Source organism: Acipenser ruthenus, chromosome 12 (assembly GCF_902713425.1).
Source record: "Acipenser ruthenus chromosome 12, fAciRut3.2 maternal haplotype, whole genome shotgun sequence".
Lineage (NCBI taxonomy): Eukaryota > Metazoa > Chordata > Actinopteri > Acipenseriformes > Acipenseridae > Acipenser > Acipenser ruthenus.
The window spans coordinates 35,541,651-35,830,008 of NC_081200.1; the positions used below are offsets into that span (position 1 = coordinate 35,541,651).

Here is a 288,358-nt window from a genome sequence, read left to right on the forward strand (position 1 = left end):
CCTGAACTGCCCTAAATGTCATTGTGAGCCGGACCCAAATGGTAATACTACTCTGCACAGAGACCACTAGTATAAATTATGACGTATCTGATTCAACGAAAGGCATTAATAAAGACTTCTAGTTTATTTTAGTACTGCTACATATCTTATGACTGAGTGTGCTTAAATCAATATTTACCAGGATAACTAACTAATACCCTTTTTAACCATTGGGTATTATTATTTATTTCTTAGCTGACACCCTTATCCAGGGCAACTTACAATTGTTACAAGATATGAAATGATTTTTACTTTCAATTACATTATTTTTTACACATTATTTTTACATACAATTACCCATTTATACAGTTGGGTTTTTACTGGAGCAATCTAGGTAAAGTACCTTGCTCAAGGGTACAGCAGCAGTGTCCCCCACCTGGGATTGAACCCACGACCCTCCGGTCAAGAGTCCAGAGCCCTAACCACTACTCCACACTGCTGCCCTATGTATCTGAAATGACCACTACAGGTGTGCAGCTGTAATCTCTGCCCTATTAACAACAAATGTGTGTTCGAACTGTAACTGGGAAATCGCTATACAAAATCAAAGGTTCAGAGGGGTCAGAAATTACAGCTGCACATCCCTAGTGGTCATTAACTATTCCTTTAACCTTTGTTGCTGGATGCCCGCCAATTGGAAACTTGCTAAAGACATTAGCACAAGTTATTGTGCATCAGTATCTGGGGTATGTGGAGGCTGTCTTACACACTGATATTTTTACAGTATATACAGAACCTCTGATACAATTGTGATGAAACCTGCCAAGGACGTTCTTGAAATTATCAGAATCTGGGGTATATGATGGCTGCCTGCCTGTCTGTATGTCTGTGTAGGTCCATACTGTACTGTAAGACACTCTTACATGTTTACATGTGCAGCAGTGTGGAGTAGTGGTTAGGGCTCTGGACTCTTGACCGGAGGGTTGTGGGTTCAATCCCCAGTGGAGGACACTGCTGTTGTACCCTTGAGCAAGGTACTTTACCTAGATTGCTCCATTAAAAACCCAACTGTATAAATGGGATATTGTATGTAAAAATAATGTGATATCTGTATAATGTGAAATAATGTATAATGTGATATCTTGTAACAATTGTAAGTCGCCCTGGATAAGGGTGTCTGCTAAGAAATAAATAATAATAATACTGTGCATGTAATTCATGGTGATTTACTTTTTCATGATACTGATCAGTTTTAATTTACAGCTGTTGTGGGGGATGTATGTGACTGACATGTTTTTTGTACCCAGACTGAAAAAGATTACTACTTCGACTATGCCTTCAATCTCAAGTTCTTTCTGAAGCGGATTTACATCTACCCAAATATAGTACTGTACCTCCACATAACAATTGCAGTATATAATACCATTCATTGTTTTTAAAAAATGAATCAAATTACCAAAGACTTTAATGACCTAGTATGCATACTGTATTTAAATGTATTTATTTCTAATTTGTATTAGATTTTGTAAAGATGTTTATTAAAAATTAAAAATAACACCATATATGGCTTAATGCTTTTTTAATTTTGCAGGCCACGTGGAGTACTATGGACTGTTTCTGTTAGAAATGTGGCAGTATTCTGCAAATCGGATCCTGTGGAATTCGACATTCTATCCTCACTGTTCGAAAGTTAAACCTTTGCTGTTTTGAATTGACTTGCAATGCAGCTGCTCACATGAAACCTCTACCCCCTCCAAGTCTTTTCTAATTACAAAAGGCTTTTCAGTTAACCCCGTTTGTACCTCAATCCACTTTTAAGTGTCATTTGACACCGTGTTTCAGTAGGAAACAGGCTAGAGTTGCATCTGTTTGTGCACTATTCAAAAATCCCCGGCTCTGCAGTAGGACTGCTGCCAGTAACACAGTCGTATCAAGACATATCTGTTTTTAATATAAAAAATCCTTGCAATGCCTAAACAATAAAGACTCTTTTGTGCAGCATTGTAAAATTCTCAGATTCTTCAAATGCTATTGTTTTTCTAAATCACAGTTTTATTTTTGTAGCATGATAATTGAAGGTAAGGTAATCCAGATATATTCAAACTCAAAAATTATTTACAAAAGCAACTACTGTTTAATGCTTTTATCTTCAGGCCAGTTTCCAGATGTTTCTATAAAACCACATATGTTTTTAATGTACTATCAGGTAATTGAATTTGACATTAATGTGTACTCAGGATTTAAGATTTTGTTGGAGGATACCATTTTCTGATTTAATAGTGGATTTATTCTTTAAGTTTAAAAAGAAAACAGTGGTTTAGAGAAAGAAGACAGTTCTATGCAATCTAGTACGAATCTATTAGCACATGTTTTCTCTCCCTATTTATTATGCTGAAAATATTTTTTCTTCTTAATATTCCTTTAACATTTTAGCAGACACTGTTATATCAATATAAAACACACCAGATTGGAAATAAAGCATTTTTTTCACATAGCTTTGCTGTGGTTCTGTGGAGAGTTAGTTTGCTTAAATGAACCAAATTTCAGAACTCATCAAGTTTAATATAGGGTGATCTGATTATAGTTTGGAAACACATGGTTTAAATTTTGTTATACTTTTTTTAAATATATATTTTTATTTCCACAAGCAGACTTTGAGGAAGGAGGAGACTTCTTGAATGCAAATTCTCTACTGTATAATCAGCATGAAAGACTATGCTTGAGAGCATGAAATGATCTGGCATAACATTTAAAAACAGGATGAACAATAGAGAAGGATGAAGATAGCCTTGGATCAAACTACAGCATTTCTACTCTATATTATCCACTTTTATTTTTATATCATAGTATGTGAATTCTGTATAATTCGCTGTCTTTGATTCTGCTGATCTCTATTCCAGCAAAACATTGCTTCTGAAAAGACACCTAAATGCTGAGGTGATGGCATTGTATCACAAGATTCAGCACATATTGTTTTAGTGCACTGTTGGATGGTATTCTTTAATGAAGGACTGGCACCTTGTGTTTGGAGTTACCTGCCATTGCACCCCCAACACGTAATTACAGAATATTCCCCTTGTAGGGATTTAGAAACACCAATGTGATGCAGACATAGCGTTTTATGTAAACCATTATTAAAATGCAGTTGTTAATTCAAGAAGAAGACGACATTAAAAACACACAATAATATATTTACCAGTATTACTTTATCAGACACATTTTTCAATGTGTGTGTGTGTGTGCGTGTGCGTGTGCGTGTGCGTGTGCGTGTGCGTGTGCTTGTGTGCGGTTTCGAATTTTTGTTTTATTGGTTCTATTGCCAGGATAGTTAGATTCACTTTTGCATAACATGGGAGGCAAAAGGTCAAACTACAGCCACAACATAAAAGACCTCCATAAATCAAGAGCTAAGATTACCAGTTTAAACCAGGAATCAAGCATCCAAGCCATGTGACTGGGGTAGGCGGTGCTCGGCTGGCTTGCATCCAGTAGCAGTAAACCTTGTGATTGTATGGAAAAGAAAAAAACTAACATGACTAACGGAACGGTACTGTTGTACCAATATTTCCACCTATGGGAATGCTGCTTGTGATAGCGCCGAATATGCACAAGCATTTTGCTTGAAGAAAAGAAAAGAACCCCAAACTGGAACCGTGGCTTGAACATCAGAAATTATTCTACCACGGGGGTGGCTGTCAGATGAACAATTGAGAATGGCCTGGATTTGGAAGGTACAGTAAATCGTGCCTCTAAAATGCTTTCAAACCTATGATCGGGGGTGGGGGGAATGCTGTATAGAGACCGTGCTTTATTCATGTATGTAACTAGAATGTCTGTAAAGACCCACAGTACTTGGAGCTGATTGGTGAGCAGAATGATGACAGACTAGCACGCAGACTATCTTTGTTATCTTTCGCATGCAATTTTATTTTGTGTTGCTGGTACTCGATTCATAATTGTGAAAAACTGCTAGCTGTTGTGCGCGAGTGGAGGAGGGCAGTGTGCTGAATATAACGGGAAACCAAATGAGAAAACGGGCCCCTTTACAAGGGGTCACTTTGTTTAGATTAAATTCCGTAGAGGCTACAGAGGGGAATATGTGTGTGTGTGTGTGTGTGTGTGTGTGTGTGTGTGTGTGTGTGTGTGTGTGTGTGTGTGTGTGTGTGTGTGTGGACAAAACTTGAGAAAATGTCCCCACAAAGATAGTCACTCCTGAAAAAAAACAACGTCCCCACTTTGTAAAACACCTTTTCGAGAACTAAAGAGTGCCAAAATATTTAGTTTATTGTCGACTTTCACCCTGTGTGGAGTTTTGTGACTGGAGTTAGAAATAGTAAATAAAAATATAGTGAGAGTCAATGAGAATTCCCCACAAATATGGGAATGCAAAAGTTTGTGTGTGTGTGTGCGCCTGCGTGCGAAAAAAGAACATTTAAAAAAAAAAAAAATACAGATTCAAAGACGCCCATTTGTATTAGCAATCTAAAAAAGATCAAAAGCACAACACAGATTACACGGTTTTATAAACGTCATATGTGTTCTGCTCCTGCGCTGGTGTTTTTGTAATTAGAGGTAATATTTTACTGTTACTATGTATACTTTCACGTGTGGTAGTTACAAAATAGACTTTCTGATGATCAGAATCGGATACATTTTAATTCTGTTGTGCAGAATCAATAATTGTATCAATAATTGTAATTGTATTTAATTTGCCATGTACTGTAAATATGTAACTAAAACTTATAGAGAAACAAACCGTACAGTACCTTTATAGTTAAACATCCATGCTGGAATGTTACTGGGTTCTAAACACATGCTTTTAAACATGACCACAAAATAATGGGTAACATTTGTTGCATTTGAAGATTTGTTTATTGATGAAGTTTTACTGGAACTGTGCTTGGTCCATCTCAAGTAAAAGTTTTGTATCATATGTCAGCATGGATGGTGAGTGCTTTGCTCCTGTGCTCCACACAGGGGAGTATTTTTAAATAATCTCAGGTGATTTGCAGGTCATCCTGCTACAGTGCTTGTATTAATTTGCAACCACCCACTTAAACTTTAAAACTAAACAGAGATGTAGACGTGGCTATAGCAGTGGTGCACTTCTCATAGGGAGTAGTAGGTCTCTGTAATAATTTCCCTGCAGTGTTCCACAGATATGTTCTTTTTTTATACCATGTTGTGGAACTGTTTCCCACCTTCTCTACACGGTGCCCTTCAGTGCACTATACTTGATAAAAGCACAACCTCTCCAGTTTGTTTACATTCATAAAGGTGCTTTTAGCTGCAAGGACACAACTCTCCTCTCTGTCTGAACCACAACAACAATGTACATGGCTTTCCCAAAGCTTTACTGGGTGCTACACCTTTATGTCTTGTTACTGTACAACCATGTTGTTACCGATAGATTAAGGTAAAGGCTATGTTGTGAAAACCAAATGTGTGAGAGAGGGTTTACTACGTTTTGTAAAGGATTCTGACCAAAACCTTAAGGCCTGTTACCAGTAAATCAGACCAGATCCACAATGGATTTTCAGTGAGCTGTGCCAGCAAGCCTCAAGCAGACACCTCAAGTCAAGGTTGGCGTTATTAATAACATGCAGCACATGTTAAGTTTCATGTCCACAGGGAGTGGGACTCAAGGTCACCAGAGAGGAACCTCAGCAGTTTGTTTCGTTGCTGTCATCATTTTTTTAATTAACCGATTTCATTAGGGTACCTGGTTTAGCATAAACACAAATAAAAACTGCTGTCAAAGCAGATATTTAATTAAAATCCATTTACATTTTAAGAGCGTGTTTGATGTATCTACAATGTGCCCTTGAATCAGTTTTAAAACAGTCTAACCAGGTGCCTGATGCATTTAGTCTCTTCAAAACCAGCAGCACCAGCTCTCCAAGGATAACATCCCTGTTCTTATGCTTGCTAGACATCTATTGCCTAGTATGTAGGTGCCTTGCAAATTACACACAGATTGGGTCAATAGAGAGGCGTTCAAATAACTAGTCTTTAAATTAGCACAATAATATTTCTGTGTTCACCAATCAAGTCAATTGATTCTTTGTGTAATTAATGCAACATTTCCACTGATCACTGAAGTCAAATGGGTGCTGTCAGCAAGTGTGATCTAAAAAAAAAAGAACTTTATCAGACCAAGCAGAAAGGAAAGAATGGTAAAAGGAAAGAACACCCCAAATTCAACCCATTTGGGAATTAACCACAGCAGTCCATTACAGTTCATGTAGTATCCTCTGTGTAGAATTCTTTAATATATGTATTGTTTGTCTTTCTCAATGTGTATTTGCATTCCCATGTTTTCTTGAGGAAATTGTGGAATGCATGGGAAAGATGAGTATGGTATACTGCTGCGGTCAGGGTAGAAGTTTTTGCTACCCAAACTATTACAACACGCTAGGAATCTATGTACCTAAATATAAACAATCCCGATCCAACCCCCTCTGCTGTGTACACACAGCACCACGACAGCAGCTAAATATACCACAGTTTGTGGCATGAAGATTTTTTTAACAATACTCATGCCTCATGTGGAATACAAAAAGGAAACATTCAATATCTCTTTGCCTGCTTTGTTAAGGTTCTTAATCTCAATATGAATTCTCAGGAAATAAACAATTCCCCATACTGCACACTGGTCCCCGAAAAACCACTGGAGCTGAAGCATACAGTCAGTGATCTGCCTGTCAGGAGGCTTGGCAGATTAATGACATTCTGTTTAATTGTTCTGGACAAGTAAATGGTTAAAAGAAGCGAACAAAAGCCCCAGTCATTACAAAAGCCTGTAGAATACCAATAAAGCATCTGAAGTACCTTTGTAATTACTGAACACTAGCATGTCTGTCTGTTATCAGCAAAGCTCCAGGATTATATATGACAGATTCTCTGCCTCAGAACATGTGGCAGTGCTGCCAGATTTTTGAAGATTCTCCTCTTCTATTCACTGGCCATTTGTGCTGTGCTGTGTTTGTTTAATACCTCATGTGCTTCCTATTTGCTGGTTAATATCCCTTCTAAAACTGTTCCTGAAAACAAAGATGAGGGTGACCCAGGGATTCACCACAAAACACTGGGTTGAAGCAAATTTGCAATTTCATTCTAGACCCAAGCGTATGGTGCAGTTCCGAATAATTCCACCTCCATGCTTACTTCCCCAGGCAGAATTAAAAGGTTGCTGGATGTCAACCCTTAAGTATGTTTGAGTCTAAGGTACTTAGGGAAAAGTGCCTCTAGTTGTATACAAATTCAAGTTGGTGTTTTGGATACAACCTTTGCTGCAGACAAATGAAGTTGTATATTTTGTAATTCGCATATCAGTTCAAGCACTCACCATCCATGCTGGCAACCAGGGAGCACCTTATTTTAAACTTTCTAAACCACAAGCAAGCGGGCTTGTCTGCATTTGTGGTTTTAGAGCGTTTAACCTAATCTCATCTGAAACAGCAGTGCATCACACAGCACTGCCCATTACATAAGCAAAGATCTTCAGAACAATGATAACAAGTTAATGTTGTGAAATGTTTTTAGGAGGCATTTCAGAGTTTAAATAATGAATTCCTGCAGGGGTGCATTAAACGGGAAAATGCTTGGATTAGCAAAGCAATTTCTGGTTTTAAAAACTGCCCATAGCCTTTTATTTGCTTTTTTTTTGTTTTTTTTGTGAGGGCTTTAGTTATTTTGACCTATTCATTTATTCTGATTTTTAAAAACCTCATCTTAATATTTAATTTTCAAGTGAATTATGAATTTTCCAATGGGGAATAGGACTAACTGGAGTTGTCTCAGAGATTTCAGTGCTGCATGAAGCCATTTGTTGTCTTTTTTTGTTGTTGTTTTTGAAGCTCGATCAGGTTTCATGTCATACCAAGTTTTGCTTTCCACCTTTGAAAGAAGCCAAACACACACACACTTTTGACATTTCAGTGTGTTAATTTGTCTTAAAGAGGAGGGTAAACATGCACTCCCTTCATTTAAGTATGCAAATAGCTCATTATTATTAAAACAGAGCATCACAACAAATCAACTGTCTGAAAAAGCTTAACAGAATCCATTATGTACCCAAAATGTTTTGATAACCTCTATAAATAGCTATTTGTTACAAAAACATACTATTAGAAGGGATTATGTTTTCTGAGAATCTTGTAAAAAAAAGATTTCTAAAACCATTCCAGGTTGTATTGTGAACTTAATTGAATACACCTGAGCAGCTATGGTGTACTGTACACTGTGGATAATTAAGCTCACACCTGGAATGTATCAAACTACTACACATTTGTGCTTCGGGAGTCTTAATTCCATCCCTCTCTGTGTACGGCACAACCTGGATCTAAAGTTTCTGTTTGCCCTTGAACCATGCTCCCGGTACAAACTGAAATCTGTGTTATTATATGAGAGGTGACATGCAGTCGAATACAGTGGAAGTGAAGCCCTGGAGCATCAATCAGTGTGTCCAACTCTTAGATGTCACTGGATCCAGAGCTCTCAATTAAACTGCACCGAATACAGAATGGTTTTGTAAAATGAGATTTGGTTGAAAGCTCAGCAGGACCCCCCTGTTAATTACAGGGCTGAGCTTCAGAAGAAAACAGTGAAACTGCAAACTGAACTGAGTGATTGAGCTTTCCTATAGGGAGGCTAATGGAATTTCCAGTTTGCAAGTCATTTTGCTGAAAGTAGATTGATAGTTTACAAGAAATGTTGGAAACGCTGGAAATGTTGTCACTGTGTTTTTTTTATTATATTAAGAAGAATTTGTAAGAAGAATGTAGTCCTATCTCCAGGAGTATGTCTCAGGAATATAAGTGTGGCAGCAGTGTGGAGTAGTGGTGAGGGCTCTGGACTCGTGACCGGAGAGTTGTGGGTTCAATCCCAGGTGGGGGACACTGCTGCTGTACCCTTGAGCTAGGTACTTTACCTAGATTGCTCCAGTAAAAACCCAACTGTATAAATGAGTAATTGTATGTAAAAATAATGTGTAAAACATAATGTAATTGTATGTAAAAAATAATGTGATATATTGTAACAATTGTAAGTTGCCTTGGATAAGGGTGTCTGCTAAGAAATAAATAATAATAAGTCAGCTGTACTATAGTTCAGTGGCAAGTCTCTTACAGCATACATGCTTCTTATAACATAACTTAAGAAGAACTTACGGTGCAATTTAACCTGTGCTACATCATGTGTCATTCCATGCATGCAGCGATACACTATGGCATTCTCAAGTTCATTTGTTGTGATAAGCTCCATACACCCAATCACACACACATAGTTAAACTCATTATCCTATGATTTAGGGAGGGCACTGAGAATAATGTAAGTAGGTCTGTGTGTTTTGTGTAAAATGACAATACACAAGGTGCTTGTATTGGCAGAATGTGTTACATTGAGTTGAGCCCTGACATGCTTTGTTTTATTGGTGTGTAGAAACAGTTGTATAATGGTCCGTGTGACCTGTTAAACACTGCCTGCTTTCTCCTGCCAGTCACTATACTGGAATTAAACCCCCTATTGCTTAAATGTTTCAATGCTAACACGAGATGAGGTAAAGCATAGAAGAAAGTCAAGTAGATCACATGTTTTTGTAGTTTGTGAATGTACACATGAGATGAGACCGTAAGATGACAAAAAAAAACACAAAACAATGCTGTTGTTTCAAACACTCTAGTCTCAATATGTTGGTTTCTTTTCTTCGTTCAAACTAAATGCCATTCTTGTTCGCTGTGTTGTGTGTTACAAAATGACATTGCAAGTAAGACAGATTTAGTTGCTTCTGTTGTTTAGGGGTGGCATGTTTATTGAGAATTCTACAGTTTATTTTTGTCAGCAGGACATTCCAATACAGCTGAAAACCTTGTTATATAAAACAAAAAAGTTTGCTTCAGGCAGGAGAGGGAGATGGGTTGCAAATCTATATTGTCCAATTATAAGCTATGGCCAAATGTTCTGCACCACCTAGAAAGTCCATTATAGTGGTACAGTATTTCATGTTTCCATGTCAAATATTTACATTTTTGTCAGTTTTTCAATAAGTATATTGAAAACTACAAAGCAGTATGCAATTCAATATGTTAACGTAACATTATTCAGCAGGTTTCATTTGACTTTATGAAGCAAATTGAGTTACTTCTATAGGATGATGTCAAACTTTTAGCTCAAAATTCCCAGTATTATGTAAGTCCTGGAGAAATGTTGACCGCCCTTTATAACCTGTATATAAAGGAGATTTACATAGAGGACCCTGTTCAAACAAACAAACAAAAACACTTTTATTAAGTTTTGTTTCAGATACGCTGCACTTATCGGTTGTTGTGACTGCAGAACAACGACTACGGTATATCATCTATTAATCTCCTTCTCAGAGACAAAAATGAGTAGCCTTGAAGCATGTCCTGACATGGTAATCATACTGCACTGTACTGTTCATCCTCAATCCAAGCTTGACTCATTAATGAGCATTAAGATCTATGCATCTTTGTCGATTCCAACTCCTTTTTAGCTAGAGGACAGCTTTCATAAAATAATGACTGCTAACCACTAGGCTGCACTGCCTCCTCTAGAGTAACAGTGCTTCCACTGCAATGCTAATGGAATTTTTGAAAACCTTCCTTGGAGGCAGCTGTCAGGCACAAGTAAAGTGCATCAATGAAATGCTGTCTTGCTCAAGACTAATGGAATATGTAGGGCATATCATGCCAGATATAAGCCCATCCCACCAGAGACAGCTTGCAAGTTATTTTCTAAGGGTATTTATTTAACCCATGAAGTACAAATAAAGATCAAGAGTTCGCCAATTCTTTTTAATTCGTTTTAATTCTTTTTAATTCTTAATAACACCACCCTCAAATTTCGAAACTTATTATTATTTTTTTGTTGTTTTTCACTGTATATGACTACTGCAACTCCCTCCTAGCCAGCCGCTCTGACTCTACCATCCATCCGCTCCAGCTCATCCAAAACTGCTGCTCGCCTTGTCTTTTCTCTTCTACGTTTCTCCCACGCTACACCGCTGCTCTGCTCTCTGCACTGGCTCCCTATCGCTGCTCGCATCCAATTCAAAACTCTTGTACTCACCTATTGCTGTCTTGACCTTTCTGCTTCCTCTTATCTCCAGACTAGCATTTCTCCCTACACCCCCTCTCTCCCCCTCCGCTCCTCCACCACCGGCAGATTAGCTGTACCTCCCCTCCACTCCCCTGCTTCCAGAGTCCGCTCCTTCTTCACCCTTGCCCCTCAGTGGTAGAACGACCTACCCATGGATAACAGGACTGCTCAGTCCCTGACCACCTTCTGGCACCTCCTCAAGACACTCCTGTTCAGACAGCATCTGTAAACCTCACAGCTCTCCACTATACTGGACTATATGGCACCCAATTGTACCAGTGCTTGCATCAGCTTGTTCTTGCACTGAACTGCTCCATACCTTGCCATATTCTACTACTACTCTTAATTATAACTATTTCCTGTGTCTTGTATTTGACTTTACTCTTATAGGTTTCCGTATTCACTTTTTTTTTTATTTGTAATTGTTCTTACTTGAAATCATTCTCATCCATTCATTGTACTTACTATGTGCTCATACTGGACTAATAAGCAGATATTTTTACTCTAATAACTGCTGTTAGTTGAACCCGCTTTTACATGTAATTATGTACTGTAATCTCTATTTTTTGCTCTTTGAATTTGATCTTTTGCCACAGATTGTATTGTACTTTACAATTTCTCTTATCTGTAATATGATACTCTGTAATGTGATATTCTGAAATATGATACTTTGTACTGTGATATTTTGTAACAATTGTAAGTCGCCCTGGATAAGGGCGTCTGCTAAAAAATAAATAAATAATAATGTATAGTAATGTGAAACATACATATGAGTGTGTATGCATGTGTATGAAAATGGTGATCCTTGTGAGTTTTCTGGGTACAGAAGTCCTACACAGCACAGGATTGGAGGTTCTGAGCTTTTATCACAGATGCTTCTTACTTGAACAAATGCTGTGGGTAATTATATTTTAATTGAGTTCAAATGGTTGCGTCAAGAAGACGTAGCCATTGATTTGAAAATAGGTTACGAAATCCTGTGGTTTTAGGCAGTGAAGCTGAACCCTAAATCAAAAGAAGGTGAGAAGGGAAAACAGCTGGAAGATAAAATATTGTTTTCACTCCTATACTGTGTAGAATACTAAAGATTAGGAAAGCAAGCCAGGTGGTACAGCTCTGAAAGACTCGGGCTGAATCCAGTTTAAAGTACATTATAGGTAAATGCCATTTCGATTGATTGGGTAAAGCATGGTGTAGTCAAAGTGTCTTGCTACCATGCTAAACTGTAGTTTAAACTTTAGGACAGATACATTTTAGTTTACTGTTTCATAATAAGTGCCTAATTGAGACAAAAGCAAGAATATTAGTCAAAAATGATCCAGGCCATGGAATATTTCAGATATACTGTACCGCAGCACTCAATCACTATGTTGAAATGACTGCAGCACATGCCGTGATTAACTTACCATACTCAAGCTTGAAGAAGTATTTACTTCACTGTAAACATTTCATTTTTTCAGGGAAAATAATACTTTTCGTGCATTTCTACAGGTGTTTGGAGTAAAGTCAAGATGTATTGCAGTATCTCAGGCTTTATTTCATTGCATTAAAGCCTGTTTTAGCACAAATCGACGTGCTGTTCTTCTCAATCCTTTAGTTTGTGTCTGTGAAGGTGTGGACCACTATGTATTCTATTTATTTTTTTTATCAATTTATTTTCTTATTTTTTTTTTAATAAAATGACATTTAAAGCTCTGTTGAATGATAGTTTTACAGTGCTGTGCTGCTCAGAGGCAACAAGGACTATATACAATAAACTGTTCTGACTGCTGAAGGTTGTCATAGATACAGGAGAGCTGTAGGTACCTCAGCATTCTCACATTTAGAATGTTTTCTCTGGACAATCCCTGAACAGACAGGAGAAATCCCCAGGAATTTTTTGCAGCAAACCTCTCCAACCAATTTCATAAAAAAAAAGAACTGTAACAAAGAAACAGACTGCAAGTTGATGCTTTCAGTAAATAGTAGGTTTCTAGGCTAGCATAGCAAAAACACAGTAAAATGTTGCTAGCATATTCTGGTAAGTTTCTTGTGGCCAAAAATATCACTGAAAACCATGATGCCACGTGCAGTCAGGCCTAAAGAGTAAGTGTCACTAGTTGTGTGTATTCTCAGTTTTCTAGGGGGAAAACCAGAACATGTTTCTAGGAACCCAGAGTTAACCTACACTCCATTGCTAAAAGAGAAGTCAGCTTGCATATCACAACAAGAAGACCTTTTTTTTGACTGGAGTAAGTTAATTAGTTTTTTTGTCATGTCATTTCAACTGTCCTTTCACAGAAGCCTCATATCTCCCTGAGGGTCCCAAGATAATCCTGCTTGATTTGTAAAAAGCATGGTGGCCAAGGCTAGCCACTCTCCTGCTAGAGAGGGGATTGGTTCCAGCAGCAGCTCCTTCAATCTGGAAGCTCTGCTGCCGTTTGCATCACAGTAGCAAAACATCTCAATTACAGAAATTGAACTTTTAGATTTTTGATACACAAATGTATACGTTATATACCTTTCCTCATATACCTCAACAGTGTATAACTCATGTTCAAGCCATAGAAAAAAGAACACTTCCGTTCAATCCAGAAGATGCTTATATTAAGCAGCATTCTGTTGGCGGAGGATGTCACTCACACAATGGTAGAGAACAGATTGATAGCGAGAACACTTGCTTTGTTGTATCTAGATATTTCACATGGAATTCTTCATATGCTCCCAAGTGTCCCTGTTTAAAATGCACAATGACCATCTCTACACCCTCTGCCACTGTGGCTTTGTCATACTGGTTCACTTGTCAGCCTGAAACTAAAGGCCAGTAAAAAAAAAACTCAAAGCCATGACATTCCCAATTGCCTGCATCCTTAATATTTAATAAATGAAAAAAGATGAATGCCTTTCTAACACATGTTTCCAACACATAATTACCACCCCCTCTAATTAAAATAATTTGATTTCACACACGATAGCTTTACAATTCCGCACTTCATCTTCCAATGAATAATTGGTTGTTTTTATAGTGCAATAAAATAGGACATTCGTTATTGTCTTAGGCTTCTTGATAGAGGTGTTCCATCTTGCTGTTAATTTTTATAACCATGCTGTACCAGCGGTCATTGTTTTCCAAGTCGTTACTGTGCTAAAAAAAGTTTGAAATCTTGGTTGTAGCTTTTGTTCCATCTCTGGGCTTTAAAATAGTAGATCAATCTTCCCACCTCTTACAATGACAAGTCAGAAAGGGTAGTAATACCTGCACACTAAGTCCTGTTTTCACTTCATTATAAAGATGAACAGTATCTTCGGAAACGTATGACTCTGACCTTCTTGTGCATCTTCAAGGTTGGAATGGTTAGTTCTGGGCATGGATAGTTCCAGTTCTACAGTAGTGTGGGACCTTGCTTTCTTTGCTGTGTCCTGGACTGGAAAGCCATACACTTAGAGTGGCGTTGCTGGCAAACAATTGTAAATACATACACATTCATACATGTCAATACAAAAAATGTGTTTATTGTAAATGAACTGTCCTTCATATGACTGATTCATTTCCTAAATCACATCACTGACATGCACTCGGCAATCTAGCTGCATTGATGGGTATAATGTTTTCAACTTCTGAACATAAATAAAACATAATCAAAGTTATCTGCAAAAACAATTAAAGGCATTCATCTTTCACAGCCTTAAACTTTTTTGACAGACATCCGAGAGTGGTTTCCTCCTCTTCTCTTGTATGTGTTAAAGGGTACATAAGGACCTTTTTATTTTATTGTGTTACATGTTCCCATGTGTTGCTACAACTGTTTATATAAGGTGTGTGTATTTTTTTTTTTTTTTTTAACATTTTGACCACTTTTTTAAACGTTCAAATCGCAATCCTTGCCTCAAGATGGCTTCCCATGTGCACCTCTCAGAACTACAACAATACACTCACCTTACGTAAACAGTTGTAGCAAAACATGGAAACATGTAACACAATAAAATAAAAAGCTCCTTATGTACCGTTTAACACGCCTAGTTTTCCATTGTTATTACCTTTTGTCAGACAATGAGGTACACATTGCAAACCTGACAGTAAAAAACAAATGTATATATGTATGTGGCATGTATTTGTGTTTCTACAGTATCAATCTAGACACATCACCACCATGCAAATGCAGCAGATGAGATAAAAGAGATTCCATTACTTCAAACATGCATGCTTGTTCACTAGATGTCAGTACCTGCACATCAAAGAAAATATTGCAAAGTGTTCTGATGATGTACACTCAAACAAAGACAGGTTTGTTTTGTACAGGGTGTGTGGGAATTTATCCAAACAAAGATTGCTTCACATTTGTTAAATGCTGGTTAATTGTTCAGTAAGCTGGATTTATGCTTTTCCTTGATAGCTTTCCTATTGATGTAGGTATATGAATTCTCATTTATTTCGGGTGTGTGAATATTATGAAAGACACTGTTGCAAAACCAGATGAAATGAAATGATGGCATTTGTAATAAAAGTACATGGATGTGACCGTTTTACTACCCTACCCCACACCTCTAGTATCTAGTATAGTCCCCCTGCCAAAATTTATGATGTTAAGATTAAAGTTACAGAAAAGAAACTATGTAAGACACTTTTAATGCTGCCAGTCATCATAATTGCATTGCAATTGTTAATAGGCTTTCAGAATTCTGAATTGCATTATACAGTAACAGTATCATTATGAAATGCTTTTCAGCAGCCTTCATCGTAGAATTGTTTAGGAAATGTCAATGGCCAAGGTTTTGGGCCACAGGCCAATGAATTGAGCCCTTCTCACTCTGATACTGTACAGTTCACACAAGTTGCATTTCTTGTTTTGTCTTTTTCATTATAAACATACACCTGGCATGGATACCTGTCTGAAGAAGGTAATTGGCCACTCTAGATGCAATGCACACAAGTTGGGATGATGCCCTCTTTCATTCTCGTACTGTATTAGATACGTAAAAATGCAGGAGCTCAAAAAGGCTTTTCCCATCAAAAGTCTGTCCAGGAAATCTAAAACTGGCCTGGCTTTGCAGCTCGAGAGACACTTGAGGGGTTTGCTTTTCTGGACACGTCTGGGGGTCATCTACCTAGAACACAATAGAATCATATGATCTGGGACTTCTGAGGAAGCTCCTTGCTCTGTTTCCATTGTTTCATATTAACATGACTCTTAATTTCTACTGGAATACATGTTAAGAAATATCTCAAATAGGAAATCCTGTTTTTAATTCAGTTTCAAATTCTGTAAGCAAACCACTGATTGTCTGTCAGCTTTCAACAAACCTGCCTTGTCAGCTTCCTGTGGACGGATGGTTATATCTGCCTGTAGAGCTCCCCATTAGTTCACCCCCGAGCGTACAACAACATCATAGCTACATAATCCAACTATGCAGATTTTCTGCTTGAGAGAATCAAAAGTTAACTCCTGGCTATGAACACTGTATATGTGATGCATCCAGGATTATGCAATAGGAATTTGTAAAGAAGATTAGAAGACAATATTTTTAAGTGACAGATGCCTCAGCTCCTCTGCACCACTGCTCAATATACATGATTAGGATATTTCATAATACTATATTATTTACAGGGACTGATCTTTGCAACAATTTCTGGAATTTAAATTATAAGTGAAAGCTGTGTTATTAGTATTGTGCAGTACTGTAAATATTATTATAAAAATAATTTTTGAGATCGTGGAAGCCTGTATAAATTAATTAAAAACAAAACAAAACGGCAGTCTCCTTTACAGATCTCTAAGCAATTGTGTTGGTTCTGTTAAATGTTATTCTAGATAATGTGGTGTGGAATGGCCAGGATGTTAAGAGATGTCGTGTTTTTTTGTTTTTATTGCTAAATAAATTGTGTTTAACACTGGCCTTGTTAACCACAATAGACAAAGAAGGCACTGGCTTGACACTGTGTTTATTCTTATACAGTACTGCCGTATCCTGTCAGGCCTTCACAACACAGCTTGCCATTCATCATGCGGTTTTCTCATGCAATTATACTGATTAGTGCATTGAGAGATAATAGATCTGTGTTGATGAATGACATTACAGCACTGCATCAACAGCAATCATCCACTTGGATGTATATTGTTCAAATTCTAACTTGTTATCAAAGCTTCATGGGAATGCAGGGTGTCGAAATTCTTTCACAGTTTAGCATATTTAACAATACAACATTTTTTTAATTGTTTTAATTTTTAACTCTGACCATGCTGCTGGAGTTTTGAGTTAGCTCGTGACTTCTTGCCAGTGTAAATTTTAAAAATTATTTTAGGGGTAGATTTGGAAGCCTTCTGAAAAAGACATGTGGAGAAAGTGTATCATGATAAAATCCAGGTAAGGTGTGCCTAGATGAGCACGGTAAAGTTAACTTTCAAGTGAAGGAACAACTTGGTGTAGGCATGAAATATACAATGATGTTATCTAATGTATTCTTTTTGTAGTTGAGAATCCCTCGCTTAGCCTACTCAGAAAGGCAAGTGCATTTTAAGGCGTTGCTGGCCTTGAAAGACTGGCAGCATGTTCCAGCAACCTTTATTTGTATGAATACACCTTGTTATCAGTGTTGCTGTCTTCTGTTGTAACACCACAAACCTCGAAGCCCCCAGCTACATGAACCTGCACAACGAAGAAACCAATTACCCTTGGTCGATCCATTGTGTTTATGATGGATGACATAGCCACAAATGTATTCAAAGCATCTCATGCTGCCCTCGGTCCAAAGCAGAATACAAATCAACAGCTCAGTAAAATGGATTTCTGCGCTTTACACATTTTGGATATGTTGATGAGCTTGAATGCTAATGTGCCTTTATGTAGCTGTTACAGACTTGTTTTCAACTGCCTAATGTTTCTCTTACTTCTTTATCTTATACAAATTAGCATGATACAGTACAACTCAAAACGGTATTAACAACCATCAATTAAGTTGCCATCGGTCTTTACAAAAGAACCGCACAAACAAATGGTCTTTAAGTAGAAGTCGGAAGTCTAGGGTGAAATGTACTAAACAAGCGCAATGCTGTTAGCGACTTTTTAGGGAATGCTTTGCAGGAGCAGTTTTTCTTTGTGGTTTAGCCTTAGATGAATATGTAATTATGGGTATTCCTGCGTACATTCGCAAAAATGAGGGTTCTCAAATATTACAATGAGATGTAGTAAAGCTGCCGGCAATTGCGACACTTACAATTGCATCAATTTGTTAAGAACTTTTCAAGCACGTTTTAAACAGTCGCGATTGTTGCTGACATTTCCCAGTCCCATTTTTCTCATGTGTTGTCAGTTGTGCTCATTGCATTTTTGAGGCGAACATCCAAATACCTATATTTCCCTAAAAGCAGGGTGTACTTGCAAGTCTTGAAAACCAAATTTCTATGACATTTCTGGTTTCCCCAACGTGTTGGGAGCAATAGACTGCACACATGTGCCACTAACCCCTCCAGCTCATTCTGAAAATCTGTATAGGAATAGGAAACACACCTATTCTATTATTGTGTAGGTGGTTTGTAATTGTGCACAGTTTAGCACGACACCACTGACAAACAAATAAAAACTGACAGTATACATTTGGCTTATACGCTACTCATGATAATACAAATTACTGGAATTATGCAACATTTGTTGCTAGTTCCTTAAAATTCGTATTAACGAGAATTGATTGTCCTCCTGTAAGTATCATAACTTGTCAATGCAGCACCATGATCTGTTTTGTGTTAACTGTCTAGGCTACTAAGTAGGCCAAGTTAATAATAATAATAATAATAATAATAAAGTATATCAATGAGTACAATGCAGCAGCATGATTTATTGTGTGTTACTGGTAGCCTACAGGTTAGAGTTAAAAAATAATAAAAAAAAAGTGCTCTAGGTATTAATTTGATTTTACTACTGTACTGTATACTGTATAGGCCTACACATTAGTGTTATTTCAGTGCAATGATTTATATATTTAAAATACATTGAGCACTCTAAATGTATGTGTGTGGGATTTTATTGCATTTTTTATGTCCTTATGTCTTTGTGATTTAGCACGGGGCTACTGTGTGATTATGAAAAGCTTTTTGACAGAAAAAGCTTTTTTATTTGGGGATGAAGGTGGGGGCCCCACTTTAGAGTCTGATGGGATTAAACTGCCTTTCATTATTTATTCAAAAAAATGTCGTACGACTCTCGTAATGGTAGAGATCTCGCTAAGATGATGCAACAAATATTTTAAGTAGTATTTTGCGGCTTTCTTCATTAACATATTTTCTCTTAGTACATACGACAAAATGTATACTGTGTGAATTGTCGCAACGAAAATGCAAATTGTGGTATTTTATTTTTAAATGTCAGAGCAGTATTGTTTTTAAGTTGAGCAGATTCACAAGACAGCCCAGCTCTCACATTTCTGACAGCCTGCAAATACACCAACAGTTACAGTCATAACTCCCTTTCTTATCCGCTTGTTTAGTGGAAAAGTTTTGTTACATTTAATGTTTACAGTTTTTCTTTGATTTTATTTAAAGTACAGCTTTTTTTTTGAGGCGGTGACAAGTGCTTAGATTCACTTGCAGGTTTCGAGAAGATCAGTGGGAATGAAGGTGCCCTACTGATCTTCAGACCTGGTCAGTAAGTGTGTCGCATCCAAACTGGGCAGTTCAAAACTGGGTGGAAGACTGAGAAATAATAATCATTGAATTTAAAACAACAACAGGTTGAAACATACACCAGTGCTGAATGCATGTACTTTTTGGAAGCTGGAGTCACCAATAGAAATATTTTCCAATCTGCCAGCACTTCATAGCACCCATACTCAGTATGCCACTGGCCAATAGATGTGTTGCTAACGGTAACGCCATGCAGCTTTCTGCTAAATAGACTGAATTCCAAATGTTAACCCTCTAGATGATTACAATTGCTTTCTGTTAATGACTTCCTTCTGGATACCTTAACTTGTGACAGATAGCACCCTGTCCATCCTGTTTCCTAAATAGTTTGCCTCCAAGCATTTCAAGGATGTTCGAAACATATAATGCATTTTTCTGCCATTAATTACTCCTTGTACCAGACATGTCAAGTCTCCCACATTGGGCGTGAAACTCACACATTAGCATGCTGTCTCAAGCTCACATGCATTCCTAAGCTTATCTCACACATTGTCAGTGCAGTACAGTGTATATATATATATAAAATATTTTTACTCAGGCGCTGCAAGAGACAACAATACAGATCCGGGGCCTCAGGCACGGGGCTTAGAGCTTGGAAAGCAGCTACATGCCAATTGTATTGCAGTGCGGGTGCTGACATTTAGTGTTTCAACCAATTGGCACGAAGCAATACTGTGCAGGGGTGGGTGTTCATGTTTTCAACCTATCAGTGATCGTATCAGCACCAAATGCTGTGAATGTTTACTGTACTTGATGCTTTCGCTAACTGTGATGTTGGATGGCAAACTTTAAAAGTAAATCTCTAACTTATAGAAAAACAAAAACAATTGCACATGTGTATAAATTCTAGGTCGGACTACAAAGCATACACTCCTGGTGAGATTTTGTGCAAACAACTGATCCCTACAAGAAAATAGTTTGAACATTAATTTGAAGAAAGTATAATAATGTGTGTTTTTACTTATTCCACACCTCATTAATGCAGTGGTTTCATTTGCATGGTAGTTTCTAAACTGTAAATGTGATGTGAATAGAAAATACATTTTAATTGAAGTTGCCTGTTTGTCCCAGTGCTCAACAAAACAATTTTGCATGTTCAGTTTTGCCAAGATCGCAATATTGCTATTGCATCATAAAGAAAATACAGCTGCATCAGGATTATACCTTTCTACTACAGAATATGTTCTTAAAAATCGCATGAGAGAAGTGGCTTATGAACAGTAAGTACACAAGTGTCTTATTATGTATATTATTTATGTTAAAGCTGCCAGTTGTCCTGGGAAAATATAAATCAAATTCTGTTTTTACATAGCATGTGCCTGCAAACTGTACCATATTACAGTATTACTGAGGGTTAAATATTAATTAATTTAGATGATTGAAGTTTTTCATATGCAATATTAAGCAGTGTACATTTTAAAACAAACTATTAAGTGCTGGTTGGATTAAAAATTTGGATGTCACCAAGGACCAAAGATGAGAGTCCCTGTTTTAAACAATGGCCTACACACCACCTGGAAAGTCTCACTCTTTTGGCCTTGAATCTCACTCTTTGGGGCTGTGAATCTCACTCTTTAGGACAGCCAACCTTTATTTACACATACTTTCAACCATAAAATCTAAACTAAATGGGTCATGCGTCAGAGTTATGCGTCAGAAGAAAATATATTTTGCATCCCTTAAAATTCTCCTTCTTGCACCTACGTTATTTCTTGGTTTCATCAAAATACATTGTGGTGAACATTGCTCTACTGCAAAACCAGAAACCAAAAAGTCTTTGATATTCTTTAAAGGAATTATAAAAGAATACGACTGAGTGCTCATGGTCTTGTCATTAGAATTCTAAACCATATGAGCTCCAAGTAGGACATCCTTCATAGTCTGTCAGTGGGAAGCAATTTCAACGAATGAATTGGAAAATTGCCATTCCAGCTTTATACTTTATGCACACATTTCACCTACTGGTTACTCCGCAGGGCATCGGTGCCATTCAGTCGGAATTCTGCTTTAATCGGATTTCTGTTTAATGTTCAACATATATATTCTGAATAGCTAGAAAAACAGTCGAGGTGAAAAAAAAAATTGATTGTAAGAAGTAAGCTGAGCAATGGGAGACACAAATAGAAAGGTTACAATTCATACAGTTTTTGTTTTGTTGATTTTTTTTTTTTGCATTTGTTCTAAGCAGAAACACCTCAGCCCTTTGCTTTGCACAATATTCCCCCCTGATACCCAGTTTTGTGCAATAATGGCAATTTGTTTGACAGCGGTTGCTGTGATTTTTCTGACGGAGGGCAGCATACTGGTGGTATCAGAAATACACAATGCCAGATGTTAAGAGGTGAAGAGTTATTATGGTGAATAAGGATCGTGGAGCTGCAAGTTCAATGTGGCAAACGTTTATATGGCCCTTTATATCCAATTAGATCTTTTTTATCCTGTCAATGTCTTCCTGCTTAACATTCTGTGAATGCTAGGCAGATTTTAGCTGCTATTCAGGGGTTTTAATTTTATTGGTTTTTATTTGTTTGGTGTTTATTCCCTGTGTTTTTTTGCAGAATAACACACATATATCCTTCTTTGTGATTGGCTTGGAATACATACATGAGTTTATTGTAATTTAGATAACGATTCTCTCATTGCTCAGCAACATCCTGATGGTATTCAGTCACATCAAATATGAAAGAGTCGCAATGACGGAGAGGCTGCTTGCATTGTGGATGGGCATCTCTTGTGGGAATGCAGTTCTAATTTCACTGAGAGCATATTAAACAAAGAATGTAATCCACTCTGTCATAGATGATAACTTTGCAGTTCCTTGTGTGTTGTGGAAGAAGTACTCATTTCTCATGGGAGTAAATGTGGATATGAAATTTTGCAGGATGAGCAGTGAAGCTATTTGGTAAATATTTCTGAATCCCGGTTAATTTAAATTGTATTTTTTTCAGTGAGCAGCAGACCATGGCAGTAGAAATGGGTTTGCCGGAAAGGCTGTGTGATTGTAATGTTTTTGCAATGCAAATGCAATTTCCTTTCTTCTGTTGTTCAAGAGATTTATGAAAATAATTTGTATGAGCCATTGCCACAAGTTTATAATGCCGATTGATTTAAATAATTTTGTGTTGTAGTGTAGTAGGACACTTTGTAGGGTTGTGTTAGATTATACCCAATGGCAAAAAATGTATTGAAGCAAAAGGGCAAAGACACTGCTAAAAAAAAAACAACTTCTTTCTGATTAAATTAAATCTTTAGCAGACCTGGGATCTTCCACCATATCAACATTTTCTCCTGGAGTAGCTGCCATTAGCTTTGACATTTTACAATACAGCAGAGACCGTGGACCCTGTTTTGAGTGCAAAGATAAAGGCAACATTTCTAAGAATAAAATCATTGTATTAATGAATCTGAAAAAAAACCCTGAAACTGTGTTTTTGTAGCTGCTGTAGAGTTTAAACAGGCGAATAATGTTGAGGCCAGTGGATAATGCGGTCTCAGGTCATCAAGTGTTGGCAGTGCAGAGGCACTGTTGATGGAGTGGTTGAGTGTTATGGGGAGGATACTGATGGAGCAGGACATTCTGTAGATCTCCCATTTAAAGATGAAAGCAAGGGGTGCAAACACATACAGTACACACACACTCACACAGATGTGTTTTCCTAACCCCATCCTAAGCTGGGCATCACAGAATACATTCATGGCAAAACATATGTATGTTAAATCATACCCTTGTTCCCTATTTTAGCTAGCACACTTAGACATCACACAACCTCCAATAACACAACTGGATGCTCTAGTGCAAGTGAACTGGAACCCCATGGTGGCAATCAGCTGGTTATATAAATGCTGACAATGGCAGCACTTGGTCACTGGTCTTCTTGTTACAGGTGGTAACATCCCATTCACATTGTGTGCCGGCTGCTGGCATTTAGTCACGGTTCTCTAAGCTCCAGCAGTTGGCTAGTCTCATTTTGTCTTGCTGAAATCTTATTGTAAAAGGAGTTTAGTGTTGTACTGCCAACACTGAAATGCATGTAGCACAGAGAGCTCTATTTTCTGTCTCTGCAGTTTATTAATGGTAAAATATTTGCTGTTTTTTTTAAATACAAAAAACAGCCATTTATACACAGGTAAACTTATTAAATTTCAAGCATGTGCAAGCACAAGGTAACACACACACACACACACACACACATATATATATATATATATATATATGTGTATGTGTGCTAGCACAAACAATAAGGGTGTGCGGAAGCCTATTCTTCAACCAGGCACATGGTTCATATCTAAGACACATGCAGTGAAATTGAAGGGCATCTTGTCATTTGAGATGATTTATAGAAGGTCCCAAATCTATTTCTGAGCCAGTGATGCTTCAATATAAACTTATTTAAAAAGGAGTTTAGATTGAATAGTCCGTATTGCAGCTGATTTACTGCACAAAACACGATTTATGAGCAGTTAATAATTCTTCTATTCCTTGAAATGCGATCACATAGAGTCATGCTGGCTTAAAGGATGAGGTGGCGTTTCTGTGCACTAATATCTTAAAGGATGAGGTGACGTTTCTGTGCACTAATATCTTAAAGGATGAGGTGGCATTTCTGTGCACTAATATCTTAAAGGATGAGGTGGCGTTTCTGTGCACTAATATCTTAAAGGATGAGGTGGCGTTTCTGTGCACTAATATCTTAAAGGATGAGGTGGCGTTTCTGTGCACTAATATCTTAAAGGATGAGGTGGCATTTCTGTGCACTAATATCTTAAAGGATGAGGTGGCGTTTCTGTGCACTAATATCTTAAAGGATGAGGTGGCGTTTCTGTGCACTAATATCTTAAAGGATGAGGTGGCGTTTCTGTGCACTAATATCTTAAAGGATGAGGTGGCATTTCTGTGCACTAATATCTTAAAGGATGAGGTGGCGTTTCTGTGCACTAATATCTTAAAGGATGAGGTGGCGTTTCTGTGCACTAATATCTTTGCTAACTAACTAACATAACTCGATGTGATACCATGCTTCAGACACAAAGAAGAGGAAAATAACAGAGAAAAATCCACTCCATGAAAGTGGGATGCATTGGAGCTTTTAGTAAATGGGATTCTGGAGATGGATTAAAGCATCGGTTTCAAGACAGTCATCTAAAATGTAGGTATTTAGGACCGGGCTTTTGGGTGTATTGTGCATCAGTGTTTTAATATGTTTCCTGCTTGTTTGTAGGTGACAGCCAGGTCTTGGATATGGGGAAACATAGCTGGTTACAGTGTGAAATGGGCTTGCTTCTATTGCTCTTGAGGTGGCAGTGTAACTGTTCTGTTTCTTAAGCTATTCAGAGTTTATGCAATTCCCCAGTTTAATAATCTGTGCAATTCTAAATTACACTGCATTTGCAATGACTAGACTGCTATATATGGAAAGGCGAGCAAAGTGATATGTTTCCTGTTCAACTGGTGGATTGTCATTTAATGTCTCCCTGGGGCTGCTCAAAATGAACCTAAATAAGACACATCATTAGCAGTGATTTGTATCCTTATAAAGTTGCCCTTGACGTCTTTAAGGTCTGATGAGGAATATACTGTACTGAAGTTCAAAATGAGCATATGACTGTACAGCTACGTGGCCAAAAGTTTTGCATCACCTTATAGAATTAACTAATTTTGCTTCGTAAAGTCGAATGAAGCCTGCTGTTACGTTAACATGTTCAATTACATCCCACTTTGTAGTTTTCCATATACTTAATGAAAAGCTGACAGAAATTGAAAAATGTGACATTTTAAAATCTAACATGAACTACTGTACTATTTCATGTTAGATTATGTTCATATAGTTTTTTTTTATGTCTCAATGCTAAAATTCTGGATGATGCAAAACATGTGGCCATAGCTACAGTATATAACAGCAAATCTATCATTTTCACTAGAGCAATCATTGATACAAAGTATGATAATATTACCAACTGCTGCAACAGGAATTATCTTCTCACAGGAACTCCGAGACATTGATATCTCTCAGACTGTGATAATAGCAATAAAAATCAAGAATCTTCACTACAGTGAAAGTAATCATGTTAGGATTTACAACATGATTAATGTGGCACAGCTGCACTCATTTAGCATGTTCCACCAGAGCTTCTTTGCTTCACAGAAACATTTACCTATAAAGTAAAGTGTTCAAATTGATAACCAGTATCTCTCTGCTGCTTAATCCTCATGCTCACCTGTTAGAGGGAAAATCAGTAAACTGTACATAGGAGCATGTTGTCTGACTATACTACTAATATAACATCTAGAATGCCCTGTTAGTTTGCTGTAACTGTACAGTATGTATTATAATAAATGACAAATATTAGATTTTTTAATTACCCTACGAATTCTGTTGAAGAGATAGACAGTTTGAGCATTTAAGGCCTATATGCTATAGAATATTATAGGCAAATACTGAGGAAATGGAAAATAGTCAATGAATACATATGAAATCTCAATTTTGGGTTAATAAAAGTGTTGCTGGTAAAATTATTTTAAGTGCCACATTTCTGCTGTAAACTGACTCATTTTAAATTTTCTCCAGAAACAGAAGATATTTTGATACAGGTGCTCCCTTGTCTGAAGACAGTGCTGAAAGGTTAAGGAACCCCTTTTACAACACTAGTATCCGAGTGGGGTCACATTCAGTGTCATTGCCTCCAGCATGTACTGTCATTTGCCCTTCGTGAATCTCAGTTTCATTGATGAGCTGTTCTGATCCGCTTCCACTGTTGTATCCTGTCTTTCAGAGGAAATCTGTCATCGTCATGAGTCTGATCGTGGCCGTGTCTGTGCTTGTTGCTGCTGTGCACTACACTGAGAAGCCCTACGTTTTACTTCAACCTTATTTCGGACAGTCCTTCAGCAATCGATGGGTCTTTTCCCGCTTGCAGCACAGGTTTAAATCTCACAGTGGATATGTCAGCGTGCCAAAGCAGGAGGTAAGTCTCTAAAGCTCAACTCCTGTGAACAGTAACCTGCAATTGCATCCTTACTGGACATTCCTAAAACGTGCCTGTTTCCTTCTTCATCAACACGATTGGATAGCAGTTTATTAACACCTCTTTTTTTTGCATTGACTGGTGATTAGGAGCCAGCAGCTAAGCCTGTGGGGAGTATGTTGCTGCAGTAAGCGTGTGTGATGCTAAGCCAGTCAAGTCAGAGCAGAGACTGATTAGCCAACACACCTTTTATTTCAGCACAGATATCACAAAAGAGCGTTCAGAAGGTAAACTTTGGTGATCATGCCCATGATTATATTTTTCACATAGCCCATTAAACAAAACCTTTTGGAATAATTTTTCAACTGGAATAAAAAGGCTGAAAATAAATCATTTATGAGGCATGTCATTTTAAGAGCCCTATGTTATGAAAAAAAGGTAAATTTGCAATAATTTAAAAAGAGAAAAAGAACAATAGTTTACCTGCTCTTTCATAGAACTGCAGGAATAACCAAAAAAGACCGTAGTATTTATTTTAAACCGTGGTATTCCCACGTAGGTTTTCAGTGGGGACACTTTAACCATAATCAGTCATTTTGTGTCAACTGGGCACACCAGGGAATTTGTTGATGTGCAATATTTATTTTTCTCCAGTCCTGTCTAGCAGACAACATCATGCTGTATCAAAGACTGTCCCAGTGCCTGTTAGACATCCCAGCAGTGATCAGCATTGGTTTGACAGCACTTGCTGGAATATGTAGGCATGTAAATTTATTCCTCTGCTGGAGGGAGATCGCTCCTGTCAGATTTATTTTAATATGATTCTGTCTGTGCCTTCTTAGCTTGGGGCGAGTTTACTGGATAGTGCCTTGCCTGGGGAGGTTTCTCTCTTTCTATACAGCTGTGACAGGGAGAACCTTGTTGCTGGTTCTTGCGCAAATGTGTGCAGCTGGGACACGGAACAGGAGATGCGTTGCTAGGCAACCAATTGAGCAGATGGGCTTGTCTGGCGATGAGCTGATCGGGAGGTCCGGATTGGCTGGGGGGTGTGCCAGGGGAGGCTGCGATGAGCTGATCAGGAGGTCCGGATTGGCTGGGGGGTGTGCCCGGGGAGCCTGCGATGAGCTGATTGGGATGTCCGGATTGGCTGGGGGGTGTACCCGGGATGGCTGCGATGAGCTGATTGGGAGGTCCGGATTGGCTGGGGCGCGTGCCCGGGGAGGCGGAGCCCAGCTCAAAAGGTCAAGGAGACTGCACTACCATGCTACACAAAGGGGCGCTTTGTTTACATTCAGGAGGAGAGCGACCGCTCTGCAGGATCACTACTACAGAACCCTGCAACTATGAGACGGTTCCTGGGAAGGCTCGGCCACTTCCAGGACCATCGCACCAACCCAGAGTCGCTGGGAGGCCTGACTTTGGAAGCAACATAGTAGGTTAGTTTAGGGGATGTTGATCCAAAGAGGGTTTTCGTAGTGTAGTAGGTTCCTGGAGCGGGAGACTAGCACTCGCCTTGTGTGGCAAACTTTTATTTTTAGCTTTGTTTTGGTTTATTTTCTGTATTAACTCTGACACTAGGGCTACCATTGTTGGTACCCTAGGGGCAGCACTTGAGCTGAATAAAATCTGCCTGTGCGGCGTGTCATCACCCAATGCTCTGTGTCTGCCTCATTATTATTCAGTGACGACCCACGCACGTAACACTTCCCCCTGTTACAACAGGGCAATTCAGTATATGTGGTTGCACTTCCTTTCATCTCTTTCAGGCTGTTGTTGATCCAGCCCACGTTGACCCCCGAATTCTCCTTCACCTTAATTTTTGTCCTCCCTCAGTACCCTGCTCCCTGGGGCTCCTGCCTGTCAGTGCTGTGGTTCATCCATTGTCACTTCTCTGCCCTGCATGTCACTCTTAATTCCACTACTGTCACTTTGCCTTTTCAATTACATATTTTTTACACATGCAAGCATTTCAAGTTGTTTTGTACTTTAAGAGACTCCATTACTTCTAAAGGTAGGCTCTGTCTTCAGTGGACTGTATCCATAATAGGCTCAGGCACAAGTGTAATTGGGTTACAGAGCTCCTGTCGCTTATGTTCAGTATGCAAGGTAAATAATCCAGGAACAGCATCCTGACCTTTAACACTGTTTAGCACATTTCTTGCATTATAATTTTTTCCCTCCCAAATGTATTCATACATTATGGAGGTTTAAATAAGTCACCCCTAGAGTGACATACAGTATTTCTGACTGCTGCTGAATATCAAACAGCAGTGAGGGCAAGTCAAGGGAGACAACAATGATTAATTGGCTTGAAATTCTGTTTTAACTGGAAATGACCTTGCCCAGAGAAATCACCATGGTGGATGTTATTATGTTATAGAGCAAGAGTAATGGAAAGCAAACTGAGCTAATGAGATTGAGCCACAACTTTGATAAGTGCAAATGGTCATGCCAGAGGTATATTAACAGTTGCTGATGGAGGAATATTGAATTATAGCGTGGGTAGGTAATAATTTCCACCCAGGGTGAATGATGAAGAAAAGCATTAACAGATATACTCATTTGATAATATTTACTTTCACAACCTAAGGGACTGTATTCAGGTTCTTGAGGGATCTGAAAAGCCATTTCCAGACATTAGTTGATCTGCTATTAAGCCATTGTTTGTTTGTTTTATTTATTTATTTATTTATTTATTTATTTTAACTAATGCAATACCCTTTGTGTTGTTGGTTTGAATGTAGCTACATAATGTAAGTGGTGGCTGACAAAAGCAAGATGAACACCTCACACAGAAACGCATATATCCCCATTTATACACACATTATAAATACTTTATTAAAATGCTGCAGTATTCAAATGACTCATGAGTTACCAAGTCTGTAAATAGGGCCCATAGTTCATTGGTCTTTATATTTTGTATTGTCTCTCATGTCCATTATGGTTTCAACAAGATAGAAGCCTTGACTGACACACATTGTACTGGTTTCACAGGCCCTGATTAGCAATCATTTTAGACTACCCTAGCTCATACAAACAGGCAAGATTGCTATTGAGTAGTCAGGTTGAAATACATGGTGCATCTGAATCGAAGGAAATACCTGTTGGCTGTATTGCTGAGGAATGGACCACACACTGGTTTGTACCAGTAATATGTTTTATATACAGTATGCTTTCCAGGATTCAGATTTGAAATGTATGGTTCATATCAGTCGGAATGTCTCTCGGGACCCATTTCTATATTTGCTGGTACTTTTGCTTCACTGATTTCTGCATTAATCTGAATAAACCGTCGTCTGGGGACATACTGAAGCTCTGATGCTATTCAGTTGAAGGTGAGTTATGAGCTATGCACCACAATGCAGTTTGCAAATTAATCTTATGGAATTCAGGTTTCAAAAATTGCTAGGAACTGTTAGGGAAAACAAAAGATAATCTTGAAATAAGTTATGACAAATTGGCTTGGCTGGAACTTCAAGAGAAATGATTGGGTTATACCCGGGAGAAATGCACAGAGATCTTGTCCTAAGCTTATCCCTATGGATTGGCAGATTGAAGGCATTAGTATATCTTTGGGGGTTCCTCTGATAGGGACTGTCATTCAATGCTATTGAACTGTGAAGGTAACTCAGGAACTTACATCATTGTTTTTTCCCTAATTAGTGACTCGATATAATGAATGAGTAAAAAGACCCGCACTCGTACATAAGATTTACAGTATATTGTGGCACAATTTGCATTCATCCAATCAGCCAGTAATAATGTGACTACAAACCTGTGTTTCTTATAAGCAACAGAAAGAAATACATGGCTAAACAAAAAACAAGGTTATATTTTAGATATGCTTTAATATATTTTCAACATGATTACAAAAAGCTGAATGCAGGACTGAGTGACACGTTTTACTGGGATAGTCTCAGCTTTAGCCCCATAAATCTCCAAGCATTTAGCATAGTTGTTTGCCCACCAAGCAAAAACAATCAAACATAATCTCTGTAAATTGACATCAAGTGTATGTACAGATTTCTTAAGGAATTCTAGTTGTTGTAGACAGTTTCTAACAGGGTCTTGGAAGTTATTGAATGCTTGGTTTTGATTTCCTATGCCCTGATGCTCTGCAGAGGGACAAAACAGCTCCGGAAATGTGCTTGGATAATAAATCACTTTCCCTTGAATCTGTAGAGACGCTAATCTAAATTTGGTTAAAAGCGCTGCTTGTGATTTCATGCCAAGCTGCTGTTGAACTATATGATTTGTTTGTAACATGCATTTATTTATGTATTGATTACTGAAGTATGTTGAACTAAGTAGTAAAAGTAGTAGTCATTTATTAGTAATCCATAGCATTCAGATTTCAAGGTATGACTAGCCAAGTAATTACATTGTTATAACTGGGTAACTACCAATGATCTAGGCGCTGGCATGGTAACACAATGGCTCAGGCCATTTCCATGCAATTACGTACTTATTCCACCAGTAGTTGGTAGAGCTGGAAATGTTGGTAGCTACCTAGTTATTACCGTGTTATTACATGATATTTTGTATGCCCGGTAATCTAACTAAAAATCATATTATTTGAAAGTAAAATAATGACGTAATAAAAAAGCAAGGATAAAGAGACGTTTATTGGCATTTGAAACCGTGACGCTTTCTTTTTGGTTGTAATCCAGTTCTTGCAGCAGGTTGTTTTTTTTTTTTTTTTTTTTATTTAGTCATTGCCAATTTTTTTACCCCGGTTTTCTCCCCAATTATTATCTGTATCCTCGGCTCACTGCTCACTGCTCCTTCCAAGCCGTCATTTTTCGCACTGCAGATCCACAGCAATGCCACCAGACCTATAGTGCCGGAGGACAATACAGATCTGGCGGCTCCACTGCAGAACCACAGGCGCCTTATCGGCCACAGGGGTCGCTGATGCATGGTGAGCCGTGGATTCCCCTGCCGACCTAAGCCCTCCCTGCCCCGGCAGCGCTCAGCCAATTGTGCGCCGCCCCCTAGGAACTCCTGGTCACGGTCGGCTGTGACATAGCCTGGATTCGAACCTGCGATCTCCAGGCTATAGGGCACATCCTGCACTCTGCGCGGAGCGCCTTTACTGGATGCGCCACTCGGGAGCCCCGAAGCAGGTTGGTTTAAAGTGTATTGCAGTTTTCATTAAGGTGGAACACGCTTTTAGTTAACAGGCATGTTGGGGAATGTAGGGTTAAATCATTCAGAAAAATACATTATCAAAGAGGATTTAATACATTTACCTTTTACAGACGTTCATTTTCAAACGAGTACAGAGTATCAGAGTACAGATAACAGCAGTGAACCCATCTAAGGTGTGAGAGCTTTTTCATATTGATAGAGAGCAGAAGTCTTTTGGATCAATGAAACACAGGCACTATGTTAGGATCATACATATATCTGCAGCTAAAGGGATTGCTTCTCTATCTATGGTTTAAGCTTTACAGCTGTGCCTGTTTGGATTTTCAGTTTGGGTATTACGCTATCACACTTGTTTTCAGTCTTGCCTCCAGGTATTTATCCCATCCTGACTTTCTATCAGGGACTCAACATCTTGCTGTCTTGATGTGCACTTAAAGCCTGATTGATATTCTACCACCATTTTGCTTCAAACCGTTAAACATTTTCTGTAGGGTAATCTTTTAATTGCCTTCCTCCTGTCTATAGTGATCATTCTTGCAATCAATCGTCATAAGGGCTTGGGACACTACCTTGAGTCATCCTGGGATTTTACCTTGAACCAATCTGTCAGGCTATCGTTTTGTCACCCTTCTTTGGGTCTTGTCGTCGCCACGGGCCCTGCATAGTGCACTGTCGTGTTTTTCTATCAGTCTCGTACATTGTGGTTTCAATAGACTGTTTTCAAAGAGTTCCTGATAGGCGACTGCTTCCGTGGTCAAACTTGAATGATTCTTTGATGCTTTACTATGTTATTCCAAAATAAGCACTGGATCGGCAAATACAAACCTCAACTTTACATTAGTCCACTGTCCAATATGAGACAGCTTACTATCTGTTTGATTAACTGAAAGATTAACTTATTTATTCATAGAAAATGAAAGAATACACACCGCAATGAAAGAAATATCCCAGCTTCCCACAGATAAGGACCCAGCTCTCAATTCTTGGTAATCTATGTTGGCTGGAAACCATTCTGCTGTTTACATTGGTTGAGTTTGCGGACAGATGCTTTCCTTTTTTCAAGCTGAATCAGAATCAGACTCAAGTCAGAGTGGTTGTATGCCCATTAGATAGCACTATCTCTACCAAATGCCAATTCAGATCTCTCTGTGCTATACTGAATCCTCACATATGGGTTTATGATAAGCTCAGCCGTGGCTGTGACTGCCTAAGTGGCCCAGCTGCAGTCCTAGCTCGGGAGGAATCTATAGTTCTTGTTGCTGTTGTAGTTGTATTATTAACGTTTACAGCACGGGGCTTGTTAAGTTCTGTCAAGCTCTTTCTCTTATTTACTGTAGTGTACAAAACAGTTTCTAACATGCACCAGAGCAGTGGTTCCCAACCCTGGTCCTGGGGACCCCCTTGTCTTCCGGTTTTTATTCCAACTGAGCTCTCAGTTACTTAACTAGACCCTTAATTGAACTAAGAATTTGCTTAATTAGACCTTTGTACTTGTTTTCAGCTAATTTGCTTAGTTAGACCTTTTTACTTGTTTTCAGAATCTTAAACAGTTGCAGATTTCAAGTTACTTATAAAATGTTATAGCTTTTTTCACACTTATACTACGAATATACCTTTGCATGGTTACCCATGGGTTTTATTATTCTTTTACCATGCCTGTATGTGCCTTTCGTCATGATTTTAAAATGCTTTAATATACTTTTCAATGCTTTTTACCCTGTTGTTACCTATCATATAAACTGTCAGTTTATATATATGTGTGTGTGTGTGTGTGTGTGTGTGTGTGTGTGTGTGTGTGTGTATGTGTGTGTGTGTGTGTGTGTTTTACAGCATTATTGAAAGCAGCATATATATATATATATTTTTTTCTTTGCATATTGGAGTAAATGAATTGATAGCTCAAGTCAATCAGTAATGATATTAGCTTATCATGGACTATAGCTGGTGTATATTTTCCAGACTAAGGAATAAAAAGCCAGGTCCCTTTGGGCTTTATTAAACATGTTCCTTCTTTTTAAAAAAATGCAACTGGAATCAGGAATAAATGACACTGAACATATTAAAGGGAGTCTTCTCAACAGAGAGCTCATGAAGGGCTTTGTTATTGTTTTGAATTACACAAATACAAGGCAGAGCTGTCATTCATTTAGACTTTGCTGCAGTCAATAGATTAATACTGAGCCTTAAATAATTGCCAGCTGTTAAGCTCTGCTAAGTAAAAGAAAATCCTTCACCACAATGTGTGTCCTCTATTGAAAATATGAAATGCAGGTGGATTTGATTGCAGCTATTATGCTTGGTTTTTTTGGAGGTATTTAAGTATATAAAATGCTATGAAGTTTATGTTTTTGTTGCATATTAATTAACTCTGACGTTGCTGGAAACATAAAAACATAATAGCCAGAACAAAAATAATATACTGTGAAATCAATGTATACCAATAAAGCTTTCTGAAAGAAAATAATTCTGTTTCATGCATTGAATAGAAAAGCTGTACCAATAGAATGTGAATAACTTCCACAGAATGCTCAAATGTTTAGTCTTCATTTTCAGTCACAGGCTGTGAGCCTGAAAGCTAATTTTGGTAGAAGTCACTAAAATTGAGTGAATGTCTCATAAACCCATGATTAAAGGATTTCTATACTGCCGCTAAGATGCGTTAGCACTTGAAGAATGTTTGCTTCAGGGGATTTATAGGAGCTGGTGTGTATGCCAACAGTCCAGTAGAGACTGTATGTCTGGACTTGAGGGGGGCTATTTAAATCTATCACCTAAAACTTGAAATTCGTACTCGATAAATTCATGTAACTATTTTGTCATCTACTTTATCTACATTATTGTTTGTTAAAAGCCTGTAAATATGCTATTAGTCGTCCATGCAGCACAATGCCATTCACTAGATGTGTTTTTGTAGGATTAGAATTTTTTTTGTTGTGGTAAGAAATGAACGTTATGAGAACCATTATTCCCTGCCTGGCTCTGACATCCTATTTCTTTACAAACTTTTCAGTTAAACAACTGCTTGCTTCCCCAGTGATGGACATTATTAGTGACTGAGAACCTTCACCACTCAGTATCAATCTAGAACACAGTGCTGATACAATTGACCCCATAACAATTGCACTTTAAAGATTTTCACTTTACTCTTGTTCTTCAATACTGGTTAGTTTATTTCCCAAGGCTGAATCAATTACCCACTTTCCTTTCATTCATGGTTTACAACTGTTGTTAATTGTCACTGGCCCTGTCTTTCAGCCTCTTAAGCTGTACTGCGATCTCTGCAGCATCGTTTCCAGCTCGGGCCAGATGCTTGGCAGGGAAGCGGGATCAGCCATCGACCAGTCGTCTTGTGTGCTAAGAATGAACAACGCTCCCACAAAGGGCTTTGAGGAAGACGTGGGTAGGAAGACGACGGTCAGAGTGGTGTCCCACACCAGCGTTCCTCTGCTGCTGCAGAAGCAGCAGTACTTCTTTGGACAAGCCAACGACACCATCTACATCATCTGGGGGCCCTTGCGTAACATGAGGCAGGACGGCAAAGGGATTGTGTATAACATGCTGAGACAAGTGATAGAAAACTACCCTCAAGCCAAGATCTTTGTGACAACCGAAGAGCGCATGAACTACTGTGACAAGGTGTTCAAAGAAGAAACTGGAAAAGACAGGTGAGCCGTACAAATTGTTATGACTGTATATACATATATTTCTCTTAGGGGGATGAAGGTGACTGTTGCACTCAACTCCACCTCCACTGTGTATTTCTATACCATTCTCTCTTCAGAGTGGTCTTCCTTATCCCCAAGATCAACCCTCTTTTCAATCCTGACCCTCAAGTGGAGGATTCTCACAATCTACACACACTGTTGTTTGGAATTTTAAAATACTTTCATGAAGCTTCACACTCTCCCATAAGAATGCTTATGCTTATTGAAGCTTGGTAACATCTACCCCTGGGGTGAAATATTTATTGCATTATTTAAATATCCATATTTCAGAATCTGTTAGAACAAAATGTTTTATGCATTTTGAATTACTGTTGGGATAATCAACATACTGGGGGATCTTTTAGATTTTCACAAAGTTAGACTTTACATTCTGGTTTGTGCTAGTTAATATTAAAAACACTGCTAATTTAAGCAGCTACTTTACTCTGTACAATATTTAACAGTATGAAAAACCTTGGTTAGCGCTCCTGTAAAACACATCTCTTAAAATCCTATTTTAAAGTGATCATAGCTAACAAAATAATCATGCAATGCTTCGCACTGCCATTAGCTACATAGGTCTCAAATCTGTAGCTCTGAAAGAAACAGTGTATTTGTATTTTAAAATACCCTTCTGGTGCCAAATTAGGTTAAAGAAAGTTATTTGTGTCCATGCCTTATTCTCATGAATACATGTACATGTGCACATCTGAAGCTATGCTGCAATATTGCATTTAAATATACCTAGCAGCAGCTGGGGGAAATCAGGTAGCATGAAACTAGTAATTGCTGCAGGGAGTTTAAGTACAAATACAGTAGACTCCTGTCTGTGCATTAAAGAACATAGTATTCATAATTAAAACATTTTAATTTATACAATGTATATACAGTGTGTACACAAAATATTATAGGTAGGGCTTCTGTTTTTATTCATTTAATTTTTTCGGTGCTTCTTTTTAGTATTTTTCGAGTTATATGAAAATAGTTTTTTTTTCAGGGCTTTCGCTTTATATATACTGTATGAAATAATTGTTTTCGGTTACTTTGTTTTTTTTCTGTCACACTATGTATAGTAACTCGACAGTACTTCTATTGCACCTTCTTTCCTTTGTTGTCTTCCACAACGAAATCCTTGTGGTCACGGGCACATTCTTCTGGGTTTTTTTTGTGTGTTTAGGCATTTTTTTACATTTTGCCACAATTTGCAATTCTGTTTTAAATTCCACAAGCGTGTAAATACTACCTATAGTACTGTAATATAGCGTTAAATCTCGCAAGCAAGAACATTTTGTTTTAAATCTCGCATGTGTGTTACAATCCTCCAATAGAAATGTAGGAATTTGCTGCAGTAGTTGGGATGGGTTTAAAGTATTCAGAATGAGTCAATGTGAGATACAAGTCAAGAAGGTGGGACATTGCCCAACTGCATTGGATTTTTTTTTTAGGGATTTCATTAATTTTTTTCATGGGGGGGGAAGGGGTCAAGTCAACGTGAATTGAGTAACCATTTCCAGTGTTTCTCTGGTGTTTATTGGCTATACACCGATTTGATGTTCTTTGTATCAGGGGTGTTTTATCGTTTTTTATCGGTTAAAACAGAATATCAGAAGCCTGAATTATAGGTGATACAGAAACTACAGAGATTGATAGGATTTAGCATGCCAATTACTTTGTCTCTGCTAATTAAAGTGGAATGTAACCAGGCCACAAAACCTATTAGATTTTACCCTGTGAATATTGTGCATAACTGAGAAGTCATATTACAAATAGCATCCAACTCTTGTATACTACCCTGCACTATTACCATTACATAATATATAAGAAACACTGTGATCAGAGTAAACTGCATCCTTTGAACAGTATGTAAAACTCATAACCTGTATATCATATGCAGAAATTCTCCTTAAATGTGTTATACAGTGTACTTTATACTTTATTAGCAGCTATTTAGGATGGATTAAGCATGAGTTTGCTTTGCTGCAATCGAGTGACTGCTACTGCTAAGACAGAAAATGGAACAGAAACTGAACAAATGAGTGAATTATCTGGAGTGCCTCTGTAGTTCCAAGCCACTGCCAATTGTCCTAAATGCCCCCGGATAGTTTAGCATGACAGGAGTCCTGGAATGCATTTCGAGCTCGAAGCATTTAGAGCTTCAGTTTTACTGAGTCTGCACTTCCTCTCCTCATTTGCTTGCTACAGTAAATATTTATTGGCACCTTTAAAGTTCTTGAAACCTTTCCAATCTCAGTTTAGTGACCCGGCATTGTCCAAGCCTTGGGTTGCATCCAGAGTTATTTAAATACAATCATTAGCTTTGAGTCTATTCTTAATGGCATATTGGAGTGTCTAGTATATAGGCAAGTCAAACTGACACAACATACACGCCAACAACCCTACATAAAGTGCTTGGTTGCTGTAATTCTGTCTGGTTTATTAGTGGTCACATGAACATTGCCTTAGATATACATGCTTTCTGAGCTGCTCTGTGTAAAACAGAGAATAAAAGCAAGTGAATATCAAGAGGCAGACTTAATCCACTTTTTTTCAAATTGATTTCTCTCATTGCAGTACATTATTTGGGTAGTGATGACATTTTGAGTTACAAAATAACACTGAGACATGTGGTTGGGTTTCAGCACACAATTGTTTTATTGTCATGCCTTGCTAGAGATATGCAACCATAGAAGACGGCTGTTCCAAACAGTACAAGTTACAAAAAAAAAAAATATATACAATCAGCCACCCACTCCAAAAACTAATGACCATACTCATGTTTAAAGGCCACACATAAATCTACTTTTTATGGACCAAAATGAAGTGGGTTGTCATGAACGACCAGTTGGCAGCAATTCCGAAGCTTTAAATCAAATTACTTGGGCAAACTAATAAAACCACCTTGTGTGACAAGAACATGAATTTCCATGTTGTCATATTTCAGGTAGGCGGGCTATGCCTTGGGTAGTATATTAAGCAGTAGAGTAATTAACGACTGTACTAGCATAAACATGTGTTTACTGGACAGAAACATGGTCTGGTAAAGCTGTGTGAACTGATTATCAAATTGGTTAAATATTATAATGTATAACCTGTAAATTACATATGGAAAGTATACACAAATTGTAAAAGAATGCATGTAGTTTTTGATTGAATACACCCGTATGAAGTCATGCATTTAGACGAGGCCATTGGTGAAGTGACACCCACACGCTGTATAGCTGATGTTGCGGTTAATATATGCAAACTGGCACGATCACGCACTCTTGTAGCTATTTTTTATTAGCTGGAGAGATGCTGCTGATGCTTGGCTTCAGGTTTCATTACAGTACAAAGGTGATTGCATCAGTAACTTTAAACTAATGAGTGAAAAAGGTTCAAGCGATACACTGTAGTACACAGAGTCATTATGAATTATCAAGGTATTGTATTCATTTTGGCAGCTTTCTAATTACTCAGCAGTACAGAATTGGATTCATTAAAGATCAAGAGTGTGCTGGCACTGTCTACCTGATGTGCATGGAGTGCAATTAGAAATGTGATTGACAAAACTTGGCCTGTCATAATTAGCTGTATTTAATTATTATTGTGTGGTTAAGGAGATTATCTTTTTTTGTTTTTGAATGTCTTATTACTCCACTCACTGTTCGTCTGTTCCTGAGGCCTTCTGCTTCACACAACTCATTATGTGTGTCTTTTTCTGAACCAGATTACTAAATGACTGATTCCAGGCTCTCTTAGAATTCAGACACAGCTGTACAGATACCAACAATCTAAAGGGATATGTATGCTAACCAGGACACCTTTCTGGTGGTAAGCATGACATAAGTTCTACTGCAATCTTGCATATAACGTATCTAAATATCACACCATAAATTGTGTACTTGCATATTAAGCACTCATATATGACTATACTCAAGAACTGGGGCAGCAGTGTGGAGTAGTGGTTAGGGCTCTGGGCTCTGGACTCTTGACCGGAGGGTCGTGGGTTCAATCCCAGGTGGGGGACACTGCTGCTGTACCCATGAGCAAGGTACTTTATCTAGATTGCTCCAGTAAAAACCCAACTGTGTAAATGGGTAATTGTATGTAAAAATAATGTGACGTCTTGTAACAATTGTAAGTCGCCCTGGATAAGGGTGTCTGCTAAGAAATAAATAATAATTGTAGATCTAAGATCTATCACACTTTATCCTTTGGCTGAAATGTCAGAATCAAGTGCCATTTAGTCCTGATAACTGTGGTGTTGCAATATGAGCAGTCATCAGCTGGGAAATAAGCAGAGGACAGAGCTTAATTAACTCAGAACCCCAAACAGCCTTGAGATGAAAACGCCTTTCTAGAGCAGCTGTATGCAGTGGATATGAGAGCCTCTAAGGACAGAGCCCCTATCAGAAGGGAGAACAGCGAGCTACCCAGTCCAATCTTAAAACCGTGGATATCTTTGAGTTTAATTTAAAAAGAAAAGAAACTGTATTCCACTCGCTACTGCACTTTAGAAAGTCAATTTGCACAAAAGAACATTTAAATCACTGTATCCCTAAAGGAGATTAATATACAAGATTGTGTTTAAAAAAAATGTGGTAATAATTAAATGCAGAACAGTTGCTCAGCATAAATATAATAGAAAATGTTCCTTACATCAGTGAAGCTGAAGGCTAATATTTCCTATCCCCAGTATTTATATGATTCCTTCTTTAGCTAAATTGTAGTGAATCTAGTGAAAGTCGCATGTAAACTGTTTGTCATCTCCTGAGTGAATTACAGTATAAGGAGCCTGGAAGCAAATATTGATCAAAATGATCATTTTACATTTATGTATCTATGTTACCATCTAATATATCAAATAAACCCACAGTTGTTTTTCACCAGTTTCTGCTGGCATGGTTAAGCAGTAGATTAAACTGATTTCAGAATACAAGAGAAACTAAAGATACGGCTGATAATTCAGTTAGGGACGCAATGGCAAAGCAATGTTGCAAGAGAGTTGAGGATGTTACGGTAAAGAGAGACTAATGTAATGGCCTTCACACAGACACACACTCACACGGATTTCGTTTTTTACACCCATTAAAGTGTAATAAATGTCGCCAAACTTGACTGCATAGCTGTTTGAGTGACGCTCTTCGGATATGGTTCACTTAACTAGTAAAATCATTTAGATGCATTATTAATGTCAGAATTTTACAAAAGGTTACGCAATTTAGAACTAATAGAAAAGATTTTTCAGAAAAACATTCTGACACAGTTTTAGTTCACCCATTTTGGTCACACCTATAGATGAGAAAGTCGTTCAAGATAGTTTTATTTAGGAGAGGATTTTTTGTTTGAACCCTTTGCAAAAGTCTCATAAGCAGATCTTAAAAGTTGATTTTCAAGCAAATTATTTCCAAGTTTGGTGTCAGTATAGTTTAAAGAAAGAGAATTCCTTTTGCAGGTGGGCACAGAAATAGACCTCCATTCAAGCAATTGTGAGAATTCACCAATGTATTGCAAACAAAAGAGAATTAGAGGAAGAATATATTGCCAGTAAATGACATTACCATAGCTTGGAAGGGAAATAGATTAGATCATAAACACTCCTTACTAATGGTCATGTTGTGGTAGACTTTACCAAGCCATTATTCCTGAACATGACATTTTTCATTAAAACATATCATTTTCATTGCCTTAATACCTTATTTTTATTTTGTACATAATCTTTTTTGCAGGTCTGCACATATACAGTATGCTGCAGAATACTGCATTCCAATGCAGTACATTTGCAAGAAATACATATTTTAGTGTGTACAGAGTACATTTATTTGTTGCTGCGCATAATAATGCCATGTTGAGTTAGTTTATTTTGATTGGGTATACAGTGTTACTTTAGAATTTTTTTTTTTGTTTTGTTTTTTTCGGTTGTCATAACAAACTAAGAAAACAGTCAGCATTATAACACCCCAAAAGGGGGAGTTATTTTTTCCAGTGGTTGGTGGAGACACCTAAATTAGTAAAGGAGCTGCTGAATAACACTTAACTTTTGACCTACATCGGTATAAATGGTCAGCTTTACAAGAGGTACATTATCGAAGTGGCTCTGTACATTTGTCAATATCAGGCAGTTATACAAGTTCATGGCAAATTAGGCATCACCCTGGGAAGCACTTGTTTTTATTTTAATAAGTTCAATACCAAAATCCTTTAATGTAGCTCTTAAAGCAGGATGCAAAATGCAATTAGGAAATTTGAAAATCCCATGTCAACAGTGAAGATTACACAGTTTATTTACTGTCAGCAATTGAAAAATGAAAGAAGCAGTAAATATTTAAAAATATATATATTTCTCAGGAGTCAGATCTGCATTTTAATAAGAGAGACTATTGCCTGATTATTATAAGTCATTTTGATCTTTGTAACTTTGATGTAGTGGCTGCCTTAAGCAGACGTCTGCCCAATTGTCACTTTCTAATTCATCAAAAAGACGCCGACACACGTATATTAGTCTTGGTGAATAGCACTGAAAGGTTCCTTTATTCCAAGCGTCATATGCCTAATTCAAATCTGTAGTATTATAGATCTTTGGTGTGTGGCTTAATGGAACACATGATGAATGGTTTCCTCAACCAGGCCAAAGCGTATGTGCACCAGCTTGAACACACTCCCATCTAGAGCTTTCCTTTCAGCTAGGCATCAGAGTTCATTGGAATCGGAGATTCCCTGCAAAAAAATGTTGTATGTTGTTGATTCAATTGATTCCTCCTGTGACTCATGTATTTTTAATTACATAAAATCAGTTGGGGATCACACATAAGATATTAGATATTTCACGACAGTTATACTTTGTATTTGAGTTTTAGTCTCGGTTGCCATATTTCCCCTAGTCCTAAGTCACATCATTCTAATTAAAATGTCTTGTTTGGGTACAGTTTGTGATGATGCATTTCATTAATGAGGGCGGTAAAAGACTCATTTGTAGTAAGTCCCCTGCATTTAAATGTATCCCTTATCAAATGAACCAGGATGCTTTCGTAATTCAGTTCTGGGGCAGCTAAGGCATGACAAATTCATCTGCAATAAATTAAGTAAATTGCTGCAGTAAAGCTTGGTTCAGACAGAATGATTTAATGCATACTGGAAGGAGGTTGCTATAATGTGGGTTTATGGCTGCCTCTAAAAAACACAGATTACCCAATTCTGCTGCCAGTACACCCGTCACACATCTTCCTGTTTTGTTTTGGAGCAGAATACAGCTGTGAATACTTTGGACTGCGGTTTTTAAATCAAGCACAGCTTACAAAGTCTAGGCTTTAATGAGAACAGGACCCTGTCTCAGAGGCTCATTGTGTTGTAGTACTTCCAAGTACTATAGAGCCAGGAATAATCCCCAGGCTCTTATCATAAGATTGGGTTATTCTTCTAGAAAGATTACATTGAAATCATTTTGTGTAGTACAGAGGGCCTATTAAATATTACCATAAGGGCATCTTTACAGGTAGTTTTTCATTAGCCCATGTGTGGTTGTGACTATAATATATATGAGAAAGAATTCAGTGTCAGGACATGCCTATATTAGAATGCATTTGGGGGCCTCATGTTTAAAGAGCATTCATTCAAGTAGAAATTACTATTTTGGTTTTGTTTCAGGAGTTTAAAAGTGAAATCATTTTCTGGCAACCTGGTTTGCTTTAACAAGGAGTAACTGCTATCACAAGAGGTATCACAAGTCACATATTCTGTACAGTACAACATTCATAAATGCTACTACACCTCAAGATGGCAATTACAATGTGTGGCAGACACCACCTTTACTGCAGGGAAGTAGCAATTACTACCCTGGCTTTGTGTTTAACAGACAGCATAAATACATACAAAAATAACTTTTACCTAGATTCTTTCAATATGTATTTTTTAAATCCCTTTTCATGAACAAGACCAGCAGTTATACTGGATGATTCTACTATTGTGTTTTATTTAACCATTACTGTCTTTCAAAGCTTCATAACAGTTGCATTTAAAATCTCAGAAAGTTAGCTAATCCCTGTCCAGTGAAGGCATCTGTTTGTTCACGTGATTAAATCGCCACGTTCCAGCAAACCTCCCAACGGCGTAATGACCAAACACATTTTGCACCATTAGTTTTTTTTGTTTCATTATGTTAAATCGCTAATAGAACTACACTGTTAAGGGATAATTATATCCACAATATTCTATGGTTCATGTAGCTCAATTACCCCAATCAAACTAAACCTTGAAATTAAAAAGGTAATTTCAAGCTCCGGTCCCAATTCTCAAAAAGAAAATGCTGCGGAAGTATGTGGGTGGCTTTGCTGGCTGTATTTTAAATACAAGGGATCTGCAACATACAGCCGTAAAACCTTGCAGAACAGCCTTTTGTTATCCTCCAGTATATGGAAAGAAAAATAACATTTTATGGTCTGTTTCATTTGAGCCTGTTTAATTGGGGCCATTGGTCACGGCATTCAATTTCACACCTGTTTTCAAAATTGAGTAATGAACGAAACCGTATCACTAATTAAATAAAAGGTGCTGTAAGCAGGAATCAGTCGCTCAAACAGTCTTGTTGGAAAAAAAAAAGACAAAGATGTTAAGCTCCTAAGAACAATGGCTGTTATTAATTGGAAAGTAATAAATTAATTGGAAAGAAAAGCAGCATTTCACATGGCTAAGTACTGAATCTTCTTGCTTTTATAGCGTCACTTGTTAACTGTCTCCTTCTTTGACATATTATGCGCTGGCCAAGCGGATATGACTTTCATCTCAGCTTGCAATTTGTGTTTTAATAAGGTGTTTGCTCCAAGTTACACTTTTTTTTTCCCCCTCATTTATTATTATTATTTATTTTTTTCAAATACTGAACACCCACTTTTCAATTTGGCCAACCTACGTAGAGCTAGCCATTAGCTATTTGCCGCAACTTTTATTTATTTCGGCAGCACAATATTGCCTTTGAAATATTCTTCTTCCCATTCTTGCTTTAAAATGTAATCAAAGAAATACCTACTGGAAGCCTGTGAGGCTGCACTGAAGGAATACATAATGAAAATCGCATTCCAAAGCCTTCCTTGCATTTCATTCATTTTGCAGACTTATCTACTGTACCAGTTTGTAGATTATTTTGGCCGTTTATTGTTTTTTTTGGGGGGGGGAGGTTGAGGGAAACAAGAAAAATGCAACAAGTTGTTGTTCCTCTGGTTTGATTAAGCGCTTTGTGATGGTGGTCCACTATGAAAGGCGCTATATAAAATAAAGATTGATTGAACAGTAAGGCTTCAGATACATAAGTCAGCTGAACACAGACAATCTGCCATTGCTGGTAATTTTAAAAGCTGTCAGTCAACATGACTAACATATATATTCTATATCTATAAACTGTCAACTCGGGTCTGTGGAGGTAAACAAGCCATATCAAAATGTCCTATAAAAAGCTATTTACTGTACCTGCCATGCTATTTATCTATTTATGTCACTATTCACATTTTCACAACACATGTCAAATCCTTGTTATATGGACTTTTTAAAATGATATGTCTAATTTGTAGCAGATCTGAGAACTATAATTGTAAGGGAAAGAGTATTTTTAAACACTCAATCAATATATATATATATATATATATATATATATATATATATATATATATATATATATAATATATATATATATATATATATATATATATATATACATATATATACCTGTATGTATATATATATGGTAGTAATAAAAAATAAACGTTTGTAAATGTAGACAAACATTTCAAGGTCAATAATACGTCTTTATGAATGTACTAAGTAGACCAAGTTAAAAATAATAAAATAAAATTTAAAAAAAAACCCTAAAATCATTGAGTTTCAATTTAAAATAATCTTTTATTTGCATTGTACTCCAATGTGTACAATGCAGCAGTATGATTTATTTTGTGTTACCAGTAGGCTAAAGTACAAAAAAGTGCACTAGGTATTCATTTGATTTTACTACTGTACTGTCTACTGTATAAGGGCTACTGTACAGATTTATATTTTTACATAATGTAATGTGTAGCCTACCCAAAACACATCAGTGTTATTTCAGTGCAATGATTTATATTTAAACGTATGAGTGAGTGATTTTTCTGTATTGTTTTTAAACATGTCCGGTTTAGCAAGGGGCTACTGTATGATTATGAAAAGTTTTTTGGGGTGAAGGTTGGGGCGCCACTATAGAATCAGATCAGATTAAACTGCCTTTCATTTTTTTATATATATAACAGTATTAAAATAGGTAAAATGAAGACGGAACAGAATGCATTGTACAGATGACGTTTACATTTAACAAAAACAATGTTATTTTGATTCTTGCACCCTTGCATATATAGATGTTATCTTTGGGGCACCTTCTACTGCAGCAAACCACAACTCAACTGCCGCTATTTTATTTGAAAAAATGTTGCACAACTCTCGCTAGAGATCTCGCTAAGATGATGCAAATAATATTTAAAATAGTATATTGTGTCTCTCTTCATTAACATATTTTTTCTTAGTACATACGACAAAATGTGCACTTTGCGAACTGTTGTAACGAAAATGCAAATTGCGGTATGTTTGCACTGCGACTGGCCCATCTTCGTACATCTACCCCTTAGATTTTATTAAAGTCTAGTACTGTGAGTGCCACATTGGGAGGAAGTTTCTGACTAACCCTCAGCTGAGATACCTGGCGCTTCTACCTATTAGAGATAATTACATTCATTGGTTTGCCTGGAAGTCAGAGGAGCAGATTAAGTCAGCCTCAGGATACATATTATAGCTTGACACTAAAGCACGGTATCAAGATTTATGTTCATGAGTCCTAATTTTGAAACAAAAGATAACCCTAAGCCAAAAGGATGTGGCATACCATTTGTAATGTTATACAGAATAGAGGTACTCAAGATGTACTCAGATTTGTTGTTTTGTTGTGAGAAGACATTTCTGTTTTCTTGTGTTATAAACCCTGCTACTGTTGTCTTGCAATATTGTGTTCCAGAACAGACACAGAATGCTTTTTACAGACACCAATGTACAGTAACTGCAAATGTAGTTTTTACTTATAAAATAAGCACAATGAACTGGTTGATTTACCCAAGGATTAAAATGTATTAGTGGTATGGCATCCAATACAGAATAAAATATGATTAACCGTGAAGTTATTTATTGCTAACACTACATAAAATGATGCCTATTAATTTTGTTTTGGTTTTTTTTGTGGTCATTTTTGGAAGTCGCTGTAAGAATAGCAGTACCGTAATTCAAATTATTTCCAAAGGTTAGTATAGTAAATAAAAATATATTATTATTATTTTACATATAAGGTTACATACAACAAGTTACATCACTGCACATTATATATATATACAGTACTGTGCAAAAGTTTTAGGCAGGTGTGAAAAAATGCTGTAAAGTAAGAATGCTTTCAAAAATAGACATGTTAATAGATTATATTTATCAGTTGCAAAGTGAGTGAACAGAAGAAAAATCTAAATCAAATCCATATTTGGTGTGACCACCCTTTGCCTTCAAAACAGCATCAATTCTTCTAAGTACACTTGCACAAAGTCAGGGATTTTGTAGGCATTTAGTCAGGTGTATGATTAAACAATTATACCAAACAGATGCTAATGATCATCAATTCAATATGTATCGTTGAAACACAATCATTAACTGAAACAGAAACAGCTGTGTAGGAGGAATAAAACTGGGTGAGGAACAGCCAAACTCAGCTAACAAGGTGAGGTTGCTGAAGACAGTTTACTATCAAAAGTCATACACCATGGCAAGACTGAGCACAGCAACAAGACACAAGGTAGTTATACTGCATCAGCAAGGTCTCTCCCAGGCAGAAATTTCAAGGCAGACGGGTTTCCAGATGTGCTGTCCAAGCTCTTTTGAAGAAGCACAAAGAAATGGGCAACGCTGAGGACAGTAGACGCAGTGGTCGGCCAAGGAAACTTACTGCAGCAGATGAAAGACACATCATGCTTACTTCCCTTCGCAATCGGAATATGTCCAGCAGTGCCATCAGCTCAGAATTGGCAGAAAACAGTGGGACCCTGGTACACCCATCTACTGTCCGGAGAAGTCTGGTCAGAAGTGGCCTTCATGGAAGACTTGCGGCCAAAAAGCCATACCTCCGATGTGGAAACAAGGCCAAGCGACTCAACTATGCACGAAAACACAGGAACTGGGGTGCAGAAAAATGGCAGCAGGTGCTGTGGACTGATGAGTCAAAATTTGAATATTTGGCTGTAGCAGAAGGCAGTTTGTTCACCGAAGGGCTGGAGAGCGGTACACAAATGAGTGTCTGCAGGCAACAGTGAAGCATGGTGGAGGTTCCTTGCAAGTTTGGGGCTGCATTTCTGCAAATGGAGTTGGAGATTTGGTCAGAATTTATGGTCTCCTCAATGCTGAGAAGTACAGGCAGATACTTATCCATCATGCAGTACCATCAGGGAGGCATCTGATTGGCCCCAAATTTATTCTGCAGCATGACAACGACCCCAAACATACAGCGAAAGTCATTAAGAACTATCTTCAGCGTAAAGAAGAACAAGGAGTCCTGGAAGTGATGGTATGGCCCCCACAGAGCCCTGATCTCAACATCATCGAGTCTGTCTGGGATTACATGAAGAGAGAGAAGCAACTGAGGCTGCCTAAATCCACAGAAGAACAGTGGTTAGTTCTCCAAGATGTTTGGGCCAACCTACCTGCCGAGTTCCTTCAAAAACTGTGTGCAAGTGTACCTAGAAGAATTGATGCTGTTTTGAAGGCAAAGGGTGGTCACACCAAATATTGATTTGATGTAGATTTCACTCACTTTGCATTTTGTTAATTGATAAATATAAACTATTAACATTTCTATTTTTTAAAGCATTCTTACTTTACAGCATTTTTTCACACCTGCCTAAACCTTTTGCACAGTACTGTGTGTATATATATATATATATATATATATATATATATATATATATATATATATATATATATATATAGTTTTAAACAAGAATCTCATTAATATTAGTTTTGTGTTGCTCAGGTCATTTTTATTTTAATGTGAACCCCCTGCATGCCTGGCAATGATTCATCACATACATGAGTAATTGAAGTATAGAAAAATCCAATTTCACATGTTGCTACTTTAGTGAAAACATGAGCATACCCAGCATCAACTATGTTATTACACCACGAGTCAACTACAGTTGACAACAGATCAAGAGAACTACAAAAATAGGATGTGAATCAACCCAGGAATGCTTGCCTGATCCGTCGGAGCTGAAGCACACAAAATATTTCTCAGTTCACTGCTGTGCCACATGATAACCCGTTTATTTTGCTGGGTTACATGTATTCTCAGTCTGAATGATTATGTGCTTCAGGGTTTAATGTACAGCACTGAGTCAGTTGGATTACAGACATTACTCGTCTTTGCCACCACTAACATTAAAGGTTCTGCTTGAGTGTTATATATATAGGGCAGCAGTGTGGAGTAGTGGTTAGGGCTCTGGACTCTTGACTGGAGGGTCGTGGGGTCAATCCCAGGTGGGGGACACTGCTGCTGTACCTTTGAGCAAGGTACTTTACCTAGATTGCTTCAGTAAAAACCCAACTGTATAAATGGGAAATTGTATGTAAAAATACTGTGATATCTTGTAACAATTGTAAGTCGCCCTGGATAAGGGTGTCTGCTAAGAAATAAATAATAATGATAAAATATTCCCAGTTCTTGTTTATCAAGCAGAGGGGGCGGGAAAACGCTAATGGGGAGTCAATTAACTTAATGTGTTACTTTTTAAAAAATGTAAAACTGCTTTCACAGGATCTCCGAGACGCTGTTGTAAATCATATAGTGTGTAGCAGAGTGCTGTTGGAAACCTGCAGAATTTTAACAAAATGATAAACTTCATCAAACAAATAGTTGTTCTCCTCCTAATTGCTTTAAGACAGAGTTACTGTTTTTCCGCATAAGTAATAGAGGATTGTCCTAGTTTGGTACCACAAAGTGCCTTGAATCCTCTGGTTGTTCCAAAGTTAATGGGTGAATTTTTATATTTTATAACCCTGAATCAGTGCTTCTCAACTTTTGGTAACAATAAATATTACATACAATCTGCAGTTGTTTCCATTGTCCATAAAGCTTTTATGACGATGTTTTGTGGTATTTCTTCTTAATCAGGTACAAATAATAAATTCAAAAGGCATAAATCATGACCCTCAACCTGTTTGCGGCCACCGCCAAGTGGAATGAACAACCCTGGTTCTCGGGTTATTGATTAGCCAAGAATAGGTGGCAGCAGCTTTAAAACTCCAGTTTCCTATTGTTTGTCAGCTTGACCTCAGCTGCTCCCTACTTCGGCACACAATTCAGATTCTCTGTGGTAGCGGCAGTTTTGTTTTCATCTCTTTTTAATAAACCTTGTTCAGTACTTGTTTGGCCTTGCTGATTGCAGATCCAAAGTTAGATCTTTAAGTTCCTTATGATGAAAAACGCTGTACAAATTAAAAGTGGATTCATTGTAATATATTGTAACTGTGAACTTGACATTTGAATGTTCTTTTCGCAATTTAATTTTTTTTTTTTTTTTGTAAGCTGCTGCAGTCATGCTTACACATTCCACCTTCAAAGCTTCCCAAGGAACGGATTTTGAGTAAGAGGTATAGCATTGTAATACTTTGCTTTTAATTTACCATGCGTATCTAAAAGGTGATCTATTTCAACCTGAAATGGTGAAAAATTGATTTATCTTGATTTTTGGTAAGCCTTGGAAAACTGCAGTGCCGATCTAATAGTTTGTGAGATCTTGGCATCATTACTGCTCTTATTCGTAATCGCTCTCAAACGTAATTATTTCCTTGTTTTTTTATTTTCTCTCATTTTAATTTGCTCTTATGTACTACTGATTTTACTGTATTTTATAACTGCTATTATCTGTAATGTGATATTTTGTAATGTGATACTTTCTAACAACTATAAGTCGCCTGGATAAGGGCATCTGCTAATAAATAAATAAATAAATAAACGTATTGCAAAGGTGCTTGACTGAGCTCCTTGTGAACTGGAGTGCTATATTTATTGAGGCTAGTCTTCCAGCAGGCATTCCCCTGTCAGGGTTACTCACAATAGGTCTGGCTGGGTCAGCTGATCTTACGGTTGCTCAGGCAGCAGGTTCAAGTGCATGCTGGGAAATGTACAGTACATGATCCACTTCATGGAATACATCTTAAAGTAAGTACCCCTGTTTTAGTATGAAATATGTAAATATATAAAAGCCACACTACTTCATAAATAAATCGATTAAGCAAAGAAAACTAAATCCAGTCCTGTGGGACAAATTATGTGTCTCATGGCAGTTTTGGCTGCAGAAACATAAAAGATTAAAGAAAGTCTTTCTAGTTTTTTTGTATTATTATTTAATACATTTAGCTGAGTTTGGTACACTATAATAGAGTGAGATGGGGACTTTGAAGTTGAATACAATGCATTATTGTTGTAATTAAATAACTAGACACGTTTACAACTTCATGGGGCTGAGAGCTGCATTAATTCAATTTTAGTGTCCTTTTGTAGGACAAAGTATAATTGGATTTTATCAAATGTTCCCTCTTAAATGTAGATAGAATTTTTTTTTTTTTAAATACCAGGTTTGTTAGTCTGTGAGAATGCCTGGTATGGGATGGAATTGAAGCTGACAGTTCTCAGCGAGAAAAAACATTATTTTCTTGGAAATGGGTTATCTGTTTTTTTTCAATGCAACATCTTTGATTTTAATATATGTCCCGTCTTTCATTGATGTAGTTTGATATGGTCCAGATTTCTGCAAATGGACAACATCACTAAAATCATTCATCGTCCATATCTGATTTCCAGCAGAAAGCAGAATCGTGCTTTATGAAATAAATGCAAAACTGCAAACACATTCTATTAGATTAGAAATAAAATATCAAAAAAAAAAAACTGCAGGTGGAAGAATTTATTACAGAAAGAGCCCAATGTAGGCCTCAGGGGAAAAAGCTTCAATTCCCTTCATCTTAGAAAGAGAGCCCAATAACACTGTAGCTATCTTATTTGTAAATAAAGATCAGTGAACATAGAAATACATGTTACCATGTGATTCACAAAACCTTCTGTGACGAAAGTAAGTGCCATAAGGACTAGAGATATAAAAGCCTTCTTTCAGACTGATACCATCTGGTTGGGAATGTTAATGTCATTTTTGTCAATAAGCAGTCTATGTGGAAGTCATGTGGAAATTAAAAACAAGGCACTGAAACAAATCAGCCTTGAGGTTCATCCTGTGTTGTGCTGAAGTATATTTAGAAATCCTCTAACAGGGCACAGTTGCTGCAGCACTTGTGAACAGAACTCAGATTTTGGAATGCTCAACTCTGTAGTGCCAGGGGTTTGAATCCTGAAAAGCACTGGTTCTGGGGCTATAATTGATGGCACCTTTGCCTGGGATCAGATAATGTTGTTCTATTATTATTTGATAAGCCATCTGTAATGTTTTGTATGTGTGGCTGTCACAGCAGTATCAGTAGTTACCATTCAGTTGTATATTGCATATAAGCAGTGCCGCGCCCCTGGAATCACAGAAAGCCTCCAATGTATGCTAGTAGAATGGTTTATTTTCTCGACTCACTGAAGGTTCTTGTGATGGGTGAGCTGTGGTGCCCTTTATCTCAAGCCCCCACTTTAACCACATTAAGGTACATGAGGAATTGAGCTGGTGTTCAAACAGTTTCTTCTTAAAATCATTTGAGAGTGACTCTAGTATCACAAGGAAAGGCACCATTTGGATGACCAGATCCAACTGTCAGTTTGTACATTTTAAACCCTGTTTCATGGACCTCATTGCAAAAATAAGAAAGTTAGCATCATTTTTATTTCTCAGGACATACATGTCTCTTGTACCTTAAAAGGTCAAAGTACACACAGCTGTTTGAAATCACTTGATAAGATGTTGAGAGAAACTATCACCTAAATAATGTAAAATGCATTACTTAAAGAATCGATAGAATAAGTATATCTAAAATGTATTCAAAGGAATAAGATACTGTACACAGTCTCGGGGTTAGCGGTGTTAGCACCTCATTAGATGACATCTGAGCTATACATTTAAACTGACATGGCAACTTTGGCATTGATTTATTTTTTTCATGAAGACCCACTGTTTATATTGTGAAACTGATGGCCTTTTATTCAAAAGCGTTTTATTTGCCTCTGTGCTGTGCAATTAACTTTGACATTTAAGGATGGATTAAAATAGCATTAATCATATTTTTTTTTCAGAAAAATGTTTTACAACACTGTCTTTAATAATTGGTAGGCTGAAAACAGGAAAATGGATGAGCCGGCATTACAAAAGTTAACACTGACACGGAGCTGCATTCATGGTTTCATCCAAAGGGTTCAGTTACTGCAGGTCCAAGCCTCAGAATGTTAGCTAAGCACTTTTTCCTCATTGCTAAAAAAAAGGGGGAAATCCTCTTTTTCATCACAAATCAAACAACTATCAAAACAGTAGGCACTGATAACCAGATTCACAGAATGAAACTTTCAGGGCTGTATGCAATAGTAATAAACGAGATTCAGAGTTTAATGCGAGCATATTTCTTTATTTATTTATTTATTTATTCATTCATTCAATCAGAATAACATAAGGTTGTTTTACTTTCTTTTTATATGTTCCCTCATACTCTGAGTTCATTGGCATTGAATCATAATGATGTACCTGTACAGTATGTCAGTCTCTGAAAAGCATGTATTTATTTTCTTGTTTTTTACTTTTCAATACGCACATAAACAAATTAATTGGCTGCCATTCGCATGTCTACTCATCGTGTTCTAGGTGCTCATGAAATTCGGGTACAAGCTGTTCCGTCACTGGGCAGACTGGAATATGTCAGTCTTGCTGAAGTTGTAAAACCAATCCTGTTCGGCACCTTCATTTTCTCCTTTGTTGTCTTCAGATAATTTAGATTGTTCTGCTTCATTTTCAAATAAGTTACTGAAAGAAATCCAGCATAATAAAAGCTGATTGCCTTATACTACATGTATCTGCAGATCATTGTGTGCCTTTCAAAAAATGACACGTGTCAAACCTGTATGAGAATATTATTTTAATAGAAAGGTTTTTACGTGACTAGTGAAACAAACAATGTGATGCTTATAGTCTGATAGTAGCACTACACATGTCGCTCACAAGCATTCTCATTGCTATTTCCTTATTATTGCTGGTCTCTTCCTATTTAGATAGTGTCGATTGGAAACTACCTGTAGCAATATAAGCATGTTACCATTATGTGTCTCCATACTTTACTCATTCATTATTGTGTAAGCATGCCCACAGTGCAGATCACAGCATGGACAGAATCTTCCCCAGTTCCAGATTGGCTTGTCCTTGCAACAGGCATTAAAAAAATTAAAATTGCAGCTTGTTCTCAGGCATTATCTCCCTCCATGTTAGTTTTTTCATATAAATAACAAACTGGAATCCATTGTTTTGTATGCGGTTGAGTAAAAACAACAATGTAAAGTCTGCCATTTTTATGTAAGAGCTTCCATTTTCATCATATTGAAATAATGATGAGAGATTCCACTCTATCCAAACTGACTGTATTAGAAAAACTTTGGTTGAGCTGTGATACCCTCTTTAAGTCTATTCATCACGGCACACTGAAATGAACACATTACATGATGTGGAACTAATCAGATGTGTTCCTTATTTCATAATTACATCTTGATATAAACATTTTTGAACCATCTTGAAATTTCATTTAAACAGGCTGAGTAAATAAGTGATGTTCCACAGACGTGGTGAAAATACAGGAGACTTGTAAGCACAATCATTCAACCAACACATGTGGCAAGGAAGCTTATGTTAGATATATGGGAGCACGAGGGGAAGGGGAGTGCGTGGTTGGCATGAAAAGGAGGTCTGTATATGCATACATAATATGCCAATGCTAGTGCAGTGGCATTAAAACCTAAAAGATAATGCAGTGCTTTTCTTTGAATAATGCTACTTAAACCTCACAGGTAATTTTAGATACATAAAAGAATACAATTGTTGTAATAAAATACTGCAGAATATCTATTAGGGGTGAATATGCTTCTATTTTTTATAATTATGCCTACTTAAAATCATTTTCTGAGCTATCTAATACAAAATGATACGATATACAATAGTGAATACAAAATAACGAATACACATAAACAATACACAACAATTGAACTAGCACCAGGTATATAGATAATATGTTCTTAAAGCTAGAATAGTTATTTTGGGCAGTTTTCTATAGCAAAGTCACAGCGTCTCCACTTTGCCCTGAAGAGTATTGGGCATGTAGCCCAGGGAAAAAGGATGGCACAAACAGACGGCTGTGCTTCATTATGCATGCCCAAAAACCTGGTTTATACAAACAGGCATACATCATGCTTAAAATAATACATGCCCACACAAGTTTAAGTAGCATCTATAATATTGTAATTCTAAATGTGAAATGTGTGGAGGTAGTTATATTGTAGTTTTTAGTTACTTATGTAATTGCAAAATAAAAGTTATTGGAATTTTGGTAGAACATTTTGTAATTACAGTATACAGTACTTTAATTTTAGTTGTGTTGTTATCGTAAAGAAGCCTACTGTAGTATAAGCAAACGTTGTCAATGAGCTACTTTTACATCAAAATAGTGTAGTCATACAGTATACCTTAGGAAAATATGACACAAATATGTGAGAGAATGTCACCGGGGAAGCTAACCTACAGTATAGAGAGTGCAGAAGAGAAGTTTGCTAGGAGAGTCGGAGGGGTTTATAAAGGATGTGAGAACGAGCGGTAAGAGATGCAAGTTCAAAGGCTTTATTAAAGGCAGATGACAAACATGGAAATGAGCTCTAAAGGCTGGAGGGATGTAATGAAGTGCAGAGAGATTGAACTTGAAAGTAGATTATAGCATTCAGTGACAGAAAGGTTGGCAGGTAATGTAATGAAATATACAATATCTTTTTTTTATTATGGCGTAAGGTTTGTGTTATGGATTTGTAGTCATTGTTAAAGCTATTAGATGGTTCTTTTTTTAATTAAAAGTATTCGTGATTTTACGAATTTACGGTTTCAATTTTTAAAAAAAATAATTATACATTTACACTGCAATTTACCTTAAATTTGATCTCCCTTAACTGGTACTGTGGCATTGTGCCTGTTACCTGGGTACCAGCAACAGGACAATTTTCAGACAGGAAAATGTAGAGCAATACCTCAGAGTAATAAGCAATATTCCATTATAAATAATACAGTAATAATCATTGTATAAAGAATTGCATGAAATTTGCCATGTACTGTATGAGGAATGATCTTATACAAAGCATACAGAATGTGGGGTGCTCAAGGAGCTCCCCTGGTAAAGACACAGCCGTGTGGGGTGCAGGGTGAGTCATACCATCAGAGGAGTGCAGGTACGCGTCCTGGCTGTGTGATGTCACCGGTCTTCGCTGGGGATTCCGGTGGGAGCATCACGTTGGCTCTGGCTCTTCCACGGGCTATGACTATAATGGGTTTATTTATGATCACTTGCTCTTTATGAACTGTGTGCCTTCAAACAGTGCCCTTGTAAGGAGTCATTGTATCTCAAAGGGCATTTCTCAGTGCTGTGTGTTAAATCCTTTAGAGCTGTATTCTTTACAGTCTATGCAGCCTATTCAGTGCCAACATTTTCATTTTCACTAAGTTAGTCATCGCAACATACAATTCTGCTCTTCTTTACAGTTCCAGTGTTTTTGTAAAGTCAGATCCACTCTTTTTCTTTCGATTCAGTTCCGTGTTCTATTGATTCATTTATAATGCGCAATTAAACTGTCTCACTGCTTTGCGAGGCAGACGTTCCTCCACTTTAGTTAACATATGGTGTTTTCTTCTGCTCTGCATCGCTTCAGGCTGAAGTTTGGCAGGAGTCTAAGATCTCTAATAAATAATTCAGAATAACTGGGAGTTTCTGACAGTTCATCAGCTTTTAATGCTACATACCATTTGCAATATATAGTATTTATTTGATAAATTGTTCACATTTGTTTCAAATTATTGACGATCTGTCTTCATTTATGTCTTTCAGAATTCAGTCAGGGTCATACCTCAGCACTGGGTGGTTCACTCTTGTTCTCGCTATGGACATATGTCGTGATATTCACATATATGGGATGATAAATGAAACCTACTGCAGGTAAGAGGATACAAGATTTTTGGCTGTGTTTGCAGGGAAAATGTTACTGTTTGGTTGGTTTATCTCATTTGTAAATATCCCCTGGGACAATAGTATTAACAGAGCACTATCAGTATGCTAACACAGCTTCAATGTATGTATACTGTATACCCTCATGTACAGAATTCAGAGATAAACATTGCAATGCAGTTTTAGATACATTGCCCATATTCACAGAGGGTGCTGTATTGGCAGTGCTGGCTCACTATCATTGTGACATATTTCCATTAGATGAAAATATCCTCCAACACTAATCCTGCAATACAGGGAAATTAGCTTTAAAAAATGTAGTTTGTAGCTGCAAGGGACTTGCCTGTAGTTTGGTGAGGGAGCCAACAGAATGCCAACAAAGGTGCCAGTTGGTGCCACCTGTGAAGGTGGCTGTATGAACTTGGTTGAGGACACACCAGAGCATCCACACACATCCAGAGCTAGAAATGAACCAGGGCTCCATCAGTGGCGGAGGATACGCGCTCACTTTGCAAGTACAGTAGGTTGCAATGTCAAGTAACAAGAAGGCAACATCGGTTACATTTGATAGCTTTCAGTAGCCACATCTAAAATCCACAATGCCACATAAATAGAATAAAGATTTTAACAAGGATGGACCCTAGCAATCTGTTCCTTTGTTATGGTTACGAAAGGACCTGTAAAGGAGGAGAACTGTAAACTAACCATGAGTGTTTTCGTGTTGTTTCTGTCTGTCTATTAATAATTGTATTTGTCATTGTTAGATGGCAAAACTATCCGGGAGCTGTTGCTAAAAGCCAGCACCAACCCCGGACCACAATACACTACTGTTTCACCATTAGAAGTATAAATCACCACTTGCACTAGGAGAACTAGGAGTATTATTTCGGGACTGAACCCCGTGGGTTTTAACTGTGCAATACCATTGTTGTGCATTGCCAGTTATTAATATTTATTGTTGCAAACAAGCAACACAGCCAAAATAAAGAGCTGCTGGGCCGTGAACCGCGTTGTGTCAAATCATTGCTGTGCACTGCATCACCTCTACACCTGCGCACTGCAAACCACTTTGCCACATAAGCCAATCAATGTATGTTAAATTTGTCCTCAACACAAATTGAAATTAAAAGAAAATAGTATTAGTGTTGCCACAAGGGGCCCTGGAGTGTGGGAGGCGTCACTAAACAAATCACATACTCTGAATTGCAGTGAAGAGGTGAAGTAACAACAAAGGCCAGTGTTTAAAACAGTTTGTTCTTGTCTGATGTTTGGCTTTAATTGATGAAAAGTACATGCATTACTCTGCAATTTGTTTACCAGCATGGTAATACTTTATAAATATACAACAGCAGCAACAACAACAACTTCGGCATGTACAGTATAGCACCTTATCATGCAGAGGCATCCCAAGGAGATCCACAAAATACATTTTAAATCAAAGCATACTGCAGAGCTGGAATATCTAAATACAGGTAATTGAAAACACGCAGACATTAGCTTGTACTTAAATGAAGACTTAGTAGGTACCTCTCTGGCAGGAAATACCAAAGAGCAGGAGTGCAGTGCTAAAAGGACAGCCTTCCAGGGTGACATGCTTAACAGCTGCCACAACTAGTAGGCTGTCATCCGAGGATTTTAGTTGACTCATGGGGGGGGGGCAGCTTAAAGTATTTGTAGCTAACACTATACTGTAATTCCATCATTCTTACTGTTTTGCACCTACACCGGTCTTACATGTACAAATTTGAAAGAAACACATGATATAGTAAATATGTATTTTCTTTTTACTACCTTTGAAAGGTCTCAGTATATAAGCCTTATTTACAAGATATCTGTAAAACTTGCTTTTCCTGGGTCAAAGCATGTACTGGCTGAAAGCCTGTTAGTCCAACAGTAAATCAGCAGGTTGGTGACAGGAAAGGAGCAATTTCAACCTCCAGGTGAAAAGACAAAGCAACGTCAATTTAATGAGGGCTTGCAAACAGAGCTATATTTAACCAAGTGAAATACCATATATCCTCAGTGGAAATACAGGTGACTTTCTAAACTGGACATTTGAGACCTACATAACAAACAGGAGTGCTCACAGGTAAATGTATGGCATTGTTTTGTTAGCTACAATCACTTTAAATATATATATATAGAGAAAGAGAGAGGTCAAATTCAACAGCAAACAGCCCTATATTAAAGGAGAATCAGGATCTGACAGAATACTCAACACTCACTGGAAATACTTAATGAATGTGTGTGTGTGTGTGTGTGTATATATATATATATATATATATATATATATATATATATATATATATATATATATATATATATATATATATACATGCTGTCATGTTGACACTTGCTGACATTACCAATGATTTATTTGTATTTCTTGCAGGACCGATGGGTATCGCAAAGTCCCCTATCATTACTATGAAGCTGGGAGCAGAGACGAATGCGCAGAGTACCTCCTGCATGAAGGCGCTCCGTACGGAGGACACCGCTTCATTACTGAGAAATCTGTTTTTGCTAAATGGGCCAAATCACATGCCATTCAATTCTCACACCCAACCTGGGCAATTTCATGACACACCAAGAACAATTGGTATATCATTTAATTTTTTTTTTTTTTTTTTTTTTAACAAATAAAACTCCAGAAATGTTTACTTGGATGGTGCTGACTGGCCCAATCTGTTTCCATTACTCTTGTCTGTAAATGGACGACAAATACTGGTGGGATCATTTTTGCCAGTTTATAATTTGTCAACAAATGGGAAGGAAAGACCAAAAGAAGACTGACAAAAGGACAATCATCATTAAACAGCCAAAAGAAATATTTAAACTACCACTTTCCAAAACAGATGCACTTTCTATGAATATTGCTTGTGGAATTCTAAGGTTAGTCAGCTTCATTAGTATGCTGCATACAATGTGGGCAACTCAAATTAGGGAATTCATTTCAGTTGTGACTAATGCTGCTGGTTAATTTGATTAATTTAAAATAAGCAGGTGAAGCTTTTTTTTTAAATGATTAAATGAAATGATTTAAAAAAAAATAGAAACTGAGCAAGATAAAGTATTTTACAGAACCATTAAATACAGTACATCTAACATCTGAAAAGTACAGATAACGGTCTATGAAATAAACTGTGAACCTAACTGATTGAATGCAGCATATTTACTGGTAATCTTGACAGTGTACACACTGAATCACTGACTACATGTTAATCAGATGTTTACAGTTATTATCTGACATTGTAGGAACAAGGTACATAAACCCTGTAGTGTTGGTATATCACTGTTTAATATAATACTATATGAGGATCTATCATATCTGGTTACAAATCTAGTTACTTCAACACAGTAGCTTCTCCCCACATAGAGGAATTATTGGGCATTCCAGGGTTAAAAACATGTGCAAACAGCAGTAGGCGCACATGCAAACCACTGTTTCAGAGTGCTATACCTGTGGTTAAGTGCCATCAATGGAAAATGTAATTTCCACTGTGAAATCTGACTTATATTGTGCCTGCATAGTGTCGTTTCTTTTGTTTGGCCTCCTCCTCCCCTATCACTGCTTTGTCTTTTGGAGGTGGCGGCCCATGCGCCACTTCCTATCTGTGGCACTAACCTACATGATATCGTTCATTTATCTTTCAGGAGGCTGTGTGGTCCAGTGGTTAAAGAAAAGGGCTTGTAACCAGGAGGTCCCCGGTTCAAATCCCACCTCAGCCACTGACTCATTGTGTGACCCTGAGCAAGTCACTTAACCTCCTTGTGCTCTGTCTTTTGGGTGAGAGGTAGTTGTAAGTGACTCTGCAGCTGATGCATAGTTCACACACCCTAGTCTCTGTAAGTCGCCTTGGATAAAGGTGACTGCTAAATAAACAAATAATAATAATATGTGCTAGCCGGCCAGCATTGTGGGTAGCTGTCGAGCACCCAGGGACAGAATTTCATCATTGTCATTAATTTGTCTGTTCAATTACAATTCAATTCATTCACATTGTGGATTCTCTGTCCTGAATATACAATAAAAATGTAATCCGGCAATGCAGACTTTCAAACACATTATCAAAGCTTCATGAATAGTGCTTGATATGTGTAAAAGCAAAGTAAACAACATGCCAAAAACTTGTAAAATGCCAGCACCATTTTCTTTTTCTTTTGCTGCTACATACAGTATTAAAGAGGTTTGTGTCTTTGGTTAATTAGAAACCACAGAAACTACTGTAAGATACATTTAAAAACAATAACATTCCTTGCTGATAAATTAAAGCTGTAGAGTTTCGCTAATGTTAATATATTAACTCCTAAGCAGTGCTGTGCAAAGAAATAAGAGAAACCCCATACTTTACCTCACTGCCGTTTTGTCAGAGATATTTGCTTTTTTTCTAATAATGTGCTGTATGGATTTTTTCCCTACCAATATCACTCGTATGTACTTTTCTATGGCCTCTGTTCCCTAGTGTTGGTTAAAAAGGTTTGCTAATGGAATATAATAATCTGTGTACCGTGTGAATTATGTTTAATATTTACTTTCCCTGCCATGAAATGGGAGAAGGATTTTCTGCCAAATCAAGTTAGGTGTCAATAATGTTGGGTTATTAACATTGATTTTAGAAGGTGGCATTGGAAAAGACGAGTTAGCTCTGTTTACAGTGGCTATGATAACAGCATGAAGAAAAACAATTAAAAAAATACAGCTTATGAGAGGACATCAGCAATTTTACATCATCTGTTCGTTATTGCTAATGAACAATTTCGCAAACTGCAAATGCATAGCCTCTGAGTGAAAAGTAGAAAGCACATGATTTCCTAGTCACTATGTTACTGTAATTTCTGAAATGAAGTGTTTATTAATTATACAAATAAAACCCAGCATACATACACAGTACAAGGCTAAGGCAGAAAGCAAGCTTCAGTAGGACGGATTTGCACTGTGTAGGACCGACAGTTTAAAGAAAAAAAAGAATACCTCTTTTTATACATATTATCCTCAATAGATAAACAGTGAGAAAAAAAAAAAACACTTATCTGTTTTGTTGTTTTTGTAATGACAGCTTTTGAAAAAGGAAAATCATTGCATTGTCTTATAAAGGTTGCAGTGAGATCCTCTAAATCCAATGCTGTGATGGATTTAATAAAGTCTGTGTTCTGGGAATATGAGGTTTACAAACAGTAGTATTTTTTTTTTTTTTTTTTTGGTAATTAGCTCACTTTTGTAATTTCTGTTGGGTATAGCAGCAATAACACAGATGCATTACCAGATTACCTTGTTTTATTCACCTGGAAAATGGCTCAAAGGTCTAAGAGCATCTCTTTACTTTGTATTTGATATGTATTTAAAATGTTAGTGACATGATGGATATCCATTATGCAAATTGAACTTGATACTCATTAAAATGCTAATGAATAGTAATACGTGAGTAGAAAGAATGGCTTTGTAAAATGCCTGGTTTCCCCTATGTGTATTCTTATTTGTCATTTGAAAACTAACTTTGATAAGAACTCTTCAGTATTCAGCCTCTGCAGGTGACATATTTATAGTGTGTTGTTAATGGTATTATTGTCTGAGTTTGTTTTAGGTGTTGCCATTCCCTTGTGACAAGACTCAATACCTTTAGTACTTATTTGAATAGCTGGCACAACAGCCTGCTGTTTGCCTTGTGAGAAATGGTTTACTAATGTTTCAGACACTGGTCACCTCATGCACTATTCACACTACATCCCTAACTTAAACCCACCAGAGTCTGTTTTAATGTTTATGTTCAAAATTAAGACATTGAATGAAGTGGTCTTGCATCATTAATGTTGTAAATCTATGTTTTATCGATGAAACGTTTAAACTGGCTGTGTAAACGACTGTTTACCGTTTAAACTATCAGACCCATTTTCATTGAAAAGTATGACTTGATTTAGTATTTAGAGTAATTTCTCTCTCTCTCTCTATATATATTTTTTTCTTTTCTTATTTCTTTTTTAATTACTACCTCCAATTTTTTCATACAGTATTCAATTACAGTGGTTAACAATGCATCAAGATGCTACAAAGGATTACACGTTTTTTAAATGTAAAAATCAATGCAAGATCCCCATTAAACAGGACTATACCAATTCCTGATTTTTATTTTACAGTTTAAACACTTGTAAGTTGTGTGGATAAGGGATACACTCTTGCCATTCAGACTGGAGTTCAAGGACTGGACATGTTCCTAATGTAAGCATTGAGTGAATTATCCTTCTTGAATTAAACAACAGTAAATTGGAAGCAGTGGTTAACTTATACTATATAGTATTAGTTACAAAGTTAAACTGAACTGATTAACTTGAACTGGATAACAACAAAACAAACGTCGTAAGGATATCATAAGGGGTTTTCCTTATTCCTGTTGACTATTGTTCTCAAACAGTTTTTGAAAATGCTATATGTTTGCAGATTGTTGCCTTTCTTGTGAGCCGCACTGTAAAGCTGCTGAATTGTGTTGACTATGCCCCAAGTAGTGTCCTTTGTACTGCTTACAATTTCACTATTTATAGAATTTTGCAGAGTTTGTCATTCTCTGTTTTCTGCCCATGTAAACTTTGTATCGTATATTCTTATTGTACTCACAGCCTACACAACATTCCCTTTTCGCCTTTAAACATTAACCTTTGTACATGCTTTTTGTACTTTCATTTCTAAAGACCTCCAAAATGTTGTTTCTAGAATAAATTAACTTGACAGAAAGTGTGTTTGTTTTGCTTTTCTGCTCCTTTTATATTGCTTATTCAGTCAAATTTGCAATCCATAATGTTCATAACATTTGACAATTTCATTTACTACATATTTATTTTAATTACAGAGCAAGGAGTGATATACTGATTGAGTATTTCCAGGTAGTTGTTATTACATGTTGAGCCTCAAACCCTCAATAAGAAAGAGGTACTAAAATGGATGATCTAATTTAGGTTTGCAGGCGATTAAAATAAATAAATGGAGCCTTTCAAAGAAAGACAACCATTACAATTGTATAGCCATTAGCAATTCCTTAAACCTTTCCATCTGTTTATTTTTCTTTTGTTAACTGTGAAAAAGAATCTGCAAGAAACAGAAAGGGCTTGTAAGCTGAATGGTAAAGTCCTTGGAACTTGTCATATTTGATCTCATCAGGAGTTTGTCTTTGAACTATGTTCATGATCTCTGAATGAGCCCTCTTAATTGTAAGCAGACACTACCTTGTTTTAATGTTTTACTCTTGCTGGAGTTTTTGTATGCTGCCAAAACTTCAAATTCATCTATGACTGCATGCTCCAGTCCTGTGGGAACCAATATTTAAAATCTCAAGGGGCTTCTTCTCAGTTTTAGAGCATCTGGTTAAAAACATTGAAACTTTGGGACTGAAAAATGTATGTTTTGCTTGTGGATAAAGACAGGGCACTAGCAATTAATTTAAATATTTCACTAAGCCTGGGATACGAACTGTTTCTTGAAAGCAATCCCATCTACCTGATTCTTTCAAATGTACAGTCTTACTCAGACTAAAGTGAGCGAAGATTTATTGCTTGTTTTTTTCTTACTCTGAATACACAAACAGAAATCGAGAACAGACAGCTGTGGATATGATTCCCTTTTTAACAGACAGCGCTCTGCCAAGATCATGTCGATATGTTGTTATTATTGAAGCAGCAGCACAAGAGTAAACGTCAAGAAAACAAGATGAAATAACTGGCATGCATCATAATCCAAAAACACTGTGAGCGCATTTAAATTTAGCACCCCTCTCAGCGTCAGCAGAAATCCCTCTTCATCTTCAATTTTGACATCACTGCATTAGTCTACAACTAAACTGGCATGCCACTGCTGTCTTCATGTAGACCCCAATTGTACTTCTAGCAGGCTGATGTCAAAGAGATGCTTTCCTTTCCTGACAAGCTTTGATGTCATAGTTCAAATGTGAAACATTGATTCACAGGCCCCTTTTTTCCAATCTGTCAAACTCCACAAGTGTTACTTGGTACATGTTAATGCATGATGTGGTATACTCTTACTGCAATCAGACCTCAAATGGATATTACAGCCAGGTTAGTCAAAAACTAATTTCATTAGGCATAAGGCTGGAGTACAAAAGACTGGGGTTGTTACCACCATGCCAACAAATCTACTGTTCTTACTTGGTTAATTGCAACAAACTTAAGAATGTAGTCCTTGATTCTGCACTAAGTTGAGTATTACAAGCTAGTACGATATTATCTGCTGATCATCTCCAGCTCTGTACTATCTTATTACCAATTGAAACCGAAAAATCCAGGGAACAAAGTTTGGTACAGACCTACTGATCATTTCATTATCGTCTTGGGAAATGGCAGTGAGTGACAAGATGGGCCGAATGGCTTCCTCTCGTTTGTAAACTTTCTTACATATGAGTAACAAGTTAATGCAGCTCCTAGTCTAAAGAGTCACTGGACTCATTTAATACCTTGTTTTACAATCTTCAAGGGGCTAGCTGATAGATACATTGTGTTTGTTGCAATTTAACCTACCTGCAGGCTATCTGAATGTGTATGATTCGTTGCAACTGAAACTATCCTGCAGACTATCATTAGTGCTGTCCACCATAATAAACACAGGATCATCCCCAGTTAGTACGCTATTTTTAGCTTGTCGCAATTCACCAACTGTGTTTATGGGATAAATGTGTTACTCTGGTAAAGGACAAGGTGACATTAGTTCATATGGGTGCTGTGCATGCATTGAGATTCCAGAGGTTTGTGATGTTCACTAGACAGTCACCTGCCCAATGAAAATGTAGCATAAGGTTCAGCTTGGCTGAGTCCATCCATTCTACATGTATTTCAAGCAGAATATTAATTTCAGGGGTCCATGAGAATCCAGAAGAGGTTTTTCCACCGACACATTCTGCTTGACATCCGCTTAGAATTCATTACCTGAGTAATCAAACCTTGATTGTTGCCCCAAATGTACAGAAGTCATTATCTATGTTGAAGTTTTTCAATCCAAAAATGTCAACCAATGAGCTATCCCAGCTTTATAAATGTATTAACTCATGAGTTGTGACAGCTACTTCGCAGTTCGTTCATGTGACTGTTTTACATGTATCAAAGTGCTTTCATGACTGTCCAGACATTTTTCCTCAAATCTCATGAGTTTAAAGAAGAAAAAAACATGAATATTTAAAATGGTTATTTAATCTTAATGATGTATTTGGATTCTGGATTAATTTACAATGTGTGCCAAGGTACAGCACCTGGCTTCTATTCGTGTTTAAAGGTCTTGGATATAAAGCACTGTGGATAACAATAATTAATGTCAGGACAGAATGAATAAGCTACTTGCACATAAATGATTAAATGAAGTCACACTTCACTGACTTTCAGTTTTATATTTCTATTATGCATTCTTATTGTTTGAAGGAATGGATCCTACAAACTGTGATGCCTTATGTTTTATCTATTTCATTTCTGACTGGCATTATGAAATTAATTCATATGAATTGCCAGTAAGGTACATCAGTGTTCTTAACATCCTATAATGCAGAGGCATTGGCAGAGGATTGAACCCTGGAGACGAAAGGACAGCACACACCAGACACGATGAGATTTTTTAATGGGCGACAAGACACTTTCACAGCGACATGACCATACACACCAGAAGCGACACAGAGGCGATGCGACAGATTGGAAAACTGCCAGATCAATAAAAACTATTGACAAACAAATTGCTATTGACAAAACTATGATCAAGACTGGTACATATTTGTCAACTGGGCAGCAGCGTGGAGTAGTGGTTAGGGCTCTGGACTCTTGACCAGAGAGTTATGGGTTCAATCCCAGGTGGGGGACACTGCTGCTGTACCCTTGAGCAAGGTACTTTACCTAGATTGCTCCAGTAAAAACCCAACCGTATAAACGGGTAATTGTATGTAAAAAAAATAAATAAATAATGTGTAAAAAATAAAGTAATTGTATGTAAAAATGTGATATCAATTGCAAGTCGCCCTGGATAAGGGTGTCTGCTAAGAAATAAATAATAATAACATGATATAGTAATTATGTTTGCCTTCTCTGATGGTATTTCAACATATATGGCAATAAATCATACATATCAGGCTCCTCCAGTGTGAAAGATACTTATCAAAAGTATAGGTTCTATTCATTTTGTCGCATCGCTGCACAGTTTCGCTTGTCGCATCGAGTCTGGTGTGTAGCTGCCTTTATTGTAAGAGCAAAAAGAGCTTGCATCGTTTTGGAGCAGGCAACACATTTTTATATCACACATTACCTTAAAAAAAAAAAAAAAAAATCTTACTCTCATTCACTGTACTAATGCCATTTTACAACTAGGCTTTAATACACTCAAGCTAGACTCCCTACTGTTCGTCTTCACACCAAAGGACGAGCAGCGATCACCTAACTAACATTGCACACATTCATTTCTAACTTAAACCCATGTCTTCTCCACTCTTCCTGGCTCTGCTGTTTACGAGTACAATTTGAGTTACTCCTAATTACTCCAATGTGAAGACAATGTAGAGACTGCACATTACCTGGTGGAACATTGAATGCCGAATTACAACTATGAGAGCTATTGAGAACAGTATTTGAACTCTCTCAATACAATTATATTGGTTGAAGCTTTTAATTTGTCAAGTCAATCAACATTATTGAAGTTTTACCTGCATTGAACATACTGTCTCGCTCAAGGGTTCAAAGTCCGGTTCTTAGTTTTACCAACTGTATTTCTGATTAAGAGCCATTTCTAGGTTTTACAACTGAATTGCTGTATTATTCACGCCACATAACTGTACCTATTAAATGTTCATTTGTACAAACTCCTGCTGTTAAATTTAGTCAGTACTTCAGTCAATTATCTGACATGTCAGTCTGTCACTATTGTGACTGCAGCTAATGTTTCAGACCCAATTAAAAATGTAACACATCACTGATAGGAGCCATATCTTCATATCAGCAAGGATTTTAAATCTCACCAGATGTCCCATTGAATCTAGCAGATTAGGGAGCCATGTTCATTATAAATGAGTGGACAGCTTTAAACTGTTGTTTCCAAATAAATAGCAAAATAATTTATTTGACATCCAAAATTCAAAAATCCATACAGTACAAAATATTATTCAAAATACAAAATTATTCATCAGCTTTTGATAAAGAATGCAAAAAAGAATCTACTTTTAATCCAAATGCATTTTACATAATTAATACAGCAGACAAAGTGGTTTGTTTTGTTTCAGGGATGTGACATAACTTAAATACTTCAAAAAGAATGTATTATTGCAAGGAATATATCATTCAATTTGCATGATTCAAAAACATTTGGGAAATGTCCAACATACTGGATGGGGAGTTGAAGCAAGAGCACAATGTACAGTATGTGTTGTTAATCAGGGGTTTAATGATCTTCCCTCTAATTAGCAGTATCCACATGTGGGGACTATTGTAGGCAGTTAATATTCTTAAAACAATAACCGCATCCTATTATAATGTACAAACCCGTTTTCAATATCGCTCTCTGAAAATGATGGCGGATTTACGCGTTACAACAAGCCAAAAACAGACCACATTCCAGACTGTTCAAAATTCATAAATCATGTTTGTTCAACATGAGCGAATGACTCAATACTGGGAATCTCTTCTTAGAAAGATGGTATTCATTAAGCATGCAACAAAATAAGTTTGAAAATCACACAAAACAGTTACACAATTAATATCACATTAAAAGCATTACAATGAAAACTAAGGTTTTAAAACAACAATTTACCAAAAAAATTATTAGTACATACTGACACTACAACAAGGGATTGCACAATACCTGAATAGATATTTAAGAGTATTGTTACCTAGCTTGGAAAGCAGTCAAGTTTCAGTGTTCTGTTACCTTGTGTTTCTCTGAGTGTCAGTGCCCCTGACCTAGATGTATAGATACTGAGATCTGAGGGCTCCAGGTGCAGTCTCGTAGTTTCTTTGAAACGGAGCGAGCAGGGATCAGATCAGGTAGCAGTCAGGACGATCAGAGGGGCTCAGCGGAGCGGTCAGGAGATCAGAGGGGTAAGGAGCAGTCGGCTTTTATACTTTTCAAACAAAGGAATTATTTGAATTTCCCGCTGCATGCTCCGATTGGCTAGTTTGTGCCTGAATGAGTTTGAAACCTTGAATGATGCCCCCCTCCCCCCTCCTCTTGTCTGATTAGTTAATTATCATAATCTAAAAAGGGGAAACACTTAAAATGTGCATATCTATTGCTAAATAATTCTGATTTTATTCTGAATTCCCATTATTTTTACCATATGTCGGCTTGGGACTTTGGTTAGACATCGCAAACAGTTTCATTCTCTTAGGAATTTATTACCTGGGTTATTCTATGCTTGTTAGGCAGTTTAAGAATAAAAACACTTGTATCTTGTACTTGTAATGGTTTTAAATCAATATGATGTGAATTTTGTCTTAAATCTCTTGTTTTCTTTAAGCTAACTTTAAACTACTGGTCATTTTTTGCTTTCTTTCAGGCCCTGTGTTAAACCACCTTTCTTTCACTAGACTGGGTAATTCAATCGCAGAGAAGGGTTTGATTAGCCTTTTGTTTCATGAGTGCCTGATGCATTCAGGGTCGATCGTTATCGCTAGGAAAAGCTAGACAAATTAGGTTAAAGATTTTATTCAATTTAGTTCTGTTAAAATGTATAATATGCACGACATTTGCAATATATTTGTGATGACAAAGTCTATATGACCTACACACATTACCAGAACATCACACAGCCATTCACACTGCCCAACCAGACCATCACACTGCCCAACCAGAGACTTGGTGGTCAAGTGGGCTTGTTACCAGGAGGTTGCCAGTTCATTTCTAGGCACTACCTCACTGTGTGTGACCATGAGCAAATCACTTAACCTCCTTGTGCTCCGTCCTTTGGATGAGATGTAAAACCTATTGTAAGTGACTCTGGAGCAGCAGTTGTTGATGCTTAGTTCACCTTCAAGTCTCTGTAAGTCGCTTTGGATAAAAAAAGCCTATGCTAAATGACTAAATAATAATAATAATCATGCCTCTTCTTCTGTTGAAAATATTTTGGTTTTCTGCTTATTTTTGATATTTTTATTCAGAATATACACATATTTCAGATCCAACTCTATGGATGAAAAGTGCTGCTGCTGGGTAACTAACTTGTTGATTAACCTCACTGCAGTGGTCTAGCTTTAATTAAACCACAACCTAATTTAAATATTTGGTTATGGTAAATTAATGTAAAATGAAGAACCAAAATACTTTCATCACACTAGGGGAGCAAGTGATGTTGTTGTTGATAACATTAATGAGAAAGAAAATCGATTGCATTGGTTTTCACTTCTAGTCATGTGCCCTTTGTTGCTTTAATTCACCCTGAAAAGCTTCAAAACTGTTTCCATGCATGCCTTCAGGTGCTTAGCGAAACTAATTTGGAAGACCAAGCTGACACACCAGTAAAGGCTTCTCATTTCCTTTCAACAGCTGATCCTTTAAATGGATCAGCTAATGATCTCATAATGCTTGGTGCTTTATATGTAGAATTTAAAGGCTGTTATGATTCCTGTGTTTTCACTTTTTGAACTGAACTGCAAGGATGACTAGCCTGTGAGATTGCCCCTGCTGTTGGCTGCAGGGACATTCTGGACAATGAACACTGCTGGGTATCGCTATGACAGGACTACAGTAGATAGTTGTTGCTGGATTGGAGTAGAAAATATATGTGAATGATTTGAATGCTGATTTAGAAAAAAGTACCCCGAAACCCAAAAATAACATTATCTGATCCAGAAGAATGCAGTATATATGGATGAAAACTTAAATATATAAATAAATAAATACATAAATAAATACATAACCAATCTCTTTACAGGTACAGATCATGTTTGCTGTGAAAACAGCATGTCATACATAAATGGAACAAGATGCTTTAACAAATCTCCTTTTTGCTGTTTTTTGGCTTCGTTCTACTGTACCACTTGGCAAACCTTGGTGTAAATCTGTTCAGTAGCAAGAGTATTTTTCTCCTGCTTGGCAATGGGCGAGCAATTGGCAGAACTTGCCTAATTTGTACTGCATATGGAAACTGGCAGCTAGTGGTTCGATATGGTGATTTTTTCATTGCTTACCTTTTGGTCTGGTGGCATGCCTACTTCAGAGTAGTCAGTCTTAGTCAGGCCTGCTCAGATTAACTGTTTGATGTTTAAAATCCAGCACTATCTTATTGTTTAAACAGTAATGCAGACAGAATCCATAACATCCATTATAAATCTGCGCCACATGTGTCAATCTGGCAGTTTCCATGCTTTTTTCTAGTGTACTTTGCTGTTTATTTAGGTTTAATGCACTTCTCTGTGTTTTACAATAGTTATTGAGATTCATAAGCACTTTTGGTCCTTATTATTATTATTATTATTATTATTATTATTATTATTATTATTATTATTATTATTATTATTATTATTTATTTTTTTAACATGCTAATACACTTTGAAACCATCACGAAAAGTTATACACTATTGATATATTTTTTTTAATCAATCAAGTTTGATTAATAGGGCTCATTGTCAACAGATCTTTCATTTTGAAGATACGCTAACTAAAAATAAAAAAGCATATGCAGACAGTTTGGGTGAGTTGAATAACAAATCAAGGCAAGTGCTGTGGTTGTGCTTCAATGAAACACTGATCTAAATATAAAAGATTTCCTACAAGAAGCTCTTAACTTGTTTTGAATATACATAATATTGACCTGATGACACAATCAACTAAATTTAACCAGACAGTGAAATCTACAAACATGAAAAAAGAACCCCAGTGGTGCAGAACAGCTGAAAATCAATAACGTCAACCTAATATATCCTGTTATAGGTTCCACTGGTAATGGTTTGGGATACAACCTTGTAAAATAGAGCAAAAAAATCACAATTCAGGAAACTCATGGGAGTGTGGTAGCAAGCAGCTCCGAGCAATGGTTTTGTGTGTGCGTGTCATGTGATTGTGTGTGTGTGTGTGTGTGTGTGTGTGTGAGCAATGCATCTGCATTCATTTGATGAGATCACTGCTTCCTATTTTAGAAAGCAGCCAAGCAAGTGGGGGTGTAAAATATGAAAGTCCCTTACAGCTAAACAAAAGGTTTTGTTTTTTTAATAGTATGCATTTAACATGTATCTGATTTAGCTGCATCTTTAGTTTGTACTGTGGAAGACTACTTAATTCTGTAAATTAAATAATAATTACATAAATTGTTATTAAGCGCTGGCACCCAAATTATAAAAAAAGGTGTGGTTTTCTTCAAACCTTTATTCTAATATTAAGAGGAAAACATATATGGTATTACAGTACTGCAAATGTATATTTTACATACCTGTACTGAACCAGGATTGAAGAAAACATGATTATTATTATTTATTTCTTAGCAGACGCCCTTATCCAGGGCGACTTACAATTGTTACAAGATATCACATTATTTTTACATACAATTACATTATTTTTTACACATTATTTCTACATACAATTAGCCATTTATACAGTTGGGTTTTTACTGAAGCAATCTAGGTAAAGTACCTTGCTCAAAGGTACAGCAGCAGTATCCCCCACCTGGGATTGACCCCACGACCCTCCAGTCAAGAGTCCAGAGCCCTAACCACTACTCCACACTGCTGCCCCTATCTATCTACCTATCTATCTATCTATCTATCTATCTATCTAGGAGCTTGTCCTTATCACAGACTGTCACAAACTTCAGTCATGTTTTATTGACTGATCCAACGCAATAAATCCACCCTGTTCGTGTTTAAAGCTAACGTGACTCTTGGAAATCCATTGTTTAGTATGGATGACCAGATTGGAGATAATAAAGCAAACAGGAGATCTAAGTACGTCTGTTGATTGAGTTCATAATGTTACACAAAAAACAGCAAATTATCAAAGAACACACCTAATGCTGAATGGCATTGAAATCTTCATGAAAATGAATACTTGATTAAGATGCTGGATCTCTTGACTTAATAATACATTATATATTCTGTACCAAACGTTGAATATCCTATGCTTATTTTACAAAGCTTTTATCATACTAATTAGTGTACCACATAGGCCTGAAGAGGGTAAGCAAATGGAGAGGCATTGCCTCTAACATTGCTGATGTACTTAATGCATCAATGACAGGGCTCTTTGATCATCATCCTTCTTGTTGTGATAATGCATGTTTTTGAAAATGTCTTGTATGTTTTGCATGTCTACATCATAAACAAGGATCGATTGATGTTCCCATTACACCATTCAAAGTGTTGGTAAATGACAATACGTCCTTGATGCCTATTAAATATGAATGGCCCTGGGCGAAAGTCCTAATGTGCGTTTGGAATGAGAGATCAATGGGACGACATTGAACTGAAGGGGAAAACAGTACCATATCTACCATAATAAGGAGGTGAGTGGGGAGTAAGTGTTCTATCTCCTGTGAACACTGTTGTGGTTTTAATAAAGGGAAGAAATAATATAGGGCAGCCGAGTTGTATAAATTAATCTTCTGACACTGCCATATACTGGTAGAGTGCATGGAAATGAGTGAGAAGTAATTCAGTCATACAACCAGGAAAATAAACGGGGTCTACTTTTCAGTACATCAATAAAAAACAAACATTTTTCATATTAGTGTATTTATAATTTGTTTTGCTTCTTTTGTAGGAATAGTAGATCCTTTTCACTTGCTGTTCAAATGAGCATCTTGTCTGAAACAATGTTGTTTCACTGTCTGATCTGTCTACCCATCTTGAGAAAGTAGTCCCTTAGACTAGAACTAAGGTCAACAGCATACTGATGCATTGCACTGGTCTTGTTTTTCAAAGTATGTAAAAAACATTAGTTAGTTCAACAAAAGTAATGACACAAAATGACCAATGATGTAGTGGACAGTATGCAGTTTTAATAAATCATGTAAACAGACATTTCGTAATTTGTGGCTCTGCCCACCTGAATTGCTTTTTTGAGCATGTCAAACATTGCACCTGCAATTCTCAGCTGTAACAAATACAGAAGTAATCTGTCTTTCTCTTATAAGCCATTGTTTTGACTGGTGCAAGCCAGGTCACACACATCATAGTCGAATGATTTCCATCCGCTTTGCTGCAACAAAAATGCATCCCCACTAAACAAAGAAATACTTAACACTGGAACTATAATAGTGCAAGTCATAAGTGTAGTACATTTGACATGTTAATGCAGTACATTATAAATACATGTACTTTACCATATTCCCTGTTGTAAATGTTAAAATTGTGCTATTGCTCAAAGATACAGACTTTTCAACTGATTATCTGAATACAGTATGAAGTCATTCTTCTAGAATCAGAAGACCTATGTTGTTTTTTTTTAATATTATACCAAATTATATATATATATATATATATATATATATATATATATAGTATATAATATACACACACACTTTAATTTGGTAATTAAGAAATACAGTAATCATGCATTATGATCTACACATAACTTCATGTAATATAATTATATTTTATTCAACTATAGCAAAACAAACTTATCTTAGTTAATTGCTACAGTAAATACTGTAATTAACTTTTTTTTGTAGTTGAATAATATAGTCTAGGCAGAATTTTCTAAAAAGGACCTAGAAGTCAATGCAAGAGGCAAATCATGAAACAAGCTGGCAACAGGTGTTTTTAGGGTAATTTGACCATGCTGATTATGAAAATCTCTGTTGCCAAGTCGGATTTTTGGCCTGAAGCTCAGAATTCAAGATGGCTGCAAAATAAATAAACTTTGATTTCTCTGGTTGCAGATCAGCTAGAGTTGAAATTTCAAAACTTTTTTATGGGGTTACTGAGGTCTAGACATTCAAAGGACATTTAAAGGGATTTTTATCTCTACACTCTTTCAGAGATGGTGCCTCACATTGCCAGGTACGACCACACAAACTACTTGCAATTTTCATTGCTGAAATGAACTTGCTCCCAACGGAAGTCAAAGCAGCTTTCCATAGAGGTGACTTTGTCGTCAAGATGTTGCTGCAGAAGTTTAATCAAGTGGATGCAGACCATGCCCAAGAGTGGATTGTTGGCACAGGCAAGGACTCTGGTGGCATTGTTGGTATCACAAATGAAACCTCAGCCTTGCAGTGATGGTCCCTTTCCAACCACTGACATCACACAGAAAACGCTTGCAATCTTTGGTCTTTATCCTTCCCCTGTGGGTCACACTGAACTGTCTGCCGGTCGCCACAAACGAGATCGAGAGGATGAGGAAGCTGTTCTTGGTATACTGACAATGTTCAACATGTTCTCACGGGATGCCAGCCCTGGGACGCTACAAAATGTAGCCACCAAAGGCCTTGCTACTGAGAAAATTCAAACATCACTTCTTAATGCCAGAAGACTTGGACAGGAACAGGTCATGAAGTTTGTGGAGGAGCGCCTTGTGCGAAATGAAGATGGAAAGCCTGCAGTGATTTATCACCAAAAGTTGAAGAAAAGCTTTCAAAGTCCCACATAAAAGATTAATTCTCAAACTGAACGCAGTAAGGATTCAAGGAAATGCATGCACATGGATTAGGGAGTGGTTAACATGTAGAAAACAGAAATTACTGATTAGAGGAGAAACCTCAAAATGGAGTGAGGTAACCAGTGGTGTATCACAGGGATCAGTATTAGGTCCACTGCTATTCCTAACCTACATTAATGATTTAGATTCTGGTATAGTAAGCAAACTTGTTAAATTTGCAGACGACACAAAAATAGGAGGAGTGGCAAACTCCTCCTGTTGCAGCAGCAAAGGTCATTCAAAATGATCTAGACAGCATTCAGAACTGGGCAGACACATGGCAAATGACACATCTAGAAAGGGGGCGGAGCCACAGTACACCAAGTCATCGCCCCAGACAGGAGGCGATGTGGCGATCGTGGATTGGAGGAAAAGTGATTGCAGTCTCTAACCAAGGGGGGCTGTGTGGTCCAGTGGTTAAAGAAAAGGGCTTATAACCAGGAGGTCCCCGGTTCAAATCCCACCTCAGCCACTGATGCAGTGTGTGATGCTGAGCAAGTCACTTAACCTCCTTGTGCTCCGTCTTTCGGGTGAGACGTAATTGTAAGTGACTCTGCAGTTGATGCATAGTTCACACACCCTAGTCTCTGTAAGTCGCCTTGGATAAAGGCGTCTGCTAAATAAACAAAAATAATAATAAGGGGGTGTGGCTGAAGGTACAAAAGGGGATGTGGCAAAGCAAATTGTTCCATTGTTATGGTTGTGAGAGAATCGCTGAAGGACTGTAGAGTAACCGTGAGTGTTTCGTGTTTGTCATTGTAATTGTACTTGTTTGTCATTGTTAGGCGGTTAACTCGTTCCGGGAGGTGTCGCTAAAGGCCAGCACCAACCTGGACAGCACTGCACTACTGTTCACTAATTAATTGTATTTCACCACTTGCACATATAGCACCCACTCTGGACTTGTGATCGTGTTTGTGTTCTGTGTGTGTTTATACCATATTTATTGTTTTCGGGACTGAACCCCATGGTTTAACTGTGTAGAACACATTGCTGTGTATTGCCAGCAATTATTATTTACGGTCGCCAAACAACCCTGATTATCAACAAATAAAGGATTGTTTGGACCGTGAACTTTGTTGTCTGTTATCTGTTTAAGCATTGCATCATCTTTTGCCACAGGAGGGTTCAAATTGTTCCGGTAATGACCACAAACATATAATTGTGCACAGCTATTCTTTTTTTTTTTTTTTTTTTTTTTTTTAATTTAGTCGTTGGCAATTAGTTTTTATTATTTTCTCCCCAATTTGAAATGCCCAATTATTTTTAGGCTCAGCTCACCGCTACCACCCCTGCGCTGACTCGGGAGGGGCGAAGATGAACACACGCTGTCCTCCGAAGCGTGTGCCGTCAGCCGTCCACTTCTTTACACTCTGCAGACTCACCGTGCAGCCGCCTCAGAGCTACAGCGTCGGAGGACAACGCAGCTCTGGGCAGCTTACAGGCAAGCCCGCAGGCGCCCGGCCAGACTACAGGGGTCGCTGGTGCGCGGTGAGCCGAGGACACCCTGGCCGACCTAACCCTCCCTCCCCCCGGACGACGCTCGGCCAATTGAGCGCCGCCCCCTGGGAGCTCCCATCCACGGTCGGCAAAGGAATAGCCTGGACTCGAACCGGCGACGTCCAGGCTATAGAGCGCATCCTGCACTCTAGCGAGTGCTTTTACTGGATGCACCACTCAGGAGCCCCTGTGCACAGCTATTCTGTTGGACTTTATAAAAAAGCCGCAGGCGTACAAACCTTTACTATAAGTTGTAGGTCCATTCAATGTCATTTACTGAAGCACAATTGAGGTTTATTTACATGTTCAAAACCTAGATTCTGTCATCCAGTTGTCATTGCTGTTGAGAAAACAATATTGTCAGTGGTAAGGGTTCAGGCAGCAAGTAATACCATATAATCTTCTACACACAAAGCCTTTGTTCAGCAGACACACATACAAAGCCTAAATGTGGGTGTCTGTGCTGCATTACAAGTAAGAACATCTATCAAGATTAATTTAAAACGTATCTGGAGTACACAAAAGCCCAACATGCACGGCAACCCTTCTATTAAACCTAGCAGCTAACCTTTAGTAAAAACATACAGCGACATTCAAAGAACTTACCCTCCTCATACCTGAAACCTTACAGGATGATGCAGAAATATGTACCTGACTGCCAAGAGCAATAGCAAATCATTGTGTATTAGGAGATAAGCTTTTCCCCCAGATTGATAGTGACTGTCTGCTTGCTGATTAAGACTTGCACAAGGTGTTGCTTGACATTTTGTAAATCTGTTCATAGCACACAAGATAATCTTGTTGTTTCTGTAATGAAAAGCATGTTTCATGTAAAACCACCAAAAATATATACAGTAAAATACTGAATTGTATACTGCATTTTTTGGGAAACTGTACTTCAATATTACTGCACCTCTAAATCGTGTCATCTAAAGGATGTTATAAACAAAGGAATAAAGAAAAGGAAAAAATACAATTGAACTAAAGCATTAAAGCGAATCTTTCCACAACAGTATAACAGTGTATCAATTGTAATGTCACAGTTGCGCTGAATCCTAAACATATTCTTCAGCCTACAATCTTCTATTATATTGAATTGAGCTTTGTATGTAAAAATGTCAGTCCTTTGAGTACATCCCTATCAATTCTGTTGATCTTTAATTAGCAGCACCCACCACTACCATAGAAGTTCAGAGTAAAAAATATAAAAGCACGTTCTGCTTACCAAACATCCCCCTGGCTTTCCCTCCTTTTTAATAAATCTAGGGTATGCTGGTACAAGATCATCTTTAATCATGTTAATGAAGGACACACAGCATTCTTGAAATGTTATTCAACAGAATGTGAGGTTCAGACAAATAATACTGCTGCATAATACATGCATCTGGTTATTTCATTTCTCTTTTTAAAGTGATTGATGAACAAAGAGGAGCAAAGGAATTAAAAAGCACACACTACAGGTATAGATGTTTGCCGATTAGGAGCTGCCATTGCACAACAGTTTTATAAATAGTTTCCATTTGCACAAGAAATTCTCAATGGAGCGTTCAAAAGGATATTGCAAATAAAATTCAGGGGAAAAAAAGGCAGCACACGACAGGAACTGACTGGAAAATGCTTGCCTTAGGAGTAAGTGATATAGCTCAGCAGTCTTTCTCAGTAATGGCATCCCTTCACTTCTTGTGTTATTTACTGTTGTGTTTTTTTATTCTTGTTTCTTAGCAACAGCAATGTCATTACTATATTTGCATTGTGTCAGTATAATAACAGAAATTCATTTTACAAAAAATGCTAAATCTTTGTTGGAATTTCATAGTTGGGCGCTATTGTTGATATTTAACATATTAGGTGTTGTTACTGTATTAAGAGTATTGTGTGGTAGTTGATGTTAAGGTTTTATTGTGATTTGAAACTGGTAAACAATTCCTTTATTGGCATTTTAAATGTTTAAATCAATAAATAACAGATTTATTTACATTTTCAGCATTGGTTTGCTTAACTTCTTTTCTGGTTTTCTTTATTTTAAAGCTAGACATTATATCTGAATATAGTGCTTAGACAATATTTCTTACACAAAAAAATAGGGACATTTTGGAAAGAGGGAATCTGTTTTCTGTGCTATCCTTTGTTCTTCCTGCTAATTCATTTTACAAATGTGCACATTCTAGAACATGCAAAAGTTCAAAAGTCTGAATAATCCACAAAAAGGGACTTGCAAAGTAAGAAGAGAAGTTAAAAAGAAACACACACATTAAAAGCCTTTATGTACTATTCACAATGTTGAATTCATAATAGCAATAACACCATGTACAGTGGACATTACCTGCTCATATTGTACTTCACTTTTATAACAACCACTGTGATCAGTTATCAATATGGAAATTATTGCTATTCTGGTCAACTGCTTAGAAAAGACCAAGCCTCATATATTAACTGATAACTCAGTTTCAATGTTGCTAATCCCTGAGGTCGCACATGAATGTTACATTATTATAATTGTTTTGTTTTTTTTACAAATTATTCAGTATCTGTGAAACCGTAATCTTTGCGGCTTCTATCCCTTTAGACTGGATTATGTTACACATTCCAAACTTGTAGTTGTTTGACTGTTACTTACTGTGCAAGCCAAACTGTTGTTTTTTATGACTTTGAACATTTTAGTTTAGAACTTGGTTCAGCAGACCATGACTAGAGCTAGATCACTATTAACAAGATGGCAGATTCATGTATCCTTGATCACAAATCCCAGAGGTCACAAAGTATCTTGTGCTTCTTGGGTGGCACATGACATGCACAAGGTCCAGCATTGTAACAGCTGTATTTTGATCTAAAGAGAATGTCTTGGAAAGGAGTTGAAGGAAATGGCCTGTATCTTGCTCGTAGCAACCTAGTTCTGCTAACCATTACAGAAAACTTTGGGATAACAATACCACTGGAATAGCAATATAATACCAAAGTGTAATTTCCTGAAAGAATCGCAGAAACAGTAATTCAAATGCTTTTAGCTTTTCTGTAATGGGAAACCACTACATAGCTATTACACCAGTTGAATTTGAACTGGTAGGTTACGATTGCAAAGTCCATATAAAGGTGTTCATTTTTCATTGTGACAGAGTTTGTGTACCCAAATACCACAACTTCAGTCTACCAGATTAATTTCATGGTTTTTTTCACCTTGTGCACCGCGTACTGTGCAGCACCGTATGCCCGTGCACTAGTGTAGTACCAAGCACTGTGTGCACCGTGCACCGCGTGCACCGTGTGTGCTGAGCCCCGTGAGCACCGAGTACCGTGCAGCACCGTGAGCTGTTGGACTAGCATTGTAGCAATGGGTACCAAGCACCGTGTGTACTGAGTACCGAGAGCACTATTTGCACCATGTACCGTGCAGCGCTGTGACTGTGCACTGACGCTGAAGCGCTGGGCACCATGTGCCGTATGCACTGAGCTCTTGTGCACCAAGATACCCAAGTATCAAGGGCTATGCGTGCGCCGCGGTACCGAAGCACCGGTGTGGGGGGGGGGGGGGGGGGGGGGGGCGCTACGCAAATGTGCCTACCCTAACCGTGCGTTCACACACACCTGGTCAGCGCATAACATGTACCAGAGGGACACAAGGCCGAAGCCACGGTGGGCGAGTTGAAGCAGGCAGCAAAAACACGGTAGAAAGATAGTATAGGGGAAAGCACACTGTTTGTGTACAAGGCCCGACTCACAGAGGTGGGCGGGCCTACGCACCCGGCAGGGTGTACTCGACAGCAGGGATGCAGCAAGGGCTAGCCTCGTGGAGGAGAGCGCAGCTGGAAGAGTCACTCAACAGCGGGGATACGGCAAGGCCTAGCCTCGTGGAGGAACTGTGTACTCACAGAAAGAATAGACAACCACTCTCGGATGACTACACAGGCAGTCGCTCACACACGACAGACTGATACAAAGAGCAGCATACCACGCAAGCGAGGAGGCCGCTGAAACACAGAAAGGCAAAAAGGCTCTGTCTTTTTCAAAGTTGTTGATTCCAGGAAAGCGGCGAGCCAGCTTTCAGCACGAATGCAAGGGAAATACAATCGAATCGATTCGACTCGAGAAGCTCTTTTCTATCAACACGCTCAGCTCAACACAGAGGTCTTACCGTACTGTCTTGAGAAGGAAAAAGAGAAATGGCTTCATTTGGATGATAGTTTTATCCCCTTGGTGGGCAGGACCGAGTGCATCATCCCAGGAAGGGGCCTATTGGCAGCTCTGGTATAGATAGCTCAGCAATACCTACCCAATGGGCAGGCATATCCAATACGTCATTGGTGGTCGTCTTCAAATTGAAAGGGAACGATAACTATACTAGCAGTAAGACCATGCGGAATCACGGGCTGGCAGGAGCTGTGTCTGCCGCTCGGTTGTTTCAGTGCATCAGAAGCAGCGAGTAGGTTTAGTTTTAATTCCTCGCCGTCTCTCTAATCTCTGCAATAGAAGCGATGCAGTGACTAGCGCATCAACTCTGTCCCAGCCATGTGCTTGCGAGAGGGATTTTCAGATTTAGTACTATGAAAGGTGGACCCAGATGTGCAGACGAGAGCGGCGCAAGATGAAGGCACCAATGGTAACACAGTTTTATCAACTCTTTTTATGTTAAAATGTTGCATTAATTTATAAATTTCCCATTTTTTGTTGGGAATACATTCTATAGCATTAGGACACAAGCTTGCATTGGGTTTTTTTTATTTGTTTGTATTCGGTCGATGTAAGTAGATTTATTAACACGAGCTACAAAAGAAATGTTCATCAGATAATAAAAATAAGCTTTCCTAATAACGTTTTGCAATTAGTCAACGCAATTTGAAAGTGCCGGTATTTACTATATACTGTACCTGTATATCTATAAAAGTACTTAAAGAGTTGACAAAACATAATACGAAGAAACATTTTAATAAAATGTATTTGGAAAACCACCGCTGCATATCGACAAACTGCTAATAATTAAATAATACAATTTATTATTATTATTATTATTATTATTATTATTATTATTATTATTATTATTATTAATAATAATAATAATAATAATAATAATAATAATAATAATAATAATTCTTAAACTGTTACTCCTAAAAAATGTTTGTACTTGTGCATGTATTATGCTATTACTTTGTTTAATAATAAAAAATAAAGTATTTTGTGGCATTGGCAATGGTGAGTTTCAGTGCATATGAAGCAAGTCTCTGTTCAGGAAAGCAACCAGTCCCCCACCTGTAATTTACTAGCTTCAACTCATTGTATGCTTCTGCATGCAGATAATATGCTGAATTGTGTTAATAATAGCTGATTATGTGTTACGAAACCTCAATGATCTGGCACAGTTGTTGGTACTATATTCAGAGTAGAGTTACACTGTTTTAGCCCAAGCTATTTTTGGATACCTCAGTGTATTGTCGGTACGGTCAACGTGTGTTTTGTATATTATACATTTATCATTAATCGCATTACAAAATGTTTTAATGTAAATACACTTTTATTTTTGTTTTGTAAAATGCATGGATTTTCTTATGGGCAATGCCACGATGGTTGTCTGGTACGGTTTGCAGTAGTACTGAATATGCATCGGACGTGTTAGATTAATAGAAAGAAATGCCGGTTTTTGGACATTAATGTTTTTTTAATAAAAATGGGTTGATATATTTTGTTTATGAAAGGTTTTTTTTGGGGGGGCGGGGCGGGGCTGGGCGGGGCTGGGCTGGGGGGCGGGGCGGGGCTGGGTCGTGCTGGGCGGGGGGAAGGGGGGGGGGGGTGCGTGGTGCGGGGTGCGGGGTGCGTGATCTCCAATTACCTGGTTCAGATCACTTGCATGTTAATATGCATTCAATTGAAATGCAACAGGCGTATTTTAATCTATCCACTATTGTTTGTTTGGTTTGTTTTGTTTTATGCTCATACTCTGTGTGTATGTTGAATATGTTCATCAAGACTTCATTTCCTACTCCAACAAATATTTACATTTTGGGATAAAACTGATATCCTGTCCTTTTCATATGGTTACATTTCCCTTTTGCATATCTGTTGGCTCTGTAATATGAAACTGAACTTCAATAAATGGGTAATTTCATATCAATTACAGATGTGCCACACACAACAGCGTCATACACTGTCACAGCTGCAGTGCTGCACATTTAGCATTTTAAATAAAAAATGTTAATTGCAGTTCGTTAACAGAATATTGTTACATTAACAAATGTATACTTGCTTTTCTTATACTATAATATGAAAATACAATAGCTTATTTAATCAGAAAATGTAATTAAAGTATGTCTATTCTAAGTAGTCTAATTAGTGTAATTAAACTTTTGGATAATTCAAATGCAATATCACTACATGAGCGTAGTAGGGATTTCTTCTTCCTGTTATTACTGTTGTGGTTGACGTTGTTTTTTTGTTTGTTTTTTCTTTGTCCAGCGGCATGGGGTAGCAGTGTTTTTAGTGATTACCATGTGTACCAGCTTGTTGATTGTGTACAACAGCAGCTCCCACAGAGCCCCGCATCATCCACAGAGAAAGGAACCAGAACCCGGGAATATTACCGCTAAGCCACAAAAGATCATCGCAGCACCAGCTTTACAGGGATACATCAGCATCATAGATCACAAGGTAAACCCATTAAAACCCATGCAATGTGTGGCAGTACATGATTATACCAATGTCCTGTTTATCCTGCTTTGACAAGCTGCCATTGTTGGGAAATGAACAAATAGTGTCCTACTTCTAAATATTGCACCTGGACCTTTTGTTGAGTTTAAAGTACTACGAAATATTAATTATTCGTTGATTACCCACACAATGTCATTATCGGTTCATAAATATGAATAAGGCATTGTCCTTTTGCAGTTAAATGTTAATCAAATTCTGTTATAATCTTTAGAGCATGCATTAACGGACATGCGCTGAATGTAACAGTTAGTAAGTAGCATTTGAGACAGTACACTTCAATGTGACATAAGTAATGTATGTGTGGGTACTGTAGGCATAATCTTCTAACACAAGAAATGTAACTCTTTAAAAGAAATGTTTTCAAAGTACACTTCATTTCCTACACTTTCTTAAACAAAGCTGGACTGCTCTTTTCTGAAGGTGAGCAGTGTTGGGGGGTTGATAAGTCAGTGGGTAGTGCACGGATGCAGGGCTTGAAGATCGTAGGTTCATAACCTTCTTGGTTGAAAAACTACCAGAACTTGTCACCATAGATCTTTTGTTTACTGTACATTACAAGTACAAGGTTGCTGTAGTAAAAATATACTTTATATTTGTTTTTATAATCACTGGGCATTTTGCTCCATTTGTATATACCTCTAACACAAAGCTTTTTATAGGTATCTAGAGCAATGGTAATAATGATGCTGTTTTAAATGACAGTTAGCAGTGATGAGAGGGGTTGAGTTTCAAAGGTCTGTTCATTGTTATTCTGAACCACTCATTGGTGCACATTAGGATGCCTGGAAGGTCCTTGCCCTCGGTATCCATGCAAATGCCGCCTGGACTCCTCCTCATCTCTACAAGAGCGTCACATTTAACAGAACTGATAATTACACTTAATGTGACAGTTGTTTTTAAAACCTGCGTCAATGTTTATCCTAGTTATCAATGATTAATTTTCAGACTTTTTACATTGTTTCCCAGTGTTGAAGTCGTTCGGTTTTTAAAGTCTGTATCTCACAATGTGTTTTATTTGTATTTTTTTTCATGTGGTTTCTACTGGTCAGGTTCCAGTGATAACCAGATTATCGGTTACAACCGTCCAAGATTGATACGCTGATAAAACTTTGAAGGATGGCAGACAAGCACTAAACGCTTGAGAAAATTCAGTGAGGTAAAGAGTGGTTATTGGGTTAATGAAATGTTTCTGCTTTCAGCGAGACTGACTTTACAGAAACGATTCAATAGTAGCTTAAATGAAAGTTGCAAATGTTGACTGCAGCTTGTATATATAGAGTGGAATCATGCTGAGGGCAGAAAATGGAAGTGAAAGCACAGTAAGTTCAGGCGAATGGTGTGCTATGAAGGGACGAGAACAGCACTGTCTTCTTCGCTAGTCTACCTCCCTGATCAGTTGTGATCATGTGGGTGTAGTTGTGTGTGAATTGGCTGTGGGGGGAAGGGTACAGACTTGGGGGTATTGAAGTGAATTATTTAATTCTAGTCAGGCTAGTCATTTCTCTGTAGGAAAACAAAACACCCCAAAAAAGGTCTGAGTCATATTTCTATTTATGAAATGATTTATTTGTTTTATATGTCAAATATTTATTCAGGAAATAACCCAATGCCAGACAACCTTTTCTTTGATGCAAATTTTGGAGACAGGATTACTTGTGATATCTTCCTTTTTTTTTTTTTTTAAACCAGCGATCCAGCCTGTATTTTTAAAAAGTATACAGGTTGTACAAAAACATGTGAGTTGCCACTGGGGGCAGCCAAAGTGGCGTTGTGCCAGCAAATTGGTTTAGAAATTGCTCAGAAGGGACACTTGATCATTCCTCAGAGATTACCACTAATTCCTTCAGGTAAGTTACTGGTGGAAGTATTCTGCAGTCTGGCTCATACAGTCATCACTACTGAGACTGCTCCTCATGAAATAACAGAATTTATGCAGAACTGAATACAAAAAACACTGTCTGCCACTGTCTGTCTGTCAGTTGTGCCACATAAACAAGTTGCTGTAGAAGAGTCTGAAGTAAGCTAGCACAATGCTGGTATTTTAGATGGCTCTTGCTTTGACACCTCCATAGCCAGACAGCAGTGTTGTGTAAAATAATCACAATGCAGCAGACATGGTAGAGGAAACTCTTCAGGCTGATTGCACAGCTGACTGCGATTTCCCTTGTGTGAGAGATTTGGAAATACTGAGCTCCCTCTCCTAAAATGGGCGCAGTGGCTTTTCTCAAATTGTTTTGTAAGAAGAGCTGGTGCAGGAAGCAGCTAGAAGATAGAATCCGTTTGGATAGCACTCTAAAATATGTCTACTTTTTTTTTTTAATGACAACAAGTGAGAGCCATTGAAGCAAGACGCTGCAGAGAGTGATACAGCTGGTCACTTCACTCTGCTCTCGTTTCTTAATTGACCTGTTGTTTTCCACAGTGAGTCTTTGGGCTTTTCCAATGCAAGTTCAGTTTGTGTGGATCCCCAATTTAATATAATTGCTTCATATGGGAAAGCTTGTCTGTTTCCTCCAATGCCTGGAGAGAAATCTGCCTCTTCTACAGTCTATTTAAAATGCTGGAGCTTATGTAGTGCTTGTTGAATGCCTAATACAGGAGAGATATAGATTTTTAGAATAGGCTGCTTACCACTGATGACTTCACTAAATGGAGTCTCCAGGAAAAGCATACAAGGTGAGAGCACACTTGGTAGTTTCGCAGTGTAAATTAAATTAATCCATGTATGTGAGACAATTATTATAGTCCATACAGAAGTGCTAACGTTTCAATGCTGCTAGCGTCTTCCTCAGAGCAATCTAGATAGTTGTTAATCTATTTTGCTTCAAGGCTAAAGGAAAGAAAATGCCAGTATTTAGCAGACCCACCTGTGATATGTGTATCTATATTGTATAATGCCAGTGGAAATCCAGTCTGAACCAGATACGAATGTTATCTCCAGCCAGGAGAGCCCCAGAAGTTATCCACAGGACACCAGTTGAACTAGCAGAACCCCAGAGACAGCAGAATCTTTCTGGTCTCTTCTGGCTGGAACCTGCTTCAAGTGTGCACCCTGCCAGTTCTTGAGAAGCTCTCTGCCTTACCAAATGTAGTCAATATGGTTATATGAAAGCAAGCATACAAAGTGCCTCCTTTTGAGGTTAAAATAACTAAAACACAACTCACTCATAAGATAAGCATTGCAACCTAATGTACCCACAGATTATTTTGGTAACACTAAACAGTAGAGGATAAACAGGTAAAAATAAATTACTAAAACATTATGAAATGAAAATGAAAATATTCATAATTCCTCCCCAATACACTGTTTCCCTAGTGCGTCTAATTGAATTGCATCCATTTCAGATCTTACTAATAACGTTAACAGAATTCCTTCCTTCCAAAAAGATGATTGATCTCAACCCCCTCCCCCCCCACCCTCTCCTGCACCAACCTTCCACCCTGTCAGCTGTTTCATTTGGATCTGACCTTCCAATGACCCAAGCAAAACAAACTCACAATCAGCAATAAAGGCTTGTTTGTCAAACAATGCATTCCACCGATATTGAAATCATACCCCATGAAGCACTTCTACACATGACTCAATGACAGTAAGAAATTGGCACAGTGCAAAACTTGCTCTAGCTTCAGCAAATAAGAATTATAGATTTGTACAGGTTTTCGGACACTAACAATTTTAAGAAGCGGCTCTTGCTAAAGTTTATTATTTCATGAGAGGACAACATTTAAATATTCTGATATTCTAATCATATAAATGCCAGAAATAAAAATAACAAATTTTTAAAAATGCTGATTTATTCAACTCCTCTTACTCGTTGTGATTCTGAGAGTATTTCAAAAGCACTCTGCTCTTGTTATAAAAGGAGAATGGATGAAGTGCATGTTGTTATCTGGCATGTTTTTATTTTTTTAGAGAACGGTTTTATAAAAAATAAATACATTTAGTTTCAGTGCTGGCTTTGTATGTCCTTCAATTCCTAGAAGCAGTTTCACTGCCATACTAATTCAACGGCTAGCTAGCTTCTGTAATGTCATGGTCTCATCTACATTATTAATAGAAAAAAGTACATTAGAGCACATCAGAAAAATAGCTTAGCTGACTTCACTTTTTTAAAGACCAAAGTACTTGTTAGGTGGACTATCTATCTATCTATCTATCTATCTATCTATGTATCTATGTATGTATCTATATATGTATATTTTCTGATTGGAGGTTTCTTATCCAGAAAATATAAAACATTGGTATGTTTGACAAGGTAGAAATACAATTCCAGCATGTAAAAACTACTGGAACACAATTTTTCATCAACAGCTCATTTGAAGTTTCATAAAACGAACAAGTCAGCTGCCAAGCGAGCACAGCTTCAGGTCTGCCGTGGCCCACACAGTATTCATTACCATTAAGCACATTAAGTGTTTTGATTTAAGTAAACAAGATCGCTCTCCTAAGGCTGATCGTTTGTGTACTGTGCTGTGCTCGTGGTAATTACATTTGTGATGGAGCTGAAGGAACAAACCCAAAGCACTGGGATGGGATGGACATTTCCAAATAGATTTGAAGTTAGAAGACGTGTGTTCCACAAAGCTGGCAATGGGAGAGGTGAGTAAAACGTTCTTATTGGGACTACTGATGATATGCAAGCCTCCAGGAGTTTTTGTTTGTTTGTTTGTTTGTTTGTTTGTTTGTTTGTTTGTTTGTTTCACACATTGCATTGCGTTTCCCGAGTGAATCATGTTAACAGGCTACCCAGCCACACTCATCCATTTAAGTCTGATTGATGAGTTTATCTTTCAAAGCTGCCATAAAAATGATTAAGACATTATTTGCGTTTCTGGTGTAATCTTGCAAACTCTGCATGTTACTTTTACTTCCCGGCAGATTAATCATACCTAGTATGTTGCATGTACACTGTAGTCCCCATACAGTAAGTATTGACCGTATTTGTAGCTGTCTAATTGAACTGTCACTAGTTAAGTGTCAGAAGTAAAGCAACAAATAATAATAATATGTCATTGATTATAAGAACCGACACCCATTCACTGGATCTTTATTAAGATTGAGTATAGCTAGAGCACTGTGAAATTATTTAAGACATGGGGCTCTAAGTATAGCCTTCCTCTGAACGACTCATCTGGAGGATGTGTTTTACGACTTTCTCAACAGACCGGTTTCCAAGACTGTTGTCTGAGTGCCTTAATATTAATAGATACTTAGAAGAAGCCTTATAATGCGCAAATTCAGGTAGGAAAATAAGATTGGCTAGCTTGTTCTATGGTACAGTATGTTTTTATACCAGTAACATTCAAAATATAAAGGTTGAGCATAATAGGAATGCTCAATTCAGGCAGAGCTGAAATTGTTTTGTTGGTGCATCAGACCTTCAACTGTGGTGAGACAATAATAATTAATTCTCTGCACCTATTTGATACTGTGCCTATACCTGTCTCTGTGGACTGCCGACTGTGGCAAATTAGGGGTAATACAATGTAGCCCTGTGCAATTACAAATGGATAGAGTTTAGCCCATCCCTCACACATTATGTGAGGGATGGGGCGATTATCAGGTCACAATGACTGAGTTGAATTTAGAATGCATTGTTTAATTTTCCTGTGCGTTTGGGCAGAAAAGGAAATCACTGCATAATGAAGTAGTGCTATGCAGTGCCCAGATAATGCAAAACTGCTGGAATCTTGCTAGGCATCATTGTGCTGCTCGCCCACGGCTAGATTGCATGTGGTTTGGAATGTGAAGCAATCTGAGACAATCATGTGTTGAAGTAGAACTCAATCTCTCGGATTGAAAATGCTAGTGTGAAAGTCAAATTTGATCATGTTTTTTCATATGATATTTTGGAAGAAGAACTTTACTACCCCCAGCTGGTAATGGAAGGGCTCCGAGTCTTAGAGATTGGTTGTTAGCTGTAAATATCTGAGCTCTTTATGATTATTCACTCATCTGATTATTTTACTTAATCCACAGTAGACTGCTGTTAACCCTCTTTATTAATTATAGGAATGAATATATATATATATATATATATATATATATATATATATATATATATATATATATATATATATATATATATATTCCAAGAAAGATAACCTTAAAGGAATAAGCCCAACATACAGCTCATGACATTGGCCTATATATCTGCTGCTCCTCATCCCCCTGGTGTGTCCCCATCCCTTTCTCCCATCTCTGCAATCCCTGAAGTCTTTCTTTCTCCTCTGATTCAAAATCACTGGAAACTTCCACTTTAATACAGAGATGATCTCTGTCCAAGGCACTCCACGATTATGTAGTACCAAGGTCTACAATACAATGCCAAAGCTGCCCTTAACCCATAATGCTAAACCAGTCAACCATTATACTGGGTTTAAACAACACTTAAGCAATGACATTCAATACATGCAGTGGAATTTCAAGCAGTACCACTGAGTGTTCTGTTTTTAACATCAGCTTTTAAAGGCAATAGAAAACTGCAATGCCAGAATAACTAGCTTAATGCAGCCATGTTGTTTTTACTTCGACTTTATGGATTGCTTATCTCCTAAGTGTTTTTCTTTTATAGTTGAGATAAACATGAAACTTGCCTGGGATACTCTGCTAATTTCTTGTAGAAGTTTTGTCGACCTTCCTGTAAATATATATATATATTTTATATATTTTAGGTGTTGAGACCATTTTAATGCATTTATGGGAATTGCTAAATTAAATATTCTAGCAAGTGACCAAGGCTTTAAAAAGAAGATCAATTGCAGCTTGTCTGCATGTTGTAAATCTTGGCATCCTAAATGGGTTTTCCGGAGTTACATTGCAAATTACTACTCATGTGTCTACACTCATCATACAGTCAATGCAAAGGCAGACCAAGTTATGATTATAAATCCCAGGACTTACAGTGGGAGCTGTCAGCTAAATGGACAGTCTATCAAGAAACTTGCTGGCTGCCAGAATCAATCTGACTGTTGTCTGTATTCAAGAGATGCTCCTGTAGCTTCAAAATGCCCATTCTTTTTTTCCGCTCGTTGCTAAGGTCTGTCTATTCCTCAGATAATACTCCCTTTTAACAAGACTGGTAGGTTTGACCAAAACATCTGTCTGTATAAAGAAAGAGCAGAAATAGGTTTATTTGCACAATGTGCAGCTTTAATAGAGAAGACATAGAAATGCACTTTGAAAGTCTTTTCTTTGTGCACAGTGATGCCTGAAAACCTTTGTAAAGACCAGTCAGGCTTGGGCATTGTTAAGTAATGCAGGAGCTTCAGTAAGTTCTGCTGGTGCTATAGATATTTTTTTTATTATTATTTCTGCTATTCCAAGATTAAGCTTGCCGCTTTTTATAAAATAAATGTCTAGACATGAGCTTTCCATTCCCTCCGTGTTTGGGGTATGGGGTTACTGGAGTGTTCTTTTCATTGCTAGCAGCTCTGCAGGACTGCAGCTTCACAAGCTAACCACGGCTGTCCTGTGTAACACTCACATCCACAGAGTGAACTTTTGCATTTCAGTATACAATATGCATGGGTAGAGGTTTATGACTTTAATGTGCTTGCAGTAAACCTGTGTTAAATACACATTCCTATGTAAGCCCTTAACACTAGAAGCCCTGCGGCGGTCATTTTGGCGGTTTTTGGTTTTAAAATGTCATTTTCTCCAGTCGTGTAACACATATGGCGCTGTGCGTTTGTGTACCTTTCTGTCCGTATGTATTAAATATTCTCACAAAGCATGAAACACGGGAGTGCAGAAATAAAGGAGATATATTACATTATACCTAAAAGCCCCGGGAGCAGTCACATTGACGGACACACAAAAAACAATTGTATTTTGTTTATACAGAACGGTATTCTACTTTATTATTTTTATTTACCAGTCCGCAATGTGTTTAGCTGTAATCAGATTAGTCTCTACTCTTTGCCTGAGTGAATGACTGACAGTCTATTGTTTTCAATCAGCCTTTTGAAGGCTGGCGCCTGCTTGCCAGCTGCGCTGCTTTGGTCAGTCAATTAGCATCGGGACTAGTGAAAATAAATACCAGAGACTGTGGAGTTTTCCAACGCAACAAAATATGGAGTTGATGTTTTGGATCAGATGACGTGGAAGTATTCCGTGAAAGCTGGCTCCCGACGGTGGTCTGTTCAGGTGTTTTACAATGTATTGGACCTAGCAGCCATCAACTCCTGGGTACAAAGAATGCACAGAGAAGAATTTACCAAAGGAGAGAATATATTTTACAGAAGCGCATTATCTGTGTTGATTGTGAACAGCCTTAGACTCTAGGTAAAGGAATACCCTTTTGTCGAAAAAAAGTAAAATAAATTAGGCCTTTTTTTATAACTTCTTGTGCTGTGCGCTTCTGTAAAATTTTTATTTCGAAGTTTATTGCGTTGTTCAGTTGCTGTTGCTCATCTGATAATAAACCGATTGCTGTTGAAAAGTTAAAAATGTATTGCTATCGTTTCAGTTTTATAAATATGTATGTTGTAAATCGATGTCTGTTCAGATGTTTATTTATTTACATTTTCTTGTTTTGATTTGTAAAATAAATGTTCATATATATATATATATATATATATATATATATATAGGACTATAAATCACAGTCAGATGCAGGCTTTGTAGATGATTAACCCCCTGATCACTTTAAGAGAGGGGATTTCATTTTAGGGATTTTCTAAATAATGCTGCATATTTATAATGGCAGGTGATTTCTATAAAGGTCTTCTATACAAGCACATCCCTAAGAAAATTGAGAGCGCAGAAACACTAAAAACTGATATTAGTACTGCAGTGTTCAAACATGGACAATGAAAATCTCTTGTGTACAGCCATTGTTCTTTTTTTTAGAACCTTTTAGAATGTCAATGAATAGAGTTCTATAAGTAGGATGAGTATAATTCTATAAAGCAACTGGAAGAACTTTGCAGAGTACTGGAGAGGCCTCTGTCATAAGGACTAAAAGGTTAGGGCCCCACAGTAAATGCTGATGAACCAGGGTACTCAATGCAACAGACGTTAGTGGAGTACAGTCTAGTGAATGCCAGGAGGATATAGCTGAGGACACAGCACAAGTCACTGAGTTAATGGAATGCCTTGCAGTCGTAGAGAGCACTATTCCTGTGGCTCCCATAGAGTGGCTGTTCTTCACTCTAGTATGCTTGATGGTGGTACAGGTGAATAAGGCTCTAATGCATTAATACATTAGGAGCTCTATTTTCAATCAAGTGGAAAGATAAAAACATGTTTGTGCATAAAACATGTAATGGTTTGAAACTAACAGGAAAAAAAAACGGAGGATTGTGAGACTATGTGATTGTTCTCCCTCCTGTATGAGCAGCACTCTGTTAAGACAATTTACTATCATTTGAATTGCCTTTTATACTTCTGAAAAAGCATCTTTCAAAAGGGGTGTTTTATGTCATTCTAAACTGTATATAGGAAAGAAAAAGCAATAGAGATCAGTACCTGGGAGCAAACAATGAAGCTGCATCGAAAAGGTATGGGTGTTACACACATGAAAAAGCTGTTGAAAATTGTTTCTGAATTTCAGTGTTTACACTGGGTCAAACAAAAATCCCTCTGAAAAGCTAAAGAAACCCCCTCTGGTACGCTAAACAATTCCTTTACTCCGCACTGATTTTAAAATGAAGGGATTTCACTGATCGTTGACTTAGAGGGGTTCAGTTATAATCCCACAGATGGCAGTTTTGAACCATTGGCTCCTCATGTCGGAACCTGTAATTCTTCTTGTACCGAGCGATTTTGCTCATCATCTAAACAGAATCCATAGCCACCTTTAATGTAGGGATTCTGGATCACTGAGAGATAAAATGTGTGTGACACATTCACTGGCTCATCTCATGGAAGCAGCATCAAGGGAGAAGTTTCTGACTTTCATAAAGAACCAAATATTGAAATGCCATTAGTGTTGCTCTAGCTGCAAGCTGGTTATCTTTTCACAGTCTGGCTTCTCTTTCGCTGTTAAGCAGCAGAAGGTATTCTTTTCTTTTTTTCCAGGTTTTATTCTGATTCACAAAGGTTTAACTCATGAGTTATTACAGACTGACAAATTATTTAAAGGTTTGCCAGTGTTTTAAGTTGTTCTTTGGGCTCTACTGTGTCACAGTATTGAAATACACCTGTGGCCAAGGTTAAAGCAGGAATCGCGCATTTTCCAAGTTGCTCCCGCATATCTGCAACTTTTATGTGCGGGAAAATCCTGCAGAGATATTTTAAGACACCAAGGTACTGTATTTTCCACCCACTTTAGAAAGCTTGAAACGCTACAACAATCTCTAGGAAGTGGGTTTCAGTGATGAAAGCACTATGAGCTGCATTCTGAATAGTTCTGGTTAAAATAAATAAAAGTAGTGCTGGATATTTTAAGCTTAGAAGCTCAGCCCCCCCCCCCCCCCCCCCTCCGCCGTTCATTTCATATTGAGGTGCAATGGTGCAGTGTTTTTTTTTTTTTTTTTTGAGACATCTATGATTACAGTATGTGACCAAACATGATTTTTTTGGAAAAATGTTTTTTTATTTTTATTTTTACATATGTTCACATCTCTGCCACATATAGTATGCCTGATCCTGTTGCAACTTACATAATATGAAAGGACATTTTGTGGCCTTTCATTTGATATGTTACATGCATGCAGTACAAACTATCCAGTAGCTAAACATACATAAATGAAAAGTGAAAAACAGGCAGAAATAGGGCTGAGTGTAAAGAGTTAAAAAAAAAAAGAAATGGAGCGCTGGTTAAAAAGAAAAGCATCTTTTTCTTCTGCTGCATGCACGTTGGGCAATAGCAAAAGCAATGGAGAGTGCTCTGTCTCACAGTGATGAACAGCTGTAGGTCTCCTCAAAGCAGCTTATTTTAAGGCAACACCAGTGTGAATGATGATGCAGTAAAATACATATAGTTTTTTATATGCAAAAGTGCTTTTTTTTGCCATTCCCCCCTAAAATTTAGATTTTTTTTCACTGTTGACCAATGCTTTTGTACTAATAGTTTAGAATCAGGGCTCAAATCATGCAAAATAGTAATAGACATGTGTTGGTACATCCAGGGTCTGTTTTTTTAATATTCCAAATTCAGAGCTGTAATGACCCCTGAACTGACTCATGAGCCTCATTCCTTAAGGACCTTAAACGTACAGCACAGTGCATAAAACTCTTCGCTCTACTGGGAGGGTTAAGGGTTGAGACGCATTAAAAAGTCAATGAGAGGAGGTTTCTGAATTGCTGTTTGCAATATTTATGACTTGGAGGTTTTCTTACAGCTCTGAAAGAGCAATGAAGAAAGTTTTTTTTTTTCCCTCTCGCCGTTACTGTGACCTCAGACCTCAACAAATAGGGCCATGCAATCTTTGTTAAGCAGTGGGAAGGCAGGAGGACAAAAACAGGTGTAGCTCAGCGATCCATTAACAAGCATGCTAAGGAACAGGGTTAATGCATTTATCTTGAGTTATTGAAATGAAACCTCACATGAGGTTCGGGTACCTCTGTCTCCATTCCCTTTAAACCCATTAGCTCCCAATGCATCTCCATCAACCATGTTGTCAAGGAGGCTAGTTCCCCTTGCTGCCTTATGGCTGGGGTAGTTTATCACAGTAGTCCAGGAGTCCTAATAAGAAATAGACATGTAAATACTGCAGTAGGAACAGCGACTGTGTAAAACAGTGCTGCCCAAACACGGTCCTGGAGAGCCCCTATCCAGTAAGTTTTGTAGGTCACCCTAAATCGCTAATTTCTAAAGACTGGGAACACATGGAAGTTATTGATCAATTAAGCAAATAACTTGTTCAATTAAGGGAACTCTGGTCACTGGGCCAGTTTACATGCTGGGAAAATGTCATGACTTGTTTACTGTCATGACTTATTTAAGGTGGTATGGTCTGGATTACAATTTTAGTTAGTTTTGGTTTATGTTTAGTTTATGTTTGAATACAAATATAATACATTATACAAAAATCAAATACAACATGAAGTTTCAAAGCAGGAATTGTTAAATTAAACAAACCAAAACTATCTAAAATTATAATTCAGCCGTACCACCTTAAATAAGTCATGACAGTAGACAGATAAGTCATGACATTTTCCCAGCATGTAATCCAGGCCATTGAGGGCTCAAAAGGGTAGTTAATTTTTTGTACCAAATGATCTCTAAATGACTTCATTTAATAAATCACCTGCTTAATTGATCACAATGAAATTGTTCCAGGTGTTAAGAAATTGATGATTAAAGGTTACCTATAAAACCTGCTGGATAGGGGCTCTCCAGGACCGGGTTTGGGCAGCACTGGTGTAAAACATATCAAGCATCTTTAACTATATTATTAGGTCTCAAAACAGATGCACATTCATTACACTGAACAGGAATACAGTTTATAAGTCAGCCGGGTATATTATTAATTGGAAACAGTTCGACTGTGCACCTTTTTTAGTTACAGCATTTCAGTTTGCATGCATGGAGAGCAGCTTAAATTGACTGCAGCTAAATGGTTTTCTTCACTCCTAGTCTATTTGAAATTTGAACAACAACAAATAAAAGCTCTTAAGCCTCATAGAGTCCAAGGAATTTTCCAGAAGGACTTAACATCACGTTGAAACACATCTCAGACCATCTCATTCTCCATTCTATTTAACTGAGGAATCTCAGTTTGACTGGGTAGTGTGACGATGCTTAGATCTGTAGGGCTACACGCAAGTCTTCTCATGCTTGTAAATGCTCTGTACTTGACAGGATCCCCCTTTTTACTTTCCCTTATCTTAAGGGTTTTTTTTTAGAACTGATGATTCATTGTGGACCAAATTGTTTCTTACAAGTTACGTTAGAAGGCTCAATTCTAAATCTTTTAGATTGTTAGATAAAAAGACTACAGTGTACACTTCCAAGTTCTGTATTAAAATGTGAATTGTTATCCAGAGGTGGTTTGAGCTATAGTACAGTAACACAGTCTTTCTTCCATTATGCTGAATGTCGCTAAGAGCAACCAATCAATCAATCAAAACCCTAGTCGACCCTACAGCTAAAGGCAACTTTTGTTGAAAATCATTGCAGTCATTGGCTGCTGCAAACTGAAATGAATGATGAACAAAAACTGTTGCTACCCCTCATGGAAACAACCAGTTTATAAAATGACTGGCTCTTCATACAATGAGGACAAATGCCCAAGTAAACTACACAAGCAAGCAGGAATTTACCCAATTAAGGTACAGATACAGCACTTATCTTCTTCATCTGTACTATGGTGACATTCAAATCGACTTTCTAAAGACTTTCTAGGATAAAATAGTGCCGGGAAAATGAGGTGGGTCATATAAAAATGCTCTTTTGATTGAATCTTACCCTCATAAGTCTTGCTGTATGAAACATCCGTTCCCAGGGTTCACTGATTTGCCGATAAGTAATTATGTTGCCCTCCATGAAGATAGCCACCTTTTATCATAGAATACCAAACTTGTTCCTGGGCAAAATGTCCTGAAAACTACTGTATGTGAAACTATGTGAAAAAAAAAAATATTACACAGTTTCTAACACAACCAAAATACAACCCCCCATCTCCAAATCAACACAATACCAGAAAGCACTTTAGCAGAGAGTGCTAAATAAATGTGTAACTAAGCTTGTGGGTAACTGAAGGTCCAGGGAGAGCAACTGGGTTGTCGTGTTGGGGCTGGATTACATTTCTATTCTATAGTAATGTACTGTGTGTGCAACCGTTGGAGTATAGAAAACACTGTATTATAATGTACGGCACATTATCAATTCTGTAGGGAAATTGGATATAAAGATCACTTTTAATAATTTGCAACAACAAAGAAAATAGCATTGTGTAATGAAGTGCATTTTCTTTTCTTTCTTTCCAGCCTCTGAAAATGCATTGTAGCAGCTGTGCACTGGTAACAAGCTCTGGACATCTTATTGGGAGCAACCGTGGTGCTGAGATAGACCAGACTGAATGTGTCATCCGAATGAACGACGCGCCGACAAGCAACTACAGGAAAGACGTGGGTCAGAAGACCAGCCTGCGAGTCATTGCACATTCCAGCATACAGCGGATTGTACGGAACCGCAACGAGCTTTTAAACATGAGTCAGGACTCGGTGTTCATTTTCTGGGGACCCAGTAACTACATGAGGCGGGACGGGAAGGGGCTGGTCTACAACAACCTGCAAGTGATAAAGCAGGTGCTGCCCAAGCTGAAGGTGTCCATCATATCACGGCAGAAGATGCAGCAGTTGGATGAACTCTTCAAAAAAGAAACTGGCAAAGACAGGTATCACATTTATTTTTGTAGTTTTTGTCTAATTATCAAGCTACATTTGTCTTATTGTTTTATCTATTTTTTTTTTAAAACAAACATATTAAACTTTATGCCAGGCAGAATTATTTATGAATTTCTTAGTTACCTTTACTAGGAGCTTATCCTTTTACCTACTACTTTATCTTTACTACAATACAATCAATTGTAAAAGCCTTCTTCATGCCAGGCTTTGTACCCTATGGATTTAGGGATGCAGAGGCCAGGAGGTTCAAACTAGAGGTATTAGAAATTACAGGTGTTAAGGGATCAATTGTTTTTTTTTATTCTCAATCACTATAGTCATCAGAGACAGAGGGAAATGTGTTTAACTGATCTGTATAATACCCTCTTATTAGCCAGTGAAGCTTTTGATAGAGATCTTTCAAGACCAAGACCTAATGATTCATATCCAGTCAAAGTCTAGGTATGTGCTGGTTAGTAAGAGTTCAAGTTCAAGTTTAAGACACCAACCTAGACACAGACTTGGCTTCCAAAGCACATTTATGTTCTATAAATCGTCTGAAAGAAATTATACCACAAACTTCAAGTCAAGTGCAACCCAGGCCGAGTTACTGTAATCAGATCAGCTTGTGTCTACAGTGGACCTGCTACAGTCTAAATAGGCTCCATTTTTATTTAGGTACAATGAACAGAGAAAGCATTATGGTTCTCTGTGGTTAATACAAAACACAAACAATGAGGCAAATACTCTGTGTAGACTCTGCAAACCTTGAATCTATTCTGTAGAACAAGCATACCATTCCCATAGTAAATTACAGTATGAAGTGTGTTTATTATCAAGTACCTACTGTACAACACAGAGAATGTTAGTATAATTGTGTTTCTGGTACAGGTTCAAAGAGAACTGCTTTTAAATCCTTTCTGAGCTCACAGATGTGTTGTGTTCAAAGCTCCAAGCCAATTAAATGATACGCTGGCGGCAGATGGTGATTGGTTGTTACAGGTGACATTATCGACGAATGAGAGGACAGTGTGACCATTGGAAATGAAGCCAGTTCTGCTTTGCTTCTGAATGTTCTGTAATGTTTGCTTGCCTGGACAATTATACAGTATTCCTATAAAATATGTGTAAATCACATGCCCGTGGCAGTTAGAGTCTCTATATTCAAACATTCTGATTTAATTACCAAATGCATTACTCTGTGATAGCAGACATAGGCACTGCAATATTTGCATTAGCTAGTTTTGTGGAAATTGATATACAGAATTTAAAAAATGGTAACAATTAAACATGTTTACCTTTGGCTTGTACTATGAATGTGGAGACCCTTTTTAACAGTGTGCTGTAATGACAGTTTGGTCAAATAATGATATATAAATCACAATTTGTGTAATTACACCCGTTATTTTCCTTTTAAAATGACATTTATTTTTATATTGTGTGCCACTTGAACTGATATTCAGCTTGTATGAAGGGGAATGTTACACACAAATTTAGGTAAAGTAGAAATCCAGCCCTACAGTCTATAAAAGACAATACTAAGTGAACGGTTGTAATTTATTTTTGTGTATGATGACATTTTAAAATGTGGTTATATTTCGTAGTGGAATGGATTTTATAGTTTGATGAAAACTAATCTGCCAGTAACAATGAGAGTCCAAGCATCTTATCTATCGGAAAATAACCAGTGAACGTGGGAATCTGAGTGGCTTAGAGTAGACAATCAGTGAGGCTTATAATAGCGCAGTCCAAAATACAGCTCTCTTAACTAGTGGGCTGATTTTTCTCGGAGTGGAAATGGCTAATGAAGGCTTCTCAATGCAGGTTGAATGAGCACACAGGGCTCACAATGGAGATAACCGATTTCCGCCCTCTCATGCAGCAGAAACCCATTGAGAGAGACCGATGAGCAGTCGCTGATGTAATTGTCCAGGCTCTTCAAGCTGATGGGTCTTTAAGTGGCATCCTAGATCTGTTCAGGCTGCCCTGATCAAAAGAATCTCTCAGACAAAAATATCATATGATTCTGAATGCAAAGCAGTTCAAACCTGAATGATTAAATGATGGGGAGTAATGATGGGGAATAATAATATACAATATTCATTCTGTATAAAGTATATATATATATATATATATATATATATATATATATATATATATATATATATATATATATATATATATATATGTATATGGAATGATTTATGAGTCAAGGGGTCTGATGCATTTGATGATTTCAGTGTAAGAGAAGAAATTGGTCCTGTGCAATTCCTTCTAGGTCTAATTTGAAGTTGGGTTCCTGTTGCTGCTGGATAATAGTGCCAACATTTTTCACAGTCAGCTAACAAAGAGAAAAACTCAAGTAGTGCTACTTTTTGTTTAATGACTTGGCCCCTTTTCTGAAGTTTAGAGGTCACTCTGTGGTGCTGCAGTGGGCTCCTAGAAGAACAAGCTTGTGCTCTTAAGGATTTGAACTAGAGCAGCTCCAGCCCTGCAATTAAAGCCTGACCTCATACTTTGATTAGCTCTGCTGTGTTTTATGCGACTTCTATAAACCTATAACCAAACAAGCTATTTTTTCTTGTTGTTCGACACACTATAAGACAATCCTTTCTGCATCACGCTGTGGCTACCGAGTTGGTTTTGCAGACAGTTGTCTTTGAAAGAGCATTATTTCTACTGGATATTTTTAGACTGCTTATTATAAACACAGTCAGAATGTATTGTTAGACCTCAGCAAAGCTAGATGTGAATGAGGGGGGGACAGCTTGCAGTTTATACTTGACTAGAACACGGCTCCTGTAATTTTCAAACAAAAATTCCCCTCCCCTAAAGAGTTAAAAATCAACCATCTGTTGAATGTGTGTTGTAAACAGACAGCAAATAAAACAGGCTTAATGATTGTACAAACTGCAGCTGTACAAATTGCTGTGAATGAATAATTAAGGATAATTTAGTAGGGACTAAGAAAATGTGACTTAGAAGTAAATATCCCAGTAATTAGATAATAGCAACAGAAACAGAATAACTTCAGAAGGAATATTAACTTGGAGATTATAAATGTGATTTCAGTGAAGCAGTGCTGTCCTCGACTGCAATTTACAGCCAATCAAAGAAGTGTAAATCAATGTAGTGTCAGTTCATCCTGTGAAGTCACTTGTTTTTTTGTACGATTCCACTTAAGTGATACATGACAGTCCCTTTATTACCTTGTATTAAATTAAAAAGTAATTCAAGCCACATGATTTTCAAGCCACATGATTTCAGTTTTGCTTCAGTATATATTGTAATTGTAAAATGATATTAAGTATGTAAGTGTGCGGTAGTTATTACCTGGAAATGAACAAACCGCACACATGGACACCACATTAGGATAGAAGTCAAGTTCCATTCCACTGCCTCATTTTGCCTGAGGTATTTATTTGAATGTAAGAAATCTAAATCTCAGGTATGGGCCATGATCAAGTAGCTCACAGTGTCCTGTCTGTAATGAAGAAACCTAAAAGGGCAAGCATGCACTTTATATATCACTTTTAGATACAGTCAGCACCTAAAATAGTCTCCGAAATGGTATTTTCTCAGTGTGGTGGCAGAAGCTTTGTAAAATTACAAAAGGGTTATTTGTACTGTACAAGTATTGTTGCCTAACAGCCCCAGTATCTTTCTATCTGTCTGTTACTCTGATATTGCAGTACTTTCTATTTACGCCACTTGGTATCATTGTGTTAAGCCTATTTATCCATTTGTTTTTGTGTTACATTATACAATTTGATCTGTTGTAAAACTAAAAATCTTAAGCCAGTAATGTTTTTCATTCAAATATTTTACATTTGTATACACTGCTGTAACTAAATTGTAATTATTATGGAGGATTTCCCTGGCGTTTGGTCATTTTTACATTTTGGTTTACCAGCATGTGTTCATGAAACCCTTCATTAATCAGCTGACCCCTTTTCTTTCAGGAGGATTTCAAACTCTTGGCTCAGCACAGGCTGGTTCACCATGACAATAGCCCTGGAGATGTGTGACAGAATAAATGTCTATGGTATGGTTTCACCTGACTTCTGCAGGTAGGAGCTCATATTTATTATTAATATTATTATTAGTATTTATTTCTTAGCAGACGCCCTTATCCAGGGCAACTTACAATTGTTACAAGATATCACATTATTTTTTACATACAATTACCCATTTATACAGTTGGGTTTTTACTGGAGCAATCTAGGTAAAGTACCTTGCTCAAGGGTACAGCAGCAGTGTCCCCCACCTGGGATTGAACCCACGACCCTTCGGTCAAGAGTCCAGAGCCCTAACCACTACTCCACATTGAGTGTGGGTTGCAAACCTGCCAGAATTATATTAGCCTTTCTTGATGGGCAGGTATCCAGAATCTCAAAATCACTAACACAATATACAAGGAATTAAAAAACAAAAAACTATACATGAATAAATAAAATTCCAATGTGGTCTAGAGACATAAAACAAAGTTATGATGGGTCACAGGTCTTATTCAGGTCTGTTTCTTCATTGTACAGAGACTGGATATACCAAGTTTGCACCAAAGTCCCAGCACCTGTTTATGTGGCAAGTAGGGTTTGGTAAAGGACTAATCTGTTTTTGTAAAAAAACAAAAACAAAACTTTGTTTATTGTTTTTTTTTTTTGTTTTTTTTTAACAAATTAACAAGTTAGACAATGACAAACCAGCTGTTTTTTGTAATCTTTAATGTGTTTGTATTCCACCCCAGGCAGCCTCGCCGTCTTTCAGTACCTTATCATTACTACGAGCCTTCAGGACCTGACGAGTGCACAATGTACCTCTCACACGAACGGGGGCGCAAGGGCAGCCATCACCGTTTCATCACAGAGAAGCGTGTTTTTGCCAACTGGGCACGGACTTTCAATATTCACTTTTACCAACCAAACTGGAGCCCGAAATCTGACAACCAGACGGTAATTCGGACAGTAATTGTGCCGGCTTCATGAAGGACACATGGCTGCGTTATTGCTTTGTATCCCTCTAACAGAAAAGCCACTGGATTATGTGAATGGGAGCTCTCACACAATGCTCCATCTGTGTTTTACTAATCTCTCAAGCCCATTCTCCAATCAGATGACATTTGAAAAAAAAAAATGCATTTTTATGGAAATTCATGGGACTGAAATATATAGATGAACTCAATTCCACATCCATTTGGCCTTTGGAACCAGTTTGTTTTTGTATAATTTCATATATTTCTTTTAGATTCCAATTGAAATATGACCATTTTCACCCAAGAAGCAAAATAGATGTAATTAGTTTGCAGGTGATTAATGGTGCTCAATTTATTACCGTTTTAGGCTGTCTGCACCTATATAGCTATTTGATGTATTACGGCTATGAGGTTACTTGTTTTGCTTATTATGTTACTGCCTTTGCAAAGTGGTATATCCCCAGGGCTAAAATGATTTTTTAAAAATGGCAAGGGTCTATCATCCTCTTTTCTGCTGAGATTGGGGTCTCAATTCTGTGCCTGCAACTGATGAAAATAGTTTATCACACAAAAAAATAGCTAAATTATCTATGCTAATAATTGTCCAAATTTAAGTAAACACACACAAAAAAAAACTGAAACATCAATAACACCTTAAAGGGAACGTGAGATTCAAATTCTGCACAAAAGGCACATAACATATGAATAGAAACCATGGAGCCCTTTTCTGAAAATTGGTTTTAACATTTTTCTTTAGGTTTGTTGCTAGAAAGACACTCTGAGCCTCACAGCAGCCCAGTTTAGCATTCTGATCATTTACCAATTTGCTGATCGCAGAGGTGGCAATGTTATCAACAAGTTATCTTTTTCATGGTCACAAGGATTCAAACTGAATAAAAATCTCTCCTCTGGGTTGTTGAATGGTGTAGTTAGGATACATACAGTTTGTATGGGGAGGAGTTATGCCATACTAATAAGAGGTGACAGGGACCAGGCATAGCCAGAGAGCAAAATGCTTTTTATCCAGCTGCCAAAGATGCATGTAAAATGTTTACCTTTTTTTTTCAATGCTCCAGTGGATTATTTTGCTTTTTTTTTTTTTTTTTTTTTTAAATCTTGTGGACAGCAGAACTGTATTAAATTTGAGGTGAAATGGTGCCCAAAAACTTTAATTACCTCCATTAAGCAACTTGAGCATGGCATACAAGCAAATTCATGGATCTTTTGAATGTACAACATGGGAGCAAACAGTAAGTTCAACCAGCAAAGAGAAATTGCATACTGGTAAGTGGTGCATATGGCCATAGCATGTGCTGTCACTTCATAAGTCATCATGATGACCCAATTCTAGAAAAAGGGCATCCCCCAGAGATTCATTACATGCAACAACACAGAAACAGAGAATGGGATGTTGAATTAATGCTGGAACATTAATTGTAGTATAAGTTCTGCAAGATTGCTGCCAGTTAGTTGTACATTCATTTGATCAATACATCTGCTGTTGTGCCATGCTAAATTGGCCTACTGTCTAAAATATGCCTTTCCTGGTTACTTACTGTCCGTGTCAGCATAGACTAACATACACACATGTACAAGGTGTTCACACAGCCAACACGGAACAATTGTAACATGCTATTGCACCAGTGTTTCTAATGATTTAATCTTATTCAGTACAGTTTGGGCAGGAGAGTACACGCACACACACACACACAAACACGCTTTAGAAATATTCTATTTGGAAAAAGGCCACCAGAGAATTCACTGATGCAACAATATTACAAACGAATGTAAAATGGCATTTTCATCTTGCATTTCTGGCACGAAGGGTGCAATATTATAGATATTCATAAAGACACATCAATTTGGCACCTCAAGCAGTGTGATTAATGGGGCTGCAAACCACTGTCAAAACACACGCTGTGTAATGCAAAGGAGAAAATAAGTTTTCAATTACTTACATATAGGAGTTCCCTGCAATTCCATATGCTTTGAGCTTTCAGAACCAAACACATAATTAACGAGTCAACAAAAATGAAATGCCATGTGAATACTGCAGATTAATGAGACTCCAGTCAAATGATAAACGATCTTTCAGGCTTTCGTGTCGGCTCTTTTATTAAACAAATCCTACCTAATAAATGAGAGCAACCCCATTAGGGAACATTCACAGCAGTTACATTACACTCCTGTTGGTAGACGGAGCAGATATATAATCTGAACCATGCCTTCATAATAAAACACATGCCGATAGCAGCTGTAAAAAAGAGAATTACAATTTCACAAAAACCATAAAAAAACAAAGACTATTCAAGGCATTTTTGTCATGGTATAGCTACGATCTGTACTCCAAACAAATCACTTGTTTGAATAGGTTCCGTCCAAATGTATTCGGACTGGAGATCTAAAACATGTAGCACTTAGAAAAATAAATGTGAATACATTTCAATTCTAAAAAGTAATAAACAAAATGCAATACTGTGTTGGACTTTAGGAAGTGAGATATGCACTTGTGTAATTACTAGTGTGTTCATAAAATGTTAAGAATTTTTTTATTCCTGCCAGCTTTCATCTCGGGTCAAAGTAGATAATGTTTTATCTAATTACATGTGTTGACTGCTAAAAATGGTCCTATATTTAAATAAGGACTATTTTATATTTGTTTTATATGAACACACTAGTAAATGCACAAGTACATATCTTGCTTCCTAAAGTTCAACACAGTATTGCATTGCTGTGGTTAACAGTGCCTGCATTTTGGAATAATTGTAAAGGACAAGACTAGAGAGAACTTTTCCTGTGTGATTCTAAAAATAAACCCTATGGCAAAATGATATTGAATTCCTCTATTATTCGTAGTTTCTGTAGGTCCTGTCTGGACTTAAGATTTTTAATAAAAGTTCCTCCTCATCATTCAAGGAGTGTGCTACATTCCTATTGCCCTGGGAAAAAAAACAAGGTTACCCAATCAGACAGGTTTGTTATTTCAAAATACTGCAACTTTAGGATCAGAAATCCATATATTTATCTTTTGTTGAAAATTAAACTTTATATATATATATATATATATATATATATATATATATATATATATATAGAAATTATTATTATTATTTATTTCTTAGCAGACACACTTACCCAGGGCCAATTACAGTTGTATACAAAAAATACATACCAAGAATTACAGTACAATCAAGATACAAAATACAACGACTTCAGTCCTAATAAGATGATTTGATATCAGGGCAGTTCAAGAGCAGATAACAGTGTTGATAGTTACATCAGGGTTAGATACGAGTGCAAGTGAAATACAAAATACTACAGTTTTACAGGTCTTGTGTGAAGAGGTGTGTCTTGAGGAGGCGTCGGAAGGTGGTCAGGGACTGGGCAGTCCTGACATCCATAGGAAGGTCGTTCCACCACTGCGGGGCGAGGGTGGAGAAGGAGCAGGCTCTGGAGGCAGGGGAGCGCATATATATATATATATATATATATATATATATATATATATATATATATATATATATATGCGCTCATGTTGTGCATTTTGTGCTTGTAGCATTTTTTACACCTTTTTTTGCTGTTGTATATGGCAATCACATTGGCATTTTTTATTTATTTATTTTTTAAATGGTAAGTGTGATGCTTTGGTGTAAAAACTTTTAGAACATATCCCATTGTGTCCTTTTCTAAATGTAATTTCTATGCTCTTTGAGGTATCAAGGATTTTCTTTTCCATTCAGGACTAATTCAAGATGCTGCATTCAAGTTGGTTACATTGTTTAGTTTTCTGTCAGGTGGAGGAGAGAATGGAAAGGAAATGCAATCATAAGGTAAGTAAGCAATAAGAAAGCTCAGCACTTTCTACAGAAGGCAGTTTTGTAAGAAAAGGCAGTGGGGCAGTGCCAAAGTGGATTACATATGAATTTGTCTTCGCTAGATTTGAATCCAGCTAAGGTCACATAATCACAAGATTATGACTAAAATAAAAGAAAGTCAACAAAACAAACAACAATTGGAGCTCTTAATGGTTTAAAATCCAAAATGATTCATATACGACTGATTCTATCAAAAACTAATGTATTTCTGTTTATTTATTTTTTTTAATTATTATTATTATGCATGTGCTGAGCCAAAACCACAAATAATTTCCATAAATCGATGATTCTGTCAGGGTTATCTGATGTAACAATTAGATTAACAAAAGTGTGGTGCTATAGTACTTTAAATCACAACCCCACCCCCTTGTTATTTGTACAAATTGATAAATATGTGAAACCTGGGAACTGATGAAGCAGCCCATCCAAATAATGCAATCTATCTCATTAAACAGCTCAGCTGTTTCCTTCACGCTTGTGAGAAAAATGAACTAGTTAATATGGTTTGCTAAGCTTTGGAATATCTGTAATGCTATTAAAGATCCACCCCTCTCCCTTGTGCTGCCTTTCACATTCAGCACATAACCCAGAAGAGGAAACTTCCCTCCCCAAAACCTTGTCAAACAGGCTAAGAAGCAAGATTGACGTCTATTTACAAGTAGAAAGTGTTCTCAAACCATTAGGCAGGATTACTTTGTCTGTCAAATAACATAGCACATTTTTCATCTTCAGGGAAAAACTGTATCATTTACTTTGCTGTTATTTGCAAAAGGAAGCCAAACATTTGATTTGAGAAAGAGAGGCATATTAACTTAAGAAAAGTTCAAGGCAACATAATATATCTTGAAAATGCTGGTGTAAAATAAGTGTCCTTCCAGCATTAATATTGTTAGTTTTCAACATTTTCCAGTAGTGTGCATCTAGATCAAATAAATCAATGAAAAAGAATAACTGAAGAATTAAATTAATTCAAGTTAACATAAAAATAACATATATTTATTTGACACAACATAAATTACACATTTACACCTTACAAACCAATCTTCATACTGTAAAGTATCTGTGTGTATTAACCAGCACATATTCAAACACAATGGAGAAGAGTAGATTGGCACTACCTAACTTCACTTTAAGTAAGGGAGTCCAATATTAGTGACAATCAGGGTCTGTGAAACCAATCATAAATGTTCCTAATAAAAACATTCCAGCAATATGCACCTAAATGGTTTAGTAATAGAAACAGGCAATATAGGTGCTTTTGGTTTATGCACAACCCGGACTGAGTTGCTGTTACATTTAAATTGAAGCTTGCTCTTCAAAATGAACGACCCAGTGTTTAATTGTTTTGTGTGCTACTTTACCAGCAGTAGTCTGAAATTCTAGAACAAAATGCTTTTTCTGCTCCCCTCTTAGTCATTTGATAAAGGATCACTAACCCTGAGGTGCCATTTCAAAAAGAGGAAAAAGAAAAAAACAGAAGTTAAAGATTCTATCGTTGTGACACTGAAACTTTCTTCTTCTGGGAGACAAATCGCAGAAAGGCATTTCAGACAACTGAAGATAAATGCCTTAAAATATGTGCTTCAAATGCTTGATCCCATAAGTTTTGAAAAACACAAGGATAATTAATGTCCATAGCCCAAGGATAAATCCATCTGGAGGGTGCCAGTCCTTCTGTTTTGGTTTCTGTAAAACACAATCAAAAAGAGTGACATCTGGTAGCACTGTTCTCTAAGTACAGTATTATTCCTTAACTAAAACCTTAAGAATTTTAATTTCACAGACCCTTTTACTTGTTTTCAGCTCTTAAACAGTTCCAGTTCAAGTAACTTATCAAATGTTATAGCTACCTTGAAATATGCAACTGTTCAAGAGCTGAAAACAAGTAAAAAGGTCTAATTAAGCAAATTCAGTTCAATTAAGGGTCTAGTTAAGTAATTGAGAGCTTGGTTGGAATGAAAACCAGCAGCAACAGGTGGTCCCCAGGACAGTTTGAGAAGCCCTGATCTAGAGGGAATCCAGCATAGTTGGTGGTACTGGACTTCCAAAACAATGCCTTAAACCAGTGGTGCACAACTCAGGTCATGGAGGACCGGTGTCCCTCCTGGTTTTTGTTCTATCCATACTCTAAATTAGTTAATTAGTTAACTGGACCAATTAAGCTTCTAAGGTCCAATAAAGTACTTTAGAGTATAGTTGGAATAAAAACAGGGGCACCAGCCCTCCAGGACCGAGTTCTGCACCACTGCCTTAAACGAACCTATCGGAGCAATTACTTGATATGCCCAAATGTTATGGATTTAATTAAATCAATCAATCTGTCTCCGAGTAGGTAGCAGATAACAAATGGCATTTTCTAGGTCTGATGTTTAAGCCTTTTACCGAAGACATTGATAACTCAAGATGGCACATCATTGACGGATGGCTTCAAATTGATTAGTGACTCAGTATATGGCAAGAAATGTAAAACATTTTAAAATTCATTTACATGCTTTTCTTTAATAAGCCATGTCAAACATTACAAAGATAGCCAGCTTATCTATGGGACTCCACTGGGGTAGGGTTTCTCAAACATGAATCTGTTTCTTCAAGCGTTTTCATTCAAATCGCACTAATTAGCATGCAGGCTTAGCCTTATTGTACTGCACCTTTCATCAGTGTCTATCTGCAATCAGTCACAAAGTTCTTAACCCTGGACAGACATCTCCTGTGAAGTGGCATCTCGCATTCCTCACTAATTACTCTTGCTCAAAAACCTATTCACCTCGCAAGAGTCCTCTTCTGTAGCTGTTCTTATATACGGACTAATGCAAAACATAAGCAACCTTAACTCACAATAACCACAAGCCAGTCTAACAGCCTTGGGCCTGAGCGAGATTTGATCAACATTTTGGGGGGATTAATGATTTAGTCTTTCATCTCTGAATGGCGCGACTTTGAAATTGATAGAATTTACATGTAAAAAAAAGAAATAGTGACAGCAGTAATCAAAATACCAAATAATTTGGCACAAAGATTGGAGTCTGACCAGGCTTACAGGTGAAATACGGCTTACTCCATGGAACTTGCCAATCCAGTATCTTTCAAAAGCACCAGAGTACATCTGTTACAATCCAAAGAGTATTAAAAATAAAGGCAGGAGTATACCTCAGACTACCCATCAACGGAATGCACAAGGCAAAAGCACTGCATTTTTATCTATAAAAAGGATAAAAACTGCAGTCATAGCAAAGCTTCCAGCGTTTCATGTTTTCAATGACAAAACAAACAACAATTCTAAATGCACTGCTGATAAATCCATTAGAAATAAAGTTTTAGGTTTTTCAAATATTAAATATGTAGAACAAAGATTTACATGTAAATGAAAGGCATGACATTTTTTTAGAAATGAAAGCTCTGACCTTTTATGAATCCGTCCCACCTCTCCCACTGTTTCTTCCCAAGCGCAGAATTAATTTCTAACATGCTCACTCAGCAAAAATGATGCAGACTTAAAGATTTTAAAAGGGACCTTTGAATTTTGCAAGGTGTATGCACTGCTGTAAAGCTTCTCAGTGCCTCTAACACTGTCTAGATTTATAGTAACAGGATGGTAACATGCTTCACAAAATAAGTCACAGCACTACTGATATAATGTGTGCAATGATCACGCATTAGGCTACAAATGAAAATATCTTGCAAGCAAACATTCAGAAAGATAACCATCTGCTCCAAAAATCCACCCCCAAGTAACCTACAACCAGGTGAGAGCTGAAAATAGTTTCTACTTTAAAATATTGTTGTCCTGAAATGTACTGTAGTCAAAAACATTTGTCTGATAAAAACCTTGAAGAGTATTCTACACCTAAAAGCAAACCTTATTTAGGATTTTCGTGTTGTTGGTGTTGCAAGAACAGTATCATTTTTAATACAGAAGGCATGATTTTGAGTTATCGGCTTACAAAAAAAGTGTCTGAATCTAAAGTAGCAACTGCACATGTCAAGAGTATATCCCTTTTATCATTTTAATGTTTTGAGGCTACTTGCTGCTAATTGCTGCACAGACCCGTAAACGCACAGGATTAGGTCTTGCCTAAAGTACTGTACCAGGTTACATGTTCAGTCCAATTTACTGCATTGTGAGTTGCAACACATCTGCTGAGCACAGCACAGCTTGCAATAGTGTGCAAAACACAACACTAGCATGGGGAAAGCAAACCTCAATGCCATTCTGCCTCTAAACAACCACCTCTTCTGGACAGTTATTGAACATCATTGCCAAAGACTCTCCTTTCCTGTTGTTAATCAATCAGCCACAAAATGCGCTGAAAGAGGTTCAGGTAAATTAACAAACAAAAAAAAATCATAAGAACATAAGAAAGTTTACAAACGAGAGGAGCTTATTGATCCCAGAATCTCGTCAAGCAGCTTCTTGAAGGATCCCAGGGTGTCAGCTTCAACAACATTACTGGGGAGCTGGTTCCAGACCCTCACAATTCTCTGTGTAAAAAGTGCCTCCTATTTTCTGTTCTGATTGCGTAGTCTTCTTTGTTCAAGACTGAATATATTCAATTCTTTTAGCCTGTCTGCATATGACATGCCTTTTAAACCCGGGATAATTCTAGTTGTTCTTCTTTGCACTCTTTCTAGAGCAGCAATATCCTTTTTGTAACGAGCTGACCAGAACATCAGACCAGAATCATCCTACTTGCACGTGTCAGAATGGAAACAAAACTCCTATTGCATTGCTTTTTTACCCATTCTAGGTTTTATTATGAGGTTGATTAGCCATAGTATAGGTAACACGTTCAGGTGTGTCCTATTAAAACGCATAGTAAAACCAGGAATGGATCAAACTGCTATGAAATGAGATGCTTATTTCCATCCGTGTGGGCTTGTATAGATTACAGAAAAAAAAGATTTCATGCAGTTGCAGATATTGTTCTAGTAAAGGCTATAAAACAGGCTATAAAATGTTTTTGTTGGTTACATGCCCTGTTAGGTGGTACTTCTATCTATTACTGTAGAGCTATTTAAAATTAATAGAAAATACTGTTTCATGCATTCTACACACTTCAGTCACTTTCACAGGAAATGAGAAATTTGTAATCAAAATTCAACTCAGGTGTATTATTTAAGAAAATGATTGGCGCTCATAGGTTGGAAGGTGATCTGCCAATATTGCTATCTTTTCTCATTCATCAGACCTGCTCTGGTGGATAGTCTTAGCATGTCATATTCACATTTTTACTTTCAGCTGATGGTGACGTGACACTTGATACACCCTTAAAAGGCCAGACTCTTTTTGATGTTCAATTTGCATTACTCTTGGTATGTAGTCTGTTAAGAGAGATATATTTCATCAGCACAGCAAAGAACATCCTGGGGTTTGGTGGCCTATTTGTTCATAGCATTTTATAGCTGCAGAGATCTACTGCATTCTTTAGATCACTGTTTTAAAAGACCACAGACCACATTCATCTAGTACAGAACTTCAAGAGCATTATGTTGTTTGATAATGAGTGTGAAATCATTATACAAGGAGAATTTTGATAATGGCGTATTAAACCAAGCAGCTATGAAAGCCTGCACAGTAATGTAATGAGATAAAAATCATGTATTCCCATAAGGAGATGCTTTAGATTCCATCAGAAGTGTCTTCTTTTGACTCTTTGGAGCAATGTTGGTTCAGAATGTAACCCCCTGTGCATACTGGGACACATCAGATCAGCCCAATTTAGTTCTACAAAATGATTCCAATGATGTGGGTGGTGTATTATTAAATATAAATATTTGTGGGTCTTGGTACACCTTGGCCTTTACTGAATGAGAAATTTGTATTTAAAATCATTTAAAAGTTGTAATCTGTCTGTGCAGTGAAAGACCCCTTTTCTATATTGCTACAATCTTGTCTTGAAATTGATGTGGCATTTTCTAATTACTCTGCACTTGGTTGGTTTTGGTTCACTTCCTATTGAATACTTGAACACCTTAGTTCTTTCAGTATGCATTAGAACTTTGTATAAGGCATTATTTTCTTCATAAAGGAGATTTTACTTTTATTGTTGCTTGCTAATATCCCTAATAGTAACTTTTTCACTTACTGAACCATATTTTCATACAGCTATCCTGGACTGTGATTTCTCTCTTCAAAATAAAAATGCACTTCCTATCACACTATGAAAATAGATTGCCGTCAGGACACCCTAACCCACTTCAATCTGTGCTTTATCTTTCTAAATGGGCAGATTTGATCCTGTGTCCTGCAATCTACGCTACTCATCATGAAAGGCTTAGAATTGTGAACCATCCAATCAATCCCTCTGTAAAAAGAGTCTATATTATTTTCAAAAGCCTTTCAGCTGCAATACCTTACATTCAACCTACAAGACTGCTGCATGTCTTTTTCAGAGCCTCTTCTGTTTAAACAAACACAAAATATCAAACACAAAAGCATCCCGGTGGAGGTAGACATCCCACACCCACAAGTCCTTCTGTCTCTTTTCGCTAACCAAGTCACTTAACTCTTACTTATCCCATGAGCAGGGTGCCCTGTAAAATGTAATGTTAGGTGCCTGCAACTGACAGAGTTCAACTGATTTTGAACATGTGAAAGTCAAATTCATCACACTCAACACCTTTCATGGCATTATCTGTGTACACATTCTCTCCATTTCGCTCTCAATGGGGGGGCTGCTGTGAAAGCTACACTTTCATTAGGTCTGTTTTTGGCTGATGTTGCCGAGTCAAGTAATGTACTTTATGTATTACATTAAAACAGCAGCAACATTCTAATTTTTATTATATAAATATATATAAACAATTGTCTTCATAAAACAATAATAGTTCTCCCATATATATTAAATAGTGTTATTATCCTAGATTTGTCTCGACTCAAATTCAACTTACAGGAGGACATCCAAAAGACTAGAGTGTGAGGTTTTTTTTTTTTTTGGGTTATAAAAAAACAACCTACTGACCATCTTACAAATATTTTGTACGATTTTTATAAGGAATACACACTCAAGGTAAGCATTGTGCTCATTAAGTTTCCTTCAAAGTCTTCTTCGTTCTTAATATTCTCGTTTTGAGTCTATTTTAATCTTAATCTAAAGTTTCCTTTTTAGTCATACTTGATTTTAAAAGGCTGGCTCCATTTCTGGTAGTGCCCATTAGCATTAGAATGCTGTGTCCAGCACATCTGAATGCTCTGCAATACGATGCACAAGAAACCTTCAAAGAAAACTGTAAGTTCTTAGAATCTGAGTGAATGGATCAACCTGAATGGCCAGGGCGGTTCAGAGAATGAATAATAGTGAACTGGATGGTATGGCACCTGTTTTACTATTACATGCAGCTTTTAGTCTGTTTCCCGCTGCTCTTGCTGTTAAAAACGTATGGACTTGCTGGCTGCTCCGCTGTTCGTTTCATTTATGGTGAAAGCCATGCATGAAGACTGAATTTTAAACATATGACATTTACAGCCTGTTTGGCTATTTGAAGCACTGACAACTCCAGGGAGATCCTGCCACACAAACCGCTTCTCATTTTTAATCTTCCATGTGTTGGCCACATCAATTATTTTCCCTCAGGTGGATATTTCAGGAAAAAGATTGAGAATGTGAAAGTTTTAAATGAGGTTCATGTTCTTTTCATGATTTGAAATGGAGTTGCCCGCAGTAAACTAATGCAGTAAGGGAGGTTTTGTTTGGTAATAAAAGATGGATAATTGATTAAAACACTGAATGAATGCAACAGGACAGATCTACAGTACATTTACATATGTTTTGATCTTATCAATGTGCAGCTTGCAGGATACAATAAAAGGCATGGGAGGCGAAACCCCATAGGGGTCATACCATTTTCATATGTGATCCAATAGAGCAACATGCTGTTTCAGGGTCAGCATGGAGACTACTAGAAAATGGATTACCAGCTCCATTGATTCCAGCCTAACCGTGTGATGAAACACAGTTTGAAGAGGCTCAGGTTATTAATAATTGCTTGCTACTTCACATCACGGTGCCTGTTTGGTTTCAAAAGTGCTCAATATTGATAAAACTTCCCACAAGGTGCTCAAGTATTGTGTTCTCTCTGCTCACCAGTATTTTCTTTCACATTCCCACTCCCCCACTATACTCATTGAATACAATATATGGCAAGTCCTCATCAATAACCCAATAGATTATAGTTTGTACATCACAACAAATTTGAACATAAACACAGATTATCAACATACTGGTGCTGTTGTTGCAGCTGAAAGCCAGTGTGTATTATACCAATTCATCCAGTGAGGAACTTTCCACCTTAATTCCCAATCAATGTAATAAAACAGACTAAATCTTTGTAGTGTGAGTTTTACCTGATGAATTATTTCAGCCACAGGCATTTGTTGAACATACTTCTGTGGTTCAGTAAGCATCACTTCCTCAGTCAGTCTGAAAAACAGAAACCATGGACAGCAACATTATATCTGGAAAGAGCAGATTAGGCAGCATAAAATTTAAAAAGCACTTACTAACAGTGGTCAATAACTTAATTATCTGAAAGAGTGTGTGTGTATGTGTTTGTGTAGAAAGGGCATTCTTAAGGCCTCTACACACTGGACACCATGTGACAAAATGAATAGAACCTATACTTTGGATAAATATCTTTCACACCAGACGACACGACAGGCAACATCAGGGCGATGCAAAATAAATAGGATTGAATCCTATGTTTTGCAATTTAAAAGACAATATATGGGATTCCATTTCGAAGGAACTGGATAAGCCTGGTATGTATGATTTATTGCCATATGTGTTGAAATACCGTCATAGAAGACACTCATACATTTTCACATCATGTTAACGAGTATGTACCAGTCTTAATCATAGTTTTGTCAATAGCAATTTTTAACAGTTGTATAGATCTGGCAGTTTTCAAACCTGTCGCATCGCCTCTGTGTCACTTCTGGTGTGTATAGTCATGTCGCTGCGAAAGTATCTTGTCGACCAATAAAAAAAACGTATCGCGTCTGGTGTGTGGAGGCCTTTAGTCTTATAATTATTATATTTCTGACACTTCCCCCACAATTACATGCAGTATGTGCTTAACCATAGGCATCTTGTTGGTGGACTGCTTCTGTTATTGAAATTATCATCATTGTCACTGAATATACAGAACAGATATCTCACCAGTGTGCTAAATAGCAAGGTATACAGATATATTTTGCACAGCAGGAACTTCATGCTTCAATAATTTTATTTTATTTTTTAATTAGAATCAGGATGATTTTTGCCAGTGCATAAATAGTACAGACTTGTTTATATATAAAAATAAGTGTCTACCGTATTATTTATTCTTTAGCACATTATATCAATGGAATCGAGGACTTTAATATCAGGAAATATCTATCATTACTAAACCTGGGTCACTCTTGTATTTCAGCATTGTATGACTGTGAAGACAGGACATTTACTGCCAGCGATTCACAAGCCCAGCCAGGTAGGCAACTCATTTTGTTCCACGCAATGAATTAGACTGAGTCATTCCCTAGACCATAGAACAAATAAACTCTCCATTGCATCAAGTCTTGTTTTTCCACAGTTGTTCTGTCTATGATTAAAGAAAGCCAAGCTTTAAAACTAAATGAAGAATACCAAGGACTTACTGTACATGCGCACATAGAATGGTTAAGCAATCCCGTGGGCCATAACATTTGCAATGTGGTCACAATCGGTATTTGCTGAAAATATCAAGTGCAGATTTCCATTGCTCGGGGCAAAACAAATGTATTACACAGCCAAAATGTGGTCTTGATCATAACACTGTACTGAAAATACCCGACTGAAAAAAAATCATCAAATATTAATTAGACTGCCAGGCAAGGTATAACTATATACAGTATTTTCAATTCATTCATGTCCAAATATTTCATTTAGTTTAATTAAAACTGCACTCTGATTAATCAAAATCATATTTCATAGTTCAATTATTAATAACTTCTGGTACACATTTATTTATAGGAGAAAGTGAATAAGCTATTACAGTATTGAACCCTTCCTCTCCTAAATATACATGTAAACATGTCCAAATAGATATAGATACTGTATTAGATCACTAAAGGGGTTGAGTAAACATTACTGTAAGTATACCTAAGTTATGGTATATCAAGAAAAACTGAGAAATACAAAAATAAATATTTAAAAAGGCGTTCAGACCCACCCTTGTTGAATGTGTAACTTTAATTAGTAACATTCTTCCAAAAAACAAAGAAAGCAATGTGTTATGGTTTTGTTCTTCATCAGATAATAAGCAAATCCATGTGTTTTGAGCACATAACCAATTTAAAATTCAAACTCTATGAATGTAAAGCTTTTATAAAATGAGAAATAATATATATATAAGATTATTAAAGTCAATATTCGTGGGAGTTGATGGAGAGAGAGAGAGAGAGAGAGAGAGAGAGAGAGAGAGAGAGAGAGAGAGAGAGAGAGAGAGAGAGGGAGAGAGAGTCACGCACATTCTTGAAATGTATTTTTGCTGGATAAGGGCGTCTGCTAAGAAATAATAATAATGGGGACTTGTGTATTGTCTTTTGAGAGTGGGGCAGGGGCATGCGTGTGTAAACTAAATCTGTGCATTTATAATTCACATACTATGTCAGTTAACGTATGAGCACTACCATTTTTGTAACATTTAAAAACTTATTGGACACCATCTATTAAGACTTACGATTTTTTATTATTTATTTATTTATTAAAACAAATACACTTCAGAATGTATGGTTTAATTTGCAAAATATGATGATGGACTGGTGGAGGGAGATTGACAGCTCCAGCTGCTGTCCCTTGTAGACAGGTTGAACTTCACAATACTTGTAATTAGGGAGGAAGGAACGCCAGAACAAAGAGAACACAGTGAAACAGGAAAAAGGGTTCAAAGAAACTACTCGACAGCTGAGTCAGAAATTGAGGTTGTGTCCTCTGTAGCTGTGATTCACAGCCCTTTCCAGATAGCAGCGCATCTGCTGAAGCACTCAAGATCAAATGTAGACCTACAGCTAACAAGCTTCATTTTTATTCCCTGATGCAATGTTATCTTAATGCGTTAGTCTCAAGCAGCGTTTCAAGAAGCTTTTACAATTTGGGTGCACAAAACAAGTTTTGTTCACACCGATTAATGATGTTTCTTAAATTTTGAAAGCTTTCATAAAAGGTGTATTTAAAATACAGTAATTTCCACTAGCAGGTCTTAAATAACTATGACAGCAGTGTGTGTGTATATATTCACTTCTGTAGTTTATTTTAAAAAAAAAAAATAATAATAATTCTTACAAGCACCAAGGTTATATCTGAAGCTTTTACATGTAGGTTGCTAATTAGTAATGATCTCAGAGAAGTTAATTTATTGAGAAGATTATAACATTTTTAATGTAGATATATCTGAATCTACGGAACAAAAACTAGGTTAAACTGGAAGATTTAGTGCACTGCTAATGGGCTGAATATACTGTATTATCAAAATGGTGCATTTCTGTTCCTCCACACGAAGTGTAACTCTAAACCGCCTAATAATCAATTGGTAAAGCTGCATATTTTACTGTGGAATGTAATTATATCACTCAGCAGGAAGGCTGTATAGCCCCGTTGAAACATCTGAACATGCTGCTATGCTTTCATGTCAGTTAACAGATATGACTTTTCTATTGCAGTAACACAACAATCTACTTTTCAATGGCACATGTGTTTTGTTTGGTCTATAGTCAATTCAGCTATTTAACACATTTAAATAAAAGTATTAGCATTGCTTTGCAAAAAAAAAAAAAATAATAATAATAAAATAAACACAGTGAATGTTTATTTAAACAGAATGAAACTGCAGTACATCCAAATGAGACCTTTATGTGGACAACAGCTAATATGCCTCTACTGCCACCTGGCTGTGAACTCCAAATTGTGCAATTGGTTATTTTTTTCAGTTTGCTTTAAAAAAGGCAAAGCCTGCTTGTATTTCTTATAATTTGATAAACTCACTTGTAAAATAACTTTGCTAATTGTATTTTTTGACAAACTCAAACTGATCCTCAAGAGAAAGTATGTGACGGGATCTATAAAGATTTTTTGTATGCTGTGAACACCAAGTACGAACAAACAACTTGCCAGTGATAACTGTCCTCTGGCTCCGGGGTCGGTTTTTCAAAACTTCTAATCTGGATAACAGTGATTTAGTAATCGTAATTAATTTGTAATCTGGATAAATGTAATTCAGCAGTGACTGAAAAAATGGATCAAACCAACTGAGATAAAAGTAATCTTGATCACAAAATATAGGATTACAAAATCCAAATCACTTTCATCCAGATTACAAATTTTGAAAAACCGGCTCAAGGTTTCATGATGAAAATTATATCGGAAAAGAACAGAAACCTCAAACATATTCTAAAGATATGACCACAGCAATAAACCAGTGCAACATAAAACGACATACCAATCAGGATAAATCAGGGAGGGCAGGCTTATTCAGAGATCAACCAGTCCGTTATTATTACAGATACGTGTGGCAAGCCCCTTTCATTGGTTGCATGAAACATGTATCCGAATTGTTATATGTCTAGGAGCGGAAATGAAAATAAAGTTCCGATTTATAGATTTAATGTCACAGCTTGTGGATGCTACAAATTAAACACGGTTAAATCACTTGCGTCTAATTTATTTAAAATGAAAAACAAAATTCTGCTTATAAATGGTTTTCTGTGGATAATGTATTTTCCTGGATCAGAACCAACTGCTCCTCCACTCAGGATTCATCCAGGAAATATGATTAAATCCTGATAACAATGTACGTGTTCAATGTAGCCTTTGGAAGAACGTTTCAAAGCTATGTTATTCCAAATCCAGAGGCCACTAAGATAGCAATGTCCTTGTAACAGTAACATCTCTCATGTTGGTTTACTACCATGTGAGGCACAGCATACTATTCAGACATTCTTGTGATGATATTTTGCCAAATGCTGCTCTCTCACACAAACACACACACACACACACTTACTTTTATTATAACATGCTCCACAATATGGTTTCTGACTACTGGGTCCCAGGAAACAACACTTCCAAAAAAAAATGTGTGTTGTCTTAAAACAGCATTTGTAGAGTTAGGATTTTCCTTGTAAATTACATCAAATAAATGACATGAAATCTGGCGAGTAAAGACGGTACTGGTTTCCATTATAAATGGCACTGCTGTGAATGATCCTTACGTTGTGCATTTTGTTACACTTACTTTTCATTCTTCTCAGTGATGTTTGGGATGAGCTTGACAGTCTCTGTTGTAATCTCCACTTTTCGGACACTTCCAAAGAAGTCAGTGATCAGAACGCTCCTGGGGTTCCTCTGGAATAGGTCAATCCTGTGACCTGGTGTTGAAACACACAAGCTTTTGGGGCACACTTTGAACTGCAAAAGACAAGTTGAATTTGTTATGATTGTGCTGTGTTGCTCCACTGTACACCTCATCCTAACTCCTAGTACTAATCAGACCTCAGCATTTACATTTATTTTGTGAAATAAAGGGTTTGAAAAATAAAACAAAAACGGTCACATTATTAAACAGCTAAACTCCAACTGAATCCATCACATAATGTTAAACAAAATTCTATAGAGTATTGATCATAAATTCCATGGTCGCCAATTAATGGGGTCAGTAACATCATGCCCCAGATAGTACATCAAGCTGTACAGTGTTATCTTAGATCTTCTCAGTGACTCTATTCCCTCTCCTGCACCTCCCACGAAGTTGAGTCACCCTCCTCTGCTCTACTCAAATCCTACACTATTGTCATTTATGTCTCTTCGTCACCACCTCCACTGTTCTCAAACATACGTATACACCAACTGCACTTTTGGGTGTTAAATGAAGAAAAATCAGTCACAGTTATTTTCATGTTTTCTCTATGCCGACTTGCTACCAATGTATCCTATTTTTATGTTGAATTGGTACAATAAATGGTTGATTCATGCAATAGGACAGGATTTTTTTTATTTATTTTTTGGTTTATTTAAAGGTAGCATCAGTTAAAGGATAGTACCATAACTATAGAAAACATTGTCATTTTTTGAAAAAGCATGACAAACACCCTTCCATGCATGAACTATTGAAAATAGCTGGAAAAAGTAAGTAGCTTTATATCGGGAAAATGGAATCCTCATACTGTATGAGGTCATCGTGCATTTGCTTCTTCCATTTGACCCCATGTAAAGACTACAACATGGTAAAGACCAGAATATGAGGTTGCCATGCATGAAAGAGTTAAAACCTACATTTAAATATATATCTATATATATATGTTCATTATTTAAAAAAAAAAAGTCTTAAGGGCTGGCCATCCATTTAAACTGCAAAAACCTTTGCATACTGTACATGGTGGTTCAGAACCGCTAGAAACCACCATCTTTATCTTCCAACCCCAGTGGGATTAAATGTTAAATAAGAAACTATGGTAGTGGCAAAGGTCTCTTTCAAAATCCCCTTACCTTTCAAGCAAACTGTTCTTTAACCTACAAGCCTCTTACCAATTCCTTTTCCAGAACATTACTGAAAATTGCAAAGAGCTTCTGCCCGATAACCCTTGTAACCTGGCAATTTTGTTTGAGTTATATATATATATATATATATATATATATAATGACACACACCGACAGAAGCAATTTCTTCAAGTAAAATTGCTCTGCAATCTTCAAACTATCTGCCTTTAACACTTTCAGTACCAAGCCTGAATTTTACATTTCCAATCTGACAGGCACCTGCTGTATCCACAGAGTCTGACTCTTAATATCTTGTGCTTAAGAATGACTTGGCCAAGTTTCATAATGGGTATGCAAATGGCAGTGTGAGGCATGTACAGATGTACGTACAGGCGCCTCCACATTACCCGTTGCTGGGGGAACACGTCATTTTAAATGTCACATAACCACAGGTTGGCTCCATCAAACGCAGCTTGTGGAGACATATCAGACATGTCAAATGGAGCAACAAAGTAAAGACTGAAAAATATATATTATTTATGCATGAAGCAGAGGAGAGTCGGTATAGGTCCATTAGGGTACTCTGTTATTCTACACCTCAAATCTTGTAATTACGTTATACAACAGAAAATGCTATGTTTGTGTTGCTATGAGCAAAGTGAAGGAAAAGGCCATTTTATTCAACATCCTGTACAACCCAAGTCTACTTATTCTCAAAGTAGTTTTGTTTAGACAAGTTATTTACAGTATTCAAACTGGTATTTTATGACAGTTATCATACAGTGCCCACTTTATACTGGCCCATCTTTAGTATGAAGAACACTACTCACTAACCCTTGTCAACCAGCGCAGACATTTCAAATATCTAACAAGATAAGCAGAAGGAAAAATTATACAGTACTATAGCAACCAAACAAATGATGAACATAAGCTTTCCAATTTGAAAACAAATGCCCACGACACATTTATTGGACTTTGCCAGATTTATTACCAAACGTACTATAAATTTACTGTGGATCCTGGAGTATTGCATTTATCTACCTTTTGATGAAGGACCGATTCCTTTTGGAAAATAAGATTTTTTTTGTTGTTGGACAAATCAATAGCTCCATTGTAAGAGACACAAAGTAAAGAAAGGTTGCACATGAAGATTCTAACAGCTTGCTTCTTTCTGTAATGTTGCTCTTGTAACTGTGATAAAAGATACTGCTGCTTCCAGGAACAGGTTGACATAATGACTAATGCTAAGTGCCCACATTCCCCATTAAAGCTGTTAGTCTGCTTTCCCAGCTAAAGCAAACTGCTACTGAAATGTAACATTCTTGAAGCTCAAACTTCTTGTTTGAATTGTTTTCTGTGCTGAAATAATTTAGGACACACTCAAATACTTTATCTATTCCTTACACAAAAATGTTTTCAGTACAATGTGGCAAAGAACTGGCATATTAAGGCGCTTTGTGATGGTGGTCAACTATGAAAGGTGCTATATAAAAATAAAGATATTATTATATATATTTACTGGCATGAACTAAATACATGTTGAACATACATTTGGTTTTAATTACATACCGGAAATAACACTAATAATTAGTAGTATTATCTGCAAATGAATACTGATGGTGAATTTTACTATAAAACTAACTGGCTATTTCACTATGGCTACTGTACAGGACACAAGTTATGACATGACAGGCTGTGCTATTGAAAGCTAGATCTTAAGACCACTTCCCGTGTTTTGATAACAAACGCTATTCTGTAGAATATCTCCATGACCTACTTTTTGGAGGTTCCCACACCTGTTAATTATATTCTTGGTAGGGGATATGTACATTTTCTCTAGTGCTGGCTGACGATCCCTTTACTGCTGTTAAAAACATTCTTATCATTATGCATCTACTGTATCTAACACAGTCTAACTCATCAAAATGAGGCATAATCTTTATTCATTTTAAAATGTCACCAAATGATTAGTCAAGATTAAAAGCAAGGCAATTACAACAGACTACTGTTCTTTTTCATCTACCCATTCACTGCTGGAAAAGGAAGCTTCTAATCAACTTTTAATTCACTTACTCAGCTTTATGCAGGGGGAAAAAAAGATTTTGCTTGTAGTGCTGCACCATGGTCATTTTATACTGGAGAATATATTAATTCCCTTTGAACAATATAGATTTAGGTTTAGTTACTTACTAAATCGTTCATATTGGTTTGACTAGCTGGATGAATATCTTCCAAGAATTCCAGAAGATAAAAGGTGTATCTGTCCATCAGATGAACTCCAATTGCAAGATCAGGCTGGTGCTGTCAGAATGAACAGTTCTATAAAATCAGACTCATTTTCATGTAAAACATCACTAAACATATAAAAAGCATACTTTACATGAAACATTCATGAAGCTACTTACAATAATAGCATTGCAGTGCATTCAAAATGTCCAATAGATTTACCTAAAAAGCTAAATTCTCAGGCATTTATTACAATATAGCTCTGAATCATTCAGACGTTTTGTAAGCTAGAATTGTAACCCGACAACAACCCCAATGTATTCAGGTCACTGGTAGTAGAAACACGAGTGGGTGTTATATTGAAAGCTACAGTAGCTGTCATTTAATTGTACATTTTACCCTTTTTTTCTAATTCTGGCAAACGGGTTGGTAAAGCATGATGCTATACAGGTAGAAAGAACGTCCTGTGGAAATGATCCTCCTCATAATTGTGTTTGAGACTTACTGAAAGCGAGTCTTCCCCAATCTGGCTGCTGGCCAGGGCCATTACATTGGGAGAATAGAACCTTTCATACATGGAAGCACCTTGGCAAGTGTCAATGATGAACAGCAGCTCATTGTACCTGCAAAATGAGTCGCTTATTAGTTTTGTTCCTCTTCTCTAAATTTAAAACTCATGGAACTACAGCAGAGGCATCTTTTTCACATATAGTAGATCACTATAGCAACGGAAACAGGCTTTTTGCAGTCTATTCTACTGAAAGAAAGGATTTCATATATAGAAGGGGCATTCGATTTTGCTATTTGTAATTGTCTGCAGAGCCCAGGACTAAGATTACTTTGATCTGCGGACCTTTTTCCCCACAATCAAATCAAAATTGCAATTTGTTTACCTTCAAGCGACAAAGATTTAAGGTTTAAGATTTCACCAGTGCAACACTGGGCTTAGTAACTTTGAAGTAGTCAATTTACTGCATGCTGTATACTATACTAAATAACTGTCAATTATTCACATTAATACAGTAGCAATGAAGAAAAAGTGTGACATTCTTGGGTAAAAAAGTAATACAGTAATTCAGTGCTTCCTGACACTTGATCTTTCAGTTGCTAGCTAAAGGATGATGATTCATTGTTTAATTCACATTTATTGCCACAAGTGTACCGAGATATTGTTTGTTTTTTTCGTATTCTTTTAAAAAAAAAAATCAAAATTGCAGTTAATCCACTTAATCAAATTTGTTATGAGTAAAACCGATAAGCATGTATCATTCTAAATCACCCTGACAATTTACAGAATACACAATAATCATGATTCTACCAATGAAAATACGCAGGAACTATTCAACAGTAACCCGTATACAGAATATGAACCTAATAAACATTCAAGTGGGACAATTGCGGTTTATTACAATGCATACTTATACAGTATGCATTGTAATAAACCGGTTACACTTCTATGTTTTACGCATGTCACTTGCTACAGACTTGAGACTTCTACAATACATTAATCACGTACACAAGTTTTTTTTTAAAGCTTAATGCAAGTCTCAGAGGACACAACATTAGGAAGAAGCCTTTATCCCCTTTGCAGTGAGAACATGATATGTCATACGACTTTATTTAAGCTGTGGGATTGGTGTGGTTCAAATAGAAAGCTGTTATATTATACTGTACTTCAGAGAGGATTCAAATATGTTTTTTATGTAAAATAAAGGGGCAGTGAAAGGTGTACTAAAGCCAATTATAGTTAAAACGCACTAACACAAAATCACCTCTTTTCAACTGAAATTGTAATATTCCAGCTAGCAATAGGCTTGCTAGACAGGTTCTCTCCAATTAGTTGTTTTAGTTTCCTCTGGCCAAATAGCAATCTTAGAATGACATTGTAGAAATTCCACCATGCTGTCAGGAGAGCATGGCAGAAATTATAAGGCTTCAGACACAGAGGAGGCCAGGATGTCACATGCACACTAATGCAACTCGCAACTATCAGAACAGCAGGAACATGGTACAAGAACATTTTTATTTCCTTCCCTGCCGATTGTGGCCTCCCATTGCCACTTTACAACACATTGTTATAATAACATCCATTTAAAAAAAAAAGTGGTCCCAAGCATTGTATCTACACACAATGCAGACAATTTGCTATGTCTAATGAGTGCAGAGATCCATTCATGAGAGATCTCCCTGTCACATTTGATGTATGATATTATACAGTACAAGACTTAAACCTTATCATGTGAGATTACATGAAAGGACTTAGGAACCCAGGGGAATCAGGGACTCCAAGTAGTTTACAAAGCAAATGTTGAAAGATGCTCCCTGTACAGGCATGTACATTATTTTTTTAGCAGCTTGTGGTGCGGTAACCGTCAGTCACACATTTCAAGAATGACACTATTCGTGGGAACGAAGGTAAATAAATAAAAGGACGGGCATTAGTGTGTCTTATACTTGCCTTCTTTTTTGCCACATCTGTTCAAAAGCATCAGCAAGCTCAACATTACTTATTTCTTCAGAATCCTGAAATTTCAAGAAACCATTCCCACCGTGACCTGCAACAACATTTTTGATAAAACACTGGAAATACTGCTATAAACCTGGCACTGTCAGATTCAAGAGACCTCTGTACAATATAAATCTACCTTCATGCATTCAATTAATAATCAGGTACAGTATTACTGTAACGGGACAAAGGAGCATTCTGGGACTAGAAACAATATACACCATAGAGTAACTGCTGCTTTTTTAAATGAATGCAGCACAGGTACACTACTGCTATCAATGGATTTTAATAGTAATACAACACCTACCTGTCATATAAATCAGAATGTTACTTCTGTCATCAGAAAGAAGTCGTTTTGATCGAGGGGTGCTTGGTGGCAAGCGGCCAGTTAAAACACGCAGGAAATTTTCAACAGTAACCTGTATACAGAACATGAACCGAATAAACATCCAAGTAAGACAATTACTTTTTATATACAGTATACATTAATAAACAAATGTTTTAAATATGCTACACTCCAAAGCATTTCAAAGGTATTACATGTACATATGTAAAAGGCATAACTAGTACAGAAATTCACCTTTGCATTAAAGATAACAAATGTTGGCTTCTGCACATTTAAGGTTGTAAGATGCCCGCTACAGTGCCCTAAATCACAGAAATGGACAAGACACACCTGGCACACACAACAACGTGGTGCTACCTACAATTTTTGTTTACACCACTTAGCGTATTTGGGGAAAAAACCCAAAAACTACATAGCATTGAATCTCTCATACCTCATATCCTCTGTAGTCCACTTCAACATCATCCCCATATACGTTCAACTCCATGTTTTTGTGGCTGAAGACAGTAGCAGGTTTGGGGTTTCTATGGTTACAGGCCATATCATCTGCCAGCATCAGAACAATGTGACTACGGAAAAAATCAGTAAGCTCTTTAATGAGTTACAATATTGATCGTTCAGGTGATCCATTTTTACCCTTCCAGGAGGCAATACTATGCCATGCAACACTGCTATATTGGAAGCTGGTATTCTAATAATACAAGCGCAGTAAGGAGCAGGGAGCACCATTGCATCCCACCTTTATTTCAGCTACCAGTACTGCCATTTTCAGGAACATTTTTAAATTTAGTTTTATTGTATAAGTAAAAAAATAGTACCATACCAAATCTAGGCAACAGAGACGTATGATACATACAGTAACTGTAACTGTTACAACTACCAGTACTACCAGCTGGGATGGTCCTTGTAATGGTGTAAAATGCAGATGGGCATTGATGTGATATACACAATAGGGGTTCCTTACCTGTCAGGGATCCCCAGTCTCTTGACGCTTCTGTAAACTGAGAGTGTATTGGCCACATGACGATAGTTAAACCAGAACCTAGATGTACACACCTGAACAGCAAATAAAAATGTAAGAAAGATAGTTTTCTGAACAAACCACCTGCATCATCCCATGTACTCTGCCACCACTCCAGCAGGGGTCACTGTGGAGTGAAGCTGAAGAATACTTGATGCAATAGAAATTATCTGGCCAACTAACACCCACACAAATGTATACAAATAAAACCAAATGGCAATTGAATAAATAAATAAAATCTGTTATGCAGACATACCAAAACTGCCCAGTTGTTTGTATGTCCACTTCCAAAAAACTGATTTGCTTGCCTCTAAAAAGAAAATGGAAAGAAAATACACACACATTTCACAAAGTACTTACACAGAATATAATCGAATTTCCCCAATTGTACTCGGTCTCGCTCTAGTTCATATTCTAGAACAGGGGTGTCAAACTCCAGTCATCGAGGGCCACAGGGTCTTCTGGTTTTCATTCCAACTTAAGTTCTCAATTAACATAATTGATCTAATTATTTGTTCAATTTGACATATTTAATATTTTTCAAGGTCTTTTACAGTTGATGGTTTTAAAATGCACTTGATTCAAGGTACACTACCTATGAAACATTTTGAGGACTGCAGAGAAGTATTAAATGTGTCCAGTTATCAAATAATTAGACCAATTAAGTAATTGAGAGCTCAGGTGGCGGGAAAGCCAGAAGACACCGCGGCCCTCCAGGAACTGAGTTTGACAGCCCTGTTCTAGAACAAGTAAACCAGAACGGATCTGTATAGTAACATGGTTCTTACTTAATACAGTACATATCCCATACCTAGGTGATGTCCCTTTACAGTTATAGTTATATTGAGCTGACTGTGTTTCTTAATTGAACTCTCGGAAAAACGTTGATTGTGATACAAGATCCCATTTGTTTTTTTCTCCCGCATTTGAATGAGTCTACGATTCTGTTTCATTGATAATGTGAAAAAAAAATCAGGTCCTTATTATTATTTATTTTTTTTAATTCAAACCGAACACAAAAAAGCGAGTTGAGTTAAATTGCTTTTACCAGATTTAAAATCATAATCACTCGTTGCAAAAATGTTACAACCTGTTTTGCAAATAGCACTTTCTTCTTAATTACAATATGATTATATCAATTCAACTTCACTCGCTGTTTGCGTTCGGGTTGAATAAAAAATAAGGAGCTGCCTTTTTTACGTTATCAATGAAACAGAATCATAGTCTCAATCAAGTTACGGGAGAAAAAACTAAAGTGAACTTTTAACACTTTTACAAGGGGTTTAATTGAACGTAGTCCGCTTATATTTAAAAAAATTAAAAAATCACGTGATCAAAAATAAAAATAAAAAACAGCCCTGCCAATATCATTACACACACATAGGTGTATTTTAAAATGTAGTCGTTCTGCTGACTTTATTATTATGTTTATAATAATTGTATTTAAAAAATGGAACGCTAAATCAAAAATAATGACAGCATTGTGAAGCCTTCCTTAGTTAGAACTGTCATAAACGCTTCCGGCTGTATATTTAATTTGGACAGCAACATTGATGCATTCCGCTCGCCCAGAAGTAGTTTTCTGCGATTTTTTAAACAAAGTTGAGACATGCACATCAGATACCTCAATTTCATCGGTTGCCACGGTTATACGATAACAAAATAAGCACAGTAATGTGAATACAGTCAGGTACCAAGAAAGCAGCCTGCGAGCAGCCATTTTTACCACAGAGAAACAGGAAGTCCGTTACAGTTCTAGAAGGTGTATTTCCTTTGGGTAACAAAAAATGTGGTCGTGTTGATTTTACAGCAATCGGAAGCCCACAGAGAACTATTTTGGAGTGGTAATAAATAATGTGATTGTTGGTCGGTATGTCTTTTGCATACTTACAATATTGTTATTCTTTTAATGTGTAATGCTGCCCTTTCATTTGTATATCACCAAAACGACCAAATACATGTATTCAAAAACAAAACAAATACATTTCACGAATCAGTTAATTTTATTATTAGTATTATTATTATTTATTTCTTAGCAGACGCCCTTATCCAGGGCGGCTTACAATTGTTACAAGATATCACATTATACATTATTTCACATTATACAGATATCACATTATTTTACATACAATTACCCATTTACACAGTTGGGTTTTTACTGGAGCAATCTAGGTAAAGTACCTTGCTCAAGGGTACAACAGCAGTGTCCCCCACTGGGGATTGAACTCACAACCCTGCGGTCAAGAGTCCAGAGCCCTAACCACTACTCCACACTGCTGCCCTATTATTAGTATTAGTATTATTATTTTTTTGTAATTAGGGTTGCCACCTTTGAGAGACGAAAATACCGGACGCCCCATCCCCTCCTATTGTCTACTTCATTTGTCTCTGCCATTGTGACTAACGTTACAGTTTCGCGCTTAGCGTTACAGTATGTTTCGCGCTTCTTCATTCAAAGGGATGTTAAACCTAACAGCAGCGGGCATGCTCATACCAGATAACACAGCGGTGAGCACACAAGAAAAACATAACGGTACAGCGTTTTGGTGGCTTACGTTGTTACCGCAATTCTTCGTGGTGCATTTACACACCGCTGTGTTATAGTATTTGAGTTTCACTCATACAAGCACAACATATGTTATATTAAATTGTTTATTATAACACATTTTTTAAGAACATATCCAATAGATTAGAATGCTTAGAATTACCGGACATCTTCCAAAAAAACGGATAGGGGGTCAAAGTACATAAAAATACCGGACAGTCCTGTAAAATACCGGCGTAATTCCCAAGATAAACAACAGTTTCTCCATGGTACTGAAAACAACTTTTCAGGTTACTTTGCAAAGCCATCACAGGCAGCGAGAGGGCGGTAGTGAGTAGAATGGAACGGTACTGTACTGTTGAGTAGGCTTGCATTAGAAATAACAGTACACCTTTATATATATATATATATATATATATATATATATATATATATATATATATATATATATATATATATATATATATATAATGGAGAAAATATTCAAGTGATCATTTAAAATGCATGGTGTCTACAAGATTGCCTTTGTCATGTACACTGCAAATTCCAAAATGCCCCGGTAATACCAAAATAGGCAAAATTAAGTTAATTTAATTTTTTTAAAAAAGGTTTTCATTTAGCTCCTTTATTAAAACTTCCTCTAAGAGCATGTACAGCGCATAACGATCATTGTCGTTAGGTTGTTCCTGAAAAGAGCAATTTAAGTAAGAGAATAGGCAGCCTTTATACTCTGCTAACCAATCAGAATGTGAGTCAGGTAGCTAGCTGTATGTAACATCTAAAATAAATAAATAAATAAATAAATTTTAAAAAAAAATTAATGATAGAAATGCATCATGTCATTATCCCACGCGTCTTGTTGACCTCATGAGAACAAACTATACCCAGCGTTCAATACTATTAAAACAGTTCAATGCATTCTCTGTTCGGAAGAATAATATTCACCGGTGACTGTTGAGCAAGACAAGCCCCTCTGTCCTCCCTCGGGTAAACAGTTACGTACCGGGACCACCAGCGTTACTGTCACAGCCTGGCAGTGTATTGAAAGTCTGCGTGTCTGAGATGAGTTGTTGTTTAACTGTTTACAGTATGACGGAGAGAAGATACTCGTAGTAGGCTCGGTTAACGAAGAAATCAATACATCACACAGCCGAAGGGAAAGGAGTTGCCTTTTGCGATCTGTGTTTTTCTTTTTTCTTTTTCACTTTTAACACGAAAATACACGTTGATTTGAAATTCTTACAGAAAGATACGCATATGGATTTGCTTCGCTTTATTATTTTCGTGACTCAAATCTAAAAACAATTTGCAAAGAAGAGAACAGACGACAGTTTATAATATCTTTCATTACACAAATAGGAAGAATGAATACCAGCGATGCCAAGGAATACCTCACACGAAGAGAGATCCCTCAGCTGTTTGAGGTGAGCTCCATGTACCTGTGCTTTATATATTGAGTCTTTGTGCATGGATTTACTGTATCGTTTAATAGTAATCATTTTCTCTTGCTGAAGCTGGTTTGCACACGTCTAAAATCGGTTAAAGTCCAATCTGAATTCTGAGCCAAATATTGTGGTCTCTGTTAATATCGATTCGAGTTAAGTTTAAGTCCACAGCGACGGCGAGTTACAAATGTGATAGTACATTCTCATTAAAAAACAAACAAACCGCAAGCTGTGATTATTATGAGAGAAGTATAAAAGATGCATTTATGAATTCATAAGACATGTTACGGGAAGAGTGTTAACACAAAGGAAATTAAGGTGATACATCCCAGTTTGTCTGCTTGGTGTCCAAGATTATGCATACAAGTACAATTTATAAATGCCACACTCAGTCAGTATATTCGAATACAATATACGAGACCTAATAAAAGCAATCGTTACGGTAAAGATGTGTAGCTACATAACAGTTGATATTGTAGTAACTCGCCCTACAGCTGATATGGCAATCTAAACAGTAGCCTGTAATTATTCAATATGGGTCATAGCTTTGTATTCATGTACTGGGTGTAGATTGAACATTGCATTCTTATTTAAAAAAAAACCCCCAAAGTAATGATACAATAATTGTAGGAGATGCATATTTTTCACACACAATTTATGATTTAAACTCAATTTGTGTACCCATGAAATCGTTCAGGAATAGGACACATACCTATTTCATAGCAAACACTAAGTAATTATTAGGGCAAGTGTAATTAATTTAGTTATTTAAACCTGGTTCACTGATCTTAATAATTAATATTGAAACACCTCTACACATGAGCCAGTGTTGCTCCTTATTTCCATTTCACAAATAGAGTTCCTAGCTGCTAAGCTCGTTTAAGAGTGTTTTAATTACCGACAGATAGAGGTACTGTAATCTCGGAGTCGAAATGTGTGGTCACTAAAGAGAGCGTTTATTTTCAAGTGTTTAATATACTGCACACAGTAAGTATGTTAAAACGACTGTAAATGTGCCTGTTAGGAAAATCTGATTAAGAAGAAAAGATTACAACTGTAACTGAAAATCGAATTTAATTGATGACTTAACATGCAATTAATGTAAAATGGTAAGAGAAAACGAACACATAGCCACAAATCATAAAATGCACGCTGTTTAGGATGCCTAATTAAAGCACGAAGTGGTCCAACATTTTCCCACATGAGTGCCTGTTTTTTCTATATAACTACTGATGAAAACCTCAAATTCTCACACAGGTTTTCATGCAGGTAGATATATAAAATATATAATTGATAAATCTTGAGGTGTTCTAATACATTTACAGACTACTGTATATTACAAATATATATATATATATATATATATATATATATATATATATATATATATATATATATATATATATATATATATAATTATTTCTGGTTTAATTAATTATCTTTCTGCCAGTTACAAAATGTCCCCGAAGGAAAATTATGTTATTAAGCATTCAAGTGCAAAACCAACACTCTGCGCTGTGTAGAGGAGTCTGCTGCTTTACATTTATAGCTAGGTTATGGCTTTTAATATAGATTATTAACATGTTAATTGAGTTCATCATTATTAAGGAGGCAAGAGATAAAAAAAAGAAGCAAAAACACAAATGGGTGATTTAACTTGACTGTCAATACAAGGTTATACAATGTGTAACTAATCGCTATAATAAGAACATGTATATAATTGCCATCTATCACACTATTAAGCCTTCCACAATTGTGAGTCATTGACGTTAGAAAAGATTTTTTAAAATTTATTTTATTTATTTATTAGCAGACACATTATTTTTACATACAATTACCCATTTATACAGCAGGTTTTTTACTGGAGCAATCTAGGTAAAGTACCTTGCTCAAGGGTACAGCAGCAGTGTCCCCCACCTGGGATTGAACCCACGACTCTCCGGTCAAGAGTCCAGAGCCCTAATCATGTCTCATTAAAATTATATTGGAATCCATTGCCAATTGTTGTTAATAATAATCAGTGATTAATTAAATGTTTTCCAAAATCCAAAATCTAAAGTTTAATCAAATAATGTTGGTGCTGTTGCAGAGCCTGCTGACTGGATTAATGTACTACAGACCCGATGACCCAGTTGACTATATGGAAAGCTGTCTGAAGAAGGTGAGGGACCTCGGAGGAACAGAGAAGGTGAGATGGGACACATTCGTCAGCCAGGAGAAAAAATCATTAGCTCCACTCAATGGAGGACAATCCAGGAGATCTTTCTTCAGAAATGGTAAGGATAACACCGCTCCTTGCTAGATTCAGCATCACGGATATGTGCTGGGATTAAGAGCACCTCTTTACCTCACAAACGACCTGAGAGTACATGAGCTGTGATGTGTCATTGCAGCTGTAGCTTTGGGAAGTAGCCCTTGCACTGTGTCACCATGGCAAGATGCAAACAAACAAGGTTACTCATTATCACTGGGACTTGGTCAATCAATACGCTGTATTCACAATTTAATTTTTTTATGTTTATCAAGGTTATGAAAATCATACACCTAGTGCATATGAGTTTTAATAGTAAAGGATTCTGCCGAGTCAACGCCCCGGTTTGAACGAGTGTTTATATCTTTTTAAATGTAGCAACTTTTATTCTAGCGCTTTTCACCTACATATGTGTTTTTTCATGGTGTGCTTTTGCAGTGCACACTGTAGCTTTAAAGCTTAATGTTTGTTTTGTGAAAATATTTGTATTTCACCAGTCAATAAATATGTTAACTGCACCTCTTGATTCTTTAAACAGTGGTGGTGTTTATATACGCCACAGATCAGTTGAACAGATAAATCTCAACGGTTGCAGAAACATTTGTACTTTATTTGGTTAATTGTGTACCATTATATTAAAACAAAGCTTACAATCACACTTCATAGGGCAGCAGTGTGGAGTAGTGGTTAGGGCTCTGGACTCTTGACCGGAGGGTTGTGGGTTCAATCCCAGATGAGGGACACAAATCATAAAACACTGTACCCTTGAGCAAGGTACTTTACCTAGATTGCTCCAGTAAAAACCCAACTGTATAAATGGGTAATTGTATGTAAAAAATAATGTAATTGTATGTAAAAATAATGTGATATCTTGTAACAATTGTAAGTCGCTCTGGATAAGGGCGTCTGCTAAGAAATAATAAAACAAATCCAGTGGTCTAGATGTTGAGCTTTTTGCATAAATCTAAATTGGTAAATGTCAGTTATATACAGTATCATGATAAACCAGGATTTTCAACTGTTTAACTTAAGCACCGGAAAAATGTTAAACTAATGACTGTCCATACGAGATTCCTAGCTGCCTTAGGTCTGATGGGAAGAGGTATTTTGAATCTTTTATAGAGCCAGGCTGGTGACTATGGGACTAGTGCAATATCAATAATGATTTAGAGTCATGCACCTCATATCTTGCAGAATATGCTGTCTTTATTCTAATGCATGGTTTCCTTCTGACATCGCAGTGTTGCCAGATAGCTCTAATTTTCCTTACCGGAGATATGATCGGTTGCCTCCAATCCATCAGTTCTCTATTGAGAGTGACTCCGACCTGTCTGAGACTGCCGAGCTGATTGAGGAATATGAAGTGTTTGACCCAACGAGACCACGTCCCAAGATAATCCTTGTTATTGGTAAGGGGGGGGGGGGAGGGTATACTGTTTAAAGGACCATAATTACCTTTTTTAATGAGGCTGGTCAATTGTTATCATTCCCCGATTCCCCAGTCTCACTCCAAAGAGGTAACCTAGTTTCATTTATCTAAAAATGTCTCTAGCAGTTCACTGGGTGTGAACTGTTATACAAACCATAGATATTTACTAATGCATTTTCACCAACTTTCTGTAACGTATATAACCCCATGAATCATAGTGAGCAAGGAACCATACTCCTTGCTCTCATTCTAATAGCTTAGTCGAGTCCATCTGATGACCAGTTTTAAAGCCTCTTTCCTCTTCTGTAAATGTATTTTTTGTCTACTGGGACCAAGATGTAGCATCACATCTGTAGATGTCTGGTCATCAAAGCCTATATAGAATAGGGACTGTGCTTTTTAAATCAAGTCAGATTGTTTGTTGACCTATGTTGGACTTTGGCCTGAGCACAGAGATTTATACCCTTGCCCTTATTTGATAGAGCACCATGAGGTATTTACTGACTGCAAAGTAGCACGACTGTGCTTGAATTAATCTACTGGTGCCCTATTTGGAAGCAATGGCAAATGCCAATTTTCAGAGAGGAATAACACTATTCAAAACTTTCCCTTTCTGAAACATAATTGTTTCTTGCTAATTTTGTATCGTTAAAATTGGTTTTATTCCTCTTTAAAAAACAAACAAACTTTGTGATAGCTGTGACATTGCCCCCATTGGGCAAATGTCAACAACATTCACAACTTGAAATACTTCACAGCAGTGTGGCCATCTTCTAATAGGCAAAGGTGTTTGAAGAGCCCTGTAACAGGTATTGATATAAAGCAGAGACACATGGATCATCAATACTAAATATTTAATGAAGCCAACATGTAACATTTCACAGGCATTTCCACTTTAGTGTCAAAGAACTGAAGGCAATCTATTTAGACCCTGTGACCTTCACATGCATGTTATCGATTCCCCGGCCTTTCTGATTGAGGTCTTACAGTTGACGAGGAAATAACAAGGATCAATGCTTTAACCTTTCTGTTTATAAAAATATGTCCTTTAATCTTTGGGTAACATAGCAACACTCTGTTTTATTAACACAACAGGTGGGCCAGGCAGTGGCAAGGGGACCCAGAGCCTAAAGATTGCAGAGCGCTATGGGTTTGAATATATTTCTGTCGGGGAGCTTCTGAGAAACAAGATGATCCACAATGCCACCAGCAACAGGAAATGGAGCTTAATTGCAAAAATAATTACAAACGGAGAATTAGCACCACAGGTATAGAGCATCATTACAGTAACTTAATACTTACTGTAACAGTGTGTGAAAGCACCAGGCAGTCTTATAAAGTGGATTGTTAATGACTAGATTCAATTAATCCTTGCAATAGACTTGATTGGAAAGTAATAATCAATTTGTACAATGGCATCCTTGAGGTCACATCTGTATATAGCTGCTGGACATAATATTTGATTGTTGCATGTTTTATGTTGCCTACTACAGTATGGTTCAATGTACAGGATTCATGGAAGAGGTTAGGTTTGCATCTCTTGGTTATTTAATGGCCTAATCATTTATGTTCCAGATCTGGTGTCAACTATAAATTGTAAGATCAGTCTACAGTGACCATTCAGTCCGTGTGTATACAGTATATGTGTTCTATGTTAAGGGGATAATAACCACAGCTTTATAAAACTCATTTTCAGTTAATAAAACTCAACCTAAACCTTAGATTCACCTTCAGCGTTGCAGATGCAAATTATGTGGGGCTTAAATGGGGTCCTATTAAGCGAATCATGGGTAGTGATTATTTATAAATAATTATGAAATACATTATTTCTCCTAGGAAACAACTATTACAGAGATAAAACAGAAACTGATGCAGATTCCTGATGCCCCCGGGATTATTATTGATGGATTTCCTAGAGATGTTGCCCAAGCACTATCTTTTGAAGACCAGGTAGGGTATTTATTTTCTTCTACAGGTGTGACTTTACTTGGTAAGGATATGAATGACCACAACAGTAATCAAACAGTATAATAGGTTATAATAGGTATGATTTTATAAAACCCTTAGATTGAAAGTTGCATGCCAATTGGCTAATGCAGAGTCACATGACCAAAAATAAAACAGAAATTGACTGACTAAAATAGTGACCTCTGGGGAGCAATAATGCCTACTGTCTCTCCCTTCAACCCAATTTCAAATCACAAAGTCAAAGGTAGAAATGTCTGTGGGTGTAAAAAAAAAAAAACAGCTCATGCTGTGTGCTAAATGACACTCTAAAGCTATTGTCACCGTGTCACCCAGCCTTCAGATTTCATCAACTGCCATGAGTCAGTACTCACTGAATTATGAGCAAACTGCATTTATCTTATTGGCCACTAATTTGGAGTAGGGAACATTGGATCAGCGGGCTGTATAAGGTTATTAAGATGTACCCCTCATTCATGAGGAGAGAGCGGCTTGCTAGTGTAAAACACGAAGCAAACATTGCACAAGTACAGCAACCAATGTCTTAAATTGTCCTTTTGACAGACAAAAAATATATATACTACAATTGCAAAAGTGTTTATTTATTTATTTTTTAAAAAAGAACCATACAGAAATAGACCTCACAAAATGTAATGTACCTGTTTGATGAAAAAATCTTTCTGCAAAAGAAAAGACGCTTGATCCTGCCATGTTCAGATACATCTGCTTTGCAAACTATACTGTATCAGAACAAAATACATTTCACCTTTGGGTTCTTTTTTTCCATTTTTGTTTTTTGCCTGTTCCTACAAAACTGGATATCTATTAATATTGTTCCCCAAGCCTTTATCCCATAGAGAAATCAGGGGATTCATTTAATTGTTGACAGAAGCTGATGCTGCCAACACTAAAAAAATTTTTTTTTAGCTAAGAGCCTGGGTTAGCTATGGCAATAAGATCAGAAAGAAGTGTGAAGCAACCTTGGCACAGAGGACAGGGATTGAAGTAAGTAAGAGCTTGACGGATACATACAGTGCAGTATATAAGATTTGAGAATACCTGGGGGAAATGCAGCATGAATGAATTCATAGCAGCAGCACAGTACTCCCAATCCAAGTGGCCTTGTAAAATACCTACAGTGCCCAGTAATTGTTAACACACAGAACCCTGAAGTATGTTATTTGGGATTCTTATGTTAGGTAGCCCATTTTTATTTAGAAACTGAAGTAATCTTTTCAGATTAAATAAGAAGCAGCAATTTGGGCTTTCCCACACAAGCCTACCTGAACGGAACACATTTTTTTAGGATGAGTGGGTAAAGTGTCCATCCCATTCAGACACCCGTCCAGAATGGATTAGACTAAACCTCATTTTAAATAGGCTTCCAATAGTCACCAAAGCATAGAGAGTTTGGATCCTTACTGCCAACCTTAGCTGGATTTGAAACAATAACAAATAACCAATAACCAGGGAGGTGAATAGCAGGCTTCATATCCCATTTCTCACTGGCATGGCTGGGATCCTTGTCTTAAAGATATAGTAGGCTGCTTTTGAGATTCAGGTGTTGGGTAGCTCCTACTGGAATCCTGCCAGACTGAGGAGTCTTTTTTATTGATGTAAATTAGATTAAGAATGGTTGAGCAGATCAATTAAGCTAATTTTGTGTAGCGCTTAAGTAATCAATTAGATAAGTTAGCATGCCTAAGGGGCTTGGATACTTCAGCTTCCTTTTAGCATAAATTAGGATACTGTTTCCATGACTGAGGTTAAAGCCTAGCTCTTATCCACAGAACATTCATCTGCAGTCTGTCAAAGGCTTCTTTATCTACAAGTCATTGTCCCCAAGGATCTTCCTTCTGCTGACTGATCACACTGTGTTATAAACTGAAACTTCATGATCGTAGTTAGAATAGAAATTGATTTGTTCACCAGTATTCTGTTGCAGGATTTAATAATAACTAAGAACTCCAACGACCCACAGTACACAGTTAGCAATTAAGATCTAGTTATATAGATTTTTATTTTGAAGAATATAAATAGAATAATCACAGACTGAAGCTGTCAAAGTAACCTTCTAGGTTGTATCTTGCTGGTTTTATAATGTGACCTCTTATTACTATAATACAACCGCTGGGAGTCACAGTTAATAGGCTGTGCTGCATGTGTTCCACCTTATAGTGAGGATCCAAGTGCAAAGGAATTATGGGGAAAATGGAATCCATAGCTATACCACGTCAGGATCAGAGGCATTTTAACAAGGGATATTTATAGTTTAAAAAAATAGATGTGTTTGAACTCATTCCTCTGATGTACGATTAATCACACCTTGATTATTGGAATTGTGGATTGTATTTAGATATTTATAGGTCCACCTCCTCTCCACAAACACACCCTTCACCCTCACCCCCAGGCATAAGAATTAGAGCTCCATCCTTTTTAATTGATTGATATGGTGTTTCTTCTCAGAGATTATTATTATTTATTTCTAGCAGACACCCTTATCCAGGACGACTTACAGTTGTTACAAAGTATCACATTACAAAGTATCACAATACAAAACAGATAAGAGCAGTTATAAAATACAATAAAAATCAGTAATACTTAAAAATATTTGGTTATAAGAGTAAATTCCATAAAGAGCAAGTAGTAAGCACAGTAAATGGATGAGAACGATTTCAAGTACAAAAAAACAAAACGTGAATCAAGTACAAGATACAAAAAATACAATTATGACTGAGGGCAGTAGTAGAATACAGGAAAGAGATGTCCTAGACAGTTAGGGTTTCCTAGTTCATAGTCAATCGATAATGGATGTACAGCTTGAATGAGTGGAGTTAGCCCCTTTTGTTTGTTTTAGAGGCATCAAAACCCCATGGCTTTTGTAATGATTGGCTGGAAAGTACAGTGGGCTTATGCTGTGGTTTGTTGTACTAGGAAAATCCATTGAGATCGAAGATCCTTTACAATGGGGACTTGGGAAGACAACAGACACATGCATGCACATCAGTTTCATATCATCAAATCCACAACGAAAACCTTCACAACATCATTTTGCATATTTGGCTCAATAGTACATTTGGTGACAATACATTTCCTCGCTCTTTCTACAGTGCATGTTGTAAACGTTTGCCAGCCTAGAATGTACTTGTTATTATCACAAACAAGCATCAACCCTCATTTTAAATGTATGCAAAAGTCAGAGCTGGATTTAAACAAATTAACACTGGGCTGCCTACACCTGTAGCTTTGAAATCTAATATAAATACACTGTCAGGTTTCCTACAAAGAGCAGAAACACAAGCTTGCCATTTACCTATTGACTTTTTATCAGGTGATCAGATGAGCATTTTGCATAATGTTTGAAATGAAAGTGGGAATTATTGTACCTTTGTATAATTAACAGCCAATAACTAACAGATGGTGATGTATGCTTTTTGATAAGATTAAAATGTTAAATATATATCCAATGAAAATAGAATTCCCCTGAATTTGACATACCGTCCCAATGATTACATTTCCAATATGATGCCACTTTCCAAAACAATATACAAAACAAACAGCAACTCTGAGAAAGATTATGTTGGTAGATACAGAAAAGAATGCAGCAACTGTGAGATGCTGCACTATATTCATAAAGCATTAGCGTGCCAGGGCCTCAGAGCAGGGTAGTTCTATGCATCTATCGGCATGTAATATTTATAATGAACACAGTCATCGATGTTTAAACTACAGTATATAGTTTGAAAAATGACTTCAGCTTCAGCTTTTTCCATAATGCATATGATAAATTGTTCCAGATAACCTTACAGCAGTTTAAATATTCTGTCAAGACTGATTTATCTGATACATTCACTGTGGAAAATGTAACATAGAAGCATGTGAATTAATAGCACTACAGAATATGCAATATACTAAGGATCTGGATTGATGCAGTGGATTTACATATTCATTGTAATTAATCTAGTACAGCTGAAGGGAGCAAGATAGCTTTTGTATGTTTGTATTTACTGTCACAATGCATCATTTGTATTTTTCAGCTTGGCGGCGGTGTGTAGTGACACAGCAGTAAGACCTCATATTATTCTCAGGGGAATATTGCAGCCTGCAGCTACATTTTCTTCATAGTAAAACATAAACATTTAAATACATGTCTGGGGCCTGTATATAAATATACATTTAGTATCATCTTGTGTTCTTTAGCGCTGTAGGGTCGGTTATATGATACGATAGTTTATTTCTATCTTGGCTTATTTACAGGATAAAGTTCACTGTAAATGTAGCGCTCATTTCCAGAAGGTCCATGTCAGCAGGAGCAGGAACCCATTCTTAGTAAATATGATAGAAACATACAGTATGACCAGTGCCTGTGAGTTTATTTTATTTAAAACCTTTTTTCCACATTGTTGTCTGTAAATGAATGTAATAGGATGGTTCATTTTTCAAACAAGTCTTATAAATCACATTACCCACAGTCAAATAAATATTATTTAGGTCCAATAAATTAATTTGTGGAAGTGGGGTATCTTGTCCTTGCATGCAACAATGGTTTTGCAATGGGAATCCATTAGTAATGTACAGTAGTTTAAGAGAAGGCACTGTGTAATACCCCTTGCCTATCTTGACCTGTTCTATTCTGACTTCCCCAAAACCACTTTAATTTGTGATACTGTACTGTATCAAAGAGGTGGGGGTGTATTTTAGGTGGCCAGTTAGAAGGCCCCTATATCTTGGTCCATTGGCAGGATAAGCCCATGCCTGTCTGATGAAAGCCCATCTCGCTAACCCGTTCCCACAGATCTGCACCCCGGACCTGGTGGTGTTCCTGGCCTGCGTCAATAACCGTCTGAAGGAGCGACTGGAGAGGAGGGCGGAGCAGCAGGGGAGGCCTGATGACAACCCCAAAGCCACTGAACGCCGCCTGGCCAACTTCAAGCAGAACACCATCCCTCTGGTGAAGTACTTCCAGGAAAAGGGCCTGATTGTCACGGTAAGCCTTCCTGTCTGCTGGTGCCAGGCGACGAGCAGTAACAATGACATTCCATTACCGAGACTCATTCCATTATTATACTAATGCACTAAATCTCTGTAGTAAAGTGGCTCTTCATATTACATCACCTGATCCACATTCTATTAGTATAAAAGTCTAATTTTGTCTAGTCTAGTGGAATGTATAATCGGCAGTCCACTTATATTCTTAAAATCGAAAGTGTTACAAAGCGTTCTGTTCTTCTAGGAGCTGGCAGCATTGGAATTGACAGCAGCTCCCGCCAGTCCAAAGGACAAATACAAAGGCCAAAACATTCTAATCAATTGCACTAGCTAACAAAATCAATTGACTCTCATAAAAGTTGTAGCTTAGTTGCTTCTATTTTTATATGTAAGCTGGGTGTCTGAAGTGGTTCAGTTTCTTTTGACATTAACACAGAAGGCATTCCAAGTTCCAGTTCCAAGGAAAACACAATTGATTAGTGCCACAGAGAATGAATCATCATCATGGTGTGTAGAAGTCTATGTAGAAGTATTTTAAACATACAGTAGAAGACTATAAAGTTCCAAACACAGAAGATTTCTCATCCAAACGATTGTCACATTTTCTTTAGAAAGTTTCTATTTAGTAACTTGGGTGCTGGAAGTTTAGTTCTAAAACTGTAAAACTGTATAGTGAGAGAGTACTTTTAGAAGTAATTGTGTGTAGGTATGCCTATTGAATTAATTAATTAATTCAAATTAATTCATTTGGCAGGGTTGTTGTATCATAGTGCAGTTTTGGTAATTCTGGTAATTGTTTCACTTTAAATCTTAAGAACAACAAACCTCTATTTGTGGAACCTCCATGTAACTTAAGTAAAGGGGTACTTAACTATCCACAGGGTATAACCTGTGCCATGATCCCACAATAATCAAATCGAACCAGAGGATTCTGCATTCCGTATGACTTCTCTCTCTGTTGTATTGATATTCACGTTCTTGACCTGTGTCCAGCAAATATATCAATGACAAGTGAAGTGAAACAATGTTTATTGATGCAAAGCTTTAGACAATTTTTGGTATGCTGGTATTCTGTGCAGGAGGCACAATCATAATTATAATAAGTCAATCTGAGGGTATAATCGGGATGGTATTATAAAAACAGTGTAAAGCAGCTGGATGAACTCTAAACCAGGCAGTAATATCCCTTATTAAATGTCTTCATCCATCTGTAACCCCTGTTTATCACAATATTGTAAGAAGTATTTCACAACTATGTTTGGTCTATTCTGTAAGCCAGTTAGAATTGCTTAAACAACTAAGATACTTATTGCTTTAAAAGCCCAATTACTGCCAAATGGAATAAGTAATCCAGGGGTATTGTATCACAAGAGAGAATTGAAAGGGTGGGTGGGGGTATGGAGGCCAATGCAGTTAAGTGCAGTTAAGATGCCATCAGACTCAATGGCATTTTTTGTCAATAAAATATATTCAGTTAATACGGCACTTGATTCATGAATGCAGTTGTTAACCAGCACTGTCTTAGTGAATAGGTGAATAGATTTTGTGAGCATGCCCCTGTCAAAAGAACAATGGCAATCTGAAGTGACGGATGTGTCTCGTTCCCTATTCTTTAGAACTGAACAGTTGTCATCTGCTCTTAAAGCTGTCTGTCCCCATCAGTGTCATTTAGCCCCAGTGGATGTTGTCCATCACATGCGAATGTCCCGGCAGTTTTCTATTGTTTAACAGCCATTCAGAACAGAAACACAGAAATGTCTGGTCGCATTACTCATATAATTAAATACATAATGTAAAAAGAGGATTAAAGACGTCATATTATATTATTATATTATACACATCTTTCCTCCCCAACTGACAACCACTAATTGCAGCTGATTTTGGCACTTTAACCCATAGTGATGTGAAAAAAGAAAAGAAACACAGATGGCTGTGAAGCTGTGAAACCAGTTAGGCAAAATGAATAGCAAGGATATTCTGTTGCCAGACCTATGTATTGCCTTGCTAACAGTACATATATATGAATGTATATGAATGATCATACATACACACACATATATATGTACAGTAGTGTGCACATAGTATTTGTACAATTCCATATACAGTAGTTATTATTCTTGCAATGACAAGTCAGTTTTGAAAAGATTGAATAAACCATTTGAATTTGAGTTTGATGATGATGAGTTATCAAGTTACAATACAGTGCTGTATCAGTTTTTAATCAGTTAGCAACGATCTGTGCTAAAAAGGTGTTCTTGTTCCTATAGGCGGAATATGAGAAAATTCAATTTCACCACAAGGGTGTTCCCTAAGCCGACGTGTTCTCTTAGGAGGTGTTCCTATATGAGGAGACTACTGGGGGGAGCGTGATCGAGTCGTGGCCCCAGTGTGCTTGGGAACCTTGTCCAATCGTGTTGTGTTTGTGCCTCGTTCGATTTGTGAGGTCCAATAACATGTCTTGTTATGTCTACATTGTATGTCTGGTTATGTCTAAGTGTTCCATGTTTTCCCAGGGTTTTTGGGTATAAAGGGGCAGCATGCTGCTGTGGGTTGTGTTGTGGTGTGCTGACCTTGCTGAATAAAGGCCGCTGTCTGGCGAATGTGATCTTGCCGCGGTTGTCTGGTTCCTTATTTTCAATTAATGTTACAATATATATATTCTGGCCTGTGATTGGTTAAAACCTCATCATAGGAGCAAAAATAGATTGAACTATTGCCCTAACATCCTTACACCACCGGGCAATAGTCGCCATCTGTCATGTGATTGGTTCACATCACTGTCAGTCCCACCCCTTTTCAAAGGAACGCCGTTCATCTTCACTCCTCACAACAAGAAAAAATGGCGAAATGTGAAAAAACTGCTCAATAGCGATTCTGTGACTTAACAGAAAATGAATTACAAAACATGAAAAGGTGCTCCAAACACTGAAATGGTGATTAAAACGTCACGGTCACTGTTTTCTGACTTTCTGAAATTCAAACAAATTCAACTCAATGAAAACAAATATGACGGGTGGGGTATAAACTGGATTATGCAGCAGTCAGCAAAACAGACGGAAATGAAGAAAAACTTTGCTAACTATGCAGTATGAACTTCAAAAACATTTTCTGTTATTTATTTCTGTTATTTATTTATTTACTTATGTTGTATCAGCTCACTCAAGCGTGTCATGGTCAAGGATGAATGATCGAGTTATTAAAAAGAAAGCAAAAACATTTTGTTAATGTCCATCATTTATATACCTTTTTTTTTTAAAATAAATGTGTAATAAAAGTTTCTTTTCATGCTCTGTATATATAAGGTAACGAAAAAAAATGAATGTCAACATACTGATGCTAGAAACAGTGCTGACTGAGTCATCCCAGGCATTTCAGGCATCTCAGCAGCAAGCATATAGGCCACATGGGAGTTCATTTCAGTAAATGTGCTTTCAGTCACCTTCAGTCCTATAGAATAATTTACAATTACTACATATGTGGGTTCCTATACAAGCCATAAGGAGATTGAAAGCCCCAGGAGATCTGCAGGTTGTGGCGAGATGAGGTTGATCACAAACCCCTTCTCAGCCTAAAGTGGTTGTTCTCAGTAGGGGATCTTCAACAGCGCTCTGTTTCAGAGAGGACTCTAAACCAAATTAATGGCAAATAAGGATGGAAACTGGAGTATCACAGCGAGAGCACAGTTCACAGCACTGGTGCAGCATCGCTCCTCTCTCATTATCAAGAAGGACTTTCTTGGTAAAATTAAGATTGTTCAAGTTGTTTTGATTTTTTAAATTAATTATTATTTTTTTTTTACACTTTATTTCTTAAGAGAGAAAGAAAATCGAGGGCATCGTTGGTAATGCTTTTGTTTGTTATCTCCAAACAGCACATTGGCACAGTTTAGCACAGTTCTTGAGAGAGGCCCAGGACTGAATGGAAGGGGTTGTTTGGGTCAGGATTAGGTGGCTCTGATGGGAATCTCACATTGTGCCCGGCTGTAGACAGTCCCATTGCCCCTCACGTTTTGTGAGGTATGAAAGAGAAACAGTTGTGTCAGACACTGCCTCTCTATCCTAACAGCCCTGATCTTTTATGCAAGCCATAGGAACATTTCTGTATCTGCCTATTAGAGAGAGTGAGGCTCGAAATATCCACATGCTCTTTCTCATTAGTGTTTCCAGACCAGCAAATGAGAAGCCAGATTATTTACCACTGCGTGTAGTTCAGATACCCGGCAGTGAGATGCGTTTTCAAATCTATCTGATGCACTATGAACCAAGTTCCAGGTGTCAGCACAAATGGGAACACAGATTGTAATGTTTAAATCCACCTGAACCGAGTAAAGATTTTTTTAAGGGAGATGTTCAAACTTCATCTGCCGTGAAAGATAGATTTATTATAGTTTTGTTTTTTAAGACAGTATGTTGATGACAGGATAGAAAGCCGGCCTTTCCTAGAGTGATTGCTAGAATTTGTGTGAGCTTCCAGATGATTGAAAACTTCACAAGAAAAATATTATTTCATGCTTGCTTTTTCTTTGATATTTAAGATTGCCTGAGATTTGCTTGGCTCTATACTTCTTTGTTCATTCTAATAGATCAACAAGAACCATAGACAGCAGTGACTGGATCCTGAGCAGTCCACATACAGGGCCATCCAGACAGCATGACTGGGCTCTAGTTATTAGATGTTGGCTTATTGAATTCTGTTAATAAACTACCTAACGTATTTATGATATTAAGACTGCCTGCTTTATTTAAATCACCTCAAGGCTTGAAAGAGCTTTAACCCTCCTACTGTTGTTTATTTGCAGGCATTCGAACCTCAGGTACTTTGAAATGACAATGCCTTTTTTTTTTTTAAACCAATTCAGAAAGTAATTCTTATTTTTTATATGTGAGGTCATTTAATAGAGTGTCCTTTTTAAACAGTAAATTACTTTTCCATTTAGAGCACTAATGGCATAAGACTTGAATTCCTGCCATTACTGACAGGCAGTTCGCTACAGGTAACCACTTGCTTTGCTAATTATTGTTATTGTTTAAGTTATTGTTTAAGTGACAACTCTTTTGTATTTCTTTATATAGATGGTTAGTGTAGCTATAATTAGTGTAGCTATAATTTCATTGATTCCTGATGTCATAATAGATTTCAAAGAGAAGTTCATATTGTAAAGAGCCATTGAAGTACCATTTGTGACTGCAGAGTATTTTAGTGCTGTATGTTGGTCTAACATAGATTAAACTAAAATTGGCTCAAACCACAGAATTCCTTCAAGCAGTTTCAAAATCACAATAATTAAGTGACCTACAATGGGTCTTGAAAGCATCCATGAATTTACTTCTCAATCTTTGTTAGTGCTGTAAAATGTATTGAAGTAATCTTGCAACATTTTCAGCTGGGGCACTGTGGCTGGGGGTGCACAGGATTACTCCTGTGGAGTACAGTACAGTATTACGTATAAAACCTAATGCACTGTTTTAGCAGAAAAGCACATTTTTTAAAACTAATCTTTCTGAGCTATAACACAGCTTGAGGGTGTATTTAGAAATTCTTCTTCTGCTAGTGACATCAAGGCGGCCTAAGCAACCCAGTCCAAATAGTTGAGCTTCTCTTTTCTAAAATGCCCTGGCCTCCGAATACTTAACTGTCAGCCTCGGTCAGTTATCTGATAGGTAATGACTTCTGCATCAGGCATTATTGCGTAATTTAATTCAAGAGAGAACTTAAGGTGTAGGCAATTTGAGACAATGAAATAACCAGACTTGTTTCAGACTTGGTCCAGACTTGTTTGTCTACAAAAGCCCTTTCCTGTTTTTTGTTCTTAAAGGAAGCGTACACCCATATTTCCTAACAAAAAGCCGGATTTGGAAACTTTCCTTGAATTCAAAAATAATAATTCCATTAAATTGTAAAAACGAAGTTTTGTATTAAAGTACAAAAACTACGAACATTGGTGGGAACCTGAATTATATCTATCGTGAGGGGTAAAACGCCACTGCAGCACAGGAAGCTGTGATTAACTGGAGTGTGGTGGTGGAGAATTCTTACTGTGGATCACTTTGAATACTGGGCAGATTCAGCAGAGGCAACTGCAGTGTGAGCTTTCCTTTACTGCACCCACACAATTACCTTCACCTTACAGTTTGAGGTTTATGTTTTATTCAACATTTGCTGTCATTTGTAGTTTACGTGTTAGGCATTGTTGTCACAAATCATTAATACAGAGGAGTCGGAGGTAAAGGAGTTTTATTATTGATTGCTACGGACATCATAAGTTATTAATGAGGCAAGGGAAATGGTTGAACAGTATTAAGAGAGAGATCTTTTGTTTTTACTAAGGACAAGTCTATAAAAGGCCAGTGAGACTTTTTATTGGTCAGACGTTACAACAGGTGAACATTGTTTCTAATAGTGTTCCCTTTTAAACGTTTTGTCAAAGTACCCTCATGCCAGAGAAATGGGAAAACACCCACATCAATGATGTGTGGATTGCTTTTATAATTGAATGTGTTCAATATTAACGCTAGGGTGAAGAAAATCAATTTTTAGAATGTCAGTAGTGAAATGGGAAACCATATTGTAAAATAAAATTGCTGGCAAAGTCATAAAGAATCTGGATGAAATGAAATTAGGTTATGTGTATGTTGTGCTGCCCCTGTCCGTGCATTTGCTCTTCTGTGCAAACATTGACTGTTCAATAAAATCTTATTTTCTGGTTCAGGGCATTAATATCTTATAATGTTCTATTTCCACTGACCTGTTTTAATATGTCTGTCGTTTAGTTGGTTTCATTGTGTATCAGGTCATCTTTATGAACTGCTCTCAGTCCATTAACATGGGTGTTTACCATTTCACAACAACAGTAACATGTATCATTATGGATTTTATGATGATTAAAACACTTCTAAATAATATATAATTGTATATCCCTTCTAAGAGTTATCATAGGAAAAGTATAGCCAAACGTAATAAAGCATAGTGAAACCATGGTATAGCATAGTTAAGTACTGTAAGTATTGTAAGACCAGAGAGATATGGTATAGCACTTAAAAAAACATGGCAAAGCATGGTAAACGATGCGAAATGGTTAGTGTAATCATGGGGAAAGCATTTGACAACTGCAAAATTACCGTGCAAACTTTTTTATTCATTTTTTTTTAAATTTTGTTATTTCAAAGATAGCTTTGAAAACTCAAAGGTAGCATTTATCCATTCTTCAGAACACTGGAGGTGTTTTAATAGAACTGTTATTGAATGTATTCTAATTGATTAATACCATTGCAATAAGGGTACATTTAATGACAAATGAAATAGTGATACAGAAGTTGGGCACTTTGCCTTTAAATCTCTTCAAAGAAAATATAAAATATCATTAGAGACAAATTTAAAAATAATTTGTAGTAGCAAACACTCTGTTTGAAGTCAGTTGGACTTATCTTTCCTCATCTAGCAGGGTTACACCCTAAACATCAGTTTGTTTGACTTTGATCTGTACACATAATGATATTAAAGCACTCTGTAAGTATGTATCCCAAATTAAAAGCACTTTCACTGAAGTAAACCATTTCTGCGCCTTCAAATGCCAAGTTAAAGCACAAATGTGAGTCATCAATGTGAGTCATCAAAAAACACATTTAAAATGTCATTTTACAAGTGATGATCTTGGCTGCATTGTATTTCACGTTAAGTAGCTTCTTAATTGCAATGAATGCTTCAGTTAGCCAGGTATACGTTAATGAGCAGAGATGGATGAGGGATCAGTAGCTGTACCCTCCATAAATCAAGTTATTGGTCTCCTTAATATGACATAGCTGCAGTAGCGACCAAGCATGTTTCTATAATTAGTCTGACAGATTGTATCTTCTGGCATTCAAAGTGCAAGCCTGCCTCGAAGGAGAAAGGGCTGCTTCTCTCAGCAAGTACACCAGATTGCAAGGTAGCCGTTTGTATTTGTTGGTTGTCAAGGAAACCCCATCAATTCTCCTGACCTTGCTTATTTCCTGTTTTATACCCAGTTTCCAGTATTGTGCCATAATGCTGTCCCCTCACAACTATCAGTACTTTCACAATTATGGGTTTAACAATCCTATTAAAAGAGAACAAATATGGTATTTGTTCTGGCTGGTTCTGGCTGCTCAAACTGTGCAAAATGTTTGTCATATAGAAAAGGAAATTCTCAAAAGATAGGTTGGTGGGTCAGGCTTATCATCGCTCATTATATACCATAATATGAATTCTTTATTAATTATGTTTATATTTATTGGAAAGGATGCAAAATACAAAAAGGATGATTGTTGGCTGTTAGGGATGAATAGGAGGAAAGGGTGTGATATTGGCCAGTATGGAATGCCTTTGTTTTAATAGTGAAATACATTGTGTTTTATTTTTTGACGCAGTACTGTAAAAACATTAAAATGTTATTTAGCAATATTCTCTTCATTTCGTGTGAAAAAACATACACGATTATGATCATGTTATCCTGTTAACCCATATAATACCGCTCTTATCAACATCAGTGATCTGTAATGATGGGTTTTGTCAACCTATAACTAGTATCAAACTGAAATTCTGTTCCGAAAAAACAAACCACAAGGTTTGCCTGTAACCTGCTATTTCCTGTTGTACTGACTACCAGATATTTTTGTGTAATAATATGTAATCTAATGGTATAATAATAATAATAATAATAATAATAATAATAATAATAATAATAATAATAATAATAATAATAATAATATAAAAAGTATATTATATAATAGATAATCATAAAAAACGTTTTTTATATGCTTCATAAAAGTTCTTTTTTTAATTCAGCATTCACCAGCTGTTGAAAGTCCAGCAACTTTCTTATAGTAAAGCAAATGTTTTCCACTTAGAATAATTCAACACATAACATTTTAATATGGTCTTAATAATTAATTAAATAAGTAATAACCATCTATTTAATAAGATTGTATTGCAGTTAAAAATCACAACTGTGGACTCAACAATAACCATGCATTAGGAGTATTCACACAGCCCATGATATGGAACACTGTCAGAATGAATCACAGTGGCTAAACCACACACAGGAGCCAACATATTCCTTTTGTTTTTATCACAGCTCACTACCCAGTCATGTAAGAACAGTTCAATATAATTGATGTCACCACTGTATTTTAATTCAGATGTGTCTGTTAAATCTACTTCAGTAAAGAAAGGGCTGTTTGTATGTATGGTTATGTAATCCTTCCTTGCCATTTAACATTCTTAATGTCCTACTGTAGCTGAATTTATAGTTAGTGCCTGATTCTGAAACTTAAGAGCTGTTTTTTTTTTTTTTTAATGTTCTTGAAAAATATGTTTGTTAAACGTCAGAAAGCTGTTTTGTTGGACCATTTTACGATAAGGTTTACAAAAACAGCTTGCATCTTCACATTCTGATTTGCAGATACCTTGCAATATTTGCTAAAGATATTAAGAGTCAGTCCCAGATAAAACGAGGCAGGTGGGTGTACAATGTGAACCAGCACAATGCAATGAATGCAATTTTATACCAATGCATTTGGTATAAATGCATTGGTATAACATTTCTTTAACCACTGGACCACACAGCCTCCTATCAATGTGTAGGAGGCTGTGTGGTCCAGTGGTTAAAGAAAAGGGCTTGTAACCAGAAGGTCTCCGGTTCAAATCCCACCTCAGCCACTAACTCATTGTATGACCTTGAGCAAGTCACTTAACCTCCTTGTGCTCTGTCTTACGGGTGAGATGTAATTGTAAGTGACTCTGCAGCTGATGCATAGTTCACACACCCTAGTCTCTGTAAGTCGCCTTGGATAAGGCGTCTGCTAAATAAACAAATAATTTGAAAAGTTTTAGAACTCTAATCCTGTAGTAAATTCAATTCTAAAAGTAAACAAAAGATCTGTATTGAAAAGACGTAACTCTGTCGCTCATTTTTTTCACAGCTGGATGCTGACAGAGACGAAGAGGAAGTATTCTATGATATAAGCGTAACTGTTGACAACAAGCTGTTTCCTACCAAAGAACCTGTGGCAGGTAGGCATCAATAACATCATGGATTTGTCTGTCTTTAGGTTGATGTAAAAGCCTTGTCGAAAGGCAAGTCGATTCAGGGAGTAGCTGAATAATTAGGCATGGCTTGATTCTTAATGATCATCGGGATTCCATGGTGTACAGTGTAGTCCAAACCTTCAATTGCAAAGCAAAAGGTTTGAATAGCATGCTGCAGACCAGAAGGTGTGCATGTTAATTAAAACAAATTCAATCCCCTACTGTGCAGAAGAAGGTTTTGAATCACATCAGATATGTCAAGTGGCATCTTCATTGGCATTAATGAGCCGGGTGCAATCAGAGCTTCAGTGTACTGTCGGAGTTGTATTCTAGTTTGTTCTCTCAAAGACAGTGCTCTGGGAATCGGAGTAATGCTTGACTTGTCTTTTACTTTCAGTTCGGTCTTAAGGATTTTGTAATGTGATAGCAGGACATGTACCTCAGTTAGTTAGGTGTTGTCGTTTTCAAAATACTGTACTGTTTAGTAAAACCACCACCATCCTTTAAATACTTCACTTTTCAGTATATGAATACGGGAGACCACACAGTTTGTGTAGTAAGACATCTCTGTGAGAGGAGTGTGAAAGAGGAGTCAGAGGGTGAAAACAGTCTATTTAAATCAGTCCTGAGGCCAGGCAGAGCTAAAGTACAGTGAGCTAAATCTCTGAATCAAACATCTATTCATATCTGTCAACAGCAGGGATGTTACTGTATATTGTTATATCGTTATAAATTACAGCATTAATGTAGTCCTCACATTCCGTTTATTGTCTCAGTATGATTTAGCATATAGTTGCCTGTTTGTATTGTATTTTAATCGAATTGCTGTGTTGTTAAAGGTGTCATTTTTATACCCTTCTTCTTACATACTCTCCTGTTTTGATCTTCCCAAAAAAATATCCCTGCTTTGCATTTGCAGTTGTTGAACATTGTGGAAACTGTTGTAGGTTAAACATCAGTCTGCTGCACACATACTGGTAATTCTTAATAAATGCTCCCCTGCTGTTGTTTGATTCCCACAATAGCAGTGGTTGTAATTGCTTCATTTGCATCAAGAGCCATAATGTTCACCAATGAACAGAAATTGAAATTGAGTGAGTGTAGCTTTTAAACCTAGATAGACTCACTAATTCTTAGTTAACCGTTTATTGTAGAAGTTGTCATATATCTATGACAAAACTGTTTTTTAAAGGGTTTAGCCAAATAATTTCCAATTAAACCACAGAACTTAAATTACTTTAAAGAATTTACCAGAACAAATATACTGTATGCAACCAGTTGTCCAATTTCTTGTTAGTTCAAAGAAGACTTTCTAGTGATACATTTCATATACGGTCATGGTTGGGTTCAATTCCTTTTTTCACAATTCCAATTCCATTTCCATTTGAATCAATTCTAATTCCAATTCCAATTCCATTTCCATTTGAATCAATTCTAATTCCAATTCCAATTCCAATCCTTCAAAGGAAAACCACAGTAAAGCCTATTTAACATGTCAGGTAATATCCCACTCAGTGTGACATGTCATGACATAAGTTTCCTCAGACAATGTCAGCGCTATACATAGAGAATAATAGATGGCAGGGAGTGTATTAGAAATTTGTATTAAAAAACCAAGCACAATGTTCAAGTGGTTGTATTACATTACATTATTTATTTCTTAGCAGACACCCTTATCCAGGGCGACTTACAATTGTTACAAGACTTACGTTATTACTGTATGAATCCCCATCAGATCTCATGCAATTACAGCGTCAGACACTCCCTGTCATTTATTATTTCTGATATCCTATAAAATGTACAGCAGACAAAAACCAAAAGACATAGAGAAGGAGAAAATACATGAATTAAAGGGCGAGTGTGCATTCATTAGGTGTAAAGTGTATGATAGGGTTTGCACACTGCTACTGACCCCATGATGTTCACCTAACACCACTTGACAAAAATGTATTAAAATGAAGCAGCTGTTTTTGTGGTTCTACAAGATTTGGTGAGATCAGTCAGTTCAGGGAGCTAGGAAAGGCTATTTTTAACTGTTTTTTCTTTGTCTGAAAAAGATTTTACCAGTTCATTGGTGTGCAGTTTGAGTCATTCTACAGTACATCATTTTGGTCATTCTATACTTGGCTCAGAAAAGTGTTAAGAGTTATTGCACATGGGAAATGAGTTTCATAACCTGCAGAGTAATGTATTTTTTAAAGAGGATTTGTAGGATGGTGGTGATGTTTTTCTTTATCAGTTTTAACATCAGTAGCGGTTAAAGGTGGTTGCCATTAGCAACACAGCCATGTAGGTAGTAGTGCAGCCTTTAGTGATGTTCCATATCGGTGATGAAACTATTGTTTTAGAACTGCTTTGCTGATGTGAATCATTCAGCACCATTTAATTCATTAATATACCCTTTTCTAATGCTGAATCGTGTCCCCCCCTTTGTAATAATAGGGGTTTAGAGTCTTGTGGGTGTGTTTGATAAGAAAATACAGAACCACTCATTATTTTCCAGCTTTATGGCATTGTTCAATCTATCAGGATACACGCCCCAACATTTGCATTACAAAAATACTGTCCTGTGCTAATTGATTTATTGGCCTTAATTGATTACAGATACAAATACACATTATAGTGGAATAGATATTCTAAAGTTACTGTACCTTGATTCTGTCAATTTGGGCTGATGTAGAAAAGGAGTGTCTGGTGACTGAACTGAACTCATTCTGATTTCTGCTGCAGTGCCATTTAAGTGGAATTGACTTCATGCTCAGTATTTTGGTGACCTTGTCATTCTTTGATGGAAGTTCCTGGATCAGCTAACGTTCATGTATGAAAGAACACACTTCAGTACTATATTAGCACAGTTCCATCATGAAGAGAAATATATGCAGAAAACTGTACCTTCAATAACGGTCATATGATAATATTCATTTCCTGTAGCCAAGCAAAGATTTCACACGGTTTTAATTGGAGGTAGAGTCTAGACCTCAGTCCAAAAATGAGCAATTAGTGGTAGCCGTGGAGTATGGAAAATAGCCTTGCAAGAGAGCGTGATGGCTGTCTAAACCCAGAGAAGGGCAGAGAACTTGTAGAACTGTAGAACTGTTTTTGTTTTACTAGTAAATTGTATCAATGCATTCCGTTTTTATGAACCACCACATTTAATATGTGAAGAAGATTACACTTTTGTGTGTCAGTTCTCCGCATCTTTGCCTTGCTGTGAGTGGTTCTTGCAACAAAAACATTTGAGCATTTGGAATTTGAAGTTCAATATCAAACACAGTGCAGCTGGACGTTGTTTAAACACACTTAAAGTGTGTTTGTTCACGGTTATTACTGTGTTTTATTGTCATGTTGTTAATGCAGTAACTCTTAACGTTTAATGAAATAAAAAATAACCCAGTGATGGGGAAAACTATTACAGTTACTATTACAGATTTATTTGTTAAAATGTAAAACATAGTGAGGTCCTTTTTTTTAACTTTTTGAAATATGATCATTTAGTAAGTGCAGTAAAAGGGTTTTGTAATGACTCTGTGGACTGCAGGATCTTCCTGAATTCATGTGACAAAATTGCAAATCACACAAATATCAATGATGCCTCTTGGATCTGACTAGAGCAAACTGAGAGCTATGTTATTCATCAGCATATTAAAGAATGATGACCATTGTGAAGAAAAAAAGTGTGTCATATATGGAGGGTGCATAATGGCGCACAGTAATATTTTCCACCACAGGGATGGAGAGCCTGAGTTAACAATGGAGTGGCAGAGGCCCGAGTGGTGGAAAGTCTGATCTGCCCATTGCGTATTCTCTTTATAAACCAGACTTTTTATTATCTTAATGGTTCGATGGATTGTGCTTTAGTGCATTACTGATTGAAAATGTTTGAAGAGAGGCAGTTGAAATGTGATTAAAGTTCTACTCCTTGAGTAGATTTCATACTGCTGAAACTGCTGGGTAACACTCTGCATAGAAGGACTAGAACTTTAGCAAGCCATAAAGTGTCTCCTCAGAGGAGCTCAGAGTGGATCAATTACTTAACGCATGCTGCTGAACAGTATAATCGACAGATAAAAACCTCACTGCTTTATAAGCCACTTCATGTCAATTCCACTGTAGATTTATGCCTTTTAATTTGCCATTGATTTAAATGCGAGAATGTTGGTTTTGCACCCTGTCAATAATGGCTGTTTGTCATTGTGTTCTCTAGTATGGGAATCAGCCAGATAGAGATTGCTAGATTTGTCTCTCTGCTTAAACCTCAAATTACTGCTGAACAAGGTGTGCACTTTTCTTCAAAGCCTGTTGAATCCTTAATAAATGTGTGGTATGTCATGGTTATAGGAGGCTGTGTGGTCCAGTGGTTAAAGAAAAGGGCTTGTAACCAGGAGGTCCCCAGTTCAAATCCCACCTCAGCTACTGACTCATTGTGTGGCCCTGAGCAAGTCACTTAACCTCCTTGTGCTCCGTCTTTCGGGTGAGACGTAGTTGTAAGTGACTCTGCAGCCGATGCATAGTTCACACACCCTAGTCTCTGTAAGTCGCCTTGGATAAAGGCGTCTGCTAAATAAACAAATAATAATAATAATAATAATAAAGCATAGATACGTTTATTAAAGCAAACAGTGAAAGCATATTGAACATGGTCAATAATAGGTAAGCATGCTAAATCACAAGTACAGCAGGTATTGTAAAGCATTGTTAAAATCAATTTAAAAAGGTGAAATGCATAGTACACTATAAGGATAAGAAGAAGTACAATGAAGGGCAAAAACAACCCAACTATGATGCAAGTGGCTCTAAAGAATGTAAATGAAAAACACTCTTCATGCTTTAAATATATTCTCAACAAAGAGCTTGCCTCAGGTGCTCTCTAGGTGATATGAAGCCTTTTTTATATTAAATGGTTCTTTTTTCATTAAACAAAATGATTCTGGGATATATCTGTGTACCATCAAGGGATTTTCTTTCTTTGAAAACAATGAGGGAAGAGATCTGAGGGCTGCTTCAACCACAGAGGCTTTGGGATTATTATTTAGATGCTTGCTGTGAAATCTGGGCTAATTTTAACCAAGATTTACCAGTAAGAGATGACACAGAAATGAAGGGTATGAATACGGGCTACTACTAAGGTACTAGAAATTCTTTGCAATCTCCAAAATCTGGAGACTTCAATTCTAATCCTAAACTTGAAGACAGTGCTGAAGTGAACTGACCCAGGAAGTGAAACAGTAACAGCCTTCAGCATGTTCATGCATGAAATATTGAAAATATTGTAACATACAGCTATGGCCAAAGGTTTTGCATCACCCTATAAAATTAACTCATTTTGCTTAATAAAGTGGAATGACACCTGCTGAATAATGTTACGTTAACATATTGAATTACATACCGCTTCGTAGTTTTCCAGATACGAAATGTGACATCTCATACTCTAACACGCAATACTGTATGAGTATCATGGCTTCTGGTAGACTTTTGCTTATTTCTTTTTTTTTTACTGCAGGCCCCAGTGAGCTTGACCTGAGTTTGCTTGTAGATTCTGCAGACATGGGCTCAGACTTTGAAGAACAGGTAATGACATTCTCCTTTGTTATTTAATTTCCCTACAGCTCCCTGATGACTCCTGTCTCTCTCTCATACAGTTTTCATATATTACTTATTCTTACTACCTATAGCTAATTTGTGAAACTCAGTTGAAGACACACAAAGCTGCAAACATCAACCTTGCACTAATACGTATCTGCGGCATGCATAAATATTGAATGTAATCCTGTTAAAGTGTGTGGCAGGTGATTTGAAGTCACAGAGGTCTAGAACATCTGCTTAACAATGGGGCGCATTGTATTGTATTGTACTGTATTGTATTGAAGCAGTCAAGCAAAGTCACCTTAATTGACATCGGTGTTGTTGCTTGATAATATACAACACATGGTTTCAAGACAGAAGCAGATTCATAAATACGTAATAACACATCATTGTATAAGTTGAATACAGTTGTATGCAAACATAGCAATTACTGTTGTGTGGTTTTAATCAAAAAGGCAGCGCCTGTGTTATTACTTCAGAAACCATACAAACTTTTTGCTTTTTTTTCAACTTTGTTTTTTTTTAAAGTATTTTTATTATGTATTCTGCTTAGAGATACAGGTATAAAAACGCATTATTCTATGACCCAAGGGACCATACAATGCTTCCTAAAAGTTTTGTTATAAAATATTGATGTTTGGGCAAATTACAAATTGTTTCACCTCAGTGATTGCAATGACATAAAACACGTTTATTCTATGAGAGAATACATGTGCTAATATAATTATAAGTCAGATACATCAGATTTATAGTGTTTCCCTTTTTTATTAGCTCTATTTGTTTCTGCTTTTGTCTCTGCCCTTTAGACACTAAATGCCACTTTCAGTGAAAAATCAGGAAGTGAACGTCAGTCCCTCCCCTGTCCAATGATATGTGTTTCAAGCCTGTATTGCAAAGTACAGTGGCCCTGTAAGTCATCAAAACAAAGTGCTTTGTTTTATCGTGTTTACACAATCGCGGTCTTAGAAGCCCACTTCAGTATGATCATGTTAACATGATCCCGGTCCTCAAAGGGTTAATGTGAAACCATGGGACTAAGAACGAATATTGTTTTTCCCATGTAATCAGCACGGACAGTTAGGTTAGACCTCACAGTTGATATTGGTGCTCAATGCCCAAAAAGTGCTGCAGTTTCCTCCTTCACTGGCAGTAAAACTTAGCTACTGTAACATAAAAAACTGCACAGAGAAGCATTGCAAAGCCACAAATTGCTGTAACACCCCATTTAACGTGTAAATCAAAGAAATATGTTATAAATAAAGATAAAGGTTTCAGAACCAAAATATAAAAAGGATATTTTACTTCAGGTTCAAACATAAAACCAGAAATGACAGAGTACACACAGTAGATACTTGTTATCTTTGTGACTTGAGAGTCAGATTCCTAAAGCATTAGCATGCCTATCAGTGAATAAGACTGCAACGTCATTGCAAAAACAAATCTGTTTCTTTCTATTCAAAAATAGTTCTGCATTATTTTTCTATTAGATATGAAAAGTATGTGCTAAAATGGCTTACCGTGATCACTTGCCACAAACCTGTGTGCAAATATACACTTAAATGACTTAAATACCATTTTTAGTAAATTTTTCAGGCATGAAAGAGACACATATTACCCTGTAGTTCTTTATGGTTGGCCTCAGGTCAAGAGTAAGGAAATGTGCTGACATGCCCATGACTCTTTAAGGCAGTAATATCTGGGGACCAAGAGTACTGACTCTAAACCTAAAACCCTTCCTAGCCATTGATTCATTTTGTAAACCCCCCCCCCCCCCCCCCCCCCCCCCCATATCTCTCTGGGCATGTTATGCTCCAGTTCCTATGTTCCACGCTGGTAAAATAAATGACTGTAATACCGTTAAATGTATAGTTCCTCTGTTAAATTCATCAGTCATTTGTTGACTACAGTGGAAAACATCCGGTTTTCACTAGCACAGCAATAGGTGCTATGCCCCACTGAGCTCCACAACTGGTAATAAGCAAAAAACAAGCTGAAAAAATAGGCATCTTACTGAGCGCAGATAGAAATGACCTTTTCTAAAAACTGTTGCAGTCAACAGTGAGCGCTTCTGTGGTGATTGGAGCTCCTGAGAAATTCTCTGTCACTGAAAGGTCGTAGATGCTAGTGGGATTTATCTCTTGGTTTGGTCTACCTCATTTTAATAAAACTCCCTCAGAACTGAGCTTAAAATGGAAACCTCTTCAGAATGAGAAAATGGGAATATAAATAGTTTCACTTAATGGGGCCTCACATTGCACTGTTATATTATTGACAAAATATCAAAATTGACAAAGTATTCAGCATTAGAATATGACCAAGGTAATGGAGCTAGAAAATATAAATACTGTTGATATATCAGTTATCTATCTCTGTGTCTGTCTCTACAGTATGGCTATTTGAATATCTGTCTGTCTATCCTACAGCATTGCGCATTGAATTGTGCTGCACTACATATGGAATCAACATTTTTTTAAAACATTTTACTCTACATAAAAATATGCAATTTAAATATTCATTAACAGGCCTTATATGGTTACCTCTAGAGGCAATAAGTATTCGCAGTATTGATTTGAAAAAAAAAAAAACAATTGTAAAAAAATATGTCCATCACATATATCTTTTGAATATCTCCTAATATACTAATAATGTATCAATCAATCAATCAATCTTTGTTTTATATAGCACCTTTCATAGTTGACCACCATCACAAAGTGCTTTACAAGATAGCTCTCCGAGTGTGGTGCACTTTTGCTTGGGTATAACAAGCAGGCCAGAGTCAGAGGACCTCAGCTGACCCGCTATGCAGGGACATAGCGGGTCAGCAGGTTGGAGAGATACTCTGGACCTGTGTGATGAAGGGCCTTGTAGGCAAGCAGGAGAATTTTGAAAGTAATCCTGAATTTTACAGGTAGCCAGTGCAGCTGGGCGAAACAGGGGGTAATGTGATCATGTTTTTTACATCTGGTAAGGATCTTAGCAACGGCATTTTGAACCAGCTGCAATCGGTTTATGGCGCGTGACGGAAGACCACCATAGAGAGAGTTGCAGTAGTCTAGTCGAGAGGAGATGAATGCATGACAGAGTATCTCTGCATCCGGGAGGGAAAGGTAGGGACGGACCTTTGAGATGTTTCGGAGGTGGTAGAAAGAGGATTTGACTACAGAGATTTGGGCATCAAAGGAGAGGTTACTATCTAGAAGTAAACCAAGGCTTCGTACAGGGGAGGAAGGCAGCAACAGACAGTTTCCAAGGTTCAAGGAATCAATATTGAGATTCTTGAGTTGAGTTTTCGATCCTACTAGAAGTTCAGATTTGTTAGTGTTGAGCTGAACAAAATTGGCAGACATCCAGGCCTCAATGTCTTGGCTGCAAGCTGAGAGCCGGACCATGGCAGAGGGACATCCAGGGTCTAGTTTTAAGTAGAGCTGGGTGTCATCTGCATGTAGATGTACATGTTAGGGAAAAACAAGCACTGATGGTTTAGTAGCATATACAGTATAAAGATATACATTATGAGTATATACAGTATAAAGATATACATTGTGAGTACAAATACAGTACACTAAAAATCAAATGTCAGTTTAAATGAATCCTCAGAATTGTTGAGTGCCAGATCAATTTTATGTATTGATTGATAGCTCTAGATTTAGCTGTAATCATACAATCCTGGTAATTAAACTAATGCATGCCTTCATAATAGGATTAGCTCCATCTCTTCTTTCCTGTTTAATAAACTGAGTTGTTTCAATTTAATAACTCAGTCGAGTTTTATTTTTTTCTGGTGTAAATTTGGGATTAACTGTTTGATTTAAATAGTATCTGAAATGATCGATTGGAAAGTACTAGTGACCTGGTTAAACCTAACATTTGCTTATCATAAGTTTCCAACATCATTTAAACATTGAAGGTGGATCTTAATCATAGACACTGATGTCTTCCTGCTTGTCGCATTAAACACAAACCTGAGATTACTCTTTACTAAAAAGCAATTTGACTCGAAGTACAGACAGCAGAATCATCCAATGGCAATGCAGAAGGGTGCTACTTAAATTAAAAATAGCATCCCCCAATTGATTGCAGACGTTTACTTTTGTAATGGAATGGAATGCTGTAACTATCAGCACCCCTGTTTTAACAAATTCTCCATTCCCCTCCTCCCAAACACACAGCCGTGCTTCCCAAAACTACTGTGACTGATCATCTCACTTCAGCATATCCAGGAGAAAACAGATTCCTTTTTAAATTGTCAATATAGTTGAAAACACTGGCTGGCCATAGCATGATGGTTTGTTTGGTCACTGGTGCATGTGACAGAAAGTGACAAACTGTAAATTAACAGTTAATACAAAGCAGTATTACTGAGTGAACCTGAATGAGCACTCTGAATGAACGAGAGTCCAAAACCTGTTTGTCTTTATTTTAAACAGATTGGGCAAACAGATCTTCAGGATGTCTGTTTAACTCGGCCTTTTTGTTGGCTTTAGAAAATCTCAGGTCCGTAAAGGATATTTGACAACCTACAAAGGAACCAGCCATCCCCACTGATATTAACCCTTTATTAAGCTGTTTATTTTGAAGCAATTCATACCTTACAGTGCTTTATTGAAGAGTATGAAGCATCATTACTGTGTCTAGCAATCTCAACCGATCCTCTTGCAAACAAGGTCAATCGAATCCCACAATCAATTTAATTTAATATACTCATAGTATATAATACTGGTATCACTCAAGAGACCTAACTACATAGTTATGAGTGTCAATCACATTGAAATAAACGATCTCGATAACCATCCCAGGCACTGAAATGATTGGAGCCACCCGGGGTATGAGCAAGCCTGCTACTAGTGTTATATAGAGCACAGTCGGCTGGAATGTTTGTAAATATTTTTGCTGCTTCTACTTTTATGAGAAATATATTTTTTTATAAAAAAGAGTAATAGCAATAACACTAAGAAATGTGTTTAAATCACACAGTAATGTAACAACATTCACACAAACTTCATTCTCACTGATTTTTCCAGCTGCAGTACTAACACTACCTGTGTTAGTGACCTCACTGACAGCAAATAGTTTTCTTTGGGCAGAAAAAGTGTACGGCTCATGTGGGATCCTGTAACACTGGCAGTGTTGGTATTGTCTTTAACCCTTTACTGCCCTGGGTATACCTACTGTATTTAATGCCTATTTTTCTTAATGTCAAATATATTGGACAATGGGCAGCAAAGGGTTACAGTTCAAATACACTTTGTAAACAATAAATAAATAAATAAATATGTAAAATTATATGGCAAATGTTATGGAAAACAAAAATATTAAAACAACATTTTTATTTGATTTGGTGTTTGGCAGGCTGAAGACCAGACAACAATATATGGAGATTTTAACCTGGAAGGTGAGTTCACAGTTTTATATATATATATATATATATATATATATATATATATATATATATATATAGATAGATAGATAGATAGATAGATAGATAGATAGATAGATAGATAGATAGATAGATAGATAATGAGGATTTCCAACAATAAATGAAAGAATAATACAATTAAACTACTTTATTTTTTTGTTTTAAAATTGATTAAAAAGCATATTAAGCACAATTGTTTTCATCAAATCGTATGGAATAGGGGAAGTGTATGGTTTGTGTATCAGAAAATTATAGAACTGTTTTTTTGGGGGTTTTTTTCAAGAAAACCATGCATACTCATTACAGGAAACATATAAATATACCGTACTAATGATTCTGTTTTTACAGAGGAACTGAAGAAATTAAAGATAATCTTTGTGCTTGGTAAGTACAATGTATATAAACATATTACCAATGGAAACTTAAAGTACTGGTCCATGGATTTAAAAAACGTTATGAAACACATTAGAAGAGTACAGTACTATTATATAACTGAGGTTAGTCCTCCTGTGTCTGGAAGCTTGATTGGACAGCGCTATAGAACAGAACTAACACAGGTATTCATGTTTTTTATTGAATCCACCCTTGAGACATTTTTTAAATTGAAACCAGCAGAGATGTGCCTGCCTATCGCCATGCTGAGGGAAGCAATACGTTTCCTAGAAGCCGGTAATACAGGCATCAGTAGGGTTAATGGAGTCTCTGTATCTCTCCAACAGCTGCTCAGGAAACTGGTGCATTGAAAGAGGCAAATAAAAAGTATGCAGCCTGTCCTCTGTGACGTTGTGGCGTGCAGGACCGGCACTGTGTTAGTTGCTTAATGTTTTATATTAATGCTTCAGCTGATGTATTAGTCCTCCTTCTGGGAAAGGGAGTTGTGGCAAGCAGAGATTGCATGCACATCTCTGAATGGCATGACAATAGTGCTGAGTGCGCAAAAGGCTAAGCTTACACCTGCTAGGCTGTATTACTTTGTCAGCTTTATAAAAGGACAATATCTATCATAAACACGTCAGATAATACCCTTCTTTGGTGTCATCCTTTGGTCTAGCATTGGTCTAACCATTAGGTCTAGAATATTGAAACAAGTGTAAAGACAATAGGAATTGTATAAACCGAACAACAATAGTCGAACTGGTTGTTTTTATAATGTTACAATTGTTTTATTACCCTCAAAAAATGTGCCCTGTGCTTTTGCATTTGCTTCAAAATAGGGCCCATTGTCCTCATATTTTATACAAAAAAATGGAAACCTGCTGTTGAATTGTGCTGAATTTTATCCAGTGACAAGGATATTGTGGAAGTGCCTGCACACAGACAAGACCCCTACATGTGCGACAATATTAAAATCTCTAGAATTGCTTGTGTGCATAGATACTTGCTGGTAGGCATCAAGACTTGAATGTCCCATTAACTTCTTTGAAGATTATTATTAAATGGAAATCTAATCCATTTCATGATTTTCTGTCATTATTTTTTTATCCTTGGTTTGCTGCAGCGAGTTGGTCTCCTGCCATGCAGAGGCGGTCCCTTTTCAATATGAAACATTCCTATTGCTTCACTTGACTATTCCCAGCTCTTGCAGGAGGGAGTCCTAAACATTTTTAGTTTTTGATGCTTGAGTCAAGAAGCTCACCGTCTTCAGAATTTTGTCAACATAGCGATTGTTTTTTTTTTTTTTTTTACAACAGCCTAATAACTCCTGCAACTTCATGCCCCAGTATTATGAGGATATGTTGCTGGCTGGTTAAACAGCTCTGTACTTACAAACACATTTGAAGTTATGGCTGCTGTCTGCTAATTGAAATTATTACAATACTGGTATTTCATTCTTTCATTTGGGAATTATTTCCCTAAAATAGCCCAACTGAGAAGCATCATCTAATTTTCATTTCAGTCTAGCTTTAACCTATATTTATTCATAGTGGGATCACTTTAAAGGGGTTTATATCCCATGTCTAATCCACTCAACCTGCCCCATTTAAAAAATATACTCTATTTGTTAATGGAAAACAGATGGTAAGTGACTCAGGCATAATCCACTTACATTTAGCCAGGGTTCTTAGGCTGGGATCATCTTAGCATTTTAATGCATGGCTTACCCCTTATTGCTTAAAAAGAATTATATAGACTTGAGCTTTTTGAGCTCTGGTGATGCCCCTGAAAATATGTGATTTTATTAAAACAATGCTGCAATGAGACTGAAGTTAAATCCTGCCAATTTAAAATATACATGGAAACAGCACTCTCATTCAATTGTCACCTGAGTCTCCTGAGTTGACAGCTCAGTGTTTTCTCTTCTCTAATGACAAGGTGGGCCTGGCTCTGGGAAAGGAACGCAGTGTGAAAAGATAGAGGAGAAGTACGGTTTCACTCGCCTTTCCACCGGAGATCTCCTCCGCACTGAGCTGCTCTCAGACACGGAGAGGAGCAGATTCATCAAAGACATCCTGGAGCGTGGAGAGCTTGTACCCATGGTAAACAACTTGCAATCATTCACACGTTCATTCACCATTCAGCCAAGATGCAGGCGGTCAAGCCACACAGAGGCTGGGATTTGAACCCTACATCAGTCAAGTCTTTGGTTCTTCAAATTTAACACTCTTAAGATGTTTTAGGTTTCAAGTGAGATGAATGTACTGTTCTTTAAAAGATTGCTGCTTCCTCTGAAGCTCAATTCTTGACCGTTTGTACTCTATAAATAGCTGTTAAATAAGTTATGTTATTTAAAAAAGCTATTACTAAACATTTCTTGCAGTGTACTACAGTAAATGTCTGTTATCAATAAATAAATTCAGTTAGCTTCCAAAATTTGAAATATAGTTCACATATTTTATTAGTACATGTTTGTGATGTGGAATATGCTTTGCTACATTAGAACCTGTGTGTGTGTGTGTGTGCATGTGTCTGCTAATTATAGCTTAAATGTGATTTATTTATAGTTGATACGTTTGCCCTATATTTCTCTGTTATTGTACAAGCCTCCTGCTTCCCCGTTGCTTGACAGTTCCCAGTCGCTGGATAAATGATTATTATTATTATTTATTTCTTAGCAGACACCCTTATCCAGGGCGACTTACAATTGTTACAAGATATCACATTATTTTTACATACAATTACCCATTTATACAGTTGGGTTTTTACTGGAGCAATCTAGGTAAAGAACCTTGCTCAAGGGTACAGCAGCAGTGTCCCCTACCAGGGATTGAACCCACGACCTTCTAGTCAAGAGTCCAGAGCCCTAACCACTACTCCACACTGCTGATTGGTAGATTACCTGATTGGTAGATTGCCTATTGTTGCATTGCAACATAGATTATTGTGTGTTGACACATGAAAACGGCTTTCCTGTAAGGCATGTCTGCTGCGAACATTCAGAGTGGAGGTAATAGGTAACAGTCTTCCACAGCTTTACAGTTTGCTTACATGAATGTTGTTCCCTAGTCTCTGGAACAAACGGTCAACCCAACCACAGCTCGTGACACAGAGGATGTTTTTTGGTTCTGCAGTGTATGTACGGATAGAGCAGGTGCAGGGTACCGTGAGGATGTCAGCTAACACTGAAGATCAATGGGTGACCTCCCATCCAGCTGTCAAGCCAATCTCCACAAAAGCAACTCATCTTACCAAGCTACTGAACCCTGCAGCCGAGGGCCTAATAGGATCAGTTATGAGAATGAGTGCCTGAGAAATTGTTCATCTGGCAGTAAATCGTTCAGGTTGTTTATCTGCCAGTAAATCGTTCAGATCATGTGGAGTGCATCAGTCTTGATATGACAAGATGATGTGCTGGGGATATCAAGGTCCCTGGTTAAAATCCAACAATCGCCAACTTTTGTAGGTTAATTAATTTATGCCCCAGTTCTGTAATGCATTACACTGGAAGGCATTAGAGAGAAAAAGAGCAATTATAATTGATGTAGATAACCACAGCGGGGACAAAAACTAATCACACACAAAGAATAAGAAACACCAGGGTAGGTAAAGCAATTTAAAATGTATAAATTGCTTGTATACACCTATATCATTTTGAATATTGTTTTACAATATCACATCAGGTCATGGTGTTTGTGTTTTTATGTTAGAACAAACTCTATTCACCAGGTGGTAACAGGGGAATCTTGTTTTTAATTTCAAATATCAAAATCATAAAAAAAACACCTCTCTGCTTTGTCAGCATTTTGAAAGCTTCTCAAAGTGGAAATCGTACAGATGCTGCTTTGTCATTCCCTTGTCACAGGAGATATTGCTGGAGCTGGTGAAAGAAGCCATGGCTGCCAATTTGGACGGCACGAAGGGGTTTCTGATTGATGGTTTCCCGCGAGATGTGAGACAGGGAGAAGAATTCGAACTGAAGGTGTGCATTGAAGAAATTTAGAAAGCGCACAACTCAATAGCTTAAGAGGGCAGCTGGCACAGCTTTTACGTCTAGCACGATGGCAGATTGAATTAAAATAATGTAATTATACACCAATTCCTGTTCCTGAATCTTTAGGTGTTGGACATCATTTCAAAGGCAACGCCTGCAACCATACGTACTAGAGCTCAAAAGATAAGCTGCATCTGGGCCTGGGCAGTAGTTAAATGGGAGCACTCCCAGCCATATAAAGTATTGGTTGGCTGTAATGCTAATACCCCTGTATTTCAACAGCCATAAGTTTTCTGCTGCATTCGATATAGGTTTGCAGCAATGCATGAGTACCATAGTGATACCGTCCGCCGATTATTACAGTTACAGCAACTCATCCTTATGCCTTATCTGATTAAACATGACAAGGATTAGAAGGCTGGAACAGACGGTGTCTGGCTTATTACATATTGAAGTCACGTAACTGTTCCTCAATTTCTAATGCTGTGGGGAAAGAAGTCCTTGCCCTCCCAAACAAATGAACTCTCAGAGATGCTGAATGTAATAAATAAGCTGGAATCATTAAAGCAGCCGGGCCCGTGTCTCACAATGTGAACAGGCAGCCTTCATTATCAGGGACTGGAATAGAAAAGGGGGATCCCAAGACCCCGTAGATGAGAAGAAAGCATTAGCAATCTGAAATACATCAATATATTTTCCCCCCCAATAGACCCCTAGCTGGCTTGCTCATTTGCTTTCCTATTAACCCCCTGCAGATAGCAGAGCCAAGCCTGGTGCTTTTTATGGACTGTTCCACAGAGACAATGACTAAGCGCCTGCACCGGAGGTACCAAGCCAGCCCAAGCAATGACAGCTGCAGGGACACCATCCGCAAGAGGGTGGACACCTTCCGCCAAACTACAGGGACCGTTGTGACCCACTATGAGAGCAGGAAACTGTCACACACGGTGAATTCACTTTCTATACCCTCTCCTTTATGCATAGCAAGCTCTGCAGTGTTCATTCATTATGGCTGTATGAGGGACTTCACTACTGTGCAACATGTTGCAAAGTTTAAAGCTCCTTCTATCTAAGAGACTAAACTGACGATAAATCACAACCCCCCAATTATGTGGGCCTGTGCAAGTAGACCTAAATAGATGTCCTATAAAATTATACCAAAATATACACCAGTTATAATGCAGCACTTACACAGGCTAACATAATGCCACATAAGTTAATGCACTGATCACATAAGCATGAGTGCATTTTTCCCCCATGCAGTTTAGGAAACAACCTGCCCATGGAATAACTTTTTTTTTTCTGCGATACTCCATTTCATTATGAGTTCAAGGCTATTGTTTTGGTTACCAGTTTAAATAAGCAATTCACAGAGAATGTATAACTTATTTCTGTATTATTCCATTTAAATTGACTTGAATGTGTACTTTTACAGATAAATGCAGAAAAAACTCCTGCTGAAGTCTTCCTGCAGGTGTGTACAGCGATAAATTCAGTTTTCTGAGGCAGCCCGGGGATCACACCATCCCTTCCATGAACAGTGTTTTCAAGCCGCTCTGGGTTCACATGCACCCCACAAGTCACAGCAGCTCTCCTCAACATTGTATCAGTAGAAGCCTGGGACAACTTTTGGCAGTAATGCATGTTGAGTTCACATCTTGGAAACTGTTGATAAATGTTCTAACAATGACTAAAAAAAAAAAAAAAAAGTATTACACCATTGTGTTGCAAAATGCAGAAGTGTACACTGATTGTAGCTTGCACATATATTCACCACCCAGCTCAAGCCTACTAAAAAATAAAATAAAAAATGTCTTCTTGTAAGTAATTATACAGCCAAGTTTTCTTTTTTTTTAACTGAATGTAAAGTGTCAAGTAGTATTTCCCATTGACAGGAAACATAACAATTACCAGGGAAAGGAGTGCGACAGTGATAGTAGAGACCCAAGCTAGTGATTTTGACAAATATGTTCAGAAAGATCCCTAAAAGCCCCCTTCGCTCACATTACTGACAAAATCTACACTCAGTATACAGTCTTTATACAGTATAAACTTACAAGTCATACTCCTCTAATAATAGTATTTATAATGGCTATACTAACAACACAAATGCCAATGTAGCACTTATAGCAGTCATGTTGAAAGGGAACCTGTTACTGATTTAAAAATACAAAATAAATAAAAAAATAGTCAATCACTGTTCAGATTCCTTAGCGTAGTTATTAACACACAGGCTTATTTTCAAATGCCTCCTATGCTGTGGAAGGCTATTTTGAAGGGGGTACACAGGTTAGTACTGTCATCTTGTTCTTCACTAAGTGTGTGCGATCTGTACCATCATGTAAAGTTGACAGACCCTGTGTGTGCTCTCCTGTCTGAAGGATGGCATCTCCAACACAACCAGACTGCTGTGTCAGCTGAGTATTCCCCAGGTTTCCCTGGATCCAGCCCGTGGAGACCAGCATGCTGCTCATCATTGTGACAAGCAGAGATGTAAAAACAGAGAGAAATCAAATCTCCATACCAATGGCCATGTATCTTGATCCCCATTATGACATTCTGTAGGTTCGTTATACCTAGTTACTCTTCTAGAAAACATACACCTTTTGTTTGCATGTCGTACTTTGCAGATGCACTGCTTATCAGCCTGAATGGTAACTAGTATGCATTTCACATTGTTGCAGATTTAAAAATAAAAAAAAATGTCTACTCTTGAAGCACTCTTTATTTGTTACATCCAAACATACCAGTAGACTAGAATAATAGAAACACAGATAAGTATCTTCCCCACTTAGTCATACCACATGTAGCAGAGGCACTTTTTTTTTTTTTTGAAATACCAACCCATCTCCTAATCAATACCATTTCTACTATCCTGCATGTGTGTTGCAAAGCCTGTGAAGATCATCTGTATAAGAGGATCAGGTGAGGGAGCCATTCCAGCCTCCTAATGACCAAATCCTAGAGGGTTTTCAGAGAACCCGTTTCTCATTCCTGTCTGAAGATCTCCCCTTCCTTGCCATAGTCTGCGAAAACAGCAGCCCAAACACCACCTCTCTCACTGACGTACACTCCTTTACCAATTACACCACAAATAGAATTGGTTTTGTTTTGTTTTTTTAAAACAATGCCCTTACGCTTTGCCGTATTTACAAATTAAAATCCCTTAATATTGATTTCACATTATTCTGTTCTTTTAATTTGTATTATGTTTTGCTTTTTAGAAAACCTGAACAGAATGTCTGGACAAACATAACAGTAATACCATTTATAGCAACGTAAAAAAAAAAGAAAATTAAATTGGTTTTGCTCCAATAGAATCACATCACAGCAGTAGGTGGCATTTTTATCTGGGGAGACGACCAAAAGTCTGGTACACAAATCCCCTGTGGAGTCTGCTTGATAAGTCGGACTTAATTTACTGGTGTAGAACTTGGAAATGTGCACCTCATTGCACTCACGGATATAGGAACTGAAAACCCAAATACTTGCAAGCCATGTGGAAAGCACTTTTGCCTGTTTAAATTAGCAGCAGCTGTGGGTGTCTCTAAAGTACTCCATTCGTGACCTTTATCTTCCAACTAGTTTAACAACTCTCACCACTTTGTAAAACTAACACATTTAATACAATAAAGTGAAGTAGGGTCTGCTTTAACAAGCTTTTTTTTTAATCTTGGAATTTTATATAAACACCAAATCTACATAAAATCTGTAAGAAAGTTACAAAAACAGTTGGTCAAAATACACATTAACAAATAGTGGGGGAAAAAAAAAAAAAACACCACACACAAAGGAACAAACTCCTACTGCCTTGTGAGTTACTGCCCTTCATGAGTTCATCCAGAAGACATGAAGAAATCTAACAAATTAAATATTAACCGTTTGGAGCTTCTCTATTTAAAACTGGACACATTAGCTCTTAGAATAATGCATCGATCTGATGTTGTGCAGTGTGCATTCGTTTAGCTTTTTCTAAGTTTTGCGTACACCTTACAGTGACAAAGGATTCAAATATGTTTTAAATGAAAAGTGTTAATGGTTAAAACACAAAACAGCATAGGAATGCAGTTCTCACTATTAGAAGTGCAAACCCTATTGCTCTGGCTTGCATCACTTGTTTTCTAAGTAGTAGGGAAAAAAAGCTGTGGATAAATTAGAGGGGTTATTTTAAATTTTATTAGTTAGCTACAGTTAGCCTAAACTGGTTAAAAATAACCACTACCAGTGCCTATAGTCAACAGCAGTAACTTGGGTTCACTCCCTAATGACTGAATAGGCAACTTCTTTTTTTGGATTTTAAACATTCACATTGCTGAAGTATCATGCACAGTACATGACATCCTGTTCTGCTGAATGCGTGCAATTAATAAGAGGCAGGTATTCAACCCTGCCCTGCATAACGGAGAGGGAAAAAACCCAGCAGACTCATGCTTTATAGAAAGACTATTTCCACAGTTTTATTTCCACAGTTCTCCTGACAATTGTACATTATTTAAGAACATACTGTATACACAGATACTGAAGCAGAAAAAAAAAATCCAAACCATACAAAACGGTCTAATTGAAGCACAACAAAATCTACTTGTATAAAAGAATGCACGTGAACCTCTGCTCACTGCTGTGACCAATTACCTTGTTTTTCTTTAAATAGATCATAAAAATACATTCTTTTATGGACTTTGTGCAGACTGCAAAATTAGGGAATTTATTTTAAATACAGGATGAGTATTTTTGCCATCAGTTTTGCGATCAAGTTGCCGTGACAACTCCTACTGCGTAGGCAGAGAGGCTGTGTAATTTAGTTTAGAGCTGGAATTACGTGAAGAAACATTACACAGTTACTACCACTGACTACTTTTTTCACCATATTTTGTACACGTCACATGATTACAACATTACACATACAAAAAATAATAATACAAAAAGAAACTTGAGTGATGACTAGCTTTTCTACCCTGCACTTATTGCCAGAAACAATGTCACACAGGGTTTCCTTTCTTGTTTCTTGGTGTAGTGCTTCTGTGTTTGTAGGTAAATTGCTTAGTGAACAAAAAAAAACCAAAAAAAAAAAATGTAAAAAGGGATTAAGCAGCTTTTAGTGAATACAGCTCCCTGGTGAGACCTCTGCAGGGTCCATCTTAAGAACAGATCTGTATTAGCAAACACTGATTGGTTAAAAACCTAGTATGAACCAAAATGCCTGTCCCTGTGCCAAAATCTCTACTTCACAACATAACGGCAAGATATCTCACTGGTTCAAAAATCTACAGACACCTATCTATATATCATGTTACTTTATGATGATAGACCAACTCTGTCACAGAAGCATTTTCAGTGAAGTAGGTCTACCAGATTGTGAGCTTAACTGAACCCTTACACGTGTTAGCTGATCATCTCCAGGTTCACCAGCATTGTAAAAGGTTCAAAGAGACACCTTTTTCTTTCATTTCTATTGTGTAAGGAATGTTGGTTTGCCTCTGTATTTTGATATTTGGAGACCTATAACTGCTACGACGGCCACAGGCGAGGTTTGGCTTGGACACCCGTGAAAGCTGCAGTGCCATGGTGGACACACATCCGCACCGAGCAGCACCAGCTTTTCTTTTTCTTCCGATCCAAGCACTGAACTTCTACAATGGAGCTCCATTGTAAATTCCCAGAAGAGGATGGTAAGCCCGATGGTCTTAGTGTCCGCTTTGCCCCTGTCATCTATTCGCAGGGAAGTAGTTGGGATCAAGGTAACTGTAGCCGGTGTTTTGGGCCATGCAGTAGTCTCTGTCAAGAAAGGTATCTGCTCGATAGATGGGATCCAGCTGATGATCTGGCTTGTGGGTTTCTGTTTTATGTAAGCTGTCAACACAACACAAAAAAATGCATTATATGCTGCAAGTTATTGAAGTTTAAATTATTTTGCAATAATAAACAACCTTTGCTTGTTGACCTGGGCACTTACCAATAAAAACCACAACAGTTAATCGTATTATGCCACAGACTTCAGACTGATTCTACAGTCACTTTGGCAAAAACAAAACCAAGCCATTATTTAAAGACTATTTAAATAAGAGTTTTAGTGAATGCAACTACAATTTCACACAGGTTTAAAAAAAAAAATTTTCTGAAAGGAATGCAAGCAAGAAATTATGCAATCTTTCACGGTCATTTAATCAAATGTCTTTTTAATGGCCATCAACTCACCAGTCTGAACAGCCATCACAGAAATCGACAGAATTATCCTGTGGGCAGTCTTGGCAGTGCCACCGGACTCCTTGAATAGGCTCCACTCCGCAACTGTCACACTGTCAATTAGATTTGTACGACATTTAAGTGTCAATCAAGCTGCCAGTGGTCATCAATTTAAATGACCACAAAGGTGTTTATTTCACATCAAGAAACTATAGCTTTCAATAATGCACACATTGCCTATCAACTACCTGAATAAATAACTTAAAATAGTATCTTTTCTTCAGGAGGTTGTTCTGAAGAAAAAAAAAAAAAAAAGTTATAAAAATATATAATAACTACTACTTAATACATTTACATCACTGTACACTATGTAGTGCGTCTTACTACAGAATTAAAAACTGGAACACAATATGGAAAAGGTTTAAATTGGACATAAATATCTGCAATAAAGCTGAGCTCACCTTAAATCCAAGATGTTGCACCAGTGCGCTTTCAGCATGGATTTGCTGGAGTTTCAGCTTCTTCATCTTCTTAAGCTGCAGAAGCTCTTTGTACTCTGGCAAATGCCGGTATTCAATTGGGATGCTTTCCTCATCCTGTTAAAGGGAGAGTTAGTTATACAGTCTGTAAGCCTGACAGGATCACATCTGCTCTTCAGCCAGACGAGAATGATAATTGACTGCACCCACAATACCACAGTGCTTTGAGCAAGCCGGATAGGATCGCTCTTCTATAAAAAAAAACAAACAAAAAAAAAACACACACACACACACACACACAACACAGAGTTATAAGGAATCAGAGAAATCTGCAAATAAAGGGATTTTTCAACACAGTTTACTAGGGAACAGTGTACTGCATGCATAGCTACCAGTGTGCACTGGAATCTTTTACATACATTATTTTTGTCAGTCTTGGTGTCTCAGTAAGGCCACAAGGGAGATGTGCGCATTTATTAAGGTTCCCAAGGAAACGAGAGAAATCAACATTCTGATATGCAACACAGCAACTTAAAATACATACCGTAAAACTTCAAATGACTGCCGGATCTCAAATAATTGCGCCGGGTCTGCTGGCAAATATTGTAAATAAACGCCGGTCTCTGTCATTGCCATTGAAGCAAAGGATTAGCTTGAGTGTAATGAACTGCTAATAAGTGACAGCAATGAAAGTGAGGAGTAATAAATAAGGTAGGCCTACATGTAATGCATATTTGTTTAATGCAGTTATTACATTATTAAAAGTTTTGATAATTTTAAGCGTACTGAAAGTAGGCCAGATACAAACCTCTTGGTGTATTTTAACGTGTTTTGTTAACAAAGTTTGAGATTAAATAATACATTATTTTTGATAATGATACTTATTGCTTTTATTGTTCATTTTTAAAAACATTTTAGAAGTTATTTTTTTATTATTGTGCTGTAAGTGTAGCCAACACACCTGTGTTCTGATATCTACAGGACTGTCTTTTGTGGATTTAACTGTTATTATCATCATCATCATCATCAATGGTAAATCTAATTCCATTTTTAAATACAAATTCGTAGTTCTGCTTGTTCATTTTTCAACGTTTTGCATACCGTATTCTTGTTAACCAGTGCATATAAAAAGACTGTAATAATACTTTTGCTTTATACTTGAGGGTGTACAATACAATGTAATTTTGTTATAAAACAAAACTGTTACTTAGTTCCCACTGACACACAAGGTTATATGTTACAAAATTGTATGTTAGCGGCTTCTCAATGACTGCATGAAGCATGTGAAGCTACTGATCTAAGATAATAGCCGGTCTCAAATAATCGCTGGGTCTGCTGGCAAAAATGGTAAATAAACGCCGGAGGTGTTTCATTGAAGTTTTACGGTAAATACGTGAAATAAAACCCAATTAGGTAGATCCACAGTGTCCTTCTGCCTCTTCGAAAGTTCTCAGCCTAGGATCAAACTAAAAGCAGTCAAATAACTGCAGCACAGACTGCAGAACATTTAAATGCTCTCTTTCTACTGTTAGCTAGGACAGAGACTTCTGGTGGCTCACTCGACGGTCAGGGCCAATTTCACCAAACCTTCCGGTGGAGTTCTGGTGCCGAGGGAATAGTACCTCTGCAGAGGCTCCATATACTAGATACACTTTGCTGTTCTCCACAGACAGAACCATGAAGTTTATTACCACCGCACCACCTGGCTTGTTAAAATACCAGCTGCATCACACCACATCGCTTTGCAATACACCCACAGATCTGACCAACAAGTACAGGCATTCATCACCATGAAGAGCAGCCAAAAACCACATTAGAAAGGTGTATATCTTATAAGAATGATCCAAAAAGAATCCAGTTAGAAATGGAATACATAAATAAGGCCGACATGATGTCAGGTGTCAGACGACAGAGAACTTTATTACTTTCAACCATCAGAACTCTGGATATGGGTTGAACAACAGTTATGTGAAGCGTAAAAAGAAAAAAGTCTTGCCAAGAACAAAACCATGACAACAGGGAGTTACAGTTAATGTTGAAGTGCCCTCCAGTGGACTGGTAGTGCAATTATTCCAGTCTTCCAAAATATCCAGAGCCCCCAGTAATATCCTACTTTTTCATGGTAATTGCAGTACAATTTGGAATTGGTATGCCAAAGGTATGCCTTTATAAAAAGCAGGTTTTAGTGTAGCACAACCTCCGAATATCCCTATTTAGTAAATCCACCCATCAGTGAATGTATATACATTTTGAAGTTCAGTAAACATGGTCACATGCTATTGATTTACCAGTGTTTTACTACATTCACTTCCGGCAAAATGTATGATCTATCAAAATACATCCAATGAGTAAAATCTGTCATGTGTTCAGCTAAAGGCTTAAATCAATAGTCAAGTGTCAAATTACAATGGTATTATTAATAATCTGTATCGGAACTGGTATCTGCCAATTACTGAAATGGAATATTGGTAATCAGAATCGGCTGCAAAAATCACAATCATTGCATCCCTATAAAAAACAAAGCTTAGACATCTGCGCCCCACACAGCATACTGTACTGCTGCTTTAGGCAAAATTAAAGCAGTCTTGAAGGTCAGGTTAGCTGGATCACTACCTAAGCATAAAGGTCAACTATTACGTGCTTTCAGCAGAACTCATGGCTAATTTCTGACAGACAAAATGAGCATAAAAAGGTTACTTTTGATCTTCTCGCCCACTGCAAGTCATTTTTATCTCTTAAAAAGCATTCAGCAAATCCTTTTAGTATGTCAGTGTTTAAAAATGAATGCACTTCTCAGAATTAACCTATGGGTATTGTTACATTTGACATTGAAATGATTCATAACATACAACTGACTTTTTCTGTTCTACATTTTTTAGTCCATACTAATTAATTATGCAGCTGTTAAGATTGATTCAGCTTTTTAAATTCTTTGCAACATTAAAAGACTCAATTTGTTGCATTACGCAATGTATTAATCACACAGTAAACCTCACGTTGTTTTGATGCTCACAAGACTTAAAATGTCAGAGACAATAGGCAATCGAAGTTACAACATACTAATCTATGGGCTGTGCAAAAGTAAATCAAGCATGTACAGAAAGCCATGGGAGAGTGTATGTTTGCAGATTGCACTTACTGTGCATCTTCTAAACCAATACAGTTCTGACTTGAAAAGCCTTTATTACTTACAGAGTCCTCGGTTGCAAGGTCCTGCAGGTTACTGCAATAGCTGGACCTGTCGTCATCGTCATCCATGTACACAGGAGGCTCATAGGAGGTCATGAAAGTGGACGGCCGGTACAGGTGCTTGTTCAGATGGTGTTGTCTTTTGCTGGATGCCTAAAATTTGTATTGCGACATCATCATACAGTAACGTTTCTTTTTCAGTGCATTAGTAATTCATGTTTTGTTTTTTGCCACATGATTACTGGATAAATTAAAACTTACATTCACAAATGATTCTATTGGGTTCCAACTAACTTTAATGATTTTTGTTTCAAAAGCTTTCGTGCTCAGTTTTTGGAGGTATGTATATATAGTATTATTGCAGGAGTGCTGTTGGCATGTCAGTCGCTGCCGTTTTAACACTGCTGTGGTCTGTCAGAGCATGAGAACAATTATAAAACCAACACATAACTGTCGTCGTACTTGTTTCTTTGAGAGAACTGCTTTTGCTTCATTACCTTTTTATTGTACATGTACAAGTTTGGAGTCCTTCCTGGTACTGGAATACCAGCTTTTGTCAGTTTAATAAAATACTTCTGCACCCGACTGGCAACCTAAAAAAAAAAAAAAAAAAAAAAAAAAAATGAATTACTGTCGGACAGGGTTTCCCAATCGAGTTCTCAGTTACTTAATTGAACGCTTAATTGAACTATTCATTAGCTTAATTAAATCGTTTTAATTATTTTCACCTTTTAAACAGTTGGAGATTGAGTTAACTATACAATGTTTTAAGTAGCTTGAAAATTGGCAACTTTTTAGGAGCCGAAAACAATTAAAAAGGTCTAATTAAGCACATTATTAGTTCAATTATGGATATGATTAAGTCATTGAGAACTCAGTTAGAATGAAAACCAGCAGACACAGGACCAGGGTTGGGAAACCCTGCTGTAGGATGCATAAAAAAGTTATTACTGTTGTTAAAAACAAAACAAATAAAAAGGGGTTTATTTGTCACATCAGTCACAGCAGCAATACCCTCCTGGAAGGACCCACTGTAATGATTCTTGATCTGTATTCAGGAATTTCCAACTTAAGGCAGTTCTCAGAGATAAATCACCACCTACTGTTCACTCCCAGAATGTGAGAGGACCATATGGGAAAGAACAACTATGTAGAAGTAAATTACTGCCCTATTGTTTCTAATATTCACCTCTGCAGGTCACTATAAAAGGTCTGCAGGACAGTATATAGATTGGCCTAAACAAGCCATTGTCCTGCAGACAGCAGATTAACACATGAAAAAAGTTAATGTTTTTTTTTTGTGTTATGATGAAAAATACAATATAGTATCAGTTCTCCTTGAAGGGCTGAATACTAAATCGCTTACAAAGAAACTGTATGTTCATTTATCTACACGATACCAGAGAACGCTATAGATAATATAATAACGTAAATGCATCCACGATCCTAAGTGCTGATTTTTAAATTAAAGAGCATGCAAAATGCCAGGCATACCTGCTTCGCTGTTCTGTTACCCAGTTCATCAGCTATTTTCTGCCAGCGTTTGGACTCTACCTCTTCCGGGGGGAACTTCAGCAGCAGTTGTTCTAACTTTTTCTGTACAAAAATAAAAAAGCACAAAACACTATAAATGAAAAATATAAATTACACAGTAAAGAATGAATAGATCCAATACAACAGTACTTTATTTAAGAAGACATTTCAGACAAAGCAAAAATACATCACAATCTTGTTTTTGATTGCAATAGGGCCAATTAAGAATATAAAGTCATGCACAGAGGACTAGAACAACCTTAAAATGGTAATTAGGAGCATATACTTTGTTTACCTGTTCTTCTACAGTCCACAGCTGGTTAAAAGTTTCTGGTTTACTCTGATCACAGATTCTTCCTCTTATTATCTGCAAGCAAAGTATAAAATGTGCAAACACATTGTTTTCATTATTTTGACAGTGCTGCTAGTTACAGGTATTCATTTCAAATGGGAGTCTCCATTAATTTATTGGGTATTGGTGAATGGAATTGCAGTACCATACAGTAACACAGTGGCAGAATGTATATTTAAACCAGCATCTCCTGGCCCCCAGCCATCTGCTCTAACTTCCATCTACACTGTCTTTTAAGGTTTGCAGTCATTAGCTAGCAGTTACATGTACATTCACCAGATATCTAAAAACTGCCATCCTAAAAGGTAAAAGACTGTCAGTTCAGTTACACACGGTTGGTTTCTGGTAGATCACAGCACACATGGAATTGGCTTTCTCTTGCTAGATCAGTGAATGTTCAGCTTGACAACTCTGGAAGATAAAACACGGCTGCCCCCAAAGCAACCTTGTACACACTTCAGTGAATGACTCGATTGTCACGCAGGCAAATGCAAACACACTGTGTTTTGAATCTCCACATGCACTGCATTGACTGTCCTTATCAGTCTCAATCTGTTCCCAAGGCTGAAGCCAAAAATACACACCTGTTTCCCTAGATACCACCTACACTCTTCTGGTAGGAACTGAAAACAGATTTATATAAATTGTAGTAAAGTGGAAAATACATCTAATGACTAATTAATATAACTACTACATGAAAAATTACTGTGATGCAGATATTACATAGTAAGACCCATTTTTAAATTATACCAATAAAACTAACCTGCAGATGTTTAACCAGGCCAAGCATAACACCATCTGTGTCTAGCAATAATTCTCTCACACACTACCTGTTACGTACTTCTGTTTGCTTTGTAAGCCTTGCAGGAGCTTTTTTGAAGGTGGCACATGTTAAAGTAAACGTGTATTTATATAAAAATTATATGTGTGTGTTCCCATTGAATAGTAAAGAAGGCTCAAAGTTTGCATGCTTTACTTTCAAGCAATTGTGTTATGCTTGCGCTTCCCAGGTAAGCAGCTAGTTGATAAAAGCAGTAGAAATGACCTTGGAAATAAAACATTAAAAAAAAAAGACTTGAACAGGTGTCACATTGCACACGGGAAACCTGTATAGCGAACAGAAGTACGTGACGGGCAATATCTATGGAACTATTTAACTAGCTTCAGCTCCTTTTACACACACAGCATAGACACCTGCTTTGACACTGATATCAGACATCAAGCGTGGTATTACACTGTACCTGTGAGTGACTGCTTGATGCTGCATGCTCGGGAGCATCACTAGAAGGCAGAGCTGAGTATGTAGAGGACTCCCCCCCATCCTTCTTGGAATCCAAAGGACTTCTAGGTCGAACAGGTAACCCCACTGTAAGTAACGCCACACCAACATAATAACAGATTACCAACAGTATATGTGTTGTAGGGTTAACCTCTCTCCTCCAATAACAGATTTTTGTCTTCATTTCCTGTGCTACAGATAAGGCTCTATTTGTTTATTACTGTGCATCTGTGGCGAGCACATTGTATCTCATACCTTTGTCAAATATGAGCTGTAACCTTCTAGTGTGGCGCTTTTTGTTTCTGAACTCCCTCTCGAAATCTCCAAGGCCAGAGGTATACTGGTCCCACGCAATCTCAGGCAACTGGACAACTCGCTGAGGACACGGAAGGCCTATGTCAACCTGCAGAAAATCAGGATATTTCACTTCATTAAAACAGCTACATTTTGCTACTATAATAAAAATAAAAAATAAATTAAAAATGAAGTACATTTCTTTTCAACGGTTAATATATAAACAAACACACACTGAAAGCTACCACTCTATGGATAAGGCCCTCACACTTGAATTCAGCCAATATGCCGACAGAATGCTGCGTACATGCACAGTAAATGAAGCTGCCTTAATACAAAAAAACTGACCGGCTCACAGAAGCGTGTAATTTGAAGCAGCTTTCAGAGATTTGTCCACAGTATCTGTTTTGCTTGTTTTGCAGGTTTGCTCAGTTTATTGCTTATTCCAGTTTTTTAGGGTACACAGGGTTTGCATACGAAAACAGCCCTAGACATCTGAACACCAAGACTAATTATGAAGCCGTGGTTATCTCTACCGAGGGCTGTCAGAATCAATCTGGTAACTCTTGTCATAACTTCTGATTTATGCTACCATATTAAAATGCTAATATGCTAATAAACAACTCAGTCTTGTGTGTGCACCCAGGTTGGTACGTACAATTAACAGCTTACTTACAATTACCTTTCCTATAGCTAATGCTAAATACAACCCCACACATTTCACAAAAAAAGCAGGTGTACCCGTTTTTGGAGTTGCTCTACAAAGACAATTGGGTTGTTGAGTGATTCCCTCTGGTGCCTTGTTAGGTTTTCCAGGTCCTGTATTGCTTGAGTGCGCTGTGCCTCCAGCACAGCAATGGTCTGCAGCAGCCTCTGATAACTACAAATAGAAGAATATACATTATTCAACACCCTTCAAAGAGACTCAGACGATATCTAACCTGACAATACCCAGAACGGCAAAAATAAGACAGAATTATTTAACTTGCAGTTTATCATTCACTGAACACATTACAAAACTGTAAACAGTAGGTTTAACAAATTCAGTAGCTTCCATTGGATATTATTGTCCAATAATTTACAGAACAAAATACATTCTGAAATAGTCATTTTAAGCCAGTAGTAAAACGATAGGTGGATTTCAATAGGACACGGCAACGAGCGAGTTCATCTGGAATTGCAGCACTGCTGCTGTAGGCAATTTAACCACACAGCTGTAATGATTTTGCAATGTTGCTCGCCTTGAAGTGTCTTTTTGCAATTATAAAATAGCCCATTCCGTAAGAACCTCAGCATGTAAGAAAACGAAATCTTTGAATGCAAAAGTTTAAAAAAAGTAGTCAAATTACAATGAATATTATTATTTATTATTATTACAGTTTTAGAATCTTTAACCTTTGAAAGAACTGAGAAGGATAAAATAAAAATAATGGTTTAAATGTTTTTTTTAGTTGCTGTTGTGGTTGCAGTTACATTTATGCTTGTGTATGTTATTGTTCTCTCTGTGATGAGGCTAAGGAGATCCAAACAGCGCAAAATTTTGCATCCCATCCATCAAATATACATTTTAACACAAAGGCTAATAAACTCCAGGGCAATCTCTGTCCGTGTATAGATATACATATAAAGACACACACTTTTCTTTGTTATATATACTAACAGTAGAGTGTTTGCATGACAACGAGATGGGATTCTAAGCACTGTTTGTTGCCTTCATCTACGTGTGTTTTAATATTTTTCTGCATTCCAATAACCAGCATCGCAGTGTCTTTTAAGCTAAGATTCTTCAAAAACTGTACATCCGTGCGTATGTGTGTTTTTGTTTTTTTTTGCCCAGCAGCTCTCACACACAGTACATCTTGCCATCTCAATAAGCAACGGATACTTCATCTCCCATTCAAAATTATAAGAACATATTTTTCGTTTGTGTTTTTCTGCATTATTACTGCTTCGGTCACTGTAGTACTCGTACAGTCAGATGCAGATGGCTGAGATGAAGATGAGCAACCTTCTTCATGAGAATCCCCTGAAGATGACGACCGCTTAGCAAAAAAAGTCTGCCTGACAACTGACTTGCTGTCAGTGTACACTTTGCACTAGGTATTAGTTTTTATGCTTAAAAAAATCTAAGGGCATCACTGTTAAACTAGTGCGGAAAATAACAAAAGCACAACTTTAAAATTAGGCGACTGCAAAAATGAAATGCGAGTTAAAAGTAGCATCGGGGATGAACAATTCACATAATTTGTCAGCTCGGTTTGAAATAAAATTAAAAGGGACCAGAATTAGGCGCAGGCAAGACATGAAGGTAAAAGCAAAGATTGTTTAGCAATTAACAGCTTATGAAACAGAATCAGCTAAATTTGTCACCTGATTAAAAATAAAACCTGAAAACTTCAAGCCCTACTTGTATGTGTGTGTTTGCATTTACATTTTCCAAAATACTTGTTTTATTTCTTAGCAATATGGACCTAACACATTATTTTAAAATAAAATACAGTGCATGGTGGGATACTATCGTATTAATTTCCACTGTTCATTGCGCTGCTAGGAACTGTAACTGAACTATTCTAATAGTATTAGTGTGTGTACGCATTACGCCCGACTAAACATGAAATGGTACTTCAGTGTGGACGCTAAAGTTTGAGCTGGATTAATTAAAACATTTTTGAGTACGGTTCTTGAGATCGGTTATGTAGTGTGGACAGGGCCTAAAAGTAAATATCCTTAATACTGCTGGCAAAGCCAAATATGAGGCTTATTTCTGCCACCTACAGGACTGGAGTGTACCTTAATCAATGCGGTTATACTGCAGAACAGTTTTTTTTTTTTTTTTTAAACAAGCAAGTACTTTATGGTCATTGCTGCAGTGTAATAGATTACCACGAATATGCATGTCTGCGTCCCTTTCCATTTTGTGCATCCAGTGAATACAAGACAAAATATTTTCCCGTGCAATAGATTTATTTTGCGTCTAGGATGCAAAATTTTGCGTTAACGCGACCTCTGGCACTGCTTGCAATGATGTTCGGCCAATCAGAGCCTTGTTCACCAAGTCATTGTATAAAGGATTTTGAAATATCTACCCATGGGTTAGAAGGTTTTGTACTAGCAATTATAAGACAGATTATTTATTAAAATCCTTCTTAGGCACAATGCCCTATTCTATTTATAGTCATAGCTAGCAGCCATACAGGCAGTGAGCTCAGAGAGTAATGAAAGGATTACACCTCCCAGCTTGTCTCCAGCTAAAGATAACCAAGACGCACCATAAAGCAAACATTAGTACATTACTCTATATTCGCTCTACTGTTAAATAGTTAGTTAAAGCAGCTGCAGCATGGCCCACCGTTTCTGTTCTGTATTGCCTGTGTTGAAGTACAACATTTCTGCTTTTCACGTTCATGGCCTATTGAGTTCCTACATTCAGTCCTGGTAAACCTCCAAGAGTAAATGCAGCAGAGTTAGAAACTTCCATGAGCCCGGCACTCGATCCTGGTTTTCAGAACTCCCCTGGTTTCGTTTTATTACTGGAAGTTTCCACAAGCCAAGAATCTGAGCAATCAGGCACCTGCTTAAGCCCTAAACTGATCACACTTAACACAGCGTGAATAAGCCTCACTTGAGTCTGTAGGTTTACTATTAGGAGTTGATCGTGGAGCTTTATGCGAGGATCCATATTTAACTCATGGCTCCTGATCATTCAAACAACATACATAATTCAGGGTAGTTCAGAAACATCTGACTGGGTGTAGGACTAGCGAGAGTTTACGGTTTTTAAAATATTTGTTAAATATGCCTAAAATGTTCTTAGATAACGTGGAAACTCCTTCGAATCAATTATATAAAAACAGTGTACTCACCCATATACTGTTAAGTAAAATACAATATACAACTAAAATGTTGGTGTGCAGCTGAGAGTATTGCCGACTGAAAGGCCAGAAAGCAAATCCTGTGTTTTAGTACCATCTACTGGCAAAACTGAACAAATAACAACACTGAACAGCAGTGGTATAAAACAGAACTGGTGAAGCTATGAAGCATTTTCATTAGATAATATCACAGTGCCAGACAGCAGCTATCACAAAGACAGCTTCTGAGATGCTCGCAATACTATGTTAAACAGTGTAAAGGGGGTTCAGCAAAAATTACACAAAGATTAAGTGGGCACACACACAAAGCTGCCAACACACAGACCCACTGCTTAATATTTTCTGTGTTTTACCTATACCCTCTAAGTGAGCCAGAGATCAAAATCAGGAGTTACCTACCAGTATGTCGAACAGAAATATGTAAATATTATGAGCACAAAAACACACATTATTGTAGCAATCTTTTTTTTTCTTTCCAATCCCCATTAAATCTAACAAGGAAAGCTAACAACATTTCTGAAATATTCAACAGTAATAAAAATAGTAGTAAACCCGACAATTCTTATAAGAAACTGAAAAGCCTTGTGGTAGGATAGTACAGCTGTGTAGGCTGATGTGCTGAGACTGAAAGACAGCAAGCACAAACTAAAAATGGTTTACCATAGATGGAGCAAAGGTATATAAATGAATGCAAACTAAATGTTAGCTGATACCGCAAATTTATAATTACAGAATAAATTACATCACCACCCTGTTACGCTAATGGTGAGATATGGACGTGTTCTTGCAGGGCAATACAATAAATACTGTTATAGCAACAAACACGTCACGACTTGGGATTATTCATGATGCAGTAAGTTACAAACTGCAGCAAAAATTATTCTTCCCCCTTCCATAATATACTAATGTAGATTACACATACTCTTTGTTATGTTTCAATGCCAAATGATCCGATTCAAAAAAATAGACATCAGGGTCCTCTTCATCCTCATCTTCCTCTGTGGCATGGCTGCTGCTGCTCACAAGCTCTTTGGCAGGTGTCAGAAGTCTGCTGTTTGACAACCCTGACTCTGCCGCCAATTTATCCATTCCTTCCCCAAAACATTCCCTAGCGATGTCACTGGATGTGCTTTGCCCTTCATGATGAGACTTGTGTGTTTTCCCACAAGGCTCCTCATCAGCTTTAGTTTCAGCCTGTACATTGCTACCATATGGGCTTTCCTTCTCCTCTCTGACTGACCCATTGTCCCTGGAAGGGGAGTTTAGTTTATGAGGGCTCCCCTTGCTGCAGGCAGCCCTTCTTGGTGAAGTTCTCAGTGTGTATCTATGTTCTTGAGGTTCCATGAAAGACGCGACTTCATCCAAACCACAGTCCAGTCCTAGAGGTGGCTCAGGTTCCCCTGAGATTGGTTTGTTGTCCTGTACAGCACTTAGGCCACCATTGGTATTCTCAACAACACACTCTCTGGATGAGCTACCGCTGTCCCCCACAACATCAACCTCTTCCTCTGGCTCCCTGAATGACGACGGGTTCTCCGATGAAGAGACCGCCAACGGCTGCTGCAAACAACCACTAATCACGACAGACGGGCTGCTGCTGCCCGCTGCTCTGTGAGAATCAAGCTCTGCTTGCTCAGAACGTAAGTTTCTACAAGGCACATCAGGATCGAGGGCAGAGTTCACTTTGCTGCCATTTAGCAGCGCCAAAGTCTTGTTGCCCGCACTGAGGGATCCAGTCCCAGTTGGGTCAGCGGACACGCAAGAACCAACTGGTTTATCGCTACAGTTAACGTCATCCAAGTCTTGCTCGTCAAGCCCATTTGTAGCCTGATGAGCCTCGCCAGAAAACACAGGGCGATCGAATCTGTCCACAGGGCTATCTACCTTTTTGATCTCCCCTTTGTCACAATCATCCAGTACAAGACAGCGTCTAGCTCGTTTTGGGCCAGGAGAGTCCTCATCGTTTTCTGCAGCAGACCCCTTACTGCAGGTAGACTTCTCTAGATTGACCGGAGAGTCTTCCTCTGAACTTGTCAGCTCCCCAGAACGCGAGCAGCGCTTGACCCGCTTGAACACTGGAGACACCCCTTCCGAATGCCGCCGTTCACAGTTCTCCGTTGCCTGCTTGTCAGGGAAGTCCTTCTCAGAACAGGAAAGGCCCCTCTTTCTGGGGCTCATCCATGACTCGCGGGCGTTCTGCTGCTGCTTCAAGTCAGAGACCTTCCCAGAGTTCGTCACCTTGGGTAGAGGTTGCAGGCAGTCCTGCTTTTTTTTGGGCGACCTGGCTCTTTGAGGAGGGATGGGTGAGGTGTCTTCGGGGTGGGCGATGCTGCGGTTTCTCAGTGTTCGACCACAAAAATTTTCATCCAAACCATTTATCCCCACTGATGATCTTGTAACACGTGTGGATCGAGAAGCAGCCATACTATGGCAAATCCCTAGAATCTCCTCATCATGGTCCTGTCATCAGCAGCTGTTAAGGGACACCTGAAAACAGAAAATCAGGGGAGAGGGTAAATCAAAAACTGCCATAAACACTATAAAAGCATGCAAACCTACATACCTAATCTTTACACATACATATTCAGTCATTTTAATACTATGGTACTGTATCTCAAACAATATCATTCTAGTAGAAAAAGGACAGCAGTAATGTCCCAGCAAGAGCAAGAAACATAAACTGTATTTGTACATGCTGGATGACACAACCTTGGAACCAAGGAAAATGTACACAAGATGGTTAATTTATGCAGCAATTGAAAGAGAAATCCAATACTGAATCATGTCTATGTGGAATGAAGAGGTCACAATATTTTCACAGAATATTTTCTTAATTTATTTGAATGCAACAGATTGCAATGCAGGTCTGCTGGGGAGATAAGCTCTTAATTCAGCAAAGCTCCAGGAAAGAAATATCAATCCATGAGAAGCAGGTGTGTGTGTGTGTGGGGGGGGGGGGGGGGGGGTGGATGTGTACAGCATTATCATTTGAACAATCCTGCCAGTAATGATTATTCCTATTGTTTTGGCCAGGTTACAGTATTTGCAGTGTTTAGATTATTTTATTAATGTGATTAGTTGTTAGAATGAATACAGCAAAAAAAAAAAAATGATTACTTTGTACTCTGTTTGTACTGCATGCTACTGTAGCTTTAACTGGAAGACCTTATGCACTGCTGAACTGTTTTGAGTTAGGTTAGTGTCTTGGAACTAGAGACCGAGATCACTACCACAGGGTACTTTGAGCAAGTGTCTTTGAGCTCTGTATTCTAATGAGGTAACCAAAAGCAACAAACCTGTGCCAAGGAAATAAAGAATATTGAACAGAGAAATATTCGCAATTCCTAATATTGGGATGGAACTTTTGCATACCGTATATATGCCTACATATCAATGTGCTAATCATATTCAATGTATAAATACAACTCTCTCAACTACAGTACATTACATCATAATACACGAAGAAATAAAGATTTGTTTCACTGTATTCATGCATTTATAAATCAGGGTCCTCTGCAGGCATAAATATAAATCAATCCCTTCCATCCTCCACCTCATAAACCATTGATGAAAGGCATTTTATTCATAGCGTTTTCATATTTCCTAGAATCTGTGTGCATGCTGCTGCCCTCAGGTCTGGAACACAGAAGCTGCCTGCAATAACTGCACAGAGAGTGACTGTGCTGTTGCTTCTCAAGGCTACTGCCATCCCCTGCACTACTCTTTTTATTCTGCACAGCCCTGAATCCCACCCACAGAATAACTCTGGGAAATAATAAACCTTCACAAGAATCACAGAAGCTAATGAATCTGATGCTGTTTTCTGAATTACCACAATAGGGTTGAAAAGTTCAAAGTAATGCTTTTTCTAATTAAATACTAAAAAAAGGGGGGGCAGGACCCTAATTACTACTTCTGTTTAATTGACGGGGGAAACTGAAAGCACCGCAATTTTTAAAAATGTGTTTCCCTCTTCAGAAACATTTAGGATACTGGTATAAATAATGCCAATGTACGGTATCCACCATGATGTATTATTTGATCAATCAAATGCAGGCCTCTTCCAGAGTTTCAGTAAATGAAGCTTGGCTTCAGACAGGGTTGCAGGACAGAATAAAATTGAATTACAGATCCCACTGCAGTGGTAATTGGTTTAGTACATTTAACCCAGGGGTGTCCAAAGTTGGCCCTGTCCTGGTCTTTGTTCCAACCCTGTTCTAAATGGTTTAATTGAACCAATTAAACCTCCATCCAGACCCTGAAGTAGTTAATGATATCATTTTGCCTGTTAAACATGGAGTGGAATGGTCCTTCAGGACCGTGACTGGACATCCCTGATGTAACCCTTTCCTTTTCACTGAAAACGAATGATGTCACCAGGGGCTAATTGACCATCTGCTGCCTATAGAGAGAGAATGGCTACTGTATCGATTGTCTACAACCCATCTGTGTCTCTCTTTGGTTTTAGTTGTTTTACATCCAACAGGTTCACTTCCCTTTTTTTCCCAGCTTACACCCTGCCCTGAAGCGATGACAGTTGGGCCTGGTCAACAAATACAAAACATCACGCACACTGGCAAGCGCACGCAGGATATACCGTGTGTTTTATAGGTACTCTGGATACTAGGGGTGAGACCGAATAGTCGAACATTCGACTATTCGATAACGATGGCACCTATCGCCAAGTGAATCCAACATTCGAAAGCTAAAAAAAAAAAAAAAAATGTATATATTGATTTTATTTTAAAGGCTGTACTGCTGATTGGCTCTCTATGTAGCGGTAATGAAGATTGACTGGAGGGTGGGATTTGTTATTTCTTGTCTGTGATTGGCTAAACTAGAACGTACCTCGGCTAACGATGGCTTACTCACAGAAAAGTTCAGCATGGAAATACTCTGACAAAGTAAATGAAAACACTGTTAAGTGTAAAATATGTGCAGTGCAATTAAACTACCACAAATCTACAACTGGTATGTTAACCCACCTAAAAGACAAACACCGTTCTGTGACGCTAGCAACGACAGAAAAGAAAAGAGGACCGCAACAAACCGCCATTGCATCCTTTGCGGTGAGGCCTCGTCAGTGTGACAACGTCGTACGTGCTGAAAAACATCAGCCCTTATTTATTGCTAATATGGTGGCAAAGGACATGCTTCCCATACGTTTTGTTGAAGGTGAGGGATTTCGGGAGTTGATGAAATTTGTGGAACCTGAATACACAATCCATGCACGAAAAATCCTGCACTAAAACAGTTACCACTCGACTCGAAAAAAATGCATGCCGATTCCGCAGCGTCTGTCCGCAGAAACTTGTCAAAGGCTGAGAAGGTGGTGATTACTACAGATGCGTGGACTGCACTGAATACCGAGTCGTACGTCATAATAACCTGTCATTTCATCGAGGATTGGGAAATGAAAAACGTAGTTCTACAGACTCGCGCCACGCCAGAGAGGCATACAGCAGAGAATCTCGCAAATGTGTTAAACACCGCTGTAGACCATTCGGGTTTAACTAGGGGGGAAATCACTGCCTGTGTTCACGACAATGCCAGCAACATCATCTTCGGAGTTTGTTGAATGGGGCTCGAATTTGTGCTTTGCACACACTTTGCAGCTCGCCTTCAACGATGGCTTTAAACTTGGTGCTATACATAATGTAGTCGGTGCGGCCAGCCGTCTTGTGTCGCATTTTCATCACAGTGCAATAGCTACTGAGGCTCTGAAGTTGAAACAAAAACAAACAACTCTGCCTGAGCACCGTCTGCTGCAGTATTGCCGGACCTGATAGACATGCTGATTTTTTTAAACAAGAATAAGTGAACATGATGATAATAATGGACATTGCTAGCCTAACTATTCCTAAAGTTTTAGTTAGGATTTTTTTTTGCTTCCATGGAAGGCTAGTGCGTTAATGCCACTCAGGCCTTTTTGTTCATTCATTTATTTATTAATATTATTAAGCTAGCTACATACATAGCAAGCTGTTGCCTATACAGGCTATTTATTTTTTATTCACTGGAACTCGAACGCACAGGTATGTTTCCGATCTGATTTAACGTAGACCGGTAGTCTGCATGTTGTGTGTGGTTTGAAAACGTAGGAAAAGTAAATCGTTTAGTTAAGTGGATTGTATAAATTAGCTAGCTAGATAGTCTAATGCATTTTGTATTTCGCTGTTATGACCGGAAAACATTATTGCCACAAGGATGCTAATGTTAAGGCGTTTGCCTCGCAGCTCACATTGCTAAACTATTATTGAATGAAAATTAAATTAATAATTGAATAAAAATTATACTTTTTTTTTTAATTGTCACAACCTTTTATAGTTCATTTGAAATTGTAATTAACGGAAAAGCTTGTGACAATATCGGTAAAAAAATAACACTTGCTTGCAAAATACGAGAGTCTCACACGAGAGTTGACGGTATGTTATGTTATTGCTGCTGTCATGGCATTTCTGTATGTTTCCTAATAGGAAGGTATTTTTTACATAGCCTAATGTTTATTTAACAAAGTTAGCTAAGTATTTTAAAATAAAGTTCAGAATTTATTGCAATTGCAATAATTGTCACTTTGCATTATTTCGCATTTAATGTACGTCTCATTTTGAATGGGAGGCGGGGGGGGGGGGGGCGACTATTCGATTAGTCGACCTCAACAGCTGTGGAATTATCGATAGTCAAAATATTTGTCGTGCACATCCCTACTGGATACCACATTTTTTTCTTAATTCAGCTATTCTTCTTTGTCATGTCTGCTCGAACCAAACAAAAATAATAATCCAAACCAGGTTTAGCAGATTAGTGAAAGTGTGCAGTTCTGAAAATACACAATTCCTTACACTAGACAATTTAAATAACAAAAGATTTGTCATGAAAAAGGGTTAAAACACTTATAACTCTGTTTCAAGGTGTAATTGGTTCCCTAGTAGAATTTTAATGACCATGTATCATGATGACATTACAAGACAAAGAACTACTGCAGTGCACTGTTTGCATGCCAGCTGAACACTTATCTGAACTGCAGATAGTGTGCAATGCTGCAAGAGTTTTGACAACAACTAAATCAAATTGGCACACTTCTCTAATTCTGTCCTCTCTCATTAACTACCAGTGGTGCTGTCACTTACAACATGTTGCTACCCTGCTATACACCTTGGGTTGCTCTTTGTGATCTGTTGCATTTGATCAGGACAAAAGGTGTATTCATAAGGTGATAGGCACAGTTAAATATGCCATGTTAATGGTCCAGATTGAGCTAGCACACTTAAGTAGGCACAAACACGCAAGGGTAGATTTTCTACCTACAGCTGTCACTGGCTGCCTCTGTTTTTAAAATCCTTGTGGAAAGGTGGTGGGCAATTCACTGACACACACGGGAGACAGACGGCTTAGTTGAAAACACTGCACTGGTGCCCAGTTTTATTATTTTCTGTTTGATTTATTTTAGCCCGCAGAGGGCGCTGTTGTCCGTGGCCTGAGTACCGACAACGGTAAACAGGGCCACAGTAATACCAATACAGGTAAACAGTCAAATGCTGGCACACTCACAGGTGCTCCGACATAATAAAAAATAACAAAAGGTAAAGAAAAAGGGAAAATAAAACACAGTAATAAAACTACAAAATAAAGGTGCTGCTTATGCAGTGCCTCCACTGCCGCTAAGTCGGTCAGCTCAGGTCTCCATCCTATGCTATGTACTATGCACTGGAGCGGCCAAGGTTCCCCTCTATTTACACATGTCCCCCTTGGGTATGTAACAATTTATTTTAATTATAATTTTCTTTATTTAAGGCTGGCTGTCTTCTTCAGCCGTGCTTGTCTGTTTCGTTCACACTCTGGGTAACCCCTATCTTGGCCACCCGAATGCATAACCGAGCACAGTACTTATGGGCTGAGCAATCCCCCAAGGCCCGCCTCTCAGCCACTCAGAGAGAGGGAAAGCCAACACACCCTCTTCACTTTGACTGACAGGTGGATCTTACGAGGCTGCTGCCCTCTTCCTGCAGAACCATGCATGCACCAGACAGTCAGCAGAGATCTCCCCTGTTACAATCCTATATAAAAGTATTTCTGCATTGATCTGATTTAATTAATTACAGAGCTATACTATTATCGTCTTTCAGTTTAGCTTTTGAACAATGTACACTTAATTCGAGACTGTAGATGTGTTTTTTGAATCAAATGTATAGAGCTGGATTTTAATCATTCTTCGTACACAATTTACTTGAGGTACATTTAAAAAAACCAAAAAAAACCCTGCTGTGTTAAAGATATTCATTCTTACTTCCTTTCCTTTCCACGAAAACAAAGCACTTGCTATTCCAGGAATTTGCAGTGGTTCTTACATTTCCACTGCTTGTGTAACAATCATGAAATACGATACGTTAATGCATTCTGACCATGTATAGAAAGAACTTGGAGCAAAATAAGAAATGGTATCAGACAACCACAACAGGTTTATCAATCAGAATAAATTGGATGATGGCACGAAGGCACCTGGTTAAATAGAGACTTCTGCATTTGTGTCACTTTGCACCTGTTAATAGCTGCCACAAAAATTAAATCTCAATTATAGGAAGAGGATTCATTCTTTCAAACGGTTTTTTGTTAAATGATTGCATTGCAAGGTATATTCACATGGTAAAACAACTTTTGAAACATGTAGACATTTTTTAAACTGGGTGCAATATAACACAAAAGCCTCTGTTATCCAAACCCAAGTATGAACCCAGTCCCAGAGAGAACCATATCAAAAGTACAAGACCACCCTTTATGTCATACTGTAACAGTGACTGTCCTTCCCAGAAAAAGGCAGTATAACAGGTTGATGGAGAGGCTGCTGTATGTTGCGCTCGTCCCCCTCTGTGGGGATAAAGACATGCAAGTACACCACACATTAAGGAAGTCTGGCACAGCTCACACTACCCCGTATGTGAATGGGTTACAGCATCTGTTTCTCTTGTCAACTAACGTATCACTTTTAACGTGCTCATGCCTAACCACCAACACTTTCTCTGTACTAAAAACAGCAGCGCTCATCATCAAACAATTAGTCAATTAGCCAATTATAGGATTCTCTACTGGATAATCTATGCCACTTGTGACTCCCCACGTACCCCAGATTACTAGCGTACTGTACCATGTCAGGATCATCAAGGAGCGAATATTTTACGACTGTTGCAAAGCATTCTGAGCCAATCCCGGTGATAAGCCTTAATCGTAAATTACCTTAACAGAGACTGTATATATATATATTAATTTTAGTAATTTATCATCAGTAGTCTGTCGTGTATCAGACTGCTCTCGTGCCACAGTAAGGACGGATATTATAAAAAAGGAAGGGGTTTGGCAATTGCCTCCAAGTAGCTTTCCTGATTGTTGTTCATGCCTGTAGTAGGCGTGGTATGGTATCAATTCCACGGCAGGGTAATAACGTTAATGACAAGCATTTTTTCTGAGTTTGTTCTATATTTGAAATGGCATTTCTAAACAAAGGAAGTATTTTGAGGACCCGGACGAGAAAACCGTGGTATGTAAATAATTGCCAAACAAAATTGCCTTACCACAAAAACACAAGTTCAATGCTTCACCATTCAGAATTACTGTGGATGGAGCTACTGACTGCAGCTCCGTGCTGAATCAGGGTGGATATAGAAGATAGTTTTAATCAAAAATGAAATAAAGGAATATTAATTGTACTTTTCAGTGCTTCGGATTGTTTTTTTAGCGGAGAGTGCGGGTCGTTCTTTATCAATTAATTGTTATTTTGTCCCTGCTCCTCCACATGAAACAAAATAACTGTTTGGATGTAGCAGTCCCTTTCTCTTTGAAATAAAAAGCAAACATCCATACAACATTTGCTATAGATTTGGCCGAACAGGGCGTGATCACGTTATCCCCTATGAGGACAGTGTGTGTGAATCGTGAATGCAGCAGTTTTGAAATCTATGTAAGATTATTCCAATACTGTGCCGACACATAAAACAATAACAGCGAGGCTGGAAAAACTTCAAGAAAATCGTGCTGCAGCTGTTCATACAAAACTTTCAAAGGGAGAAAACGTTGCAATTACCACAGACTCGTGGATCCCATTCCCCAATCTTCCCATAGGTGGAAGGCTTTTTTCTATTAATTGTTCTCTAAGCTTTTGGACCGAACAGCCGTTTATGTTTAGTACGATTTTTATTTGCATGTTGAAACTACTGCACTAAAGTAAAGGACACCTGAGACACGCTTCAAACAGGTAGGCCAAGCATCTCTTTTTACAATTTAATGTAATGTTGCGTGGATATGTGAATTTGAATACTTTACATTATTTAGTAATACTCGACCATATACAATTAACTGCACAAGAAGGAAAACGTTATATTAATTAATGAATATATTGCTTGATTGTGTGTTAGTTTGGCATTTAAAATAGGCCTTGTGGCCATGTTTGGGAGGTTTATGTACACTAGTACAGCATGTAGAGGAGAGCGGCGTTTGATTCAAGTACTCGGAAATTGTAATGCTCAAGTACTTGAGCAAAAGATCTCGAAAATCCCACTCCTACTATCAAAGACCGCAAACTTTTAAATCTCTGAAGCACACTTTTTAATACCAGTCACAGCGCTCTTTACAATTCCAAAATATTGTGATCTTTTATCCCTGGTAATGACCTTTTCCAGAAGTGAAAGCATTTCCAACTTTTTTTCAATTGTAAGCACAACTCGCTTTCACGTTACTGCAGCCATTTTGCATTAGTGCTTTTTTTTTAAAAAAACCATACAATTTTGGGCAAAGTTACGAATAGGTTCCTGTTTTTTTGTTGTTAAATGAACCTTTAAGAAATACACTATTTAAAAAACACCTATCTGAAAATGTGTTCAATATGTATATAGTTGTATCTCCACTAGCATCTTCAATTACAACCATAAATATAAACATCTCAATATATACTTTGATGTGTATGTGTTTTTTTTTTTTGTGTTTTTTTGGGGGGGGGTTACTTTGTAGTTAAGTCTTTGCTATGTTAAAATGTTAATGTTAAAATCTATGTGGGGTCAATAGGTGAAAAGGGCAACTGTCTTTGAATTGTGGGTAGGCATAGGTAAAAAATATTGCATCACTGGACACCACTTGCATACTTTTGTTGTTCTGTCAGACACAACCCCCTTCCTCATTGCCTTTAGGACACACAAGAAACTAGACATTCAAAATCTTCACTACTTTCCTGTGCACATAAAACCACTGAGACTAGACTTTTACTCTCTTGAAGAAATTAAGAAAAATAACATAGCCTGGTGACATACTACTTCATTGTACCCTGGTCCCAGAGGGTTTCATTAGTTAAGTGCACATCAGAAGACAAAAAATATAACTATATCTCTATGGTCAAATGCTTTTCAAATGTTTCCATAAACTGTAAAGATGAATTCAGTATATTGAGCAATAACATGCAACGTTGACACACACACCCTTATAAATGTTAGGTTTAAAAAAAAAAAAAAAAAAAAAAGTTCTTAAGTTGTTCTCCTACTCCCGGAGTTAAATAACGGTATCAGTGACCACCGTGTAAAACGAGCCTTCAAAATGAGAACACTATAATACTGTACCGGTAAACGTGAAAATAACAGTGAAAGTTTTGATCTCTGGTTGATTTAAGGGGAGGGCGTCACACAACGAAAACTGTGCTGGAAAAATATTTTTCCAACTTGCCATTTTATTAATATTTTAAAATATGAATACTATATATTGAATTCGTACATTCAATAAATAAAATAAAATGCACGTGTAGCAACTTCCTGCATCAGTGCTGCTGGTGCGCGTGGTGAACGTGAACTTTAAATTGACATGTGCTCCTCTTCTGAAATGACCCATTACAATTAAAACTAATTTAATAACATTATACTTGTATTCCTTAATACCCGTATCACCACGGCCCTTGCAGATAGACAGAAAAACTCGATGTTTAGAACTAAACCGAAATTAGCTTGCACCACCGCACAATGTAACTGAAAACAAATGATATCGATTTACCCAGATCAAGGACAGAAAACCCTGTCTTGTTATTCTTATTCCTGTACACAGAGCGGTTTTTAAGCTGATCTGATTTTGCCTAGCCACTATTTTTCTCATTTTATGGTGCTCGAAGAGGGCCTTAGCAGCTAAGAGAAAATCCAGGGAACTGGCATGGAAATGAAGCCCGAAAAGTGCACACCCAACCCGGCCACAATACTCTGGTGAACCAGCGCTCTACGGAAAGCGAGTCAGAAAACTAGCAGCAGTATGTTCCAATTGCAAAAAAAATTAAACGTTTCTCCAACAGTGCCCCCCTCCTTTGTTTCATAGCATTATTTCAATTCGAAAATTAAAAGCAAAGATAAATGGAAAGTGCACAGCCTAGTCGCACCCTCCTGTGCACCACATTGACACAAATCAAGGATGCATATTTTTCTACCTTAACTCTAGGAAGCGAAATTCGCTTTTTTCTTTTACAGCTATAACTTGGGGTGGGGAGAATATGTAATCTGCAAAAACGGGTGCCCTTCTGCTAACACAGTGCGGTGACCAGATGGCCTGATCATCATGACTGGTGCAGCGAGAAGGGAGAGAGACACGCAGGGAGCGAGGGGGGTAGGCGATTGTTTAGCGCAACAACTTTCCTGAAGCACACACACACACACACGTTTAAAACGGAGGGTTCCAGTAAAACACTTTCTGCTAAACCCCGAGCCCGGTCAAAGTTGTAGTTTTAAACGGAGAGTGTTTCGAGGTGGACGACACAATGATTTAATTTGAAAAATGGTATTTAAAGAGGGAGAATTACACTTACCTCACTTCCGCAATGGGTTCGCAGCGCTCTCGGCCGCCGCCATGTTTTCTATCCCCTGGCTCTACAGATTCCCACAATCCCGCCGCTTTCGACAGCGCTTGCTTTTTTTTTTGTGGCTAAAAAGGGCTTGCGGCTTGTAGCATAGGCAAGGTATTAGCAGGATGTGCAAGCTGTAAGTAGTGTGGTATATCACTTTGATTTTATTATAAATCTTGACTTGCTTTGACCATTGCAGTCTCATGTTAGACAAATAATTTATGATTTAATTTTAAGAGGGCATTCTGACAGCATTGTTATTACACTTGTCATCTGTTAAGCATCATTTTTAGACAGCTACATACTTGGCGTTATGAAAAACCAAATCCTAAAATGCAAACATTTAATTTAATCTAAATATTTAATTATCTTTTGCCTGCATTTTTTTTTTTTTCAGTCAGTAATAGCGAGGGGTAAATATAACAAGAATAAAAAAAAAAATAGCAGGTAGATATGTGAGGATCCAAAACTGAAATATGACCCCAGCAGTTTGCGGTTAAGATTTAGGGTTTGGGTCACCCTGAACCAGGCTGAGCAAGTCATATTTCTACTTGGGTTTCTAACATCAATTAATAACGTCAGCAATATTACCACATTAGTGTGTGTGTGTGTGTGTGAAACCCAATTCATTGAACCAATTTCAGCCAAAAAGCACACACACATGCATACACACCCCAACCGTCATTGGTCTTCACAGAACCATGTCTCCAGGCGCTATAAATGTTTCTGGGATAAAAACTTGGCTTCTGCGGCTCTCAGACTCCGTGCTGTCTTGTACATACAATAAAATAAACGAAATAAAAGCACACACGTGTGACTTAGCCAATCAGTTTTGAATTTTTGTTGGTTATAAATCTTACAGCAACTATTTAAAAAAATAAACTTATGTATAATACTGTGCTGAGAAAAGGGGAGGAGGGGTGGTAGTGTTTATCAACCACGCGTGCGCTACAGTGATGTAATAAATAGGACATTTTATATCCTGTAACTTTTTCACCCAGTTTGAGGCGCCCAGTAGTCGCAGTAGCTCTTCAAAAAAAGATGGTGTTCATGAGAGATTTCAAAAAGGGACAGCAACATGAGGCGACACCATCTCTGTTTCTTAAACGCAGACAAGGAGAGCCATTCACGCCACGGTTTATCGGAATTGGAGGAATACATTCAAGACCAAGCGGATTTAAAAGTGCACTGGGAAGAGTCGGCACTGGCAAATACTTTTGGTGGCTGGGTTTTTGAAAGCAGTTATGCGGGTAGTAGTACGAACAAAAGCAATCTAAGCTCAAAGATGAAGGAACCAGAAAGCGCCCCTGCAGAATTTAAAAGAGTTTTTACGTCCATAAAGTATAATTATGATGACACCTCCAGTTTTGAACATTATTCTGACGCTGGCTTATACATGCAGAACTACCGATCGGAACGTACACGTGAGTTATTATTAGCTGCTAGTAACATTGAAGGCAACTTTGGTATAGCTCACATTTTGCCAGGCGAAACTGAACGTAAGAAATTAACAGGGCGTAAAGTATTTCAAGAGTATACACCTGAAATATATACTAAAAAAACTGAAACGGTGGTTGATTTAAATAGAAGTGGCACTTTCGTTTGCAGAGAAGACAATATGCTGGTACCAGTACAAAGGAGAGTCTTACCAGAATTAAACGAATGCATACAAAGGGAACCACGGGCGATTCCGACACTTACAGGTGATGTGGAACAGAGCTCAAAGAACGTTCACAAGAAAACTAGAAGGTAAAGTATATAAACACACACATTTATTTATTTGTTTGAATTATAATGATGTTATTCAAGAAGTACTGTCTTAAATCAGTATTGGCAATAGAGATCAAACTGAGAATCTGACCGTATAGAACGCAACCCATTTTAGAACCAGGCAGGAGGCGTGAACAACCATTCCAGAGTATGTGTAGCAGTTTAGTAATGACAATTTACCCCCAACAATTAACACACACACACAAAAAAATCCTGTCCCAGATTTTTAAAAGGTCTATTGTGGCTTACCTTAAACTGTAGATACACCACGTTGCACCTCAACCTTGTCATGTTGTGTCCCTGAATTACTGAAGTAGCATTCTGTCAAGCGAATAGGACCAGGCTGTCTGATGGCAGTGGTCAGTTTGTGAGTTCCTAAGTTAATAAAGAACCATTCAACCATCTCCTTTGGTGACTTATTTCTAGTTTGTGATCTTTGATGTGTTGGAAAAATACACAGGCCATAAAGCAATTATATCTGACAGGTAGTCTACCAAAAGGGAAATGGTCTGGTAAGCAGAGCACCGTGCTGTCACAGCTGGCATTCAGTGTTTGCATCCCTGTGCTTTACTAACTGCTAATTGGGAACTTTCAATAGCCCAATTAGCTTTGTTTTCACTATTTTAATTTATTTAGTATACATGGTCTACACAGAGTAAAGATATCCACTCATCTAGACCCCCACCGAATTCTACATTCCTACCTGGTAAGTTTATACTTTTAGCTGTCTATGTAGAGTCCAGTAAAGCAAACTTGCCTTAGTGGAAGAAGGATTTGCATTGCAAAGCAAACATAACCATGCTAAACATGCTCCCCCACAATTGCTTGGGGCAGTACTGCTTTAATCTCAATATCTGGAGATGGAACAGATGCAATAGAAAACAGTGTGTGTTACTCTGCAGGAAATGTTTGCCAGTTTCAACGCCATCGTACCCTATACTTGAACTCATCAGTCACTTAGGGTCAGATCTATCAAAATCTTTTTTTTTTTTTGTGAAAGGAAAATCTAAATGTTACTGAACCAGTAACACAACTTAAATTAGCAAACTTTGATAAATTACAGTTTCATTCCAAAATGATCCAAATAGCACAGAAAACATCTGTGTGGCTCACAATAGAAGGTTTAAAGTCATGTTGCACTTTCATTTTAAAACATGGTATCTGGTACCACATGAAGTTAAAGAAAGCTCTGTTTACAAGCCTTGCTTGTACAGTATGAAGTGTTTGCTGCAACATGTTTCTTTCAGCATTGCTTATTGAAGACCTATATAGTGAATACAAGCGCACAATAGGTAAGACTTTTAAGGCTACATACTATTAAGGAATCTACCCTTTTATAACACATTTATTCACTGTGTTTATTCCAGTATTCATGTACACGTGAGCATTCAAGACCAGTGGTCAGCAACAAAGCAGGAATGTTGTACTGCTTGGTGCGTAACGCACCAGGGCATAACCAAAGAATACCTGTACCAGCCAGGCTGGACACAAGGCAGAGACACCCAGGGGTAAATCGAGCAGCTTCTTTTTTTGAACGGCAGTTCATTTGTGAAGACAAACTTGGACAACATTTTTTTTGGTGCAAAGGGTATAAAATGCCTCCGTCAGAAGCAAGCAGAGAGCTACCGAAAATCCCTGTGGATAAGAAAACAAAGTGTTTCCAAACCGTCTCGCTTACAGCTGGTGAAACGAGCGGCTGGAAGACACTTTCTCCAAGCACTGCTTTAAAAGGCTCTCCAGTAAGAGTAGAAGGCAAAGCATGCATACACCCAAACCCAGCCAATCAGAGCCAGCTGAGGCTCTGCAATCTTATGCCATTCTTACAAACCAAGCCAGAGCACAACAAAACACTGAGCATGCCACCAGGACCACCCAACTCCAAACGTTTGATTAAAATATGAAAGTTACTGAAGTGTGTATATTTCAAATCTTCTGTAACACTTGAAAAATAATTACCACACAGCAATTTAAAAGCAACTGCAGTTATTTCTATCATATTTAAATTGGAATAGTATTGGTATCTAGTATGATCAAGGATTTCACACAGACTATTTCTATGTATTCCTATTCATTTTCAGCTATTCTAGGAAGACACTATAAAAGTTGTATTACTCTGAACAAAATGTATTCTTGCACTACAAGAAATGTTTTGTTATAGTATTTGCTCTTTGCAGTGCTTGCTGAACCCTTACAAAGTATCACGTAGTTAGAGAAGCAATGCCACTATCTATACTCTAAAGAATTCTGCAATCAAAGAGATTTCTTCAGAAAGATTGTTAATTAGTAAGTAGTATATGACATAACAGATACATGTTTTGGTCACTTTTTTATTGACGTAACTTTCTGAATTATTATTAGGTTATAATAGTAACAGACAGAACATACTGTATTTTACTGTTAAGCATTCCATGTTTTGTTTTTTCCCCCCCATACACTAGAGTTGTTTTGAACAGTTTTTCCCACCTCGAATTGTAACATATAAGAATCATCATGCCCAGATACATAGAAGAATGCCTCATTTCAGAATGCAACAGTTGAAAATACCAGACTGGATAAATCATTATGTATTCTGTACATACCTTTTCACAGACTTGGCAGTTGCAATTTGCTCAAGTGTACATTAGGTCAGCAAGCTGTATTTACATGCAAATGAATGCAACATAAAAATGACTTGGAAGTAGGCCACAGTTTAGTCACTTTGTTTTTCCTTTAAGCATGCTGTCAAAAAACAGTTGCCAGACTTTTCTATTGTCATTGGTTTAAGAAATGTGAGTCTTCTGGGAAAACAATTTGAAAATGGAAGTACCAGTACATTCAAACCTATTTGCAGGCATCAGATGTGTAAGGTGCTGCTTCTTTATCTGCAATACAAGACAGTTCTTTCCTGTGACTACTGAGAAAGTACTTGGTATCCCTTAATAACCTGATTTTGTTCATTAGGTTTCAAATACTACACAATTGAATTATTTTGTTTTTTTACTGTTTTTTTATTTATTTTACTGTTCTCTTAGACAGTAGTTGCTTAAATATAGATTGTTAATTGAACTTTATGCAATATACATTACAGAAATATTAGGAGGGATTAAATTAACTGATTTTTACTCCATCTGGTTTGCTAAGGGACACCATTACACTGTTCGACTAGAATGGCTGCAGAGTAGCTCAGTGCATTTTTCAACACAGCATGTTAGACTACTTTCTATTGGGGGGGGGGGTGTATAAAGTTAATATATATATACACATAGTACAGACATATGGTATGTCTTCCTTCCACTGATTGTCAAAAATAACAATGCCCCTATAATTTACAATAACAAGAAAGAGTCTTTCTGGGAAAGTTAAGTGCAAAGTGTAATTTGTTTTGCCTGTTGTGTGTAAAACTACATGGCACGGGTCTCCATCTCGATTTTCTCTTCTGCTTGGGAGGTTTCAGATTCTTGATGCGCAATATTGGGGCGCAAAGTAACCTCTGGACCCCCGCCGTAGATAGAGTGCAGGAAGTTCCAGGTTTCTTCGGAGATCTGTCCAGAATCCGCTCCTGTGGATTTAGAACAGTGAAAAATTCAATGAACAGCCCCTACTGTAACTGAACTGGACAAATTGTTATTGGTGTTCATGAAAGGCTTGACAACACTGTAGTCTAAAGTATTTTTATCCACAGAGCATGGCTTGCACGAGCAGTGACAATATACCTCAAGAGTATCATGGAGGATCAAACCTTTCCAGGGCGGAGGGAGCATTTTGTTTTATTTGTGATCTTATTCAGATTCGGGAGAGGTCCAGGCATTATCTGTAGGGGTCATGTTCTAAACAGGTCTCTGGGACCATTTACAGAAATGTGGCCTCAACACTGTGGTGTTCTTAGAAAGCATTGCAAATACTGTACAGCTTTTATATAGACAATAGATTCAGCTGAAATACAATGATTTAACAGATGCATTATGCACAGGTAGGCATTACCTGCTAGATAACAGACCACAATGAGGACACGTGGTGAATTATCCAGCAGTTGGATTGCACTTTAAGTAAGCAATTGATGCCTTGTAAGAAAATGATATTTATGTACATTCATCTTAACCACCTTACCTTGCTTTAATGCAATATGACCACTCTTGTTCACAGCAATCTTTGTATTATCAACCGGGCCAGGAGGCTCTAACACAGCAAGAGACAAACAGATTCTTACCATTCGATCATCACAGGAGTGTAACGCGTATTGCGATGTATGAATAGTTTTACAATTCTACTGCTAAACATTATGAATCCCCAGAAAAAGTTATTTGACGGATGAACTGTATATTAATAGAATGCATCACCACAACATAACATTTGTTACCATAATTGATTAATGCACCACAAGTGCATATGGTATCAATGTAATGTATCTGGCACAAGTAAGCTACATATGGTTATAATAAAAACACAAGTTCTTTCAGACTATTTTACTAAGCTATAAAAACAACTTTCTCTGTTTTAATACCTAAAGAGATGCTTTCTATGCGATAATGGATCTGGTAAATAACACAGCACTTCCAAAACATTAGATTTGAACTCTTTCAACAAAGACCAAAGTAATGGAAACTACATTGTGTATAAATACAGCAGCAGTCCAGTTTGCCACAATAAATGTACATAAGCAAGGCTGAACAACAAGAGCTATGCATATGGCACCAGCGAAAACACTTGCTGAAAATACTGTTCGTGACTAAGCTTTTGCTGTCTATAACCAACTTACACCCAGGTTAAAGTTTCATCTTGGATACATCTTTGTCTCAACAGTACCAAGATTGAGAGCATGTGCATGAGGGCCTTACCATTGTCCTTGCCTTTGACAAATCCCTCCCACTCTCTGAACCAGTGCATGCTGATGCAATAAATGACTGCAGGGGCTTCCTCTTCCTGGAATGCTTTGTTCAGCTGTTGACAGAAATGCATCCATTATCTTGTGCTACCTTTATATATTAGCACGGGCAGTTTCCTTATCTGCGTGTGTGGGGTTCTGTGTAGATGGCCACACTGGCTATAAAAACATATTTATTGCTGGTATTTTCATGTTGGAATATTTGTTCATTTGCAAAACGTAAATCAAACCCATTATATTTAACACTGTAATAAAGTAGAAAAATGTCCCAGGAGTAGGAATAGGTTGCGAAGGCCTTACTTTACCACACTGAATTAACTACAAAGCAAAAGGAAGCCATACTTTGTGTATGTGTGTGGGCAAAACAGTGCATTATCGACTGAGCCTCCCAAAGCACCTTTATCCAGACTACCTTGGTTTTCTAAACTTTGGTGCCACAAAGTATTATTTTTGCTTCATTTTCAGGACGGATGTGTGATCAGTGTTCTCATCACAAAAAGAAAAGGTATAACATCTAATCCCATTTTCAGCGACTCTCCAGTACTGCCAGATTAGAATGATGTTCCCATCATTTTCGACTGAGCAAGATTACAGCAAAGCAATTCTGCAGCTACTGCAGTAATCCACACTACCTCCTGCCAATTTCTCTCAGTGTTCACTAAACATAAATCCTTGATGTCCGCATACTAAATTCACAGCAGCTTTAGCTACAGCAGCAGAAATGTGTGCAAAAACATTTACGGCTGAAGAATAAAGAAATTCGATACCTTCACCCCCTCATTTTTTGGGACACTAGCTTGCATGACAAGAAAGAAAAAACACACACACACACACACACAATTCTTAGATACTTCATACCCGAACAAACATATCCAGTTCTATTTTTCTTCTTTTTTCTAGTTTCTCAATCTCAGACTGGCAAGTGTGACACACATACAGATGGTTAACAGCTGGTCCTCCTCCATACCTAAGAGTACAAAGAAAAACAATCAGAAAGGACAAAGAGTACTTCAGAGGTGACTGGTCATTCTAAGAGGAACGTTTTACATCAGTGCAACGTCTCCCATATAAGACTGGTAGATGCAAGCCTCACCTGCTGTATAGATGGTCCCATACATTCTGTGGCAGCATTAAAACAATATCTTCAATATATGCAGATTTATGAGGTGGTACACCTATGGGGGAAACAAAATGCACAGCAATAGAAAGTGTAAATAGCTGTGGCTACTATGTAAAGTGATACAATCTGCTAATGATAAAATCACTATAAACTTCATGCAGAAGGAAGCAGGGATTCGCTTTTTAACATGTAACATAAGAACTGGTAAAAAAAAAAAACATCCATAATTTACTTTCTGTATTTTTATAAATTATAATATTCATTCAAAACATCTGCAGAAAGTTAAAACTGAGTAACTGGTTTGGGAAGAGTCAGAAGCCAACTTATGGAACAAACGGAAAAAAACAAAAAACTAAATGTTGCCATAAAGCAACATTTAGCAATACAGGGTTAATGCACACATTATCAACATAAAAAACTTTCCCATTTACAAAACTAGCTAAAGACAGAGCCTCAGCTAGCTTCCTGCACCCATGTTAAATCCAGTAACAATTATCCAGTGCTCTTTCAGATTAAAGCGTGGTTCCTACAAGGGAATGAGTTAAAAGCTGAATATGAATGGGAATAGAGCCCTACCTCCATGAGCACAGAGGAAATCATTGTTGGAAATTGGGCCAGGCTCAGCAAATGTCTTAAACTTATTCAGCCACTGGCGGGAGATGTAGAACTGCAGCAGACTTGGCTCCATCATGTTCAGAAGGCTGGAGACTTTCCGCCGCTCTTTCTGGGCCTCTTCATTGCTCTTTCTGCACAAAACACAGGAAGTTTATGTTATTTATGTGCAGGTGTGGGGGGTAGCGATGAAAGCAATCCTAACACAGGGTGTCCACATGCAATCACAACCTGCCATCAAAAATATATAATGGAACGGAAGAGTTCCTAAAAATTATTTCTTTCTAGTGCTGTTCTTAAACCATTTCGAAATTGAAACCATCATTAACATCACCACAGTCGTTCCTTCTTTATAAACAGAGGATAGCGTTGTAGACCGTTGTTAATCGATTGTTTCCAAATCTCATTACAATAAGAATGGACATGCATAACCTAACCTTGCCAAGTCATTATTGCTGATCAGTGTAGGTCAAGACAATGGGCAGCTGGTAGCTCTGAACATTCTCATATAGATCCTCTTTACTTGAGAGTGCTTTCAAAAGAATTCCATTCACTATTCCCATGGTGATAACAAAATGAAAACAATCACTCTCTTAACTGTATCGTCCACATAGGTTTACCACTGAAAGCAATGCATTCTGAACCCATTACAAGACTAAAGCATCACCTGGAATTGATTGAATGCAAGAGTCCATCTACTTAGCCAAGTGCTCTGGTAACATTTCATACGTACTTGTAAAAGAGCACATATGCCTCCGCGTTCTGGACACTGGATTCTGACACCTCGGTGACACTCTGATCATCAAACTCGTACCACTGGCTGTTCAGATCATTTCTGCAGTAAGCTATGTAATGACCACCTACAAAAGAATTGGAAAACAGAAGGATCTAAATCATAGTCCTTTATTGGTAGCAGGAGAGCCAATTACGGTTTGGATGCAGTGCACATGTGTAAATTGCCACCGCTAGGGATTAAAAAAGAACATTTCCTGCTGCTGCAGGGTGTGGGAAGGATTCTGCAACAGAGGACAGCCTGCAGATGGAAGCCCCAGACAGCATAGAGCAGCTTCAGATTTACTAAGTGATAAATGGATGAAACAAAGTGATTAGCATTTTTATTCAACATAAACACATTTTGTGTGCTGAACATGGAGAAAAACAATTCTAGTTTGAGGGACAATGTGACCGGCTCCTGCAGTGTACAGTTCAGGAAGGGGCTACATGAACTTCCCCTGAAGTCCTGAGTCTCAAGAGGAGCCATGCCAGGCAGGCTGGAAGTTTTGAGGCCATTCAAAAATGAAAGGCTAGTTATTTCCCCATGGTGCAACCTAGCCTTTCCTTTTTGGACTTCATACTATTCTAAGGTACAATGAATCCATCTCTGTAAACGCAGCATGCACAGCTCCACCAGGACTGTCGTGTATTTTTCAATGTATGTAGAGCATCCATCCATACATTATCTGTAACCGCTTAATCCTATAGAGGGTCGCGGTGAGCCGGAGCCTGAGCCGGAGCCTAACCCGGCAGACACGGGGTGCATGGCAGGACTACACCCTGGAAGGGAAGCCAGTTCCACCGCGTTTCTATTAGTGATACTTACTGCTGGCTGTCCCATGGTGGCAGATGACTGACAGCAAGTCGTAGGAGGTGGTCTGAGCAGCGCAGTCCTTGGCGAGAAACGGCTGCAGGTCCAGGCCCTCCAGAGGGAAGGACACATGGGTGCCAATTTTGGTTGAGAACATGAGCTCATGTCTGAATCTCTTCAAGTGAATGCATAAAATCTGTAGGCAAATAAAAAAATAAAAGGATAGAAGACTAACTAAAAGCACATTACATAAGGTTGATAAGGAGATGCAAAAGGCTGTCCATCGCCCCCAGGAAGTCTTTAGAGACTAAATATGTTTGTCTCCAGTAAATACAACTCATAAGACATTTGAATTGGCCAATAAGCTTCATGAAACAAGTATATCCTTGCTATAGTACCTACCTCTGGAAGACTCTGTACTTTGCAGAATTTAACTCCGTTTCTTAACCTATGGAGGAAAATAATAAAATAAAATCTCCTTATATCATCGCTGTTAACATTGAGGATGTACAATTCTCATGTACTTCAATAGCAGTGTTGTGGGAACTGCACATTCTAAGACATACTAGACCACAATAATTTTATCCTGTCAACAGCTACACTGACTGGACCAGAGACCATTTATTGTATTGCAAAACTTTGTATTTTAAAGGCTTTCTTCCCCTTTTCTAAAAATGGATTATTAAAACAAAGTAGAATAGAACTGCTTTTAGGTGTAGCAATCAAAACAGAACATCTGATGTAGTACATAATGATTCATTTTACACATGGGTAAAGATTAATATCTCCTTAGACAAGAAATAAGCACAGCAAAAACCGGCTCATAGTTTTACTTCTAAGGAAATACATTTGTTCTGGGTAATGCGACACATTCACACAAGAACTACTGTTCAATAATAACATGACTCATTCACACTGTCAAAATCTGCAGGTACGCACTTACTTTTTGCATTTTTCACAGCTGTACATGTTATCCCCTACAAAGAAAGAATACATTTTATTAAACCCAGTGGTACAGTCCATATATTTAGTTGTTCAGCTCTGCATGCTAAGGTACTTTACTTTAAAGACAATACATGTCTGTGTTTGTGAGTGTGTGGTTGAGGGTAATGGTAGGAGTTTTGGCTGGGGAGCTGGAGACAGAGAACAAGCGACAAGATTATTATTACTGTGAAACTGGACAACAAAATATTGGAAAATGGTATTTGGATTAAGATTTGGCTTAGCCTGCCTCGTTATTAGTTAGGGAAAGCATCCGTTTAGATAGGACCCGAGATCGGATTAGGTTTTGTTTTCTTTATTTTTCTTTAGTTATTGTAAATAATAAACACACACACTACGGCTTTTTCTCGCACCCTGGATGTCAAGTATTTATTTGAAGAAGGAAAACCTGTGACCAGAAGGCAATCTGTCATAAACTATATAAAACAAACAGAACAGCAGCTGTAATTCGGGGCAATGTCAGTAAGTATTCCAGATACTGCTACTATGCATTACTGTGTATAGAAACCTTTCTAATAGTTATTACTATCCCTGTAATGCGTTCCCATATATTTACAACCTGTTCTGTGTGAAAAAAATATTAAACAAAGCACGCTTTAACTTACCCTTGAGCTCGTCTCTTGCAAAAAAAGCAGCCAGGCAGTCTTGCAGGGTTACCACAGGACCCCAAAACCAGCTAGGAGAGCAGGAGACAACAAACCTGGAATATTATTGACAAGAGAAGCCCCCCAAATACCCTGCCAGTGCAGCAGCAACATGTACTGTACACAAGAAGAACAAGATACATGTAACTGTGCATGCAGCTTGCACAGTGGACACCGTACCTTTTTATATATTCCATCACAAACGATACCCAGCCCTGAGGTGCGTACGCTTCCCCACAGGAGCCGGCCTTGGCCAGTGAAGTCTGATGTGTGGAGGAATGGAGCTTGGCCAGGTCTTCTTTACCTGGGATTGGCAGGGAGATGTCCTGAAAGGTTTCTAATATGACAGATACCTAGAGGCAATACAAGAAACACACAAAACAGAGCAACATGTAATATTCAGCCTGCTACAGCCATGGGCGGTGGGGGGGGGGGGGGGGGTATGCAGCACATCTACAAGTTCACTATTTTGCACGAATATCAATATCTGGTAACGGTGTATATAAATGCCCAAGGATCAAAAAATGTTTCGTAAAGAAATGCAGCAATCATCTTTAAAGTTCTTAGGAAATCTTCTTCTAGGCCCTCTGCTGTGCTTACCCGATCGCAGGTCAGACACTGCACTGAGCTGACGATAGTGCCGTCAAACACATCAGAAATTACACTCCTGTACTTTTTCTGCGTCGTCTTCTTCGGAGAGGAAAATGGTGCACCTGACAGGTAAAAGAAAAACAGAATTACAAGTATAGAACAGGTAAAAAAAAAAAATCAATGTTTTTTTCTTCCTTTCTTTCTCTCACAAACCCCATCAAGTCCCTGTTTTTATTCTAGTGACAAACATAAAACATGACAGATGAAAACACTTAAGTAGAGCACCTATTTCAATTAGGCAGCAACAGAACATCTCCCCCAGTTGTTTTCTTTGGTTGCCAAGTTTCAAAGTCAATGTAAAAAGAAAAGAGAAATACCTTTCTTGTGTGAAGATGGCCAGACAGAAGTAGATTTCGGGGGGCTACTGGAAAGTTTAGAATGGATTCCTTCATTGGGCAAGGGGCTGTGGGGCCTTGAGGAACTGTTTACGTGCACATCAGGGAAACAGTCTTTTTAAAAGAGAAAAAACAAAGGGCTTCAATACATTCATTCAATTAGCCTGAGATCAACTTAAAAACAGTAAGTATATTCAGTGGGGACAATTATATATTGATGGTTCAGTATGTTAAATCAACACTTGTAGGTAACAATCTAGTTCAACTTTTTCTGCCCTGACTTTATAAGTTGGAACTTTATTTAAAAGGCATTTATTTTTAAACCTACTGGACAATTCCCCTCAGATAAGGACCTTCAAACTTACCCCCCCAAAAAAGAAAAAAATAATAATAATTTGAGCAAAAACTTATATATATACATATATATGAAAATTACCTGACAGCCTGCTCTGTATCTGCACTTTGACGGTTCCCTGGTTGCTGATGATGGGGGTGGCTTCAGCCGCCGTGTCAATGTCTTTATCCAAGTCCTCGGACGAGCTGGCTCGGTACAGCTTGTTAATGAGGTTCTTCTCTTTCTGCCAGTCTTTATTATTCACGTGGTTCTTCACCTCATCGGAGATGAGCATCTCAGCCTCAACGGCCCCTTCTGTGAGCAGCTTGACATTGGTCTCACTCTCGGCCTTGTCGCTGCTCCCGCACGACTCACAGGACTGGAAGTCGTTGTCGGACTGGCTTTTGTCCTCCTCCATGTTCTCGTCCATGCTGATGGCCGGAGGTCCCTCGTCCAGCTCCCCCTGGCCCTCCTTCAGCTCCTCGTGAAGCTGGTCCATCAGACAGCGCAGAAATTCCTGTGAGTCCTGATAAAGGTGGACAGACCGACAGCATCGAGAAATATGTCAAACCATTCAAGAACACATCTTAACCAATGTAGTTATCTTTTCAACTGTACTTGGCTGGGAAATGATTTGATGTTACTAACATTATTGTTCGGTATACATCAAGAGTACGGCAGGCCAGGGATAATTGTTTGCTAACAATCCACACTATTGGCACATGAAATCAACCAACATCTTAGGCACCAAGGCCAATTACTGAAAGCTGGTTACCAACAATGCTGACTTTAGTACCATGGTGTGTGTAGGGCTATAAGTTCTCTCATCAGTGCTGCAGAGCTAAAACAACTATAAAATGTAAGACTGCTCTGAGGTTTTCATTCTTTCTACTAATTTATTATTCCCCATTTAGAAAAACTGCTGCTTATCTGCACGTAACAATTCAGAGATCCACTTCCTTGACAACAATATTGCAGCTTCTAATGAATCTAAGAGGACCATTGAGGTTTACAGATTTAAATAAATAAATCTGAAAAAGATGTTGCTTTGACCGTTGTAGCCCATCAAATATAACCACCCAGGGGATGTACCGTCATACAAATGTATTCCAGATACAGCAAACAGGCTTGTCAAATTTCAGAAAAAAATAACTGCAGACATGCATTACCATCATTAGTGCATAAAAGGGTTTTCAAAAGAGATTACTGTGAAGCACTAAAAGCAATTATGCAATAAAAGCATGAGTTCATTTCACTTGTTGTTAGGCAGCATACAGTAATTGCTGTCATTGCTTGCTAGAGGCCTACTTATATTCCAAAGAATAAGAATGCTAAAAGGATAGAGACACTCCCCTCCATTATACTTTAACTAACCTGCTGTGAATATCCACGAAACATTGGATTAACTGCCTTTATTCCTTGGAACAAGTTAGTTGGAACAACATATCCAGGTCTGCAAGATAAAATATATATACACACACATTAAACTACAGTAAACAATGCTCACCTTTCAATATTATGCAGAAATTATGAACAAGATAAGCTGACAATGTATATTTAATTTACACAATTATAACTCTTATAACATGTAGCATCATTACTATTAATGTGATCATTATTGTGTCTCAAAGGCATTAATCAAGACACACAATAACCAATTATGGGAGCAAGCAAGCAGAAAGAGAAGAATAGTGCACAGGCCAGGTTTGTAAAGTCCCTTGTTAATAATGTGACCATGCCCTTTACTTGTGTGATGCCTTACCTGTTCTTGTGCCAGATGTCTGAAACCAGCTTCTGATAGCTCTTACACAGAGCTGGCTTCTTGTCAGTGCGCACCAAACCACCGCAGTCCACAAAAAACTGGGTCAAAGGCGGGCTGGAAGAAGGAATGTTATTGAAATAAAGTCACCACAGTAAAGGATAATGCACCGAATTCGCCAGGGGTCAGTAGACATTTCCACAAGATTTTTGCAACTGTAAAGGTTGATGATGGCACTATTTTCGTTTACATATATACAGATTTGATCACAGTTGTTTTGGATTCCATGGTCATTGTAATCTAAATTAAAATAAAAAGATAACATTACTATTGTTTATCATGTGCAAGACCTAGCAATACAGTAACCTAATGGACCTTCAACCTGCTTTACAATTACATGCAGAGGCAATTTGCATTGGCTAATCAAATGCTAATGTATGCAAATTCTGGTCACTTCCTGATAACGACAACCTTTTAATATTAATTAAGCCACGTGCATGACTGTTAATCAGCTACATCTGTTTTCTGCACAGTTCTCTCTCAGCAACAGGCAATCATTAAGTGTCCACTGGAATGTCAGCTCAGGTGCTGGTACAGTTTTAAAAACCTACTTAACCACTATTTGTTGACTTGAGGTACCCTTTCTGAGCATCAAAAGTCAATTTGGTCACAAGGTACAATGTTTTCTGGGATAATCACGTTCAATAAAATGAAATCAATACTTTCATATATAAAAGGACAAACTCAGCATTTTTATCATCTGCCCTTCTGCAAGTCATTTTTATGTCAAGACTGTTTATTCTCTAAATTGCTGACACCATATAAACTATGGCAAAGTGGAACATCACTTCAGTTTGGAATGACAAAAGGAATTTTAACGGAGTGCAACACCAACCTACGGCTCATCACAAATGTAAAGCATGTTAACCCCTTAAAGTACACAAGGAATTGAGCGGTTGCTCAAATGGTTTCTTCTTACATTCTTACATTTGAGAGCGACTCAAGTATCACAAGGAAACTGACAATTTGGATGACCAGATCCAGCCTTTCATTACACTTTAAACCCTGTTTCGTGCACCTCATTGCAAAAATAAGAAAGTTAGCATCATTTTATTTGTGGGACACATATGTCCCTTGTACCTTAAAAGGGTTAAATGAATGCTTTATTAGGCTTTATAATTTCTAACACCAGCACCTTCATAAGTTAACCCTACACCACTGTTCAAAATAGTCACACAAGCCGTATAATGTACATGTACCTCAGGGTGGGGAAGGGCCAATTTCCCCGACTTATCATTAACTGTCTTTAGGGATAGTTGCAACAGCCATGGCAATGTAAACATTCTTTTTTGTTTAGCTATAACTGAGCAAAGATTCTTACCAGTTTGAAAGTGCCTGGAGAGCTGCGTTCATATAACACGTGTTCCCAATGTTCTTCAATCCAGTGAGACCTAAAGGAAACCAGGAAAACAAATACATAATCAGAAATAAGAGACAGTACAATACACACTTTTGCACAGCCATTTTCAATCTTGGGAGAGATTCATCATTTTCCTTCGCTATAGGGACTTTTTTTTATTCGTATTAGTTCATTTAAAGCTTCTGAACTGACAAGTTACCAACTGCAAAAGGGATTTTTAAAGCTAGTAAGAATTAGTTCAACTTTACAAAAAATAAGTTTGTATTCTTGGGCATGGCATGGCTCATTATCAGGGGTGCTAAGCTGTTAGTTTTCTGAAGAGTTTTGCATAATAAAAAATATATTCACCAAGTGGAAATGATATGCGACTACCTCTTGTTCTGAATTCATCTTCTTCCATCTCAGTATCTAGGTCATCAAAGACAGCTGCCTGAGGGAGCTTCAGTGCTGGGCTCCCAGGGACTTTGGTATCCTGATGTAATCACAAACACACAAACACATACCAAATGAACTAGACAAAGACACATTGGTCAACAGAGAGAACCTGCGTGCATCATCAGACAGGTGGTAATCTAAGATTTTTTTTTTTTAAATAGCACCAATGTACAATGGCTAAGAATGTTATATATCTGAAAAAAAAAATGGCAACCTTTTAATGGATAAAAAATATCAGATGTTATTAGATTTCCTTTCACAAGGGATAGCCAGAATGATGCCTGTGAAAATATTAGTGCTTTTCCTTTATAGTTACACACAAACAGAGGTACGAGAGCAACTAATTATTTTAAAGATTCATTCCCAAACCGTAACCCACAGACCACATTCCCTTAGAGTATTATTATTAAGATTGGCAGCATTGTCACGGGTCGTCTTATTTATTGTTTTTTTTTGTTTTTATAAATATGTTTATTACAATAAACATAATAAAATAATGTTTATTTAAAATAACATACAATCTTGTAATACAAACATATTCTCAAATATATAACTTTAACATTCATACATGTATAAATCTAAACCCACAACCCATACCCTCAGTGATCATAGTATGATAACAAAAGCAGACAGTAATGTAAATCATATATCTATTTTTGCAATTAATTTATAAATGGGCACCTATCACTTATTGTGAGTACATTTGATTCAAATGGTGTATGTACCTAGATTTCTTTCTATTTAAAAACATCTCAGGTTTACCTTGCAAAAAAAAAAATCTAAAAAGAAAGTACATTTTTTTATACTTGTTCATAACTGTTATTTAATCATTTACCTGTGCTGTAGTTCATCTTGCCTGACTACAAGCAACAGCACAGGAAGTGATTTGGCAACAGGAAACAGCAACTTTAACTTAACAGGATCGTCTTCTTGCCGTACAGTGATTTAAAAAAAAAAATAAAAAAAAACTACAAGCCCAGTTTGCTAACCTATGATGAAAAACGTTTTGAATATAAAATAAATAAACTAATAAAATGAATTCTAGTCTGTGTAAAGATTACTTAAACACTGCAGCTTAGCCAAGCAAAAAAGAACTTCCACTTTAAGTTACGCTGAAAGAAGATGCATATACTAGACGCATAGACATTGAAAATGCCAATGGCTCACAACTGTGTGGCATCAGCATGTCTGAGGACCATATGAAACACAAGGCAGTTTTCTACCGAAGGCTGTACCTGCACATGATTTTGAATCAGTGTGTGTGGTTTAGTGGATGATGCCGGGGAGCGGGGTCCAAGCTTTCTCTCCAGAAACACCTCTTTTCCACAGGCGTAGCACCAGACTCGCAGAGTGGTGAGATTCACAGTCAGGTTATGCCGGGTGTCCTAGCAAGACAAAGCAAGGAAAAGTCTTCATGAAGAGAACCCTGGTAAACAGCGCAGGTTACTGCTTGTACTGCAATAAAACAAACTGCTGGCCTGATCTGTTACCTGTTCTGTTACAGAACCAAGACACACATAATGAAAATCTGGCGGTATAGGACGGTATTTTTCTGTCAAACGTTTATTTTCACATACGATGCATGTAGGCCATGGTGGGAGATGCAGGTCACTGACATGCTTGTTTATAAGATATCATATAAAATCGCCTGCACAAGTCTTTTCAAACAGTAAGCTATGTATTTCGGGTTTTTTCTGGATTGCAATGGCTTGCTCTTTATGTGTGCTCTAAATCATCTATAGTCTGTATGGAGTCTTGCTGAGTGTTTAATATTTAATGGCTATGTAGAAAGGAATTTCAACACATTCAGACAGCAGGGCCGACAGTGGTCTATGTGATTATGCTAAATTCCACCTCAGGTTCTTTCTACTGTTCATTTTTCAATATCTCACCATGATTTTTTGCAACAAAAACTCAATTTTATTCAAATGGAGATGGAGTAGTACTTTGACACCACCAACACGTTCAGATATAAAACAGCAACAAGAAAATAAGAACTTTGTTAGATATTTGTTTACTTGACTTTTTGCAGTTTTATGTCAAAACGTATGCAACTTCCTTAGAGCCATATTCCCTTTAATTATTGGTCTACGAGAGCAAATAACCTCACTTTATGTAATTATGATGTGTGGACACAGCAGTCACAGCACACGCTATTGAATTACAGCACAATATGTTGGCAGTGGGAAGGTGACCCTGGGCGCTGCATGTGAATACCAAGCATTACATTTAATCCAAAGTGACACCTTGTGAAATGACTCACACTGTCTCTGTACTGGCACTCTGAACACTGCATAGCAGTTTGGCAATAGAAGAAAAGTGCCCAGGGGTTTCTATAAGCTCTCTGCGATTGTAATACCAACACTCACAAACCTGCTCCAATGAAGACCATATCCACTGTATTTTTGATGATGTTAAAGTTGGTAAAAACACCCCTAGTCACCATTGTGATTAATGGTAAACGGTTCTGTGCAGGTGAAATCTGTGCTATGCTGTATAACCCTGCTATTGATTTATTTGTGCTTTAAATAAGTTATTGTATGGTAATTAACCAATGAACCTACATGTTTCTATTCCATTGCTTTGGTATTAAATCATTTAGATAAGAGAAGTACATCCTATGGCAGGGGTGGGCAATTCCGGTCGTGGAGGGCCAGTGTCCCTCCTGGCTTTTGTTTCAGCTGTACCCTAAATGAATGAATTGGACCAATTAATCTTCTAATAAGCACTTAATTGGTCCAATTAAGTAATTTAGGGTACAGTTGGAACAACAACCAGGACAGGAATTGCCCACCACTGCCCTATGGCAATAGAATGTTCATAAGACACAAATGCAATTCCCTTTACGATGGTCCCACTCTCGATGAGCCAGCCACGTGCACACAAAAGCTATTTCAAAATGCTGTAACCATGTGTGAATGAGCCTAAAATGACATCCCAGTTCCTACACTTGGCCACTTAAAGTAATCTGATGCATGCAAGCCTAGTTATGGCTATTGGCAGCTAAAGGCACGATCTCCTGATTACTGCTGCAACACTGAAGATGCAAGATAAAATTAGTTAGTCACAGTATTACTATGGAAGCATATTTAATTACATAACTTCTTGAAAATTGGGTCATACCACGAGGTTGAAACTATTCTAATTAAATATTGCATCTCCTTCGGCATATTACTTTTCCTCCAGTTCTGAAGCCATTGTGTGTCCCTCACCTTCTAAGGACCCAATCATCAGCACTAACCCCTGCTTTGGCAATTGCCATTCTGTTCATTTCCAATTCTAAACACTTGCACAGCTCTGGTCTTTCAGGATTCAGAAACCTGTGTGCGTTGACTTTTGTTTTGGGGGGGGGGGGGGGGGGGGGGGGGGGCATTATACAACATTTGTAACTGTTTCTTTGAACCTGCCTGGCAACCTTCTTCTTTGCTACCAGGGTAACACTCTGCCTGTCAATTAAGCCGAGAGAACACAAAGCCACTTCTTCAGGAACAGTGGCTTGAAACCTGGTTCAAACCCCAAGTCTCTCCTGGTGTAACATGCAGTAGCCTGAAACCAAGTTCCAAGCCACAAAGTGGCTTCATGTTACCTCAGTGCATCAGACAATTACTTAAAACAGCTTTCACCCATCCCTGCAGCATACCTGCACCCCGGCTGGATATCATCACTCAAACCCCAGTATTAGGCCAGGGTACTCACCTGGGAGTGAACCGTGCTGTGATCAGCGTGAGATTCTCCACAGCCGACGTAGGCACAGCCGTTCTGTCAAGGGTAAAATGAAAACGTCATAACAGCAGTAACGCTGCGAACGAGTTACAGTCTGCATCAAGCCCTGTGTGGTACAGCACGGGTAGACTGTCCTGTAACATTAAAACAGTGTGACAGAAAGAATGATTCTTGGTGGTAAATCTCACTCCCAATCTGTGAGGGCGCCAAGTAACAGGAACAGAGTGCCCTGGACTGTTTGGCCTGACACTTCATTCCCAGGGTTAAAAGGAAGTCGGTCATCTAGAAAGGGGGCAGAGCTTTGGTGCACTAACTCATCGACACGGAAGGGAAATGATGTTGCAGCTGTGGATTGGAGGAGCGGCTGCAATCATTTACTAAGGGGTCATGTATGACGGTTAAATAGGGGACGAAGCGACGTAATCTGTTCCTTCGTTTTGGTTAGAGAACAACCTGGAAGGACCTGTGACTTGTGTGAAAAACGTATCGTGAGTGTTTGTTTTGTTTGTCGTTATTAATATATACCCGGATCAACATCTCTGCACTTTGCTGTCATGAAAGAACTGTATTCACTACGAGCACGAGAGCACTACAGTTGGTGTTTGTGTATGTGTTACGTGTGAGTGAATGAAATGGGACTTATTTCGGAGCAAACCCACGGATTATAAATAAGCAATACACACCACTGTATTGCTTCATTAACATTGTTATTGTTTAATGCTGTTTGCCATCAGGCTGTTAGCCATACAAGTAAACCTTCATTGCACCTGGATTATCGTTGTTTGTCTGATTATTGACCACCTGCACACTGTTAACCACTTTGCCACAAACAGATACAAACCATCAGATCAATTCCTTGTCTGTTATCTCCTTGTACACTCTATGCACACTGTAGTTATTTGTTAAGTAAACATACAATAAAATGATACAACTATTAAAAAAAAAAGAAATCTTTTTTTTTTTTTTTTTTATAACTGGTTGTCAAGTTTCAACTAATGTGGGTTTCATTACAGAACAAGTGTATTGAGCTGTATGAACACTAAATAAGTTTCTCATTTATTTGTATTCTTTTCTCTGTCATGTTATAAGAAGTTGCAATGCACAAGATTCCTAGAACCACTGTCTACTTACAGAATTTTCTTCTCTTCATTTTCATCATATTTACTCACCTCCAAACATGCCCAAAGGTTTGGACCGCCAACTTTACAATCCTGGCATTTTCCCTGTAAACACAGATGACAGGTGACATTTAGACAAGCAGTATTGTAAACAGCTCAAAGACAGAACAGAGCGATCACTAAATTTAGTTAACTACTGTAGCGGCTATTCAAAAAAATACTGTTTAGAAAAAAAAAATAGACCTACACATTTACCATAGTGTGCCTTTTATATAGGAAAATGTGAGACCTATGAAAAGATGGTAACACATATTAGTTCAAATTTACTGGAATGACTTTGTTTATAACAAAATACAATTTCAACCTTGATTAAAATGACAAAGATAATGTTTTGTGCTTTATGTATTAAACTGTACTGGGAGACTTCGGATAATAAATGCAATGCAGGCTGGTTACTGACAAAGAGGTTAGGTGCTTGATTTAAAGCCTAATCGAAAGAACCCAGGTAAATAATATTATTTTAGTCTAACTTACAGCCCTAGACTACACTATGGTCAATATCGTAAAGTATGACACCACCAGTAACAGTAAAGAAAGGTCACTCACATGTGATTTCTGGATCAGTTCTTCTTTAGTGATCTCGCCCACAGATTCCAAATGCGGGCAGTCATTGCCGATGGGTGACATTTTGCCAGCTGAGAGTTCCAGGCACCTGCCGCTCCAGGGAACAGGGACTTCCTGTGGGTAAAAGTAGAACTGTGAGAGGGAAAGGCATGGCAACAACCTCCTTCAGAGAGCTGCACCTGTCAGCCTGCCTTTGGAAACTGCAGTGGAGGAAAATAAGCTTACGCTGGTACAGCACCTGACTGCAGAAGCACTGTACACAGAGCCTGACACTTAAAGCGCTTGAATTTGCATTGGTTCCTAAAGGCTTGTTAAGACAAGCAGTGGCAATGCCAGCTACCCCATACTGCCACATCTATTCATTGGCCAAATGTTTTTTGATTCAGTAATGTGTGGTCACCTGTGCCCTGAAGATAGATCTCAATAGATACACAGTGAACCCTAATACAGTACCACCCACAGTAGAGAAAATCTAAGCCATAAACATATACTTTGCTCAATGTTAATACATTAACTACGCAAGAGGCTTGAAATATTCTATAGTGGATTTGTAGTGTCGCTTAGATTCTTTTCTTTTAGTGTGTCATTAGAAAAGCGTCACTGATGCCTGACACCAACAACACAAGCCTGGGAATAATGTTTCAGTAACCGTGTGCAAAAACACCATCATTAAGGCATGAAGAGGTGCAGGCTCTGTACGGTACATACATGAGCTCAGCAAATGGTTCTACATTGAAATGGCTGTGCTGTGTTTCAACAGCACTCAGCAGGTCCTTCTTAAGAACAAAACACCAGGGGTTAAAGAAAGGCTTTGTACCGTCAGAGTATTAATGGTGCCATTGTTTGTCTTCCAAACTGAGGATCCTGCATCAAAGCACAATGCTTCCCTTTTTACATTCATGCAGTTTAAGGCAGTTACATTATGCCATTTCATGCTTATCTATACTTTTAATTGATTTTACTGTAGCTTAAATGGAGGATTTCAGACGCTAGTACAGTATCTAACTGAGGTTGATAATAAAGGAAAAATGGTTTTACTATCCAAAGTCATATCTCTTAGACAAATCAGCCCATGTGAGTGAGTTTGTAGCCCTGGGGTGTACAGTGTGAAAAGCAAATTTGACCTAGAAGTTTAACATCAATCATATGTAAAATCATAGAAACTACAATAAGGACCAAAATGGAGAAATATTTATATAGTAATAATACTATAAGTGACAGCCAACATGGAAGGGTAGATCTTGTTTAACTAATTTACTAGATTTCTTTCAGATGACTACTAAAGTGGACTAGGATAGTGCGTATGACAATCTACTTAGACTTTCAAAAAACATTTGAAAAAGTACAGCACGAAAGGCTATATCTAAAGATTAAATCAGTAGGAATAAATGGTACAGTAGCATCATGGATTCATAACTGGTTAAACAATAGGAAGCAGAGAGTTATAATTAATTGGAGGCCAGATGTCAAACTGGAGTAACATAACAAGTGGGGTACACAGGGATCAGCATTGGGACCATTGCTATTTTTCATCTATAGAAATGACTTGGACCAAGACATAATCAGTAAACTATGCAAATCTGCAGACGACACAAAACTGGGAGGGGTAGCCAACTCCCAATCAGCAACTTTAATAATACAAAGAGATTTAGATAAGATTCAAGCTTGGGCTGAGGCATGGCAGATGACATGGGGTGCAAAAACATTAGAGGCAAGCATGAATAGTAACAAAATAGAGGAGGCTATGTATGAAAAGGATGGTGGGGGGGGGGGGGGGGTAGTAGTGGATGAATCTCTTAAGACAACTAGACAGTGCGGAGAAGCTATAAAAAAGACAATTAGAATGTTAGGTTATAGCCAAGATAGTTCAATTCAAATCAAGAGAAGTTATATTAAAATTATACAATACGACCGCAAAGAATAATCCCATTCAATAAACAGCAATGTGTATTGAACTGATCCAAAACAAAGGGTTACAGTCCCGAAAGAATAGACACAGTTCGAAAGTAGGGGTGGGTTAGAGTACTCGAGTACTCAAAATAATTATAATTACTCAAGCACTCATTTATTACTAAAGTACTTGAAAACATGTAAATAATATCTCTTCATGAATGGAAGTTCAATATATTGTAGCGACCTGGTCAATTCAGGTTGGCAGACTTTTGTTTCATCTGGTCCTGTGCATTCACATTATTGTTCCGGGCAGGGGCCATACGGTGTGCGAGCCGCTGTTGGGTGGAGACCGTGTCATCTAGATGCCCTTGCTCTGCCACCCCCCATGAGAGTAGTGGTCCGCTCTCTTCTCTGTGTGTGAGAGGACTGATACAGCCGGAAGCTGTGTGTATGTGTGTGTGGAATAGAGCGAGCGAGTTCTTACGATAAAGACAGGAGGAAGGATTTATTGTTTTTGTGGTGTGGTCCTGACCCAGACACGGACCCTGTTTAATTAATAAAGTAGTTTTGTTAGTGCCTGAATCCCGTCTCCGTTTCCTGCTTTGAGCCTCAAGACCAGGGGTTGTTACAATATTTTATTCACGTATACCACCTAACACTAGCCACAAAAGTCATTTTGACGGGTTGAAGTTTTCAAATTTAAAATTACCCGACCATCCAGTCCGGGGCACTCTGTTCCCTTTTCACAGGCCAAACTGTACAATCATATACCTGAGTCAGTAACCATACAGCAGAGATGACATTGTATAACATTTATATAAAAAAAAAAGAAAAAAACAACCAACATTTTCTATGTAAGGTCGTCTTTTTCACTCGAAGTGTATGAAATACATCGAGTATATGTTCTAGCATTGAAAAACGTCTTATGCATTGCCTTAGAAGATCGATCTGAAACCTAGCATATACAACTGATTCAGGAAGCGATAGTCGCATTGCACAATTACTTAATATGACTGTTGATTATTTTATTTTTGTGTGCTTTGTTTTGCTGATTCAGTCTTTAATACACGAAAAATATCACTATATGAGCTACAAGATGTACCGGTCAGATATTTTGCTGCATAATCAGTTGCTATAAAACTGTGGTCTAATAATATTATTGACCGTTTACACACAAATTGTACAGAAAAAAACCCACATACAAATACGCACAAAACACATACTGTGATTATCTATCTATGTTTAAATTTTGTTTTTCCTCTCCTGAGTGCTAATGGACCACGCTTGCATTAAGCGAGCGAGCACAGGTGGGCCGAAAGGCCTTTTCTCGTTCTAGAATGTTCTTAAAATGTCCTGGTTTGTGGCCTATAGTTAAAACTGCCATTGCCAAATTGCTTCTACAGCACTGTCTAGATCTAATAAAGACACCTAATAAACTCTCTTTAACCGTTTACTGTACATACACAGTTATAAACATACAACATGGTTTACTGATATACTCTGTTCGTAATAGTACAATACAGTTTTAACAGGAACAAGAACAGATTTACCAAAGGTACAGTAGGCCTACATTCAGTGGCATTCCAATCTGATAGAACTGATCTACCGACCCACAACAGGAGGTCGAGAGCACTGTTTTTTTTGTGTCGCTTTTCAAAGCGTCAAAATAATCCTCATTGTTCAGTAATATTTTCTGCGGATGAAACTTTACCATTCAGCAATTTATCCACAAGGAGAACAATGCAATGTATCCATCACAAAAACAAAAGCTCTTCAGATTCACAATCATTAACTGTGCCACACGTTTAGGTCTTTAGTGTCCGCCACATGACATAACTTTCAACTTTCAATAAACTTTAAGCAACAGTCACCTCTGTTGAGTGCAAACAGGTCACATTCTCATCACACTTCTGATCATTTTGCTGTGCGTAATTTATGATGCAAGTAATGGAAACAGATATAAGATACATTTTACCTCCACCTGTACACATGTTAAAATAATGTATAGTATAACGTTATTATTGGTTGTGAATAAGATATGGATTTGGAATAGCAAATTGATTTCTCTTTCACCACTTCATTTGTAGCTGAACAGCCCTCTAGCCCACGTTAATGAAGGTACAGAAATCTCACGCTCCCAAAATTAATAATTCATTTTTTGCTGGCTTTCAAAAGGCACATAAACCAGGAATATGAATGTAGTGAAACTTAATTGACATTCATAAAGTACACTGCATAATTTGAACAAAGCAGTGTTTTCTTAGAATGCTAGGAATGTTATGAACAGAAAAGCGCACAGCCTGAAGGTTCTACCTAATGTTTATAGCACCCATTATAACCTACGCCAAGACTGCTTTCACTACATTGATTTATGTGCTGTGCATGTCTGGTATTTACAACCTTGACTATTAGGCTATAATATGAATCCCTTAGAAACTCTTCAAACTACCCATACCCCTAGATTGTAAATCTAATAACATATATTATGAAACAAAAAATATGAAAACTGGAATGAAGAAAGAAAACAAGTACTGTAGAACTGAATAATGCATTGAAATATTTGCGTGTACACACACAAATATATATAAAAAATAAAATAAAATATGCCTAATTACAGGCCTTAAAAAGTAGTGTACTGGGCTCCCGAGTGGCGCATCCAGTAAAGGCGCTACGTGTGGAGTGCAGGATGTGCCCTATAGCCTGGACGTTGCGAGTTCGAGTCCAGGCTATTCCTTTGCCGACCGAGGATCCAGGGGGCGGCGCTCAATTGGCCAAGCGCCGCCCGGGGGGAGGGAGGGTTAGGTCAGCCAGGGAGTCCTCGGCTCACTGCGCACCAGCGACCCCTGTAGTCTGGCCGGGCGCCTGCAGGCTTGCCTGTAAGCTGACCGAGAGCTGCGTTGTCCTCCGACGCTGTAGCTCTTGGGTGGCTGCATGGTGAGTCCGCAGTGTGAAAAAAAAAAAAAAAAAAAAAGCGGTCGGCTGACTGCACATGCTTCGGAGGACAGTAGTGTACAAAACAATGCAGTTCTTTTCTTTGCTCGAGTGATATTTCATACACCAAGGGACACCTCAGTGAACTTCCTGAACAGTGGCAGGCATGAGAACTAAGCCACAGTTCTGGAGATGACTCCTTGTTATTTAAGCACCATGGAATTTTCCACTACAGTGATCAGTTTTGTATATTTTGAGTCTCTGTTTTTTTTGTTTCTAAGTTCATCTCCCTGTAGTAAACTGAACCATATGGTTCTGCACGGATGCTAAGACTGCTGTCAGCTTAGGAATGCAATCCACATTATACCGTATACTGTACTGTTCTTAAAAAAAAAACAAACAGAAAAAAAAAAAAAAACACATGGCTCAAAGAAACAAGCATCGTCCTTCCTCTCTGTACTGACAGTCAAAAAAAAACAAAAAAAAAAAACTTGTTTTGATATTGTATAAAGTGCATGTTAACACCTGAAAGAATGTAGGCTAGTCTCTGATACAGAAACCCCCTGCATTCAAACAGTAGCAGGGAAACCTTGATTAACACAGAATCTGCAAAGCCCAGAAATCATGGCCAATGAATCCCCAGTTTCACACTGCAGTTTTTCCTTCATGCAACTCTTTCATCGATTTGCACTGCATCTACTCAACTCTACAAAGCAAAGGTTATCACAGACTGGTAACCATTACATCTCCATCAAAAATATACAGGGGATTATTTTACTATGAGGGTTCAGGGATCAACATGAATATACACACCCAACCATGCACACATACAATTAAATATTAGCATGCATTTACAGTAAATACCCTTCTATTTTTATCAATATTTTCATTTGATACAGCCCTTGCAGCATGTTCCATTGAACAGCCAACTGAGAAAGAATGTAAAATACCAATCTCTTATGATGACCCAAGCAAGTTGAGTTTTTTTTTTTTTTTTTTTTTTTTTTAATTATTATTATTATTATTCCTGGGCTCCAGTCCTAGAGAGCAAAGAGCCGTTTCAATGCTTGTCACTGGTCAGCCATAGATATGTTACACCCTCTTCTACTGCAACCAAAGTTTTCGAAAACAAAAAAGTAAAAAGTGGGCAGCCCTTTTCGCAATGGTGTTGGTTGCAATTATTTTAAATACACTTATACAGTAGATTAATAAACATGTGGATTTCAGATGGCTGTACAGTAGCCTATTACAGAATATGTGCACAGTACTGCAGGCCAATATATTTAATCTTAGGAAAATAAAGCTAATTATGCTTGCTTCACTGCAAAAACTAATTAGACAGTGGTCACTGGGCAACATCTCAGGCTGTAACAGCAAACAGTCTAACCCAGGAGATTTCCCTTGAACAACAACTGGATAATACAGAGCAGTACATCAAAGGTCAGCTGAGTCTGCAATTTCAACCTCATTTCCTGTTGTTACAATCCACAGTATCACATTCTCTGGAAAAACAAGACAGAAAACAACTTATCTACAACATGACACTGCTTGACTCAATTCAAGGCAAATAAGAACGTGCTTCTGTATGAATTGTGAATGCCTGTAATACAGTAAAAACACATTCACTATTCAAATCCCATTAGCTTTCAGCTAATACAGCTCCAATATAGCTTGGCAATGTTCCTTCTTTCCGAGTTTAGCTGCCTTTGTTTGTTTTTTTTGGCAGAAGCTTTAGCACCAACCACTATTTGAGGCATGTTCCTCCTGCTACTACATGCAATAGGAGGTAATACATGGTGTCTGAAACTCTGTATTGTCAACACCCCACTCACCCCCCAAAAATAGTTTTTCTAGCAGAACCAACTTTAAAATGCAACAGAGTCGATGGATAAATATACCCAACTCTGGGAACCTGCCACAGTGAAGAGTGGATATCAACACTGTGCCCTACAAACAAGACATCAAACTAGAGCTTCCTACAGCTGGATATTTTCAGGATAGCGGAAGTTTTGCTTTACTGGCGGACAGTTTAATTGGCATAGATCGATTATCTTCCAGTTAAACTGTTTATTTTAATATGATCGTTTTATAAAACAAACCCGCTTTATGAAGGGGAACTTCTATTAAAACACTACAAAGCCAGGCTAGAGTGCCAAACACTTAGTGCTGCTCTTTAGAAAGGATTCCAATTCCAGCACTTCAAACCTAGTCCTAGCCTTGCAAAGGACATCAACAGCCAACTGATCGATTACATTTCAACAAAGAACTAGAAAGAAAATCAGCTGAAAAAACAAGAATCAGTCCAAACTCATCCATATGACTGAGAGCTAGTAATGGTGCTGTTCCTAATCCAAGGAAGATGACTGAAGTCTCAGAGGTATCCTAAAAAAAAATGACCTTGCAATGTGTATGAGTGTAGGTCATAGTGACACACGGCACGTTTCCATGGTGTTGACAACTGTAATGTGTCATTTACACAATAGGTGTGGTTCTGTTCCAATGACATTTTGACAACTTTTTACAATGTCATTATAATAAAGTTAAATGAATAAAAATCACAAGCCCCTGTAATATAACCCACTTTAGAACTACTGTACACACTGCACCTGCTACTGTATGTATGGTCATAGAAAACTGAATATGTTTTTCCATATTTTCTATTATGAAGTAATATTTTGTTTCTCTCACATATCTTCAAAATGTTTCTTCCTCTTCTAGCTGTGTACTGTAGCTTAAAAAATGTAACCCAATAAATTATTAATGCCATCACAGAATAAACATATCTGACAGTCTGCTTGAAACTGAGGGGGTCTAAGAACAGAGGCAGACCAACAGATGTTACTGAGTTGTGAAACGAGTCCAGTGGGACACAAACTATATCATTTTACTCAAAACGCCCCAACGAACAGCTCATCTATCATTAGACACAGGACATATTATATTATTGAGGTGTAAGCTACTTGCCGCTCGCTGTGTTATTGTTTTCTGTAAAACACTGATATCCTGTCAGTTAAGAAAAGGCTTGATGCAAAAGCTTGTTTTAATGTTGTCTTTTAGTACGCCGGCCAGTGACCTGCGCTTACAACTGTGTTGTCATGTGTTCTACATTTTCTTTAAATTTCCAAATCAATAAATCGAAACCCAGATAGCGTCGGCTAATTTAAAACCCAGGTTTAACCCGGGTTTTTGGGTACCCGTGCCAACCTCTAATATAGATCAAATAAATAACTCACAAACAGGGGTTGCAGCAGTAACAGGTCAGAAACATGTCAGGCCATTCCATGAAAATGTTATATTTGTTGCATTGGAAGAGTCAACAATATCAGATGACTGTCAAACCCTGGACTGTTTAATGATCAGACTTGTGTAAAAGGATACAGCCCTCAACAAAAACTATTGAGTTTGCATTAGACTTCAGTGTAACACAAACACACAATTTATGCATTATTTCTTTTTAAACAGATGTTTGTTTGGCTGCACTGGAGACTGAAGTCCACATTGTCCTGTAAAATGTAACAGGGCGGAGGCTGGGCAACCAACCACACTGCAAGAGAGCATCTTAACCACTGAACAACTGTTTAAATAACATACCTGTCATTTCTCTTTTCATTGTTAGCATCCCGACAACTTTTACACTTAGAACTTTAAAGTCTGTTTCAAATCTCTTTTCGAAATGGCATATTTAGTGCAATGGGTTTTGAGATCTGTCCTAAATAAAAACATAAGTGCCCTGGCTTTTCTATATCACATCATGGATCGTTATTGCTGTGTTACCTGTTTGACAATGTGGGCACAAATCCTTACACTATCAGTGCATTAGAGAGGCCATTTTCAAAAGCGCTTGAAACAGACTAAAGTTATACGTGTAAAACGTTGTCAGGATGTTAATGAAAAAATAAAGTACAGGTACATGAACCAGTTTTAGCAACACGGGGTGACGTATTATAATGCTATACTATTTTCAGAAAATCGATACCCCAACAGGGTTATTTTTCCAAAGACACCAAATAATTATCAGCCGAGATCTCTGAATTGTTTTCATTATATACCACAAAGACAAAGTGCATGAGCTAATCATTACCCAAGTCTGCATTTACCATACCCATCGTGATGTACAAATGGACTGTACGGTAAGCTATTGGTTAATCATTCGGTGGGTTACAGTACCTTCGCTCAAACAGTGGCATCTCTCTAAGCAAACATGCATATGAAGTACTTGACTTGTGTGTGCGGTGCAGGCGGAACAAAACGCAAAACAAGAGAGGCACTGACAGCAACGCCATACACCTGCGCAAGGAACCCTGACAAATGTCCAATTCTTAATATTTTGTCAATCGCGTTAAACAAAACACGACCTAAACAACAAATTACATGCTGATTTGATCGGAAAACATCCACGATTAGTGTGGGTTAATGCTCAAAAAATCAGTGACAGCAACCCATTACACATAATTGATATTTTAAATACAGGGCTTTTTTTCTTTTCCTGATTCAACGGAACAACGGTTATCGAAAGAATCCACACGTTTACAAATCATAGAATATTTACTTGAAAGAATACAATAAAAAGGCAACACATAAATATGATAATGTGTTAACTTTTTTTTTTTTCATATTTTCAAATTGATTCAATTGTTGGCTGTACTGTACAGTGTATATTTCTACTGCACCAGCTCAATCCGAGGAGTGCTTACCTTATAAAATACGGAATCAAGGTCGTTGCGTTTATTGTGGTCGCGGTGTTGGTTTTAGAAATCCAATTCCTGACAATATTCGGTTTTACATTTTTAAGAATTTCGTTATATAGAACGTTTAAAACAAAAAAAACACCTCCCAGATTCCTCTGCTGCTGCTCCTCCTCCTCCTCTTGTGCTGAGTGACGTTCAGCGCCTTCCGGTTCTACAACAAAACAACTAGAAAGGAGAATGGTTGCTAGAGCGACGCCTGGCGCAGTTTCTACAGCGGGTCATAATATTTAATATCTGCCTGCTGCGCTCCCTAGTGGAAGAAAGTAAGAACCCCGCCCAGCCCAACGCTTTCTTCAATTTCAAGTTTCTTTAGTACTGTACTGCGGTACTAGATACAAAATAAAATAAAATAAATCGTGCATCATCTTTACTACTTGAATTCTCGTGACTAACAGAGTAAAAACAACACCGAAGAAACTGTGGTCCCAATTTTTCAAAAATTAAAATCATTATTTTAGCTGCAAATTTAGCACAAACAGGGGATTTATGCAAATCCTAAAGACATGTTATATATTGTTTACTCTAATTGAAGATAATTCCTGACACAGGATTGATTAACAGAGTTGGAGGCAATTCCCTTCTTTCAATTGCAATTCCTTATTAAAAATCTATTCCCAATTCCCTTTTAATCAATTCCAAGTCTAGACTCCTCTATTACCTTTAAACTAAAGATCAGTCTTTTATGACTTGTCATTAGAAACATATGTTTAAAGACTCATTTGAAAACATGTCATGGTCAATTGCTGAAATGCTGTGAATAATTACTACACTTTGTATTGTAATATTATTATTTGTTTATTTAGCAGACGCCTTTATCCAAGGCGACTTACAGAGACTAGGGTGTGTGAACCATGCATCATGCTGCAGAGTCACTTACAATTACGTCTCACCTGAAAGGGTCACACAATGAGTCGGTGGCTAAGGTGGGATTTGAACCGGAGACCTCCTGGTTACAAACCCTCTTCTTTAACCACTGGACCACACAGCCTCCTTGTAATTTTAATATGTGGTGTAATACACAGTACTTAGGACATAAGGCAATAACTAATTTGTAAAGGATAATACAAGGATAATAATGGATAATATTTCTTGAATTAAAATATTCAAATCACTGTAACTGGATAATTCTCAGAACAGGCAGATATGGCAAGGTGCTGCACTCACAAGTGCTGTATGACAGACACCGTTTTAAATTCCAAATATTTATACGTATTTTCTGATGGGATACCAAATCGATTCTAAGTTCTGTATTTAGTTTACAAAATCGTACGATACCGTTTAAACCGTTTCTGTTGACAGCTCTATATTATTATTAACATACGAATGTTACTACAGCAGATTTGTGCTTCCACTGACCCAGGAAGCAGTTCCTTCAGTACAGCTGAAAATTGCTCCTGGGATCAAAACATTTTCAGCAGCTAGACCACGATGTAGAATTGCTAGGCGTGGTCTCTATATCGCGTTTAATATCTGATCAAATGAAAATCACATTTGAGGTAAGGAATTTTGTAATACTTCATTAAAATCTAAAGTGTTTATCACAGCATTGAGAAGATCTCCATGAGTCCCTTACGTTATGGATGCTAGTGATTTTGTATTAGGGAGTGTGTTTCCGCAGCTTGAAAATGAAACCGCGTGTGTTACAGCATTGCTATTGCATATTTTTGCTTTGCTTTGCAGAGTTGTAATCTGATCTCATACATTTTTTTATGCAAGACTTTTTTTTCCAGTTGTGATGAAAATCTGCCCTTTTGTTTGATTTTTAAATAATGGACTGCAGGTATACTGCAGCTAAATATGCACAGCGTTGCCCCACGCAGTACAAGTCTGCCGAATTTATTGTGCGACATTCACACTGCATCCCGTCGTTAGGATGTTTCCATTTAAAATCAACGTCGTCATTAATTAAATAAACTTCTTCATTTAGACATCGATTACACGTAAACTATTTTAAATGTTACTACAATACCGGAAAAGAGAATAGTAATGGTTAAAAGTCTGTCACAGAATCAAGTAGCCTAGTTAAATGGGAAAGAACCGTGCTCTGACTAATTGATTCTAGCTCTGATGTGAAATTTTATTTATACATAATCAAGTAAGTACACCGCTGCTTATGATACTATCTGTACAAATGCTGGCAGCTCATTTAAGCTTTGATGATGAGCTTTGAAATGTGTCATGTTGTGTGTTAGCTTCATGGACCAGAAAGGGATTTTTAATCTTGAGACTAAAGATTTAGCATTATTCTTAAATCAAATAATTGGATGCAATTCTTCTTCACTGTCGCCCCTGACTGTAGTGAATACTATCCATACTAAATTTTTATAAATGGGTTCAGTGACTAGATCTGGTATATAAACTGTTAGATGCTCAGCTACACTCAAGTCAGTCTACACTTATAATGAATAGGAACCTGTTGTAAAGGGAGGAAATTCTAATCTAGCAGAATATATATATATATATATATATATATATATATATATATATATATATATATATATATATATATACTGAGAGTGATATGTAGATATGTTTTCATTGACTCATTTCCTTTTTTTTAATCAAGAAAATGTATCCACTATTAACTTGGTATTCTATCAAACTCTTTTGGGGTTTAGTTACAATTATCCTTCAGAGTGCTTTATTTCTTGGGGCACACTGCAGGTATTAAGAATTTATTTTTTAGTTTTATTTCCCTAAAGGGACATCCGTCAGCAGTATGAGCATCAGGTAGACGGCAGCTTGAAGGGATTATGGGAGAGGAACCATGACAGAAGACACGCTAAGCAACTCCCAGGCTTCCTTTCAGGCCCTGACTCTTCGGGTTCTTGATCTTCCTCTGTCATTATACAACTCACTTCCCCAGGTGAGAAGCAGTGTGATTGTTTTGTCAGCTGGCAATCGCGATTCATTCTCCAGCGTTTCTGAGCAAAAGCCGTTATGTTCGCATTGCAAAAAATAAAAAAAATTATGATCTCTTTAAAATGTTGCTATTATGAAAGGTCCAGCATTGTCCCTAGCAATGTTAACTCTTCCCTACACCTTGCTTTAAAGGCTACTGGAGATCACCTAACCATTGGCATGAACAGAAGATTATGATAAATTACATGTCACTGCTAACTTGGCAGCATTCCTCTTAAACAAAGTAGATCACAGCAGACTAAGGGTTAATGACCACCTTTTGTAGGTTGCACATTATTCTTAAAGAAGTTCTTCATGTAGAAGTTTGTTACGATGGGCGCTTTAGTAATAAAGAGATGCTAGTTATTGAGGATCTTTACTAGCCAATAAGAGGCAGTACTGGAGCTAGATTTGTTTTTGGTGTCAACTTGTCCTCCTTAACTATTAAGCACTTAGGGCTAGATTCTCAAAGCTATTTAGTCCAAAACATCATTGTCAGGATATTTTCACAAAGTAATAACACACCCAGTAAAGTTACCAAACCAGAACTATTCAACTCAGATGTTTGGCGCTGGGGCTTGTGGGTAGTCTTGAGTTGTTTTTTTTAATTCGTTTTAGACTTGTAAATGGTGTTTTGTGTTTTTTTTTCCCCCCCATCAGACAAAAATAATGCTAAAAACGATTTGGAGTAAATGGCTTTGAGAATCTAGCCCTGAGTAGTTCTACATTTAAAAATACTACAAAAAACTTTCTAAGAAATGATTATATTTTGTTTTATCATTTCCAGACAAGCATTCCTCAACGGTAGGACAAAGTTGCTATAGCAGCATACCTGACTTTGAATTGACCTTTTTTTTCTCTCTCTTCTTCGTCTCCAGGTAAAGTTTACCCCCAGTGTTAAGAAGCTATTTGCAGTAACAGCTTTCAGTGCGGTATCTCTTATTTTTCTTGCCCGTCACTTTAAAAGAAGAAAAGGGAAAACAAATAAAAATGCAACATCTCCATGGGAACAGGAGCAGTTTGTACCAGAGTTCCTCAGAACTGCTCCTTCAGAAAAAGGTAAAGTGACAGCCAGCAGGGGATTTGTCTTTCTTTTAGGTGTGACAATCTTCAGCTCCTAGATCAGACAGGCTTAATGAAGTGTAGTTAAAATAACGCAGTAGCATACTTATATAATCTGTGGTTCTATGTTGCTTCTCAAACACTTATAATAAATAAACTTGATTACATAAATAAATCATACTTCACTTTCGTATAGCATTAGCATGCTTTGAAATAATTAGGACGGCTCAGCCCAGTTAGACTGTCTTGTCCTATTCAACGTATGAATTGCAACAGTAAAAATGAATACACCCTGCACCTTCTGTACATGCAAAAGCTTTTTTATGTCTGTGTTTTGTCTTATAAGTTTAGCAGATCCAGGTTAGGTGACTGTGGAATGAGTTCTACTTTATACACACACTCTCCCTTCTTCCTGTAAACTCAACTGAAGTTCATGCGTCTTTAAAGTTGAACTCTTCAGATTTGCATTTCAATTTAATGATGACAGAATGATGCATTCACCCTTTTCTCTCTGTTACAGATTCCAGTCGCACAAGTAGTCGTCAGAACCTCAGCCTTTCCCTAAACTCCAAGGGTCAGTTATGTAACGTGTATTCGAATGGAGAGCTGTACAGCAAGTTTTCAGGCTCAGTGCAGAGTCTGGCCTCGGTAAGTGTATTAAAAAGGTTTTATGGTACCCGGAGCTAGCCTGCAAGCAGGCAGCAAATTACAATCCATTGTCGTGAAGTGCCTTTAGAGTTTAGATTAAACCGCTTCATTTCTGGTACGTTGTGTGTTTTTGCAGAAGGAATACTCCCTTGTTAATATTAATTCCTGTCAAACCACTATTAATAATGCATATCTTGATTAGTTACACAGTTTGGAGGATGTTTTCCAGAGTGATGACATTTTATAGTCAAATGTCAAAATTGGTTGGAGGTTAACAAACGATTGTGAAATTTAAACCGTTTAATTTGCAGGGTATTAATCTTACAGGTAGGTCATGAATGGTATACACCACCTATATAGGGAGGAACTGGAAGGCTTAAAGGATATATGGCTACAAGGGTTCATTTTCTTAAAGCCGTTATTGATTTTTCTCCCGATCCCTCCCAGGTGAAGAGTGTCAATTCTTCAAACAGCTGTGCTTGTGCCAACCACTCCTGGGATAAAGCAGCAGATGATATTGAATTGAGTTTGGTCAATATCCCAGTAACTACTCCTGAAAACCTGTACCTGATGGGTGAGTGAGGGTAGTTTCATTATTACTTGTCTAAATGTTGTAGCATTGCATGCTGGTTACAGTCCCAGTATTGCTGTTCTCTCTCTCTGTCTGTCTCTTTTTTTAATTGTAAAATAGTTTGGGTCCAGCAAGCTTGTATCACTCCTCCTTTACCATGTTATTTTAAAATTTTACATTTTTTTTTTTACCATCTTGAGCCAATTTGTTGTTGTTAATACTGTATTTTGAAACATCCTGGAAACCTCAGACTTGAGTTTGAAAAGCGTTTCTTGTCTTTTTAATGTTTGTTTCTAATATCCCCCTGTCACTATTCCTCTCTGTATCTACTGTATCAATAAAAAAACTGGAATAGGGGAACTCTAGGAAGAGTACAACATTCTGCATCGGTAATAAACAGAAATATAAGGTTACAAATGGGAACCATAACTGCTGTTGGTTTTGCTAGGCCTACAGCATTTTTAGCATATTGTGGCTGAAAATTCACCAGTTGCTTCAAAATACTGTTTTTATATTGGCTCTCCCATTAGCAGGGCTATTAAAGTCTAAATACAGCAGGGCCTGGGAGTTCATGAATTACAATTAAGGCCAGTAAAGTGGTTCAGGGTTTTAAAAAAAAAAACCTTTTTAAGCTCTGCCCGAGTAACTCAATACTGAAAGTGAAAAGTCTTTGCTGGTATGATTTGACCAAGACATCAATCCAAAATGACTTCAGCAGAGTTCCTGGGGTAATTTCATCCTGTATTTATATTCTTTCTGATTAACTTGATTATTCTTTCCAGGGTTCAATAAATATACAATACTAAATATATTTAAAACAGGGCTGTACATAACAGTAAGTATTCTTGAGTGTTTTTAGTATTATTCTTAAACAACCCTTGAGTGTTGGGGCTCACTTAAGTGTGCTTTTCAATATGCACAACCTTATAAGTTTTTATACTAACTCTCTGAAAAAGGTGGTTGAAAGCCTGACACTCCATGTATCTCCCTGTGATACATGTGAATGTATGAACAATACAGTTAAATGCTGTGCACATATGTACTTTATAATACTAATAATAATAATAATAATAATAATAATAATAATAATAAATGCATGTGAAAATATCATTACAATCAAGAGCAAGCTGTCACAGTAAGTCATAGATTTAGGATGAAATTTCAAATCCTCCACGATTGGACTACATAAAGAACGTTCTTTTCCAATTTTAAGGTACAGTATCCAAAATTTTTTGCTGTATGCGTGTCTTTACATCTGCACAGGCAGAACAAGGTCATCTAAATTGGCTCAAGAGTATTGATAGCATTAACCGTGAGCTTGACCGAATCTTGTGGAACAAGTTCAGACAGCATTTTATCGCCATGACTCCAGACCTAATGTATGCTATTTTATAAATGTCACTGCAGGCATGGAGCTGTTTGAGGAGGCCCTGAGACGCTGGGAACAGGCCCTGACCTTTCGCAGCCGTCAGGCCGAGGATGAGGCCAGCTACAGCTCCGTCAAACTGGGGGCTGGAGACGCCATAGCAGAGGAGAGCGTGGAGGTGAGATGCGGTTTTATCTTAATTCAAAACTAGAATGATCAAACCAAATAAAAGGTCAAGTAACTGTAAGAAAAGAGACAACGGAGGCCAGGTAAAACATAATTCCAGTCTTGAAAATGTTTAATAAATACCTTTGGTAATAAAAATACACCTTGGCTGTTTCAAAAAAGAAAATGTTCGAAACTGGAGAAAATGCTTAGTAATCCAGCCCAACTTTCTGTATAGCTTTAATGCATTACATTTATATTTCAAGGTCAGCAGTTCTGTCCTGCCAATTCTGCACCCTGAGGTACAATTGTTCTGGTTTGTTACACTTCAAGTTAGTCAGTGGATGTTAGTCAAAGCCTTGACACAACTATCACTCTCCCTGTATATTCATGTAACCTATGAATGGATTTCAGATTGTTATGAAAAGCCTGTGTTCCACTATTATTATTTGAAAGCGTGTCTTGTGGTAATGCTGGCTGTTGATAATTTGAATTGTCAAAGAATGACTTCAGCTACAGCACGCATTTTCCGAGCTGAGACAAACCTCAAATGTAAATATTTAAAGAAGGTATTTTAATTCATTTGGTGAAGAAGTAATATGCTGTATAAACAAAGGCTCAATAAAAGTCTCCAGTAATACGGAAAATAATTGTAGGCGCCACTTGTGCAACGTCATATACAGTCTGTGTAAAAAGGGTATTTTGTCTTTGGCAGTTGGCACTAAAATCTAATATATCAAGCATTTACTGGAATGTTAGAAACAGATGAAGACTTTTGACCACTTTTAGTATTCTAGATCCAGTACATCCTGGGTATTTCATTTATTCACTATATGAAACATCTGAACCCTTTACGAATTGCGAGGGCATCATTTTGCCAAGGGGTTTCTGAAACGTCCTTTCTCCTGCAGGACATCATTAGTGCTGAATTCATCCACAAACTGGAGTCTCTGCTGCAGAGAGCTTACCGCCTGCAGGAGGAGTTTCAGGCCACTCTGGGGGCTTCAGATCCCTCGTCTCTTGCTAATGACATTGGTAAGCCACTTGTGACAGTGTTTATTCATCTATTTGCAAAATAAACCAGACTAGCAATCCTGCCTGAGACTCAGGCCTCCTTTCAGTGAGGCTGTACATCTCTAAACCAATTAAATTAATCGTCAAACTCTTTATAAATGTCAAACTCTTTATAAAAGGGAATGGCAGATGTGCACATATTAAGTCACACATGATCTAAACGGTGTAATTGCCCCGATCACTTACAACCGCTAAGAAACAGACTTCCCTTCAGCCCGCTGGCTCCCTGCCTGACTCCCTGCCATGCATGTGAAGTCTGAGGTGCTCATGAATGTGTAGGGTTTGACAGCTCTGAAGCTGGAGTGGTGGAATTCACTTTAAGACATGGCAGCCCTGATCTGTGTGACTCCAGGACTGTGATGGAGCTATATATTTCCATTACCTCCATTGTGTCAGGGATGAATTATCAGTAGAAACAGTAGAGCATATAAGCATAAATAAGCAATTTGGCCATTTCATATTTTACAAGAATGCAACCTGAAACTTCAGAAAACTAAAAACAGATGATGGTTTTTAATCGCTACAGTATTTGCACCAGCTGTTGGTGATTGAGTGACACATCGTAGGTGGTGACACACTACACTACATCACAACTGGTGTTGCGGAAATGTAAAAATAGTTTTTTACAGAAACCTTTCAGTTTCTGTGTCATAGGTGATTAAAATAAAGCATCTAGTTCCAGTGTGCGTTTACCCTGCAGGCCCAGCTGGTGTCAGTTTCAGTGTGTGTGTGTGTGAGCGAGCTCTGCTTTGTCTTTGTGGGTCTCTGAAAGGTTCAGTAATACAGCCCGTTGCTCCATTGGTGCAAGACTTGAGGTCCTTCATTTGTACTGTCCCTATTTCTTAATCTTCTCTTATGTTTAGCCCCAACCTGAGCAGCACCATTTAACAGCTTAAGATCCAACCACTTTCTACATTCTGTGCACAACCAAACTACATAAAGCCTTCTGCTCCAAGTTTCGTAGAGGTTAATCGCAATATGCCTATAACATAATTCATCACATGTCTAAAGCAGTGCAGCCATAAGTGACAATGTCACCTCTGGAAACCTGCATACAAAGCAAATCACAGCAGACACACTTATTATATTGGGATTCTTCCACTTGTCGCTCAACAAGTGCTCCACAAATGGGTGAATGTCTTGGCATTTTAGTAGCAGGGAGGTTTGACTTTAGGTAGCCATCACATTGTGGCTGCTACGTTTAAAGTATAGAACATGGTTATGATTTCTGAATTTGAGTGTGTTAAATGAGGATGTAAAAAATTGAATTTCCTCTACGGTTGGGAGTTGTAAATAATATTTATTGGCCTCTTACTGGGCTGCCAGCAGCTATATAAAAATACCGGGCAATGTTAACTATAAAGATGAATTATGCTAACAAATGGGAGTCATGAGTGTGCCATGAGTGTAGTTTGTCTCTCTTAATGATTGCTAGCTGTTTTACAAGCATTCAGATACAAATTGTCACAGGTCATTTTGTGCATCTGGGAATGCTTCCAGATGATTAGAAAAATTCAGCAGCCAGAATACTTTTAGTACTTTTTATGTGTGCTATAACTAAGAAAATAGACCCTAGTCATAAAATACAATTCTACCTGCATACATAATGAATATTTCTGTATTACATGTGCTGTGGCTGGCAGGTACAGCAAACATAACACTTGACATTATTAGGCAGACTTTTAAAGTATCAAATTACTCTTAGTATTGATAATAATCCACTTTCCAGTCTGGCTGCTTCATTTCTTTCCAGTAGGACTCTAGGGAAACCACAAGGCAACTAAGTGCATTTACCCTTCTCAGCTCGCCTGCCATTGCTCACTCTGTGAAGTCTTAATGGTTTATGCCTGAAAAGAAGGGGTCTGCTAAGTAGACTTCTTCTGAGAAAGAGGTAGAGAGTGAGACGGTCTGTTTGTGGGACCTGTTCCCTGTGGTCCACACCAGGGGGCAGCACCTTGCCCTGCCCTGGTCTTTTCAAGACCCGGTTCCTAAATGGAGCCACCCTCCCCTGGGAAAAGGTTGAGCTAAAAATAGCCCTGGACAGGCTCCCTGGCATTCTTCTCTGTCGCCTAACTCAGCAGATAGGTCTGCGAAGTAGGCTTTGGAAGCTAACAGTGAAACGCTGTGGAAACAGCCAGCACCTCATGCAGAGTACCTGATTGGGTAGATCAGCTGTTCTGTATACACGCATGGACCTGCAGTTCTCTCTCAAATTCCATATTCTCTAAAGATAATGTAACTTTGTAAGGTCAGAACCCCCATGGTATGCCTAAGCCAGAGATTGCTGTTTTTGAGAATGACAGAACGGGAAATAAACCTTGAAATTAGCATAGTATTGGATTCTGATGACAAGCCAGAAAGGGTTGTACTTTTAGGTTTTATTTAGTTGTGAAGAACAATGTATATTTGCATATTCCATATGTCCCCATATAAACTAGTACCGTTTTTTTCTTTGTATCTGTCCCCATATGAGGTCCCCATGTATGAAAGGGTTAAAATATGTACAACGTCCATGTGTTTTCATGTGTGCCCTTTGCAGCAAGCCCAGTGTCCCCATACTGTACATGCACAGTCCAGATCTCACTCTATCTATAGCTTTCCCAAGCTGAGTTTATCATATACATTCCACTTCAGCAGGAATCAGCCAGGTCTGCCTGAGCACATTTTATATCTGACCTTTCCCAGCTGTCGGATCATGCTATTTCCATTCATTTGAGCCCTGTAATAAAAGCCCCAAGACCGTCTTTTTCATCCAAAGTGTACCCATGTTCTAAAGCAATAAGACATTACTCATCATCAATGTCTTCACTAGCCAGCGGTATTGTTGGATGTGTGACAGACTGGACCATTGTTCTTAATAGCTTGGGGCAGGTCTTAATTCTCCACCTAGAGGGTTAACAAGGTAACCGAACAAAAGCATCAATCCGAAAGAGCAAGTTAAAGATATACAGCATTGCAGTCCTTCAACAGGGGGCACTGTGTGCTATGCAAAAAGCTGCCTATAGAAGGTTAAATAAAGCAATATTAATACAGATGTATTTATTTAACTTTACATGTTATTGATGTGTCTGCACATACATAGGTGCTGGGCGGATTTGTTTAGCCACAGAGCAGATGCAGGAGACACAGCTGCAGTTGGAGCGCTACCCCTCAACCTTATCAGAGCACCCTCTGTCTGAGAGGGCAATTCCTTTTTCAAATCCATTCAGACAACACTAGCAAGTTTCGTATTCTGGTCAACTGCATGGGTGGGTTTTTTTTTTGTTAATTTTTTTTATGTGATCTCAATCCTCCAGAACTCATTTCACATGATTAGGCCCTCCTATAGTCATCCGGTTTTGGCAGTGAAAGGGCTTTACTACACATGTCAAAAAGGCCATTGTAGTTGTAGCATATTCCATGATATTTAGGTCCTTATTGTTTGAACCTTCAGAGTATCGCAGGTGACATGGATTTGTGATATGACTGTCCTTTAAGGTGCTGCTTCACTGGCGATATTCCCAATTTGTGGGCACTTACAACTAGCCCTTTTCTGTTGAACTGTGAGAGGAGAGAAAACCAGCGTTTCAAGATAGCCTGCTGTGTTCTTCTGTAAGTCCTTGCATAATGTTTTAGCACAATTTAGACTTCTGCAGCTGGGTTTTCCTTTGATAATGAAATCCAGTGATCACGCAAATACCTTACAAGGTCTGCAAACGCTTAACATAATGATTTGCAAACATTCCTCGTGTAGAAAATCACAGCAGTTGGCCACCACAATTCAAGAGTTTGACAGCATATGGTTTTATTTGTGGGCTGTGATAAACCGCTACTTTTTTGGCTGGTGAAAGGGATTTTCAGACTCTGCTGCCTCCTGAACTGTACCATCATATACATCCATAAAAAGCAGGATTTGAAAGCCAGGAATTTGTTTGAGCTTGCGTTTTGCTGCCAACTTGAAACTTTAAAAAAAACAAAACAAAAAAAAGTTTATCTTGCTGGTATTTTGGAAGTGCAGCAGCATTTCTGCGTGCTTGTTACAGTAGATCATGACTTAACTTTGTTTACTGTTTATTCTTTTAAATCTAAAAAGGGAGTTTTTTTTATTTATTTTTTTTAATCCCCAGTGACGGGGATATAGTGGAGGAATCTATCCATGTAGCACACCTACATTTCCATACGTTGGTTGTAGGTTCTTGGTTCTCTGCTTTTATATGTTATTAATAACTGTAATTGTGTTACTGCTGTGGTGGAGATGGACTCTGTGTTACTCACATACTTTTTCCTCGCTTCCATGTTTTGTCTCTGTTTAAATTCTTTGTCATTTTGTTAGCCAGTGTTGGCCCATAGTACTTATGCTTGCAATAACTTAAACCATAGAGGCTTGCAATTACCAACCAAAACAGATTTTTAAATCTTAGGAAGAAAACCCGACGTAGAAAGTATTTTGTCCATTCTTAATGGTTTTCATTACGATTTGCACAGTTCAAGCATGGATTGTTCAAAGATAGTTCTAAAGCGTGTTAATTCAGGACGATTCTTTTGAGTTCTGTGTCTGCTAGGGTGTGACTTCATTACACACCCTGTATGTACAATCGTATAAAGGGAGAAGCTGTACTAAATACACTTAGGAAATAGTTCTTCTGTTTATCATTTTTGAATGGATTCTCATTAACAAAAATAAACATAATAAGTGTGACGCTCAGCATATTAAAGCAATGCAATATCACATGAGTTTTTTTTTTTGTGTGTAGGTGGGCATTATACAGTTTTATACAGCACTAGACTTTTATACAGCAGTATATACAGTGTTTATTTACACTGTTTGGTACATCAGGATGTCGCACACGACAGGCCTTCCTGGTTGCATCTCAAAGGATGCAATACACTGCAGAGAGTGTGAATCTGGTCCTAATAAAGATGTTTGACTTCAAGGTCTCTCGCCTGGGGGATAGCTGACCACTGATACTGTGTGTGAGCGTCCGTGCTGAGCTCTGCTTTAATTGACCTGTCCTCTACAAGATATAGCAAATCACCTGCTTTCCTCGACCCCTCTCAAGTCATGAGAAGCATGTGTGTGCCAAACTCTGCATTTAAAAAAAAGATGAAATCTGTTTACTTCTTGTAACAGTACAGCACTGACGAGACAGGAAACTCCACAAGCAATTCTGCTCCTGCATCTACAATGTTTTATAGGTCTGTGACTGTGTGTGTGTGTGTGTGTGTGTGTGTTTGTTAATTGTTCACGTGTGGAATGTGGGGGTGTTTATTGATTAATTGTCACATCACTAATATATAAGGGAGGAAGGTGCACTGTTTGAGGAGCGTGTTGGTGAGTGTTATGAGCTGTGTTATTGTTTGTTTTGTTATAAATGAATAAAATACAGCTACAAACTTGTCATTTTGCCTCCGGGTCTGTCACAAGGCCATAGATTGTTGTGTCTCCATTTTTTTAATAAATGGCTAAGCTTGGATTTAAACCCAGGATTTCCCCAGGAAAGAAAAGTGACCGCTCAATTTACAAGAGTGTCCTGTGATTTAACAAACCAATAGCTTCATGGGAAATTTGATCTGCAGTTTCAAAAGGTTGTCCGTCTGTCCAACCCATTGCGATCATTTGAAATCACTGTTAAGGTATGTGAATCCGTTGGTAAACGGGTCCAATGAGCATGCTGGTATCAAGCCCCTTGCCCTCTGTAAGGGCTCCGAATTTAGCACAGCCACAGTAACTGATAGCCTTGACATTAGGTAGCTGAAAGCTGATATGGAGAGGAAGCAGGCAACAGCGAAACCAGACTGAAACGCGGCCCAGAATGAAACGGAAACATGAGTTTGTACTAGAAAAACATCAGCAGAGCTTTGATGTAACAACTTGGGAGAGTTTGTCAGTGAAACAGACAGTGAAACAGACACGACAACATATGCCTTGAATTTCATTCTTTGGGGTGGAGGGTAGGAGGGAGAGCAGACAAAATAAAAATATCCAAGAACATTAAGCATTTCAAAGTGACAAGCAGCTTCACTTTTCTTGGCTGCAGAAGCACTTCATAGCACTTCTCTGTGTTCGCAAATGAATTGGACCTGGCCTGACACAAAGACTTGATTTAGAGGTAATCGTTTCTAATTTAATTCAGCTGCTTTGACAGTTTCTTGACTGTTTTGAGGAGTCATTAATGGCAGCCATTATGCAATTTTTGTATTGAATAAAAAATTAAATAGGAATAGTCCCTGAGGGGAAGTATTGATTTTAAATACAGTATGAAAGGACATATATATTACAGTGAAGCTAAAACATATTTCTGTTTTAAGGAGAAGATACAAAAAATCTTGTGAAAACCCTATTCCCATCATCCTGAAATATTAAGCTACGTTCTCTTCGTGTTCATTTTACACTGTAAGCAGCTCGGTGAGAAAATCAGCTTTTAACAAAAAAAAAAGACCCACACTTTGAACTGGACCAAAAGCTTGATAAATCTGGTTTTAATTAAGGATTTGTGTCATAGCAAATAGGAAAGTGGATCTGTTAGATTTCATGAGTTTGAAACAATACCAGTGTTTTTAGGCCCCATCCTGTATTGATAAAGATTTAATTATTATTATTTTTTTATATATATATAATATATATAGATAAAGACACCGATATCACCGTTAAAGAGGATTCTGATGACTTCTGTCTGAGGGACACATTGAGCATCGCGTCTACAGATTCATTCGTATCTGCAGCTGAGGTAAGAAAATGCACAGAAACCATGAAGATACTGGTTTCCATTGCCTTTGCAAGGTAAGAGTGTGTGTGTTATAGCAGTGCTTTGTGTGGTTTCTATGTGAAGCATGATGCAAGTCTATGCAATGACCAAGTTCACCTGACTGGTTAAAGGTTTGTGAATAAAGTTTGAGCATTGTGGAAGCAGAGCATGCAAACCAGAGGCAGCTTGACATTTCAGTCCTGTAACTGTAATTAATCCACAGAACACTCCAAGGATAAAAACCACTGCAGTGTGAATATTTATGAGCAGCCACTGTTTCAAAGCTATTTATGACTAATGTAAACCTAGATGCTATTAATGAATCACGTCTACTAAAGTATTAGAATTTTACCATGAAGCTAAAGCGCACAGCTGTTTATGACTTGTCAGCTAGAATGTCCAGTAAAGTGTAGGATTGATTTTTTTTTTTTTTTTTTAAATAAACATTAAAAGAAAGTTTGGCTGCTCTAGCTTTAACATACAGAAGAAAAAAAAAACATACAAAAACATACAGAAAAAAAAAAAGATCATGCAACGTGACAGAGCGATGATGAGTCTGTCTCTGGGGTAAGAATGGGTTCCTCCTGAACAGCCACAAAACCAGCACTGCCAGCGAACAGAAAACCTGAGAAAACATTTCACATGCTAAAAAAAATAAAAAATAAAGTGACACATCAGCAGGAGAACCTCATGTTTTTGTGGGTGTTTTGATTGAACTTAAAATTGTCCACTTTAGGCTGGATGTATCTATACAGGATATGTGGTTTTACCAGGAGAGAGCCCTAGATTTAAAACACATCTTATTTAATGGTGTGTTAATGGTTTGAAGATTATATATCTAGTCTATTTTTAATGATGCAATGCAAATCGGACCACACCACTGAATGCTTTGATTACACAGTAGATTGTTTTGGTCCCTGTTGAAACCATGTGTGACAGTTCACGTGTTTTGGCAGAGAGTCTGAGATACACAAAAACGCATGCCTCCCTACACCTGATATCCTTTAACTGTGTGTTCCGGACAATTTCCACAATTCCGATATTTTAGCAGCAGAAATCGAGTGCTGCCGGGAGATTGTTGCCATGGTAACTGTTTTGACTGCTGCTGGAATGTTCTTCTACGTCTGCTAGATGTTTTTTAATTCTGAAGTTCAGAGGGTCTTATTAGAAGATTAGAGAAAACGCATATTCACAGACTTATTTTTGCCTGTTTTGTCTTTTATGAAACTTTGAAAAGTACATTAAGTTCTCGTTTCACTGATCCAGATTAGACTACCTATTGTTACATAAGGTACAGTCTGACCCAGCTTCAGTTCTCTTGTCACCAAATGCGTACCTTTAAAAACACTGCATTATGGTAATCTCCCAGTATCATTCTAACTAAACGTTATCACTTGATTGTGTGTTTGGTTTGAATAGGGTACAGTAGGGGAAAGTTGTAGTGCTGAAGCAACTCAGGATAAGACGTTTGTACTGTTAAAAAGAAGGGCTTATGAAATCTTAAAAAAAAAATCATACAAATTCTAATTCTTTGGCATATTTTACTGCATTGAAACTGTTGACTATGGTCTGAAACCATGTTTGAGAACTGTTTGCCAAGCTCTCAATGAATTTATATGTGTAAACCTGATAGTGTCGGAGGGCACTGACCGCTTTTTGGTAAGGAAGAACAAACAAGGTTGGCAAATTTCTAGAACATTGCCAGTTCGTAGCGCTAATAGTATTTGTGTAGTTGCAAAATAACAGAAACTCATAATAGAGCTAAAGAAAAAGTCACAAAATATGTTCTATCTTTAAATCAGTAAACTGACATGCCCTAGCATTTGTCATTTAAGAGATCCTTTTGGTTATAAAGGAGCAGCTGATGCCAATGTTTAGCGTTTTTCTTGCATCCAATGGCTGATATGTGTTCACAGCTGCTGCTCTATTTAGGGACTCGCTCGCTGTATTTCAGGCATGCCGGCAAAGAGACGAGTCAGGCTGAGGGAGGAGGGGCTCAAGGCCTGAAAGAATCAAACCGCTCAGGATTCTCAGGGCTTCTTCCTAATTTTTTAGTCAACCGAATTGACAGATCGATGATTAATCTGGGTTGCTGGGGTAGGAACTGGCTTCCTTTTGAACTGAACCCTGCTAGACATACAGTTAACAAGATTGGTATGAACACATGTTGTAGCCATTAAACTCAGATGGATCTATCTTTCTGGTTGGCCACAGAGGACGTATTCATGCTGAGATAAGAATTCTTATTTTTTTCTTTACAGCCCTGTCCCGTTGTTGATTCTAACGTTGGATGCCGGTTTACCAGTATATTAAATTTGCAGTAAATTACACTCGGGGTGTTTTCCTCTTAAATAGGTGTAACCCCATTTACCTTTAATTTCGGTGTGCCCCTCTATTCCAGGAGTTGTTTCCAATTCCCCACTCCATAATCTGGACAAAGCTTTGTAAATAAGTAACATTTTGTAATTGCTGTTTTTGTCTGTGTCCGAAGGGATGGAGATTCTATGACTGAGGTGTTGTAAATAGAGACGTCTGTCCAAGTCTAGTTCTGAAAAGGACTGCACTGGCAGTTAGAACCTGTTAAACATTAATTACTTTGCTGCGTGTGATTTAATTACTGATGCTGCTAAAAGCACACCATGCTTCTGTCTGCCTTCACTGAAAAGAGATAACGCTCAGTCTTGGCTCCTAACACTCAATAATAGCACTATTTTAGCGGCTACCCAGCGATAACATGCTGGAATGTGGATAAGGTGGCATTCTTATTGACAGAGATTATATATAGCTTTCATTTAATACATGTAATGACCTCAGCATTTAACACTCTTGGTAAACTGACAAATGTTTATTACATTGCTTCTGGGGTTTATATCCTATGAAAATTCTAATATTCCAATAACCCATTCCGACTTGCCTACTCTTGCTTTTTACTATTTTCCAACCTACAGCTTAATGACTTAATTTTAGAGACAAAGATATGTGCCGCAGCTGGCCGGTACTAAGAAGTCCTTGTTCTTGTTTCCACAGCTGTCGGAGCACAGAGAGCTTCGGAATGCCTTCGCTCTGGGTGCTCTGTGTCACTGCCCGCTGTACGAAGAGGCTCTGCATCAGGCCGAGGAAGGAAAAATCTCCTGCAGAGTGCTGAGGTAAGCAGTGTACCAACCTCTATGTGTGGATGTGGATGAGAAGAAATATATCTAATCAGTAGCACCTTGATAGGAAGGGATTGCTTGGGTAATAAACCTCTGTTTTTGTTTTCTCTCTCTCAGGACAGAGATGCTGGAGTGTTTGGGGGACACTGACTTTCTCGCCAAATTACATTGTGTACGCCAGGCATGCCAGGTAAACTTTCTGAAGCTTCCCATGTGGTATCCTCTTTAACCATTGGATTGCTTTGATCTTCTTGATTCATGGATTGTTTCCTTAATAATATGAAATCAGTACATCTCCTTCTATTGTTATGATCTTAGATGTGTAAAACAGTCTTCTGTTTAAAAAAAAAATGAAGTTTCATAAACGTTTCTAAATCCTTATGCAAAAGGTGGTACATTTCCCAAAACATAGATGGCCTTTACTATCGCTGTACAGTATTAAAATGCCTTGTTTTGTTACACCCAGAATGCACTGCAAACTGTTACTCTGTTACTTTTACTGAAATGCAGAATATGAACATGATTGTTCTAAAAAAAAAAAAAAAACACTGTGATGAACACCTCTACCTCCTATTTCACATGGATTTATCTTTTTCAAATAGAAGGCCCATTGTTTAATTAAAGTAAACCACTTTTGTAAATACATACATGTGATAAGTTGTTGTCACTAAATTGTACATGGAAGTAGTGCAGGAGAGTCAAGCAGTGTGATGTAACTTGAAAAGGCTTGAAGGTTTGCTAAACAAGGGTTTTCTCTAATTGTTGTAAGATAAGGAATACAACGCCCTTTTTCTTTTATTAGGTCATTCTCTCTGAAGCTGGAACTCGGACATTTCTTGCTGAAACAGGAAAAAAGATTTTGTCAGCTATAATAGTGAAAGCACGCAAGGTAATGTTAGTAAATACACACTTACTAAGCAGTGATGGCTATATCATCATGATGCGATCTTTCCAAAGCGAGAGAGGTTTGTTCAGTGTAGTGGTAGAAATGGTAACTGAAGTCAAAAGGCAGCCATGTGGAAATGGTTCCTTTTTGTTTGTTGTAATTTATCACACACACACAAAACCAGTCAACTTGTGATTGTGACACACAAGGCAAGAACCAATTACAGAAGAGGTTTACAGGGATGGCTGTGAAGCAGAGAACTTAAATAGATTGGGACTAAAGAAGTGTTTACAAGAGGAGGCTTTTAAGGCAACTATTTTAAATGAAAAGTGAATCAAACAAATTTGTAAACATTTCACACAGAAGTATGGTGTGTGTAATGTATATGAGGTAAGATATAAGATATTTTCAGTTTCATTAGAAATGTCACCTACAATAGACTCATTTTAATAATCTTGATACACAAAGTGCCTTTTTTAATGATCAAAGTGGCAGCAATATTTAGATTTTCCACTGTTCAAGTTCAATTGAGTTATCCCTCCATTAAGTGAAATCACACGATTCCTTAAAGCTTCATTGTTACTTGACAGCAGTTCTCTAGAGATTGTAACCGTCTCTGATCTCTCACTTTCAGTAAATCCCTGCAGTCCGAGTTTTGCTTTGTTTACCCACTTACAGAAACCCTGATAATAAGGGGCGCTTGTGATTGCCAGTCCTGATGTCGGTGAAGGTGCCTATTCTTTGATGTGCTTGTTGGTTTGTACTGTTACAGAGCCCAAAGAGATTTGAGGAGGTCTTTGAGGAAATGATGGATTTCTTAGAGCAAACAGACCACTGGGAGAACACCAAACTAGAACTTGCTACAAGAGGGGTGAGTTTATTAACAACTGGTCAAGTGAAGCTATTGCTTGTTTGTGGGGAATGTTAGCTATCGATGTCGAGGTTGATCTATCCGGCATTTTAAATTGCCACACTGCGTATCAAATAATAAAACAATTTTACTCCTTTCGTCTCTAAAGTTTGATTGGGGTCTAATTCTTAAAAAAAAAAAAAAAAATGCTAAAAGAAAATGGGTTTACATAAAGTTCAGTTTTAATATAAAAATGATGAATTTAACATTTAGCAGATTTAGTCCAAATAAAGACTGTCCTGAGATGCTTGTCTCTGGCCATCAGCGGATTGGGATTTGGATAATCATAGGAATCTTTTGAGTTACCATAATGATATTTTCTCAGTGGACCACACAGGAGGCTGTGTGGTCCAGTGGTTAAAAAAAAGGGCTTGTAACCAGGAGGTCCCCGGTTCAAATCCCACCTCAGCCACTGACTCATTGTGTGACCCTGAGCAAGTCACTTAACCTCCTTGTGCTCCGTCTTTCGGGTGGGACGTAGTTGTAAGTGACTCTGCAGCTGTTGCATAGTTCACACACTCTGTAAGTCGCCTTGGATAAAGGCATCTGCTAAATAAACAAATAATAATAATAATTGATTTCTTGTTTGTGCTCTTCACAGGTGAAGCATCTGAATTTTTATGACATAGTCCTGGACTTCATTCTAATGGATTCTTTTGAAGATTTAGAAAATCCGCCCATTTCTATCCAGAATGTTGTGAACAATCGCTGGCTCAATAGTTCTTTTAAAGAAACCGTAAGTAATCGTGGGTTTTGGTTTGTTACAATTCTACTGGAATCTCCTAGAAATCCCAGCGTATTCTTATAAAGAGCCTGTAGGCAGCTCTATTTCTCAACTGCTGCCATGTGCTTCTTGTAGGATAACCCTGTAGGCATGAATACATGTTTGGCTTTGCCCTATGGGCATACTTGGGCTAATCTCTTTTAAAATGAAAAATCAGTGCCAAATGAAGCCTGGCTTTTCCGTGGCACAATCAGCCCAGTGAACCTCCAGCAGTATTTTTGGATGCTGCTGTACCTGGAGAATAACCATGCATCACCCGGCACAGGGAAAGCATGTTGTCAACACCATTCAAACCAACCATCAAAGGCTGGAGAAGAACAGTTTTGCATAGCAGAGGAGAGAAGGTGGGGAAGTGGCTGACTCAGTGATGTGAAGTCATGAAAACTGCAAGTTTGTGTCTGGCTTTGCTCCCTGTAGACAAGGAGAAGGAGGTGGAGATCAGCCTCAAATGCACTAGCCCCACATTAAATCAATCAATATTAGCTCTCAGAGCTTAACCTAGGGCAGAGGTTTTAGACCTTTTTTTGAAACTGTATCCCTTCTGTCAGGAGGTTTCAGCTAAAGTACCCTTTACAATTTTCGCTCACTGAATGCTACCACAGTTGCAATAAAAGGCAGAATAACCTGGTTAACACATTTCTTTTTTCTCCCGTTTATTTAATATATAATTTTACACAACAGTCTGGGACTGACAAACTGCCGAGACAGAAAACCGAACAGTAGGCTTCATTCTTAAAACTTGGATGCAAAGAGTAGTTAAAAAGTAGTATTAAGGAATCTTTCGCTTTCTATTGGAAAAAGTCATTCTAAATAATACAAAATAGTCTGCAATGTAAATGTTTCACATTACTATTTACTTCCCACCTCAGCATAATTGTGTGTCGTTTCAAATGTTTACAGTATCAAAAACATTAACCTCAAGATAAAACTATAATTACTAACTAAAAATGATCCAAAGGGACTCTGTATAAGTTTATGTCGCTTTGCACTTTGTGTTTTCCTTAATTTTTCTATTGCAAGTAAGAAATGTATCAAACACCGAACACATATTCAACCAGCCGCTATTGCTGTTAATAAAATGCAGTCGCGGTAATAAACAAAAACCGTTAAAGTATGAGTATTGTGATGATTATTTATGTTTACCAGAGCATTTATACTTCTAAAAGCAGAAACACTGTGCTTCACTGATACGACAAGTTGAAAACAGCAAAGATCATGAGCAGCACAGAGCGCTGTCCAGGCACAATCACCAGACACCTGCTTCACCTATATATCAGAGTGGAAATCCATGCAATCGAAATCGTGCATGCGTACAGGTGGAAAATGTGGATGTGATAGATTTTTTTATTTTTTATTAGCCATTAACTTTGAGCTGCTAAACCAAATATTAAATAAGTATACATCATGGTTTAGGGAATCTATAATACCGTTAAAAATAAAAAATTCAAGATCGTTATTTTCTCTTTCATTTTTGTTTGTGCATTTCTGAGTCGTCCTGCAGGGGTACCCCTGGTTGAAAACCCCTGACCTAGCTGCCCACTATTCTGAAGGATGATGTCCAAATAAGGTTGTCACCTGTGGGTTAAATAATCCTGTGTCTTTAGTTGTCGAATGCAGCAACTTTAATTCAATTCAAAATAATGACAGTGTGGTTTTTTTTTTAATAACATTGCTAAAATATCACGACTAATATGGTTATTTTGGAGCTGTAATTTTGATTTATTTCAGGCCATGGTTTCATGTAGGTGGTTTACATCTGTGGCAGTGTAGTTTTTAGTCCAACCATTGTTAAGAATATGATTTCTAACCACAGATGTCCTGTTTTTAAACTATTAACAGATTTTTTTTTTTTTTTCATTGTCTTAAACCTTTCAATGAATCAAACGGAGGGGCCTTTTGATTTATGAATGTCAATGTCAAACATGTATTAAAAAAAGATATATATATAATTCTAAATAATGCATTGAAAAGTGAGATAGGCTTGCAAAAGTTAATCAGACAGGAACAGTTAATGGGGGAAAGAGATCATGAATCATACAATTACTAAACGAAAGGTTTTGTACCGGTAAAAAATATTGCTACTCTATTGATCATGCAATATCAACACATGTGTTGCCAAGAAATCTCATTCCAGAAGATGTATTTCCCTCACCCAGAAGCTGGATATTTTGTCATCGTTGCTGGGTTTTGATTATTTAAGACCTTATTTGGAAAACTTTGGGAAAGTATTAGTGTGGTAGGCTGGTCTGAAAGCCATCATCACAGTGATGTGGGTCTACATTCCTTAATGTTGTTTCTGGGTTTGAAAAGAATGTGAAGTACTTCTTCTTGAAAACCTGTCTGAAGAAATGACAGTTGGCTTAACTTTGGGAACGAGTTGTTATAATTGTTTGCTTATTTTTCTGTGCCAGCAGTCCCTAGTAGCTTTTAACCCTGCATCAAATTACTCTCATAATGTATTCACCAGTATTATTGGTGTATAAATGAGATTACTACCATAGATTCCCATGGTTTTCAGTGATAAATAGAAAAGCACTGGGTTGTTAAGACCTTTTAATCTGTTTGCAGGCAGTGGCTTCCAGCTGTTGGTCAGTACTGAAACAGAAGAAGCAACACATGAAGGTAAAGTTACACAGATCTCCAACCCCCCATTGGATAGCAGTTGCAACTATTCCAGATTTTATGATGAGTATTGTTGGAAACATGAGCGCCTGCTACCTGAAACTTGAAACTTAACCCTTTAATGCATGAAATATTGAAAATAGCTGGGATAAAAGGAGTTTTGGACACATAATAAATATATTTTTAATAAATGGAAAACATTTTCATTCTGTGCCGCTATATGGGGAAACACAACATCCTCATGAGGTCATCGTGCCTTTGCATCTTCCGTATATCCCCATATAAGGACTAGAAAGGAGTATTTTTTTTTGTTCTCTGTCCCCATATCAGGTCGTCGTGCATGAAAGTGTTAAGTACATAGGAATTCACTACACACGGTTCTTCTGTTTTACTGAAATACACATTCATTGCATTCCCATGTATGCAAGGGAAGTCTTGTTTCCAACCTGCAAATCAGTGTTTTTTTGGGGGGGATCATAATGCGGTTTCCAGTTGATCCCAACGTGTTGTAAATGTATTCCTGTATTGTTGGTATAAACAGGTGCCCGATGGCTTCATTGCACACTTCTATGCTGTATGTGAACACGTCAGCCCAGTTTTGGCTTGGGGATTTCTTGGGCCCAAAAGCTCCCTGCATGACTTCTGCTCCTTCTTTAAGGTACAAGGACTTCTATAGAACTAATTGTACGAATCACTTCTTCTAACAGGAAAAAAGAGGGGGGTTGGGACGACTTTGCGCCTTTTGAAACCTAATTGGTATGAGTGCAAACGCCATGGGGATTTACAGCAGTATTAATTCAGAAGCCTGAAGGCTATTAGGCTTGTGCTGTTTTAACATCTATCTTAATGTGTTGATATTACCCTGGAGAAGGTATTTATTGTAGTTCTGCTCATGCCAAGTGTTATGGGTGTAAGAAGGCTGCATAACTCCTGTTCCTCCTTCAGCTAAAATCCACAAGTGTCCACAGGCAGGATTTGGTGCAGTGGATGAAGATACTACCTTTAGGCATGTTGGTTTAATCCTGACACATTTTAAGAGCAGAGATAACTGGGGTTTAAATTATTCATTTCTGCAGTCTTCTGTGTCTAAACACTGTGTATTAATTTATTTGTTCATTAGCTGGGTTCGATAAGCATGGCATAGACAAACCCAGCAGCTGTGGAATGCCAATAAATCATTTATTACAATGAAAAAGAGAGAACCTGCCAGTCCGGCCCAGAACTGCTGTTCAGAACATGAGGTCTTTGCTAAAGGACTGGATGGGTCAGTCTTCTCACAGAAGTGTCAATTGGCACAGAACTCTAAACAGCATATGGTTGCACACTTGTTAGACACAAAAACTTACAGAACTATTAGCAAGTGTTCCATTCTGATTAACACATTGGGTCTATTCTATTTGGTTATAAAGGAAGTACTTTGCATTGAATTGTCAGTTTTTTGACTTTCACAGAACAAAGAGGGGGGTGGGTTAGTTAGTTGAGGATATCTGTTAAACAGAGAGGTTTACAATATGCTATTTCCTGAAAAAGCATGAGTTGAGAAACCTATTTGATTTAATTGGAACGTTATTACTACATGTATTACATGTAATGGTAGAAGGTCATAATGGGATAAAGTGGTTTAAAAAAAACACAAATCTCTGCAAGATACAGTCAAATCTGTTCTCTCGCACAGGATCAGGTGCTGTTCTTTCTCAAAGACATTTTCGACTTGGAGAAGGTGAGGTACACCAGCACAGAGAGCCTGGCGGAGGACATGCTGCAGCTGCTGCACCGCCGCTCCGAGCTCCTCATGGCTTACCTGGGAGCAGAGGCTCTGAGGCACGTCAACGGCTGTGTGAGCGGCCAGAGCCACGTGGTGACCAGTGGACTACTGGAGGCACATGTGTAGTGACCCAGCACCTGCACGCACATCGACCAGCTTTACTCGATTAGCCTGAGCCCTAGTGTCTAAGAAATTATAAGCACCTCAAAATGCGCAGCAATGCAAGTTCAAGATGGACTCAGGGAAGGTTTCCACCGAATGGTATCGGGTTCAGAATTCCAATGTTTTATTATTATTTATATATAAATATTACTAAAATTTGTTTGGTTTTAAACCTGGTGAGATCTGTTGAACAACTTGAAAAGGATTTGCTGTTTATCTTGGTGGTTGTTTTAATTTGAAATACTGTAATCCCTGCAATTGTGTTGCACCTTAGATTTATGGAATTCTATCTGCCAAATTGTCATGTGAATTATTTCCTTAATCAATATGTGGCCATGAAATGAGTTGTTGCTTGTCCTATGGATTGTGGTGTAGATATTTAATGCTGTATTACGATTGTAAACCTAAAGCCACGTTGCTGCTTTGTATGCCTTGTTGGAACACTTATTTCAACACTATGTAATCACTAGTAGACCTTGATAGAGGTGTCCTATTGAGATTATAATGGATCTCAAGCGGCTGGTACATGCAGAGCACTCTTCTATTTGAAATGCTGTAAGCTTGCGTTTTGTGTAATGAAATGCAGTGCTGCAGTGAATGTATCATTCTGTTCTTTAATGTGCAAAAGCCTTACTCTCTCGGTATACAAATCCATCATTGCTTCAATCATTGTCACCTCATAATCGAAGCAAACCTGTGATTGGCGAGACAGGTACTCCACATATGTTGTTGGAGCACATGGGCAGAAATCCATTTTTAAACAAATGAAGTTGTGTGAATGTTTGTTTCTTTTGGGGATAATTCCACCAGAATGCTACATTCTGCAAACTGCATACCACCCAGCAAAAGCAGCATTCTCAATATTCACAATCTGAACGATTGTATGTGGGGTATTCATTTTGTTTGATTTTATGTTCAACGTTAGTATTTCTGCACGGAGTATGCGGAATGCTAATCTGAATTTAAAATGCATGTGAATGTGCTGATTGGAGTTTTAAAAGGTCAGCAAGAGAACTCTGATCTTTAAGAAACACATCCCCACAAAATATTAGCTGCATTGTCCCTTATTTATGTGTGTGTATATAAATACATGTATATTATATATATATATATTCTCAACAAATAAAGACTAAACACAATCCCTGTAGTTGTGTGTCTGTTTGTATTGGTGTTTTATAGCACTTGGGTGAACAGAGCACTCCCGTTGGCTGAACACGATTCTTTGCCGTGGGAGACGGCTGTGCGTTGGCTGGATCTCTTTAGACCCTCCACTGAGCTTGTTTTTTTGCACGCAGGTTTTTCTTCAGAAGGGGGCCGTTTTGTAATCTCAGTAAGAAATGATTGCACAGCTGGGTGCTTGCAATACAACAGACTTTACAGTGCGTTATCTTAAATCGTACTGCTTATTCTACAGTGACAAGACAGTCTGGATTTACACAAGTAATACATGGATTAATGGGCTGCTCATAATTGTTTTGGAGCAGTGTGCTTGAGAAAGTATGTAAACTCAGTTGGTGGAATAGACCAGTCAGTGACAAAAATATCACTGGGGTATATGGATACGGAGTTGAAAAGCAAACATTTTTAAGGCAACATCTGGCCTAAACTTAATTACTTACTAAGCTTGGTGGGGATTTTCTCTAAGTTGTTATCATAACCCTGGTATGCAGCAAAAGGGTTTAATGATCCGTAAATATGCTGTCAATTGTTTACTTACAACCATCGCATTCATTTTTGGGGCATGGTAAACATGTACATATTTTTCCCCAAAGTTCTGTTGTTAATTTTCACAGCAAGCAAGACTCATAGTCTTGGGTCTAAATCTCAGCCCCTTCCCACAGCAGTGAGGCAAGAAGACCACAGTGGAATTGAGAAGGTGCACCAAAGATGGACAATCCTGGCAAGGTCATAAAATGTAAAGAGTTTTAAAAAAATTAAATAAAAATATTCATTTGAATGGAATAGAAACTCTTTACTGTGGCAATAATAACAGGATCTAAGTAGCGTGTAACCCTAGCCAAGCATGTTAATTATAGGTGTGCAGTGAAGAAAAAGATGGCAGTAATTTGTTGATGAACTGCATTGCCACAGCAAGGTTTAACATGGCTGTGGTCAGTTTTCTTGTGACTTGTCTTCCCCTGCATCTTCCCACAATGGGGCCATTCCCAGGTATCAAGATATGCTGTATGAAGGTACTATATAATATAATCAGTTCAAAATGCAATACTGTCATTTTCATCTGTTCTCCAAAGAACCTAAACTAGATCATTCAAAGCTTAGCTGAAGGGAGGCTTCCAAAAATCACAAACCGCATTGGAAACTAGCACTGTCTCGGGTGGGTTGATGCCAAAATGGTGATACAACAATGGTATACTACACAACACAAGCAAAGCAAAAATAAAAATAAAGGTACCTTAATGGACATAATTAAGGTCTGAAGAGAAACTAAAGTATAGTAGGTCTTGCTTGCAGAGTAATTTGGGAGTTAGCAGGGGGCAGGGGAATTGGATTGACAGGAAAAGCCATGTGTGTGTGTGTGTGTGTGTGCGTTGGAACAGCTGAAGTCTGGCCCTGGATCGTCTGGAATGCGGTAGATGGTGAGAGAAACTGGACTTTTATGGAAACTAGGAGCCTGAGACGTAACTTCACCCAAACGACATTCAGTCTGACTAGGAAGAACGAAGTACACGCGCTTCTCTGTGCTTCAAAAAGTTTGGATTATAGTTCACCGTCTTTTTTTATTACATTAAATAATTTCTTTACGGAGCGCATTCTAAGGGGAGAAGGGCGCTGGATAAATCTTCTTAAAAGAGGTAAATCAATCAGTAAGTTATTTTAGTTTGTTTTCATAAAAAATCGTTATAAGAATACACGTTTATTGTACACGGTAACTCGCAAATATATGATTACATTATGAGTGCAATTCAACAAACATCATAAAGCTATTTGTCTTGCAAGCAAAAAAAAACATGATTTAAGATGTACTCATTAGAATACAAAGTTAACTTTACCCTTTTACTGAGTTGATATAGTACATTAGTAATAAACTTTTTTAAGAAGACACATCTTGCCTTTTTATTTGTATTATACCTTTTTTTTTAAAAAAAGTTTAGCAATTAAGGCGAATACAACCTATACTTTTTTTTTTCTTGTATTATTATTTTTATATGTAAACGAGATAATTGTGTAATCTCTAGTGTGCTTGTGATACCAGGATTCCAGCTGTCCCTATCATCAGCCACATGGGAGTTATTTACAGTGCATTCGGCTTGGGACATCTGCTGGTAGCTGAGCTGAAGTGTTTTTAATTCTGTAGACCATTCCAGACCACGAGGAATCGTGCTCACGTGGGATTGTATCTCTATAATTATCCTAGCCAAGGTCGAACTGAACTTAACTTTTTAATTTGTTTACTTCTATTGTCTGTAAAAAGTAAAGTATCTGTTGGTTCCGTTGAAAATCTTTGGCAGCCTTGAGATAAGTTCAACCAGCATGCATTATTCTCTGGTCCTTAAGAGCAGATCGACTTTTTCATGAAAACCGTTATCGCCGTTGGGAATATTGTCAGGCCCAAAGTATGCATGGACATTTTTGTGAAAAGAACGGAAGCAGCAAGTGACTCTGGCAATGAGGCATGTTGGATCCTCACTGGAGAGTGACACACAATGAAACGTGAGTTCTGCCCCATCCTGACCCACCAGAATGTTTTCCCATCCCGTACTGTTCTGTACATATAATTTATTTTCATTCCCGTCCCATCCCGTCTTGCAAAAAAATGCCCTGTCCCATCCCGTCCCGTGATATTTAATAAAGAGTTAATAGGCCGATTTATTTGAACTTTTCGCTGTATGACATACCTTTCAGGCAGGCTATTTTTCGGGTTAACATTTTTATCTTGTGTTTTTCATTCTCATCCTGTTCTTAGTTGAATTTTTTAAAGTCATTCACTACTGCCATATTACCTATTACAAGAACCACACAAACCTATTGCAACCGTTTTATTATGCATAATGCGTTGATAACAGAAAAAAAGAACCCGAGGGCCATCTTCTGAGTTTCACTCCAATTTAAATTTAGTGACATGACTAAATGAGGCGTGTCAATTAAAATGAGTGTCGTTGAGGGTTATACTGTCTGTCTTAGTAAACATACGGCTACCCAATAGATTTGATTGCTTCAATTTTACAACATCTCATATTGATTGGTTTAATGTTACACCACCTAAAGTTCTTGTAGCTCGTCTGACAAACTAACGTCTGGTACTGCTCTCCCCGCAGCTTCAATCTTGCACCCAACCGTTCCTGCAGCCTTTAGTTTCGCTCCCATCAGTTACAAAATGGACTAGAGTCCAGTCCAAACGTCACTCTCTAATCCTCACCCATGAAATGACGTTGGACTTCTCCATGCTGCTAGTGTGCAAACAACTGGGCAAATAGAAAAGGTTGCTCTAATCCGAAATTAAATTATCTGACATATATTCCTGGATCCATTTAATTTTGCACCTAGCGGTTGTGTTGGATTATACAAATTTAAAACTTTATTACTGAAAATTAATAGTTGTACTTTGAGCATGCAAAGAGTTGTTTATGAATGAAAAAAAACAACTCTTCCTATTATAAAACAAAACAACTTGAGGTCTGAGTTGTTTCTTGTTAATTTTTATGTATAAATTGTTTTATTCTTTAAAAAAAGAAATGGATTACATTTTACATTCACTACACACAATGCTGTAGGGTCCATATTGTGTTCATTTTCCACTCCACACAAATACCTCCTGGGTCACTTATTTGAGATATGTTTATGCACACATAGGTGGTTTAGGTAAAACCGGTCCAAAACCAAATTTTCCCCTGAATGTAGTATTATTATTATTATTATTATTATTATTATTATTATTATTATTATTATTATTATTATTTATTTCTTAGCAGACATGTTTTAAGTCTTTTGAATGGTGTACTTTAAGAGTTAAATACTTTAATATTAATTCTACCAAAGAAAACTGCCAATCAGAAGCAAGAGTTTTGAAAAAAAGAGTAGGAAAAGTAAGAAGTATGTGTAATGAGTAGGCTACTAACCAACATTCTTCACAGCAGGAGAGCAACAAAACAAGGCAATTATAGAAAAACACAGCCATAAACACGCAGGTATTTACATATCTATGCATTACGTTTTGTGAACTAGAACTTTACCGTTTTGTACTGTAATCCTATATGCTGAAAAAACGCTTTAAAAAAAAAAACTTTTAGGATACAGTATATGATTTTCTGTGTTGGAAATCCCAGCAATGAACAGCACAGATATTTAGTACAATTTACTATGCTAGTAAGAACACAGTAAATGCAGTAAATGTGTGTTATTTCCAATTCATAATTGTTTCTGGTCACCAGAAGTTAATGAAAATTTCAACACGGTTTGTATTACTTTTATCAGGAAGGTTATGGACTAGCATTGGTTATGTTTGTAAATGACCCCCTGGATAGAATGTTGCCACGCTCGGAGTACCATGTGGTGTTGTATCTGTTTATGTTTAGGTGCCTTCTGAACAATAGCGCTCACACACTGAATCAAGTGCCCAGTCAACGGGTCAAAAAGGAGCAAACATGACTGACGTGGCACAAAAAGCAGAGGTAAGTGTGTAGTTCAAGCAGTAATGTTTAATATGAAATTCCATGTTAGAAATTCTGAACTGGATGGATACTGTAATGGATAATGCACATCGTACAAGGTGTTCTGGAATTATCACAGGTTTTATTTCATTCAGTGACACCACTCTAGCCTGTTATAGTATATGCACACAAACACTGTTTAAAAATATATATATATATAAATGCATACTGTTGTTTGTTTCTTGCAAATATCTGTCCTTCACTGAAAAAGTCTCTCATTCACGCCTTTACATTTCTCTTGTCTTTTCTTGCTATAACATCTTTTAATTAGGCAATATTTTGTTCAATTTGTGAAGCAGACAAGCTCACTTCATAAATACATGTGGTTTGCACCATTCTGAAAGTTGGTCTCTGCAGCAGGTTCAGACCTGCTGCAGAAGGATTGCTGGTACACAGTGTTGTAGGAGACCTTTTTCATCCAGACCCAAGTGAGGCTGCCTAGGGCAGCATTTATCTGTACAGTTGTAACATTAACTTTGGCTTTTTCAAGAACATGTGGTATATATGCCTAATTCGGCCTATATAATTATACTTAATATATTATACTTAACAGTCAGTTATGTCCATAAATAAATACTTTTTTGTATGCTTCTTCGGTTCTACAGAATGTTAAATTGTTCTTCATGTAATAGTTTCCAGTCTAATAGCAATAACACTGCCCTTTCCAAGTCTTACATTAAATCACACATCTAAATCAAACTACCAAGTGCACAACATACAGCTTCATTAAGTGTCTAATACATAATACTGAGCTTAGAGGATACCACCATATAATTCAATTAAATACCTAATATCTAGTACATTTTAAAAGTACTAATGTTAATGTTATTCATTTTTTAAGAATACCCCAACATATTAACCATTTCTTAGAAATTCACCATTTTACCCAAGTAGACCCATCTGAATTGGGTTCTGTTATCTACACAGCCTCTGCTGCAATCGTTCTAACTTCCCTTTCTGATCGTTTTCTTCCCCTTTTCTTTGTTTTTCTTGTCTGTCCATCATTTCTGAAGATCCTTCTTTCTTCTTCCAAACCTGTTGCGAAAAGCTATGTGCCCAAACTGGGCCAGGGGGATGTAAAGAATAAGTTTGAAGCCATGCAGAAAGCAAGGGCAGAGCGAAGTCATAAAAGAAGTGTGGATGAACATCAAAGAAGGAGGGAGCAGTACATTAGAGAGAAAGAGTGGAACAGACGAAAGCAGGAGGTCAATACTTTAAAAACACAGCATTCAGATAACATTGTGTGCAATTAACCCTCTTTTGCATGATATGGCTGCCATTCGTCAGGCTCCCTGAGAGGCTGGTGTTGATGTTGACGCAGTATAGTATCACCACTAGTCGACAATCTCACTCAGAGATTGTACAGCATTGCTCAATTTTGGACTGTCTAAAAGTGTGTTAATATACAGGGGGATTAGAAAGTAAGTTTACCACATCAATGATATGGTGCGTTGATCTGGTAAAGATACTTTCTAATCATCCTGTATATCGAACATGGTCAGCATTTTAAATTCAGTGGCTATTTAGTTCTTAAAATATTTTGTTTGGTGAATGTCAAGGGAGCAAAAATGATCACAATTCATGATTTTAGTATTAAACCATAACCAAAATCCTCTAAAAACAGTACATCTTATTACAAACACTCCCTTTTTGCATTGTTTCCATTCCAGTTTTGAATCTCCTGCCTCCTGTCTTCCATCATTAAGCTCTTTTGATCACCTAACAAAATGCAGCATAGCATCAACCATGTTGACTTTATATTCAAATTGGATTCAAAACCAATAACATAAAGATTTATTGTCAGGGAAGCCAATTATTACAATTAACTTGTATGAATGTTACATTAATAAAGGTTTTCATCAACTTGGGTTTACTGGAAGTTCTTGAAAAAAAAAAATCATAAAACAGCAAAAAGAATGAATTATGAATTCAAAAACAGGATTCATATTTGGTGTGGGTTAAATAACATTAAAAAAAAAAGCTTTGACTTGTGTGGGTTTTTCACAGATTAAAGAACTTCTTGCTTCTGATGATGAAGAAGAGGTTAAACCGGCAAAACCAGAAAAAAGCTACGTGCCAAAAATAACAGGTAAGCATGAAGCCTGACATCAGGGTCTATAGATGTTGAATCAATGTCTATAAAGCTGCTCTCCTATTTTAATAATAATAATAATAATAATGTACTTGTGTTACCAACAGGGAGTGTAAAGGGTAAATTTGCAGAAATGGAGAAGCAAAGACAAGAGGGACAGAAAAAGAGAACTAAGGAGGAAAGACAGAGGCGCCTCACACAGGATTTAGCGGAAAAGAAGAAGATTCAACGAGAGCTGGCCAAGAAAGCTGAGGAGGTGGGTTTATTATTCAAGCACTGATCCCAGTAGGTAAAGATGTCAATATTTATAGATACCTTGAATGAGAGATTCTCACATTCTTGAAAGCGACCGATTTGAATTTCAAGAGACCATTATACATGTGTGCCATAGTGCAGCTGAACGACACTGCCTTATTACTGTTACCCTTACAGTAAGAGAGAGCAAGTGAATGTAAGAAATATTTATACAAGCTCATGCTAAAAACTCTAGAACGAGAACAATGTTATTAAAGCCCCGCTGTATCTTCCTGCAGGATTACAGTGGCTAAAGACTAGCTCAGCTCATTCTCTTCTAAGATAAGTTCATGGAAGCTAACTGTAAGATTAGAATGAATATTGCATTAAACTAAAGAAAATGTGCAGAATTGCCATTTTAATGTTTTTTGCTGTCTACTTTGTTTTGTTAAATATTTATTTTTACTGGGTTACATACGCTTAAAATGTTTTTAGGATCATACTCTTAAAATGTTTCTAGGATCATACTTTTAAAATGTTTTTAGGTTCATACTCTTAATGTTTTTAGGATCATACTCTTAAAATGTTTTTAGGATCATACTTTTAAAATGTTTTTAGGATCATACTTTTAAAATGTTTTTAGGATCATACTCTTAAAATGTTTTTAGGATCATACTTTTAAAATGTTTTTAGGATTGTACTTCCCCACTCATTTGTACATGTACTGAGAAGTAGGGTAAATACAAATACGTATTTAACCTGCCAGCCAATAGATACTTAGACACTATCGACCCCTATTAGCACTAAGCTTGGAATACCTTGTGTTACCTTAGGTAAGGTAGTCAAAAACTAGTGCTAATCAAGGTCTGTGAAACCAGACGTGTGTTTAACAGTTTATTGATAATAATTAGCTTAAATTATTAGTGATACTATTTTCAAGAAAACCTCATCAAGTAACCTCATCAAAAATTCTCGTTCAATAGATCAATGACATTATATATATTGGATGTGACTCAGAAGTAAAGGTAAATTCATATTTCTTCATCTGCCCTCCTACACTTTTCCTGAAAACAATTTCACTTTCACAAATAATGACGTGATTGTATATACTTGGGGTATATACTGATTATTCAAAGTCAGTAAAGGGGTTTACTAAGGCGATCTAAGTACCTGTATGTACACGCGTTTAATGTGACAATTAAACCTAACAATATAAATTTTTCTATTTGAATTATACATGAACAAGTGAAGTGTTATAAGCCGCCATGTTCTGTGGGTGTCATTATCACTGAAATTCAGGGCATTCCAGGCTTTTGAACCGCTGTACTAACACTGGGTCGACGTCTAAACAACAATTTATATGTACCAGCAGAAAATCTATTCCTGTTTTTACATACCATTGATGTGCTTTGTCTATCCGGGTCAGATGTCTATAGATTTCCATTACTGCTGCACTATCCTGTGGTCTATATCTGCATATATGATTTTTCTTCCCAAAAACAGGAAGGCGATGATTCACTTCTCATCAAAGTAGTTCCAGTAAAACATTCAAAATCCCCTGGCAAGATTAAAGTAAACTTTGAAGATCTGGAAAAAGCGAGAGAAGAGGAAGAGAAGCAGAAAATTGAGGGTGAGAAGAAGAAAAGATATGAAGAGCACAGGCGTTCCTTCCGTGAAGCTAAACGTCTTTCAGTCTCGGTAAGGCTTGCTTCAAAAACTGCAGTCATTCTTCACCTCCCAAGTTAAAATCAAATGTGCTTGGTACGTGCAGGGCGGACATGTAATCATTTCTGCCTAATAAATATTGATTCTGCACGTATGCAACTTCATAGCTTTAATAAAATACTTTTCAAGGATGACAGTGAAACGCAAACCAAAGTGAAGGAACAGAGCACTCCTGGGAAGCTGAAACTGACGTTTGAGGAAATTGAAAGGGAAAGGCAGGAGCTGAGGAAGCAGCAGGCCGAGGAGGCGGCAAAGCAGCGGCTGGAGGAGGAAAAGCGTGCCTTCGAGGAAGCAAAACTTCACATGGTAGAGAAAGACAGAGGCTCTGTACTTTTAATGCATTGACAATTAGTTGTATATTTTTAACTGAAGTGGTTATTTTTTACATTTTCAGTGTAAAAAAAATAAATAAAAAAATCCATAACTTTTTATTTTTGGGGATATAATCATTAGGGAATTTAAGGCAATACTTGTCTGTCTCTGTCTTATGTACCCTTGTCTCTTGTAATTCCTTCTAATTTTGTAATTGAAGGCTTTATTAACATGATTAATGCACATACATGTCTATTTAAAAAAAAACAAAGTTCAATACACTATTAATAATTAAGTGACAAGAATGCCCTGTATGATTTATTTAGTTTTTATTTTATAATTGATAAGGATGTGTAAGTGATTTAGACAACCACTCCAGTTCTGAGTATAGTGGTTATTATCCTACAGTAGACACCCTCTAAAGCTAATGGGAGTTTACATACGGAGTATACCATGCTTAAGAATGCTTAAAACCAACACACTCTTCATATTGATTCTCTTTGTTTAAGGAAAATAATGACAAGGAAGAACAAGGAGCCCAGTCTGTGAAAGAAGAGTTCCGCCCCGGCAAATTGAAACTTAGTTTTGAGGAGCTGGAACGGCAAAGAATAGAGGAAGAAAGGAGAAAAGCAGAAGAAGAATCTAAAAGGCGTATTGAAGAAGAAAAGAAAGCGTTCGCCGAAGCCAGAAAGAGCATGGTTAGTATGGAAGCTGGGTTGAGTTCAACAACTAGAACTCAAACATAAAGGGAAAACAATTTCAATCTGTTTCTATAAAAAAAAAAAATCCTTGACATGGCAATAAGATTCTAGAACCTAGAACAGCAACATCAGCTCAGATAAGACACTGAATCTGTAGGATTTCCTGTTTAATACAGCCTCAATTTGAATTCTTAAATTACAGTTAAAAGTGATGTGACTTTGTAATCGCCCTGCATATTCAGTGTTGGATCTGTTTGAGGGCTAAACACTAAGTAATGTAATTTTAGTATTATTAGAAAAAAGATAACCCTGGAAGGCATTATTTAGTTGATAGATACTAGTGTTTTTTTTTCCAGCATGATCTTTTTTTTATCCTATAATGCCATGGGTTGCTTTAACTTTACAAAACAAAAACACAATCGAAAATGACCCAAGTGCATGCAGACAGATAATTATCCAGACGGAATGCTATTATTTCATGGGTTCAGTTATTAAACCCGCGGTCTTGTTCTATGCACAGGTCTTTGATGACGATGACGAAATTCTTGCTGCGATTCTTATCAAAGAAAGTGTCAAACCAGGGAAACTAAGTATCAGTTTTGAAGAACTGGAAAGGCAGCGGCGTGAGGAAGAGCATCGGAAAACAGAGGAAGAATCCAGAAAAAGGCTTGAAGAAGAAAAAAGGCTGTTTGCAGAAGCCAGGAAGAGCATGGTAAGTCCTATCATCTTTACCCTAAAGTTAAATCTGGAACTACGGATAGACAGTGTATATACTGTACTCTGGATTTCTAAAACAGTATTCATGTATATAATAGGGCCTTTTTGCTTCAAGCACTTATTGTATTACACATTTGCTCAGTTGTCTGCCATTAAAAAGTAAGCTTTTTGCATCTGGTGCAAATTGCTTTTAGTCACTGTGTTGTTTGATGTTGATTGCTTTATATGTATGTATCAGCAGTATTTTAGCTTACAAATGGGGCAAGGTATTATAGTTGAAGATGTTTGAAATACTTTTATTTATAAGGACTAGTCATTTCTACACTGGACAGATGTTACAGAAATAGAAATGTTTAATGTACCTTATAGCCAGGCCAGGTATCAGATTGATTCTATAGGATTTTATGCTCATTTTAAGAATCACTTAGTTCTAAAACATGCTTGCACACTGCTTTTCTGCTTAAATGGTCTTTAAAATTGCACTACTATCTTCCTAATTATTTTTAAAGAGTCCAGGCCAGGATAAGGAAAATTCAATCATGAAGAATTATGGAGATGAAGTAAGACAAATGTATTTAAAAGATTTAATAAACTGTCTCAATCTGCCTATATAAATATTTAAGTGTGCATTATATCCATTTGGAAATCGACCGTGTAAGTTTGAACACACAATATATTTACCAAATGTGTAAGAAACCAACACCAAAAATAAGATTCTTTATTTTAAATGTGTTGAGAATATTTCAGTGTTTTTATTAATGATAATTAATATGCCCATAGTGCCAAAATGTAACTGTTAAATGTACCCGTCTATTTCTATGGTAGCAGTTTCTAAATTGTTTCTGTGCCCATTTTAGTACATAGGCTTAAGAAACAGTTGTAAAGACTTCCCAGCACATAGGTATCTGTTTGTAGGCACTAGCATGCATGTTAAGCTATGGCCTGCATCTAAGCTCTGTATTTAAAAACAGACACAAGCTGTGTTATAAATGGACATCTTAAAATACCAGCGTGCTTCACCAAAATATATTGTTTTTGAAATAGATACTAGATGGGGACGAACAAGGCCTTGTTAAAAGTGAGTCTCAAGAAGCACTCGCCCGAGGGAAACTGGAAATTAATTTCGAGGAGCTGTTGAAACAAAAGGAAGAAGCAGAACGAAGACGTACAGAGGAGGAGCGCAAGCAAAAACTGGAAATGGAACAGCAAGAGTTTGAGCAAATGCGACTAGAAATGGAAAAGGTTTGCATTTAACAGTCTTCTGCTTTGCCGCATGATGTAAACATGGGTTTAGACTGGATGCTTGTGGGGTTTTATACTTGACCTATCTTACCTGGTTCGAACCGGTGAGGTCTCTAACTAAAGCAGTTGGCTTCAAGTGATTCCTCTGCTGGGTGTTACAAAATGCAGGACCTGAGGTCACTTACCTCTACATAGTCCTTCCTTTTAACCAGTAGCAATATCAAAAAAATTAACATTGCAACAGCACCACCTGGCATGTATAATTATATTGATTAACCTGTGAAATACCTGTTGTGGTCAATAACCCGGGTAGAAAAAAACATAACAAAAGCAATAAAAACTTTTAAGACAAAGTAAAAAGATTGAAATACCACTGTGCAGTGTTTTCTGTTTGTGCTTCTAAATAGGATGAAGTAAATGAAAGCATTGAAGTTTTAAGTACCGAGTATGAAGAATTGATTAAGCTAAAGAGAACTGGCTCAATTCAAGCTAAGAACTTGAAGTCCAAGTTTGAAAAAATCAGGCAACTCACAGAAGAGGAAATTCAGAAGAAAATTGATGAAGAGAGGGCCAGGAGAAAAGCCATTGATCTTGAAATCAAGGAGAGGGAAGCTGAAAGAGTTCAAGAGGTATTACTTGAGATGCACTTGTCTCAACTCCTACAATCTGTGACTGAGCAGAAAGAGTGATATTATTACATAAAAAATATAAATGGACTTTGGGCCAGAACTGGTAGGGGCAACAACAGGAGTAAGTGTTGTGACACTTCAAGGGTACTTTCATCTCAAATAAGGGGTTAACTATTTAGCTTGTATAGCACATATACTGGTATTAATAATTGTTTTATTATACTTCATAAACTGTGGAATTATTTAGCTGCATTGTTGTATTGACACATTTAAATATACTTGTATTAGTGTAGTAACATTATATACTGAAACTACACAACATTACATAGTTACCAGTGAACTTAAATTTGATAAGTAATGCTGTTCATAAATCAAAATATTGTAAAATCTCTGCTGCAGAATTTATAAAACGCTCATCTAAAATATTAATCTATAGTGTAAATTGTAAGTGTTTATCTAAAATATGCACTTGTCCAGTGCATATTACAGTGCTTACAGTCAGTGTTGTAGTTACAGTGTATTGATTATTTCTAGGTACATACAAAGAAGGGAACTAGTCAAAATAACCTATATTGAGGTTCATGCAAACCAGGGTAGAAAAACACCGATTAAGTTATGTAGGTGCTAGCAAGCTTGGTTCAGAAGTCATTTTTAAAATAAAACTGTTTTGATTCAATACATACAGGAAGATGAAGAGGAGAGCGGGACTCAAACTGCCAGAATTTATGCTCCTTTCAAACACAAAGTGGACATGCGAGCTCGATTTGAGCAGATGTCCAAGGCCAGAGAGGAGGAGGATAGAAAGAGAATCGAGGCACAGAAATTGCTAAGAATGCAGTTTGAACAAGAAGAAATTGACGCGGCATTGCAAAAGGCAAGTGTAATATTCTTTTTTCCTCCCCCCCCCAAGGGTAATTTGATTTAGAGAATCTTTTGTGATTCTTGAAATGTATTTTTGTTTACGACTAAGTCGCCCTGGATAAGGGCGTCTGCCAAGAAATAAATAATAGAGTATATCGCAGTCTTGCTCAGTAGGTGCAACCGTCAATAACATTTTATGAATGTGCATGCCCGCAACTTAGCTGTGCTGAACTAATGGACAATATGTACTGAGGAACCAAAGTACCAGCAGCAAACACAACTGGCATGTTTAGAAGTAGAACATTTTGTTGAATGTTTAATTTAAAACATTCACCCTTTACACCAATTCCCACCACAAATTATTCTTACTTAAAATACACAGGGCTATTATGCAAGACAACTGGGTACCTCCAAATATTTTCTTTCTTTAGTTTATTTAAATCTGTATATTACTCGCCATTAAAAACTGGTGTTTTGGCAGAAAAAAGAGGAGGAGGAGGAAGAGGAAGACGGAAGCATCATTAATGGGTCAACATATGAAGATGAAGAGGATCATGCAAGATCTGGGGCTCCATGGTTCAAGAAGCCTCTTAAAAACCAGTCAGTGGTTGATGCGGAACCAGTTCGATTTACAGTGAAAATCAATGGAGAACCAAAGCCAGAAGTGACTTGGTGGTTTGAAGGGGAAATGCTCCAGGACTGTGAAGACTATCAGTATATTGAGAGAGGAGAAACCTACTGCCTTTACCTCCCCGAGACCTTCCCTGAGGATGAAGGAGAATACATGTGCAAAGCAGTGAACAGCCGTGGCACAGCTGCTAGTACTTGCATTCTCACCATTGAAAGTAAGAGTTAATCCTAGAGCTATATTTTAGATCTTCTAAAAACATTCCATCAAGAGGGCAATTGGGGATTTAATGACCTTGATTTTTTCAGTCTTTACCTTTTTCCTAAACTGTTTCTATTCTAACTTCTCTTTATTCTTTCTTTTCTAGCTGAGGACTATTGATGCCCTATTTTAATGGAATGTTTCCTCTCTCCTTTACTTTCTCCATCTTTCCTATGGTGGGGCCAAAAAAAGAAAAAAAAAACTTTCAATTTGGAAAGAACTTTATTTTGTCATTCCTCCAGTGGTTAAACATTATGGTCTTGAAAACACATGAGCATGGTTTACATACTGATCTGTTTTTGTTCATGGTATTAGTGACAAGGCTCAGCCTTCCAAGCACTCGGTAATGGCAGAAGCAATGTATGCTACTTGTGCTAACATGACCCATGTTAAATATGTCATATTGGTAAATTCTACATAAAATGATGCACCATACTATTGCCTTGAGGGAAAATAGGTTTTCCCTAAATGATAGTCTGTAACTTTGTCTAAAGACAATAAAAGTTTCCACTGTTAAGAATTAAACATGTCATTTTACAGTACATACAACTGAAGTATGTTACATGTAACTGTAGCTCTAAAGTTAATGCCCTAATTTAAGTATTTATTAACCCTCAAGAGCTGGTCATGCATTTAATTATGTTTATTTAAGGTGTTGCTGTTATGAAAGTTGAAAGTTCTTGTTAGAAATTGTCAATGGTAAAATTGAACAGACAAGCAGATTACATTGTGTAACAAAGTAAGAAACATTTACAATTGTATGGCAATATTGGCTAGCTACTTAACCATATACATGAGTATGGCTTAATTTTTTTTAGATTAATTTTAAAAACAGTCAGAACAGCAATAAGTTAGTACAAACAGGTTCAGTGTAACAAGAAACATTGACAGTTCTAAAAATAAATAAATAAATAAATAAATGAATGAATGAAAACTTCCTTTTTATTGCCTCAAATATGTTGGAACTGCATGGATAGATTAACCTTAAGTAACTGTCATGAATCACTTCATTTACAGCTGACTAACAAGTCAAAGAGTAGGTAATAAAGCACACCACAGGTTTATTTTATGCTTGTTTTCACAGAAACAAGATGTTCCAGTCTTCAAATACAATCGCATGTTCCCCCTTATTGACAAAGCCCTAAAGGGGTACACTACCATAACAATCTAGGCTTGAAACAGTAAATAGTCCCTATATTAAAGCTCCGTCTCTCAATTAATTGTACTAACAATCTTGATTTATGTATTTATTGTTTTAAAGCCAGTCCATGAACGTGAAAAAATATTAAAGGGCATGTGTGAGAAAGAACGGCAATGGGCAGTCACCAAATTTTCACAAGAGTTAAAGAAATAGTAACAATTGAATGTATTTTTCCCTAGCGAGAATAAAATGATCTTATAGGCCAGGGACATGCAGGCTGCATGTGGCCCCCGTGTACCAATTCAATTTCACTTAGGAATATACAGTACTTTTTTTTTTTTTTTTTTTTTTTTTAAAACTGTGTTGACTTGCTTCTTCGCTCTCATATAAAAAGCAGCACACCATTTTAATTCATACTGTGGAGGGTAACTTCTTTATCACCTTAAGGCTCAAATTAATTTCACGAGTCTTCCTCTCCTTTCTCAAATGCACAAACCCACTGCATTGAGAAGGAGTCATTCCCAACCTAGGAGGCTTGTTGGTAGGAAGCCGAAGTCACTGCCCTGTGACTTCTGCTAGTGCATTGCTGCCTGCTACAAGTTAACTACTCGTAGACAGTAGATATTTAACTTGCTTTATTATGCAATGCGTGCTGTGCACATATGGTAACAGTACAATATGAATGCTTCAATTGTTGCATGCTTTGTTTGAGGTGTACATGCAGTACAAAATAAAAATGAACTAATGTTAAGGGAAATTGCACATCTATCTATGTATATTGCAGCTAAGGGTTAAACTGATTATTCTTTAGTAATGAGTGGCACGCTACAAAACATGAGGTTAAACTAGTTTTCTGGATATGCGGCCTGTGGTAAATTTGGTTGCGCACCATTGTTCTAGGCTACAGCTATAAATCCAAGAAAAAACTAAAAAATACTCAACTGTCACAGGAGAGTAGAAATAACCAACAGTGGTCCAGTGTTACTGCTCAAAAATTAAGATGGGGACCATCTTGTGCACGTGTTTAGTTCTCTTTTTGTTTAGGTGGTCTTTTAATTTCGATCATTCAGAATTTATATACTGGAAACCTGTACCAACACATCATTTGATGTCCATTACTGCTACAACACACATTTTCAAACTTTCATGCAAACAAAAACATTCACTGTTTAGGCCACAGATGCAAAAAAAACCCACACAACTTTAAAAACATGTGATGCTGATGCTGCCTGCTAATCCCATAAAGGTCATACCATAGATTTGTTTGTTTGAGAAAAAATAACAATTCCTAGCATTGCCTCTGCAGATAGAAAATACAAAACAAAAACAGAGAACTACATAGAAATAATGAATGTGTATAAATTTGAATAAAAAAAAGCTTTTAAAATATTTCACACATCCCAAAAAAATTCTCCTGCAAAATTTTTTATTTGCCAGCCCCTAAAAGATATTATATGCAAGCAACAGGTAAATCTGTATCAGAATAGGTGCACTTGCATTATCCGTGGGGAAAAAGTAATAGATCAGCTTGAAGAAAAACTTGTCAGATTAAGCTAGATCTGGAATCTCTACAGCTTGTTTTAAATGGCTGACATGATGCAACAAGATTCTATTAAAAAAATCAAGCCATTTAAACAATATAAAATATGCAGACATTTACAAAGGCTTAATTGTTACACAAATAAACTGCTAGCATATGACAACCATAAGGACAATACATAAACTGTGTGTGTCAAAAAAGGTTCTCAATTTGTCAGTTAGCAAAAGGAATACACAAACCAATATTAAGCAGATTAACCTATTTCAACCACCACTAAAAACAGACATTCACACACAATGCATATTTCAGCTAATAAGTTTATTTGTGTTATTTTAAAACAATTCACAATTAATGTGCACTCAAAAAGGTGAACAGATGTTTATTAAATTACACACAAAAGCATTTTTCACTTAATTTTTACTTCTAACTAATTCTCCCCGTTTAGATATTTCCCCATAAAGCCGTGTTATTTTCTACACCCAAACATTTTCCAACACTTTGCTCAAGAGGATACAGCATCTCACATGAATATAGATTGTGCAGCCAGACATAATTGGCAACTATATAAAACTTGCAAGTGTATGTTATTTTTAAACATGACATTAAATCTACCCACTAAATTTCCAAACACTAAGGTTACCCTAAGTTGAATCAAATATTTAAACATTTCTCTTGCTCAGCTTTTACTCCAAGAGTATAATACAAGTTAAACAAAGCATTAGGATCTACTGTAAAGCTTTTGCAAATATTTGTATATTAAGTGGTTATGTATGCTGCTAAATTCAAAGTAAGTATTGACTGTACAATTGTGAATTAAAACATATACATTCCTTAAAATGTAAGATACAGTAAATGAGTGAAACTGAAGCCCTCTGATTATTCTAAATAAAAAAACCACACTACAAAAAAAGCAGTACTAAGGTGCATTTTTAGAACATATAAACATCCGTTTATATAGTATTTCAATGCAAAAAAAAAAATCACATTCTAAAAGAAACAATCCAAAACAGACCCTATACTGAAACAATTTCTCAAATCAGAACAGTTCCTCAAATTTACCTTATAAACTGGAGCCCTTGAATGGTCTATGTTCACCAGTGGCATACACTCAAAGGATTCCTCCTTAGGAACAAACTATCTCAGGGCCTGATTCTATGAACTATGCTTGCAGTATCTTCAACACTGTGTGTGAAAATGAAGGCAGCATTTAAAAAAAAGAAATAAAACACTATAAAATGAAATTAAGGGGCATCAGACTTTAAACCATTTATATTGCAAAACATATCTAATATTAGAAATGGTCTGCTGTTATATTGATCGTCATCATACTAGCAACTATTTGCATGCAAGTTTGAAATACAGGAGATGTAATTAATTGGTTGACGCATGGATATTAATTTAGAAAAATTTAATTTTTTGTATTTCTAGATTACTAAAAACATACAAAAAACACTTCTGTAAAGTAATGTGCAAAATGCTAGTCTAGAACCTGCCATTTCACTAATAGACATTCACTAATATACATTTCTTAAAATATGTATACATAAAAAGATCCTGGTAAGTCAAGGTATTAGATAACCCACACAATATTAAGCATAATGCAGTCTAGATACAATATCCCCAACAGCTGAGGTCTACCAACAAGTAAGCTATCCTTTAGATATGTTTAAGTTGAACAATTGGCATCATGCAATTCATTTAATAATCATTTGGATACAAATAGAAAATTAATTGCAATTAAATAAAAATGACTTGCCATTTCTAAGCATTTCTTACTTTACATAGAATCTTAACTTTCCTTAATTTGTTTTAGAACATTGAATTACTTTTGAAATGTTTACTGCAAACTACAAAAGCAAATCAAATCATTCACAATTCAAAACACTGGTGTCCTTAGGTTATGCTTACCTGTTGCACACTGCAGCAGAACCTAAGGTGCAAGGTCTGGGTGACACTGCAAAGATTAAATATTGCACTGTTTGCAATCGGTAAATATTCAATCATTCATTTATGAACCAATTCAACAGCCTCCAGTATGTAATGTTCTATCTGTGTCACAGGAATGAATAGTTCAAGGACCACAATGCTTAGAAATGTAGGTTTTCTTAGAGACCCTACCTTGTTTACTGTACATGCTATTCATTTTACAGATAACTAAATACATTTAGCGATAACCTTACTGTTAAACGAAATGAAAGCAAGAACGGTTTCTACAAGTTTTTAAAAAAAAAAGAATTTGCAGACCTTAATCTTTTAAAAAAAGAAATACACTAGTATAACAGTATCTCTCCTTTCCACTTATTTAAAAATGTTCTTACTCTATTAGCATTGATTTAAAATGTGCATACTCTAAACAGAATTACTAGATGCACATATGATAGTGTACATTTTACATTTAAGGGCAATTTTGCTTAACTTCATACATTGTGTCAACTCACGTTTCAGAGTACCAAAAGGGAATGGTCAGGCTGGCAAGCATCCCTAAAAAGCGAAGTACTCTAGAAAAAAAAGATACTTAAACTACCAGTTTATGCTATAACCAAAATTCACACAAGTCTGGTTAATAATAAAAGACAAGGTCTAAAAGTGTTTACATTTAAATATACTTGATAAGGCATTTAATATATATCTGTGGTGGTATATATTACGTTTTTGTACAATGATTTAATACTTACCCATGTACAGATAAGAGCCTACCTCAACATTTCCACCAAAACATTTCATAGCCGTTTTAAAAGCACTACATTCGAATCTCTCAGAAATACAATGAAAGAGGAGCAGACAATTCAGTTCTATTGTATTCATGCTTCGTACTTACAGTGCAATGCTCCTTGAAGGAACACAAATCAAAGATGACGCACAGCATAGGCCTCCTCAGCCCTACACACCTAGTTCTACACTGGATGCATTAACAGACAATGGAAAGGCAAACTATTTGCATTCATGTTTTTCCTTTAATCAAATCAGAGTAAAAAAAAGCCAGCAAATATATACAAAGCAAACAATAACTTGAGACAAGAGAGAAACTTTAAAAATCAGTACTTTTGTAAAGAAATTCTGTTAATATACAGAATGCATTTACCTGTGCTGTAAAAAAAAGCAGCAATTTAACTAAAATGTTCAGTAAAAAGTCACATTTATGGGAACATTTAGTAAAATACTTTAGTCTTTTTCCTTACCGCTTTTCTAAACTTTCCTGTGAGGAAAAAAGGTGTACTCTTATTAACAGTTCAGTCTATCTCGAGTCAGCATTCAGGTAAAGTTATTATACAGTACATTGAACATGCTACAGTACTAGACCGTGAATAGAATATGCAACACATGTATGCTGCCAATGCAATATTTTTACAGATGCATGTTGCCTATTTCTAAAATCACAGAAAGATAGAAAGCTGATAAAAAAAAAGCTATACAGGAGATAAAAACAAGTGATCTAAAAAAAGATACCAAATAAAACATAATACGAGGTCTTCACTTATTTGTAAGACAAGCAATATTCTCATTATCAAAAAAAATGCAGGTTCACATTGACAACTGCAAAACTAAACTTACTGAGCATTTACCATTGCTAAAGAGAGTCAAAGAACACCAGCTACTTTCAAGTTTTTTTTTAAAAAAAAGAGCTAGGCCAGTTTATATAAAGCTTCAGTGCGTAAGCTATCTTCACAAAATAACTTGCATGATTCATAATTACCCATATATTTCCACCCAACTTACCAACACAGGAGGTTTCATTTTGTTTTATTGCAAAACACAAAAACAGCCACTTTTAAAACCGAGATGATACACAGAAATTACTACAGTTTATAAACAGAAGCATTGACCACACAAGTTGAAATACAGGAACTGGAATGTCCAAATCTAACCATACTAAAAACAAACCATTCATTTAATACAAGAATCGCCTCCGTTATGGTTATTCTAAACATTTTTTTTATTTAAACGGTTTTTAAACCAAAGAAATTAAGATCTTCATCAAGGCGTCTGCATCCAAACATTTAACAAAGGTTTTTTTCGACAATGAAGCATATACTCTATGTCCACTTCACATTACTGGCCCTGTGCAGAAGAGATACATAAGAAATACATATAAGGTTAACAACAAGAACAACAAATTAGGCTAATTCTAAGGTCTGATCCTGCATAGGGAATAAATGAATTAGTAGGTATGTTGCCATCATTGCATACTTTTCACCACCTGGAGGAGAAATGTATTTTCTTTAGTACAACACTGGTTTAATGCATGCAATATCAAGTTATAGCACCATCTCCGAATGCACAACCTGGAGGGGGGAAACTTTGTTTAATGCATGCAATTAAGTACCTTTTCTTTAAGCTCTATTAATTGTAGCAACTTATGCACACACACGTGTGGATTGTGACAAACCAACCTAATGTTCTATTCAACCCTTAGGAAGTGTATACCTGCTGTGCTTGTGGTGCTGGTGGATGTGGAGGCACTGCCTGCGGGCTTCCCTGCCCGTAATATGCAGCCTGTTGCCTGTAGTACTCTGCCCATGCAGCACTGTAGTCTGGTTGGCCAGCTGCTGGAGTAGCACTAGCTGGAGCTGGCTGACCTTTACATTTGATTGGAGGAAAAAAAAAAAAAAAAAAAGTTAGTTTATTGACATGTTTATGAAGACCAATGTATTCCTCACACACCAGCCAAAAAATATGTATACACTCTATGGCAACCTAAATTACTTTTCTTGTTAAAACTTAAGACTCTTGGATTGTGAAAAATTTCAGAATTTGTGTGATTAAACTACATCGTAAACATTTTCCATCCAATTAACACAGAACACAAATTTACATACATATAATTTATACTACTGCAGAAAGTTGTTTCACTTAGAATATGTATTAGTTTTCTTGAGTTGATCCAAGCATCTTACTGGCTTGTATACTTTCACTTGAAAAAGTTAATACCTTGCTTTTTATAGTACTCCTCCCATGCCTTTGTGTAATCCTGTGGCTGCTGCCCCTGTTGGCCTGAAAGGATGAAATGTTTTATTGCTGCAATCTTTCAAATGTATATGGTCATAACTTTCATCTTAACCCCAAACTAAATGCTTCACATTACAGAGTATATATTTACTGGGTTCTCCACTTTCTGAAATACTACATATGGTGCTAACCGACCAACAAGTACATTTCACAAAGGCAATATAATTCCATTTGTCTGCTCTGTATTCTTCTTTTGAGCAGATCTGTGAAAGATTAAGCAGCAAAAATGCATACAAATCATTTTTATATGTTAAAACAGCAGTCAAATTATAGATTCCACAACAGATTAGCATGCTGTGCAAGTTCCCACCTAAAAATACTAAGGGCACTGGAGAAAGAAATCCACTGTTGCTTTAAAAAAAAAAAGAAGGAGGAAGAGACCATTTGAAGGTAAATGGATGCTTTTTGAAATGTGATGTATTTTGATTTAAGGTATTTGGTTTTCTGAATACTGACCAGACTAACTACCTCCACTGTTCTGTCTAAATCTACATTTACAAAATGCTTTATACCCAATTTCTTGTAATATTCCTCCCAGGCCTTCGTGTAATCTGCCTGTCCACTCTGACCTGGATTCTGCTGGTCACCTGTTAAAAATGGTACAATTGCAGTAATTGGTAACCATTCCTTGAAAGACTGCACTAAAGTTTTCTACCTGCATTTCTATTTTCTTCAACAACTAAATGTTTGGAAGGATAATTCACCTTGACAAAGGTAAAAGTAAGATGCACATAATTGCAAGTTGCTACCATATAGCAGCTGAATGCAAGCTCTATATTGCAACAGAAGGCAAAATAAATCTGTTGAATGTGTGCAACAAATACTCACTTTATTTAGTTTACCTGTTAGGTATATGTGCAAGACAGTTTAGTGATTGAGGTAACTGTCATAATTAAGTTTAAAAAAATAAGAAAAAAAGAAACCAAAGAAAAGGTGTTTTTGCTCATACACCTCAGTAGATTTCTATTGACTCAGGTTTACTTAGCAATAAACCAGAAACAAAAAAAAAAAAAAAGAAGAAAAAGAGAAATCCACACCTTTTGGTAAAACATGCTACAAGCCAAAACATTTACTTACCTTGTCCATTTGTCTGGCCTGAACCTGGAGCAGCATTTGAAGTTGCTATTGGTGCTTGTGGTTGCTGCTGATACTGAGAATAATAAGCTGCCCATGCTGCTGCATTAGCATCTGCTGCTGCTTTACCTGCAAAACATGCATATAGCACAAAGGTCACTCAAACACATCATAAAGTACACCCAATTTCTACATATGCCAAAAATCCTACATTATATTTTTGAAGTTAACATGACTGAAAGTATTAGCCAAAATTCCTAATTAAAGTCAGAGCTTTTTTTTTTGCTTACCAGGGTCTTGCTGTCCTTGTTGTTGCCAATGTGGAAAACCATTACCCCATCCTTGTGGTTGATATGGTGCAGGAGGACCACTACAAAAAAAAAAATGTATTGTACAGGTTCAGATGTCAAACACATTTTATATATGCTTGAAAGAGGAGAAAAACACCCCACACCGCATTGACTTGTGTGTATACTTACTGAGGTCCTTGAGGTCCCTGATTGTAAGGTCCAGGGTTGTAAGGTCCCATTTGTGCTGGTGGCCCTGGAGGTCCTTGGGGACCATGTGGAGCTGGACCTCCATGAGGTCCTGGTGGGCCATGAGGTCCACCTAATGGACTCACTGGACCCTAGGATACAATTTAAATAAAAAATGTAGTCACTTAAAGAAGTATTTGTCTGCCTTCTACTTTTCTTGCCAACACCAATAATCAAGGGTTATCAAAATACAGTACAGGTTACACTCACTCCAATCTTTTCTTCAACAAGCTGTCTGGCATAATCAATCTGTTGATGTGATCCACGGATTGTGAACATTTTAAGACTGGGATCCGCATTGGGAGGAGGATTTCTTTGCAGCTCTATCCTTGCACCAGACTGCTGGCTTATACTTTTTATAGTTTCTCCACCTGAAAACAAAAACATGTTAACATCTGCTTAAAGTTCACATATTAAAACTACGACTCCATCCTATCTAGCTGGCAATATTTGCTTGATACTATAAACATTAAATAAGTTCTCTTGGTGATGTTTAAATAATGCATTTAATACACATGCGATTAAGACAGAAATCAGACCTTCAAATGTATTTCATGTCGTTTTATGATAATGGTTTCAGTACACTCAAACAGCTCAAGTATAATTTTCAAACAATTAACATGGTTACCTTTTCCAATGATTAGCCCCGTCTTCATAGTGGGAACTGTAAAACTGAACTCCTGAAGTCCACCTGGGGGACCCATGTTCCAGTTGCCTTGGCCCCTTCCTCTTCCCCGGCCCCCTGGTCCAGGAGGTCCACCAGCCTACAAGGATGGCAAATCCCCATTAGCTTTATGCTAACTAAGCGGTTAAATACTAAACAGAACTCAACCGCAACATTTAAGTCACTGTAACAAATTAAAAACAAATACCCTAGATTTAAAAAAGAAATGGTCAGTCTTCAATTTATAATAAACGTTCCTGTCAATGTTGACACATCAACTGTACAATGCTTGCAACTATAAAGTTAGATGTTTAATCCACATTGGACTGCAGTGCTCACTTAAATACATACACATGTTGCAAAAGAAAATAAGCAAACCTGTACACTTCTCAGGAGGTCGCTGATGATTTCTGCCGCATGCTGGGATCTGTCTGGGGGTCCCATTATCTGAGCTATTCTCTCTGGTGTGGTTCCATCATCTGAGAAGTTAATGACATTTTCAGGTTTAGCCTAATTTGTCATTATGCCTTTCCACTGTCCTAGCTACAGTCTCAGTTGTTGAACAGAACACCACTGTTCTTGGTTATAAAACATTTCTGAAACTGTTCTACAAAATCTGAGTCTTTCGCATGTTATGTCAAAGAAATGTATTCCTTCAATGTTTAATACTAAAATTACTTATCACATTATGGAGAATCACAAATAGCCATCTCACCATAAGAATCCCATCTGTTGTATCAACCATACCTGGTTTAAACTGAATCCTGACACCAGTATCATTCTGAATCTTCTTAATCATTTCCCCATTCCTGCCTATTACAATACCAACTGCAAAACGTGGTACAGGAACCTAAGAAATTGATAAGAAAAAGCAAAACAAACAATGAACAAAGATACTACAAATCAAGGTAGCATGTCATGTGTTTAACAAACCACAACTACATACAGACATGATAAATATCAATATTGAAAATATAAAATTGATAATAAAAAAATCTTAAGTACCTGCGTCTCACTTACATCTAAGCCACAGTCATTTCCACCCATTCGGGATCCATATTCATTACGTTGTTCTCTAAATCCCCCTTGATCTCTGATAAGTTCCATCACCATCTCTTTAGCTTGCTGTAAATACATACAATTAAATGACTGCACTTCTTGTAAAACATAAACTTTCAAAAACTTGGGCACCGACTCACCTGAACCTTAAATGGCTCTCCTGTAATTCTGAGTGGCTTGTCTGCTCCTGTGTTCTGTGGTCCTTCCTGAATCATCACCATCTTCACTCCAGCACGTTCCTGATATGCGACCAAAAAAAAAAAAAAAAAAAAAAAAAGTGGCTTGTACACAATAAGACAGTGCACTCTTGAACTATAAAAATGTGAACATTAATGTGTTTGCTCACCTGCAATTGCTTTATTGTTTCTCCACCCTTTCCAATTACCAAGCCAGCTTTACTGGCTGGAACCAACATTTCTTGAACCGACATTCCTGGCCCATCTGAATGGTGAAAGACAGGTCCAGGTCGTCCCTTCTCTACAATTTCACCCAATAGGCTTTTTGCAGACCTAAAACATAACATTTCCAAAATGTATAAGACCAGCAGCTATGCACTTCAGAAAGTATACTGTATCAAATATATTAATGCCAAAATAAACATTTAATATACTTACTGAATCGAATCAGGAGAACCTGTTAACATGACGGATCTGTCGGGAAGACCACCACTATCTACAAAAAATGTTTTTAAACAGTTAGGACACAAATGATGTGAACGCTTATAACAAAAGGTTACAACCTATCCCTTGTAATCTAGTTAAGCAGTGCTGCACATAAATATGTACTACAAAGTATACCTTGTAGTACTATTACTACGACTACTACATTTCATGTCTAATCCAAATGCACTGTAAGATATGCAATAGTCCAGACTTTTAGCTTTAATGCTGATGTTATTAAAATACATTTTGCCATTGCTTACCTGGGGCAATCTGTATTTTGCATCCAGACTCTTGCTGCATGCGAGATATTTGTTCACCACCTCTGCCAATTACTAAAAAACAAAACATTGAGTGACAATGACAATCAGTAAGGTTTTTCAGTAAGTTAATAAAAAGGAAGTTTGTCTCAAGCTTGATATACTTACTAAAGCCAACCATTCCATCTGGAACTTTGAACTCTTCTGTAACGACCGACCTAAACAAAATGTCAGTTAACATTTTAGTGATCAAAAATGTATAAAACTACAAGTGCACATTAAAAGGTTTTAACTTCTAAAACTGGGTAAATTAAGCTTAAGTAGATAACTAATACAATATGGACTTATTCATTATAAAAATGTAAACTACAGCTCCCAAGATAAGCCTGCATTCTCTCACCCAATTTTGTCAGGACCTATACTTGTTCCATAACATCTGAAGTGCTGAATATAAAGCCTAGAACTTAATTCATTACCATCCATTTCTTAAATTTTGAAAGACCAAAATGTGCCAGCAATTATCATTAACAAGTTAGTTTGGGTACATGACACACTATCTGAGATTTGCATCTCCTGAAATAACCTCTACACTCACATTGTTTAATTAATGAAAATAAATGCACACTTACCTCTGAGATGCACCCATTCCTCCCATTGGTGAGCCAAATGCTGTATAAAAAAATGTAACTTGTGAAATGCCCTCAAACAAACAGTCTTAACCTTAAGTGGTTTTTAATATCTTTACTATTTTACTCATACATCACATATGTTAAATGTTGTAAAGACAACCATAATTGTGTTTAATCTAAGTGGCCAATGAAGTTTATGATTCAGGGTTAAACTCTTAACACTGTTAGTCTTAATTCCTTGCACCATTTAACTCATACACAGAAACCACATAGAAACTCAATATATTTGAATGCATTGCAAATACAATACCAAATATTATGCTAATGCCCTTACGTTTATAAAGTTAAAACAAGCAATCAAATTTTCCTTTATTTAAGGAAAATAACAATTGTTCTCAATAGTAATTTAATACTTACGATCATTCTGGGAGGCAACCTTCTTGGAGTCTGGTTGATCTGTAACAAAAATGAAAATTATCTATAATGTGATCCTAGAATGCTGTCTTTTGGTATCCCGTTGCTGCAAATCTTAGCGGCTGAAAAGAAAATGTTTTTCAACTAAGAAAAGTGTTAGATACTGTTGGTAACATGAATGTTATCTGCCTTCAAACTACATTCTTAAACCAGGACTATAAAAATCAAAACACAATGGAAAACTCAGGCTAATGATGCTTAGTGTACCGAGGCATAGCAAGCAAGACATTCAAGGAAAGGAACGGACAGCTTTTAAAGGACAAGGGTTAGAAATTCTTCACTGGTTCTTAAAATATACTTTTCCAAATGCACTTTGTCAATCACAAGTTTTTCAAAATAAATGTCTCTGCCAAGACAATAAGGACAAAACCTCCCCAAAACGAGGCAACATCCTATACCATTCCATCAACTTGTTTTGCATGCCACAAGAGGTTTTCGTTTTCACATTTCAAAGTTTAAAAGGCTATTAGTAAAAATGACTACTCACATATGTGCTTTTCCCTGCAAATACATAACTTTATAGAAGGAACTTTTCATTTTCTCATCCTGGCTATATGAATGTAGTGCTTATCAATGTATCCAAGTTAATAAAAGAAAAAATAAAGAGTCCTAGCAGGATTTCCAAAGCGTGCACACAAACTTGTGTTTGAAATTTGTTATTAATTAATTTTGTCACACAAAACAAATGCCAATTCATTTTTTGCTGGAGTGCAAACGTTCCAATTTGTGTAGGGAAGATTACTATAAATACTTGATTAACAGATATTACACATTCACATACTACACACAGGTTAAATAAGCAAAAAGTTCCTGCCTTTGAAAGGAGAGGACATTCCCTCCCAGTGTGTTCTACTGCTCAGACTTGTCCAAGAGTCATCTACACATGAAATAAAAAGAACACATGACAAGCATAAGCTGAAGCATCATTAGCTCTGTCTTGCTCAATTTAAACTACTAACAAGTATCGCACATCTAGAGTCCTGCACAATCAAATTCAAAAGGTACAGTAGTACTGAAAGACTAAACAGTTTCCAGCATAAACCATTGTTGAGAAACAAGCCAATATGTACACATTGGCACAAACGGCCAAAAAAGCAATAAAAACGCTCGCACATGTAACAAATTTGACTCAATACATCACCCGACACGACTTTCATCATTTGTTTTAAATGAACACAGGACACTAGTCATATCTAATAAATGTTAACAGTGGAAAATAAAAAAGTAATCCATGCAAAAGCAAAGTGTTTCAAAACAAAAATGTTACTTTTTGGATATTCTATGTTATACATATGCCTAGCAGAATCAAAATCAAGGAGTCTCTCCAACCAGAAAACAATTATCCACTCGGGCTATACAATGACAAAATATCGGCAAAATTACCTTGTATGGCATCATTAGCATTGCCATGGATTTCTAGTACTGGCGAGATACAGAAAAAAAACCTGCAGGTTTGTGCCACTGAATTGTAAGTCAGTATGTTCCAAAAAAAATGTGTATGGAAGGAAATAAATCAAGTTTAGAACTGGATACTCTCATATTTGTGTCTTGGGCGAGACAAACTCACCTGCATCTTCCAAAGGCCTCTTCTGACCTCCATATCCAAAGTCATTTGTACTGGCTGGAGGAGCACCAGCCCCATCCCCACCTATTTTAGCAGCAATCTGAAAAGTAGAAAAAACAAAAAGTTAACAAAACAGTTACTTACAACCTTGACATTCCATTATCAGAAAAATACCACTAGTCACAGAACTAAACTGGCTTCAAATTCTAAACAAATACAATCTCGTCTAATCGATTATTTTATATAACGTAATATACAAAAAAAAACTTATTGTAAATGTGTTTCCACTGTAAATTTTATATCGCACATATTTGTAAATTTTAGTACAGCGAAAAAAAACAAAAAAACGTTTTCGCGTCTTTCTAAAGAGCTCCCTATATAGAATGAGTATCATTGAAACGTTTTAATAATTAACGCATACGAACATGTGACGCCAAGTAAATTAAACGTATTTTGATTCATCCATCGCTTTTAATTAATAAGTTATTTCTCGGAAGACAGCTACAGCGTGTTATGTAATTTGGTACGGGCCTTGAAAGAAAAATAAACAAAGAACTGGATAATTCCGGTACGGCGTAATTTCTTGGTGGGCGCTAGCCGTAAACAATAGTATACTAAAACAGCAGATTAACGACGGTTACACTATATATTAAAATAAAATGTTATCGACTCGCAAAACAGATAGTGGGGGGTAGGTATCCAATCTTTTGTTGAAATACTTCAACGGAATTAGGCCCTTAGGCTTCAGAGCTCCCTCATGTTTAAGACCTCCATTTATTATTTTTTTCTAACACCGCATTTACATGGTTTAAAAACAAATAAACTTAAACACTGACCTGCCTAGCCCTTTGGAGGGCGTCTTTAAAGGCGTCGTTCATCCCGCCGCCTGAACCCGAAGATGGGGGAGCTACGTTCGAATAATCAGCCATTCTGAGTTTCAATCTCGATGTATCTCTTGACTCGTGTAAGGAAGAAGAAGATGGCCGCCTGTCTGGGAGAACAGTTAATGCGACACAGCGAGGGAGGGACAGGAAAAGCCGGGAGGAATCGCGAGACGCAAAGTGACACGCTGATAGGTTCCTATCAAACTCAATCAAGCCGTGGGCAGGATTCACTTTCACCGGTATATAGATATTTATTATTTTTTGGTGCGCAACTTAGAATACACAGAGAATCATAACAATAAGATGTTATGTTGTAACTTTAATTCGATAAGTACTAGAGGGACATGACTTCCTTACTTAATTGGTAAGCCGGGCTTAGATAATAATAATAATAATGGACTTATATTAATGTGTTTGTGGAGACAGCGATAGACCCTGCATCATTCATACACAATTTGTGAAATTATCACGTTTCATAATATATTAATACCTTAATATATATATATATATATATATATATATATATATATATATATATATATATATATATAACATATGTGCCTTCTTTATGTTTTACAGGCGTATTAAATAAGTTATTTGATACTACTGTAAGAGTGGAAATGAAATATTGGTTATTGTGGATAGAGTAAGAGTTCTTTCTTTTAATTGTGTCGTTGTCTTTGCAGCTTTTTTTTATTGTTAAGTGCAGATATATTTATAACCAATACCAATTTCCTTGTATATTTAAAACAGTGTTATTTGATTTGCATTAGTTATATCACTCATTCCAAAATATTATTTAAGAATATGAATTGACAAATACATCTATATGACCATGCAACGGGCTTTCACTTTGCCCCTCGCTTGATCAGGCGGTTCATGGACATTTAAGAACATGTTTGGTAGGCCACAATTATTAACTGTTTAAAAAACCGTTGAAAAACTAAGAACAATGTTTTAAACCTGCTTTAGATCACATGACTACTTTTTTTTTTATTGCAGCTGCTATAATGAAATTCAACCTGTTTTGTTCTTTTTTGTCTCTTGAAAAATCCGGTTATATGGTAGAGCAAACGATAGTTTCTATGACTGCAACTTAAAACATCCCGAACGATTTATCAGTAATAAAATGTAATGCAAACATTTTATTTTTCTTGCTACACCACACGTGGCTTTAAGATACAGTATTGTAATTAATGCTGGTCTGTCTTTCACGTCTGAATATGCATTTAAAATACTGTGTAGTTAAAATACTGTTGCACAATTAAATTTATTAGTAGCATGTATTTATTTTGAGGTAGTTTTTCTTTTCAGTGCAGCAAAAACATAGTAATAGTCAGTCACCTAAATTTGCCACCATTTATAGCTAAGTTACCCAACCCCGGCACTTCACACTTGCAAGGGCACCCATCATCCATTGATCAGTTCTGAAACGTTTGCTTTGATGATTCCAGACAAAAGGAGGTGTTTTTGGATAATGCAGTCTTCTGTTCGGAATCCATCACAATGGAAGTGTCACCAGGCTTAATGAAAATACAAGATCATGTTATGAACTGATTCTCTCATAACTAACAACCTTCATACCAAAACATTTGGAAAAGTAAATCACTGGGACATAATATGAATGAAGTGAATGGGAGTGCAACATTTCTGGGAGTAGTAAAACAATTCTATAGGGCATCTAACTGCAACTGAGTTTTAGTTTCATGCTAATATGATAGCTTTTGTAACTGATTCAAATTAGGGTCACTTTATGGTGGTTTTTGTCCTTGAAAATATTTTCCCATCTGATTTTTCAATAGTGTTGTATTGAATAAATAGAGACCTGTGTTCCAAAATACTTTTGGGCTGTAAATAAGCTTAAGCTTCTAAAAACAAAAATATATATGGTTACACATATTTTCTCCAACCTTTCCTCGATAACTGTAACTATGCAATTTTAAAGTGATGACCACATTTTATGTTATTGAGATGGTTTTGTTTTCCGTTTCTACTGTCTTATTCTGTTCCCTAGAAATACTATGTAGTGTATTACAACAATATTTTGATAGACACCATTTTTATAATCAAATGTATCCAAAGTTAACCCTTAAGAGCCCAGGTAAATTAACAGTACATCATGTAAGCTTGTTGCAGGCCTATGTTCAGGTGACAGAATTTTAGATTGGATGCTGTTAGTTAAATATGGAGATTTTCCCTGTGGTACTTTAGTGTCAAATAGCTCTGCCAATTGATGATTCAAACACAATGTTTTTGTTGTCTGCCACTTTTACCGAAACAATACAACAGTCCCTGCTATAGCAGGTTTTCATATGTTTAAATAGATTCTAATGCTGGTGCTAAATTAGAGCTAGTAATATAAAATGGTCTTAGAAAAAGTACATTGTAAAAGCAAAATCCTTCAGTTAAAGAAACTTAGTGAATTATTTAAATACTTCATGAAATGCCTGCTGATTTTTTAAAATGAAATAAAACTATTCTAAACTGGTACATAGCATTTAGAAGCAGGCTAGCTATGGTGCAGTTTGCGTGTTGCAATAGTGAAATGGAACCTGGAGATATTTTTTACTATATAGGGAAATGCAGGAAGCACTGTTCAGGCTCATTGTAAAATATTTTCAATTCAATTCAATATCAGTTGTTACATCCTACAAAATAAAATGCTTTGCAATGCATGTTTAGTGACTTTAATTGATATTTTAACATTTTCATTTATAATTGAACAAAAATCCTAATACAATGTTAAGAGTTCTTATGCAATGTTTTCTGAAAAAAGATTATTCATTACACTTTTCACTCTAGCTGAACTTTAAATATATAATAAAAAATAAAAGTCTACTCATTTAAATGTACAAAATATTTTCTAAATTCTGTACAATCAAGGCTCAGGTTTAGTCCCTTTGCACGGCGCTAAAATGTAGTGTCTCCTTGTCATTACATGCATCATTCATTTGGATGTATTATAATATTGAAACTGTACAAAAAAGATACAAAACCAAACCAGTCATGTGTTCAAAGAAAAATAAAATTCCAGTTTAGAAGTTATGAGATAGTTTAAATAGACACATGGAAATGCCCTCACAAAGCTGGCTCCCATTCCACTGTATAGCCCTCTAACTCCACTTTTCATGTAGATGTTTTGAAACATTTCAATAACACTTGATGTATTCACTGTATTTTGAAGAGCTGAAAGAGAGAAAAAAAAAAGATCAACATTGTCTTAAACTTGTTTCCTCATGAAAGATTGTTAACAGTTTGGTTTATGCTGTTCTCAAAAAAAACTTTAATGACCTTAATGATCTTTATCTTACCATTGGTATACGATAATGCCACACAGACATTATTAATATCACCAGAACAGTGACTATGCAGCATAACTGAACAGAGGACAGAGCAGAGCTATTTTTGTTTTGATAGAAAGAGGACTTTTAAAAGGAGAGTAACAGTGCACACATACAGGGGCAAAATCTAAGTTTCAAAACAGTTCATAAAACTAGATTTACACAGATGTCGACAACATAGCATTTATATCCCCTTTGGTCATGATTTTTTTAAATTACATTTTTAAAACTGTTTATTTGAACTATGGAGTGCAAGAAGCTTCTCTGCAAAGAATTAAAACAAAAACATATGCATTATATGTTGCAGTGACCGGATATACTGTTGCTCACAAGATAACATTTTGTGAAAACAGAGCATTCTATAGTATTATGTTCTTTTTTTAAATGATCCCTTAATGGACTTTAAAAAAATCAATGTTTTTTTTTCTGTATTCATTGTGCTATAGTTTCACTGCCTGACTTTACTGTATAATAGATTACATTTATATACTAAGGGAAAAGTGGCCCTGTGGGTTAAGGGAAAACAAAGTACAGTATATTGAATCTACTTTAAAATCCTACCCAGAGCTTGTTGCTTAGTTCTGATGGTAGCTAAAGGGTAGCTTGCCACATGGCCACAAGCAAATGCAACAGAGCTACAGGCAAACAGTTTTGTGATGCTGGTGTTTGTTGGATCTGTGTTTGCCCAGTTCATCATTGTCTACAAGTAACAGAAAAAAAGATGTTAACATTAAA

The 288,358-nt window shown here is 37.3% G+C and overlaps 10 protein-coding genes across 34 annotated transcripts in view; 5 read left to right on the forward strand and 5 right to left on the reverse strand.

Moving 5' to 3' along the window:
* Nucleotides 1–3,380: 3,380 nt before the first annotated feature.
* On the forward strand, nucleotides 3,381–63,530 carry LOC117416846 (alpha-N-acetylgalactosaminide alpha-2,6-sialyltransferase 3-like). 2 transcript variants are annotated; one of them, XM_034028267.3, is made up of 5 exons: nucleotides 3,386–3,710; nucleotides 26,523–26,714; nucleotides 35,121–35,530; nucleotides 56,690–56,797; nucleotides 59,199–63,530. In XM_034028267.3, exons 1-5 carry the CDS (start codon nucleotides 3,693–3,695, stop codon nucleotides 59,386–59,388), a joined length of 918 nt encoding a protein of 305 aa, XP_033884158.1. In that variant the 5' UTR covers nucleotides 3,386–3,692; the 3' UTR covers nucleotides 59,389–63,530. The 2 variants fall into 2 exon arrangements, with proteins under 2 accessions (XP_058890943.1, XP_033884158.1); XM_059034960.1 differs by lacking the exon at nucleotides 26,523–26,714 and having other exon boundaries at nucleotides 3,381–3,710.
* Nucleotides 63,531–81,249: 17,719 nt separating this feature from the next.
* On the forward strand, nucleotides 81,250–105,673 carry LOC117416850 (alpha-N-acetylgalactosaminide alpha-2,6-sialyltransferase 5-like). The gene is made up of 5 exons (XM_034028274.3): nucleotides 81,250–81,486; nucleotides 83,334–83,525; nucleotides 97,465–97,874; nucleotides 101,826–101,933; nucleotides 102,611–105,673. Exons 1-5 carry the CDS (start codon nucleotides 81,448–81,450, stop codon nucleotides 102,846–102,848), a joined length of 987 nt encoding a protein of 328 aa, XP_033884165.3. The 5' UTR covers nucleotides 81,250–81,447; the 3' UTR covers nucleotides 102,849–105,673.
* Nucleotides 105,674–107,684: 2,011 nt separating this feature from the next.
* Nucleotides 107,685–129,071, reverse strand: LOC117417407 (GPI-anchor transamidase-like). Its single transcript, XM_034029548.3, has 11 exons — nucleotides 128,917–129,071; nucleotides 127,549–127,602; nucleotides 127,236–127,327; nucleotides 126,705–126,840; nucleotides 126,233–126,344; nucleotides 125,878–125,974; nucleotides 123,925–124,042; nucleotides 123,384–123,494; nucleotides 119,953–120,125; nucleotides 115,052–115,127; nucleotides 107,685–108,396 (listed from the first exon to the last, which is right to left on the reverse strand). Exons 1-11 carry the CDS (start codon nucleotides 129,010–129,012, stop codon nucleotides 108,280–108,282), a joined length of 1,182 nt encoding a protein of 393 aa, XP_033885439.1. The 5' UTR covers nucleotides 129,013–129,071; the 3' UTR covers nucleotides 107,685–108,279.
* Nucleotides 129,072–130,764: 1,693 nt separating this feature from the next.
* Nucleotides 130,765–169,061, forward strand: LOC117416627 (adenylate kinase isoenzyme 5-like). Its single transcript, XM_034027893.3, has 14 exons — nucleotides 130,765–131,261; nucleotides 133,372–133,558; nucleotides 134,775–134,942; nucleotides 136,058–136,230; nucleotides 136,799–136,912; nucleotides 141,723–141,914; nucleotides 151,855–151,945; nucleotides 157,461–157,528; nucleotides 162,893–162,935; nucleotides 163,308–163,343; nucleotides 165,273–165,436; nucleotides 167,200–167,316; nucleotides 168,084–168,275; nucleotides 168,764–169,061. Exons 1-14 carry the CDS (start codon nucleotides 131,202–131,204, stop codon nucleotides 168,830–168,832), a joined length of 1,674 nt encoding a protein of 557 aa, XP_033883784.2. The 5' UTR covers nucleotides 130,765–131,201; the 3' UTR covers nucleotides 168,833–169,061.
* A 2,697-nt stretch (nucleotides 169,062–171,758) lies between these two features.
* LOC117417289 (ZZ-type zinc finger-containing protein 3-like) lies at nucleotides 171,759–197,470 on the reverse strand. Its single transcript, XM_034029325.3, has 12 exons — nucleotides 197,327–197,470; nucleotides 185,432–186,996; nucleotides 181,379–181,517; nucleotides 180,599–180,746; nucleotides 180,306–180,430; nucleotides 179,008–179,079; nucleotides 178,674–178,775; nucleotides 177,677–177,772; nucleotides 177,183–177,332; nucleotides 173,973–174,107; nucleotides 173,524–173,624; nucleotides 171,759–173,178 (listed from the first exon to the last, which is right to left on the reverse strand). Exons 2-12 carry the CDS (start codon nucleotides 186,931–186,933, stop codon nucleotides 173,034–173,036), a joined length of 2,715 nt encoding a protein of 904 aa, XP_033885216.2. The 5' UTR covers nucleotides 186,934–186,996; nucleotides 197,327–197,470; the 3' UTR covers nucleotides 171,759–173,033.
* A 3,973-nt stretch (nucleotides 197,471–201,443) lies between these two features.
* LOC117417118 (ubiquitin carboxyl-terminal hydrolase 33-like) lies at nucleotides 201,444–229,137 on the reverse strand. 7 transcript variants are annotated; one of them, XM_059034963.1, is made up of 24 exons: nucleotides 228,874–229,137; nucleotides 219,338–219,469; nucleotides 218,783–218,836; nucleotides 217,587–217,649; nucleotides 215,126–215,275; nucleotides 213,828–213,927; nucleotides 213,417–213,486; nucleotides 212,039–212,152; nucleotides 211,651–211,729; nucleotides 210,379–210,802; nucleotides 209,925–210,056; nucleotides 209,557–209,669; nucleotides 209,137–209,309; nucleotides 208,918–209,012; nucleotides 208,254–208,287; nucleotides 207,713–207,758; nucleotides 207,326–207,506; nucleotides 206,459–206,588; nucleotides 205,690–205,859; nucleotides 205,087–205,168; nucleotides 204,852–204,960; nucleotides 203,947–204,049; nucleotides 203,219–203,287; nucleotides 201,444–202,670 (listed from the first exon to the last, which is right to left on the reverse strand). In XM_059034963.1, the coding sequence occupies exons 2-24, from the start codon at nucleotides 219,416–219,418 to the stop codon at nucleotides 202,513–202,515; spliced, it is 2,730 nt and encodes a 909-aa protein (XP_058890946.1). In that variant the 5' UTR covers nucleotides 219,419–219,469; nucleotides 228,874–229,137; the 3' UTR covers nucleotides 201,444–202,512. The 7 variants fall into 7 exon arrangements, with proteins under 7 accessions (XP_058890946.1, XP_058890944.1, XP_058890950.1 ...); XM_059034961.1 differs by having other exon boundaries at nucleotides 213,804–213,927; XM_059034967.1 differs by having other exon boundaries at nucleotides 206,459–206,585; nucleotides 208,918–208,988; nucleotides 228,874–229,136.
* A 1,004-nt stretch (nucleotides 229,138–230,141) lies between these two features.
* On the forward strand, nucleotides 230,142–254,859 carry miga1 (mitoguardin 1). Of its 2 annotated transcripts, none has more exons than XM_034029078.3 (16): nucleotides 230,142–230,423; nucleotides 231,614–231,793; nucleotides 232,707–232,887; nucleotides 233,411–233,538; nucleotides 233,986–234,112; nucleotides 235,517–235,653; nucleotides 236,552–236,675; nucleotides 243,321–243,421; nucleotides 246,467–246,585; nucleotides 246,709–246,781; nucleotides 247,394–247,480; nucleotides 248,250–248,348; nucleotides 248,989–249,123; nucleotides 251,740–251,793; nucleotides 252,335–252,451; nucleotides 253,469–254,859. In XM_034029078.3, the coding sequence occupies exons 2-16, from the start codon at nucleotides 231,695–231,697 to the stop codon at nucleotides 253,682–253,684; spliced, it is 1,797 nt and encodes a 598-aa protein (XP_033884969.1). In that variant the 5' UTR covers nucleotides 230,142–230,423; nucleotides 231,614–231,694; the 3' UTR covers nucleotides 253,685–254,859. The 2 variants fall into 2 exon arrangements, with proteins under 2 accessions (XP_033884969.1, XP_033884968.1); XM_034029077.3 differs by having other exon boundaries at nucleotides 230,144–230,423; nucleotides 231,630–231,793.
* A 1,480-nt stretch (nucleotides 254,860–256,339) lies between these two features.
* LOC117417342 (nexilin-like) lies at nucleotides 256,340–269,728 on the forward strand. Of its 9 annotated transcripts, none has more exons than XM_059034968.1 (16): nucleotides 256,341–256,545; nucleotides 258,817–258,867; nucleotides 259,255–259,350; nucleotides 260,403–260,594; nucleotides 261,397–261,478; nucleotides 261,589–261,737; nucleotides 263,219–263,413; nucleotides 263,570–263,746; nucleotides 264,262–264,450; nucleotides 264,974–265,165; nucleotides 265,680–265,730; nucleotides 266,215–266,412; nucleotides 266,820–267,041; nucleotides 267,727–267,915; nucleotides 268,384–268,747; nucleotides 268,898–269,728. In XM_059034968.1, the coding sequence occupies exons 3-16, from the start codon at nucleotides 259,324–259,326 to the stop codon at nucleotides 268,909–268,911; spliced, it is 2,241 nt and encodes a 746-aa protein (XP_058890951.1). In that variant the 5' UTR covers nucleotides 256,341–256,545; nucleotides 258,817–258,867; nucleotides 259,255–259,323; the 3' UTR covers nucleotides 268,912–269,728. The 9 variants fall into 9 exon arrangements, with proteins under 9 accessions (XP_033885317.1, XP_033885316.1, XP_033885321.1 ...); XM_034029423.3 differs by having other exon boundaries at nucleotides 256,341–256,533; XM_034029422.3 differs by lacking the exon at nucleotides 258,817–258,867.
* A 4,678-nt stretch (nucleotides 269,729–274,406) lies between these two features.
* Nucleotides 274,407–284,393, reverse strand: LOC117417345 (far upstream element-binding protein 1-like). 8 transcript variants are annotated; one of them, XM_034029433.2, is made up of 22 exons: nucleotides 284,235–284,393; nucleotides 283,402–283,498; nucleotides 282,649–282,711; nucleotides 281,778–281,816; nucleotides 281,361–281,400; nucleotides 280,900–280,949; nucleotides 280,735–280,806; nucleotides 280,427–280,484; nucleotides 280,159–280,321; nucleotides 279,953–280,051; nucleotides 279,774–279,878; nucleotides 279,501–279,603; nucleotides 279,138–279,232; nucleotides 278,718–278,853; nucleotides 278,300–278,460; nucleotides 278,033–278,181; nucleotides 277,844–277,923; nucleotides 277,557–277,682; nucleotides 276,992–277,066; nucleotides 276,402–276,464; nucleotides 275,898–276,049; nucleotides 274,407–275,531 (listed from the first exon to the last, which is right to left on the reverse strand). In XM_034029433.2, the coding sequence occupies exons 1-22, from the start codon at nucleotides 284,325–284,327 to the stop codon at nucleotides 275,523–275,525; spliced, it is 2,028 nt and encodes a 675-aa protein (XP_033885324.1). In that variant the 5' UTR covers nucleotides 284,328–284,393; the 3' UTR covers nucleotides 274,407–275,522. The 8 variants fall into 8 exon arrangements, with proteins under 8 accessions (XP_033885324.1, XP_033885323.1, XP_033885322.1 ...); XM_034029432.2 differs by having other exon boundaries at nucleotides 279,132–279,232; XM_034029431.2 differs by having other exon boundaries at nucleotides 279,759–279,878.
* A 2,562-nt stretch (nucleotides 284,394–286,955) lies between these two features.
* The window catches only part of LOC117416537 (mitochondrial adenyl nucleotide antiporter SLC25A24-B-like), a 5,547-nt gene continuing 4,144 nt past the window's right edge, over nucleotides 286,956–288,358 (reverse strand). For both annotated transcript variants that reach the window (XM_034027673.3, XM_059034969.1), the window contains exons 10-11: nucleotides 288,185–288,323; nucleotides 286,956–287,468 (exon numbers count right to left, since the gene is read on the reverse strand). In XM_034027673.3, coding sequence (XP_033883564.1) covers nucleotides 287,287–287,468; nucleotides 288,185–288,323 — 321 coding nt within the window. In that variant the 3' untranslated portion in view covers nucleotides 286,956–287,286. The remainder of the gene's footprint in view (nucleotides 287,469–288,184; nucleotides 288,324–288,358) is intronic.

Coding starts and splice junctions, on each gene's coding strand:
- LOC117417342 (XM_059034968.1), top strand. CDS start 259,324: ATGACTGACGTGGCACAAAAAGCAGAG. Junction 261,479..261,588: donor CTACGTGCCAAAAATAACAG/GTAAGCATGAAG, acceptor TGTTACCAACAG/GGAGTGTAAAGGGTAAATTT. Junction 265,166..265,679: donor CAGAAGCCAGGAAGAGCATG/GTAAGTCCTATC, acceptor TTATTTTTAAAG/AGTCCAGGCCAGGATAAGGA.
- LOC117417289 (XM_034029325.3), bottom strand. CDS start 186,933: ATGGCTGCTTCTCGATCCACACGTGTTACAAGATCATCAGTGGGGATA. Junction 181,518..185,431: donor GCATTGAAACATAACAAAGA/GTATGTGTAATC, acceptor TTCTATTTGTAG/TTATCAGAGGCTGCTGCAGA. Junction 180,747..181,378: donor TAGAGCAACTCCAAAAACGG/GTACACCTGCTT, acceptor GATTTTCTGCAG/GTTGACATAGGCCTTCCGTG.
- LOC117417407 (XM_034029548.3), bottom strand. CDS start 129,012: ATGGCTGCTCGCAGGCTGCTTTCTTGGTACCTGACTGTATTCACATTA. Junction 126,841..127,235: donor AGACTGGGGATCCCTGACAG/GTAAGGAACCCC, acceptor TTTTTTCCGTAG/TCACATTGTTCTGATGCTGG. Junction 125,975..126,232: donor CATTCTGATTTATATGACAG/GTAGGTGTTGTA, acceptor ATGTTGTTGCAG/GTCACGGTGGGAATGGTTTC.
- LOC117416846 (XM_034028267.3), top strand. Junction 35,531..56,689: donor GAAGAAACTGGAAAAGACAG/GTGAGCCGTACA, acceptor TATGTCTTTCAG/AATTCAGTCAGGGTCATACC. Junction 56,798..59,198: donor ATAAATGAAACCTACTGCAG/GTAAGAGGATAC, acceptor TATTTCTTGCAG/GACCGATGGGTATCGCAAAG.
- LOC117417345 (XM_034924909.2), bottom strand. CDS start 284,327: ATGGCTGATTATTCGAACGTAGCTCCCCCATCTTCGGGTTCAGGCGGC. Junction 278,854..279,131: donor ACCTCCTGAGAAGTGTACAG/GTTTGCTTATTT, acceptor CCATCCTTGTAG/GCTGGTGGACCTCCTGGACC. Junction 277,067..277,556: donor AGGCCAGACAAATGGACAAG/GTAAGTAAATGT, acceptor CATTTTTAACAG/GTGACCAGCAGAATCCAGGT.
- LOC117417118 (XM_059034961.1), bottom strand. CDS start 219,418: ATGTCACCCATCGGCAATGACTGCCCGCATTTGGAATCTGTGGGCGAG. Junction 217,650..218,782: donor ACCTTTGGGCATGTTTGGAG/GTGAGTAAATAT, acceptor TACCCTTGACAG/AACGGCTGTGCCTACGTCGG. Junction 204,961..205,086: donor TGGGACCATCTATACAGCAG/GTGAGGCTTGCA, acceptor TTGTACTCTTAG/GTATGGAGGAGGACCAGCTG.
- LOC117416850 (XM_034028274.3), top strand. CDS start 81,448: ATGTGCAGACGAGAGCGGCGCAAGATGAAGGCACCAATG. Junction 81,487..83,333: donor GCAAGATGAAGGCACCAATG/GTAACACAGTTT, acceptor TTCTTTGTCCAG/CGGCATGGGGTAGCAGTGTT. Junction 83,526..97,464: donor TCAGCATCATAGATCACAAG/GTAAACCCATTA, acceptor CTTTCTTTCCAG/CCTCTGAAAATGCATTGTAG.
- miga1 (XM_034029078.3), top strand. CDS start 231,695: ATGACAGAAGACACGCTAAGCAACTCCCAGGCTTCCTTTCAGGCCCTG. Junction 246,782..247,393: donor GTGTACGCCAGGCATGCCAG/GTAAACTTTCTG, acceptor TTCTTTTATTAG/GTCATTCTCTCTGAAGCTGG. Junction 248,349..248,988: donor TAGAACTTGCTACAAGAGGG/GTGAGTTTATTA, acceptor TGCTCTTCACAG/GTGAAGCATCTGAATTTTTA.
- LOC117416627 (XM_034027893.3), top strand. CDS start 131,202: ATGAATACCAGCGATGCCAAGGAATACCTCACACGAAGAGAGATCCCT. Junction 163,344..165,272: donor AAAGATAATCTTTGTGCTTG/GTAAGTACAATG, acceptor TCTAATGACAAG/GTGGGCCTGGCTCTGGGAAA. Junction 168,276..168,763: donor GCAGGAAACTGTCACACACG/GTGAATTCACTT, acceptor GTACTTTTACAG/ATAAATGCAGAAAAAACTCC.